General features: G+C 39.1%; 7 protein-coding genes and 1 pseudogene across 15 annotated transcripts in view; 4 read left to right on the top strand and 4 right to left on the bottom strand.

Moving 5' to 3' along the window:
* Positions 1 to 8,909: 8,909 nt before the first annotated feature.
* Positions 8,910 to 20,487, bottom strand: LOC127415842 (basal body-orientation factor 1-like; annotated as a pseudogene).
* Positions 20,488 to 20,858: 371 nt separating this feature from the next.
* On the top strand, positions 20,859 to 126,143 carry LOC127450333 (protein O-GlcNAcase-like). Of its 2 annotated transcripts, XM_051714366.1 has the most exons (18): positions 20,859 to 21,151; positions 21,807 to 21,858; positions 25,448 to 25,545; positions 27,656 to 27,786; positions 28,006 to 28,177; positions 28,468 to 28,566; positions 29,249 to 29,518; positions 31,435 to 31,521; positions 32,004 to 32,422; positions 34,839 to 35,013; positions 35,882 to 35,938; positions 36,094 to 36,179; positions 36,369 to 36,473; positions 36,563 to 36,654; positions 37,548 to 37,743; positions 37,921 to 38,077; positions 41,858 to 43,301; positions 125,962 to 126,143. In XM_051714366.1, the coding sequence occupies exons 1-17, from the start codon at positions 21,109 to 21,111 to the stop codon at positions 41,992 to 41,994; spliced, it is 2,376 nt and encodes a 791-aa protein (XP_051570326.1). In that variant the 5' UTR covers positions 20,859 to 21,108; the 3' UTR covers positions 41,995 to 43,301; positions 125,962 to 126,143. The 2 variants fall into 2 exon arrangements, with proteins under 2 accessions (XP_051570326.1, XP_051570333.1); XM_051714373.1 differs by lacking the exons at positions 20,859 to 21,151; positions 125,962 to 126,143 and having other exon boundaries at positions 21,835 to 21,858; positions 27,730 to 27,786; positions 41,858 to 42,004.
* On the bottom strand, positions 44,257 to 63,482 carry LOC127415837 (urea transporter 1-like). The gene is made up of 8 exons (XM_051654824.1): positions 63,365 to 63,482; positions 62,874 to 63,063; positions 57,786 to 57,914; positions 56,210 to 56,402; positions 53,973 to 54,120; positions 45,098 to 45,229; positions 44,557 to 44,606; positions 44,257 to 44,441 (listed from the first exon to the last, which is right to left on the bottom strand). The coding sequence occupies exons 1-8, from the start codon at positions 63,480 to 63,482 to the stop codon at positions 44,265 to 44,267; spliced, it is 1,137 nt and encodes a 378-aa protein (XP_051510784.1). The 3' UTR covers positions 44,257 to 44,264.
* LOC127450355 (synaptotagmin-4-like) lies at positions 100,892 to 106,725 on the bottom strand. Of its 2 annotated transcripts, XM_051714429.1 has the most exons (5): positions 106,641 to 106,717; positions 106,399 to 106,552; positions 104,827 to 105,695; positions 102,349 to 102,469; positions 100,892 to 102,008 (listed from the first exon to the last, which is right to left on the bottom strand). In XM_051714429.1, the coding sequence occupies exons 2-5, from the start codon at positions 106,430 to 106,432 to the stop codon at positions 101,698 to 101,700; spliced, it is 1,335 nt and encodes a 444-aa protein (XP_051570389.1). In that variant the 5' UTR covers positions 106,433 to 106,552; positions 106,641 to 106,717; the 3' UTR covers positions 100,892 to 101,697. The 2 variants fall into 2 exon arrangements, with proteins under 2 accessions (XP_051570389.1, XP_051570380.1); XM_051714420.1 differs by having other exon boundaries at positions 106,399 to 106,725.
* On the top strand, positions 113,876 to 121,826 carry LOC127450396 (prefoldin subunit 3-like). Its single transcript, XM_051714486.1, has 6 exons — positions 113,876 to 114,173; positions 114,444 to 114,568; positions 115,193 to 115,259; positions 119,674 to 119,772; positions 120,320 to 120,458; positions 121,151 to 121,826. The coding sequence occupies exons 1-6, from the start codon at positions 114,093 to 114,095 to the stop codon at positions 121,225 to 121,227; spliced, it is 588 nt and encodes a 195-aa protein (XP_051570446.1). The 5' UTR covers positions 113,876 to 114,092; the 3' UTR covers positions 121,228 to 121,826.
* On the bottom strand, positions 121,964 to 128,127 carry LOC127450388 (ras-related protein Rab-39B-like). The gene is made up of 3 exons (XM_051714478.1): positions 127,768 to 128,127; positions 125,018 to 125,244; positions 121,964 to 123,982 (listed from the first exon to the last, which is right to left on the bottom strand). The coding sequence occupies exons 2-3, from the start codon at positions 125,230 to 125,232 to the stop codon at positions 123,556 to 123,558; spliced, it is 642 nt and encodes a 213-aa protein (XP_051570438.1). The 5' UTR covers positions 125,233 to 125,244; positions 127,768 to 128,127; the 3' UTR covers positions 121,964 to 123,555.
* Positions 128,128 to 130,827: 2,700 nt separating this feature from the next.
* Positions 130,828 to 136,854, top strand: LOC127450372 (ras-related protein Rab-38-like). The gene is made up of 3 exons (XM_051714453.1): positions 130,828 to 131,351; positions 135,962 to 136,242; positions 136,347 to 136,854. The coding sequence occupies exons 1-3, from the start codon at positions 131,159 to 131,161 to the stop codon at positions 136,545 to 136,547; spliced, it is 675 nt and encodes a 224-aa protein (XP_051570413.1). The 5' UTR covers positions 130,828 to 131,158; the 3' UTR covers positions 136,548 to 136,854.
* Positions 136,855 to 152,131: 15,277 nt separating this feature from the next.
* Positions 152,132 to 221,695, top strand: part of LOC127453925 (phosphatidylinositol-binding clathrin assembly protein-like) — a 73,329-nt gene continuing 3,765 nt past the window's right edge. Inside the window, exons 1-20 of one of the 7 annotated variants that reach the window (XM_051720734.1) lie at positions 152,132 to 152,977; positions 153,349 to 153,572; positions 168,039 to 168,181; positions 185,054 to 185,129; positions 185,224 to 185,326; positions 185,552 to 185,645; positions 185,773 to 185,884; positions 189,807 to 189,913; positions 194,357 to 194,398; positions 197,089 to 197,174; positions 201,619 to 201,742; positions 204,650 to 204,783; positions 207,888 to 207,985; positions 210,221 to 210,331; positions 211,767 to 211,898; positions 212,155 to 212,185; positions 212,910 to 213,060; positions 215,767 to 215,823; positions 217,588 to 217,704; positions 218,045 to 221,695. The exon at positions 218,045 to 221,695 is cut by the window's right edge and continues 3,765 nt beyond it. In XM_051720734.1, the coding sequence (XP_051576694.1) occupies positions 153,443 to 153,572; positions 168,039 to 168,181; positions 185,054 to 185,129; positions 185,224 to 185,326; positions 185,552 to 185,645; positions 185,773 to 185,884; positions 189,807 to 189,913; positions 194,357 to 194,398; positions 197,089 to 197,174; positions 201,619 to 201,742; positions 204,650 to 204,783; positions 207,888 to 207,985; positions 210,221 to 210,331; positions 211,767 to 211,898; positions 212,155 to 212,185; positions 212,910 to 213,060; positions 215,767 to 215,823; positions 217,588 to 217,704; positions 218,045 to 218,071 (1,875 nt within the window). In that variant the 5' untranslated portion in view covers positions 152,132 to 152,977; positions 153,349 to 153,442 and the 3' untranslated portion in view covers positions 218,072 to 221,695. Of the gene's footprint in view, positions 153,573 to 168,038; positions 168,182 to 185,053; positions 185,130 to 185,223; positions 185,327 to 185,551; positions 185,646 to 185,772; positions 185,885 to 189,806; positions 189,914 to 194,356; positions 194,399 to 197,088; positions 197,175 to 201,618; positions 201,743 to 204,649; positions 204,784 to 207,887; positions 207,986 to 210,220; positions 210,332 to 211,766; positions 211,899 to 212,154; positions 212,186 to 212,909; positions 213,061 to 215,766; positions 215,824 to 217,587; positions 217,705 to 218,044 lie in introns of all 7 variants that reach the window. The other 6 variants (XM_051720744.1, XM_051720753.1, XM_051720724.1 and 3 more) reach the window with 6 other exon arrangements.

The raw sequence follows: 221,695 nt of genomic DNA, 5'->3' as shown, positions 1-221,695 counted from the left end.
ACCCCAAAAAAGATGATGCTCTTTTAAGATTCAAGTAGCTTTCTTAGCATGGCAAAAAAGCTTAACATTACCAAACTATTCAGAATATTATACTTTCATGCATATTTATCAGGTTTTTAATAACATTATATATAATTTATTTATATTATTTTATTATATAAAATTTGCAATTTATTAGATTCATCTAATCTAATAATAATAATAATAATTATATATATATATATATATATATATATATATATATATATATATATATATATCATATTATTATTATTATTATTATTATTATTAGTTTCCGGTCCTCAAATCTGATTGGATGAGAGATGTTCCAAGAGTGCTGATGTCTCAAAACAGCGTTTTACTGTTTGTATCACTCCGCTTGTGTTCGTGGCATTCTAAACTAAAGTGTAAGAGCAGTGAAGATGTGTAAAAGAGTTAGATGTGTCTCTTTTCATTTATCCCTGTGTGACATTAAAGATTTTAGCTAGCAGGTAGCAACAAAAGACCATTTTTGTGTGTTTTGAGCGAGTTGAGCTGACGTTCATTTGAGTCCGCACTCTAATTCATGGAGTGGCAGGCCCGGTTCCAGATCAAAATCACTGAGTGTACTTCTGAAAATAATGGGGGTGCTCTGTATAAAGTGGAAATGTATTGTAATTACACATTTTTTAAATATATTAAATCATGTTTAAATGCTACTAAAACAATGTAAATAATAATAATAATAAAAAATTATGTACAAAACATTTATTGCTTCTGTGTGTTCACAAACTGCAGCGATTTTTGTGTGTTTGATGGGATTCAAGGAAATCTGCTTGCCAATTTACAGTATTAGTCTTACATATTCAACTGAGCAGAGGTGTGCAATTGTTTTGTTGCTGGGGCCACATCAGCTGTTAAGTAGAACATGAAAGAGAGAAGATAAAATGTTCTGCATAGTTCTATCTTTTAATCCCAGAAGTAGTAGTGCACTCAATGAATGGTGCACAATTTTCTGAAGTGTATACTGATGGGACCATTCTGCGATTGCTTGAAGTTTTGCTGCTACATTTCTATCACATCTTAGTTAAACTGAATTATGACTGGGTATAATTATGAATTGTTTATTTTACCATACTTCAGTGTAGTGGTAATTTAGTAATCAATTTAACACTCTACATCAGGAGTCTGGTTTAACAGTAAAATAAAATATTCAGAAATTATAGATTCTAAAGCCTTATTTTAATGTTGGCCACAAAGTGGACACATTTGTTTTATTCTCAGAACATTATCAACCTGTTTACACGCTCATGGGTCATGATGTGGATCTTGTCAATGGTTTATTTGGCATCCCATTCAGAACACAACTGAATAAAACAGGCTGCATGACACTGATAAATGATTACTGCCAGAGTAACATTCACATACAGGTGTGAGTGATTTCAGCATTTTACAAATAACACAAAGAACAAACATATTCCTCTCTCACTTGGTTTTGCTCGTGTGTCCCCTCTGTGTGCGAAAGATGCCAAGATCTATTGGGATTTTACTAAAGATCATCACAGAAAAGTTTTGCTCGCCGACTTGGCACTAAATAGCACAGGCAGCCTCAAGAATGGACATGGAGTGACTGCATCACACTTTTCTTTGAGCATAATATTGCACTATTGAGCACTTTAAGGTTTTTTTCCGAAAAGGAGAGAGAGAGTGTGCACTCACATGCATGGTTGCCAGTTTGCATAAGTTAAGTATGACATAAGGCAAAATATTTCCATTTGTGCAAGTATAAATCTCTGATTGGGGTGTTGAATCTATTATCTGGCAACCCTGAGCATATTAAAAGCTTGTGGATGTACGATAGGTCCCAAAGCCAGATAAATGAAAGATCTAATAAAAAATGTTCATGATAAATCGACCCGTGGGCAGCAGTTTGCCCTGGTCTGCAATTGTGGGTGTTCTAAGGTTCGTTTGAGGGTGCTTAGCACATAGCATTTGAAGTGAGTCTGATAAGATCTGCAGCAAGTTGTCACCCAAGGTTGAAGTGTCCAAGAAAGCCTCATCTGTGACCTATGATTTTTGTGTGGAGTTGAAAACTCCAGCGCTGAAGACCTGCTTAAAATGTGAAGTCTCCATGTGTGCTCTGCACCTGCAACCCCACCTGACCTCTCTGGTGCTGCTGCAAACCCATCCTTTAACCAAGCTTGTACCACCAACCCGCTTCCACTGGTCATGTGGTCAGTAGATGCTCAGATCATGGCAAACTGGTGGAATACTTCTGCCTGGATGATCGTGTGTTGGTATGCATGTCTTGTGCTATTGAGGAAGGACATCGCCTACACAACATGAAGATGCTACAGACTGCCCATAAGGAGCTGGTGGATAAACTGTGAGTAGAGTGTAAGGCACAAGCTAAAAGGCAGGGTCAGGGGAAGGAGCTGGAAAGTTGGTACAAGGGTCAACGGTAGATTCAGGAGATCTCTGTTAGTCAGGTAATGAAGATTGGATCATTCCTGAAAGATCTTGTCTTTACAAGTTCACAGACCTCAGTTTCAGACAGACTGGGGGCATTTCAGACTGCCAAGCAAGCTGTCAGTTCTTCTCTAAAGGAAGAGGATAATTTTATCTTCTTGCAGAAATTTGACAGTGTGCATAAGGCTCTAGCGGCAGCTCACATGTTGGATCTGAGATAGGGCTTGGAGTCAGGAACTGACAGCAATAAATTAGTTGAGAAGATCAGACAAAACTGACAAATTACTGAGGAGCAGGGGCATAAACTTCAGAAAAGTTTCTTGCTTTTGCTGATCCTGAAAACCACCCAGTCCCTCAGCATGAATCAAATCCTGTCTCAGAGTTGACGTTTGTTCCAGATACTCTTGGGCCTGGGTTGACTCTGTCGAAATACCTTTAAACCTTATTCTACAACTCCTCCACCAAGAACCCAACCCAGCATTTTGGAGCGGCACAGTGGAAACAGACTGTTTGCTGTCTGCAAAAAAATCAAGACAGTTTGCGCTGGTTCCTTCGACTGTATGAGCAATGTGACTGGATCATTGGCCTTTGTGATGTCACAGACACCAACGAGATTTATTCTAAAGTCTGTGGACTAAAGATGGAGAATAAGTCAATGTCAATGATGGATAAATTAGGTGTATGCCTGTCTAAATAGTGAGTATTTTGTCTAGACTTAAACTGAGTGAGTGTGTCTGCATCCCAAACAGTGTTAGGGAGACTATTCCATAGTGTAGGAGCTAAATAGGAGAATAATTTACCTCCTTTTGTGGATTTTGATATTCTAGGAACAATTAACAGGCCAGAATTTTGCGATCGTAATAAACATGATGGAATGTAGCGTGATAGAAGGTCACTTAAGTTCTGTGGAGCTAGACCATTCAATACTCATGTGCCTTCCTGCCTATTTATTGTGCCCATTTTCCTCATGTCTCTGTCAGATTGTTTTATGTGTGTTACCCTGTCGGTTGGTTCCTGTCTTCTCCAGTTTCTTAGTCAGTTTGCTTGTTTGTTTTTTTTGCTGAGTTGTTGGTCCTGTTTTTTGGTGTTTTTCTCCATCATGAGAGTTTTCAGTTGTATTTTTGTTTTCTTTAATAAAGCCCTGTTATTGTTGCCTCTCGGCATTTGGGTCCATTCCTTACAAACTGTGACATAGGCACACTGAAGCTTTGCATGATTCTATAAAGAAGACTTTAGACATGAAAAGAACCAGTGGCCCTATTATTAAGAAAATGTTTTGCCAGCATACACTGTCTCAGTATGTAATGATCACAAGGTCACTTTAGCTTTTTTTAAAATGTTTAATAATGGGTTTACAAGCAACATTACTGATCCGTTTTTAGAAATAAATACAGGGCTTTATTCAACCACAATAATTTCACTTTAACAGTTAAAAAATTTTTTCCCGCCTTATTAAGTAGAGGTTTACAGTCAATAATGATAAGCATAGATATGCAGAACTATAAACCCAGAAGGTATGATAAATGTTGGTAAAATATTTTACACATCATTCTAATTCTATGAAAAAACACAAGAAGCTTTGTTTTCATTTTGTAGTTCATATTTGGGAATGTAGTGCTTTTAACCAACAACTGAAATGATCAATGGGGCTGAGTTTATATATATATATATATATATATATATAATTAAAACATGTATTTAAATATGGATAGAGTTTCTCAGTGAAACACTGACCAGTGTAGAAGTAGATATGAGACTAGGATTCCACATCATAAAAGGACCCTCCTCATAATCCACAAACACCCCCACCTTCTGGGGCTTCAATCTCAAAAGAGAGAGAGACAGAAGAATTAGTGAGAGCTTTATAAACATTTCCCTTCCTCAGAATCACAGCCCAGAATCCATCCTCAGGATTCAGTTTGACCTTCCTTTTTCCTGTTAACAGACTCTCTGGCCACTCCGAAATACCAATCTGTTTTCTCTTTTACCTGCACCTCAATTGTAAAATCTCCCAGTGGGGCATCCTTCCTTTCCCAAGACACAGAGACAGTCATCAAATTTCTCTTGGTTGTCTGGGAGGTCATGTCTAATGTCTCCATGTCTCACTTATTTTCCATCATCAAACAGGATGGGATTTGGATGAGCTGTATCAGGATCCAGAGTCACATCCACTGAGTGAGAGAACTGTGTTCAGTAGAGTTTGGTATATGGGTATATATCGTGTGGTGTGACATGCTATAAATATTCTTTCGAAAACTATTTTAAACAGTATTTTGCTAATTATTTTATCATTATTATGCATGCAACTTTTATGACCTCATATTAATTGAGAGACAATGAATACTTGTCACACTGCAGGACCATTTACACTTTCCTTATATATTTATTTAAATCTTAATGTTGATAACGAAAGGTCCATGGGCATGTTATGTATTAACAACCCATTATTGTTTGTGAATGTGACAGAACAATGCAAATCACACAATATACCTGCATACTGCATACTCTTCAACACTGTGGAAAAAAATAATAATTAAAGCGGATGACTCTTTTACCCTAGTAGTAAGATACTTATTGTGATTTTTAGGATAATAAAAATACCTGTAAACAACAGGTTTTCTCTAACTATGTATGTCTCTGCATCTATATAACTGACACTAAAATTGGTAAATCTGCATGTGAAGCTGGAAAATCTTACCAGCAACTTGGCCTTTTACAGTTTTCTTTTAAAATCACGTTGGTACTTTCACATGCAAGTTGTCACATCCACATTGGATCCCCTCTCTCACTCCACACTCCGCTCCATCTCTCCTGACTATTAACTACCCACACCTGATCCCAATTCATCTCGCATCACCTCACCGCTATAAATACTCAATCCCGCCACTCCATCCTTGTCTAGTCTCCCAAAAGTAACTGATAGACTCACGTACTCTTTGGACTTCCCTAGAGAAACTATACTCTCTCCCGAGAATCTCGTATCCACGTTCTCCCTGAGTTCCTGCATATTCCCTCAATTTTCTGGAGTGATAGCCCACCAGTTTGCCCCCTACAAACACACACTCTACTCTTGTCAAGTTGGATGTAGCCCCTTCGCACACTCAGAGGTGCAGGGCGTCTGCGGCAGCCGGCGCTCCCCTCCCATCTAAGAAGAGGGCCACATTGCGAAGTAATGAACATTTGCGTGTTGAGGAAAATTCACTTTCTAAGATGGGTTCTGTGCTTTCTTCAGAGATGGCGGAGCAGAAATGCCTGCTTCACCCACTTCAGCCTCTCACATCTGCTACACCTGTGAAGACGACACAGGAGGATGAGAATGTTCAGAATCAGGAAGCTGGGGAAGAGTCTCTTGATTCTCCTTGTTTTTCACATCATTCTGACTTGGATGTTCTTCCTACGAATGCTTCGGAGCATGGGAATGCTTCTGGATGTTGCTGCACAACCATCACCTCAGGATGTTTTCACTGGTTATCCAGCAGCGGAGGGGTCTAGTGGGGCGTCAGTTCAGTCATCTGGACAGGCCAAGTCCTCTTCTGATGATACTTTAGCTGTGCTTCGAATGGCAATTGCTTGTCTAGGACTTGATGAGTCACCTGTCCAATCTGCCCAAACCAACATTTTTTTCAGGCAGGCCACAGCTGCAACTTCTTTTGCCGTGCCACCATGTAAAGATTTTGTGGCTGAATTTTCAAATGCCCTCACAGGTTCTGGTTCACCTATGCGGCGCTCAAAGATTGCTCAGATGCTAGCATCTATGGCTGAAGCAGATTTCATCGAGGTGAGTCGTGCTCCGGAAATAGAGCAGTCCATTGCAGCTTTGGTGGTGTCTATTGACGAGGCTCTACGTGGGAATGTGTGATGTCCCAGTGCGCAATGTGGTTGCACAGATTCATTGCTAAAAAAGGCACACGAGTCTGTTGCTTACAACTCGTGCAGAAAACACAATTTGTCAGTTACCATTTGTACCCGGGCATCTTTTTGGTCCTAATGTTCCAGAACTGTTTGAAAAGAGGGAAAAGCTGTCTGAGGCCAGTGCAACCCTACTTTTAGGATGCCAGCAGTTCAGACCCGACATCGCTATGCCACATCGGAGCAATGTTTCCGCCAGCATGCTACACCTCAGTCACAGCCCCCTCAAAGGCCTCGTGTTACTGAGAATGCTAGATTTTTTCGGCCACCTCATTGACAGTTGCCAGGAGGACCCCGTCAGCATCCCCCCAAGACCACTAAAAGTTGCACACATAAAGCCTGAGACACTCAGGCCGGCGGTCGATTGATTTCAATAGAACAGCTGGAGTACTGGAGGACCAACGCAGCAGACCCCTGGGTTTTGACGACTCTGAGCAGGGGATATACTCTACAGCAGGGAAACCATTGACCTGGGGTCTAACTTGCCATTCCACTATGGAAATCTCATCTTCATGGGCTGTTTTTCCAGGAGGAAAATCTGCACTGCCACTACCTGGGGTTCTCCATGCACATTTGCCAGGTTTTTATATGGTCAACGTTGCTGCTCATCATGCCATGAGTTCTGCAGTTCTTCAGGAGTGGCCTTAATTTTTCATCAGGTGGGTGGCATTTCTCATGACTATGTTGGTATGTGTCACCCAATAGTGTTTACACTGCCTCTGGCAGTCAGTAAGAATGAAACAGAACTGCCAGAGTTCTTAGTCACTTGGAATGTGCGAGAAAGGCGTACCGAGCAGAGTGCTGAACTACTGTGGCTTATAACCCCCTGGGCTCAGCATACGTCACTACGTGACTTTGTTGGTATATTCTCTCGACCTATCTGGCTGGCGCTATGATAATCCAATAGTGTTTACATTGCCACTTTCATCCAAAACGCCCTACAACCATCACAACACTTCATACATCTCTCAGAATCAATTCATTTCGCCAAAACACTGGCAAACTGTTTCTCCCAATTGAAATACTTTGTCTCTCAAACACACATGACTTAATAAACTCAAACAACAGGAATCATTACAAGATGTTTAATTTTGGCTTAAGGTATGCTTGATTTTTTACATATGTAAAATAATATTCTGTAACAAAGCAAGAGAGGCTCTTCACTGTGTAGAATGTACTCCATTCTACACTAACAGTATGGAACGAATCTCAAATCCTGAAAATTTCTTCAGTGTGCTTTATTCTCTTTTCACATATGTGTGCATGTGGCACAATAATTCAAAAATAACAAAAAAGCTCAAAATGAAAAAAAGTTACAAATTTACAGTCAGAAAAATACAGGTAAGTAGTTTTGCAATCTCAATTTACAGTACATCATACTGTCCACTGTAATGTAGGTCAGTTATGTTCACTTGCAGAATGCATATCTTACCTGTTTGTTGAAATATTCGCACAATGGATGCCACTGTTGAGTGTGGGACATTTGACTGCACTCTCAGGCCAGCCTCTCTCAAAGATAGACCATGGTTTATCACATGATCAATAATAGTAGCCCTTATCTCATCAGAGACAGTTCTTGGTCTTCCCTCATTGATTTTTTGTACCATACATTTGCACTCCTCTCATTCTCCTGCCAACCCCTCTTTTTCTGTTACCTACTTGTTGATCCACGCTTGCAAAAGGAACCATTCCAAAAATTTTCTTTTGTAGAGATGATATCATAATAGCATAGGAGGCAAAACACCTGGGTAGGTCTTCAGCTATTGTAAAATGGGAATCAGCTCTTTTTTTAGTATTATTATTTATTTATTTATCTTGATTGTGCATTTCAGTATTATTATAGAAACATAGCAAATTCTGTCAAATGCAGTTTTGTGTGAGGTTTTGAACTAAGGTTTAACATTATTGTAAACAATAGGCAAACAAGTGCAAAAAAAGCTGCTTTTACATAGTTCTGCTGGTTGTGGAGAGTGAATGACAAAAGATTTCATGATTTTTGATAGATGTAGTCACTGAATGGATTTTGCGTTGAAGCAATGAAAAATGATCCACAGTTTAGTCCACATAGACTGATGTTGTGCTGATTGTATGAAGAGTTTTGAAAATGCGTTCTCAGTATTGAGAAATGTGTGAAAATGATTGTAAAAAACTGTATTTGGTTAGGCAGTGTAAATGGACTTCCTGAAACTTGAATCTTGCATTTTTGCAACTAAATTAGGTGATTGTTAAAATGACTAAACTGAAAGAATATCATTCTAGTGTGTTTTGGTGATTAAACCAAATGTGTTCATTACATGTCACAATAATCTTGTGTTCTGAAACAGTGATTTTATGAAAGGAAACATGTACAACCCTGATGAAAACTTGTTAGCACTTTTGTTACAAGTGTGATCAGTTTGGTGTTTTGTACTTAGACTTTTAAAAATGTATCACTTGTAGGTGAAAATAGTACCAAAGTGATTAAAAAACTATAAACTGAACAGAAAAGCAAGGAAGAGTTTGATCAGTTTTATTATTGAACAAGCTAACATCTCTCATTGATCTTCATGCTGTCAGTTATTGGTGGTTGCTCTGGGGGTGTGTTTTCTGTTCACTCCTGTTGTTGTTTTTGATTTTGAGCGGGTGACAAAACGCTCACAGTGAAGCCCCTGCATATATTCTCTCTCCTGCAGAAGATGCCAACGCTGTGTCTGCAGAAGGTCATGTTGTCCGTGTAGAGTGTCAGCTCTCAGGACTTGCTGTTTTAATGTCTCAAGCAGGCACTGGTTCTCCTGAAAAACTTCAGTCAGGTGGGACCTCAGGTATCGCGACGCCTCCTGGGAAAAGAGAAGGGCGAACAAAGTGGCTCTAAAAGCACTTCGTTTTTTTACTTTCCTTGAGACAAATCAGGATTAGAGGGGAAGGTTATTAACAACTTAAATTTCAGTCTGTTCCTCACACAAAGCTATCGTATGGCTTTAAAACACTTACAGTATAGAGCATGAGTTGTATGGAAAGGAGCAGCCAAAGTGTATGTAATAACATATTTTTTTTTATATTGTGTGAAGTATACCAATACAAATATTTCACCTGTTTTAAGGATTTTTCTTTAGCTCTAATGGTAGAGCATGGCAATAGCAATGCCAAAGTAATGGGTTTGATTCCTAGGGAACACACACTGTAACAAATATTTTGTTGATTCAACTTTATATTTAGTGCCTTTTTTGCATGGGCTTTTTTAGTTTAACTGACTTGGATAAGTTTATTTCACAAATTAAAAAGTAATCTGATTAAATGCAAACTGATTCAATCAGTAAACTGACTGAATGTAGTTGTGAAAACTTCAGTTTAGTTAGCTGAACTTAAATTGGATGTACAGTAGTTATAACAACTCTTTAGTTTACTGAACTTTATGTCCTGCTGCTGTAAACGTAGTGTTCAGTAAACTTTAATAGTTAACCCTGCATGTTTTGCTCTGCAGAATGGTCTCTTCTTGAGGCACATAGGCTACACACATATAAGTTTGATTAGGAGGCACATAGATGTCAACACTTAACACACAAACCTCAGTAATGATGATACTCAACAAACTGATACTGAAAAAACTGTTTAATTTTTTAAAATGTAGTTAAATATAACAATAAAATAACAAATGAATACATCATTTTTTAATTGACAAATAAATAGACATATTTAAATGGTTTATTTAATGAATCTTTTACAATGTAGTTAAATAAAACAATACAATAAATTAAAAAAATAATTTTTCAATGCAAATTTTAAATCGAATTTCAAAAAAAGCACTTGACAATTGCTTTTCTTTATCCTTTTTCCAAATGAGTAAAAAAAAAAAAAAAAGCCACTGGGCAATTCACTCATGGGAGCAACCAATAAACGGAGGCCTTTTTTTATTTATTTACATTTTTATGTTTTAATAAAAAAATGAGAATTGATTTGTTCATTTCACTATTAAGTGTCACTTCTAGTCCTCCATAGGAGATACAGTTTGATAGTCTTTTTTAACCATAGTAAAGCCTCATCTGTATTGGAGAAAATACAAGTCACTTTCCCTTAACCATGGTTATAGTTTAACCATGGTATTTATAGTAAAACCATAGTAACTGCAAAATTAACCATGGTTACAACAGTCATGGTTACTAAAATATTACTATAGTAAAACCATTGTTACTTTATGGATACTGCAGTATTACTTTAGTAAAACCATGGTTAATTGTTTCTAAACCATGGCTTCTGACAAAAAAAAAATAAAAAAAAATAAAAAACATGGTTTAAAAAGCATGGCAGCCGGTGGAGTTTTTAAATACATGCTTTTTGAGTTATTAATAATAAAAAGTATATATCCTCTCTTATATGCTGAGAACTTACCTTACCCAAAACTTATTATTTTTATTTTTTCGATTATTTATCTTCTTTATCTTATTTATGTATACATCTGTGTTGGCTTATATGTATTTTTATGTTGTTGTTTTTTTATGTACTATAATTATTATTTTTTTTCCTCCAGCTGTACTTCTTGTCTTTATGATTAAGTGATTGTATTCCTAAATTGTTGGATCTGTGTAATTTTGTATATCTTCTGGAAAAATTTCTCCATGACGCTATCTGACCAGCTTTACGATACAAATAGCATCCCGTATTGATTCGATATGGGACGCATAATTTCATATTTAAATACGGGTCGATCCCGTGTTTTACGGGATGGGTGGCAACCCTACCTAGAGGTCTAATACATTCTCATGAGCAAAGTGTGGATACGGAAAATCGTGAGTTTATCAGGAGAAATGGTAAATCGGGAGTACAGTGAGAGGAGTAGTGGAAAAACGGGAGAAACCTGGTAAAATCGGGAGTGTTAACAGGTATGTAATCCAGTCATGATTACTACAATATTACTATAGTAAAACCACATTTTCCACCCAAAAAAAAAAAGAAAAAAAAGGTTATTATATGTAATTACCATGTTTTTCTTGTTGATTTGTTGGTGAAAATATTGAGTGGACTACACTTAGTCACTACAATATTACAATAGTTAAACCATGTTTCATTTTCATAAGGGTTTGGCGCCACTAAGTGGGCATTTCACCAGGCAACTCCTGCAAGTTTCTTTTTTGTTTGGGCTTTTTGCAAAAAACTAATGCCTGATTGACATTGCAACAACATTCACCTACCCTGTTGGCTGAAATCGTGAAAGCCTGCACCTTGTCAGCGGCCTGTCGCTCATAGCTCTTCTTCTCTTTAAGGAAACCAGCTTTGACTGCCATTAGAGACTCTGTATTATGACAGTGCATGGCAGCCAGCTCCCTTTCCAACTCAGCTATACGACACATCTGCTGCTGTTGTAGAGTCTACGACACACACACACACACACACACACACACACACAAACACATGAAAGCTCTCTGTTATAAGGAAAACATATTGCAGTGTTACAATAATAAATGATTTAGGTAACTCAGTGTAGTATGAAAAACTGAAATAAAAAATGTAATCCTCTGAACCATTTGAAAACATTGACACTAGTTTTCAGTTATTTCAGGACCTGAAATTGAACCTGAAATTTCCAAATTTATTTCCCCAAACTCAGAAAGAAATTTAGAAAGATCTTTATTGTCAGGTTTGCTTTTGTCAAGTATACAAAATAGAATTTGTCTGTATAACAGCAGCTTCCAGTACCCACAAAAATACAACAGCTAGACACAGAAATGATAAATACTGTATATGAATATATTTAAATTATATATGTGAACCATGTGAAAACATCAAACAAATCACTCACTTGACATTTATTCCAGTACAAAGACAAATGAATGATATAAGAGATTCTGCTGCTATACCTTACACTCTCCAAGGTCTGCAATTTCAATATTCAGCAGGGCCAGTTCATTTTCTTTCTGTAGAATCTTATTTTTCAGCTCTGAAAATACAAACAAAACACAAGAAATGCCACATCTGATGTTTCCAAAGCATCTGCAGTTAGTTAACTAAGGACTACCTAGGGCAAACAAACTGTACTGAAAAATTACTACCCTGAAATCTGTGGTTTGTAAAACAATTTAATTTGAACACTATAAAAAAATATTCTTAGCTGCGTCTGAAATCTTATACTGTCAGAATATGTACTGCTTTTGATGAAGGGCCAGTAAAAAGTATGTTTTTAGGTATGCAGGTGAGTAGTATGAAAACATTCCAGACATACTTACATTGTCCTGTGACCCCAATATATGAAAGGAAAAATGTACAGTCACGAGGGGTCTTCTATCACCCAGAAGGTTTTTTTTTGTGTGATAACAACCGGCTGACTACATTATCCGCTTATTACACAGCTACTAACCAATTAAATAAATGGAAATAAATTATTGATTTGTGTTGAAACTATGTAATTATGTGAGAGGAAAAAATCTCTGAACAGATGAATTCTACCTCCGGTTTGCACCAGAGTTCTGTTGGTGTTTATTTTGTTATTAATGAACGTCTACCTGCTCATTATGCATCTTATTACAAAACTACTTGCCAAATAAATAAATAAATGTACATGAAACATTGATTTGAGCTGAAATTATTTTAAAAGCTAACATGTAGAAATCGCACAGTGATCCGAGAAGCAGGAATGGTAGCTCGCAAAACCAGATGAGCAGTCTGATACGTGGATGTGCTGTTGTTACTGAGAAATATCAGACTGCTAGATGGTGCCATTGACCAGTCAGAATTTAGTATCCCAGAGAGCAGTGTAATAAGATGTAATAACAACAACCGTGAAAATAATTTACTTTATTTTTGTTAAACAAGCACAATTAAACCACAAGCAAGAAATTTATGTTAAAAAGAACCACCTGACTTGCGGTTCTCTGCCGTTTTGTCTTGTGAACGTGACATGGCATTATGGTACAGTGTGCAGTGGATAAGCAATTCAGAATCTTGCCGAAAATAGTAGGTCATCCGGGTACTTCTCGCCTACTATTTTATGAACACTGAGGATTCAGACACACTGCTCCATTTACATACTCTTTTTGGCATACTATATAGTAGGTAAGTATGCATATCCTGATGCAGCCATTGATTCGTTTAACAACATAGAGTTGTTCACAACCGAAACAATGGAAATGAACAACAACGATTTGTTCAAAAAAAAAGATTTATTACAAACGAAACACAACTAGTTCAAAACCAGAGTATGAAATTACCTGCAGCCTTGTACCTATCAAATAAATTTAGTCTTGTTCTCTTTAAACAACATTTGTCTGCACACACACACACACACTGACCATTGGTTTGCTTCTTATATTCATCCTCCATGTTCTGTCTCTGTCTCCTCAGCTCATTCAGCTCCTGATGGTTCTGATCACTCAGAGTCACTATTGCATTTTGCCTCTTCTCTGCCTTCTCAGACAGATATGAGATGTGCTCTTTCTACACAGTAGAAAGAGAGGAAATATGCATTAATTTCAGAACTTTTTCAGAAGGTGTGAAAAACAAAATATTCTGATCATGTTTCTTTATGTCTTTTACTGTAAGGTTCAGGTGTTGTTTGTGGGAACTCACATTTTCCATTCGGGTCTGGTTGGCCTCATTCTGAAGAAACTCATTTTCTCTTCATCTGAAATTGGTTGTGTGTTAACTGTCAAACACTAGCACAAATTCAGACTTGAGCTTTGATACTGGCAACCACTATAAATGACATTGAGGTAGAAGAGTTCCCTCCAATATTTGTGGTCGATCAGTTTGTTGATTCTTCAATTATTATTTCCATTCTGAATTTGTTTAGAATTTTATTTATCTTGGATACTGGTGTATGGCTATATTTGGCTACATAAAATAAGGAAGTATATTTGTTCTGTGTGTGGGTTAGTGGAGGGTTTACCTAGAGTACAACGGGGCTAAAGGTGCACAATAAGGACAATTTGCTTTTTTCTGTTGTCAAAATGAATCAAGATCGAAAAAAATTATTTCTTTTTATTGAATATTGATGGAGCGACATCATTTGTGAGATAACAAATAATAACGGAAGGTTGTTTTGATTAAAATTCAGTTTTTAAAAAAAGGTGGTTCGGTAGTTCGCAAGTTAATGTAATCCTGCATTGAGGATAGTGTAAATGTGTTTGGCTTGCTGTCCTGGGCAAAGGGCTCAAGGCTTGAGACTTGACCCGAACTCAAATACCCCCCAAAAGAAGCCAGGAAACGGGACAGCGAGCCTCTTATTTCCCCCAAAAGAAAGACAAACCTGAAACGATGAAAAAAGGCACTTGCTAAGCCTTGTGTGAGATGGGCAGAGGTGCCAAAGATGATAGAACGAGTGGAGTCACTAGCAGAGGTAGCCTCATGCTAGGGTCCACTTGGGGGATAGGAAACTGGGAGGTGCAGGATAGATTGAGAATGGAGAGTGAAAATAGGCTGAAGCACTGAAGGTACAGTGGCAGTTATGGCTGCATGGACAGTTATTGTGCTGGAGGGACCTGCTATGCTTGAACAAGTTGGCCACCCCAGGCAGAGGCGTGAATCCAAGCCGCCCAGACCCAACCTTAAGACCCCCTCCAGACACAATTGGTTCAATGGGATGGGCCCGTGCAGAGGACGGGCGAACCCCGTAGGAGAGGGGCTCGGTTGCCGTTCGAGCGAGCAAGCCCAACCTGCGATCGAATGGGGGGCCTCAATGCATTCGAACAGGGGAATCCTCCCAGTGCTTTGAACAGCAGCCTACGATACAAATAAATGTGAGTTAGCTCACACTGCATTCGAACAGGAGAACCATCACTGTGACTCGAATGGTAGAGCCCTTGATGTGATTGCGCTGCAGGGATCGCTACGCCCGTACGTGGGGGCCGCCCCCGTGGTTGGGCAGTATCACACTGGGCGGTGGTGTGAATCCAAGCTACCAGGACCTGAGCTTTAGCCCCCCTCCAGATGCAATTGGTTCAGTGGGATGGGCCCATGCAGTGAATGAGTTAGCTCACACTGCATTTGAATGGAAGAACCCCCACTGTGATATGAAAGGGAGAGCCCTTGATGTGCTGAGGTGGGCCCTTACGGCGATTTGAGACGGCAGGGCTCCTGGACTGGCTGGGGGGCCCTCGCGGCGTCCAAACGGTAGGGCCATCCTAGTGAATGGACAAGGATGAAGCAAGTGCCCCCTGTCCCCAACTATAAACATTTTCGTAATTAGCTTATAAGGCTTGTTGTGACTTTTTGATGTGGAGATGGTTGGTATGGATATAGCAGTGATATGCGTCAGATGACCAGTGGCCTAGTAAACGGATTTGGTGCTCGGGCAGGCCTTTGTGGGCTGCTGTAGTCGCGGCGGCGATGCCGAAGGAATGGCTTGAGTATAGTTTTGCTGAGATGCCGGATTTGAGAAAGATGGATTTTAGGTGTTTTTGGAACCAGAATCTGGAAACTGCTTGATTTTTTCCATCAACGAAGAGCGGATCGAATGGGGATTTAACTTGGGAGAGCTGGACGGAATTCAGCAGGTTGAAAATGTAAATTGAATGTCCTCTTTTGTTGATATGAATCACGTAAATGATTTACTCTGCTGCATATCCTGCATCCTACTGACATAAGGTTTGCATGGCGATCTGGACAGGTAAGCCCAGCCTGCATTCGAATGGGAGATCCCGTGTTGCTTTAGAACGGAAGAGCCCTCACAGCGATTCGAATGGGAGAGCCCACGGACCGGAGATGGTGATTCTCGCTGTATTTGAACAGGAGAGCCCTTACTGCGATTGAACGTGACAGCCCATGCTATGTTTGAACGGGAGAGCCATACTGCGTTTGAACGAGAGAGCCGTACTGCATTTGGACAGGAGAGCCATACTGCATTTGAACGGGAGAGCCATACTGCGTTTGAATGGGAGAGCCGTACTGCATTTGGACGGGAGAGCCATACTGCATTTGAACGGGACAGCCATACTGCAATTTGAACGGGAGAGCCGTACTGCGATTCGAATGGGAGAGCCACACTGTGATTTGAATGGGAAAGCCCATGGCCTGCACGTGGTGACTCTCGCTGCATTCGAACTGGAGAGCTCTTGCTGCTATTCAAAGCAGGAGAGCCCGTGCTGCATTTGAACGGGAGAGCCGTACTACGTTTGAAGGGAAAGCCGTGCTGCTTCTGAACGGGAGAGTCATTCTGTGTTTGAATGGAAGAGCCGTACTGTGATTCAAACAGGAGAGACCACGGCCTGCACGTGGTGACTCTCACTGGATTCGAATGGGAGAGTTTTTACTGTGATTCGAATGGGAGAGCCCGTGCTGCGTTTGAACGGGAGGCCCATGCTGCGATTCAAATGGGAGAGCCCACGGCCTGGACACTTGATTCTTGTGAAAGTGATTTAAGCTGCATTTTAAAAGCACTCCCTATGCGAACGAACGGGCAGAATCCTCGAGCACAGGACCGCACGACATTTAACAGGAAGAGCCCGTGTTTTCATGTGAAATGTTTATGTTGCATATAAACAAAAACTCACTCTGCAATAGGAACGGGCTGAGTCGACTAGCACGGCATTCGACGTGAGGGTGTATCGTAGACTATGTTCGAATTAAATTGATAAATGCAGATTCAGGCTTATGGTGAGCTGTTTTGGGAGGACCTGAAATAGACCAATTGTTGTCAGTCATTGGGTGGGTAATGGTTTGTTTGGAATGAGTGGCATAATATGGGTTATGGAGCCATGGATGCTTGGACGCATAGCCTGAAAGACTGGTGCATTGCGCTGTTTTGCAGTGTAGTGGGAGTTTGTCGCATGGCCCGGAAGACGCCGCAGTTGCGAAACCTGGACAGCACATTTGTGTTGCTTAGGGATGTAGTGAGCCAATGGCAGGGGCACCGCGGTTGTGATGTCGCCAAACTTGAGCGCACTGCCCGAGGAGAGGGTTTGCGGTAAGGTACCGGGGTGGTATGTACGAGTTAGAGGAGAATGGTTAGTTGGGGCTTGTTACAACAGCGGTGAAGCATAGACAAAAGGGGCTTTGGCGGAAGCATGGTAAAATGCTGAGGCTGCGGAGGGTTGGTATTAGAGCCGTTAGTGAATGTGGCAGAAGGAGCTAATCGTTGTGGTTAGTCAGGGCTCAAGGTTGGGCAGGCATCTGCATTCTGCTGAGATAACAGCCTAGCCCAGCACTCTGATAATGGGTGTACATTGTTGGAATCATGGAAGCAGGGCTACCGCTACTTGCTGCTTCCTTGAGGGACGGGTTTACGGATAATATAACATTTACATATAATGTAAACAGTACTATGTAAAACAAGAATTTGCAGAAATGCCTAGCATTAAATGGCACTGGCAATTGGGGTAACAGATGAATAGTTGAACCAGGATCGTAAAAGGGGATTCCCAGTAAAAGCACTTCTAGGAAGACGTTTTGAATTTCCCCACGATTAGGTGTTGCCAGACACCTGCGAACATACTTGTACGAACGCTTGTTGAGGGAGCGGTCATTTGAAAGGAAGTTTGCTTGTTGCAGAAGGGCACTTTGAAAGGAGAACAATTGTGATAGTCATGTTGGAAGATGACTTCAAATGGAATCACTGAATGGAACATGCCCTAAACGAGCTGCACGGTGAGGTAATCAGGCTTACAGGAATCACCTGTGTGGGAGAACCAGATTGAAACGCTGGGGAGAGTTGGAAATATGATTGAATTAAATGGTTAATCTTTTGTTTCCCTCGCGTTCAATTAAAGCTGTAATAGAGCTCAAGTTACATGAAGCCGGAGCCGTGCCTGTTCACGGGGGCAGACTCACGTGACGGACTGCTCCGGGTGGAAAGTTTAGATAAGAGAACATATGAGCCATAGGGAGCTGTTTCACATGTATACAGCGCCGAAGCAGCCAGTTTGCGGAAGCAGCTTCACGGTGTGATCTGCTTAGGCAAACAGAAATTAGAAAGAAAGACAGAGTAAAAATAGCACTTAATGTGGTAGCGATCAATGCTGCAAAAACAAACGAGCTGCTGCGGCATCTTCTGTTGAATAACAAGATTATTTAGATGGAAGAGCTGTTCTGATGAGGGCAAATGCTTTGCAGCGAAGTAGCATCCGACAATCCGAGTCTCTCACCCGGGTCTGTTCGTGGGCAAATGGCTGGGGCTAAATGCCAGAAGGCTTGATGCCACATAGAGGTAAGCAGCTGTTTATATACGCTTACTCTGGCAGTGTGATTGGTCGGATTAAATGAACTTGCTCCTCCCAAACTTTGTTAATGAAACTCCACTGAGGGAGCCCTTTACCAAACACTTGAGGATTATAGTGATATTGTGAAAATATAGGGGCAATAGTTATAGCGCAAAATTTGTCAACTAATGCAAATAATTTTGAGACAGTAAGATGCTAATTTGAGTAACAAATTAAGATAATGCTTATTTAAAACAACCACTTCAGAAAAATCTTACCCATTTTCTGTTCATTTCAATCATATTTGGCATTTTATAACATCTCAAGTATTCTGTAAACAAATTAATCTCGACTGCGATTGTAACAAATCTTTTCCCCCACTTAAGAAAAACTGTGTTTTATGGGGGCCTTTAGCCCCTGCAACAGTTTAAAAAAAAAAAAAAAAATTTTTACCCCAAGTACTATCCTTTCACTTTTTGGACAGTTATTTAAAAAACTTTTGATTTAATGACCTTGAACAAAACTAAAAATTACAAATACTGTAAGTATTTTGTTTCAAAATAAATGTTATTTTAAGAGACTTTCATTAGCTAAAAATTGCAACTTTTAAAAACATATATTAAAAATTAGATAAAATGGCCTTAAAATCAACCTTTAGCCATTACAAACAAAGATCTCATGGATCAGGAAATTTTTGCAGTGCACTGTGACAAACAGGTGTTTAGGAAAGTACTGTGGTCATTTTTGTTGCTATTTATTGTTTTGGGAGAAAATCAAATCAAAGTTGCATTTTACCCCACAGTGCCTGTAGCCCCTTTGTACCCTTTTTGTTGGGGACAAATGTGTAATTTGGGGACATCCTTAATTAGAAAAATGGGTAGGTAGGAAGCCAGCAGGAACCCCCCGAGCGCAGGGGCTCACCAGCAGGTCCTCCAATGGACAATAATATTTATTTGGGCATCAAATAACCAATTTTTGTTTTTCTCTCTCTTCAAAAAAAAAAAAAAAAAAAAAAAAAAAAAAAAAATGTTCTGATGTTGCTATAACAATGCAAAAAGCACTTAACAATTTACTTGAAGTGAAAATCAGCCCTCCTTTCCTGTTTAATTAATAAATCACACAATCATGCAGAACATCTCGTGTTTTTAAATCCATAAGGATCTCTTTCTCAATGGCAATAACAGCAGTGATGACAGCCGACTCGTCAGACAGCTTGATTTTAAGCTTTTCGCTCTTGAATTACATACATCACTTAAAGCGTGATTGCGTCACTCAAGGCCAGCTAGAAGGCCTCAACAGGGACATTTCCTAACGACCACACCCACAAGAACATATAAATCAATCTGATTGGCTGATGAATCTGACAATCTGACTTTCGATGCCTATTCACTTACACTGTTGAGGGATTCTGCAGAAATTCTGAAGGCCTGAGGGGTGGAGCTCAGACTCACACGCTGCTTTGGGCATGCGATTTGTGGAACAGTTGTCACACTTTGCTTGTAAGCATCAAAGAATAAATTCTGACTGAATAAACTTTTCGTTTTTCTCTGTTTGTTTGTAGATTAATTAAGAGTGGAAAGCTATTAAAAATACATAGGCAAAAAGGTGATTGAGAATGAAAGGTTGAAAAATATTTATTTATTTGGCATGTTAGGCCAGCAGAGAAGGCTTTGCTGGACCTGAGAATTTGCCACTGTATAAAAGCAATAGGAGTCAATGGCATTATGCTGCCCTCATGTAAGTAAACCTCAAGGCCTATGCATTTGTAAAAGGATACAGTTGTTCAACTCTTCTTTTCAATGTGCTCAGGTTCTCAGTAAGGGTGTCATATCTGTGGGGTCAGATCAAGCACAAAGCGATTTTAACCAGATAAATTAATTAACAAACTCAAAAGTCGTTTAAACTGTTCTTTGCATCAATACAGAATAACTCACTCCATCTGTAACACTGTCGCTCTCTCTGATTCATCCGGGATTAAGATCTCAGCGTCCTGCTGACGCTCCGACTCGCTTTTCTTCTTTGATGACATCCTAAAACCTCATGCACGAGCTGCTACAACACACTTATATCTACTAAAAGAGATTCAACATAAATGAAGCGTAAATCAAGTTACTCCCACATACAAAACAGTTGGTGGCACAGTGTAACCAAGACAACCCCACAAAACATTCACTGCAGGAGCCAAAAGGATTCACAACATGTGTATGTGAAAAGTTACTTACATTTATTTATGTTTTGTTAACATTGCATTTGCCTAAGCGATTCATGATTATGACTGATTGGGATTACATTGGATTATATTTTAAAATCCAATTGCGTCCAGCTGTGTTGATGTGACACACGCTAACCGCTAGATGGCGGCAGCTGCTCTTCTCGCATTGAGTGAATAGACAGGAGGAGCATACCACAGCTGACATCCTCAAGAAACCTCCGTGTACGACAGTTTTCAAATGTGTATTTTTAAAAACATAATTTTAATGCCAATGATCACTTATTGTTAAACATCCAGGTATTAACAGGATTAATGATAGGCGTCTTCAGTTTACACGCGCTGTGTGTAGCGGAGAGGAGGATGCTCGGATGAAGACGAGTAGCGCGGAGAGACTGTGAAGCATCCGCATCCCGACCAATCAAATAGACAATAAAAGACATGATGGAGGGGCGAGACGAGTTTTTATGCGGTGTTGTAGAGGGTAAGTTGAGCAATACACACACATCATGCATCGAGATGCTTGGGTGGGAGACATAAACACGACCAAATAAATTGGATTTATTTGTAAAATCTCATGAAATCAAGCTGATGTGAATTGGTATTAGGCTATTATGTAGCATCAATATACATTATATACTGAAATGATTAAAATAATTAATTTATCATTTTGGGCTAGTGGGGCAATTCATACTATTACTCCAGATCCTGGGTGTTTATTTATGTATTTATACCTGATTGTGAAAGGAAGCAGCTGACTAGAAACCGTAACACTCAAACTGGCATATCTCCTGTTTGAAGCTCATTGTCGCTTCATTGGCTCAATAGTTAGTTTGCCCCAGCTCTACAGTGGAAGTGTCAACCATCTGGATGCCAGTAGTTTTATTCTGACCCACTTCTGTTCCACGGTTGCAAACTTCAGTAGCACATTGGAATGAGAAGCCAGCATTGTTTGATGGGTGTAATCTGGTCCGTTAGTGTTAAACCCATAATTCAAAGGCTTGCTGAGACTGTTTTGAGTGGGCTGGAACGAAGAGGTGTAAGAGAGAACAGACACAGCTCTGAGATGCTTATGAAATGGCTCCTTGTGCATGTAGAATCAAATCTACTTGCGATTTATGTTTTACTCTACTCTTTAGGTTTTTACGGGAGGCCTTGGTCAGTGGAGCAAAGAAAGGTGCTTTTTCAATGGTGAGTATTTTTGTTCAGTATATGCTTGAGGTTTTAAAAGCACACAGAAATGAGATTGAATCTTTTTTTTTATGGGCTTGAATTAATTAAGGAAAACCTAAATATCACACTGCATATCAGTTTTGTGCATTTCTGGAGTTATATCACGTAATATTGGTTGACTGATATGGAATTTTAAATGGCTAATACCAATACAATTATCTATAGAGCAGGGTGGCTGATGGCAGATAAAATACCAATATAGGGTTACATAAATTGCTGAATTTAAATGAACAATTATTTAACACAATATTCACTCAGAATTCACTAAAATATAAAAAAAAAAAAAAAAAAAAAAATATGCACTTTCCATTGACAGTACTTTGGAATGGACTAATTTCTCTTAATTTGCCAAAAGGACACAGTTATCTGTCGATGCCAAATCTGATAGTCTCAAAATGGCCAAATATCGGCCGATTTGCCTCTGCGATATATCATTTTATCACTAATATGTGCTATTTGTTTGGATCGTGTTGGGACCATTAGTTGTGGTATACCGTGAGAGAGCAGCTGGTGTGTTGCATAGGTGTTATGTCATGACGTATGGGCAGAGGGGCGAATAGCTTTTTATGTGCTAATGACTGGACACACTGGTGCCAGCATGAATTCACAGAGCCACAGTTTCACACATCTTCATATACAATATTTGCTATGACGAAACCAGTGGCAAGGAGTGGATCCATTTTTTATGATTCCCTTATAGCTATGAATTGAGAGCACGAGTGAAGTGGAGAGAGAGAGAGAGAGAGAGAGAATAAGATTATAATAATAATAATGAGAGGAATGTTACAGTATCTCTCAGAGATAATGAGATAGTAAGTATCATACAGAAAAGATGGCTAGGAAAGCTAGGAGGTCTAGGAGTGGTGGTGGTGGTGTAGTGGACTAAAGCACTGAACTGGTAAGTAGAAGGTTGTTGGTTCAATCCCCACAGCCACCACCATTGTGTCCTTGAGCAAGGCACTTAACTCCAGGTTGCTCCAGGGAGATTGTCCCTGTAATAAGGGCACTGTAAGTTGCTTTGGATAAAAGCATCTGCCAAATGCATAAATGGAAAGATACAGATTGACCTGAGGAAGAAGGAAACAAGAGTGTTTCATTAACCCCAAAATGCAAATTCTGTCATAATATACTCACTTATCATGATGTTCCAAACCTATATGACTTTCTTTCTTTCGTGAAATGTAAAAGGAAATGTTTGGCAGATACAGTTAGCCTCAGTCACCATTCACTTTCACTGAGTCTTTTTTCCATACAATGAAAGTAAATGGTGACTAAAGGCCTATTCTCACCAAATTCGTGACTAATTTGCGAGACGAACTGCTCACAAAAGGTCTATTCACACTGAGACAAATAAAATGAAAAACAATTTCACCCCTGTACAGTAGGCGCCACTGTTTAACAAACATTTATTCTGGTGTACTCCATTGATCTTTAAGCATTTAACTGTCAGTGCATAAGATTAATACATTTAAAGCAGTTAAAGCAGTTTTTTTACCTAATTTGGAATAACTGTTTCATTATGTTCTTTCCATGTTTTTGTTGCATTCAGAAGAATATAGAATCTGTGTTTTTATGCGACTGAGATGAGTAAAGAGTGCGGTTGCATACGTATTTTGCAACAAGTATATTCCAAACGAACTCCCGAACCCAGCTTCTCTTTTTTAATATAACACAAGGCACAGTGATATAATTACGTGTGAAATAATATAAAAGAAGACACAGCCTCATGTTTTTTGCTTTATTTAATTGTTGCATAACTGCATTAAATTCAGGGTTTCTTATGCATGGTGAGAAAAAGAGAACCATTACAGAAATACATTATGTGTTATTTGATTCTTGCAAAAAAATATTGCAGTGAGGTTCGGCAGTGCATTCTACACTTAGTAGTAAAGTATTGCATGTAAAGAGTCTTTCTATGCTTTATTTACTATGAACTTGGTCCAAACAATGAGTGTTGACAAACAAATTGCCAAACCTCACTGCTATTTTTAATGCCTGGATAATATAACAGGCACAGTAATATAAATATTAAATAATGTACATTAAGAAAAAAACACCAGTTATATATTATATAATATGAGCTATCAGCACATTGCATAAATATTCTAAAAAAAAAAATGTGTTTACAGCTTCTGTATTATTTATTTACTTTATTGAATTCAGAGTTTTTGTGCATAAGACGAGTAAAAGAGCACCGCACCATTTTGCCACTGGATTAGCACCACCAACACACTGGATTGTGCAGCATCAGCGACTCAATTGTTCAGTCGGTTTTCATCGTAGTCAGAAAAAAACAACAACAACAAAAAAAAAAACGGACTGCTCTCTGTTAAAAAAAAAAAAAACTCCAGATTGTCGGCAGACGATTTGTTGGACCGATGTGTATAGCGCCATGGGAATCCATTGTTCCTAGTCAAAAGCTCAATAGGAACGAACATTCGCACCGAACATTCGGTCTTGGTGTTAATAGGCCTTAAGGCTGACATTCTGCCAAACATCTAATTTTGTGTTCCGCCAAAGAAGAGCAAAAGTCATACGGGTTTGGAACATCACAAAGGTGAGCTTAAAGTGAGATTTCCCTTTAACCCTGATCATGTAATAGGATTTTACATGGAAACAGTATAAATACAAATATAATGGCTCTGTACCTGCTCCCCTTCAGTCAAGAGGCAGTTTTCCTTTTTCTGCTGCAGTGCTAATGAACAGGCTCACACTTTACCCAGAACACACACACACACACACACACACACACACACACATGTTGGTGCAGCTATCATTATGAGGACTCTCTGTAGACATAATTATTTTTATACTGTACGAACTATAGATTCTATCCCCTAACCCTAACCCTATACCTAATCCTCACAAAAAAACGTTCTGCATTTTTACATTTTCAATAAAACATATTTTAGTATGTTTTTTTAAGCTATTTGAATTATGGGGACACTAGAAATGTTTATACCACATTTAAAGCATAATACCCTTGTAATTACCAGTTTGTAACCTAAAATGTTTAAAAAATTGTTAACTACACAGCAATCTACCAAATGTTAAAACTGCCTTTGTTGTAGCACTAAAACTATATAAACTGTATTGGTTATTTTCTGCAGTAATCATGATTTTCCTTTTACATTTAATTAAAGGCCATTGAAATTGGCATTGACAGAATTATACCTGAAGTAGTAGGCCTTCTTTCTGACATTTTCAGGTCAATCATAATTAAAGTATTTTTCTTCACAGGTGGGTAAAATCGATCATTCAGATAATTTTTTCTCTGCAGATAAATCGACCCACTGCTGTTGTTAAAGCCAGACTCATTCTCTGCAGGAAATGTGACCCCTTATATTATTAATGGTACATAATAGTTCTGGGATCAATGGATACCTCTATTTTATGCCTCTTTCTCTCTCGCTCACTCTCCCTGTTTGCCTCTTGCTCTCTTCTTACACAGCGTATGTTCTCAGAGCATTATGGAAACTGTATTTCTGCTCATTTTCTCTTTACATATGTTTTCTATTCTCATTTTCTCTCTCCCTCATTCACTCAGGATGCAGATTTGGGGTTTGAACACATATCTATATGGTCCTAAAGATGATCTGAAGCACAGGTTACTATGGAGGGAGGTGTATTCAGCAGATGAAGAGGGTATGTTGAAGAATAAACCTCATATTGTATATATATATACCTCCCAGTGTTTCCAAATAGTAAGACTGGTAAAAAGAGTTTAATTTAAGGGCAGAATGATTTATTATAAACTGTGGTGATGTAAAAAAGGACATATTCAAATAAAGGTGTACCTGTTAACAGTCATATCTGATATGTTAATGTCCTGTTCTGCTGCTTTTGCTGGGAAGCACACTGGTTACATTTAACATCATTAGCAGACATCAGCTACTGATGGCTGCTATTGTGGCCACATAATATTACCCTGAAGAAATGGCTAAATCCATTTAAAGCTAGAAGCAGCTTGGTTACATTATTATTATGATGTACTAATACACAATAAATCCATATCTAGAGTACACAATGTCAGCAATCAACCTATAAATGCTTGTTCTCTGTTTTAGAGATCATCAAGACATATTTCTAAGAATATCATTTTCAAATTGCACATAGTCATATTATGTAAATACTGTATAATAATATAAAATTAAGTTTAGGCTAGATTGAGTAGCTATTGGTGTGAGAACACTGTGGGTAGGATTTCATATTTTAACAAGTTAAGCCTTTTTCTAAATTAAGCCAAATAAAATGTGTTATATTTGTCCCTGTGCTCATGATTTCAATACATGATAAATCATAAAAGTACTACAGTAACATAGTATGATGTGATGTAATGTAATTATCATATAATACAATTATAAAGAGTTGCAAATATCGTAATCATGCCATATTTTAGCTGATATGCATTGTCAGTATATTTCTGTCTCTAATTTTTAGGGATGATGTTTTTTTTCCCATGACAATTGTTTTTTTTTTAAAGGAGTAGTTCACCCAAAAAGAAAAATTCTCTCATTATTTACCTTTCCTGATGCCATCCCAGATGTGTATGACTGTCTTTCTTCATCAGAACACAAATGAAGATTTTTAGAAGAAGATAACTCTGTCAGGTCCTCATAATGGATGTACACAGGTGCCAGCAATTTGACAGTCCAAAAGTAATATTTAGGCAGCATAAAAGTAATCCATGCGACTCCAGTTGATCAATGAATGTCTTCTGAAGAGAATCGATAGGTTTATGTAAGAAACAAATTGATAATTAAAACCTTTTTAACTTTAAATCAGCGCTTCCATTCAGGGCTCTGATGCAGTTTGAAATGGCCGAACTGTCACGTGACGTTCATTCTTCTGTTGTAAATAAGCGCCATTTCTGAATTCTCATGTAAACTCGCTGACATGCTTACACCACACTTCGTGTCAGCTGCTGGCAGGAAGTGCTTTTAAAAGTTAATAATGTTTTAATTATCGATTTATAGGGGGCCTGGGTATCTCAGCGGGTATTGACACTGACTACCACACCTGGAGTCACGGGTTTGAATCCAGAGCATGCTGAGTGACTCCAGCCAGGTCTCCAAAGCAACCAAATTGGCCCGGTTGCTATGGAGGGTAGAATCACATGGGGTAACCTCCTCGTGGTCGCTGTAATGTGTGGTTCTCGCTATCGGTGGGGCGCGTGGTAAGTTGTGCGTGGATGCTGCAGGGAATAGCATGGGCCTCCACATGCGCTACATCTCCGCGGTAACGTGCTCAACAAGCCATGTGATAAGATGAGCGGATTGATGGTCTCAGATACGGAGGCAACTGAGATTCGTCCTCCACTGCCCGAATTGAATCACTACGCCACCACGAGGACTTAGAGGGCAGTGGGAATTGGGCATTCCAAATTGGGGAGAAAAGGGGAGAAAATCTAAAAAAATTATCAATTTATATTTTAAACAAACGTATCGATTTGCTTCAGAAGACATTCACTGACCGACTGGAGTCGCATGGATTACTTTTATAATGCCTAAATGTGACTTTTGGACCGTCAAAGTGCTGGCACATGTGTACATCCATTATAAGGACCTGACAGAGCTCTATCTTCTAAAAATCTTAATTTGTGTTTTGCTGAAGATAGACAGTCCTACACATCTGGGATGGCATCAGGGTAAGTGAATAACGAGAGAATTTTAATTTTTGGGTGAACCATTACGTTAACACCTCTGGAAACCTTCCACTCTCTATTCTCTTTGTGTCTGACTTGCACAACCTACAGCTCAGTTGAAAGCTCTGGTTTGTGAAGCAGAGTTGAGGGGTCTGAGGTTTGTGTACGCTCTTTCCCCTGGACAGGACATCGTCTTCTCCAGCCCTTGTGACCTCACACTACTTAAACGCAAACTTAGACAGGTAACTCACTCACTTTCTCCTCTTCTGTCTGCTTGTCTGCTTGTATGACATTTTCCTTTTTTATTTCTCTTTTATTCTCTCACACATTTGAGTTACAGTTCCTTTCCTGTTAACATTTGTACAGCTGTATCACTTACACAATTTTTTTTACTATTCTGCAAGTTGTATGAACAGTATAGCAGTCCCAAATGTCTCTGTTCTCTTTCACCTCACCACTAGGTGGCAGACCTGGGCTGTCAGGCTTTTGCCCTCCTTTTTGATGACATTGATCACTCCATGTGCCAGTCCGATACTGAGGCCTTTTCCTCATTTGCTCATGCCCAGGTCTCCGTGGCCAATGAGATCTTCCATTTCTTGGGGGAGCCACCAGTCTTCCTATTCTGTCCAACCGGTAGGCTAATACATAAATCTAATTTATCTGGTCTTATCCTAAATCATTGAATAACAATTAACAAGTAACCCCATCATTAGATAAAGGCTTTGAGTCTCTTATATATAAGTTCCTTGATAACATTAATTGGATATTTGAGGCTCCTTTTAAAGGGTGACTGGCGGATCTTCAGAGGGTTCTGCTCTTCCAGTAGTCTTAAAGCTCCTCGCCCTTTCTCTGTGCCTTTCCTTTCATTTTATCTCTCTCTTCTCCCCCATAACTGTGATATGCTCTTATTGTTCTCTGTCTAGAGTACTGTAGCTCTCTCTGCATTCCTAGTGTCTCAAAGTCTCCATATCTGCTGACAATTGGGGAGGACTTACTCCCTGGCATCTCTATCATCTGGACCGGTGAGATCAAAAGACTTTCTCACTGTGTTCTTTAGAAATCAATAATATTCTGAGCATCGGCCTAGCAGTTCATGCATGCGCTCCGACACATAAGCTGTGGCAATCATACAGGCAGTGCAAGTTGGAATTCAGTGCAAAACAATTCCCAATCCCGGTAAAGTAGAAAACACTGAAAAACTAAAACTAAACTAAAACAGTCAAAGGGCTTTAATTTAAAGGAATATTCAATGTTCAATACAAGTTAAGCTTAATAGACAGCATTTGTGGCATAATATTGATAACCACAAAAATTTATTTTGACTTGCCCCTCCTTATCTTTTAAAAAAGCAAAAATCTGGGTTCCACTGAGGCACTTACAACGGAAGTGAATGAGGCGAATCCATAAATGTTAAAATACTCACTGTTTTAAAAGTAAAGCCACAAGACATAAACAATGTGCATGTTAACGTGATTTTAGTGTGATAAAATCACTTACTAACCATTTCCTGTGTAAAGTTATTGCCGATTTTACAAATTTGTTGCCATGACGGTGTGATGTCAACAAACCCTAACCCTTGAATGACTGTTAAAATGGTGATTTAAACAAAGCATGATGTTTTTACAAAATAATAAACTTCAAATTTCTGCCTTACATTATAAAACAATTCTTACATTCACATGTTTGTCCATCAATGTCCTGTAGGAAATAAGGTGATATCATGGGAACTTAGTGCTGATTCACTAGCAGAGGTCCAATCTGTGCTTCGGCGGCCTCCCCTTGTTTGGGACAACCTCCATGCCAATGATTATGACTCCCGACGTGTCTTCCTGGGGCCTTTTAAGGGTCGCCCCCGCGGACTGAGGGCCCATCTCAGTGGTCTGCTTCTAAATCCAAACTGCGAGTTTGAAGCCAACTTCATCCCTCTGCACACTTTGGGGAGCTGGCATAAAGAAGTGAAAGTGGAGGGGAAAGGTGAGAGAAGAATGGAGTTGGAGAGGAGGATAGTTCTAACAGCAGATAAGAGGAGACATGAGTGAATGAATAGGAAAAAAGGTAAGACAGGACACAGTAGCTAATGATTGGCTGAGATGGACTAGAATCCATAAAAACATTTTCAAATGCTCAGTAACTTAGCAAAATGTGTAAACCAGAGGTTCTAAAACCCGGGTTCAATTCAGCCCTTTGTCCCACTTTTTCCCATCCTGTTTCCTGTCTCCACCCTTAATATTACCTTTAATACTACTGATAATAATACATAAAATTAATATAAAGGTTAATTTCCTCAAAGTGATTTTGTCACAATCCTTTCTCTCTGTCAGTCTGGGTTTTGGTCTGACAGGACCATGGCATTATCCACCCATGTCTGTCTTTGTGTTAGCGCGCGGTCGCTATTTTATTCCCTGCCGCGCGCTCTTCTGTCTGTTTTGTTTTATGTCTGGAGTATGGTGTCTGGGTCCTGACTTCCTGTCTAGTTTGGTTCCGGTCTGTGTTGGGACCAGGACATTCATACTCCTTGTCTGTCTGTTATTGATGTGGGTGCATTGCGCTTGTGTCATCTTGGCTGCATGCACTCTTTGTCTTTGTGTCCGTCTCTCGCGTTGTGAGCTATCTTCATGTTTGTGCTGAGGTTCGGTCACTTTGGTAAGGTGTCGGTTGTGTGTGTGGCCAAACTCCCACACAAATGTCTTCTTGTGAGAACACACGGCTTTGTTATTGTTTCTGTATCGCTGTGTGCTTCTCTGTCTTAAGTCACACCCCGCCTCCTTGTTTGCACATTATTGTTTCAGTAGTAACACCTGCCCTGAATTTACCCGCTTGATTTCTCTCCCTATTTTAGTCTCCACTGTCCACATGTGTGCTGTCCAGTGCCAGTTTATCTTGTTCTCTAGTCAGTCCTGTGTCAGCTTCTTCCAGTGTTCCAGTTGATCCTGTTCACCTTCCTGTTTCCAGTGCGGTCCTGTTGTTCTTGTTCCCCGTTTCCCTCTTCCCGATTCCCTGGATTGCTTTTGTTGCCTACAGAGTTGTTAATGTTTTCCCCTCATGGGAGTTTGATTTATTAATAAAGTATTTTTGGTTTTTCATTTCTGCGTTTGGGGCCTTACCTCTTCCTAAAACCCTGACAGATTTGGTCATGGTAAAGGTCAGGGAGTTGAGAGAAAGGTTTGATCCAGGTAAAATTAACCATGGTTTTACTATAGTAATATTGTTGTAACCATATTTCTTTTTGTTTTTTTTTTGCAGAAGCCATAGTTTTAATGCAATTAGCCATGGTATTACTAGAGTAACCTGTAGAAAAATGGATAAAAAAAACAATAACTGCATTTTCTTTCAGCTTCATGCCACTGTTTATTGATAAATAACAAAATTGGAACACAAGGATGAGAGATAAGAGAATTTTGATTGTGACTTTTATGCTCCAAAAGCACATAAAAGCACCATAAAAGTCATCCGTAACACTCGTGCACTGAAGTACTAATGTCTTCTTCTGAAGACATATGATAGTGTTGTGTGAGGGACAAACAGAATTAAAGTCTTTATTCACTAAAGAGCTTCCTTGTTACCCATAAAAATCTGGGACGCACATGAGAATGTCTTTGTTTACATTAGCGCAGTGGTGAGCGCACCTGACACCACATAAGGAGAAGGCGGCGGAGAAGAAGAAATTTCAAAAATGACAAACTTCATTGGTTCTTGCTTGTATTGTTACAATGGCATATTTAAATGTGTAAAAATGAAAGAGATTTGAAAACTAGGGAAGTCTGTCATGCCAACCCCACCATTTGAGAACCACTGGCGTAAACCCGTAACCAAAGAATGCAGGAAACAGAGCTTTAGTAGATGAATCAAGGAATCTTCTGCCTTTTGCTAAACCAGTATGACCTCTGTAGGTGATGAAGAGGCCTATAGTGTGGAGAGAGCTCTGTCAGCTGCTCTACAAGATTGGATGAAAGAACTCAGCCATCCCCTACAGCCTGGTACAGCATCCACCTACACCACACCGCTAAACACTGTCACATATTGTCAGATGTAAATTATCTATGGCTTTCATGGTGAAATGCGTAAATTCTGCACTATTAGTGACAAACTGGCAAATAGATTTGCAAAAATAATGATAGTTCTGTAAATGTTTGGACAAACTAGTCAATTCCTCAAACTCAGCAGCAATGTTTTGAAAGCGATCATGCTCATTATGAAAGTCATCCTGCAAATGGCTTACTTATAGTTGTCTCTGCACATTCAGGAATTGTAACACTTCAACTTTTATGAAAATTTTAGATCAAAGGTTAATACATGTATTGGATCATTCTGACAAGGTGCCACATATTCAACTTAACTGAGTTAATAGCCATGTGTATTTTGTTATTTTAAGTCATCAAATAAAATCTCATGTTAGTGCCTAAATAAATATGTCTATGAGTCAAATTATTTCTCTCTGTTTTCTGAAATCTTCTTTTAGGACGTCAGGTGAGGCCAGTAGATCTCAAGCATTCAACACCCTCTGTTAAATCGAAGTCCTCCGATAGCTCAGAAAATCAACATGGAGCCCAGCCCAAATCTCCCATAACCTCCTCCCAGAGCTCAGGGGCCCTTGCTAGCAATGAGATCCCAGCAGACCCTGTTACGAGTCAGGATCTGAAAGCTGCAGAGAATCAGGTCTCCAGGAGCTCCAGCCATGAAAAGACCTCAAGAAAGGGATTGTGTTCTGGGAGGTCTCCTCTAAGTGAGGACCAGGTCCGACTGCTGGTTGGCCTGTACTACCTGCCGCATGAACACGGGCCACCTGCTCAGAGTCTGCTGCAGGACCTGACGTGGCTTAAAGCCAACTGTCACTGCGTCAGTGTTAATGGCAACGGCAAGAAGGCCTCACCGCAGAAGGTTAATTTTTTTAAACTTTCTTTTTTTTCTCTCTAAATAATGTTTTGTTCACTAGAATTATTCCTTTGTCATTTTTGTCAGTATTCTATAAAATGGAAATGGCTGAAATCAGTTTTAATGTACCAGTATGTATTTCATAAACCATATTTAATGTGCTGGGCTACCCCAATTCAAAATATCATTGTATGTCTTTATTGCATCACCGTGTGTGAAACTATTTAAATCTGTGTGTGATTAAAGTGATCAAAATGGCAGAAGTCAGCATAACATTTGAAATCACTTACAGCACCTTTAATTAGTGATGGGCACGTTCGAAACACTGAAGCTTCATAAAGCTTTGAAACCTTTACAAATCTTTTGTTTCTTAAAAGTGCTTCGGAGCGCTTATCAAACTGGCCAAGTCACATAATTTCAGCAAACAAGGCTTCTAATGCTGTATAAAGCTGTTCAGCCATGACGTAAATTTGTTGGCGAACCTGGAAGTCTAATTCACCATGGGTTCCCACGGGATTTTCCTATGGGAAGAAAACCCACTTTCATACCTCAAACATGAATTTTGAAGCTGCCGTTCGATTTTTAAAAAAAGTTTGTAATTCAATACAGATTCAAAATTCACGTTTGAGGTATGAAAGTGTGTAATTTCTGTTGTAGAACAAAAGGTTCATGTATCGTCAAGTAATGTTTACCACAGACCTTATTTTACACATAAGTTAAAAAAAAACCATTATAAAAACCCATAGGAAAAAAGTTTTTGACAAAAAGCTGAACAGCTCTATTTTTTAAAAATGTTTCAAAATAATTTTGTGGTTTGACGCTAGGGGTGCTTGATCCCACGGTGAACCCCTGAATCAGTGTTAAATGGATGGCTCTAACTAATCTGGAGTCAGTTTAGCAATAAAATGAGACTAACTTAACCGTGTGTGACCCCGCGTACACATGCGCAGATGTTGTATTTTGGCTTTTCTATATGAAACGCATTATTTAAATTCATTTAAACCAACTGATCTCAGTTCAGGAGACTCTGTACTGTCAGTAAATGGTTAAACTTTTGATGCACGTGTTCATGTGACAACAACATAGCACCGACCACAGCAGAGTTTGTCTTTGGGAGAAACGGCAACAAATCTACATCTGGTAAGAAACCTAAATTAAATTTTTACAATGAAACCTGTTTGAGTCAGATTAGATTAGAGTCTGTAGTTTCATACAATATGCCATTTTTAAAATTTGAGCGATTTATTGTGAAATGCCACACTGCTAAACACGATATACACTGATGTGTACTTTAGCGCATTTGTTCCTTAGAAATCTTATATTTACTGTGAATTATCACATTAAGAATCATTGGGTTCATCCAAAAGCTTATCCAAAAGGTAATCAGATTAGATTCAGAATTTATATTGTATAATTTTATTTTAACATGATTGGCAGTAATTGGATGATGTTGGCCTTTGCTTTGAATCAGAACTAATTATGCTAATTTCGGTCTCAAAAACATGAATAACCAACACTCCTGGAAACACAATAAACAATTTGATAGAAAAAAATCTGACTTGCTATAGCTTAATCCCGCTGTCCACATATGTTGCCATCAATTTTTAGGAAAACTATTTGCTCTAGAAATTTTTTGCATTGTATTAGGTGCTACTTGTTTCAAATCAAAAAGGGAAATGGAAAATGCACACATTTAAAAGGTTAAACATGATTTGCTGATTGGAAGTCAGTGATTTTAAATTTTCTGTCAATCACTCTGTTATGTTCCCACCGTAACATACAATCGCAAAATGTTGTGTTTATGAGAAAGAGTCAAATGAGAAAGAAATATGAATTTTGTGATATTTATTAAAAATCTGCAACTTGGAAGAAACTATGGTCAATAATAAAAATGAAAAAAAAACATATTTTCTGATGTACTGTAAACCTGATAGTGCTTACTCATGAAAGCTGTTTAGTCAAGTGGTCAATGAACTTGACACGTTTTATCATTGTGTCCTGCTGTGCTGACTGTGAGCACATTATCACCGTAGCCTTTCAGTTTACAAATCTTTATTGCACAAAGTGTATAAGATAAAGAAACATAAATAGGTATTTAATTTGATTATACAAATAAATAAATTTAGTATAAAGAAAAAAATTCAATTAAAATCAATTTTAAAAAGGGATAATCATATATGGCCTCAGTATTCTGCAAAGATTCAAATATATTTATTCCAGGATATCGTAGATTGTCTCCAAAGGAAAAAAAAAATATGGCAGTTAATAATTTTCAAAGCATTGTGCCATTCCCATTGCATTTACGCGTATGTGACCAACAGATGTCATTTGCGTGCGCCTCGAAACATTTTGCGAAGCAATTGGTTCGAGGCTTTGAAAAGCTGTTTCTCCCATCACAACCTTTAATGTCTCTCTCTTTCAGGTAGAGGAATGGCGTGCCCGTGCAGGCCGGTTCCTGGCTTTGTGTGATGATGTGGCTTTACTGCACAGCACTGTAGTCAACAGCATCAATAGGGCTGTTCTCTACGACCTTTACCCTTACATCTGGGACCTGAGAAACACCCTGCTGGTGGCCAAAGCTTTCATCTGCTGGTTGGGTAAGTGAAAGTTAGACAAAGAGAAAGAGATCATGATGATGAGAAAATCTCGTCATGTGCAATATTGTTAATCATACCAAGTAAGACATATTCTTGGATTCACTTCCTTCATGTTATTCATAGAAGTTCTCTCAACCACTCGGACTGTAGAGTTAGTATTTCAACAACATTCTTTTCAACCAATAATTTTCCACAGATTTTAGGGGTAGATTATGGTTATGGTTTAGGTTTGGGATAGGGTTAGGCCTATGATTGTTTGAGAGGATGTTGTTCCAGGACCAACAAATAATGCTCATCCATGGCCTACTTGTTTAAATCAGTGGTTCCCAACCTGGGTTCACAAGGGGGTGCGTAATCACATTTGCTTTGATGCGGTCAAAGATATAAAAATGTGCAATACCAATAAAAGATCATGTCAGCGTCCTTGTCTAACTCAATGTGATAAGCAAAATAAGCAAAAGCAGGCTTTCTTATATGTAAGAAAGGGGGCTTCAAGGAAAAAAGGTTGGAAACCACTGGTCTAAATCAGGGTGTTTGTGTGTCTAAAATCTATTCTCCTGAGGACATATTTCAGAAAAATCCTAAATTTAGAATCTTCTCTTATCTGTTGGGCAACCAGGGCAATTTCTGTTAGGATCTCATTTAAGACAAAAGCTATTACAGAATAACATATCCTAAATGCATTTTCTTATCTTAACAGTTAGAATTTGCTTCTATAATATGAATTTGTGAAAAATCCTGACTTAACTGATCAGATCTTAACTTAAGACTTCAGATATGAAGTTTTCTGTAATATGCCCCCAGGCCTCTCATTTCCTCACCAATCTCCTAGCGATCTCTTTCTCATCACCGCCTTCTTCTCTCGCAGAGGGTCGTATAATGAGTGAAAGTTCTCCACTAGGCTCCTGGAAGAACTGCTTCCACTGTGAGTAAAACCGACTGTGCCAAACATTCACCTATACACTATAGCATATTGCCAATAATTTCTTAAAGTAAAGATTCTTACATATACCTCTCATTATGTTGTGGGAGTTTACTGGTTTCTGCAGTGGATTGACATTGGCTTGGAATTGTTCACAGGGTGTGGAGCCTCCTCAGGGGCGGAGCTTCTTGGTGTGGAGGCAGAGCCATGGGTATTTAAAGGGGGGCTGTCAGGAGAGGTGCAGGTAGGCGTGATATCATTTTCAAAATGATTTGCTTAACATTACAGAATTTATTTAAGTGCATAGTTAAATTATGATTAAAAACTCACAGTCCACTGTGCTAATAGATGGAACATGAAATTGCTAGAAATACTTCTAAATTAATTTTTTTCATTTTTATTTTTTCCTCTATATGGTGTTGGTTTAAATCAGATGCTTTTGCCTGTGGGGAACAGCAGTGAGTTATTCAGCCACCCACCCCCTCTTTTTCCCACCTCTCGACTTTACAACATACGGCCATTCCAGCAAAAAGACAAGGTGACACAAGCATACTTGTAAACCCACTGCTGATTCACACTTCATTATACACTTATGAAACTTATCATTATATGTTTCCACACCTCTAGGTGGAGCTGTACCAAATTCTACATCAGTTGCACCAGGGGGGTAGAGAGGGCCAGGACGCTGCCATCCCCCATCCAGACTTTATTGGGGACAGGCAAGGACTGCTCTCTTTATATCATAGTACAGCACTTTCAACATTAAGTATATAAAAATATCCTGGTTTCTTATTATTTCAAGTCAAGTCAAACTTTATTTATAAAGCACATTAAAAAACAACAGCGGTTGATCCAAAGTGCATATAAAAACAACCAAACAATATATAGTCAAAATTCAACCTTTACATTTATTTTATTTATTTATTTATTTATTTATTTATTTATTTTTTACTGAATGTTTAGAATATGCATTTGCTCCACTGACTAAGAAACTGTGAGAGAAGATTTTTATAATCTTTATTTTTCCTTCATATAATCAGCATTAAAATACTAATTTAAGTCACAGGGCTAGACTCGGCAAGATTTATCAAGAGAGACAATAGCAGTTATTATTTTGGATTCTCATTTATGCCAACAGCAAAAGCTAAAATCTATTACGTTTTCATGACCTTCCAAAATATGAAAACATTTAGATAAGTAGATTATGGCGGTGAGAAAAGAGAAAAGTGCCAACCTCTGCAGCTGTATATGAAAGCCCATTGCAGCAGTGTTGACTTGTTTTTTATTTATTTTATTATTATTATTATTTATGACAGGCTAATAGAGCTGGACAGCCATAATGTCAATTTGTAGGTGAACCCGGAAGTCTTTTTTTTTAAAAAAAAAAAGAAAGGTATGCAATTCTATACTGCTTCAGTTCAAAATTCACATTTGAGTTATGACTGTGAAATGTAAGTTGTAGAACAAAACATCCACATATCGTCAAGCAATGTTAACCACAGACCTTATTTTATTTATAAGTTGAAAAACCCTATTATAAAAATCCATAGGAAAAAAAACCCTCTGGTTGAACATAGCTAGTATTGTACAGGTATCTATGTTTTAATTTCAGGTGTCTGGGTGCTTCTCTGGCCTTGTGCCCAGAGTACAGCTTAGTTCTGGAGGATGAACTGGGTGTATGTGGGTGTGCGTTGGGCATTCTTGATGTTCGTTCCTTTTCCAAACGATTCCAGGCCACCTGGCTGCCCGCTATGTGGGACAAATATCCTTCACGCTCTCACAGACCCAATGGACATACTGCAACAAAGGTCAGAGTTATAGCTAAACACACAGCCACACCTTAGACACAACTGAAATGCAGAACATCTAAAATGTTGCAATAGTGTCCATCTCACCTTTACAATTACACTGATGAACCAGAGAAAATTGGAACACTCTCATACGCATACACTGTTCTAACTGCCCTTCTTCCTTCATATCTCTAGGAGGCTCTGCTGTATTTCCACGAAGAACAGGTCTACCCAGACTCCCTGCTGTATCATTTCCCATCTCAGCTCAGGCTGGAGGCTCTTCCTGAACTGGTGGACTGCAGCGTTAGTCGAAGCCTCCTGACCGCCCTGCTGACTGCTCTAAAAGCTAACGGTGAGACAACATGAGTTGGTATAGCAAGGATGAAGTTTTCATGACTCTCTATACCAATCTCTCCCTCTTACACATCCTTACCTTCCATCAGCTCTTTCTAAGGTCTGTTTCATGCTGAATGCACAAGCAGTGTGTAAGCAAAGCAGCAGCGCAACTATAACAGCAGGTTCACAGAAGTAAACTATTGCAAGGTAAACTTCTGTAGGGGTGTGTGGAGCGGGACGTGGTCATGTGTCTGTCACTGGGGAGCGAGGAAGCGGTAAGGGCCATCACCTGGTGATTGTTAACACTAAACATCTGTGTTTCAGTGATGATGGAGACGGAGCTTAAAAGGCTGCCGGAGCGACAGACGGGGGAGAGAGACCAGAGTCGCTACGTGTGTACTTTGCTGTGAAGCTGAAAAGCCAATACTTTGTTGTGAAGCTGAAGATAACTGCATTAAAAATTGACTCACGTGGACTGTGAAACGGACTCCCGTGTCCTTCCTACTCTAACCCCTCTACACTGGTGCCGAAACCTAGGAATTAAGGAAGAAGACAGGCCGCTATGGACACCTCACCACTGGACGAAGACATTCGTGCCCAGGCCAGCACCCAGGAGACCTATAATCAAGCACTCCTTGCCGAGGAGCAACATTTCTGGGAGCTCCTCCAAGCAGAGACCGAGGATCGGCAGGCGTTACGGAGCTGATTAGGTGGATTCTCCTCCATGACCCCGGAGGCAGCGAAGAATCCGTACCTCCTACTCACTAAGATGGGCCCCCAAGACGATCTGGAGGCATTCGTAAGCCTTTTTGAAGAGACAGCTACCGCCTCCGGCTGGCTGCCTTCACGGGCTGCACTATGTGCCGGCCCCCTCCCCTACCCCTCTCCGTCGTCCTTCCCAGGTTGATGTGTCTGCCACCACAGGTGCAGCTGGGAAGCCTAGGCTGGTCTGTCGGAGTTGCGGGGAGCCGAGTTGCGTCCAAGACCGGCATCCAGTAATGGAGGTGGGGAAGTGGATTCAGGTCCCCGACACGCCAAAGTCTGCCCCTGGTCGAGCAGGGATATACAGGATACCGGAAGTTTACCGGGCCTGAGGCGGGCGGTGGGGGTATGTGGAGCAGGACGTGGTCGTGTGTCTGTCACTGGGGAGAGAGGAAGCAGTAAGGGCCATCACCTGGTGATTGTTAACACTAAACACCTGTGTCTCGTTTCAGTGACGAAGGAGACGGGCTTTAAAAGGCCGCCGGAGCGACAGACGGGGGTAGAGAGACCAGAGTCGCTACGTGTGTACTAAAGACTTTGTTGTGAAGCTGAAAAGCCAATACTTTGTTGTGAAGCTGAAGTGGACTGTGAAACAGACTCCCGTGTCCTTCCTACTTGAACCCCTCTACAGGGTGAATAGAAGAACAGACCACTGAAAATATTATTTTTGTATTCTCATTTGCTCCAACAGCTAAAGAAAAATCCACTATTACATTTCCACTACTTGTCAAAAAGAGGAAAAAAATAGAGAGGTGGAATACAACAGTCAGAAGAGAAAATAATGCCAAATTTACTGTCACTCTGTAACAGTATAAGGACGGGCAAGGAGGAGGCAGGAACCGGCTGAACAGTCAATGTAACTTTTAATGTAAAACTCAAAATAAAACAAGCATAAACAAACAAACACACATGCAGCACGGCCACATTCATCTCTCTCTCTCTTGAACTGGTGCTTCTGGCTTGTCTTTATCCCCCTGCCGGCTGATTAGCCCAATTCAGGGCTGGCCGTGTGTCCTCACGGCCCGGCCCCATCCTCCTCCTCGACACGTACTCCCTCAGCAGCTGTATTAGAAACCCCATCACAGCTGTGGTAACTACAACCCGAATTCCGATGCAATATTGAAAGCACTGCAACTATATATTATATGATGTTTTACCTTGTGAATTTTAATGTGTTTAAAAAAAAAATACAGTAATTTAAAATCAGACGATTGCAACACGCTCCAAAAAAGCTGAGACGGGGCAATTTAAGACTAATAACAATTTGACGAGTTGAAATAACAAGGCAATGTGAAACAGAAGATGTTAAACAGGTGAAGCAATCGTGTCATGGTATTTAAGGAGCCTCCAAAACATCATGGTCCTTCAAGAGCAAGGATTGTTCAAGACTTCTCAATTTGCCAGCAGAAGCTTCAGCAAATAATCCAGCACTTTGAGAACAATGTTCCCCCAAGACAAATTAGAAGGATTTTGGGCATTTCACCCTCTACAGTGCACAATATAGTTAAAAGATTCAAGGAATCTAAACCACTTCTGAATGCGCGTGATCTCCGATCCCTCAGATGTTACTGTCTTAAAAAACGTCTTTCATGTGTAATGGATATCATGACATGGGCTCGGGAATACTTCAGTAAACCTTTGTTAGTCAACACCACTCACTTCTGTATCCACAGATGCAAGTGAAGACTTTACTATGCAAAGCAGAAGCCATACATTAACACTGTCTTGAAGCACTGCTGAATTCTCTGGGCTCTGTCTCATCTTAGATGGAATGTAGAACAGCGGAACCGTGTTTTTTGGTCCGATGAGTCCACTTTTCAAATAGTTTTTGAAAAACACAGCCGTAGTGTTCTCCGGGCCAAAGAGGAAAAAGACCATCCAAGCTGTTATCAGCATCGGGTCCAAAAGCCAGTGTCTGTATGGGCCAGGGGTGTGTCAGTGCCCATGGCATGGGTAACTTGCACATCTGTGAGGGCACCTTTAATGCAGACAAATATGTAAAAATTTTGGAGCAACATATACTGCCATCCAACACGTCTTTACCAGGGACGTCCTTGCATTTTCCAGCAGGACAATTTCAAACCACATGTGTTTTAAGTTTTAAAGTACTGTGCAAAAGTCTCAGGCACATAAGATGTTTCATAAAAACATTTGTCTTGAGATGGTTATTTATATCTTCAGCTTTAGTGTGTCAATATGAAATATAAATTTTAGACTCCCAAACATTCCTTTTCCAAATAGAATAGAATAGAATAGAAGAACAGTGAGCCCTGCAACATATGGCATGACCCTCACAGAGTCCCACACTGAACATCGAGTCACTATGCGATTCCATGAAGAGACAGAAGAAATTGAAACAGCCTGAATAGATAGAAGAACTGTGGCGAATTCTCCAAGAAACTTGGAACATCCGATCTGCCAACAACCAAGAAAAACTGTCTATAGGAGAATTGATGCTGTTTTGAAGGCAAAGGTGGTCATACCAAATGTTGATTTATGTTTACTGGACTTTGGATGATGTTAATTGATAAATAAAAACTATTTATGGCATTATTTTTGAAGACATCCTCACTATGCAACATTTTTCACAAGTGCCTAAAACATTTGCACAGTACTATACATTTGCACGTCATTAAACTCTATATTGCAAAAGATTGTGTTAAAAATAGGTTAAACAGGTTTCTTGTTTATTTTTAAGTGTTTTCTGATGAGTTCAAAAATAGGCTCAGGCTCACATACTGTACGCTTCTGCTATGCAGCACCATTCTGCTTTAGCAAGCAGTGTGAATGCTGTAATCTGTTAATATTGCCACCGAAACAAACATGCTCTGCTTTCACATGTGGTGTGAAACAGAATTTATTTCCTGCCTTCCCATTTATCCCTAATGCTGATATTAAATCTGGAGCATATTCAGGTAAAACATTTGACTGATGTTAGCCTTTATGCCAAGTATTTCATCTCTCCCTCTCTCTTTCTCTCTCTCCCTTCTTCTCTTGATCTTCCCTCTCCCTCTTCCTCTCTCACTCTTTACAGGTTCACAAGGTGTATTCTGCGAGGTCCAGCCCACAGATGTATTACGGATAGAATTTCTGACAAAACTCGGATTTCTGGAGATCCTTTGTGGAGAAGCACGGCCTAGAGAGGGTGTGGTTCTGGGGAGGCTGTTATAAATAAATATCCCAAACACACAAGAATAAGTGGAAAATATAAAATAATTTTTAAAATGAACTTTAAATTTTGGGCATGAAAATATGAATGACAATATTTTAACATGAAACAATGTATCTAAACAACTCCTTCATACAGAGTCTAAAATATGGTAAAGATTTGTCATTTTACCAAAGGCTATTTGGTCCAAACAATTCATTCAGGTATCCAAACTTTTCCAGTGAATGACAGAAATTTGGCATTAGACTTTAAAAATATATATTTTATACTTTCATGCCCCATAGTCGCATTGGACCTGGTGTAAACAGACCTTCAGGCTTCTTGGTCAGAGATGGGGCTGTGATTAAACATACTGGACAAAATGAGAGCTAAACAGTGATCTGTTGTTTACAGCTTTATCTTCACTAATCATCATTCTGTTTGCTTTCTTACTACACCATGCTTCTGGAGCTCTCCTATTGGTTTACTGAAACCTTTAGCTCTGCCTTTTGGGTAATTACAATTTTTTTTTTTTTTTTATAGACTGTTGTTACAGCTGTGGATGGCTGTAGGAGCAAAAAGCACTCTTTCTCTTTTGTATTCAGCACAGACACTTAATCTTCCTTCCAGCCAGTCATGGACACGTAATAGTTCCTCCAATGTACTCAAGCAGCCTTGATCTCCACTCCTACAAGATTGATGAATTATTGTGCATCTCACAGAGATTTTTATAGCTCTTCCATTGAATGGAAACACACTAACACACACACTATAATAAAAGGCAACATTATTGTTAGCTTAAGCCACTTTTTTTGTCCTTTCACTCATGCAAACACACACACACAGGGTTGGGAGGGTTACTTTTGAAATGTATTCCCCTACAGATTACAGAATACATGCTGTAAAATGTAATTTGTAACGTATTCTGTTAGATTACTCAAGGTCAGTAACGTAATCTATATACTTTGGATTACTTCTTCAGCACTGGTGTTTTTTTCACTATAAAAACTCTGCCAGTACAGTAAGACAAAACACACGTTAAAAATACATTCTCTGAAAAACCTAAATATTTTATACAGTGTTGTTTCTAAAACAAGATTAATCAAATTGATCTTGTTTTAAGGATTTTTTTGATATGTTTACAGGAAAATGATACAAAAATGATAAAAAATATGATTTTGCCCTAATATCAAATGTCTTACTAGAAAAAAAGAAATTATGATCCAACGTGAATTTTCTCGATAAAAAATATGATCGTGCCTGGTAACGTGCATGTAAAATGGCTAGAAATAGCATTTTAGCTTAGCGTAAAGCTGACAATTTACACAAGGTTTATTTCTGTTTCTTCTGCTCCAAACTTACTTCAAACGTACTTCTCTGTCTGCTCGTATGAATGTAACACATCATAAGAAATTGTTTCACCGCTGTTCAAATGCACTTTGGATCGCATCATTTATATGAATAAATGTTTTCTATCTGAAAGGACTAAATATTAAATGAAACAAATGACAATAAAATGCAAAGTAATCTCTTCAGTAATCAAAATACTTTTTAAATGTAACTGTATTCTAAATACCAACGATTTAAATTGTAACTGTAGTGGAATACAGATACTTGTTTTCTATTTTAAATACGTATTCCCGTTACATGTATTCCATTACTCCCCAACCCTGCGCACACACACACACACACACACACACACACATAGGTCTGTGAACACATTCAATAATATGCCTTCTGCTCTTTAACCAGTAGCCTTATTTAATGGCCATGGCAATCAAAAAAACAAAAAAAACATCAAATTTAAACCATTGATTTTGTTTTGTTTTTGGTATAGTTTATGTGATTTTGTACACTTGCAAAAGACTTGATTTTGCATGTTAACATATTTAAGTCAACCATTTTAAAAGCAATTTCACTTTTTCTGCAGGTTTTAATGTTGAATTTGTAATATTTACACTGAGAGGCCTCAGCCCAGGTAGTATTCTTTGCGTTTAATGTTTTTAAGGATTATAGTACAGTGAAACTGTAATAATGGAATGAAACATGTTTACAGCATTATTAAAATCTCTTATTTCTCACAAACTATCTCTGTTTTGTGTGTGTGTATGGTCCATAAGTATTTACTTGATATTACTCACGGTGCTTTGTAACACCTGATTTATTTTTCATTTTGAAATATTATGTAAAAGAAAATACTTAATATGCACAGTGATATAGCTATCTGTATTATACATTGTGTTTGTGTGTGTGTGTGTGTTTGTTTGTGTGTGTGTGGATATGTGTGTGCCCCTCAAATATTAGCAGCATTCCTGTTGGCCTCAGACCACTGGTTGCGTGAGTCCAAGTTCAGTTCTGGCGATGTTACTTTTCTAATGGGGATTCTGTATTCTCTGAGGTTTTTCCCAGTTAGCAACAGCATCAGTGTTCCTGTCAGTGTGGCAGCCCAACTGGATGCTGGGAGATCTACCTGTACAGAGGTACAGGTTTACACTGAATACAGAGGTGAAACCCAGAATGTCTGATAGATTGACATGTATAAAGTGTGTTTGTGTGTGTGTGTGCGTGTTTGCGCGCGTACTCACAACTGCTAAAAGGTTGCTCAAGGCAATGTCAGCGTACGCTGAAAGAACGGCTGCAGAGAAGGAATAATTTAGTGGTAGAAAATGTGGTCCCACTTTATATTATGTGTCTTTAACTACTATGTACTACATTAAAATACATACAATACAATGTACTTAGTGTGTACATTTTGTTCTGCAAAAATCTCACAAGATTCACATTTTCTGCTACTGTGGTTGAGGTATGGATAGGTTTAGGGGTAAGGTTTAGATTAGGGTTTAGGGTAAGGGTAGGGTTAGGATTAGATTAGGGGTAAAAGGTGCACTCAGTAACTTTTGTTTGTGTGTCATCTTGGACTTACACTGACACCAAGTGGCTTGAGTGAATGAGTGAAAGTGTCAAATAATAGTACGGTTACTGAGGTTAAGTATGTACATGTATGTACATAATAAGTACATTATATCAAATTGTGTCAGAAGTAAATAGCAGTTACAGACACCTAATATAAAGGGGGTCCGAAAATTTGTAATAATACAGAAAGATTTGTGTTTGTGCATTACTCACCACTTGCTATAGATAAGAGGTGTGTTCTCCAACTAAAGATGAATCCTGCTCCCACGCCCATGCAACCCAGAGCACCATTAAACCCTGAGAGTCCAGAGTACAGAAAGCCATGTTGTACTGACACAGAGAGACCTGCAGGGGGCAACAGAGAGAGAGAGAGAGAGAGAGAGAGAGAGAGAGAGAGAGAGAGAGAGAGAGAGTATGTTTTTTTTTTTGTTTGTTTTTTTTTTAAGAAAGGGAGTATGTGCAATTGACCTTTCCCGAAGCCTTTATTTACAGCAGCGCCATCTTTAATTTTTGACGGGAATGACAACGAGGCAGTGAGGGATAGACATACAGTCTCTTCAGTGGGTTGTATAGCTGTTTAAATTGTTTTTGGATCATTCTGCCAACTAAACATTGCAAAAACATCCTTCCAAGAAACTTCAGGAAACAAAAAACTCCAGACAACATGATTTGTGGAAAATTTGATGTTATCTAGGAGATTTTTGATAGCTTTATACAGCGCCTTTCATTGAAGAGACAGTAAGTTTATCCCTCACAGCCTTGTTTTCATTCCCATCAAAAATCAAAGATGGCGCTACTATGAATAAGGTCTATTGACCCTGGCAATGTTCAGAATGGAATACTGGTGTAGCTACTGCTTACAGTATATGGCTTACTTTAAGTATGTGGCTATGTTGGCAATAGAATTACATCTTAAAATGCACAGTATGCAAAGTTTCTGTTTGTATGGCATAATAGGATGACCTCATATTACATTGGTGGATTTATGGGCTACGTCCAAAAGCTGAAAAATTCTGCCTTCTGATATATATACGTAGATAGGAAGGCATCAAGGCACATTCGACTTCAATATTTAATTCACATCCAGTCTATTGAGATACCTTCATCTGGTCAGCTTTTGAAGGCAGTATAAAATCAACTTCCCTGCCTTTGATAACCCAAAATCCGAGGTGTGTGGTTTGATGGAAGGTTGAAAACATGACATCCAATGGAGCGGGTGAAAGTATTCATAAGTTTATAAGTGTCCTGTTTTTCATTTTTTTCAGCTTTTGAAAAGCGATTTTTTTTAATTCTTTAATTTTTTTTTTTTTTTATGTCCAAGGCTTACTTGATATATATATTTTTTAGATCATTAGAAATGACTTTACGGTGCTGTGGAAGGCTGTCCAAAGGTGTCCCTGAGGTGCCTTCATATTCAAATTGCTGCTTGTGAAGGCAACTGGACAGCAAAGCTGCAAGGCAGTTGCCTTAGCTTTCGGACACATTTCTGCAGAATTCAACAAAGGACTGCTCAGAAGTGCTACTGTATACCCTGATGCAATCTGCTCGATTTGACCTTCCATTGGGATACTGGGTTCCATGCAATATAAACTGCACAAATGTAGCAGATCATCAGAAAAAACATTTGCATACTATAACCAGTATACATACTATATACTGCAGGAATAGTAGGAGTAGCATGTTAGTGTGCTATTCCACACATAGCCCATGTCTCCAATGTTCATGTAGCCTAGTACTTAAAATAATAATCTACTACTACATACATGCAAACATACATCTGTTCATTTTACACACATTAATAGAGTTTCATTGCATACAAAAAGGTATTATGGTATTATGCCTCTTATATAATGTATTTCTACCTCTTGATAGATCTGTTTTGATTTTCATGGTTTGGTTCTTTGTTGTAGTTTTGATTCTGATCAGAAGGCTGCAGTATATGTTCATAAAAGAATATAGTTATTTTGTGTGTAGATCCCCCATGTTCCTGGCTAAACCTTCAGAACTCACTAACTGCCTGCCTATCCCTAGAGCTTTATTTTATGGAAACACATCCTTCTTTCTCTCTAATGGTCTTTCCCATTGTCTTTCTGTAGCTAATCCTTTTCCTCTTCTTCACTTCTTTACTGCACACACACACACACACACACACACATGTTGGTGCAGTTATAATTATGAGGACTCTCCATAGACGTAATGATTTTTATACTGTATGAGCTATTGATTCTATCCCCTAACCCTAACCCTACCCCTAAACCTAACCCTCACAAAAAACGTTCTGCATTTTTACATTTTCAATAAAACATCGTTTAGTATGTTTTTTTTAAGAGATTTGAATTATGGGGACAATAGAAATGTCCTCATAAACCACATTTATGGCATAATACCCTTGTAATTACCAGTTTGTAACCTAAAAAAAAGTCCTCGTAAACCACTTAAACCTGCCCCCCCCCCCCCCCCCCCACACACACACACACAAACACACACACACATACACATACACACACACACACACACAAACACACACTACACGGTACTGTCATTCAGCAGTCAGCCTTCATTGCCCCAGAATGCTGTGTTCACCTTTCCCTCAATTTACTCCAGTTAGGTGTACAGCACTTGCTCTCTCAGACATGGCCCTGCTGACATTTCAAACCAAGAAACATGAAATGTCACGTCTGGTGTTCATTTTTCACTATAATGTAGTCATGCACTCATATAGAACTGATGAATGCAGGGGCTGGGCAAGGGAGTAGAATTGTGCTAAAAAGAAAACATTTGATTGCATGTTCAGATTGCACATTGGGGACTCTGTGTTTTATTGGTATACGGTGGGGGACACCTCTACAAATCAGGATGACAATCAAAAAGCTTGAAAACTCAACAGCAAGAAGAACACACCCAGAATTCTCTCCTCTCTGTGATAGGGTAGGAGGCTTTAATATAATCACATTGAAAATTGTCATGTTGCTTCAAAAAGTTCAAATACCCTGAAATCAACTACATTCAGCAAATTACTGAAAAGCACCATCCCCCATCAGACATTTTTGCATTAATCAAAGTGTGAACACATTTCCCTACTGATAGTGCTACCGCCAGTGTGTTGCACGAACAACCTCCAAGACACAGGTTCGTGTCCCATGGTAACCGGGAAGTAATCGTGTTCACATAAACAATGGTTTGCTCTGAAATTAAATTTTTACCCTGATGGATGGATGGATGGATTAGGTTTAGTGTTGGGGTTTGTGTTAGAGGGTAGAGTTTATGAAATATGCATTTCTGTTGGCTGTACTACATCATTTACAACTAAAAATACAACTCACGTTTGGTGCCACTGTGTGAACATTTCTCTGTAAAAATGGAGCTCACACATGTCCATACGTTCAACAACATTTCCAGCTTCGGCCACTGGGGGCAGGAATGTGAATTTCGGTAAAAATTCACAGTCCAATTTAAGCAGCAAAAATTTCGACCTGCAGTTTCAGAATTCCCTGTATAATCAGTCTGGAGGCTCAGACCTATATACTATGTATTTATTCTCTCTTTCTCTTAGTTATTTGTCTCCTTTTTATAAATTAATGTGTTTTTTTTAAAGTGTCATATGAATAAGTTTGTATGGCTTTGTTTCCCTCAAAGAGTATTTTCAAAGCTTTACTGATTTAAAGCAGTTGCAAATTTTAAAGCACTGGTAAATGAGACTTTAATTACGAAACATATTGTATTATGTGAAAAAGGTGTGTTGTCTGTGGTTTTGCGTGATTAGTGACTGGACTGTGACTTGTGTGGGATTTGGAGTATAGATGCAAAGGATGCCCACTCACGCACAAAGCCCATTGCCGAACACACACATGATCTTCAGTGCAGCAGGATTCAGTTTAAGGGTGAGAGGGTCTTCATTTACAATGCAAATGCTGTGAATCATAAGGCAAGCAATTTTTCTTTTGGTGTTTCCTCAGCTCTTTCTCTGAGTTATAAAAAGCATACAGTACATTGATACATGCCATCAAAATTCTATTACCCACATTCAAAATTTGTGACCCAGAGTGGATTTATTTCCTTCCTATTTTCAATATCACCATGGTTACAGGCTCCTCATCATGCATATGTGTGTGTGTGTGTGTACAGGGTTATCAGTTGTCTGTTAAATTGTTTATTTGTGAACTCGCGCTAACTTCAGTGTGTTTACACTATGAGTCATGTAGACAGAACAGCATGAACAGCCTGCCTGCTAAACTAACACTAGATCTCATTATCAGTGAACCACACTTCATGCTGCCTAATAAGATTAGACGTTTAACTGATTTAGTGAAATCTCTGTGAAAGCAAATAAGTAACATTTTTACCATGATACTACATTTTCATGAAACTACAATTTCACATTTTCTAAAAACAATGTTAGTTCAGTCAGGACAACTCAGAATAAATTTAGGGTGTGACAAGTTGATAGGACTTGGTTTCTGCTAAGCTGCTGCTGCTGCAGTGCAAGTACGAAAACTTGCTACTGCTAGAACATACTGTACACAGTCTAGATCTAGACCTCTGGTGCAGGGGAGGAGGAGGGTTTCAGAGAGAAAACTCTTGTAGTGCACTGAAATTGGCTTATCTGCAGACAACTGAGCAATTTAAATATATGATAAAGCAATTTAAATGTTTGACAAAGTTGATTGGCTAACTGATTAGCCTACATATCCTACCTCTTCTTCAAAACATTACATCACCTGCCATAATTGTATATCTATATATAAAATATTCGAACAACATTATTTCTCTATTGTAAATTTCTCTTTTTATTGATCTGTTATATATTATTTTTATGTCACTATTTGTATGTCTGTTTAAATGTATATGTTTGTATGTACGTATATATGATTGCATTCTCTTTACACTGGAAGCTTCTGTCACCATGACAAATTCCTTGTGTGTGTAAACATACTTGGTAATAAAGCTCATTCTGATTCTGATCTGATTCTGATTACGTCAAAGAAACTATCAGCTTGGGCCATGGAGTGCGCAAACTGATTGGCTTACAGATTACATGCTTTAAGGACCTATAAGCTCGCTCAATGTAATGTTTCATGACTGAACTTAAAATGATTAATGTTTGCATGTGCAAACTCACCAGCACAATGCAAAGGGTGAGCGATTGCAAGGGCATTGCTATGCAGTTACTAAGATATTCTGAATGGTTTTCAGCATTTTTCTATGCAGTTGCTAGGGTGTTCTGGGTTGCTAGGTGGTTGACTAGTGGCCCATGTGAAAAGAACCCACCCTCACATCTCTTTATGATATTCTAGATCAGGGTTGTTTTTTTTTTTAACCCATTTTATTGGCCGCCAGGCAAAAATCGCAAGTCTGATAACTAAGAATCATGATAGCACACCTCTCCTCAACAAGCTGCACAATTTGAGGTATCACTGATGTCTGCAGCACAACTGGTGTGGGACAAGATTAATTTGGGCATTTAGGAGGGAAGTGATATCACATTACAGGTTATGCGATAGTGAATCACAAAATATTCCCTTTTAATAGCTGAAACAGTGGTAAAGAGTGCTGCCCATAGCATCATGCCATTCTTTAAAGAGAACCGAAGGTTTGAAACCAAAGACAGCCTTTTTATCAGCTTCATCAAAATAACAGTCCTGGTATAGGATCATCTAAAAGCAAATTTCATTGCAAAGATCAGCTATCTCTCTAACTGACTAGGGATACAATGTGAAGATAAGCAGACGCAGCTCCATTTGCTGAATCTTCATCGTAAAGAACTCTGAAACGATGAAACTGCTCTGATTTTGGAACTTTTGTCATGTAAAAATGGTCTGTGTCTCTCTAGGCTTTTGCTTTGTAATTAGATGTAATTTCACTCCATGTTTTCCTGTCACTCATGCTCAAATGGACATACATTTGTAGTAAGAGAAATTCTACTCCAAAGAAAAAGAGTGAACCATTAATAAATAACTTTCACTCCTCTACTGAGCGCTTCTGTACACACTGAATTTAGATATTTATGGGAGTGACCACCGCATTTACAACAGAATCACTACCATATAAATTAACATGCATTAAGACACTGAATGAGTGAGGCAAACACAGAGAAAGTGAGAAAGTGAGAGAATAAGGGGGAAGAAGAAAAGCACTGCTTTGGTCAACTACCTCTTTCTGGAGAAGGAATGGATATACAGGCCTGGGTTTAGTTTACTTTTAAAACACAGAGAAAAAAATATATTGCTTATAGGTTGCTCTTTCAAAGCTCAGGAGACTTACTGGAGATCTCAATAATGTGTCATGTAAGTATCAACTTTGCCTCTTTGATGAACTTTGTTGTTTCTCCTAACATCCCAGAGGAGAAATGAAAAAGACACAAATGAGACAATTGATAAAAAACCTACAGTAAGACTGTTGAACTCTAAAATGAATTTGTATAGTATAGCTTAGGTCACTTCGTCTTGGAAGACATTTATGAGAAATGCTTGAGTTCATATTGAAATCTCTGACTTTTGATTGCACAGTTTGGTATCTTCTCAAATTTGAGCAGTGAAACTCTAGAGGAGACACATTTGAGATTTCTGTGGCCTTTTTCTCAGGAGAAAAATCTGAGAAGCAGAAGACACAAGCAAAAGTCTGCATTCGATCTCTGTTGAAACTCATAACTGTCTAAGGGAAACAACTAGTATATCAAAGAGCTCTTATTTGTGATTTTTCTTCCTATTTGAATCCACTCTAAGCCACAAATGGCTTCTTCCTTTGTAAAACCAAACATCCTCACAGAAATGGAGAATAAATAGAACAGCTGTGAGCAAGTTTCACCAGTCGTCTCCTCCAAAACATACACCGTTCACACACACACAAACATCCTCTCTCTCACACAGATGTATCCCAGAGTGCTTAGTAATCTCATTCTTATGACTCTCTTACTGTTGCTCCTTTATAGAATATTAAATGAGGGCTTTGAAGTTTGAGTGTGAATCACACTGCAGGGGATGAAATGAAAGTAAAGTGTGTGTGTGTAATTTCTGTACTGAAGCAACACAGAGAGAGAGAGAGAGAGAGAGAGAGAGAGAGAGAGAGAGAGAGAGAGAGAGAGAGAGTTCGCCCCACCTCTGTAGCATCTGTGTCTGCTATGACTCATAGCCCATATCTCTACTGCTGTGTATCCAATAGAAAAGAGAGAATGTGTGAGAATTAGAGAAAAAGAGTGAGACAGAGTGACAGAGTAAAAACACACTCCTGGGGTTTGAGGAGGTAAACACAGCAGCAAAAACGGGCTAATTATCAATCAGCAGGCACAAATGATCAGCTTGTGTAGCGAGGCCGTTTGAGGAAGCCTGTTTGCAGCCTGCTTCAGCTGAGTAAATCACAGCTAATCAGACAGAGTACTCAGCACAAAACCCTATTCAAACAGCACAGCTGTCAGTAGGTGGCTCACACTGACCCAACACTTACAGTGCAGTATTAATATATTACAGTATATATTAATATATACATATTATTTACTTTTAATATTTGTAGAATTTTAAAGATTCAAGTATTGCAAAATTTAGCAAAATTAGCTGCAAAAATAAAGGGCATCTTGTGGAGCACTTGCTTCTGTTTCACACATGACAATAAAAGATTGAGCACAATCTGGTCCTGAATAAATGATTTAATCAATTACAATAATGACAATTGTGCATTGTGGGATTTAAATGTATCCAAGTGGCTCGAGTGTTTTGTCTATGTTCACCAAATTTAGTTCAGATCCATTTAATAATTGAGTGACCATTTCTGGTGATGCCAGAAGGTGGTGACAAATGAGTGTCTTGTGTGAAATGAGTTAGTCAATAAATCAACAATCAAAAGAAAATTTTAATCCATTAAAAATGTGTATGTCTAGAGACCTACAAAGAGACATTAGTAGAGGTTTCAAGCATTATAAGAACAAAGCAAATCTATAATTTCCCTACAGTTTGTGAGCTGCTGAGCATGACTTTTACCAAAAGACAACAATAATAGTCTTATAATAATTATAATGAGTTTCAATAATGTCCGTAAATGTTCATGTATATAAAAAAGCATGTCTACATATTAATACACTTCAGTAAAATGCCTAAGTGTTCTAAGAACACAGCAGAACTATCTTTTTTCCTACAGATTGTCAAATGCACACCAACACAGAGGTAAAAAACAGGAGCTGACATTAAAAATAGCTTTACATATTTAACACAGATTTAGTAATCTGCTTAAATTGGCAAAAACAACCAATCAAACTATTACCTCACAAACATAATGTGAAAAGCATAACTTAATGAAGACTCATGCGCTGATATAAACTATGTGTGCTTAAAAGAAGGATTGTCCATTGTTTTATTTTCTGCAGTGCATTTCACGTAATGCTGCCAATCAAGAACGATATGCCGATAAATAACTCTCATTTGTGTTATTCTCATCTCTAGATTATTAATTTAGATCAACATCAATGGCGATAAAAAACATGGATAAGTGAGCATTGTTGAAAGCAACTTTGTAGAAATTAACAGGGCTGCGTTGATTAGACAGTCTGATTAACGGCCTATTACGTAAGGGTTGTTTCGGCTCATGAATCTCACCTGTGATTGGCTGGATGGTTGCTCAATCAGCCCAAAGTAACAAAACGCAAAGAATACTGTATACAAATCCACCATTTAGACTCGGAATGGGTTTAGCTTGGAGAAGTGCAGGGGACAAAAATCCCCTTTTTAAAGAGTGCGGGGGACATGTCCCCCATGTCCCCCACGGCTGCTAACCCCTTGAGTTGCACGTTCATAAACTGCTCACTTGTCCATGAGAACTTGTGTTGCTTATGCTTTCATGGACCGCAATATTTATTAAAACATCTCCTTTTATGTTCAGCATAAGAAAGAAAGGCATATAGGTTTGTAATGACATTGTGATAGGGTGAGTAAATTATGACAGAATTTTCATTACTGGGTGAAAATTTGCAACGTCAGGTCAGCGGCATTAAAACTATTCCTTTAAAGAGATATTCTGTATTACTCTCAAATACTGTAAGCCTGCAAAACACACCTTCTGCTTTTATCTGTGATTTTATTGTCGTTAGACTTTCTGACCTTACCTGCCACAGTGCCGACGACAGACCCCAGGAGGGCATAAACAGCCAAAATGGGTGAGAAGAGGAGAACAGCGCCCAGGATAAGCAGTGATGGTCCTAGAGTCTCACATGCAAAGATCTGCCCCACACCCAGTACCGCCCCCTGCAGGAGCTGATGGAAACAGCAAACCTTCAGGCAAGGCCTTTTCTACGATATACTAGCCACATTTCCATTATCTGGCCAGTGCGAGCCAGGGATATCAACTGGTCAGCCAGGGCCAATAGAGACCAAAATCGATCTGCATTCCCGCCTTCAGGCCAATAGCCCCACAGCGTTTCCCTAAAGCCCGCACTTAATACACCTTGATTTGTACTGTCTGCATTTTTTTTTCCTGAACATGTACCATAATGCACTGGATATACACAGCTTGGTAAGTTTGGCTACAATATACTTAATCACGTTGCACATTTTCATCAGACAAAATATTTAGAAGAGCACTGATTTCGTCTGCTGACCAGTACTGATGATTCTCCATTCTCCTTTGATCTGTTGAGGAAAGCTGGAAGCTAGATATGGAAAAACTGGGTAATTAATATCTTTGTGCTGAAACCTCTGACCTAACTCAGCATCCCCAGTTGGCCTTCTTTGGTCCAAGGGTAATCAATGGGCCAAAGGAACTTGGCCGTTGACCCTGTCCCAGAGGAAGCCCAGAGGAGGCACAATGAAGCCTGGAAGTGACAGTGTGAACGCAGCTGGCCCTGGCTCGCACTAGCATGCCCTCATTTAGCCCAGTAGTGGAAACGAGGCTACTGATATCTGCTCCGAGTATATCAATTTAAATATAATACATGCCTCAAAGGTCAAGTGTTTAATTTCTACATCACTAGAAATTACACTAAAAGTACCAAGTGGAATTGCAAAAATAATGAGAGTTTCCCAACAGATTTACCAAACGCTCCTTTTATGACCCAAAAGTATCATAAAAGTAATCCATAAGTCTTCGGGGGTCATACAATTCTGGTAATAAACAACCCAAAATGTAAATTATTTTTTTGTGAAAATCTTGACATCCATTGCACTTTGAGATGTCAAGATATGAGAGAAGCTCGTTCATAGTGGCTCAGATGTTCACGCTAGAACTTGCGTTGTTTAGCGCTACATTTTTTATAATAAATCAATAAATTATAACAAAAGTAAATTATAAGAGAAAGTATTTTAACACTGAAAATATTACTTCACCTTTAAAACAAAAACGTAAATAGTGGAGTGAAAGAGACAGCAAACCACATTAATTGGTTTTTACTACAATGCTGTTCAAAACTATGTTCAAAATACTGTATATGTATGCCAATGTTTGCCATTTATGTACTGGTGCTTTATTCCTATGAATCACAATGTCTCTCCTACAGGATGGAAACACTGTGACCTGATGAAAGGATGATAATATACTACATGAATCTTTCGCTGACGCTGGCTAGATATAATATAAGGCATTTATCTATTTCCTCAAAGTCCTGCTTTATTGGGCTAAAAACTCTGCCTCTTTCACATTGAATATTCATGGAGAGAGACAAAATAAGACTCAAATAAACGGTTATTTTTCTCTCTACATATCCTTTTCTGCCCTATGTATTTCTCACTGCTGTATCAAGTCATCTCCATGGAGATGTGGTAAAAGCACCAGATACTATTTAGTTGAGTGTATGTATAAATATATTGTCAAAACAACCCGTAGTAGTCAGTTGCTGCAGTGTGCCTGAGAGAGCAGACCAGTCCACTGCAGCCTAATGGCACTCAACAGAATTAGTAGAGTAATGAAATAAATATCATCTTGGCATCAAAAATCTGACTCACTCACTCACACACACACACACACACACACACACACACACACACACACACACACACACGCACAAACACACTTTTCTCAGCATTTACTAGGAAAGATGTGAAATAGAAGGATGATGAAAACAGATGGAAAAGACCATTGCGTGGGCAGTTAGAGATGGAAAACAGGAAGATGACAAATGAGAAAGACAGAATAAAGGAAATGAGAGGCATAAAGATAAAACGTAATCAACAAGATGACATGAAAAATATTTTAAGGGTACAAATGGCAAAAAAATCTGTATTCTCATTTGTTCACCACCAGTCATTTGCTCTCTTTCATCATCATCATCATCATCATCATCATCATCATCATCATTATCATCATCATCATCTGGTCATTCTTTGCTCCCATTTTGTCTTATCCTCTCACCTGTGGCACATTGACTTGGGTGTGATTAGTACTCTCTGGTGCCCCCAGTGGCAGGACAGGATAGTTTGGAAAATAGGGGGTTGAAGTGCCAGTGCAAGCAAGGTAAAGCAGGATGACTGTATTAAAGGGGAAGACGCTGAATGGTAAATCCCAGCGGTCCAGTACCGGAGCCAGACCACTAGACAGAAACGTCCTGAAACAGAACAGAAATGTAAAAATGTGACAGCGATGGAGACAGTGATAGTAAAAGCATCTTGTAGGTTCCAAAACCTAAAGTGAGCTTTCTACCTGGACACCATTTTTAGGAATCATAGGCACACTCCAGATGCAAAGGCTGTTCCAAAAGATGGGGGGCATATTGTGATGCCTTCTTATTTAAGATAAATCATTTTAGCCTAATTTTAAGGAAGCATCGCATGTATGACAAAAAGCGATCACAACAAACTCTGTCAATACTGAAAAGTAATGAATAAAGGTAGTTTAATTATTACTTTGCAGTATTGAGAGAAAATAATAAATGTTTTATGATTAATCGCATAATTTTCATTGTTAATCACGATTCATCGCAGAAATTTGACTCTATACATACTTTTTTCCTATAAAAATCAACTTATTTCCTTCTGAGGAAAGAAAACAAAACAATATGTAACACTAAAATGATTTATTAACATTTTCCAAACAAAGCCTTCCACAGTATAAAGACAGAAATGCACTAAAATAGCACCAATTCAAGTAACATTAAACGTTTCGCAAAGTCTAAATGGGAGATTGACTAATTGAAAGAACTTGTCCACCCATGGGTTGCATATTCATTGCAATGTGCATTAAATCTCCTTTCGGCTCTTTTCGGCTCTTTCCGGCTATCCGCTTTGCTACTGCAATCATGAAGGCACATTCATGATTCGCGTCAGGGTGTCAACGCTAGCGTCAAGTGCTACTTTAAACTCCACATGAAAAGCTCTTACAGAAAATGTCTCATTCTGCATTTTCTTGAGAGTTCAGACTTGCTGTGCTTCTGTGGTAATTAAAATGTGCCTTACAGAGGCTGCAAAGTGCTTGATTACTGTCACAAGTCCCATTTGGGCTTGTTTTGTTCAACAATTAGCATTAAGAGGTCCTTTCCCCCTCATTTGATCACTGACACAGCTGTTGTGTGTGTTTTGTGGTGTGTGCGTCAGTGTAATGACTCCGGGCAGACATATTGCAAAGTTTCCACCTTGTTCCGACCAGTGTATATACTGGTTTATGCTTTATTAAGGGTAAATTTAATTGCATTAATCTTAAATTAATCTCATGGCTTAAAGCGTTAACTTTGACAGCTCTAATGTAAATATAAATGGATTATCATTCCCAATGTTTGGGTGTGAAATAATTTTTTCTGCTTATTAAAGAATTATGTTACTAGCTTAGCATCATGCTAACATCAAACTCTGTTGAACTTGAAATCAATTGTGAGTTGCTGCCCATGTAGGGTGTTCCAAATCCCTCCATGACATATACAGTTAGAACACTGCCTATGTTGAATGTCAGCTCCCTTGATTTTGGAGTAGTGCTTCTATTTGTATGTGTATCTTACGTTGTAGCTCCACCAAGGCATACAGGCAGCAGTAGCCACAAATACCATTCTCCAGCAGAGCTGAACACACCCATCAGCAGAGCCACCAGCATTCCATTAAAACCATGAAGGCCACCAGATACCTCCTCACTGCAGACACACACATTTGTGATGATCAGCATCTGCTGCTCCTCTAGCCATATCAACAGTGTCCTTTAAATGTGCTTTTCTCCAAGTGAAATCTTCAAGATCCCTTTATGCAGCCTATAATAGCAATAAAAATGCATGTATCAGCAGCATTGAGAGGGTTACTTTTTTAAGAATAGGGACTAGAGCTTTCAAGCCTCAAGGCAAATGCAAAGGGATTCAAAATGTAATGTTTTTTCATTTAGTTTTGTTCTGAGCAGAAACAGTATTTTTTCATTCCGGTTCCGGCATTCCGCTGCCTCCTTTCCAAATGGTAACTGGTTAGAAAGAAATAAAAGAATGGTTAATAACACTGTTTTTCAAATGACAGTAGCCTACTCTGTGCTAAGGGTGAGTAATATACCAGTTGCAGTGTTGCCAGATCTTACAAGGGAAACAAGGTAACTGGTCTTGAAAAACAAGTTAAAAATAGAGGCCTCATAAAAAAGGTGAAAATAAGCGATCCAATTTTTCCCATATTGGGTATTTATCAGCATATAAATCATAACAAGCATAGTATACAGTAGCCTAAATAAAATAATATTTTTCAATAAAGGTATCCTTAATACGACATATACCCACAAATAAAGTATTTCAAATATAAAATGAATTAATAAATATATTTCTTCTGCACAAACACATGTTTGGTCACTGTGATCCATCTCAAGCTTTCATTGTTAAGGAGGAAGCAGGAGCCAGGTAAAAATCCAATGTAAGTTTTTTATTTGATACACTTTTCAGTTTAACACACTGTTTGCTTTTCAGCAACACACACAAGACTCTGTTGTGTATCTCTCTCTCCCCTCCAATGGTTTGGACTGCCCTTTTAACCCCCTCCATCTCCCAATGCAACACAAAACTGTTATTAGAGATGATTGACCCACAGGTGTCAATCCTTTCTGCTCTTCCTCTCCCGGTCTCGCTCTCCACAGACCTCGCTCGGCCACGCACACATCACCACATACCCCATCACCTGACTCAGGCTGGGGAGCTATCTGGCCTGTCACTTACTCCTCCCCCCCCCCCATTTCTGGAGAGGAAATCCAGCCATCTGCGCCCCCAGCCTGTGGACCACCTCGTACTTATAAGGCTGGAGAGCTAGATACCAATGTGTGATCCGCACGTTGGTATCCTTCATGCAATGGAGCCACTGGAGCGGGGTGTGGTCTGAACAAAGGGTGAAAGCACGCCCCAATAGGTAGTACCGGAGTGTGAGGACCACCCACTTGATGGCCAAATACTCCTTCTCCACTGGGCTGTACTCCCTCAGCAAGAGCTTACAACTAATGTACAGCATGGGGTGCTCCTCCCCCTCCAACATCTGGGACAGTACTGCTCCCATCCCCCTTTCTGATGCATCCGTCTGCAAGATAAAGGGGAGGGTGAAGTCAGGAGAGTGCAATAACGGCCTGCCGCAAAGTGCCGCCTTCACCCGTGAGAACGCTTGCTGACACGGCTCCATCCACTGGACCGGATTTGGTGCCCCCTTTTTAGTAAGATCAGCTTACACTCGATCAGTGACTATTAAGTTCACCTCCGGTCCGAGCTCCTCCCTCTCTGGAACCACTGTTGCCCAAGTCACGGAGATCATCTCTTTCCACAGTTTTAGGAAGTTGAGGTGGTAAATCTGACGTGCTCTGCCTCTATCCATTCATTTCACCCCATAATCAATTTCCCTGACTCACCATGTGACCTCAAAGGGTCCTTGCCACTTTCGGAGTAATTTAGAGCTCGATGTGGGGAGCAATACAAGGACTTTATCTCCCGCTGTAAATTCCCGTAGTCGAGTACGCTGGAGCAAATTCTCATGTGTTAATTGCCCCAGTGTGTGGAGTTTTGCTGTCAGGTCAAGAACGTATTGAATTTTATTTTCGCTGTTTGAAGATTCCTCCTCCCAAATCAAATCAAATCAAATTAAATCGTTTGACCAAGCCATACATTTGGGGGTGGTAAACGCTGGTCCAAATAGATTTAATCCCCAATAATTCGTACAGTTTGCGTAGTGTACGTGACATACACATAATGCCCTGATCAGCAAGGATTTCTTTCGGAATCCCCACTAATTCTGAAGAGTGCCTCCGTATCACTTCATGCTGAAATGTTTCACAGAGGCTTCCTAATATCGCGTTGCGTAGTCCATCAGAACCAACACATAGACGTTCAGAGTCTTTTCCTGCCCTAAGTGACTCATCATCGGATTATAATGAGCCGTCTGGAATAACATTTCCTGACGGCTCTGCGGTATTAACAATTGGGTTGTATGCCCAGGTTCCCCGCAGCACTAGCAGACTGGCCCAGACTTCACACCCACACCCGTGGCAGCAGATTCACCAACCTGTGGGGGAGAGTGGAGAGGATTAGGGAAAACTGGTGGGTTGAATGGCCCATCATCCAGCGATGCCAGGTGGTGGCACTGGATGCATTCCACCATCCCTTTCAGTAGTCGGTTGATCAACTGCTCCAGTACCACCAGGTCAACCACTGCCATATTGCGATCCTCTTTTGACTTTTCATGGAACATTCTTTTTTTCCCACCGTCCGGTTCTTCGCACCATCATGCGCACAGATGGGCTCTCCGCTTCTATCAATCCACATCAGTTCGGTATTGTACTCCTGTGTTAAATTCTGTAACTGTTTGCCCCTCTTGTTCAAAATAAACTGTCCTAGCGGGTAACACTCTCGCTCACGGTGCTGTACTGTACTTCCCTGCCCTGTACTGCTGTTTATCTGTCTGAAAAGCCTCACCCGCTAGAGGCCAAAAGTGCACAAGGGATGGATGTTCTATAAAGAAGGTATGAGAAATCACAAAACATAATGTAACCAAATGCTACAACTTACTTAATAATAATACCTCAGTATGTTAAATAACCATAATGTTAATTAAGACTATATTATTACAACTGTAATACAACAAAACATATACAGAACAACCACTTTTAGTGTTTGAATCAATCATATCTCTCACTGAACACTGTGTGAAATGTTTATTTTTGCCTTATTTTATTCAGTTGGCATGTAGGAGTTGATAACAGTTTGCTCAATAATCTCATTCCATATCTGGATAATTGCTGCAACATCATAGAGGATACATTTCCTACTCTATGATATTGCATTATATTAGTTTTGTATAGTATGTTAACTTAATAGCCAAAATACTTGGACATACATGAATGAGAATAAACCTGAAATAGGAATGTGTTTCAGTCACAATGCATAATATGAAGTTTAGAGATGATTTAGAGACATTTAGAATGTTACAAATGGCTATTTCTATTTAAATAAATGTTGTATTCTTAAAATTTTCTGTTTGTCCAAGAATCCTCTTGCAGCAATGCAGGTCTTTGGCATTTAGACTGCTAGTTTAGGACCTGTAAGGAGTCTCTTTCTCAAACTAGAGACTGATTTACTTTGTTGTGCATCTGGGCCATCCACTTCCCTCTCTATCCTGGTTAGAGATTATTTTTCAAAACAGTAATGCATGGAATAGCCTTCATCTCTCTAAAACAAAATGGACTTTTAATTTCAGGAGAAATGTGTTTCTTTTTAAAACCAAAATTTGACTTGCAAGTGTAAAGCAACCTGTAAGAACTCAATACCTCAGCAAATGGGAAAAAATCCACTGTATTGTGATTTTCACATGGTAGCACAACCATTTTCATTTGTTCTAAAAATAAGAACTTTTGTTGAGAACCAAATTAGCACTTTAGAATGCTTTTAAGGAATGGAATGTAAGGAATAGGTGATACAGCATATGTTTGCCATCATGAGTAAAGAAAAATTGAATAAATATCACTTAAAACAATAATTTCAAACCATAATAATAATTTGTGTCATTAATCATAATTTATCATTATTTATCATTATTAATTATAATAACAATTAATGATTTTGGCAGTATTTTTGATCAATTTAATGCACCTTGGTGAAAGGAAGCATTAATTTCTTTCAAGAACAGAAATGTCTTTGTGTTCTAAAAATGGAAGCGTATATACTATATATAATATAATTTTCATTAAGTAACTTGTAACGTTATTACTTGAGTAGTTTTCGGCAAACTACTTATTTACTCTTACTTGAGTCATAATACTTCTCAGTACTTCTACTTGTAAGTGAATTATTTCTTCAATTGCAGTACTTTTACTTATGTTGATATGTTTGAAAGACAAAGACTATTGTGCAAGGAGCAGCCCTATTTATATCTGAAAAAATCCCAATATATATATCGATAATCATCAGGAAAATCTTCCGATTATCAATTCATCAAAACGGCAAAGATCCAAAGCCTACATAACAGTTTTATAAAAGTAGTCAATACGACTTTGTATTGTGTGTTATTATATATGTCTTTTGAATCCATACGAATAAACCAAAATTTCTGTGATTCACATATAATCTTATCATAATCTTATAACGTTAAACTCTGCAACCAGATAGGAGTCAATTGAACACGAGAACCAGATCAGTCAAATTTGTGAATGAATCATTCAGATTTGTTGTGAACTAGATTACCAAATGATTTAAAATTGTTAATGTAACGGGGCACAGTTACACAAACTTAGTATTTGAAATGTGTAACACTGTTGTATTCTGTTACTCCTCAACCCTGTATATCAGTATGTGTTTTAGTGTTTGCACACCAAGATGAGGACTGCACACAAGTGAGGCTAACTTCGTTGTCTGACCTGTTTTGGTTGATCTGTCACACCATCACTCATCTGCAGCTGGAAAAGCAGTCGGTGCCCCTGAGGTATGTTTTAGAAGATTTTTTCTGCTTTACATAATGCATATGTGTGCGTGTGTGTTTTTGACTCTATGTATGCGTTTTGTTTTTGTACATGCTTTTATGTGGGCATATGCATTTATTTGTACATGTTTTAAAGTATGCATATGCTTTTGTGTATGTGTGGGTGTGTATTTCCCCACCAGTCTTGTCCTAGCATTATAGCTGTAAGGGTAGAGGCCAGAAGACCGAGCATCCCCAGCGTAGCCTGCCAGGGGCTTTCCAGCAGCAGCGCAGCCAGAATCACAGCTCCACTCACAGGGTTATTTAACAGAATCACCCGTGAGATCCCACGCAGACACCACTCAGCCAGCTGCAGCGGGAAGATTTGATCTGAAAGAGAGAGAAAAAGAATTAATGTAGCATCATAAAAGATCTCTAATTCACATAATCTAACTCTCAGGATGTAATACACTTTTTCTAAGCATGTATAATAATCCTTTTATGTATAGCATTTAATCATTTGAACATGTGGCTTGTTACATTCACACTCACGTTAAACAATCAACATTTATCAAATGTATTCATCCTTGAAGATAGTTCATTAGAAAAAGTTTAGAATTAGTTTAAATAATCATTTAGAACTTTTTAAGTATTGCTACATGGTGTGTAATGTAATGTAGCGGGCTCTTACCCTGTATGAAAGTGTGGAATTGTTGCATTTCTCCAGTGCAGTACAGTAGTATTCTGATGACATGCTGTTTCAGGCCTCCAGGGTGCTGTGGGGAGTTTGTTTCCCTCAAAATCCTCATTTTGCCAAATAAAAAATGAACCACTGTGGATTACCAGATTAAACTCAGAGTTACCCAACTTCAACTTCCTCATTACCATTGTCCTCTCCCCCTTTCTCCCCCACTCTCTCTGTTTTCTCACCTTTTGGACTCACAGTCTTTCTTTGATTCTCATCTTGTTCACTCTCACTTGTTCACTCTTCATATGTAAAGTAGTTTGTCTTTTACATTGCAGGGTTAATATTATATCTTCTTTATTTTAAATACACGTAACATTCACCCTGACAAGTTAATGTGTAGCAACTTCTCTCTTTTCTCAATCATTCACATTTCTGTTATCCTTTCATTTTCCTTTCATCTATTAGCATTTGTTCAGTGAAACAGTGAATTTGACTGTGATTTCTATGTGAAAGTAAATAGCTTAAAGTATTTGATTAAAAAAAAAAATCTGTATGCTAAAGTCGTATTACAGACAGCTTTGTATTATTTATGTATTAATGTATTTGTATTCTATGAAGTGAGTTTCATTTGTGAAAACAAAGTGCACCTGTGTATTGCTGCATTATGTAATCTATTGTAATCTCAGGTCATTGCTGAAAGAGGGACCCAGAGTTACATAACAAGAATGTTACTTGAACAAAACAAGGGTTATTTTCAACACAGAGAGGGCCAGTGAGAAAAGGAATTTGTAGTCTAAGTGAGTCTACAAGTGACATAAATCTTTTTCTGTTTGGACTACTGTGTAAGTGGAGGAAAGTGGGTGGGGGATTGTAAGAGTATGAGACAGACACACAGACAGATCTATTTATAGAAATATAGCATCAGGCAGCAACTATAGGGCCTAAATATAGCTGCAAGACACCAAGCAGGACTCAAAGAACACATTGACTGAATATGACATCCAAAGCAAACCAACACCACTTCGCAAGTTGCCCTGGGACATGATCGAACTTGTGGTTAGCTTCTAAAGGAGCACCTCCCGGGTGTGTTTGTTTGGCTGTTGAGTTCAAATATCAACAGTCTTTCTCAGGAATCTCTTACTCCACCTTTAATAAATCCCAGCTAGCAGAAGATTGTGCGTACATGCACGTGATTAATTGCCCACCCCGTCTCCTCCCCAAAACACCCAAATATTGTAGTTTAAGATGGCGCCGAGTATGGCTGCTGTGTTGCGAGCTCCGACCCAATATTGCATTTTTTTGTTTGTTTTGTCTACAGTTCTTATGTTTTTTGTCTTGGATGTTGTCTGCTTTATTGTATATGATAGACAAACACTTTTGGACATTGGTTCTGCAATAGCACACTGAAAACTGGACTTTAAATACCTCAATGCTGACCCGCTGTTTTCAAACACAACAGAGGAGTCCTTTGTCTGGGCAGCCCGGCCGTGGAAATGCAGCCAGAAAAGGGGAAAGAGAGCTGGCGTTCTCATCAGACTAAGACGCTGCGCAAATCGACCCCCGCTACTCAGCATTCTACTGGCAAATGTTCAGTGTCTGGAAACCATCATGCTCTGTGAGCTGAGAGCACGGATCTCTTTCCAACGAGAGATAAGGGACTGCTGCATTATCTACCTTACAGAAACTTGGATGTCTGCGGAGATTCCAGACTCAGCCATCGAACCTGTGGGGTTCTCCATGCACCGAGCGGACAGAGTGAGACCTCTCAGGTAAAAGCAGAGGTGGTGGTGTATGTTTTATGATCAACAAATCCTGGTGTGATCAGAGGAATGTACATCCTATCAAGTCTTTCTGCTCTTCTGATCTGGAATTTCGCTTCTGTGTTGACTATTCTGGCTACTGAGGGAATTCACAGCGGTCATTATCACAGATGTGTACATCCCCCCACAAGCCGACACAGACCGGGCACTCAAGGAAATGTATGGGAGTATAAGTGAGCAGGAAACCGTGCACCCTGAGGCCGCGCTCATTGTGACTGTGGACTTTAACAAAGACAACCTCAAGTCGATAGCAACTAAAAAATACCAACACATCAGCTTCAACTCACGAGGGGATCGGGTTTTGGACCATTGCTACTCTCCCTTCCGGGATAGCTACAAATCCCTCCCCCACCCACCATTTGGCAAATCAGACCACTCTTCCGTTCTGCTTCTGCCTGCTTACAGGCATAAACTGAAACAATAAGCACCCGTCCTCAGAACGATCCAGTGCTGATCGGACCAATTAGATTCTATGCTACAAGACTGTTTTGATCAGGTGGAAGATGTTCCAGTCCGCCTCTGATGACGACATCGAGGTCTACGCTGATAGCGCAATGTGTTACATCAGGAAGTGCATAGATGACAAGCCAGTTATGCCCCCCGCAAAACTATCAGAGCAGCCAAACGCCAGTACAGAGAAAAGATTGTAGGACAGTTCAACACCACCGACTCTAGAAGCATGTGGCAGGGAATGAATATCATCCCGGACTTCAAAGGGAATAAAAACTCTGCCGTGAACACCGCTGCCTCTCTCCCGGATGAGCTAAATATTTTTATGCTTGTTTCGAGGGAAATAACACCACCCTTGCGGAGAGCGCTCTTGTGGCCGAAGCTACAGAGGTTAGTTCACTCTCCGTCTCTGTAGCGGATGTAACCCAATCCTTCCGACGGGTGAATATCCATAAAGCCGTGGGTCCAGATGGCATTCCGGGCCGTGTCATCAGAGCGTGCGCGAACCAACTGGCTGGTGTTTTTATGGACATTTTCAACCTTTCCCTCTGCAATTCATTTAAGCAATCCTAAATCAATTGCTTAAATGACCGGCATCCTGTTGCTCTGACCCCCATCATCAGCAAATGCTTTGAGAGACTAATCAGAGATTACATCTGCTCTGTGCTGCCTGTCTCACTGGACTCACTGCAGTTTGCATACCGCAACAACCGCTCCACTGATGATGCCATTGCATCAACACTACACAATCTCCCACCTGGAAAAAGGAACACATATGTGAGAATGCTGTGTGTAGACTACAGCACAGCATTCAACACCATTGTGCCCTCCAAACTTGATGTGAAACTCCGGGTTCTGGGCTTAAACAGCTCGCTGTGCAGCTGGATCCTGGACTTCCTCTCAAGCAGACGCCAGGTGGTTAGAATGGGCAGCAACATCTCCTCATCACTGACCCGCAGGGCTGTGTTCTCAGGCCACTCTTGTATTCCCTGTACACACATGACTGTGTGGCAACACATAGCTCCAATGCCATCATTAAGTTTGCTGATGATACAACGGTGGTAGGTCTGATCACTGACAATGATGAAACAGCCTACAGAGAGGAGGTCCACACTCTGACACGCTGGTGTCAGGAGCACAACCTCTCCCTCAACGTCAGTAAGACCAAGGAGCTTGTGGTGGACTTCAGGAGAAAAGACAAATAGCACAGCCTCATCACATCAATGGAGCATCGGTGAGAGAGTCAGCAGCTTCAAGTTATCCACATTACAGAGGAACTCACATGGTCCGTCCACACTGAGGCCATTGTGAAGAAGGCTCACCAGCACCTCTTCTTCCTGAGATGGCTGAGGAAGTTTGAAATGAACCACCACATCCTCACACGGTTCTACACCAGCACTGTAGAGAGCATCCTGACTGGCTGCATCACTGCCTGGTACGGCAACATCACTGCCCTCAACCACAATGACCTGCAAAGAGTGGTGCGAACTGCAAGATACATCATCGGAGATGAACTTCCCTCCCTCCAGGCTACATATACCAGGTGGTGAGTGGAAAAAGCTCGGAGGATCACGAGAGACTCCAGCCACCTGAGCCATGGGCTGCTCTCACTGCTACCATCAGGCAGGTGGTATCGCAGCATCAGGACCCGCACCAGCCGACTTCATGACAGCTTCTTCCCTCAAGCAATCAGATTTTTGAGCTCTTGATCTCTCACGGTCAATACACATCAGCACTGCACTTTATCAATCTTACACTGGACTGTCATAAATTATATTCTCTCTTAACAACACACTAGCAACTGACTATCATCCGACAGCCTGAATGTCAATACAGCACAATACAACCTACTGTATATTTTATATATACTATTTTTATTGTATACTGTGCATTCTATATTGTGTGTATTGTATACTGTGCATTGTTTATTATTATTTGTATATTGTGTTGTGTGTAATTATGTGTATATTAGATATATACATTGTGTTGTGTAAATCTGATGTTTATTGTAAATTGGTATGTATGTGATCACTGTCATGACTGCTGTGTTGCTTGGAACTGCACCCAAGACTTTCACCTACTGTTGCACTTGTGTATATGGTTGAGTGACAATAAAGGGATTTGATTGGAGTGCACAATGCCTGTTTTTACAATGCATATCCTCATCTGCATACAATGGATTTCACCATCCAGACATGTGAGTACTGCATTTAACGGTACAAGAAACTGTATTATAGATTGTAAATGTCACATGTACCCAAAGGTTAGATGCTGCATGGAGAAACATGATTTAATAAGATATGAACTTGCTTTCAGAGAATATATCTTGAATATCCCTTGGCAAAATGTTTTTATCATTGCAGACATAAATCCAACTTAAGCAATTTTGCTTCTCAGAAAATATTTTAAATAGTTTTAAGGGTGTTTTTATTGAGAAGTGAAATATTTACTACTGGAAACAAAACAAAAATTATTTAAATTATTTTAAATTGTCTGATATCATTAGAATACTAAGATTTTATATTTGACTCTATATTTCCTTTTTACAACTTATATTTGAACGCCTCTTCAATTAGTTACATAAAATTAATATAGCCTACTAATGGCTTGATAACAATTACTTCTGATTCAAGTGCTTAACTACATACTTTTTTATTCTAAATGTGGTGAAATAAATTAAAATAATTTTATATCCATCTGTTAAGTTCATTATTTGTCCAGCTTGAGTCGGCAGTTCACACACAGCAGTAAAAGAGTGTGTTCACAGGGGGTAAAGCTTGCATGGTGGTGCGCACATTTTTGCGTTAAGTTTACTTGTTATAAATCTCATCCTGAGCGTGAGAAGCGGCGTACAACATTTTTTGTGTGTTCGCAACGTATATACATGATGCCCCTGGTGTTTAGTTCTAAAGTTTAGTTCTGGTGGTGTCGCTATAGAGTTTGGCCTGGAGACCCTAATCCTGGTATGGGGGATATTCATAATAATGTTATTTAAAAGACATTTGTCTTAACCATTTTGGCCTTGGCCAATCACTGTCTCAAAGAAACTTCTTAAAGGACATGATGTCCTTTTGACATCCAAGAGGAAATGTCTTATAGATATATTGCAGATGAGCAAACGACAACAACAAAAAAGCCTTCCAGATGCAAACACACAAATCAAATAGACGTCTGGGACGATGTACGTGTTACTGTAGATGTAGGGTTACTGTAGATGTAGATGTAGGGTTAGTGTCTGCCTGGCATGAAATTAAAGTAATTGCATTATTTGTTTTTCCACAAACAGTTTTCATTCATGCATAGCAATATCAAAGAAGCAGATTAAATAAAGAACTGTGTTTCTGTGAGGGATGTGCTTCCTTCTCAAGCCTCCCTCTAATTAACCCACCCAGCATAAATGCTATTGCTTACACTTTCACACATCCAACAAGCTATTAATTGTTTTTTTATTCTTCGTTTCAGTTTTAAATTTTTCAGTAAGTGCATCTGTATTTGTATGAGGGTCCCAGAGGAACCCAGAGGCAAACACCCTCCCACCCTCCATTGATTCTCATCCTGACTCAGAGCCTCTGAGATTCTGACTGATGAAGAGGTGGATTGAGTGAGACAGGGAGAATAGAATTCAGAGCATGAAATATTGAGCAGAACAATGGTGTAGAAAACAATGCAATAAATGTGAATAAATATTGCATATGCCAATGCTGGTATACAGGCTTGTGTGTCATTCAAAACTGAACTGAGAATGCCTTTGAAACTCTAGTTCAATCCTTTAATTTGAATTAGGGTGGCAAAGAGGTCTGTGTACTTTCGAATAATTAAAGGTATTGTGTTTTTTTAATGGAAAGGTATGCAAAAATATTTTGCTACTCCCTGAAGGATATTACTGAATAAATGTTGTGAGATATCTCACCGGTCTCTGACAGCTCTAGACTCTGTAAACAGTGTTGAACACAAAAATGTGTTCGTGGGCCGCATTCTCTGATGCTTTCGACCTGTCAATCATTTTTCCCGTTTTCATTGTATTTTAGTTTTAGCGAATTATTGAGGCTTTCTGCCATATTAATGCCATGTTGTTCATAACAGTTATCAGTTGAGGGCGCTATTTTGCAGCTGTTGTTTTTAACAACTGTTTCTGCATGATGTCAGCCTCAATAAACCTAATTTGGTATTGTTCAGTATAATTTGGCAGGTTTAAGTGGTTTATGAGGACTTTGTTTTAGGTTACAAACTGGTAATTACAAGGGTATTATGCTATAAATGTGGTTTATGAGGACATTTCTAGTGTCCCCATAATTAAAATCGCTTAAAAAAACATACAAAACGATGTTTTATTGAAAATGTAAAAATGCAGAAAGTTTTTTGTGAGAGGTAGGGTTAGGGTTAAGGGATAGAATCTATAGTTCATACAGTATAAAAATCATTATGTCTATGGAGAGTCCTCATAATGCACCAACATGTGTGTGTGTGTGTGTGTGTTTGTGAGAGAGAGAGAGAGAGAGAGAGAGTGGCTGACTGCATTTGGCTATGTTTTTGTGAATGACAGAGGGAATATTGTGGTCTTGCGATTGACAATCTCATTGCATGGTCAGAACTTGTCGATGGTCGCTAATTTACAATGTCTCGCACACACATACACACCCAGGCTCTAGTTAGGGATGCACAGACTGTCTGGCCTGTTGTAAATCATTAGTCCTCTATGTGCTGAAGTCAGGATGCAATTATCTGGCTTTGTAGTGCAGTGACCTGATGCTCTGTTACGGCTCGGTGGCACTGAGCTCTAATTTAACCCACCCACAGAGATTCGTTCTGGGTTAAGCTGGCACGGACTACATCTGAAGGTTCAAAGCAAGGCACTGGTTTCGAACTGCATGTGGAATTTTTTTTTAAAAAGGATTAGTTCACTCAAAAATGTTCTCATCATTTACTCACCCATATGCTGTCTCGTACTCATATGACTTTCTTTCTTCTGCGGAAAACAAACAATAATTTTTTTGAAGGATATATCCATAGGGTCCAAAATGGACATAAGGGCAGCATAAAGGTAATCTATAAGAGTGCTTTAATGCATGTTTTCTGAAGCGATATGATTAGTTTTGAGAACAGACCAGCGATCTGCACATATATCAAGCGCGAGAAAGTGTAACCGAGCTTAAAATCATTATCGCGCCAAGGAGACTGCAGATGTTATTGTACATATATTTACATGATTTCACTATAACCCCCCTGGGGGCCTTTTACCCCAAATAAGGGGGCCTTTTACCCCAAGAGTGGGGTAAAAGGCTCTCTCGCCACCTTAAAAAAAAAAAAATAATAATAATAATACCTACTTTACCTGGTCACTTTGTGACCATAAAAAGAGCATATTTTCCAAGTTGTGCCTTTAGCCCCATTGTACCCTATACATTTATGTTTCATTGATTGTTGTCACCCTATTTGTTTAACCCATGGTTTTACTTAGTACACAATGATGTGAAATTGACTTCACAATACCTGCAGCAACTATTGCATACTGGCAGCTCTAGATGCTGGTCTGGTGTCCAGCTCGGACGGGACAAGGGACAAGGGACAAGGGACCCCCTGTTTGTGTGTATGTGTTTGTATAAAGGGGGTGTAGGTGATGTTGTTGAAATTATTCACCAGTTGCCTCTGCATTTCACAGGACTGTTGATATTCGCACAAACATACAAACATACACATGCACACGCGCACACACAGACACTATTCCTCAGTGTCACTGATTGAATAAGCAACACATTTTCAAGGTTATACTGACAAACCCAAACAAATGACATTAAGAGCCGCGAGAGCCTAAGCAAATATTTCTAAGCAATGTGTGCTTCTCACAGACAATGTTCTTTTCTTTCTTTTCCTAGAATCTCTGTTTGTGCTTGTTATATACCTACTCTTTATAAACTGTGGAAGCTCACATTATAAAGTTATAATGGTGCTAGTAAAAGGGGCACTTTCACTGTGAATGAGATAAGTTTTGCAGTTTGCTTTTGCAGGTTAGATTAAAACTCATATTCTAAAGTATTATCAATGTCTTGTATTACACAGAAATTTTTTACGAATACACTTTTTTGCAGTGTAATATTTGAGGGTGGTGGGTGGATGATTGTAGATCATGTTTGTAAGTTATTTGAAAAATAACAAGAGCTGGCTGAAATCACCTGTTTCATTCTAGTTTGCAATCAGTTCAATCAGGGTGAACAGGCTTATTTTAGTCTGCTTGGAAACAAAGTTGTGTTTACTGCTGCCAAACTGACAAAACCCTCTGGAGATCCTCCAGACACCCATTAAAAGAGCCTTTAAATATCCTATTTATGTACTCAAGGAACTTCAATATATATTTCAAGTGCTTTGAAGCCCTTATGATGGGTTTATTGAAGCAGTCCTTAGAGTTCTTGCAGGAACTAAGATTAAGTTTCACAGAGAACTGAAAGGGTGTCTGGAGGATCTCCAGAGGATTCTGAAGGTCTAGCATTCAAATAGTTCCTTGAGTATCTTTTACAGTTTTTTACAATTGGTTACGTGCTTTTCTCAATACCTGAACATTGTTAAAACTCTTCATACTATCAACACAACAACATCAGTGTCTGAGGACTGAACTGTAGATCATCTTGTCATGAAATCTTTCTCACTCAAACTCAATAATTTGAAAAACCCTGTCTATCCACAGCAAAATTTGCACACTTTTACATAATGTTTTCAAAACTATAAATTAATGTTCAAAACAGTCAAATAAACTGAATTAGACAGCAAAATGCTTTATTTCTACCATAATTTCATCTAATCTCACTAATCTCATAAAACACCACATCGAGACAACCCCAGGGGTAGTGGTATGTAGTCATCCCTACCACTTACCCAAACACAATAAACAGGTACTATGGGAAGAATTAAAGGCCATGCTCGATATGGGGGTAATAGAAGAATCCCACAATGACTGGGCCAGCCCGGTGGTTCTAAGAGCAATGGCTCAGTCCAGTTCTGTGTGGATTATAGGAAAGTGAATGCGGTGTCGAAATTTTATGCTTATCCAATCCCTCGTGTTGACGAACTTCTCGATTGGTTGGGCACAGCTCGCTTTTATTCGACATTGGATTTAACAAAGGGATATTGGCAGATCCCCTTAATGTCCCGTGAAAAAACAGCCTTCTCCACACCGTTTGGGGCTCACAGCAAACCCGAAGAAATGCGCAATTGGGTGGGTGTAGGTACGATATCTGGGGTTCCACTTGGGTCATGGTCAGGTGCAGCCCCAAATTGATAAAACTGCAGCGATTGCGACCTGCCCGAAACGCAAGACCAAATAGGAGGTGAGACAGTTCCTGGGGCTGGCTGGCTATTATCGAAGGTTTGTGCCTAATTATTTGGACGTCCCCAGCCCACCGTCTGATCTTACTAAAAAGGGAGCTCCAGACCCGGTCCAGTGGACGAAGCCGTGCCAACAAGCATTCATGCAGGTAGAAGCTGCATTTTGTGGCAGGCCGCTTCTGCATTCCCCTGATTTCTCTCTCCCTTTTGTTTTGCAGACAGATGCATTTCGACAGGGGCTGGGTGTGGTACTGTCCCAAGTGGTGAAGGGGGAGGAGCACCCGGTGCTGTACATTAGTTGGAAGCTCTCTATGAGAGAGACGACGTACAGCACCATAGAAAAGAGTGCTTAACCATCAAGTGGGCGGTCCTCACTCTCCGCTACTATTTGTTGAGACGAGCATTCACCCTCTGTTCAGACCATGCCCCGCTTCAATGGCTCCACCACATGAAGGATGCCAACGCCCAGATCACCCGTTGGTACCTGGCACTCCAGCCGTTTAAGTTCGAGATGGTCCAGAGGCCGGGGGCGCAGATGGCTGTCATGGACTTCCTCTCCAGAAAAGGGGAGTGGGGGGGTGGGGGGTGGGCAGGCCAGACAGTTCCCCTGGCCTGAGTCAGGCGGTGGGAGTATGTAGAGGCGAGGGCGTGGTCGAGCGTTCGTCTGGGGAGAGAGGAAGTGGTAAGGGTTTTCACATGAGATGAATTGCTGGTAATTGCTGTTTCTTTGTTCACAGTGAGAGACGGGGGAAATAAAAGGGGCCAGACCTCGGAGTGAGGGAGAGAGAGCCCAGCTGAAGCTACGAGTGTGTTGGCAACTGCCAGTCCCACTAGTTATATCGTTTGAGTGTTGATCTGAAGCTTTACCGTCACGCAGTCAAGTGAATGTGTTTTTGTGTGTGAATAAATTTACCTTTGAGTTGGATTTGCCATCTCCCGCTTCCTCATTCCTCAAACCTGTTACAGTTTTGTTTTAAGCACTTGAAGCAAGTAATCTACATTGATATGAGATATTCATAAAAAAGGTAGGCCTACGTATTACTACAGAAATTCTGATGACAAAGTGTACACACATTTCTGCTATTTTCTTCTGTGCTTTCTGTACAGCTGGTCTTGGACCAACACTGCTGTGCCATTATTTGCCTGTTATTACATGGTCTATTATTGTGGTTTTCAACTATTTCTGATAAATCCACCCTTAAACAGCACATGACAGCAAAACAAACAGTGGTTGGTTTCTTTTCCTGTAAGTCAGGCAGAAGTTTTCCTTTCTAAATGGCCAGAATAAGCTAAAAAGTGGACCATAATTCACACAATTATTTGACATATTCATGTGAATTTTAACTGTGGTAATTTAGCTCTGCTACCATTCTTTGTGTCCTTTTAAAGGTCTATCATGCTAGAAACAGTAAGCACAAATTAGGTTCCACAAAAACAAGGATGAGATAGAAGAGGAAAGTTGGGCTGGGCGATTAGATCTGTAACTGATCGATAGAGGAAATATTATCCTGTTCAGTTTATGGCTGCACAGAGAGACTAATGTTTGCAAGGGAAGAGAGCAGGATAAAAAAATCACAGGATGTTTGTGTGTGTGTGTGTGTGTGTGTGTGTTCTATGTTCATACTACATTGTGGGGGCCAAATGTCCACACAAGGATAGTAAAACCTGAGATCACCTACCTTGTGGGGCCCAGCCAGCGGTTCCCATGAAGGAAATGGCTTATTAAACATAATAAAAGATGTTTTTTTGAAAATGTAAAAATGCAAAAAGGCTTCTGTGAGGGTTAGGTTTAGGGGTAGGGTTAGCGTTAGGGGATAGATATTACCGTTAGCTCTGTACAAAATCCATAAAATGCATGGAAGTCTATGGAGAGTCCCCACAGTGATATAAAAGCAAGTTTGTGTGTGTGTGTGTGTGTGTGTGTGTGTGTGTGGCCTAAGTACTGTATGTCACAGTACTGACTAAAGGCTGTTCATTGCCATGGAGTGTTCAGATGACCACAGGGAATAGATGAGTTTAGCAGGAGAGAGTGAAAATGAGATCTGGATAGAATAAGAAAGTGGGAGTGAGAGAGTGTGAGAGGAGATAATTTGTTCAAGAGAGTCCTTAAGCACAGAGGAAAAAATGAGAAAACTGTTTAAACCCTGCTAAACTTTTCTGTCTCCCCCAATCCCTCGCTTTTGCTCTTCATTTCCTTTTTTGTTTCAAACTTTCAGTACGATTTGTCTTACTGTACTGGCAGAGTTTTTAAAGTCAAAGCAAATGAAAAAATCTACCAGTGCTGAAGAAGTAATCCAAAGTATTTAGAATACGTTACTGACCTTGAGTAATCTAACGGAATACGTTACAAATTACATTTTACAGCATGTATTCTGTAATCTGTAGTGGAATACATTTCAAAAGTAACCCTCCCAACCCTGTATGTATATATATATTTATATATATATATATATTAGGGGTGTAAATCGGACGTTTCATTACCATACGATCTTGAATCGATTCTCTTGGCCTGCGATCTGATATTTGCTGATACTTCAAAGTCTGCTGCGATACAGTTCGATTCAGTCTTCAAATTAAAAGGGAAAAATTTAAAGTTTATCCAATCAGAATTTATTCCTTGATGCTTAGAAGCAAATCGTGACAGCGTGTGAGTCTGAACACCACCCCGTTAGGCCTTCAGAACTTCTACAATATCCCTCAACTGTTAATATGCATCTAAAGTCAGACTGTCAGATTCATCAGTCAATCAGATTGATTTATTTGTTCTTGGTGCTTATTTGTTCTTTAGGATATGTCCCAGTCGAGGCATTTTAGTTAGCCTTGAGTTACACAAGCATCCTTTAAGTGATGTAATTCAGAAGCAAAGAGGGCACTGTCATCATTGCCGCTATCGCCATTGAGAAAGAGATCCTTATGAATTTCATGGACATTTCAAGTAACTGGTATGTTATTTTTGCATTGTTATTGCAACATCAGGAGTTTTCTTAATGTAAATTAGGCTGGCTTGAGCATTCAGTGTTGGTTCAAATTTTGAAAGTAATTATGTACTCTGATGACACAAAATTTATTGCAAGCAACATTTACATCAAAAATATTATTATATAACTTTTTCCAGCTATTTTATATGCTGCAGTTAAAATTAGGCTTGCTTGAGCATTCAGTGTATTTTCAAGATTTGGCTTTCGTGTGTGGACATGTTTTTAAAATGTCAATTGGTATTATAAGTTGGCTGCGACTTAATGTACACTGGCAGCCAAAAGTTTGGAATAATGTGCTGTTTTGGAAGGAAATTGGTACTTTAATTAACCAAAGTGGCATTCAACTGACCACAAAGTATAGTCAGGACATTACTGATGTAAAAAACAGCACCATCACTATTTGAACAAAAAAAGTCATTTTTAATTCTAGACAGGCCCCATTTCCAGCAACCATCACTCCAACACCTTATCCTTGAGTAATCATGCTAAATTGCTAATTTGGTACTAGAAAATCACTTGCCATTATATCAAACACAGCTGAAAGCTATTTGGTTCATTAAATGAAGCTTAACATAGTCTTTGTGTTTGTTTTTGAGTTGCCACAGTATGCAATAGACTGGCATGTCTTAAGGTCAATATTAGGTCAAAAATGGCAACAAAAAAAAGAAACAGCTTTCTCTAGAAAGTCAATCATTGTTTTGAGGAATGAAAGCTATACAATACTTGTAATTGACAAAAAAACTGAAGATTTAATACAAGGTGTACACTACAGTCTTCAATGACAAAGGACAACTGGCTCTAACAAGGACAGAAAGAGATGTGGAAAGCCAGATGTACAACTAAACAAGAGGATAAGTACGTCAGAGTCTCTAGTTTGAGAAATAGATGCCTCACATGTCCTCAGCTGACAGCTTCATTGAATTCTACCCACTCAACACCAGTTTCATGTACAACAGTAAAGAGAAGACTCAGGGGTGCAGGCCTTATGGGAAGAATTGCAAAGAAAAAGCCACTTTTGAAACAGAAAAACAAAAAGAAATGGTTAGAGTTGGCAAAGAAACACAGACATTGGACAACAGATAATTGGAAAAGAGTGTTATGGATCTTAACCCCATTGAGCTTTTGTGGGATCAGCTAGACTGTAAGGTGCGTGAGAAGTGCTCGGCAAGACAGCCACATCTATGGCAAGTGCTACAGGAAGCGTGGGGTGTGTCATGATTTCCTGTCTTTTTGTTCATGTCTTTTATTTTGAAAACTAAGTTCCCTGTTCCTGTCATGTGATTTCCTGTTCCTGTCATGTTTTCATGTGTTTTGTCCTTATTGGTTCCTTGTCGTGTTACTGTCATGTGAACCTCTTGTTGCACTATGTTTATTAGTCCTGTCTCCTCATTGGTCTATGTTTAATAGTCTTGTTATCAGTTCTGTTATCATTGGTTCTTGTTTCATTGCCTTGTTATCATGTTCATTTAGTTTAGTCTTGTCTCTGTGGCTGGTTGTCTCTGTCTTGTAGTTACCCATGTTCATGTATTTAGCCCTCATGTTTGCCATAGTCTGTCAAGTACTGTGTTAATGTGATGTTGTCAAGTTGTTTATGTTTGTTTTGTTTTGTTTTGGATTCTCGTTTTTGGATATCTCACTCATGTAAATAAACTGCATTTGGGCTCTCACACTTCATCGTCTTCATCTGCTCCTGTGTCTTTAGCCTGCCTGCACGTTACAGTGTGAAATGTCACCTGAGTATCTGGACAAACTGACAGCTAGAATGCCAACAATCTGCAAAGCTGTCATTACTGCACGTGGAGGATTTTTTTGATGAGAACACTTTAAAGTAGTTTAAGAAGTTCGGAATTATTTTTTATTTTTTATTTTAATAATAATTTTTCACATTACTATTGTCCTGACTATACATTGTGATCAGCTGAATGCCACTTTGGTGAATAAAAGTACCAATTTCTTTCCATAAGAGCAAAATCTTTACATTATTCCAAACTTTTGGCTGCCAGTGCAAGTCCATAGGGAGTCTTATTCATTGTGAAACTGTGTTTTCTTAATGGCATGAATCACACTGAAGGCCTAGACTTAAAATGCATGGGCCCCTACTTGTTAGACGGCTCTTCCTGTCTAAGTGGGCAGGTCTTGGACAGTTTAAGCAGCAATACAGCCCAGACCTTTGCCGCTGTGAGCAAAGGTTTGGCTTTGCGAGACTAGTTTGTGCATAACCCACTTGCCACCACAGTATTACAGTTGGCTTGAAAATTTTTCCACAATTCTCTACATCTCTAAGATATTCTGATGACTATGTGGCTGACTGGTGAGCCAACTGGTCTAGGTCCTGAACACTCTTTTAATGGAGATATAGGATTTTTTACCTGATTTAATTGTCCACAGGATAAAAATCATACATCTGATGTTTACATTTAGTACTTTAACAGATGCTTTTATCCAAAGCAACTTACAAATGAGCAATAGCACAGCTTCTCTCCATCGTTAACCCCTAGTATAAGAGCAAAAGTAATAGTGGTTGCCTTATCAAACACCACAGACTCGAGTTTTGGGGTTTTCTGATGTGTTCCAGGTATTCAATAAAATCCATCCATTAAACACTCAGAGAATGTGTGTATGTCTTGTTCTTTCTCGGTAATGCAGGAGATGAGCATCTGCCATGCCTCACACTGCTAATAGTTCTCCTGGACAATGGGACAACTTCTCAGAGGCTATATATGTGTGTGTGTGTCTCACAGATCAGTTACCAGAAAACACTCATCAAATGGGCCTTGTAGAACAGCCTGGGGTGCAGAGTGTGTGTTTAAATCCAGAGGAAGCAAATAATCTCTGGATGTGTCTTTCTTATTTGTGCAGATTCTCGCCCTCTCTACGCCGAGAGCTCTTCTCTTCTGTATTCAAATCACACACAATCATTATCACAACACTTATTTACCATTTTATGTGTGTATGCAGCCATTTGTGTGTTGCTATTCATCAGTCGTGTCTCTCAGCATTTTGTGGGCACAGCAGCAATTTGTCATGTCACAATGCTGCCAGTTTGTCTTTTCCGAGCCATGTTCAGTGAATCACACACACACACACACGCACACATGTTGGTGCGGCTATCCTTATGAGGACTCTCCACAGACATAATGATTTTTATACTGTACAAACTATAGATTCTATCCCCTAACCCTACCCCTAAACCTAACCCTCACAAAAAACTTTCTGCATTTTTACATTTTCAAAAAAACATCGTTTAGTATGTTTTTTAAGAATTATTGGGACACTAGAAATATTCATAGCATAATACCCTTGTAATTACCTTGTAACCTAAAAAATTTCCTCGTAAACCATCCAAACCCACACACACACACACACACACACACACACACACACACACGCTTCACGTACTCAGGTGTAGCTGTCTCATATTTGCAAGCAAATAGACCTTGTTTATCCTCACTTACAAATCTAAGCTTTTTGCTGACGCTTTTGATCAGTTTACAATGTGCGGGATGGGTTCACCTCTGAAAACTCCTCAGGGGGTCATCTGAAATCACCTACAATTTGTGCAATTTCACCTCCATTTGAAAACACTCAAAGATTTACCGAATGTACATCAGCTGTTGGCTGATTCAGAATGGAACAATTGAAAATATTTTAAAAGAAAAATTACACCGGTTTCACATATCCTCCGTGAGCGAGGCGCGAGGGAGGCGTGAGCAGCGCGTTTTCTTTTTGGCGCCCATGTTAACAGATTACACCCATCAAATTGCACGTGTGAGTCATGAGGTGAAGTGTCCCAGAAGTGTCCCAGACGCGGCAGTGCCTATTTTAGCCACGCGGCTCATGCTGAACTTTGCGTGCAGTAGAAAATTTAAATAATCAGGAGATTTTAGAAAAGACACAAAAAATAAACAATATTTAAACTGAACCTACTATACATTAGAATGTATAGGTCTGTATACAAATAAAATAACTAGATAAAGGAAAGAATAAATAAATAAACCAGTGACGTAGCAAAGGGTGGGGTGCCCCACCCAGAATAAAGATTCTTTGACTTCAAATATATATTTATGAAATTGTTTAAAAAATGCATGAATTCTTATTTCTGAAAGTGTGGAAGAACTGTTTAATGGGTCACTTCTCTGTTGTTAAGGAAAATTGGTTATAAAAATTGTTGGGTGAAAACTTGGCCCATCCATTTTTGTTGAGGCACACCCACAAATAATTTCTTGGCTATACCCTTGAAATAAACTGCAGGACTTTTGTGTTGTATATATACAGAGACAGTTAAGAAGAGATGGACCACTGATATTAAAATTCATGGGAGAAATTGGAATGCCTGCCTTACAAGTACAAGAGCCAATCACCTTTTAGTTAAAGATATCACATGTCAATCAACTCAAGAATGTGCATGCGTATTAGCAGATCCAGACTGAATTTTTTTTTTTTTTTCGTAATCTGAGATAAAGCAGCATAATTTATTAAACTATTGTTGTCAGATTTTACTGCTGACTTTAAATGGAGTTTCATAAACAAAGTTCGGAAGTTCATGACCTATCACACTGCCAGAGTAAGTGTATATAAACAGCTGCTTACCTCTATGTGGCATCGATTCTTTCCGGCATTTGGCTCCACCCACTTATCCACGACAGATCCGTGCGACAGTTTTGGATGATACAATACTCTGCGCAAAGCATTTGCTCTCATCAGATAAGCTTTTCCATCGCAATCGTTACGTTATTTACAAAGCTGCCGCAGCAGCCACTATTCATATTTCGTGGCAATGCTGGATGCCAAATTAACTGTTGTTTTTGCACTGTCTTTCTTTTTATTCTCATCTTTCCTCACCGAATCAGACCTGGCATCGAATCTGCCTCCGCACTGGCCACTGCTTCACTGTAAACCTGTCATACAGCCCCCTATAGCTGTACACAGGTCCTCTCATCCTATTTTGTCCGCCCGGAGAGGTCCCGATTTATACAGTAGTCGAGGCCAGGAGGCGCTTGCTTCATCCTTGTCCATTTAATAGGATGGCCCTACCGTTTGGATGCCACGAGGGCCCCCTGGCCACCTGCTTAAGCAAATCAAGGGCTCTCCCATTTGAATTGTAGTCAGGGTTCTCCTGATCGAATGCAGTGTGAGCTAACTCACGTTTATTTGTATCGTGGGCTCTCCCATTCGAAGCACTGTGAGGACTCCCCCGTTCAAATGTTATTTTCACTCTCCATTTTCTACCTATCCTGCACCTCCCAGTTTCCTATCCTCCAAGCGGACCCTAGCGTTAGACTATCTCCGCTAGTGGCTCTGCTTGTTCTATGATCTTTCGCACCTCTGCCCATCTCACACACAAGGCTTAGCAAGCGCCCCCAGGTTCGTCTTTTTTGAGGGGGAAATAGGAGGCATCAGAGTAAATTTGATCTCTTCCCAAACATATCACTTTGTATTACAAGGCTCTATAGCTAACGGTTCGCTGTCCTGTTTCTTGGCTTTTTTGGGGGGTATTCGAGCTTGGGTCAAGTCTCAAGCCTCGAGCCCTTTGCCCAGGACCGTGAGCCAAACACGTTTACACTATCCCCAATGCAGGATTGTATTAACTTGCAAACCACTGAAATATGTTCTTTGATCGTAATCATGACCAACCGTTTTGGAAATTTCAGTCTTTCCCCATTCAAGTAGATAGGAGCTGTACATTTAAGCTGCTTGTTTGCAAAGAAAAATCTGCCCAGCCTGCCTGAGAGGGTTCCAAAGATGACCGCAGAGTGAACGGACTTTGATATACAGTATGAACCAATTACGACCAAGTACGCTGATAAACAAGTGCAAGTAACTGCCCGCCATTGCTGTATGAATTTGAAAAGAGACATGGCCAATGTGAGAGCCCAAAAGCAATGCATTGCTCATGCCTCACTCACTCCATGCTCACACCTCGCTCACGGAGGATATGTGAATCCAGCGTTAATGGGATCAATAAATTCTCAACAATTGACTGCTTTTGTCTGATTTATATGTAATCGTGCAATGCATAAAAAAGTAACTGTAATCTGATTATGAGTATTTTAGAATGTAATTTAATCTAAGTACAAGTACTTGATTTTTATAGTCTGATTACATAATCCAGATAACATTTATTCTGTTATTACCCAGCACTGGTGATTAGCCATCTAGCCAATAGCCTTTTCACAGAAGGAGGAAGTTGGCAGCCTGCTCGTGGCCCTTCCTGCATGCGGTGGTTAATCACTGTAACTAATGCCAACAGCTGACAAAAAGCTGAATTAAATCATGAAACAGTCCTTGTCTGGACTCGCTGATGCTAGATATAGGAGCAAATTTTAAAGTTTGCCACATTAACATCGAAGGTATCAGCAGTGCAAAGTGTGATTTTCTTGCCCACTTAATGTGAGATGAAAGCGTCAATGTTATTTCGCTGCAAGAGACACATGCTATATCAGAGGACAGCCTTAGGAGAAGAGGTCAAATACCAGGCTATGTGCTGATAAATGCTATTTATAGTGGAGTACGTGGGATAGCAACATATGCAAAGGGATCAATTATGGACTATCATGTAATCTATAAAGATCACACAAATAGTGTATATGTGCTGGCAGTGGAAGTTGAAGGAGTCACCATTGTGAATGTGTATAAGCCCCCCAGCACAAATTGGTCAGATACCCCATTGAAACTTTTTAATCACCCTGCAGTCTACGTTGGTGATTTTAATTCCTACAACCAGATGTGGGCTTATGAGCACAATGACTCCAATGACAATGTTCTGTATGAGTGGATGGTATTGAACAATCTCCTCATATACAGCCCTACAGATAAATGCACTTTTAGATCAGTCAGGTGGAGAAAGGAGTATACTCCCAATCTAACATTGGTCACCCAGGACCCAGAAGGAAATATTACTACACCCACTCGACAGATCATCAATGCTTTCCCACACAGTCAACACTGCCCGGTATTACTCAGCTATGGCACCCGAATACTGCTGATAAAATCAGTGCATAAACCATGGTGGAATTTCTGAAAAGCCAATTGGGAGGCTTTTACTAAAGACCTTGACAATGTCATCCAGTTCATACCAGCAAGTGTAACAGCATAAGAGTGATTTGTAAAGGCAGTGATTGCTGTTGCAAAGCGCCATATCCCACGTGGGTTCCAAAAGGAGTATATTCCTGGTTGGGACAAACATTGTGACAAACTGTACAGAGAATATAATGCCAGGTAGCTACGCTTTTGTTGAAGAAGTTGAATGAACAGAGGTGGAAAAGGTGGACAGAGACAGTGGAGAACATAAACTTCACTCACTCAAGCCAAAAAGCCTGCCGGCTTCACCATAATCTTGGTGCTGACTCAAAACCTACACTATATTGCCAAAAGTATTCGCTCACCCATCCAAATAATTGAATTCAGGTGTTCCAATCATTTCCATGGCCACAGGTGTATAAAATGAAGCACCTAGGCATGCAGACTGCTTCTACAAACATTTGTGAAAGAATGGGCCGCTCTCAGGAGCTCAGTAAATTCCAGCGTGGTACTGTGATAGGATGCCACCTGTGCAACAAGTCCAGTCGTGAAATTTCCACGCTACTAAATATTCCACAGTCAACTGTCAGTGGTATTATAACAAAGTGGAAGCGATTGGGAATGACAGCAACTCAGCCACGAAGTGGTAGGCCACGTAAAATGACAGAGCGGGGTCAGCGGATGCTGAGGTGCATAGTGCGCAGAGGTCACCAACTTTCTGCAGAGTCAATTGCTACAGACCTCCAAAGTTCATGTGGCCTTCAGATTAGCTCAAGAACAGTGCATAGAGAGCTTCATGGAATGGGTTTCCATGGCCGAGCAGCTGCATCCAAGCCATACATCACCAAGTGCAATGCAAAGATCCGGATGCAGTGGTGTAAAGCATGCCGCCACTGGACTCTAGAGCAGTGGAGACGTGTTCTCTGGAGTGACGAATCACACTTCTCCATCTGGCAATCTGATGGACGAGTCTGGGTTTGGCGGTTGCCAGGAGAACAGTACTTGTCTGACTGCATTGTGCCAACTGTGAAGTTTGGTGGAGGGGGGATTATGGTGTAGGTTTTTTTTCAGGAGCTGGGCTTGGCCCCTTAGTTCCAGTGAAAGGAACTCTGAATGCTTCAGCATACCAAGAGATTTTGGACAATTCCATGCTCCCAATTTTGTGGGAACAGTTTGGGGATGGCCCCTTCCTGTTCCAATATGACTGCGCACCAGTGCACAAAGCAAGGTCCATAAAGACATGGATGAGCGAGTTTGGTGTTGAAGAACTTGACTGGCCTGCACAGAGTCCTGACCTCAACCCGATAGAGCACCTTTGGGATGAATTAGAGCGAAGACTGCGAGCCAGGCCTTCTCGTCCAACATCAGTGTCCGACCTCACAAATGCGCTTCTGGAAGAATGGTCAAAAATTCCCATAAACACACTCCTAAACCTTGTGGAAAGCCTTCCCAGAAGAGTTGAAGCTGTTATAGCTGCAAAGGGTGGGCCGACGTCATATTAAACCCTATGGATTAAGAATGGGATGTCACTTAAGTTCATATGCGTCTAAAGGCAGATGAGCGAATACTTTTGGCAATATAGTGTATATCACCTGATACTGATCCAACAACAAAATCATCTCTCCATGCAATAACATCAAATAATGTGGCCTCTTGCCTTCAAAGAGTCACTATGATCACGGTGGCCAAAGAACATGCTCAGAAAATAAAAAAGGCCCTGCGTGAGAGTAAGAGGGCTTTGGTAGCCCAGCCTATGCTCTCTAGGAATTTTTCTTTGTAGGATCTAATAAAGGTATAACAGAACATCAAACTTGGAAAAGCTGCTGGCTTCAATTGAATATATCTATATATATTCTATATCGTTATTAACTTTTTTTATTGATTCCAACAAAGACAAGAATAGCTTTAACAACAGAATTATCCATACGGAATCAACTTATAACCCTTTATAAGTGTCCACCACATCACACATAAAGCTCTGGACCCTCAACAAAAATTCTTGGATTTTAACTCATCCCCACAAAACATGGGTTGTGTCCTCATCTTCTGATTGGCATCACCAGCAGGTGGGTGTGTCTTTAAGACTAAGCCTATACAATCTAGAGGGGGTCCAATAGAATCGATGCAAAATCTTAAATTGCATCAGACGCACCCTTGCATCTCTAGATGTAGACTTGGCATTTTTTTAGAATCCTTGCCCACACTCCCTCCTCCAATACCAAATTTAAATCTTTCTCCCATAATCTCTTGAGAGAAGTTGAAGCTCCATCCCCCAGACACTGAATTAACAGGGATTAATACACTGATGCCTCATGACCTTTTCCAAAGGCAGTAATCACCACTTCCAGAGTATCTGCCGCTTTAGGGGTGTATGCTACCCTCAAAAATAGTACAGAGCAGGTGGCGCAGCTGTAAATACCTAAAGAACTGAGATCTGGGAAGCCTAAAATGTTGAACCATATTTTCAAAAGATCTCAACACTCCACTCTCATATAGGTCACCGAGCATATTAACCTCCCTCACAATCCACTCTGACCAGCAGAAAGGGGACTTATTAATATGTAATTTTGATTTCAGCCATATGCTCGAGGCAACATTTAAATAAATGTCAGAATCAAACACTCTGGACACTTTCGTCCATACCATGTGCAAATGCGAGATAACAGAGTATAATGGCAAAATAGGGGCAAGAACTTCCTGTTCAATACAAAACCAGCGAGGGGCTCTCTCAGGTGGAAGCGACCAATGAGCCAAATGTCTGAGACCGAATGCATAATAATAAAACAAAATCTTGGGTAGGCCTACCCCACCTTTGTCAATCAGCCTATGTAACTTATTGAAATGCAATATGGAACACTTCCCATTCCAAATGAAGGACTACGCTATACTATCAAATTGCTTGAAATAAGAGAGGGGGACATCTACAGGGAGAGGCTGTAGCAGGAAGTTACATTTTGGAATACAATTCATTTTAATAACATTAACCTTCCCAATCATAGATAAATTTAACGAAGTCCACCTGCCCACATCGCTTGAAAACCTTTTTATTAAGGGGTCAAAATTAACTCTAACTAAATCACACAAGTTTCAGGGAATAAAATGCCCAAATACTTAATGCCCTCTTTGGGCCACTGGAAGGTGCCTGGCTGAAAAGCCGTTACTGGCCAGTATGCTGTCAGAGCCAAAGCTTCGGATTTAGACCAATTGAATCTGTATCCTGAGAATTTAGAAAAATAATTAATAATTCTGTGGAGGCAAGGCATAGATCTAGTAGGGTCGGAGACAAATAATAAAATATCATCAGCGTAAAGCAAAAACATATGTGCCATACCTCTCGCCACCACCCCATTTAAATCATCTTCCTTCTTATCATGGCTGCTAATGGTCCCAGGGCAAAACAGAACAATAATGGTGAAAGAGGGCAACCCTGCCAGGTGCCCCTGTCCAGAGTAAAATAATCTGAAATTAATCCATAGTAAAATAATCTGAAATTAATCAATTTTTTTGTACCGCCGCTACCGGATGTCTATAAATGAACTTAATCCATCCAATGAAAGTATTCCCGAACCTGTATATTTCCATAACCTTAAAAAGATAATTCCATTCTACCATATCAAACGTCCTTTCGGTGTCAGGTGAGATGGCAGTGACCGGAGTCTGATCATTCGCCACTGACCACGTGATACTGATGAAACACCAAATGTTATCAGAAGAGCTGCGGCCCCGAATAACTCCACCTGATCTATATGTAAGAGATGCCATAACTTTACTTAATCGGTTAGCCAAAAATTTTACAATATTTTAACGTCTAAGTGGATCAGGGAAATTGGACGGTAACTCTTACACTCGCTTGGATTTTTGTCTTTTTTAAGGATCAGACTGATCTGGGCCTGTGTTGGCAGAAGCTTTCCATTCTTTTTTTATTTATTTTTATAATTTATATCCCCTTTTTTCCCCAATTTGGAATGCCCAATTCCCACTACTTAGTAGGTCCTCGTGGTGGCGCGGTTACTCACCTCAATCCAGGTGGCGGAGGACAAGTCTCAGTTGCCTCTGCTTCTGAGACAGTCAATCCACATATCTTATCATGTTGTCTCTCTGCTTTATATATCTAGCCAAAAGCTTCCCTGCTTTGTCCCCCGACTCAAAATATGACTGTCTTGCCCTGAATAGCCAAAACTCCACCCGCGACAAAATAGTATTATATCTGTATTTTAATCGGGTCAGTTCTCTGAGGCCATTAGACGACATTCGCCACTTCAGCTCTGCCTCGGCACTTTTAATATTCTCTTCCAACTCCACGAATTCTCGTGCTTTGTATTTTTTGATGTTTGAGGCATACTGTATGATCTGACCACTAAGAACCACCTTAAGTGCCTCCCAAGCCATGCCCACAGAGGATACTGAGGACCAGTTGGTCCCCATATAGACATTGATTTCAGTTTTCGCATTTGTTGGAATTCAGGATTTTGCAAAAGGGATACATTAAAGTGCCAACTATATGATTTATTTTTCTTCTTATGTGACAACACCTCTAAACTCACCAGGGCGTGATCTGAGACTAAGATGGTTCCAAATGAGTAATCAACAGCAGATGAAATGAGGGACTTAGTTATAAAAAAATCTATTCTAGAATAAATCTTATGAACTGATGAAAAAGATTTATAGTCCGAACCAGATGGGTTCAAAAGTCTCCAAATATTTGTAAGTCCAAGATTTTTACACATCCTGTGAAGTGTCACTGTTGCTCTAGGGAGCGTACTCACTTTTGCTTCACTATGATCAAGGACTGAGTCCATCAGTAGATTAAAGTCTTCTCCCAATGTTATATCATGAGGGGTGCCAGTGGCTTGCAACATCCCTTCAAGATCTATAAAAAAACCCTGATCATCAGCGTTAGGTGTGTAAATATTAGCCAAAATCAACCTTTGCCCCTGAATTTCTGCAAAAACAATAATGACTCTTCCTAATTTATATTTAATCTGTTTGAGACATTTGAATTGTAGATGCTTACTTATCAATGTAATAACACCCCTGCTCTTACTTGAGCCAGCACTAAAGAAGATATGTCCACCCCATATCTTCCCAAATCCTTCAGCTTCCTGCAGGGAAAGATGCCTTTCTTGAAGAAACACAATATCATATTTCTTACGTTTAAGAAAATAAATAACCTTCCTTCTTTTTATAGGGTGCTCCAACCTATTCACATTCCACGTGGAGAGAGACAGTCTGCTCATATTAACATTTGACATTTTGACATAGAAATAATAGATTGTGTGTCAAAAATAAAATTATAATGACCACATTCCAACATTAGTGCAACAATCAAATTCCGAACATCCCCCAGAACAAAAAAAAACTAAAAAAAAAACGAACAAAAAAACATGTGCATTAACCCCGCAGACAACAGCGGCAACTGGCGTCCATTCCTCTAAACTCAAACAGTCCATGTAAGCCTATGAGGCCCCCGCGACAACTTTGCCATCGGATTGCTCAAGTCCGGTTCTTCTATATAAATTTTGTGAGACAGAATTACACAACAGAAGATAATCTATAAAACAAACTCCAGCCAATAGGAGGCATAAGCACAAAGAGTGACTAGATTCATCCACATCCAGCTTCCTCGGACAGTCAAGTGAATGTTCAGTGAACATTGGCTGCATCGAGAGTACCACAAAATGACTTAATCATTCCATTGACTTTATGAAGGACATTGCTTGCTGTGGGCATGTAAATATTTTGTGGCCATGCTTAGTATCTATTCTCAATTTGGCCGGGAACATCAGTGCAAACGTGACCTTCTGTTGATGTAAGAGTTTCTTGCATTCCTTGAATCAATCATGTTTCACTCTTGTCGAATTCTGGGAACAAGAAAATGCTGTGGTTCTTACAAGAAAGCCTTCCTTTACTCCTCGTCTCGCGTAACACAAGGTCGTTATCAGATGATCTCAGAAATTTGGCCAGAATTGATCGGGGCCTGTCTCCCTCCGTGGATCTCTGAGCCATGGTGAGCTCGCTCGATTTCCGGATTATGGTTGTATCGCAGACTCAGGAAGAGCCCATCTTGGAATTTCACCATATCTCAGTCTTCTTCTTCCTCAGGAATTCTAACAGTTTGGACATTGTTTAGCTGGTTGCGATTCTCCAAGTCTTCCAACTTTTCCCAGTCACACTCCAAATCTGCCTTGTTTGCTAGCGGGTTAGCAGCTAATTCTCTCTCTGATGACTCCAGATAACTCATCACTCTTGTAACCATCTCAGTGAATTTCGTCTCCATGGCAGTGATCAATCAATGTATTACAGCAAGATCCTCCAAGTCAGCAACGACCGACCTTCATCAGCACTGATGACACGTTCATCAGTTGACACTGAATTTCCTTCACTTCACCGTCCAAATTGACTCCCAGGCTTTCGGCCTGCTGCTCAAGGTCTTCAGCTTGACCACGTAAGTGTCTTTTAATATCTCCAGAGCCTGAGAATTTTGAATTCTTTCACATGTTGTCTTCCATGGACAGTTAAGAATCAGGGTGTTTCGAATTTCACAGGTTTATGACACAAAAAAATATTAAAACTAGCAAAGTGCGCAGAGCTCGCCATTCACACATCAGAACCTTGCATGGTGCCACGTGACTCCAATCGATATATAAAGTTTATTAAGAACTCCGGCTTAAAAATGTAAGAATAGCTGGTGACATTCTTTAACACCATCCTGGCATCGGCAAGTTGTTGCCATTTTTGAAACCTGGTAAGGATGGTAGCGATTCTGCACATTACCGACCAATTTCTCTTCTCAATGTTGTATATAAATTGCTTGAGCGGCTGATCTTACAACGTATCCAGCCCGCCATTGAAGAAATTACACCTGTGAACCATCGCAGCTGCACTGAGCATGTGATGGCACTTACCACCCACAATAAAGCTGGGTTTCATCATAAACTGAAAACTGGTGCAGTATATTTTTGACCTCACAGTAGCTTACGACACTGTCTGGTGAGATGGACTGATGCTAAAACTCACAGAGACCATTCCTTGCACCAAATGATGTAATTTAATAAACTGCATGCTCTATAATCACCTGTACCAAGTCTTCATGGGTGATAAGAACAGCAGATGGCACAACTTGAATAATGGCCTCCTACAGGGAAGTGTCTTGGTACCAGTGCTGTTTAATCTGTATATTTCAGATATTCCACCCACAAAGGCAAAAAAGTTCCAATATGCAGATGATTTGGCACTGGTGTATGAGGCAAAGACTCTAGTTGAGTGTGAGAAGGCCCAGGAGGAGGACGGGTGCATCTTGAATCAGTACTTTCAAAAGTGAAGATTACAACCAAATCCAAGTAAAACAGATGTATGTGCTTTCCACCTGAGCACACAAAATGCATGTGAAATTTGGAGATGTATAAATCCAACACGTATATCACCCTAAATACTTGGGCATTATATTAGATCGGACACTAACATATAAACATCATCTTGAAAAGACAGCCAAGAAAGTCAGCTCCTGTGTCAACCTAGTAAGGAAACTAGTGGGTACTACCTGGGGAACCAGTGCTCAGACCATACACACTGCAACACTAGCTGTTGTCTATTCAGCTGCTGAGTATTGTGCACTAGTATGGCTAAACAGTGTACACACTACCAAGGTAGATGTTTAGCTGAACAGCGCTATGCACTTGATCTCAGGTGTAACCATGTCAACTCAGTTATCTTGGCTGCCAGTACTCGCCAATATTGCTCCACCTACACTGAGGCATGAAGCTACAGCCATACATGAATACCAGGGTTGCTGGCGATACAGGAACTCCCTCCTGTATCACGTACTTTTAGATCTTCCAGATATTAGACTCCTCTCATGGAGACCAGTCTGAATACTTACCCAGTTCAAGGACGAGTAGAATTCTGTATGGAAGAGAGGTGGAGAGAGGAGTGGATCTCTTCCTTGCCAGCAAATGGCCACATTGTTGCTGACCCAGTAATGAGAGTGCCTGTCTGTGAACTGAGGCAGTGTGAGTGGGTCATGTTGAAACGGTTTTGCACCACCCAAGTAAGGTGTGCCTCTCTCATGTATAAGTGGGGAGCTGCAGATTCCCCACTGTGTGACTGTGGTGCACCTTGCCAAACAACTGATCACATACACTATATTGCCAAAAGTATTCGCTCATCTGCCTTTAGACGCATATGAACTTAAGTGACATCCCATTCTTAATCCATAGGGTTTAATATGACGTCAGCCCACCCTTTGCAGCTATAACAGCTTCAACTCTTCTGGGAAGGCTTTCCACAAGGTTTAGGAGTGTGTTTATGGGAATTTTTGACCATTCTTCCAGAAGCGCATTTGTGAGGTCAGACACTGATGTTGGACGAGAAGGCCTGGCTCGCGGTCTTCGCTCTAATTCATCCCAAAGGTGCTCTATCGGGTTGAGGTCAGGACTCTGTGCAGGCCAGTCAAGTTCTTCCACACCAAACTCGCTCATCCATGTCTTTATGGACCTTGCTTTGTGCACTGGTGCGCAGTCATGTTGGAACAGGAAGGGGCCATCCCCAAACTGTTCCTACAATGTTGGGAGCATGGAATTGTCCAAAATCTCTTGGTATGCTGAAACATTCAGAGTTCCTTTTACTGGAACTAAGGGGCCAAGCCCAGCTCCTGAAAAACAACCCCACACCATAATCCCCCCTCCACCAAACTTCACAGTTGGCACAATGCAGTCAGACAAGTACCATTCTCCTGGCAACTGCCAAACCCAGACTCGTCCATCAGACTGCCAGATGGAGAAGCGTGATTCGTCACTCCAGAGAACACGTCTCCACTGCTCTAGAGTCCAGTGGCGGCGTGCTTTACACCACTGCTTCCGATGCTTTGCATTGCACTTGGTGATGTATGGCTTGGATGCAGCTGCTCAGCCATGGAAACCCATTCCATGAAGCTCTTTACGCACTGTTCTTGAGCTAATCTGAAGGCCACATGAACTTTGGAGGTCTGTAGCGATTGACTCTGCAGAAAGTTGGCGACCTCTGCGCACTATGCGCCTCAGCATCCGCTGACCCCGCTCTGTCATTTTACGTGGCCTACCACTTCGTGGCTGAGTTGCTGTCATTCTCAATCGCTTCCACTTTGTTATAATACCACTGACAGTTGACTGTGGAATATTTAGTAGTGAGGAAATTTCACGACTGGACTTGTTGCACAGGTGGCATCCTATCACAGTACCACGCTGGAATTCACTGAGCTCCTGAGAGCGGCCCATTCTTTCACAAATGTTTGTAGAAGCAGTCTGCATGCCTAGGTGCTTCATTTTATACACCTGTGGCCATGGAAGTGATTGGAACACCTGAATTCAATTATTTGGATGGGTGAGCGAATACTTTTGGCAATATAGTGTAGTAAATGAGTGCACAATAAGATACTTTATTGGTGGTCTTCGGGCGCTACATGAAGCAACTCCTGAGGCAGTGCAATATCTAAATGACTTGGACTTTAACTTATGACATCTTTCTATGTAATGCTGGCTGTTTTCTTTTGCAAATTGCTTAATGTCATATGAATAAAAAAATAAAATAAAAAAATAAATAAAAAAACAGGATGGAGTAATCTAGTCAGCATGGAGATAGAGGACCTTTTGTAAGCAATTCATATCCAGGCATTTTAGCAAAAGTTCTCCAATTAAATCTTTAATTTATATATTTCTGAGTGTGTGTGTTGAGAATATAGAGAATGAGAGCCATTTAAAAGGTGGTGTGGTGGTTTAATTGCCATTGCCTTTGAAGGTCATGCAGTTTCAGGTTTATGAGTCACCATACTGCTCCTTCAGTGGTCCATCTTGTAACTGGACACATTCACACCTTGTAACTCTGTCTGTGTTACTTTTTCATAGCCAGCCCATTTAAAACAAGCATTTGAAAAGCACTTCAGGTACCATACGTGAAATATGAAGCACTTACTTAAAACTCTTGTCTAAAATAAAGTGGATACAGATAGACTACACCTGTCTTTTTAGACACTCCCTCTTGCTCGCTCCCTTTCTTTTTTATATAATGCTTGTATCTCTCTCTCTCTCTCTCTCTCTCTCTCTCCCTCTGATTCATACCAGGTAATCTGGATGATTCCCAATCCATTTCTGCTAAACTGCGGCCAACTGTCACTTTGATTTTAGGGCAATAATAGATCTGAGTGAATGACGTTGTTCCTGAATTAGCATTTTAGGTCCTCTTTAATGTTTCAAATGAATTCCCTGAGCTTGTGATGACAGTCTCCAGGGACGCTTGTCTGTGAATGAGATCCTCTCTAGTGTGTAAGGAGGTGTTTGGGCATCAAGCCTGATGTAAAACAAAGACACAAACATAGAACATACAGTGCAACCATAACATGTGCAAGCTCAGTGAATTTTACCCTGTTTTCATAATAGCTCAAGGCACTGCTATTGTGTATATGTGTGTGGTCTTCAGCATATAACACAGCTCATGGTGTTCCTTTATTTTTTTCTCTGAGGTTTAATCATCTGATTCTTTTCATCCATTTAATTATTTATTTCTTGACAAGACAGTCATCAGCTGCTCTGAATACCAAGAAGTCAGAGACCCAGATTTCATACACACATCCTCTCGGGCTCACCTCTCCATAATATATTTTCTCCTGCCTCCATTAGAGATACTCCTTGACAGATGCATCGTTTTTTCCTTTTTTTATCTGTTTCTTATTCCTCCCCTCTCCACTAGCTCTCTTTCTACACTTTGCATCCCTCCAACACAAGGATAACCACCACAGACATTGAGGGAATGGCCGAGCACCCACGGATATGCACAAGATATTCCCCATTAATTTTCTCTAAGCATTTAAAAATATATATATATTTAATAAATATTTCTCATCCTTGACCCAAACCAGAAAGCTCTACTATTAATTAACGACATCATTTTGTTTTTTATTTGAAGCAAATATATTTCAAAAATAAAAAAAAGCGATTGGTAACTGGGAACTTCTCTGATTGGTGGATCTCACTTAGAGATCGTGGTTCCGGTGGCAGATCTGGACCCAGAGGGATTTTAGAAGACACAAATGCAGACTGAACTCTTTAATAATGAATTCATCAAGCACACCGCCACACGGAGAATAAAACTATGTAATTGAGCAGGCTGAGAATTATATTCCTTCCTATTACTTAGGATAAAAATGTTTATAGTTAATGGGCATTTGTTGCGTGCGTGGAAGTGTTTGTAAGCATATGCAAGCTAAATTACACTGCTTTGTTCACACTGTAGGAAAATCTGATTTTTTTTTAGACTGACTGTTCAAACTGCAGGTTATATGTGGACAGATTTGATTTTTTTTTCTGTTCTGACTGCAGTCGTTTTTGCTAGCACGTCCACATTAGTTGTCATAGTAACGATGCAAACTTGGGTATGTTCACCATGTGTGAGTGTTTATGGTTGTTGTTCATGAGGACATCCAAATATTAACACATTCTTCACAGAAAACTGCTTAAAAAAACGGGAGAGGTGGCATATGGTTTACAGCTGTCCCGTTCTTGCCAGATGCCCCGTATTTTATCCCATACAGGATGCCTAATGTCCTATATTGAAGGCTTTGTGTCCTGTATTGAACCAAAAAAGGGTCTGACAGCGAGACTCTTGAAGAAGACTCCCATCCTTAAGTAAAGCGCTCAAAATGCTCAAGTGTTCTGCATTGCATGAAATTTTCAACCTTATCACGTTGTGGTGGCTCGCAGCCAGTGTGCGTTACCGCACATTAGCGCATCTCTTTGGGTGAGTAAAGCCAGTGTCTATATTATTTTAAAAGATGTTTTCACTGCTTTTTCTGCCCTGTAACATACTTGGCATAATGGGTGTGTTCCATTCAGAAGTGATAATCCCTGTGCCCCTCATAGACTTTACCTTCCACTGTAAAAAGATGTAATAAAACGGTCATTCTAAACTCACTTTTTAAGTCATTTTTTTTCTTGTAATGATCCTACTACCCGGTCATTAGGGCACCCACAGGCAGGAACATAATTCGCCGCCTTTGGTAAAAGTCTTTCTAGCAAGTCAGTCCACTGTCGGCCATCTTTGGAAAGCTCTCGGGAGGCTGTTTCCAGTCATGCCAGTGCTGCTCCCATCTACTTGAATGGAGGAACACCGAAATCTCAGTAGTAAAAGGTGACTGGCTCTTTTACCTGTAAGGCGGGAACATTTTGCTTAATGTTTTGGTTTCAACTTGTTAATAATTTGTGTTAAAAGGTGTAGTTGACATGAAAATTCCAATAGTGACAGCTCGTATTATTAATGATGCAACTTCATGACATTAAAGAAAATTACAATTGTACATTCTAAAATTAATTTGTCACCCTACATTTTTAAGAGGCTAAAATGTGATAAAAATTGTTGTAAATGGAATATAAAATGAAATATACACTTTCAAATGTATATGTGTGTATGTGTGTGTGTATAAAAATAGTAGCACCCTGTCAAAGTTTTTATGACATCCCGTGAACACTTTAAAATATTCACGATAGCTTTTGACAATTCTATAACCTGTAAATCCACTACGCTAGCTAATTACACTTAGACATCAACACCACAGATATCCAGTGGTGGAAAGCGTACTGATTTTTTTTATTTTTTACTTAAGTAAAAGTACTGCTACTGAAGAAATAACTCACTTGAGTATAAGTAGAAGTACTGAGAAATATTATGATTCAAGTAAGAGTAAATAAGTAGTTTGCCGAAAAACTACTCAAGTAATTACATAACAAGTTACTTTATGAAAATGATATTATATATAGTATATACGCTTCCATTTTTAGAACACAAAGACATTTTTGTTCTTGAAAGAAATTGATGCTTCCTTTCACCAAGAATGCATTAAATTGATCAAAAATACTGCCAAAATCATTAATTGCAAATTATTATTACTGATGCAACTTCATGACATCATTGTTGTAAGTGGTATTTATTCAATTTTTTCTTTTCTTGTGATGGCAAACATATACTGTGTCACCTATTCCTTACAAAAGCATTATAAAGCGCTAATTTGGTACTCAAGAAAATTGTCTTATTATTAGAACAATTGAAAATGGTTGTGCTATACAGTGGGCTTTTTCCCCATTTGCTAATGTATTGAGTTCTTACAAGTTTCTTTACACTTGCAAGAAATATTTTTGTTTTAAATGTTTTAAAAATTGGCAAAAAGAAACACATTTCTCCTTAAGTCTGTTATTTTAGAGAAATAAAGGCTATTCCATGCATTACTGTTTTGAAAAAAGAATCTCTAATCAGAGGGAAGTGGACGGCCCAGATGCACACCGAAAGGACAAGTAAATCACAGTCTCTAGTCTGAGAAAGAGACTCCTCACAGGTCCTAAACTAGAAACTTCTAAATGCCAAAGACCTGCATTGCTGCTAGAGGATTCTTGGACAAACAGAACATTTTAAGAATACAATATTTGTGAGGGACTCGACATGGTGGCAAAGGTAGAATCCATATGCAGGAAGTTTATTACACACAGCAAACAAATCCAAAGCACAGAGCAGAGACGTAATCATTGAAGCAGGCAAAATAGTAATTATCAAGTAATCAGTCCAACCAGGCAAACAGAGCAAAACAGTAATCCAAAAATTGGTAATCCAATAAAGCAGGCACAATGGTCATAACAAGAAGGCAATGAAACAGGCAATGGGAAAAACGCTTGGTAAGGCATTGAAACTGGCAATACTTCGCAAAGTAACAATGGAGAGGCATGGCTATTTATACAGTGCAAACAGGAAGTCACCATAGAAGAAATGGTTCAAAGTTAGTATTCTGGAGAGGGCTCCCTCTGGCAGTCGGCTGAATGAATACCAGCCTCATTCGTTACAATATTTATTTAAATAGAAATAGCCATTTGTAACATTCTAAATGTCTCTAAATCATCTGTAAACTACATAATGTGTACTGTGACTGAAACACATTCCTATTTCAGGTTTATTCTCATTCACGTATGTCCAAGTATTTTGGCTATTAAGTTAACATACTGTACAAAACTAATATAATGCAATATCATAGAGGAAGATATTTATCCTCTATGATATTTCAGCAATTATCCAGATATGGAATGAAATTATTGAGCAAACTGTTATCAACTCCTACATGCCAACTGAATAAAATAAGGCAAAAATAAACATTTCACACAGTGTTCAGTGAGAGATATGATTGATTCAAACACTAAAAGTGGTTGTTCTGTATATGTATTATTGTATTACATTTGTAATAATTATGTAATAACATTATGGTTATTTAACATATTGAGATATTATTATTAAGTAAATTGTAGCATTTGGTTACTTTATATTTTGTGACCTTCTTTATATAACATCCATCATTGCGCACTTTTGGCCTCTAGCGGGTAAGGCTTTTCAGACAGATAAACAGCAGCACAGGTCAGGGAAGTACAATACAGCAACGTGAGCGAGCGTGTTACCCGCTAGGACAGTTTACTTTGAGCAAGAGGGGCGAATGGTTACGGAATTTAACATATGAGTACAATACCGAACTGATGCGGACTTATTGAAGAGGAGAGCCCATCTGTGCGCTCGATGGTGCAAGGAACCGGACAGCGGGAAAAAAAACTATGTTCAGTGAAAAGTCAAAAGGAGATTGCAATGTATGTAATTGTAACTATATCAGATATGATTAATAAAACACAGAAACCCGTTGCGTGGGCATTTTTTGCCCCCATATTTTGAATTTCTGGGATATTTTTGTCAATTTCAGTGGCATTTTTGCCCCAAGTCCCTATTAATTTCCAACACTATTGGCATTGTATCTTATTATTTTTAAAGGTATTTAAAAGGTTTGGTTTAGACATATAGGAACAAGTAAACAAGATATCCCCACATATATGTCAAACTACATTGTGTTAATGTTTGACACATTTATAACATTGCCACCTTAAAAACAAGTGAAGTTTGATCAGTGGTTAAACGTGTTCAGACGGTTCCCTCATACCTGAATGAATGGCTCCTTTACAGAATAAAATAAAATATGCAGAAAATCACAGTATTACAGTTCTTGTATAGTGACAGAGCAGAAAGACTTAGAGAAGCTAGAGAAAAGAGGACACCGGTGGCAGTTTATACAAGCAGCTGTGCTCATGATGTTGTGCCCTGTGGGTGCAGCTATCATTATGAGGACTCTCCATAGACATAATGATTTTTATACTGTAAGAACTAGAGATTCTATCCCCTAACCCTAACCCTACCCCTAAACCTAACCCTCACAAAAAAGTTTCTGCATTTTTACATTTAAAAAAAAAAAAAAAAATCATTGTTTATTATGTTTATTATGCGATTTGTATTATGGGGACACTAGAAATGTCCTCATAAACCACATTTATAGCATAATACCCTTGTAATTACCAGTTTGTAACTTAAAAAAATGTCCTCTTAAACCACCCAAACCCACCCACACACACACACACACACACACACACACACTGTCTGAGCTGAGTCAGAGCTTGAACTATCAGCTCCCACAGAGCTGGACTGGTCAGGGTGGGGGTTTATGTCTGATTGCAGGCCAAGGGGAGCCTTTGGTGTGGACGTGGCTGGTCTTATCAGAGACAGTTAACTCTGTACCAAAACCTTATGAGCCTACAAAGACGCTGTTCCAAACAGCATGCAGCAAAATTATGCTTTCTTATAGGATACCTCGCTAAGATATTCTGTCATGTTTTCAGAGAAATCTAACTTAATTTAGTGAGGTTTATGCGTAAAACAAGAAAAAACTATGACAATGGGGTAAGAAAAATAAACTTAATTTAAAGGCAAAACAAGTTTATTTTTCTTACCCCATTGGCATATTTGTTTTTTGCATAATATGTACTCAATTTTGGCAGATTTCTCTGAAAACAAACAAACAAACAAACAAATGTCTTAAGCAGAATGCTCTGCCTGTAAATTAGGACACACTGATTTGCAAGATAATACATGTTTATTAGTTTTGGTGCAATGATTTTGTGTGTGTTTGCCAGGATTCAAGGAAATCTGCTTTGCCAATATACAGTATTATTTCATTTACATATCCAATTGATGGTGGTCTAACATTCGTTTAAGTGTGCTCAGCTCCCTCAAGTAGAACCAAGCCAACCAAGATGGCAGACAGAGTCTTCAACATATATTTTATTCCATGGAAAAAAAGTTATATCTCACTAAAAATAGAATCTTATGTCCAATATTTGTGTTTTCTATATACTTTTCTGTTTATTACTGTTAATTTGCCAGAAAGAATTTTGGTCATTTGTATACGTCTTTTCCGTAGGTGGCTATTGGAGGATATATTTTATTGTAAGTAACCAAACTACTTACAATCACAGTAAACTAAGGACAAATTTCTTCATCCGCTTGGATGCCGAAAAATACTTTAGTTTCACTATCTGTCCAATATGACTACCGAAATATATACTTTGCCAGAGCTGATTTACCAGTATTTCCCAATGGGCCCTGTTCACACATGACCTCTAAATAAAAAAATGCAGTTAATTTTCCAGAAAAGGCTGTATGTGTAAAAAGCGACTTGTAGGCTGTAGACAGCAAGGAAGCTCACTAGGATTTGGAACAGAATTACTGTGTCCACTAGGACAGAGGACAGATGGAGAGACAGAGAGATTGAAAGGATCAGCTTTTCAGGTGTCTCATTGTGCTAAAGAAACTATGGAAAGAGTCAGAACTCTCTTTTAACATTATTCTCTCCATTTCTCTGTGCAGACAGGTGTGAAGGCAGTTGTGTCTGATGGAGTGTGTGTGTGTGTGTGTGTGTGTGTGTGTGTGTGTGTGTACTTGCTTAGCTAAAGTTTGAGGACAAATATGTACCCAGAAGTGAGTAAAATCAGGTAAAACCTCCCTTTGGGGACATTTTGGGATGTCTTCATTTAGAAAAAACTTTGAACTTTTTTGTTTTCTCTCATCTTCTTTTGTCCTTTCTCTCCTCAACCCAGCCCAAGCACTGATCTCACTGTGAGATCTATAATTCTGATATGACTGTCTCTTTTCCATCTGGCAGATATACCGAAACTGCTGTGTGTGTGGTCTCTCATTTGCGTTCTTAGCACTGTTTTTCTATGCACTCCACTGTTCACTGAATAAGATATTTTTCTGTTATGGAAATAAATGTGACTGAAATCAATATACAAGACACAAAAAACAACAATATGTGTTTGTATAAATATGTAAGGGCATACATTTTTTTTGAATGACTCATGAACATCAGATTATTGTTTTTCTAAAATCTCACAAGGCTGTGTGAACCCCTTACAGGGTAATTCAGTTTTTATAGAGGGTGTACATGTGTAGGTGCTCACGCGTGTACTAACAACACATGTTTTTAGAATCTTTGCTCTGACACAGAAGTATTGCACCCAAAGGGCTGACATTGATGGTTAGGAATCGAACTTTAGCCCATTTTGTTCCTTTTGCTACAGATCCGAGGAGAACAGAACATTCAGGCACATCTTATTATTACAAGCCTTGGCAACCAACCCACAGGTTTTCAGAGGACAAAGTTTTTCCCTGATGTCATACATTAAAAAACTAAAAGTCTTGCAGACTGCCTTCAGAAAACCATAGCAGAAAATTAGGAATACTGAGTAACATAATATAGTACAACCACAACTAGAGGGAGAGAGAGGGCAGATATTGGCAGCCTGGCTCCCGAGCACATTTTATGGATGTTATATATGGATATTTATGGACGTACTATATATATAAATATAAATACATATATACATTACATCATCTCTCTTTTGCTCTCTGTCTAATGCTAATCGCCATTATTGATTTGAACTGTGATGCATGAACTAGCCAGTGACTCAGACTTCATCACAATCAATTACATTAAAACTAATATTGCACCATCAGATCGATGTTAGGCAAATGAACCAGATTAAATCATTAAAGGAGACGGTTCTTTTTCAGAACTGTATGTTTTATATAGTAATACACATATACATCACTTCCACTGTTGTGATCACAGTGAAGAGAAAAACACTCTGTCTCACATTCCACTGGAACTGAACTAACAAACATTTATACACACATAGATACGGGCACACACATACACACACACACACACACACACACACACACACTCACATTCATACACTGCACACAGCCCTGTTCAGTCCGTGCAGTTGTCTTGCAGTAACACATCAGAGTCTCTGCATGTTTGTGCCTAATTTAGGCTGCTTTCACAGCACTTTTAACTTACAAAACGTGCTCAGGCAAAAACTTGAAAAAACAAACAAAATTCAATAAATCAAGTATAAAAGGAAGAGGATAAATAAATGTTCACATCTGAATAAATAAAAGATAAAAGCTTCTTTTATAAAATAAACAGATCATTCGGTTTTTTTACATCATCACATTACCAGGATTTTCTTTACTTGTATCGCATAATGGAGTATTACTAACAGTGAATAGAGAAGAACAGCAAGAGCAACATTTATGACATTTGGTACTGCACAAGGAGGTGATCGATCAGGTTTTGAATGAAGCATGAAGAAAAAGCGTCACTGGGCATCTGAGACAGTCTTTGGAATCATTGATTGGCTGGGTCGAGCTGGTGCCAACCCCTTAGAAGAAGCCTCACCCCTGTGATATGACTTGTATGATTGAGATCAGTTGATTGACAGGGTACATAATTAAAGACAGTTCAAATCCCGCCCACTCATCCACGAATTTGACAGTTCCTGGGCATCTGTTGGTATGGTAACCAACAGAGCTAGTCTTCGGACAGCACATGCCACTTAGCGATCTGCCGCCGCGGGTGATCACATATCTCACGCCAGTGCTCGCCGGCGGTGCCAGGGGCGGAGGTGCCAAGGAGGAGCCGGCCGATGACAGGTGTACGGGACGTCCTATCGGAGTCCAGTAGGAGAAGCTCCACGCTGGTGTCTCGCAGACCGTCTTCTGAGGGCAAGTCGAAAACAAAGAGCTCATTGAAGACGGGGTTGGGGGCGCACTTTTTCACATGCGTCTTCTTCTTACACACTCGCTTCTTCCCCTGGTACAAGTTAACTTTGACATAAGGGTCTAAGAATGAAGGGAGAAAGAGAAAGAAACAGCGTGATACAAAAATCAATAGTTCAGTTGATACAGGAAATTATACATTGCACAGTGTGAGAAGTATTGCTCTAGCTGTGGCTGACACAATGAAGAGATAATACCACATAATTGGTCCTAGCAGGCTATGCAGAATAAACAATGACAAGGTTTGAATGTTGTAGATTAATTACTGTATGGTATGTTTTTTTACACTCTGATCTGGTAACGTTGTTCATCAAACCATAGTGTTTAAATGTTTATAATTTTTATTTCTGCTTAAGTTCAAGTTATTGACCACTGCTGTCTGACTCACACACTCTGACCTCACCTGAGGGTCCACTGGAGTCAGTCTTGTGCAGGTGACGGGCCTTCAGCACCACCACAGTCAGAGTACTGGTAGTAGACTGATAACAGAGGGACAGAAGTAGCTCTCCACGACCAGCACTCTTCTACAGTCGGGAAGATAAAGAACAAAGACATTTAGCTTTCAGTTTGGGACTTTTGTCTCTCACATTGTGCCACAGTTCTTGTCAGGTTTGAATTCTGTTGGGGCCACATAAACCTCCACACTATTTCTCCTGACACAACCTTAGTGCACTAATGCCAAGTCAGATGTACTGTTTCTCTTATAATGGTAACACATAGGGAACTAACCCTTGACAGGTTAGAGAGGACAACTTCTGAACAGTGCTTTAATATTACGAGAAACTGACTGTGAATCATTCCTTTGGCACAACACCAGTGTATGACTGCAATTATGTGTGAATATGGCAGCATGTTGCCTTGGCAACCCATCAGTAGGGTTCTGCTGCTGCCACGGCAATGACTTGGAAAGTTTCTCAGCTAATGAGGCATAATTACCTGTGTTTGACTGAATGGAGCCGCAGTCGCCAATGAAAGTTAATATCCTTCCTTTCAGCTCAAATGGAGTGAATGCTTTTGTGCATAACAGTGAAACTGTGTTGCCAAAACAAGATTTTGTCTAAGACAATGACTTCGGCCATATGTTTTGATAATATATCATGGACATTGCTGGATTTATGCTTTTTATCATGGATTTTCAGTCTTTCAGTCCCCAGTAAAGTTGACTTTTATGCAAGGAGTGCACTGAATGTGTCAAGAAAATTGGTAACTCTACAGAGACTGTAGACTCATCAGGTTAGTTCATTTATTATATGCCTAAATACACAGAATAGGTCTGTAGAGACAGAAAAATCAGAGTCATGTGTGACCCATTAATTAAAAATTTTGAGCCGAGGCTCATCAATGCCTGAAGATCGGTGGCAAAGAATTTTTATTAACCCATTTGGACAACCACACACACCATTAATTGTCCTCTCTTTCCAAGTTTGGGTGTGTCATTGACCATCCACATTAGGCAGGCCAACTATTGACTGTGTCATCACAATACCAATGCAATTTCCAATACTGTTCTACAAAGTCATGAACAAACCAGGGCCTTGTTTCCCAAAAAGCATCGTAAGCCTAAGCAGATCGTGGAATCCATCTTGCGAATCTGTTAGTTTTGCGGCCTGTTTCCCAAAAGCATCGTAACTTAAGTAGTACTTAAAAATTCTTGTAGAACTACGAGTGCTCTGGAATACTCGTACAGCACTAAGAACATCTGACGTACATAGACTAATGCAGACACCTGCAGGACAAATGCAAAATGACACCTGATACAATTTAAATGCCTAAAGCCACACTTTATGCTTAAACATTAATATCAGGATACCTATGTTTTATTTATTTATATTTTAACAGACAAGTCTAATAATAATAATAATAATAAAATGCATAAAATACATAGTCTATATAAATGGATAAATAGATTAATTAGTAAGCAAATAAAGTTATTTGAGTGGACTAGTTGGATTAGTTGGTAACAGCAAAGAGGTGGCATGATTGATGCAGACAACTATATAAATTAAAATCAGAGAGAGAAGAAAAAAGTAAATAACTGCATTGTCTCCACTTCCTATCTGATACCCAAAGGCGTTCTCGCCAGCACTAAGTTGTGTGGCACTGCACAAGCAGCATTGCTGTCACCGTTATCAATTTTAGGAGTAAAGAGCAGACCTCCACTTTATTGGTGAATGCCATAAAGCGCATCTTCTAAACGTCTCCTTATTTTGCACTGCGTGATAACATGGTAAACATCGTAATATTCAATGAATGCTTGTTATTAGCAGGAGCATACAAAGGGCCTCGGCTGTCTTCACTAATCCTGGAAGCTTTCATATTGAGAGAAATTGGTGAAAATTAAATATTACACATGCAGACCTGATTATGGAAGCAGACTGTGTAAAAGAAATAGATCGTTCTGCACAAAATTATTGTAAAACAATATTTAAATATGTGGTTAATTAGGTCGTATATTTCAGAAAATATATATTTTTTAATATTAGTGAGGTAAATTACAAATTATTGTAAAGTTACGCACAAATATAATGAAGTTACAATGACAAGCAGCACTATACATTCACATTTCAGCACTGTCACACAGACAGCAACTCTTTTAAGTAGCACTTAAAGCGTGTTCTTGCACATACATGTTAAGTGCAGTTTTGGGAAACGCACATAAAATATAACGAACGTTCGTAGAATCGCTCGTAGACAACGCTCTTAACCTCTAAGATCAATCGTTATTGGGAAAGGAGGCCCAGTACAGTTTCTGTTTTTGTATGGTGTGAGTTGCCAGTTAAAGACATGTATGCTCATGTATGTATTGTAATATGTTCAGTTAATAAGATAAAATCATTAATTTTAACAGAGAAGCACAAGAATCTAGCATTATGGTTCTTACCCTCACATTCCTTTTAATAATATCTCGGCTCATGAGGATCCGCCCCTCAGACAGGTCGATGTCAGCCAGAGGAACAAGTGTCTCTCCGATTACTTCATCACGTGAAAAACGGTCGAAACTCAGCACCATAAAGTGCAAAGCCATCTGGGAAAGACGTGCATATGTTATCCCATAGAAGCTGAAGGTCTCGTCGAAGGCTGGGTCCAGAGTCTTCCTCAGAACTCGAGTCTTCACCTTGTGCTTCTTCTCAGGCAGCAAGGTCAGCTTAATATAGGGGTCAGAGGTCAACGACTGTTCATCAGTGGGAGACAACCCATGGGCCTCCTTGATGTGAACCATGAAGGCCTTCCTCTCAAAGTTGTACTCAACAGAAAAGAAGAGTGTCCCCAGGCCACCTTCCTTGTCCTGACACTTCTCCACAGCCGGTGTTGGTGCCTGACTGGAAAGGTTGCTTTCTGGAGTACCAGCCTCCCGATTACTACCCTGCTCAAAGCCTCCTTGAAGGGATGGGATGTCTAGGTCTGGGGAACTACGCACCTTCAGTTGGAGGGCTGGTGGCTTGGTGGGGGGGAAGTTTCCATTCAGATCTCGTTTCTCCAGGTCCAGATGGAGCTCTGGCCGCCCACTGGATGGGCTTGGGGTCTGTTTTCCATGGCCATGGTTGGGTGTCTTTTCTCCTCCAAACTTCTTCTTTCCATTTAGGCTCTCAGGGTAGATGTCAACCCCTTTCAGCATGTGGACAAACTTATAGGGTGGGGTTTTGTTATTGACCTTGTTGGCCTTGCGCTGACAGCAAATCCATGCAAAGATGGAGACACTGAAGACCAGACCAAACACACTCACCACTGCCACACTCACAGGAACCTCCACTGTGTGGAAAAACAGGACACACACATATCATCTAATATTTATCACCATATATCATAATTTAGTCACTTTAAGGCAAATATAGCCTTATTGTTGCAGTGAATATACGGTTAATGTAAGTTATTTGCATCGGAGGCAACACAAACACTGACATAGAGGATGACGTAAACAGTTGTAACAAACCAGTGCCAACCAACACCCTGAAGAATAATAACACTTGTTCACACACCAAAACAAGGCGCAAGAGGTCATTTGTGCTGGTTAGCTTCTCAAATCATGTCCAAGACTAATTTTATACCATTTATAAAGAACTATGGGCCATCAACCTACATATGTGAATTGGCTGTGACAAGCCATAAAAGCTATATCTTGTGGTATGTAAGTCCCTGGGAATATGGAAATTTCCGTTTTCATGCTGGGTGCTGCTCGCTTTCATTTAATTTACTAAAGGTGCTTTGTCAGCCTTTCTGTCTATCTTCTATCTCCCACAAACATATCACGTACTCTTCTCTGTCTTGTAAGAGATCATTGACAGCTGCTACCAAACCAAAGCTTTTCAGACAACAGATAATAAAGCACGCGCACGAGCACCGTACCAGTTAAAAGCTGCGTTTCTGCCACGTTTAAAAAAAGTAATTATAATTCCCGAGCCTTAAATAGATACAAATTATCCACCAAAATGATAAATAAACCCAAATGACTCACCGAAATTAGCTTCTTCTACCTCCACTGGTGCCATTGTAGCTTACACGCGCACTCTGTCCAAGGTCCTGATAAGACGCCTCTAGCTCACGATTGTTCCCCGTATGTTTCACTCGCCGCTCTCGGAGTTTTTCGCTCCAGGCGGAGAAACAAAAGGCTAAATAAATTAGAGGGTTGTAATGAATTAAAACTTAACGCCTGTTTATTGTTGTCCCTCAAAGAAAAGCAGAATAAGCAAGAATTACCCCCTTTTTCCAGAGGTTTCCTCACACCCGCCCAGTGCTGATACTCGCTGCGCTATGAGTATGCCTGAAAAGCGACGCCACCCTAATCCCCCTCCCTCTTTCCTCCAGTGAGTTCATCGCTTCTGACGCAGTTCTGACGAAGACTGGCTGAAATCACTGCCCTGCGCACTGATACCCAGCACAACAGGCCTGTTAATAATTCTGACTGCCCATGGTGTGTTTTCAAACGTGTCTGAGAAGGGGCTTGTGAAATCGACGTTTTTATGTGTCTATTAACGTGAAATACTGAGCTGACAACTCTTAATTTCATCTGGGAAGTGCAGACATGTTTACAAAGAACAGCCCTATAGCCTACCCTATAAAAATTCGTAACCTGCAATTGTAAGGGTACAACAGGGCTAAAGGTTTAAAAAAAATAAAATAAAAAACACTAAATAGCAACAAACACTACCACAATACTTTCCTAAACACCTGTTTGTTGCTATACACTGCAAAATAATCCTGATCCATGAGGTCACTGCATATTTTTTTAAATGTTGCAAATTTATATTGCTAATGAAAATCCCTGAAATTACCACATTTATTTTCAGACAAAATACTTATTCAATAATTGTCCAATCAGTGAAACGATAGTATTTGGGTTAAAAAAAAAAAATTAAAAAAAAAAGATTTTTTTTTAAAAAAGCCCCCATGTTGCAGGGACTAAAGGCCCCCATAAACACACATTGTTTTTCTTAAGTAGGGGAAATATATTTAATACGAATAATGTTCAAAGAACGCTCACATTGACTGATCTAATCACAATGGAAAATAATTATTTAAAGAATACTTGAGATGACCTGAATTCCAAAAGTGACTGAAATGAACAGGAAGGGGTTATTTTGAATAAATGTTATCTTAATTTGTAACTCAAAAAGCATCTTGCTGTCTCAAAAGTATTTGCATAAGTTGACAAGTTTTGCCCTGTAACTATTGTCCCTATATTTAGATATCACCATAAGCCCCTGGGGGCCTTTAACCCCAATGGTGGGGCCCATATATACATATGTATGTATATATATATATATATATATATATACACTATATTGCCAAAAGTATTCGCTCACCCATCCAAATAATTGAATTCAGGTGTTCCAATCACTTCCATGGCCACAGGTGTATAAAATGAAGCACCTAGGCATGCAGACTGCTTCTACAAACATTTGTGAAAGAATGGGCCGCTCTCAGGAGCTCAGTGAATTCCAGCATGGTACTGTGATAGGATGCCACCTGTGCAACAAGTCCAGTCGTGAAATTTCCTCGCTACTAAATATTCCACAGTCAACTGTCAGTGGTATTATAACAAAGTGGAAGCGATTGGGAATGACAGCAACTCAGCCACAAAGTGGTAGGCCACGTAAAATGACAGAGCGGGGTCAGCGGATGCTGAGGCGCATAGTGCGCAGAGGTCGCCAACTTTCTGCAGAGTCAATCGCTACAGACCTCCAAAGTTCATGTGGCCTTCAGATTAGTTCAAGAACAGTGCATAGAGAGCTTCATGGAATGGGTTTCCATGGCCGAGCAGCTGCATCCAAGCCATACATCACAAAGTGCAATGCAAAGCGTCGGATGCAGTGGTATAAAGCACGCCGCCACTGGACTCTAGAGCAGTGGGGACGCGTTCTCTGGAGTGACGAATCACACTTCTCCATCTGGTAATCTGATGGACGAGTCTGGGTTTGGCGGTTGCCAGGAGAACGGTACTTGTTTGACTGCATTGTGCCAACTGTGAAGTTTGGTGGAGGGGGGATTATGGTGTGGGGTTGTTTTTCAGGAGCTGGGCTTGGCCCCTTAGTTCCAGTGAAAGGAACTCTGAATGCTTCAGCATACCAAGAGATTTTGGACAATTCCATGCTCCCAACTTTGTGGGAACAGTTTGAGGATGGCCCCTTCCTGTTCCAACATGACTGTGCACCAGTGCACAAAGCAAGGTCCATAAAGACATGGATGAGCGAGTTTGGTGTGGAAGAACTTGACTGGCCTGCACAGAGTCCTGACCTCAACCCGATAGAGCACCTTTGGGATGAATTAGAGCGAAGACTGCGAGCCAGGCCTTCTCGTCCAACATCAGTGTCTGACCTCACAAATGCGCTTCTGGAAGAATGGTCAAAAATTCCCATAAACACACTCCTAAACCTTGTGGAAAGCCTTCCCAGAAGAGTTGAAGCTGTTATAGCTGCAAAGGGTGGGCCGACGTCATATTAAACCCTATGGATTAAGAATGGGATGTCACTTAAGTTCATATGCGTCTAAAGGCAGATGAGCGAATACTTTTGGCAATATAGTGTATTTATATAATTTTAATCAAAACAACCTTCCATTATTATTTCTTTTCACACAAATGATGTTGCTCCATCAATATTCAATGAAAATAAATTGAATTTTCCATCTTGATACAATTTGTGACCAGAAAATAACTATTTAACCTTAAGTTGTGCCTTTAGCCCCATTATACCTTACTTTAAGGAGCTACTTCTACTTGATCTATCCCTTAAAACTATAGTTTTACTGGTGTAACCATATAGACAGGCATATTCATCAGTGATGTTAAGTAACATTTTTGACTTAAAGCAAACCAGTTAATTTAGATGTTACTAAATTAAGTTCAGTTTTTAGGGAATGTGCAATAATACCTTAAAGACGTTTGTAACAGAGAGTTATGTTACCTGAAATGTTAACCTGAAATGTGCTTCATATGGTAGCCAACCAGGACAGCCAGAACCTGGGAGTGGTGGTTGATGAAAATCTTGACTTCACCGCCCACATCTTATCAACCACCTGGACTTGCAGGTTTGCTCTTTACAACATCAGGAAAATCAGACCTTTCCTGTCTGGCTATTCTGTGCAGCTCCTGGTCCAAACTCTGGTCATTTCAAGACTGGACTAATGCAATGCTCTGTTTGATCGGTAGTGCAGGATAAATTACTTCTGAATTGTAATCCTGTACTGATTAAAAATTACATGACTAAAAAGGTAGTCAGTAATGTAATCTCTTGGAATAAGATAATCTAATTTGATTGCTTTTTGATTACTTTTTTATTACTTCTGATCTAATTCTTGTATGCATTTGAATAGGATATATTTTGACTAAATGTTGTCTAAATGCATAAAAGAAAACTTAATGGATCAAAATATAAGAACGTCTATGATTTGTTTGGTTTGTCCTTTACTTTGTCTGTTTCTGAGTGAAATAAAAAAGGCACCTAAATTGTTCTTACTCCATCAATTTTGGTATTATAAACGGTATTCATGTGTGGTAACAGATCAGACTAGGGATGGACGATACCACTTATTTTCTTTTCAATCCGATACCAATAATATCAAGTCGATATTGTCGATACCGATACCAATACCAATACCAATACAATACCTCAATTAAATGGATTTTTTGCCGATTTCTTGGGATAAAATGGGTAATTTAAAATATTATTTTAGTTATAATTTATTTACATTTATGAGCCTAAACAGAAAATTATTTTGACTCATTTGATTTTGTTTTGTTTACCCTTACAAAATCTAACCATTATTTTACTACAGTAACCATAGTTTAACCATGGTATTTAGTTAAACCATAGTTACCACAAAATTAACCATGGTTACTACAATAATATTACTGTATTAAAACCATGGTTTCTGCCAAAAAAAAAAACAACAAAAAACAAAACAAAAACATGGTTACTACAGCCATGGTTACTACAATATTTCTTGAGTAAAACCATGGTTAATTGTAGTTTTTTTATTTTTATTATTATTTATTGACAACAAATACAAAACATTATCAATGTTCTAACAACTTTTAATTTAAATAAACTTGTAACAAATGTCACACAAACTCATTATAATAAATGACACCTTTAGAAATGTTGTTTTGTGTGTGTGTGTGTGTGTGTGCAAGGCACTGATCCCTCTTTTTTGAACGAACCTTGTGACAGCGCAAGTGCTTGTCTGTTTGTGTCTTTCAGATGCACGTTAATATGAGCGGAGGAAGAAATAGTTCCCATCCTGCACAAGTATTTGCTAATATAGCCTAATCCCTTTTAGTTTACTTTGAAGATTTTGATTATTGTCCATGTTCATGGTAACCAAATAATGTTCCTAGTTAAAAAAAAACAAAAAAAAACAAAAAAAAAAACAGCTAGAATCTATATTTTTGTGTGAGGATTGATATTTTTAATACAACATCATTATCGGAAGTATCGTTACTTTAGGATTGATCCGCCCATTCCTAGATCAGGGCCTTGTTTCCCCAAAAGCATCGTAAGCCTAAGTAGATTGTAGAATCCATAGTTTTGCGGCCTGTTTCCCAAAAGCATTGTAACTTAAGTAGTACATGAAAATGCTTGTAGATCAACGAGTGCTCTGAGTAATGGTACAGAGCAAAGAACATCATCAGGACACAGACTGATGCAGACACCTACAGGACAATCGCAAAATTACACTTTATACAATTTAAATACCTATAGCTACACTTTATGCTCATTTAATATCAGTATACATATGTTTTATTATATTATTATTTTTAACCGACAAGGTTAATAATAATAATAACAATAATATTGTAGACTTTAGGAGGAACACCCCAACACTGACCCCCCCTCACCATTCTAAACAGCACTGTGGCAGCAGTGGAGTCATTCAGGTTCCTGGGCACTACCATCTCACAGGACCTGAAGTGGGAGACCCACATTGACTCCACTGTGAAAAAGGCCCAGCAGAGGTTGTACTTCCTTCGCCAGTTGAGGAAGTTCAACCTGCCACAGGCGCTGCTGATACAGTTCTACTCAGCAGTCATTGAGTCTGTCCTCTGCACTTCAATAACTGTCTGGTTTGGTTCAGCTACGAAATCAGACATCAGAAGACTACAAAGGACAGTTCAGACTGCTGAGAGGATTATTGGTTGCCCTCTGCCCTACCTTCAAGAACTATACACTTCCAGAGTGAGGAAAAAGGCTGGAAAAATCACTCTGGACCCCACTAACCCTGCTCACTACCTTTTTGAACTGTTGCCTTCTGGCCGACGCTTCAGAGCTCTGAGCACCAGAACCGTCAGGCACAGGAAGAGTTTTTTCCCTCAGGCTATCCATCTCATGAACAGTTAAAACTGCCCCACTGAGCAATAATTAATGTGCAATACACAGCTTAATCTTTTTATATTATCCATCACATCCAACCTCTTCTGTCATTACATTCCCTTGCACTGTATATAAATTTGTATTTAGATTTGCACTATGTATGTGTATGTGTGTATGTATGTATGTGTGTGTCTGTGTGTGTATGTACAGGTGCATCTCAATAAATTAGAATGTCATGGAAAAGTTCATTTATTTCAGTAATTCAACTCAAATTGTGAAACTCGTGTATTAAATAAATTCAATGCACACAGACTGAAGTAGTTTAAGTCTTTGGTTCTTTTAATTGTGATGATTTTGGCTCACATTTAACAAAAACCCACCAATTCACTCTCAACAAATTAGAATACATCATAAGACCAATAAAAAAAACATTTTTAGTGAATTGTTGGCCTTCTGGAAAGTATGTTCATTTACTGTATATGTACTCAATACTTGGTAGGGGCTCCTTTTGCTTTAATTACTGCCTCAATTCGGCGTGGCATGGAGGTGATCAGTTTGTGGCACTGCTGAGGTGGTATGGAAGCCCAGGTTTCTTTGACAGTGGCCTTCAGCTCATCTGCATTTTTTGGTCTCTTGTTTCTCATTTTCCTCTTGACAATACCCCATAGATTCTCTATGGGGTTCAGGTCTGGTGAGTTTGCTGGCCAGTCAAGCACACCAACACCATGGTCACTTAACCAACTTTTGGTGCTTTTGGCAGTGTGGGCAGGTGCCAAATCCTGCTGGAAAATGAAATCAGCATCTTTAAAAAGCTGGTCAGCAGAAGGAAGCATGAAGTGCTCCAAAATTTCTTGGTAAACGGGTGCAGTGACTTTGGTTTTCAAAAAACACAATGGACCAACATCAGCAGATGACATTGCACCCCAAATCATCACAGACTGTGGAAACTTAACACTGGACTTCAAGCAACTTGGGCTATGAGCTTCTCCATCCTTCCTCCAGACTCTAGGACCTTGGTTTCCAAATGAAATACAAAACTTGCTCTCATCTGAAAAGAGGACTTTGGACCACTGGGCAACAGTCCAGTTCTTCTTCTCCTTAGCCCAGGTAAGACGCCTCTGACGTTGTCTGTGGTTCAGCAGTGGCTTAACAAGAGGAATATGACAACTGTAGCCAAATTCCTTGACACGTCTGTGTGTGGTGGCTCTTGATGCCTTGACCCCAGCCTCAGTCCATTCCTTGTGAAGTTCACCCAAATTCTTGAATCAATTTTGCTTGACAATCCTCATAAGGCTGCGGTTCTTTCGGTTGGTTGTGCATCTTTTTCTTCCACACTTTTTCCTTCCACTCAACTTTCTGTTAACATGCTTTGATACAGCACTCTGTGAACAGCCAGCTTCTTTGGCAATGAATGTTTGTGGCTTACCCTCCTTGTGAAGGGTGTCAATGATTGTCTTCTGGACAACTGTCAGATCAGCAGTCTTCCCCATGATTGTGTAGCCTAGTGAACCAAACTGAGAGACCATTTTGAAGGCTCAGGAAACCTTTGCAGGTGTTTTGAGTTGATTAGCTGATTGGCATGTCACCATATTCTAATTTTTTGAGATAGTGAATTGATGGGTTTTTGTTAAATGTGAGCCAAAATCATCACAATTAAAAGAACCAAAGACTTAAACTACTTCAGTCTGTGTGCACTGAATTTATTTAATACACGAGTTTCACAATTTGAGTTGAATTACTGAAATAAATGAACTTTTCCACGACATTCTAATTTATTGAGATGCACCTGTACATGCAAGTACAACAAGACATGTTAGTCTAGCACAGCCTTTCCTGGTTACTGTATTTACCACCAGGGATTGCAATCAAGGTCCTAATCTCCCACTGTCCTCCTTGTTCTCTTGCAGTCTTTTAGTATGCAGAACAGTTAGTCGTATCGATAGCAAGAATTTTTAAGGTAAATGGCAATTGCTTTCCCTCATTTCAACCCAAATGTATCGTATCAAACTTTAGGCCGAATGCATCCAAATGCATTCAATTGTATTAGTCACCACCAGGGCTCTCTCGTGTCATTTAGTCAACGCTGACATCTGCTGGTTGATTTGCGAAGTGGCAAAGCATACAGTAACAGAAGCTCCGTGAAAGCAATGGTCCGAACTTTGGACATAAAGAACCTTTTCGAACATATTTAATGAGAAAATTACCGCATGAGAACATTGATAGATACACGAAATACACCACTGGCGTTAGGGGAGATGTCCGTTACTTTTTATTATGCAGACAGCGTTCGTAAGAGCAGCGTGCGCGTGCGTCAAGAGGAAGAGCCGTAAGTCTCTCCAAAATGGCGACGACCATAGAAAGTGGCAATGCAGGAGCTGCGAATAGGAAAAAACACCTCGGAATCCCCGAAGCAATATTTGTGGTCAGTGGGAATATGACACATTGTTAATTTTCATTTTTGTACTGTCGATAGTTTCCTGGGAATGTTGTGTGTTCTTGTGTTCATGCTTTAAATGGCTTTCTCAAGCAGAAAGCGCCCTGCTCGTCTCCTTATAAGGATGCAAGCATTGCGTCTTGAAGGTGCCACGAGCTTTCAGTTACAGATTATCAACGTGTTATACGTATACAAATGCATAGGAGATGGATTAGTCCATGTTAATGAGAAGTTCAATACTGAAATATGTCTTTGTAGGAAGATGTGGATGCCTTTATGAAGCAGCCGGGCAATGACACAGCAGACGCCGTGCTGAGGAAGCTGGATGAACAGTATCAGAAATATAAATATATGGAGCTTAATCTGGCTCAGAAGAAACTCAGGTTTGACTATGATCAGTCTAACAGTTTACAGTAATATGTAATGGCTTTGTTTTTCTGTTAATATTAAAGGATGCTCTTCTTGTACAGAGGGGTTTAATTTGAATAGATTATTCATGTTTGTATAACTGCCAACCAGTGTTCTTGCATCTTTATCAACTATTGTTGTCCTCTTTTATATTTATGCTATAATAAGGAACAAATTAATTATTTAAACAATAAATTACACAAAGCATCTGATATAATTTCTGATATGGATACGGACTTTTAACTTGCCAACACAAATATTGAGAGAGCAGTGTGGCTGATGTATAATACCAATATATGTAATGCCATTTGTGATAGCAAATGAGACATGCTTAAACCCTTTGGAAATAATTGAAAATTTTTTATACCATATTTACTCCAAATTCGTCTTTTTTTTTTTTTTTAAACAAAAGGTGTATTATTCATTTAGAACTCTATCAGTAGATATTGAAACTGACACAAGGAAGCATCCACATTGGTTAACCAGGCAAGTGGGCATAGTTTTGGCCGGTGCCGATAATCTCGAAATGGCCAAATATAAATCAGTCTGTCGCTTTTTCTGATGCCTCTAGAAGCTGACGTTTCTTTTGCCTTGTTTAGGTTGAAAAGCCAGATTCCACAAATCAAACAGACATTAGAAATCCTTCGACACATGCAGAAAAAGAAGGTAAGCCAGTAACTCCTTTAGGATCAGTTTTGACTCCCATATCTTAAGTCTCGTAAAGTGCCTTGATGAGTGCAGTTTGATTTGGTGTTTTGATATATTTCCTACTAAAACAGGAAAGTGGACATGTTGAATGACTCCCCTTTAGTTTACAGCCACACAAACACACACACGTACCCATTTCCACCATGCTGCTCATGTCAGAGTCGCTTACCGGGAAACTTGAAAAGCAGTCTCAATACCAGCCATCTTTTCCAAAGACTTGAGAACTGAACAATGATCTAACTGACAACATTAATCAATAACCAGCCAACAAACACACACAGCACATCGCGTTTTTTGCTTACAATGTGGCTGAAGTCGTTTTGCAAGTCCAATGTAGATGAATGAGAAATAAGCAAGTAAAAGATAATATCTATGTTTTGAATCACAATATACTAAGCATAAAGAATAAAAAACATTTACTTGAGCTGTACATCCCAAGAAAACCCTGCACAAAAAAATTTAAATAAACTCCAGGAATTTTCCACACGTCCAGCTCCCGCGTTGGCGTGTTCTATTCTGAAGTGATCATCCCTATGCCCTATTCCCTTCAAAGATTACCCTCCACTGTGATAGCTTCAGATGGCTGAAAGGTGATAACGGTCAGTCAGAAATCACTTTTTAAGTGATTCTTATGGGAAATCTGTTTGGAATGACCCTACAGCATGGATTGTGTTCCATTTGAAGTGCCCTGCACTCTGATCAGCCTCAGTTAAAACACAGCCATGCGCACTGAATAGTTGTAGGAGGAGGGTGCGTTCTCGTTCTAGAAAGTATTTGATTGAACAAGGTTTTTCAACCTCTATGTGATGTCATGGATGTTCCTGAGTAGGGCTGGGTGATATGGCCAAAAATATGATCACAATATTCTTTTTCATATCGTTCGATATCTGTATCACAATATACATTCACATATACATCACAAAAAATCCTAAACAGACAAAATAGTCTATACAAAACTGCACTGGGGGCCCAGAGACAGACAAAGCAGTGGTGTCTGAGGGATCTTCTACAAAAATATAAAAATATTTTAAAGAGTTTATCCATCGAGTGCAGTTGGACATGAATGTTAAAAGCACATCTGTTTGCTTTGAAGCATAATGACAGCATATTATTTTTACATTTAAATTATTTTTATATTTTGTTACATTCAGATACCCAAGTTTGGGGGCATAGAAGCCCTTGTGACTGAGGAATGATACTGTATGGGGGTTCAGGGGTATCCCCTGAGAGAACATTTTCAAAATTTTCTCTCAGGGGATACCCCTGAACCCCCATACAGTATCATTCTCTGTAGTATCAGAGAATCAGTGAGTATCATTCTCATAAAGTGAGAAAGACTAGGCTACAAACTAGTAATTTTTTTTTTTTTGTCTTGTCATCCATGCCAGAGATGATGACATCTGATTAATTTCACAAAATTAGAACAGAAATCTACAGTGCATCCGGAAAGTATTCACAGCGCTTCACTTTTTTCACATTTTGTTATGTTACAGCCTTATTCCAAAATGGACTAAATTCATTATTTTCCTCAAAATTCTACAAACAATACCCCATAATGACAATGTGAAAGAAGTTTGTTTGAAATCTTTGCAAATTTATTAAAAATAAAAAACGAAAAAAATCACATGTACATAAGTATTCACAGCCTTTGCCATGACACTCTAAATTGAGCTCAGGTGCATCCTGTTTCCACTGATCATCCTTGAGATGTTTCTACAACTTGATTGGAGTCCACCTGTGGTAAATTCAGTTGATTGGACATGATTTGGAAAGGCACACACCTGTCTATATAAGATCCCACAGTTAACAGTGCATGTCAGAGCACAAACCAAGCCATGAAGTCCAAGAAAAATCCGAGACAGGATTGTATCGAGGCACAGATCTGGGGAAGGGTACAGAAAAATTTCTGCAGCATTGAAGGTCCCAATGAGCACAGTGGCCTCCATCATCCGTAAATGGAAGAAGTTTGGAACCACCAGGACTCTAACTAGAGCTGGCCGCCCAGTCAAACTGAGCGATCGGGGGAGAAGGGCCTTAGTCAGGGAGGTGACCAAGAACCCGATGGTCACTCTGACAGAGCTGTTGAGAGAGGAGAATCTTCCAGAAGAACAACCATCTCTGTAGCACTCCACCAATCAGGCCTGTATGGTAGAGTGGTCAGACGGAAGCCACTCCTCAGTAAAAGGCACATGACAGCCCACCTGGAGTTTGCCAAAAGGCACCTGAAGGACTCTCAGACCATGAGAAACAAAGATTGAACTCTGGCCTGAATGGCAAGCGTCATGTCTGGAGGAAACCAGGCACAACTCATCAACTGGCCAATACATCCCTACAGTGAAGCATGATGGTGGCAGCATCTTGCTGTGGGGATGTTTTTCAGCGGCAGGAACTGGGAGCCTAGTCAGGATCGAGGGAAAGATGAATGCAGCAATGTACAGAGACATCCTTGATGAAAACCTGCTCCAGAGCATTCTGGACCTCAGACTGGGGCGAAGGTTCATCTTCCAACAGGACACCGACCCAGAGCACACAGCCAAGATAACAAAGGAGTGGCTCCGGGACAACTCTGTGAATGTCCTTGAGTGGCCCAGCCAGAGCCCAGACATGAACCCAATTGAACTCTGGAGAGATCTGAAAATGGCTGTTCACTGACGCTCCCCATCCAACCTGATGGAGCTTAAGAGGTCCTGCAAAGAAGAATGGGAGAAACTGCCCAAAAATAGGTGTGCCAAGCTTGTAGCATCATACTCAAAAAGACTTGAGGCTGTAATTGGTGCCAAAGGTGCTTCAACAAAGTATTGAGCAAAGGCTGTGAATACTTATGTACATGTGATTTTTTTCGTTTTTTATTTGTAATAAATTTGCAAAGATTTCAAACAAACTTCTTTCACGTTGTCATTATGGGGTATTGTTTGTAGAATTGAGGAAAATAATGAATTTAATCCATTTTGGAATAAGGCTGTAACATAACAAAATGTGGAAAAAGTGAAGCGCCGTGAATACTTTCCGGATGCACTGTATTTGTTTATTATTAAAGGCTCATAACATGCTGATTAATAAAGCTAAATTTGGGGGGCCTGGGTAGCTCAATGGTAAAAGACACTGGCTACCACCCCTGGAGTTCACTAGTTTGAATCCAATGGCATGCTGAGTGACTCCAGCCAGGTCTCCTAAGCAACCAAATTTGCCCGGTTGCTAGGGAGGGTAGAGTCACATGGGGTAACCTCCTTGTGGTCGCTATAATGTTGTTCGTTCTTGGTGGGGCGCGTGGTGAGTTGAGCGCAGATGCCGCGGTGGATGGCGTGAAGCCTCCACACGCGCTATGTCTCTGTGGCAACGCGCTCAACAAGCCACGTGATGAGATGCACGGGTCAATGGTCTCAGACGCGGAGGCAACTGGGATTCGTCCTCCGCCACCCGGATTGAGGCGAATCACTACACGACACGAGGACAAAGCGCACTGGGAATTGGGCATTCCAATTTGGGTGAAAAAGGGAAAAAATCCCAAAAATACTTTTTTTAAATAAAATAAATAAAGCTAAATTTGGAAGGGAAAAAACATTATGGTCTAAAGGTGATCTGGAACCACGTTAAGTTGTGCGGCCCCTCACGTCTACTCTCATGCGGGGAAGAGGCATTGCGTGCAGAGCGGGACAGGGCATAAATGAAGCGTGTTTGGTGCTAGAGAAAAATATTAAAGAATACAGCGCAGAAAGATCAGATCTGGTGTACACAGCACTGTTGTTTTGTTGCGCTTCTAACTAGAGATGATGAGAGGGCGCAACCGTCGTCTTTATGTCTTGCGGTCCGGATGGAGTCCGGTGTAGCATAATCGTTATCAAGGCAGCTAATGTTTGCAACTTCATACAGTCTGATGCGTTTTTAGCGACACGCACCTGATCATCTGTATTTAGAACACAGGCTTAATATCGAAAATTACTCAAAAGCTTATCATCGATATCGTGGATTTTTTTTTATTGCGATAAATATCAAGATTGTTTTAACGCCCACCCCTATTCCTGAGTCTTTTTAGCCAGAAGAGAGGGACTGCAGATTTTGATGCTTATATCTTAAATGAATTTTGGCAACATTTAGAAGTACACTAGCCTATAGATGCCCTATGATGAGCTAATAGTAATGGACTAAAAGCAGCAAAACTTTAATTTTGATTTTACGGGGTCTTTAAGGTATGCATGAGAGAAGAAAATGTTTTTTTGCATAGAGTGAAGCAATCGGAGATCAGCTTCCTTTTGTTAAAGTTTTGCATGTAAAGAAGTCCAAAACAAGGTGTTGTGTTCTACCTAAATAATCTTTAGCTCTCTTTTCATCTTTGTTTTTCTGTTCTTCATAATGTTTGGATGTCTTATCACAGGACACTACAGATCCCATGGAGACACACTTTCTGTTGGCTGATAATGTCTATTGCAGGGCCTCTGTCCCCCCCACAGATAAAGTGTGTTTGTGGCTTGGGGTAAGTGATGGCCACTGTTTCTCCCTATATTTAAGATTTCTGTGTTTCGACACCGCCGAATGTTCATAACATTATCAAACACTATTTTGAATATTTCGTTTTTTGGACTGCAGGAATGTGCTCAGTTAAATTGGCCTCTTGAACTGCTTACAAACATATGGAACCTTTTGCATGATCAGTAGTATATTGCACAATTTGTGTAATCTATATGTTTTAAGAGGTGTAGTTTGTGTTGTGGTGGTAGCTTAGTTGTTAACGGCCAGGGTTGGTAATGTAATGATTGCAGATTCAGCCCAGGTCGGCGTAACCTGTGAATAATAGTCCCAGAAACCCTATCACTACTGTTGAACAATGCAGTTCCTTTGGGGCTGTACTTGTTATTAAATGTTCTCTAAATAACATGTCTCTTCTAAGTTGCATTCAGTCAAGTAACTTGTGCTTAAAAACATGATCGTTCTTGTTACAGATGACTTCTAGACTAGTCATGTCTTTAATTGCAAATCTGGAAAACGAGTACGTAGCTATGGTTATTCCTCTTGTGTACCAGGCTAATGTCATGTTAGAGTATGATATCGATGAAGCCCAGGCGCTTTTGGAGAAAAACCTGGCCACGGCCACCCGGAATCTGGACTCTCTGGAAGAGGACCTGGACTTCCTTCGAGACCAGTTCACAACCACTGAAGTCAGTATCCTTATACTATACCAAACACGGAGATCCTAAGTAATTTTTCAATGTGTACATGTATTGGGCTTTTAGGATACATTTAAGTATTTATTTTTTTAGATAAATAATGTTTTTGGACTATTTGACCTATGCACACATATGAAAGAGATTAGCTTGTCTGATATTTTCTTAAAAATGTTTTTTGTAGTGTAAAACTGTAGAGAGCATTGAGACACTTCCCTTTTTTGGGGTCAAATTAGAATGGCTGTGTGAATGAGATCTAGCAGTGTTCTCATTGTTCACATAGTGCCTGTCATACTTGTAATGTGACATCAGCTGCTGTTAAATGTATCAGTGCAGTTATGTATGTTTTTTGTAAATGGCATTGAATCTGATGAATAATATGAGTAAATCTTATTGAGAATTAATATAGAGAAAATTAAGTTTTTAGTTGTTTGTCAGAGGATGGATTTGACATCACAAGTGGAATCGGAAGCAGGCCATTAGCTCATGAGTACTGCACTGAACTCCACCTCTTATCACCACCTGTTAGAATCTATTAAGCGACTCTGTGCTAAGCTTTGAAAGTCCATTGACTCTTGTTTCTCTTCTGATGTTGCTCAAGTGTAACATGTTCCTCCAGGTGGCGCAGTCAAGAACAAAAAGCAAAGATAATAGCTTCTTTCAGATTAACCTTAACCAATACTCTCACAGATATGGCACGTGTTTACAACTGGGATGTCAAGAGAAGGAGCAAAGACAACCTCCTCAAATCAGCTGAGCGGTCTTAGAAGACGGGACATAGTTTGGTCCCACCCCACACAAATTCCTTCCCCATCAGAAAATTCATCTTCATGTGTCTGTTTGCACCAACACCAACTGTTATCTATTGATTTATTACTTTTTAAAGTATTTTTTCAAGTAAAAGGTAAAAAAAAAAAATCAAACATGTAATAATGGCAGTTTTCTTGTTTTCTTTTTTATGACTAATTATTAGCTTTGTTTCAGATGGGGTTCTCTCCACTGTGTCTCTACATGTGTCTTCCTCTGTGCCCCTTTTGCTCTTATTTGTTTGGCCATCATCTGAGATTATGGTTCTTAAGTTAAACTTCCCACACTTATGGCCCTCAATATTTCTTTCTGTGAAATTACATTTACTATATTTTAGTGAGCGATCCCCTGTCAAAATGCACAGTGAAAATATTAGGGGAGCATCTTGTTCATTTATCAGCCTCTGCTTCCTCCTTTTTCTACATCACTTCCCTTCACTCTTCCTTAGCTGATACCTGTTTTTTCACCTCTTTCATCTGTACTTATTTCTCCCATTGTATCCATTAAACACTGAATAAGAAAAGAATAATGAAGCAACTTGGGAAAGGCACAAAATCAATGAGATGGTCTGTGTTTTTAATCTGCATAGCTTTTTATAATGCCTCCTGATTGAGGGTCTGACAATAAGAAAGATAAGTAACTTTTGATAGGTGCAACAAATTAAAGCAATTCTGTCCTCTTCCTGTCACTGGCAATCATTTAGGTTACAGTACTGAAAACTAGAAAGTCAACTTCTCTTGCCCTGCAATTACATTCTCTTGGTACAACATTAGGGTCTCCATTGTTGTTTTAAAATTACAATATTCTAACATTACCCAGAATTATATTGGTGAGTGGGTAGAAATTTGTCTCAGACTGCACAACCAGAATTTTTTTTAACATTTTACTTTAATTTGTAGTAGATTTCAAGTTCCCTTGATAAAGAGGTACAGGGTGCCTCAAATTAAGTGAAATTGAGTTGAAATGGAGTTGGTAGTGCTTGCAAATCCAAACCACTCCAACATCAAAAAGCATACAGAGAGAAAGCAAGTGGTAAACCCAATACAAAATCCTCTGGCACTTCACTATTATATCATCAAGCTATGTGACACATTACCTGCTCAGTCCATTGTGTGACATTGTGGACTGTATCAACTGTGGGCTTGAAAGTGAAAGATGAAGAGCAAGTAATTTCAGAAAGTAAATACATTACATGTAGTTGAATAAAGTAGTTTTTAAATACAGTACATGGAAATGCAAGCTCTCTGAAAACATGTTTTGTGTGGCTATGCGTACATATTATAACCCCCAATGGGCAGTTAGAAAACCTAGAGGAGGAGCTTGCTTTTTTCATATTAGATGGTACAATCACAAACTGTAACATAAGAAACACTCTTTGGGTTAAACAGTGTAAAGATTTACTTAAGTACAAGAGAATAAGGTTTTCTTTGTAATTCTGGTAAAAACCAGAGGCCTCCAGTGGTAATGTGTGATAAGAGTTGTTATTAGTTAAACAATGCACCCAAACTTTACTAATCCATCTGTGGCTTACACTTGCACATACAGACTTTCACTAGTCCCTTTGTAACAGCAATAAGAGGACATACATTTGTACTAGATCTTTAAATGGGTTATATCATACCATGTGAGTGACATAATCATTTGAAACCACTTTGATAATCGAAACTCAAGTTTGTGTTAATATGGGAATCATTTTGAAACATTACACGGCAGGTGTTTGCCAAGTTCTAGTTCTTCATGTTGTATTGCCGTACATCCTCCCTTTTATCCCTGGAGCTAAAAGTCGATAATCAGTCGCACCCCCAGCTATCACATTGTTCAAGTCTGAGATCTTCAAGTCAAAAGAAGTAGGTTTCCCTGCATTCTTCAGTGCAGTCAGATAGTAAAACTTGTGTTAGTAAATTATTTCTCCCATCATACAACTTATAGAAGACATCTGGAGGTGGTTAAGTGCCAATACAATTAAAGTGCAGCTATAGTTCTGATTCAGTCAGGTTTCATTCAGTGAGGTTTCAAAAATAGGAACATACTAACCTTTTATTCTCAAGAGTCTGAGACTAGTTTTGTTCGGCCATATACAAGGTTGTGTGATTCGGGACATTAGCAAAGTAGTATGGAAAAGTGGAGGACGAATTGGGCGTGTTGGGACTTTAGGCATTCAGCAGGCAGGAAAGGGGTGGGGATGTCATAATCAGGGAGTTTAATAATGACCCTGTGATTTGAGGAAGCGTTCCTGTTGACCACCAGGGCCCAAACATTTGATAGGCACCAGGGTGGTGATTGCTGACTCAACAGAAACATCGACGGTCACCCTTTGTCACTTCTTCTGAGGAATGCACCACATTCGGTACAAATCCGCTCTTCACTCCCTCCCAGCCTTCCTGGATGCTAATCTCCCCGTTCTTCACCAACTCGAATATTTCCCGTGTTAGCTCTGTGAATGCCCTCTCCACGTTGATTGCGTCACGCGCTGAAGTCTCCACGTAGCGCATACCGTACGCAGCAGCTAGCTTTTCGGCCTCTTGTCGGGACACCTGACGCTGTGGTTCCAGATCACATTTGTGACCGACTAGCAGGAAGACAATGCTGTGGGGCTGTACATGGGTGCGTGCCTCATCTAGCCACTCGTGAACATTCTGGAAGGAACGACGGTTTGTTATATCGAACAGCAGCAGACCTCCTACAGAGTTACGGTAGTAAGCTCTGGTAATAGACCTGGAGAATGAGAATATGCATGATAGAGAAAGGGTCAATTTGTAGGGTTTAGTAAAGTGCCTTAAAGACAGGGAAGGAAGAAAGCTAGACATAAGACGGAAGTGTACATATGATCTGTTTATAAGAAATGGAGTGAGAGTGTGTAATTTAATATTTGATATGTGTATGGCAGGGAAGGAGGACAGGTACAGTACAGCTTTGCAACAGAAGGCCAAGACAAAAACAAGGTAGAATAAAAAACAGTTTGAAATTGCATCAGAGTGAGTATGTGTAGTGTCCCACTGGAAACATGGCTTTGAGCTTGTAAGGATGCTGTCGGGCCTCAATAAATAAGATGACACATTCACATGACTGTGAGTGTTCTGACATTACTTAGTCAGAAATGTGTCACATTGTAGAAAGGAATCAATCACTAACAAATATGTTTGTTGAAAACAAGGCCTTTGAATCGTATTCATTAAAAAAAAATTGTTTTGACTGTCTCAGTAAATCACCTAAGGTACACCCCCCCCCCCCCCACACACACACACACACACACACACATGATTCTGTCTCATCAAAAATAAGATCTAAATATGGGAGAGATGTAGCAGCATGGTTACCATGGGAACACCAATCATGTGGATGGATAACGAGTTTAACCCTTAGTATGGCTGGTATTATGAAACTTAATAGGGTGAAAGTTTTTCTTTATCTGTATAAGCAACTATTTCTTCCTATAAATGAAAACAAATGAGCCCATCAGCATACATATGTCCCTGAATTAAAACATATTATTTACATGAAGTTCAAATAAGAACATATTCCGAAAAGAAAAGGTAGTATGCAAAAAGAAAAAAACAAATGATGCAATCAATTTATCCTTCATCAGAACGTCTATCTAGGATTGTTATTTTGTGAGGTAAACCACTAAAACCTATCTATGTGAAATTCTCTTATCTACACTAATGAACCCAGGCCAGAACAGAATCATACTTTCTTCCATGTAAGGTCTCATGAAACATAATCTAAGGCAGTTGAAAAACATTACAGTACCTGAAGCGCTCCTGGCCCGCAGTATCCCAAATCTGTAGTTTAATGCGTTTCCCAGGTTCAATCTCCACCAGGCGAGAGAAAAAATCCACCCCGACTGTCGGGTCAGAGACCTGAGCAAAGCGGCCCTCCGTGAATCTCCTAATTAAACATGATTTTCCAACAGTGGAGTCCCCGATGGCAATCAGTCGAAATTGGTAAAGCCAAATGGCCTCCATGTCTATCCAGATCTGTCGAAGAAATTAAGAGGAGAACAAAAACTAAAATGAAGCCAACTGTATATCGCACGCTGCTGAAAAGTGTGCACATTTTTGTCAACCTGTTCATGTTCACCAAAGTAGGAACTGAAGTGAGCTTCTCTTTTACATTTTCTGTAACCTTCTGGTAATGTTCTGTAGTTATAAATAGTAAATACTAAATATTATTTACTATAGGTTATATAATACAGGGTTGGGAGGGTTACTTTTGAAATGTATTCCACTACAGATTACAGAATACATGCTGTAAAATGTCATTTGTAACAGATTCCGTTATATTACTCAAAGTCAGTAACGTATTCTAAATACTTTGGATTACTTCTTCAGCACTGGTAGATTTTTTAATTTGCTTTGACTCTAAAAACTCTGCCAGTACAGTAAGACAAAATACATGTTAAAAATACATTCTCTGAAAAACCTAAATATCTTATACAGTGTTGTTTCTAAAACAAGATCAATCAAATTTACCTTGTTTTAAGGATTTTTAGATATTTTTACAGGAAAACAATACAAAAATTATTATCAAGAATATGATTCTTGCCCTAATATCAAAGGTCTTACTTGAAAAAAAGAAATTATGATCTAACATGAATTTTCTTGATTAGAAAATATGATCGTGCCTGGTAACGTTCATGTAAAATGGCTAGAAATTGCATTTTAGCTTAGCGTAAAGCTGACAATTTACACAAGGTTTATTTCTATTTCTTCTGCTCCAGACTTACTTCAAACGTACTTCTCTGTCTGCTCGTATGAATGTAACACATCATAAGAAAGTGTTTCACCGCTGTTCAAATGCACTTTGGATCGCATCATTTATATGAATAAATGTTTTCTATCTGAAAGGACTAAATATTAAATGAAACAAATGACAATAAAATGCAAAGTAATCTCTTCAGTAATCAAAATACTTTTTGAATGTAACTGTATTATAATTACCAATGATTTAAATTGTAACTGTAGTGGAATACAGTTACTTATATTTTGTATTTTTAATATGTAATCCAGTTACATGTATTCTGTTACTCCCCAACACTGGTTATATACTATTTGAATACAAAATTGAACTTTCATGGGTAGGCCTAACACTTTAAAATCAACTTATATTCGTTAACATTTGTCAGTGCATTTGTTATCAACAACTAACAATGGACAATGATTTTTTAACAACATTTATTTATTTTGGTTCATGTTAATTTATCAAAACAAAAGATAATTTTGTTCATTGTTTTATCATGTTAGTTCATAATGCATGAACTAATGTTAAAGGAATATTCTGGGTTCAATACAAGTTCAGCTCAATCAACAGCATTTATTGCATTATGTTGATTAACACAAAAATTTATTTTGACTCGTACCTCCTCCTCTTTAAAAAAAAAAAAGCAAAAAATCAAGGTTACAGTGTCACTTACAATGTAAATGGGGCCAATTTTTTGAGGGTTTAAAGGCAGAAATGTGAGGCTTATCATTTTATAAAAACACTTTCATTAATTCTTCTGTTAAAAATTATGTTTTGTTTGAGCTGTAAAGTTGTTTAAATCATTATTTTTACAGTCATTTTAGGGTTTGTTGAGATTACATTGTCATTGCAATGAAGTTGTAAAAGTGGCTATAACTTCACAGAAAAGTTTCGTTAGCGATTTTATTAACAAAATCATATTAACCCAAATATTGTTTATGCCTTGTGGCTATACTTTAGAAAAAGTGAGTATTTTAATGTTTACGGATTGGCCACATTAACTTCCATTGTAAGTGCCTCATTATAACCCAGATTTTTATTTTTAAGAAAAGGATGGATAAGTCCAAATTCATTTTTGTGGTAATCAATATTATGTCAAAAATGCGGTCAAATGAGCTTAACTTGTATTGAACTTGGAATATTCCTTTAACATATACTTTTAATTTAATGTAACATATAGGCTACTTTTAATCTTTTAATCTAATAAATGATGTAAAAGTGTTCAATTTTAGTTCATGTACAGCCCGATTATAAAGTGTTACTATTACATGAAATGGTATGACAAACCAGTCAACTTCAACATCTTCGCCTACTCATCACATAGCTGAAAGGTTTTAATGCCTTGTTAAAACATAGACCTACAGTTACAGTGTTCACCCTTATCCAAGGTAGTCATGGGAACGATGCTGTATTCACATCCCTTATGTCGTCCATGACACAGTAGTCACATTATATGTTTCATTCCAAGTATTTTGTGTTTTGCATACATTTTGAGTTCATTTTTATGCAAGTAACTTTTAACAAAGCCTCTCTGACATTCATCTTGAGCCATGGACGATTTGTGATGCCTGTTACATTGAAACTCGCTCGATTTAACGGGGCTCCAATCTCTGGCTAACGGTGGCTTTGCCATTTCTATAATTCCCTGTTCTAAATTTGCCAAAAAACTCTTTGACACCCGTCGTCTCTCGAAGAGGGGCGGTAACCACAACAAGTAGTCTGTTTATGCAGAAGATTTCTATTCGGTGCTCTTTACTTACGTTGTTTTTGTTTTGTCTCTTTATAGCTGGAAAACAGCAGATTCCATAGTCTCAAAATGATTGAAGCCTCTTTAGAAATCGCTGGGCGTAGTGACAGACAGATACATTGAATATAATACGCCGAATTATAACCAAAACATTGGTCTCTATAGAAAAAACAAACAAACAGGTGAAAGCCAAACTGCGCCGCGTAGGCGGTTTCTTTTGCTTGGATGTTGCTAAAGATGAATTGGCGCTTTGTTGAAATTGTCACGGACTGGATCAAAGTCGCTTAAAAGTCAAAGATGTGTGACGCCTGTCATGTTTAGATCCACGTTTGGAAGGTGGAGAAATGTTTGGACATCTTGTGCTGATGAAATGGAAGCGACACAAGCAGCATCATATAGCCTGACTCATCCCGCATCAGCACCATTACTACAAACCTTCTAATAGCAGGGACAAACAAACTCGTGTTTCAGAATCAGAATCAGAATCAGCTTTATTGCCAAGTATGCTAACACATACAAGGAGTTTGTCTTGGTGACAGGAGCTTCCAGTGTACAACAATACAAAATCAATACAAAAACAGCAGCAAGACATATATAATAATAAAAAATAAAACTAATTATACACATACGTACATACATACATACACACATACACATGGGTATGTATGTATGTGTGTGTCTAATACAATCTGTTATGTACAGTGCAAATACAAATCTGTTATGTACAGTGCGAATGTTTTTTATTTTTTGTTTTTCAGAGGGATGAAATGGCAGAAGAGGTTGGATGTGTTGGATAAATATAAAAAAGACTAAACTGTGTATTGCACATAGTTATTGCTCAATGGGGCAATTTAACTGTTCATGAGATGGATAGCCTGAGGGAAAAAACTGTTCCTGTGCCTGACGGTTCTGGTGCTCAGAGCTCTGAAGCGTCGGCCAGAAGGCAACAGTTCAAAAAGGTAATGGGCAGGGTGAGTGGGGTCCAGAGTTCTTGGGGGGGGGGGGGGGGGTAATCCACTGACAGAGAGACATGGGAACAGAGAGTTGGTGTAATTTATTCTGGAGTATAGCTGGGATGATGGTGTTGAAAGCTGAACTGAAGTCCACAAAAAGGATCCTTGCATATGTCCCTGGTCTGTCCAGATGTTGCAGGACATGATGCAATCCCATGTTGACTGCATCATCCACAGACCTGTTTGCTCGATAAGCAAATTAAAGGGGATCTAGAAAGGGTTCAGTGATGTTCTTCAGGTGGGCCAACACCAGTCTCTCAAATGATTTCATGACCACAGACGTCAATGCGACAGGTCTGTAATCATTAAGTCCTGTGATTTTTGGTTTCTTTGGGACAGGAATAATGATTGAGCGTTTGAAGCAGCATGGGACTTCACACTGCTCCAGTGATCTATTGAAGATCTGTGTGAAGATGGGGGCCAGCTGGTTAGCACAGAATCGAAGACACGCTGGTGAGACACCATCTGGGCCTGAAGCCTTCCTTGTCTTTTGTTTCCGAAAGACGCGGCTCACATCATCTTCACAGATCTTAAGTGCAGGTTGAGTAGCAGGAAGGGGGAGGAGGGGGGTTGCAGGAGGTGTTGGTGTTTGTGTGAAGTGAAGGTCAGAGTAGGTGTGGGGTGTGAGATTGGGCCTTTCAAATCTGCAGTAGAACACATTCAGGTCGTCAGCCAGTTGTTGGTTCCCTGCAGGGTTGGGTATAGGAGTCATGTAATTTGTGAGTTGTTTCATGCCACTCCACACTGATGCAGGGTCGTTAGCTGAAAATGTGTTTTTCAGCTTCTCAGAGTATCTCCTTTTAGCCACTCTGATTTCCCTGTTCAGTGTGTTCTTGGCCTGATTGTACAAGACTTTATCCCCACCCCTGTAAGCATCCTCTTTGGCCTGACAAAGCTGCCTGAGCTCTGCTGTAAACCACGGTTTGTCGTTGTTGAACTTTAAAAAAGTCCTAGTAGGAATGCACATATCCTCACAGAAACTGATATATGATGTAACAGTATCTGTGAGCTCATCCAGGTCTGTGGCTGCAACCTCAAAAACACTCCAATCCATGAAATCAAAGCAGGCTTGTAGTTCCCGCTCTGCTTCATTGGTCCATCTCATTACAGTCCTTACTACTGGCTTGGTTGATTTTAATTTCTGCCTGTAGGTTGGAAGAAGATGAACCAGACAGTGATCAGAGAGTCCCAAAGCTGCTCTAGGGACAGAGCGATATGCATCCTTTATTGTTGTGTAGCAATGATCCGGTATGTTCCTGTCTCTGGTGGTGCATGTGATGTGCTGTTTGTATTTGGGCAGTTCATGTCTGAGATTTGCTTTGTTAAAATCCCCAAGAATAATAATATCTGAGTCCGGGTATTGTTGTTCCGTATCTGTGATTTGACCAGCCAGCTGTTGCAGCGCCACATTCAAACATGCATTTGGCGCGATATACACACTCACCAGAATAAACGAGGAAAACTCCCACGGCGAGTAGAAAGGCTTACAGTTAATAAAGAGCGCTTCCAAATTAGGACAGCACATCTTCTTTAATGTTGTTACATCTGTACACCAACTTTCATTGATATAAAAGCATGTTACACCACCTCTCGTTTTCCCCGTTAACTCGTTTTCACCTCACGTTTAAGGTTTTCTGTCATGTTTTATTCCTTTGCTTTGACATATATATTGGTTTATGGCAATGTGGCAATATGAGTCTTTATCATCGTCGAAGAGTAAGTTTTATTTTTATTTTGAATCTTTATTTAAGTTTACTTCTTCATGAGCTGTCATCATTGATCCAGCTGTCCGATTGGCACTTTACTGTTTGCACATTGGTAGAAACATTTAGGAATATTATAAACCCCCTTGCGAAAACTTGCAGCCTTAAATGCCCTTCTCTAAATGTGGAATTGTGTTTGACAATAAACAAAGCGGTTCGGAAAGCGTCTGAAAGCCTCTGAAGGCTTCAATGTTTTTTTTTTAATGTGCGCTCTCTTTTTTAAGTTTTACGGGCAAACCTGGATATCAGTATGATGGGAGATGTAGTTCATTTTCTCGATTCCCAACCATTTGTCCAAAAGCTCCACCTTAGTCCTCGTTCAGATCAGCAGACTGTAGTAGGGTTCTTTACTTCACTTATTCCATTCGGAATATTTCATGTTTGAAAGTCTCGACAGCGCTGGTCGGAACCACTACGAAAAGTTGTCGACAAGCAAAAGTGCGAAACTTCTCACCTCTGTGAAGAACGCACTATTGCATACTTTTTATAGACGCACCACCAGCTCCGCCGAAAGTCAGTGAATGACTTTACTGTCTATCAACAACCAAGATGCATTGTAGAGAATAGCCTACTGCATTTGAGCTCTATATTTACGTTACAGAAATATACGATTTCATTTGGACTTGAAATGCAGCAGGAACGGTTACTCAAAGTTCTCGTCATTGGAGATTTAGGTGTGGGGAAAACTTCCATTATAAAGCGTTATGTCCATCGGATTTTTTCTCAACATTACCGCGCAACGATCGGCGTTGACTTTGCTTTGAAAGTCCTGAATTGGGATCACCGGACAGTCATTCGACTGCAGTTGTGGGACATTGCTGGTGAGTTATGCACAACTTTCTTGCAGTTTAAGTCCGTGCACGTGTTTATACATATATATTACTATAAGAAATAATTATTTTATAATAACTTAAGTTTATTAGTAGTATTATTATTAAACATTATTATTATTAGTAGTAGTAGTAGTAGCCTAGTAGTGGTTTGATGAGTAGTTTAAGCAATTCCCAATTTCCTTGTCTGAAACAACAACAACAACAAAAAAAAATTACATAAACATGGAAATATTCAGACATTAAAGAAAGTAAACTCTTGTAGTCTATGGAAAGAACCAGGGGCGTTGCAGTCATTTTAAAAGTGGGCAGGACACAGCTGTCAGTAGGTGGCTCTCACTGACCAAACACTTACAGTGCAATATTAATATATTACAGTATATATTAATATCTAAGTATGATATAAGTATTATATTAATATATACATATTATATACTTTTAATATTTGTAGCATTTTAAAGATTCAAGTATTGCAAAATTTAGCAAAATTAGCTGCAAAAATAAAGGGCATCTTGTGGAGCACTTGCTTCTGTTTCACACATGACAATAAAAGATTGAGCACAATCTGGTCCTGAATAAATGATTTAATCAATTACAATAATGACAATTGTGCATTGTGGGATTTAAATGTATCCAAGTGGCTGGAGTGTTTTGACTACGTTCACCAAAATTCATTGAGATCCATTTAATAATTGAGTGACCATTTCTGGTGATGCCAGAATGTGGAGACAAATGAGTGTCTTGTGTGAAATGAGTTAGTCAGTGAATCAACAATCAAAATCCTTTCAAATTTGTATGTCTAGAGACCTACAAAGAGTCTTTAGTAGAGGTTTCAAGCATTATAAGAACAAAGCAAATCTATAATTTCCCTACAGTTTGTGAGCTGCTGAGCATGACTTTTATCAAAAGACAACAATAATAGTCTTATAATAATTATAATGAGTTTCAATAACGTCCTTACATTTTCATGTATGATAAAGAGTGGCTACATATCAATTCACTTCAGTAAAATGCCTAAGGCCATGTGTCCACCAAAGCGTTCCAAAGACTGCTTTGGAGGCGCAGTGTTTTTTTCAGCTGAGACACTTTGGTTGCTATTATACGGAATATCCAGGGAAGTAATGTGTTGCAAGTACCTAATTTCCCAGATAGTTTGTGTTATCAAGCACTGAATGTAAAAATGTCGGCACAAGGAAGAGTATTTGCTCTGGCCCTTGCTCTGGATGAAGGGAAGGCTGAAGCACGTAATGTTCCTCCAAGCATTATTTTTCATGTTAATATTGTGGTTGTCCGGGAATGTCATCTGGTACAGACATGAATACTCAGAGACCAGCAAACTTCTCAATTATTGTTCAGTTGTTGTACAAGTAGGATGTGACGGTCGGTCAGTGTGGTATTTGTCCTGCCCCTCCTACACTGTGATTGGACGGCTGGGTAAAATGTGACAGTGACAAGCGCTGCATTTTACCCAAAGTTGAAAATATTTCAACTCTCGGCAACCAGAAAAAAATGCCAAGCACGTAGCGCTCTGTGTGGAATAAACGCTCAGCGCCTCGTCACGCTGGTGGCTTTTTTAAATAGGCAGCATTCCCATTGCAAACAATTGAAAAAATAAGCTGGCCTCAGGACGCTTGGTGGACACACGGCCTAAGTGTTCTAAGAACACAGCAGAACTATATTTTTTCCTAAAGACTGTCAGCTGCACACCAACACAGAGGTAAAAAAACAGGAGCTGATATTAAAAATAGCTTTTTAACACAGATCTAGTAAGATCTAGATCTAGTAATCTGCTTAAATTGGCAAAAACAACCGATCAAACTTTTACCTCACAAACATAATGTAAAAAGCATAACTTAATGAAGACTCATGCGCTGATATAAACTATGTGTGCTTAAAAGAAGGATTGTCCATTGTTTTATTTTCTGCAGTGCATTTCACGTAATGCTGCCAATTAAGAACAATATGCCGATAAATAACTCTCATTTGTGTGTTCCTCATCTCTAGATTATTAATTTAGATCAACATCAGTTGTAGATCAACATCAACTTTGTAGAAATGAATGGAGCCACGTTGATTAGACTGTCTAACTGACGGCCTATTACGTAAGGGTTGTTTTGGCTCATGAAGCTCACCTGTGATTGGCTGGATGGTCGCTCAGTCAGCCCAAAGTAACAAAATGCAAAGAATACTGTATACAAATCCACCATTTGGACTCGGAATGGGTTTAGCTTGGACAAAAATCACCTTTTTAAAGAGTGCGGGAGACGTGTCTCCTACGTACCCCGTGGCTGCTACGCCCTTGGAAGGAACATGATCTCAGGCAAATCTATGCCCTGAACCTTTTAATTTCCAAGCACTGACACTTGATTAACTGTCAACAGGAGACACTATCCTCTATTAGTAAAATAATTTTGCCTGCTCTACAGAAAAAAAATGACCAACATTAAAGAAATATTCCGGATTCAATAGAAGTTAAGCTCAATCGACAGTATTTGTGGGATAATGTTATTTACCACAAGCATTTATTTTGACTTTTGACAAAGTTTTTGACTTTGAAAAAAATGGGTTCCAGTGGAAGTGAATGGGCAAATATGTAAACCTTAAAATACTCACTGTTTCAAAAGTATAACCACAAGACATAAACAATATGCGTGTTAACTGGATTTTAGTGTGATAAACTCGCTAACTAACCTTTTCTGTGTAAAGTTATAGACAATTTTACAACTTCATTGCCATGACGGTGTAATGTTAACAAACCCTAAAACGACAGTAAAATTGACAATTTAAACAACTTTACAGCTCAGATATTACATGCGTTTTACTAGAAGAATTAACGTAAGTGCTTTTATAAAATTATAAGCTTTACATTTCTGCTTTTAAACCCTCCAGAAACTGGCCCCATTCACTTTTATTGTAAGTGCCAAACTGTAACATCAATATTTGCTTTTTCAAAGAAAAGGAGGGACGAGTCAAAATAATTTTTTGTGGGACTCAACATTACGCCACAAATGCTGTTGATTAATCTTAACTTGTATTGAACTCGGAATATTCCTTTAAGTAGAATAATGATTTTACAGTCACTTCATGGCATGCATTGTTTAGAGAGTTTTCCTGGTCACAGCTGGAGTTTGTGTGAATTCACAGTGGTATGAATCCCTCTCTGTGTTTATGCTCAGATTAAACTAAAGCACAGAGATAGGAATGTGTGTCTTGTGTTTATATTTACTGATCTCGTGCTTATATTGGTCTCATGTGAGGGCCCTCACATCACCTACTGGCAAAAAACACTAAAACTAAAATGTTAGTTTTAATTTGTACATTCGTACTGCCAAAGCATTTACAGCTGAGCTACATACAAATAAAACAGTGCAAAACAATGGCAGTGCAAAACAATGTACATAATATAATATAAAGTGAAAAGGACAATGTTACAAATAAAGGAAAATGTATATTCTACTAATAAAAACAATAAGAAAGAGCCATAGTAAAAAAAATGTGATGGAGACACAGACTTGGGTGTTCACTCATTGTCCCTCATTTTGTGGCAGACAGCCACCTTCTGTGCTGCTTTCACACAGTAGTCCTTGTGTTTACCAATAAGAAGAGCAGTTTTTCATTGTTTGTTAAATTCTCTCTCTCTCTCTCTCTCTCTCTCTCTCTCTCACTCTCTCTCTCACTCAAACACACACACACACACACACACACACTGCGAGCTCTCAGACATGAGTATAAAATATAAACAAAATGTGGATACCATTGGAATAAAAACTGATGTCAGATGTTGCTGAATATGTGGCATATATTAATGACTTTTGTACCTTTGAGCTCAGGCTTAAATCAGAGTGGCTAGAAGAACCGTGCCATAGTCTCATATCTAACTGAACATAGTTGTACAACCTCACACAAGACTTAACCAAATTTCAAGGTCCTCAGCCATAGCAAACCCTGTTTATTTACCACGACAGACTAATTATCCATGTTTTTTGGCATGTTACTACATTAATAAAGGTCCTTTTGAGAATTTCCACATACATTCTGCTTTTCCAATGTGGTCGTTCAGCCAAGCACATGTTATATATGATATGGCAATTAACATGTTATAGTGCTTTCTGCAAGGAATGCATGCAAATTTCTGGTCTGCTGAGTAGAGAGCTCAGAATAAGATCTTCCTTTCCAAGTTAGCCAGTGTGAGTTCACTTTTTCTATGTTAAAATACTTCTCTTATCCCAGCTTGATATGCACATACAACTATAAGGAAGCCACCTTTAGGTTGATTTGCTTGAAAACTGTAAACATTGTGTGTCTGTGGCACTATAAAAATATTGCTCTGTTCGTCTGAGCAACACTGACTCAGTGGTGTAAGTTTGGGGCATGTTTGTTCAGAAAATGTAAGATGTGGTGGGAGTATTCAAGAAAGCCGTTTGTAAATGTTTATTTTTGCAGTTCCGTTTGGTGGTGCCAGTGGCACAGAAATGACACTTCAGCTTTAGGAAAGGCAAAGTCTGTGAACTAGCACTGATATGACATGGAAAAAGTACTAATTATTTAAATGACTTGGGTGAATAACATGGAAACACTCTCCCATTCTTATTTATTCTCAGGACAAGAGAGGTATGGCAACATGACACGTGTGTATTATCGAGAGGCTGTAGGGGCGCTGGTGGTTTTTGATATGACACGTGCCTCCACTTTCCAAGCTGTATTAAAATGGAAAAAAGACCTTGATTCTAAAGTTGCCCTGGGCAATGGACGGCCTCTGCCAGCTGTTCTGCTAGCCAACAAGTGTGACCAACAGAAATATGGCTTATGTTCCAAACTGCCTAAACTTGACAATTTCTCCAATGATTATGGCTTTGTGGGTTGGTACGAAACCTCTGCCAAGGTACGGATTATAAGCAGGGCCATGACTTTTTAAAATTCAACTGACTAAAATTGCCCACAAGTCTAAATACATTTCTATTCATGCTCTTCCTTCTTCTTTTTCAGGACAATACAAACATTGATGCAGCCATCATGTGTCTTGTAGACAATATAATGGCCATTGACGTGGAAGACATTCCTGTGGAATCAGATCCCAGTGTTCTGGTCCTGCCTACCTTTGATTATAACCTGCAAGAGCATAGTGGCTCTAGCTGCTCTGTCTGCAATAAAATCCAGTCCAGCAGAAAACCCCACAGTGAATTATAGAGAGAGAGAGAGAGAGAGAGAGAGAGAGAGAGAGAGAGAGAGTTAAAAAAGAGCAAAAGAGAATGGGGAAGAAAAATACTGAGAGAGAGAGCAGTCACACCCTTTGTTGGGCCTTCAAGTTTGTGCTGATCTAAGTCTTTGTGGGAAAGACAAAACCACAAAGCCTTAACACTTATATACGCATTAACATGTGCCAAAAACAACAATGTCATCAATAAAATATGCAGAGATTACCCAGAGTCTTCTCTGATAAATACTTAATGTTTTAGACTCATATCTAAATAAAGGCTGTTACAGCTGAAGAACAGCAGTGTGTCTACTTTTGCCTTATGTCTGACTTGCAAGCGACCTAAAAGTATGTGGGCGCATTTATGTAGTTTTTAAATTTTATCCACAACAAGTTCAAATGCACTCAACAGATATTTTAGTATGAGGCTCTAAAAACAGTTATATAACGAGTCTAATCCTGCCTCTCAACCAGAGTTATTTTTCTTTAGAATTTTAAAACATGTCCACATATGCAGATTGCAGATGGCAAGCCCATCCGAACCAATAAGAACTAGACAGAGAATCATCTACTTTTGCTGTGGAAGTAGTCAAACCTTTCAAACTGCTTGACAGCCCGACATTAAAAACAGCTCTGACGAGATGCAGAGGAGACAACACTGTGCCATGCGTCAACATAAATTACAAGGCTTTTTAAAATACACATAAACACCCTTACTAAAATAATGTTACTTATAATGTTCATTCTATAGTAACACTGTTATAGAAAAGTTATAGTTTAAATCTATTAGGGGAATCTATTGGACTTCATTTTTATATGATTATTTTATGCATTTTATGTAAATGTGTTTAGAGTATGATAGTTTTTCATACATTTTGGACAGGTTATGGATAAAGTTTTCCTCCTGTTCTAATGATGTCTGATATTTAACAAACTGGCCATGTTTGCCTTCAGATATTTCAAGAGATGACTTAGGCCTACTTTAAATTAATAAGAGCTTAATGAATGAAAAACAATATTTCAGAAGGAATCAAACTTTTTCACTAGAAGCACAGTCCCAGCTCAATAGTAGTGGTCTACTCATGGGTACAATCACAATATGATAACTAGCCCTATAAAAATAAGGTTTTATTTTAATTAAGTTGGTTTAGTTGGATTTCCTATAGCATTTTGAATGAAATTCAAAAGCTTCCAGATATCCTATGTAAACATGAAATGCAATTAAGTAATTGTGGTAATTAGTAATTAATTGTAATTGTGTAACCAACCAGCTTTGAACTTGTGGGTGACAGTGTACCTTAGCCACCCCCGAAGACCATTTTTGGACCAAGGAAAAACCATTGTTGTGCCATAGTCAGGGTTTGATTAGGTCTTCTTGCTGTGGTGTTAGAAATTAAAGATAGTAGCCTACTATATCAAATACGTGCATCCAGGGCCACAATTGTACTGCGGGGTCCTGCACATTTCGCCCATGCATTAAAGGAATAGTTCACCCAAAAATGAAAATTCTCTCATCATTTACTGACCCTCATGCCATCCCAGATGTGTATGACTTTCTTCTTCAGAACACAAGCAAAGATTTTTAGAAGAATATCTCAGCTCTATAGGTCCATACAATGCTAGTGAATAAGGACCAAAATTTTTAAGCTCCAAAAAGCACACAAAGGCAGCATAAAAGTAATCCATATGACTCCAGTGGTCTAATCCATGTGTTCTGAAGCAATCTAATTGATTTGGGTCAAAACAGACCAAAATGTTATTACATGTTGCCATTGCAGTCTCTAGGCACGATCAAGATTTCAAGCTCGATTACGCATTCCTAGTGCTTGATGCATGCGCAGTGCGCTAGATGCCACTTTAGGAAGTGTAATCGAGCTTGAAATCTTGATCGCCAAGAAGACCGCTGATGTCAAGGTTTATTGTGAAAAATTAGTTATAGTTTAGTCTGTTCTTACCTAAACCCGATTTGGATCGTTTCAGAAGACATGGATTAAACCTCTGTAGTCTTATGGGTTACCTTTATGCAGCCTTTGTGTGCTTTTTGGAGCGGCAAAATTACGGTCACCATTCACTTTCATTGTAGAGATGAGATAGGCTATTCTTCTAAAAATCTTAATTTGTCTTCTGCAGAAGAAAGAAAGTCATACACATCTAGGATGACATGAGTTGTGTAAATGATAAGAGAATTGTCATTTTTGACAATTAGGTGTATATTGTATCTTGTGTTGTGGGATGTATAAATTGTGTTATGTGTAAATCAGATGTTTATTGTAATTGTCATACTGCTATGTTGCTTGGAACGGCACCCTAGACTTTCACCCACTGTTGCACTTGTGTATATGGTTGAGTGACAATAAAGGGATTTGATTTGATATGATTTGATTTGATTTTGGGTAAACTATTTTTTTAATGTGGCCCTGGCATGTCATCAAAACCTCACTCCAACCAGGTAACCTAAATTGGCAACCCTGTGAAATGATTTTCTTAACCCGTGGCAATTTTTTATACGATAAAAAAACAAACGAGGACCGATTTACTTCCAGTGTTTTTAAATGTGCAACTGAAGGCTGTAAATGCTCGATGGTTTTGAGAGAGATAATTGTATCCATTTAAACATTAAGAGGGTGCGATGCAGGTGCTAATGATAGAGAAGAGTACCGCTTCCCGCCTCGACGTCTCATCTCACATCTACAGAAGTGCTGTACAGTTTATCCAGCCTTGGGCATTAATTCTATGTCTGTGATCATCCCCAAAGAATGAGCATCGATCACTTCATAGGTAAGTTGTAGCAGGGACAACGCAACGTGAACAGAAGCGCAAAAAAAAAAATAATAATATTTGCTCTGACACATCAGCAGAAGCATACTATAGTGACCCATTTTTCATTGCTGACTTATCAAGGAGATTTTATGTAAAAGTACCCCCCCCCCCACACACACACAAGATGCCGCCCTGGTCAACTGCCCATGTCGCCCATGCCTAAATCCGCCACTGATCTGAAGCCTATTATTTTGGCTACATTTTTGTTTATATTTAAGCAGTACATGTTAGTTGAGGAAAGTCCCAGGATGTATTTTACACTGTAAAAAGTGGCAACCTGCACTTGTTCCCTTAAAGTTATATTTGTGTTCAATACATGCTTAGCTAAATCAACAGTATTTGTGGCATAATATTGATGGTTGAATGTTTGTCGACTTGTCACTCCTTTTCTTTAAAAAATAGCTAAATCGAGGTAACAGTGAAGCACTTATTATTGAATTTTTGGAAGGGTTTTAAGGCGGAAATGTGAATTTTATAAAAGCGTTTACATTAATTATTTTGTTAAAAGTTTTGTATTATTTGAGCTACAAAGTTGTTTTAATAATTGTTTTATACAAGCTATACAGTGTTATGTCATCATTGCAACAGAGTTGCATATTTTTTTTCACATAAAATTTGATATAACTTTACACAGAAAAGGTAAGCAATTTTATCAAAAACATTATGTTAACACACATATTGTTTATGTCTTGAGTAAATACTTTTGGATTCACTTCCATTATAAGTGCCTCAATGTAACCCAGTTTCTTTTTTTTTTTTTTAAAGGAGGGACAAGTCTAAATTAATTTTTGTGGTAATCAACAATATGCAACAAATGCTGTTGATTGAGCTTAACTTGTACTGAACCCGGAATTGTACTTTTTAATGAGCTATTTCTTCTTTATCCAACCCTTAAATTTAGTTTTGTTAGTGTATTGTAATATACCCAGTTTGATTCAGTGATGTTAAATCAAATTTTTTGGCTTCAATAAAAGGAGTTACTTTAGATGTCTCCACATTAAGCACTTATACTGTATTAGGTTGACATTTTTCAGTGTAGGTTTGGGTTTCGCTGTTTCTAAGAAGGCACTGTGCAACAATAAACCATTCATTCTTTCATTTATGTGTACCAGACCAGAAGGCTCCATCAGAATGATAGAATTTATTGTTGTGTAGCATGACTGCATGTAAGCAGTAACAGCATTCAGCATGCAACTTTTTCAGTCAGAGATTTGATCATCTGCAGGAACAGACTTCTTTTAGAGGCAAGTACTGCTTGAGGGGGAGAGGTAAATTTTAAATTGTTAAACAGACTCTGAATGCTCTTGCCAATCAAGAGGAATTGCACTTACAGATCCTCTGTTTGCTTTTATTTGACACACAATCTGCAGTACCACACACACTTTACTTTGAATAATTATTTGCCAAAACATATAGTATTTATGTGCAAAAACCAAATTTGTCCACTACTTTGTCCTTTATTGTACTACTTTGTAGCATTACTGTGAACTTTGAGATGTAGTTAATTTTTATACATACTTATAACCTTACCAAAACCTTTGTGTGCAGAATTTGTACCATTATATTGCTTTCACTGTCAAAGATAAGTGGCCTCCGACATCTCTTGATTAATTTGATAGGATACTCCCTGGGGAAGTGATCAGTCAGTTGCAGCAACTGTTGCCAAGAGCTACTGCTGGATCTAGTTGCCATGGAAATAGTTGCATCTGCATGCCTCTAGATGGGGCTGTAACATAAGCTGTTCAGATCACCCAACTGGCACACAATCTCTGATGGAGTGGCATAGATGTTGTGTCGAATTACGCTGACTTAAAAACTGTTCTACGATGACTGTTCTAGTATAAACATTTTAATGCTCATTGCAAATGCATGTGAATATAATTCCACATCATGAATATCAGGTCTTTGAATGTTTTTGTGTTTTTTAAAATGATTCGTTGATAAACGTTTAATTTACCAGTGATGTGAGAAAACTTCTAAAACAACAATTGACTAAAACAACAAAGGTTTAGCATAATCGTCTAGAATTCAGAGTGTCACCAGTTACAATAGCAGACTGTAATTATACGGTTATAATTATACAGTGTCAGAAGATTATATTAGCATAAGCTATTTACACATAACAAAATGCTTTCACTTGAAGTTGACAGATCCTCGAACAAGACATGTTCTCACACTCCTAAATGAATTCAAGGTTTGACAACACTGTGGTTTGCTCATCTCACCACTTCCTCATGAAATTAGGTATGTTGTACTTTCCCTCAGAAACATATTTCCGCTTACCTCATATTATGTTATATTATTAGACTCTTCAAACAGACTGGGTTTATTACTCTTGAAAAGGTGAAAGGTCATGTCAAAGTTTTAGATTCTTCTTCTTCTTCTTTTTTATTATTATTATTATTATCATTATTATTATTATTATTATTTTACATACAGTAATATAATCTAGTGGTTTAGTGTTGTCAGTTTTGAATAATTCACTAATATCTTGTATTTATATATGTGATGTATAAAAAGGTAAAATCAAAATGTGTGATATGTTTATCTATGTGTCTTTGTTATTATGGCACATGATGGCATTTGAGGAATTTGCTTTATTACATTGTCAATTTAGTATCTTTCGAATGTCTGTTTAAGTGTAGTACTTCAGATATATATATATTTTTTTGTAATTAACATTTTTTACTGATTCAAAGAAAAAAAACCCAACAGAGAAAAACCCAACACATACACACCAAATCAACATTTAACTTTTAACCCCCACTAATATCCCTCCCCAAACACCAACTCCACTCTAACCCCCAACGAACACCCCCGTGGTCACATAAAATAATACACAAACAAACAAACCAAAATAAATAAATAAATAAATAAAATATATAATAAACATACATAATTAAACTAAACTTCTCTCTCCTCATCCCTTCCCCGAGAGTCCCCCAAAACTGCCAAATAAATACCCCAGTTTCTGAAAAACAAGTCCCCAAACCCCAGCCTTCTACCTGCCACCTCCTCAAAAGCTGCCACCCTCCCCATCTCCGCACACCGCTCCGGAAATGATGGCGCTCTGTCCGACTTCCAACCCCTTAAAATAATTTGTCTGCCAGTCATAATACTAGTCAGAACCCAATTTTTATATATTTGTCCCCCAAATTTATGACCACCCCATCACTCAAAATACAAAGTCTGGGGCAAAGTAAAATTTGAGTGCCCAAAACATCACTCAAATAACTGAACCTTCAACCAAAAATCTTGGATCTTAACACACCCCCAAAAGACATGGGTTGTGTCTCGAACTTCTTAAATTGCATAAGGCGAACCCCAGACTTGACATTTTTTAGAATCCTAGTCCACACTCCTTCCTCCAATACCAAATTCAAATCTTTCTCCCATAATCTCTTGATAGAAGTTAAAGCTCCATCCCCCAAACTCTGAATTAGCAGGGAGTAATACAGTGATGCTTCATGACCTTTTCCAAAATCAGTAATCACCACTCCCAAAGTATCTGCCACTTTAGGGGAGTGTGTGCTCCTCCCAAAAACAATACAGAGCAGGTGGCGCAGCTGTACCTAAAAAACAGATCTGGGAATCCCAAAATGATAAACCACATTCTCAAAAGATCTCAACACTCCACTCTCATACAGTTCACCGAGTGTAGTAACCTCCCTCACAATCCACTCTGACCAACAGAAAGGGGGTTTATTAATACGTAATTTAGAGTTCAGCCATATACTTGAGGCAACATTTAAATAAATGTCCGAATTAAACACTCTGGGCACTTTTGTCCAAACCACGTGCAAATGCGAGATAACGGGGTGTGACTTAACTTCTCCGGTTAGTTTGTTAGAAAGGCTTTGCAATGGCGAAATAGGGGCAAGGACTTCCTGTTCAATATGAAACCATGGAAGGGCTCTCTCAGCTGGAAGCAACCAATGAGCCAAATGTCTGAGACTGAATGCATAATAATAAAACAAAATCTTGGGAAGGCCTAGCCCACCTTTCTCAATCGGCCTATGTAACTTTTTGAAATGTAATCTGAGACGTTTACCATTCCAAATAAAGGACTTTGCTATGCTATCAAATTGCTTGAAATAAGAGAGGGGGACATCCACAGGGAGAGATTGTAGCAGGTAGTTGAATTTTTGGAATACAATTCATTTGAATAATATTAACCTTCCCAATCATAGATAAATGTAATGAAGCCCACCTACTCACATCACTCGAAAAACTTTTTATTAAGGGGTCGAAATTAACTCTAACTAAATCACACAAATTAGCTGGGAATAAAATGCCCAAATACTTAATGCCCTGTTTGGGCCACTGGAAGGTGCCCAGCTGAAAATCTGTTACTGGGCAGTACGCTGTCAGAGTGAAAGCTTTGGATTTAGACCAATTGAATCTGTAACCTGAGAATTTAGAGAAGGAACTAATAATCTTGTGAAGGCAAGGCATAGATCTAATGGGGTCAGAGATGAATAATAAAATATCATCTGCGTAAAGCAAAAGCTGATGCGCCAGACCTCCCGCCATCACCCCTGGAAAATCATCCTCCTTCCTTATCGCGGCTGCTAATATTTCCAGGGCAAGACAGAACAATAATGGGGAAAGAGGGCAACCCTGCCGGGTGCCCCTATCCAGAGTAAAATAATCTGAAATTAATCCATTTGTTTGTTCCACCGCTACCGGGTGTCTATAAAGTAACTTAATCCATTCAATAAAAGTATTCCCGAACCTGTACATTTCCAAAATTTTAAAAAGATAATCCCATTCTACAATATCAAACACCTTTTCGGCGTCAAGTGAGATGGCAGCGATTCTGTGAGTCTGATCATTCGCCACTGATCACATGATATTGATGAAACGCCTAATGTTATCAGAAGAGCTACGGCCCCGAATAAACCCCACCTGATCTATATGTATAAGAGATGTCATGACTTTACTTTTTGTAAAAAACATTGACAAAATGTTTACGTCTAGCTGGATCAGGGAAATTGGACGGTAACTCTTACACTCGCTTGGATCTTTGTTCTTTTTAAGAATCAGACTGATCCGGGCTTGTGTCGTGGTTGGTGGAAGCTTTCCATTCTTTAATGATTTTGTATGTCAAACGTGGAGCCAATTCTGTAGTATAAGATCAAAAACAATTCAGCTGCAAAGCCATCTGGCCCCAGAGCCTGTAGACAGGGCCTTAATTACCTCGTCAAGCTCCTCCAAGGTTATCTCATAATCAAGAGAATTTTTTTGCTCAGTCGTCAGTTTAGGGAGTTCTAATGATTCCACAAAGTTTCTAATATCTTCATCAATAGACAAAGATGTGGAACTATAAAGATCAAAATAGAATTCTTTAAAAGCATTATTAATATCAATGGCCGAGGTAAAAATTTCACCACAAGCCAATTTCACTGAGGGAATGGTAAAAAAAGACTCTGCTTTATATATCTAGCCAAAAGCTTCCCTTCTTTGTCCCCCGACTCAAAATATGACTTGCCCTAAATAACCAAAACTCCACCTTCCGCGACAAAATAGTATTATATCTGTATTTCAATCGGGTCAATTCTCTGAGGCCATCAAAGACATTCGGTGCTTCAGTGCTGTCTCGGTACTTTTAATATTCTCTTCCAACTCCACGAGTTCTCGTGCTTTGGATTTTTTGATGAATGAGGCATACTGTATGATCCGACCCTTAAGAACCGCCTTGGGGCCTGGGTAGCTCAGTGGTAAAATACACTGGCTACCACCCCTGGAGTTCGCTAGTTCGCTCGTTCGAATCACAGGGTGTGCTGAGTGACTCCAGCCAGGTCTCCTAAGCAACCAAATTGGCCCGGTTGCTAGGGAGGGTAGAGTCACATGGGGTAACCTCCTCGTGGTCGCTATAATGTGGTTTGTTCTCGGTGGGACGCATGGTGAATTGAGCGTGGTTGCCGCGGTGGATGGCGTGAAGCCTCCATGCGCTATGTCTCCGTGGCAACGCGCTCAACAAGCCACGTGATAAGATGCGCGGGTTGACTGTCTCAGACGCGGAGGCAACTGGGATTCGTCCTCCGCCACCCGGACTGAGGCGAATCACTACGCCACCACAAGGACTTAGAGCGCATTGGGAATTGGGCATTCCAAATTGGGAGAAAAAGGGAAAAATTCCCCCCCCCCCCAAAAAAAAAAAAAAAAAAAAAGAACCGCCTTAAGTGCCTCCCAAGCCACGCCCACAGAGGATACTGAGGACCAGTTGGTCTCCATGTAAACATTGATTTCAGCCTTTAACATTTGTTGGAAAATCAGGATTTTGCAAAAGGGATACATTAAAGCACCAACTATATGATTTCTTTTTCTCCATATGTGGCAACACCTCTAAACTCACCAGGGTGTGATCTGAGACTAAGATGTTTCCAATTGAGAAATCAATGACAGAAGAAATGAGGGATTTATATATATATATATATATATATATATATATATATATATATATATATATATATATACATATATATATATACATATATATATATTCTATTCTAGAATAAATCTTATGGACTGATGACAAAAAATTTTATAATCCCTACCAGATGGGTTCAAAAGTCTCCAAATATCTGTAAGACCAAGATATTTACACATCCTGTGAAGTGTCAGTGTTGCTCTAGGGGGCTTGCACACTTTTGCTTCACTATGATCAAGGACTGAGTCCATCAATAGATTAAAGTCTCCTCCCAATATTATATTATGAGGGGTGCCAGCAGCTTGCAACAACCCTTCAAGATCTATACAAAAGCCCTGATCATCAGCGTTAGGTGTGTGAATATTAGCCAAAATCAACCTTTGCTCCTGAATTTCTGCTAAAACAATAATGAGTCTTCCTAATTTATCTTTAATCTGTTTGAGACATTTGAATTGTAAATGTTTATTTATCAATGTATTGACTGCCCTGCTCTTACTTGAGCCAGCACTAAAGAAAACATGTCCACCCCATATCTTCCCAAATTTTCCAGCTTCCTACGGGGAAAGATTTGTTTCTTGAAGAAACACAATATCATATTTCTTACGTTTAAGAAAAGAAATAACCTTCCTTCTTTTTATAGGGTGCTCCAACCCATTCACATTCCACGTGGAGAGAGATAATCCACTCATATTAACATCTGACATTTTGACATATTAGAAAAAATAGATTGTGTGTCAAAAATAAAATTATAAAACCACATTCCAACATTAGTGCAACAGTCAAATCCAGAACTTCCCCAGAAAAAAAAAAAAAAACAGAAAAAAGAAAAACTTGCGCATTAACCCCGCGCACGACAGCACCAACTGGCATGCATCCCTCTAAACTCAAACAGTCCATGTACGCCTATGAGAGTCCCCGCGACAACTTTGCCATCGGATTGCTCAAGCCGGTTCTTCTGTACAAATTTTGTGAGACAGAATTACATTACAGAAAATAATCTATAAAACAAACTCCAGCCAACAGGCAGAATAAACACAAAGAATGTGTAGATTCATTCACAAAACTGTTTCGAAGGTGTGTTCCTCCACAAAACAAACTCCAGCTGCTAGTGGAACCAGCACATAAATAAATAAATAAATAAATAAAGCCGTTCGGTTTCCTCGGACAGTCAAACGAATTTTCAGTGAGCCGGCTGTTTCATAAGTGCAGCAGATGTCCTAATCGTTCCAGTGTCCTGCAAAAAAATACTCCACGAAACAAACTCCAGCCAATAGTAGGCATAAGCACATAGAACGAGCAGATTCATCCACAACTTTCCTGAAGGAGTGTTATTCCACAAAACAAACTCCAGCCACTTGGCGGAACCAGCACAAAAAATAACAAAAAAGGCGCCCAGCTTCCTCGGACGATCAAGTGTATGTTCAGTGAGACAAGCTCACTTGGAGGCACGTGAGAAACACACCATGACTTTCTCAGTCCATTGATTTTATGAAAGGCATCGCTTGTTGTGGGCATGTAAATATTTTGCGGCCATCCTTAGTATCTATCCTCAATTTGGCCGGGAACTTCAGTATAAAGCGACTCTTTGTCGATGCAAAAGTTTCTTGAAGTACAAAGCATACTCCAGCCGCTAGGCGGAACCAAAACAAAAAGAAAAACAAAATGTGCCCAGCTTCCTCACATAGTAGTGTGTATGCTCAGAGTCAAGTTCAATTGGGGGCCACATGAGAAACACCAAATGGTTTACTCACCGCATTGTCTCTATGAAAGACAACGCTTGTGTGGGCATGTAAATATTTTGTGGCCATCTTTAGTATCTATTCTTTAGTTTGTCTGGAAACATCAGTGCAAAAGCGATCTTCCATTGATGTAAGAGTTTCTTGCATTCCTTGAATCGATCACGTTTCTCTTTTGTCGAATTCACAAATTCTGGGAACAAGAAAATGCTGTAGTTTTTCCAAGAAAGCTTTCCTTTACTCCTCGCCTTGCGCAACACAAGATCTTTATCGGATGATCTCAGAAATTTGGCCAAAATTGATCGGGGCTTGTCCCCCTCAGCCGATCTACGAGCCGGGACTCTGTGAGCTCGCTCGATTTCCAGCTTGTGGCCTGTTATGTCAAGCAGACTTGGGAAGTGCTCATCTAGGAATTTCATCATATCTCTGCCTTCTTCATGCTCAGGAATTCCAACAGTTAGGACGTTGTTTCATGATTACGATTCTCCAAATCCTCCAGTTTTTCCCAAACGCATTCCAAATCTACTTTGGTCGCTAGAGAATTAGCAGCTAATTCCCTCTCCGATGACTCCAGATAATCGATCCATCTCTCGACGTCCCCGATTCTTGCAACCAACTCAGAGAATTTTGTTTCCATCACAGTAATCGATCGACAAATTACAGCAAGATCCTCTAAGTCAGCAACAACTTTCGTCAGCATCATAGACATGCTTACCAGTTGACGTTGAATTTCTCCCACCACACCGTCCAAACCGAGTCCCTGGTCTGCGGGCCTGTCTGAGGTATCAGCTTGAGCACGTAAGTGTCTTTTAATATTTCTGGAGCACGGGGATTTTGAATTCTTTGCCATGTTGACTTCAAAGAACAGATATATAGCAGGGTGTATTGAATCTCACCGGTTTATGACATAAAAATAATTCAAAACTAGCAAAGTGCACAGAGCTTGCTGTTTACACGTCCACTCCTCGCAAGGCGTCACGTGATTCCAGTACTTCAGATATTTTAATCTAAATTACATTGTTCCACTGCCCTTAAAAAGCATTTTAAAAAGAAAGTGACTTAGTTTTTGCCCTCAGCCATAGTAATGCTAAACATACAAGTAAAGAAAAGTATTTAAAGCCGTGTCTGATCTCAACAGTTCACGTCAATGTGCTTAATTTGCTCCATTTAATAGGTGTCATAATACTGCGAAAAAGCACAAGTCATCTCAGTCATTCATGTGTGAAAAACAGACTCGTGCACAGAGATGTGAAACCCTTGTCACGCTTCTGACACAACTGGATGTCGTATTCAATGACACAAACCACACTCACATAAAAGTGAGATTTAATCATTGAATCCTAAGCCTTTCTATGAGACTTTCAGGGCTTTTGTATGTGCTCAAACAACGCACAACCAATCTGAATGACCTCCAACTTTAAAGGATGAATTTGATAAAGCTGATTTTTTTATACACAATTTATTGCAGTGTTTGAATATTAAATAATGCAATTTTTACTTATTATATTTTCTTAAGTGATTAATAATTATCTCTTTCCATTAATCGGGAACAAAACTTGGCCTGAACCTCTTGAAGTATAATGAAGTATTTTCTTTAAAAAAAAAATTAATTTTCTTTGCTTTTTTACAAATGGTCAGTGAATGGAGATGCATTAACATGCAAAATATGGGTTTTAATATAAGTTTTTGGTCAATGTGGTCAATTTTACAATTAATTAATAAATATTTTTTATACAATTATTTGAATATTAATTCAATAGATTATGTCAGAACATGTCAGTGTTGTATGATTTTAAATTTAGGATACAGTTAAAAGGTAATATAATTTGCAACAACAAAAAAATCTCACAGGAAAATCTGCGACAGGAGGTCTATATTTTGTTTACTAAAATTGGTCTGTGCTCTCTGAATTTCCTGTCTGCCTCCTGTCTGTCATGCAAAAGTTATGAGACCAAACCTGCATTCTTTCACTTTGAATTTACATGTTGTGAAAACTGCATACATTTTTGATGATTCTCAAGGTTAATTTAAGATTTAGAAAATGGGGAAAAAACTACCAAGAGAATTCTAACTGGGCACCTTGTGTTGCTATTTATTTTTATTTTTTTAGCCCCAGCAACAATGTACCATCTTTTTTTATAATTTCTGTAAAATTTTAAATACTTTCAAACCACACAGGACTTTTATACACTGAGATTAAACAAAAGAACAAAAGTTTGAGGATGACGGGAAGAGGATTTGTTCAGAGGAAGAGGATTAGATCAAGACAGGAATGGTCAGTAATGTTAAAGCTGTGTGTAACTTTTTAGGAGATAAAATACTTTCTTTTACCCCAGCTTCATATGCTGAGACAACTACAAGTTAGCCATTTGTAGGTTAATTTTCATAAAAAGCTGTGAACACTGTGTCTCTGTGGCACTATAAAAATCCCCCTGTTTGTTTTGAGCAACCTGTCCAGCCAGACACAACAACATTGACTCGACCAATGGCATGAGTTTGGGGCAGGACAATCTGTTCGATCAAAAGCAGAAGGGAGAGGGTGTTCGGAAAGCTGTTTGAAAACAATGTTTATTTTTGCAATTCCGTTTAGTGGTGCTAGTGGTGCAGAAATTACACACTTCAGCTTTAATGCCTTGATACAATGATTGACAGGTGGAGACTTGAACATGTTAATGCTCAGAATGCATTCTCAAATTCTCTATGGTTGCTTTTCTAACATCAGGCTGAACAGTTCTGAGCACAGTGAGTAATGGCACCAATAGCATTTCCATTAAAACACAGTTTGGTACGGTACAATTACAACTCATTCCATACACGGATTTCTCAGCACGGTTAGCTTAATGTACTTGAGCACTTTAGTGATATGGCGTCTCACGATTGGTCTCTTGCCCAGACAGTACATTCTAATCTTGATTTCGCTGCACAAAAATGGGAAAAGAAATGGTAACCATGTCAGTGAGCTCAGATCGGTACAGAACGGCACAATTCAGCAATGGTAACCGTTCGGCCTGATGGTGGAAAAGTGGCTATTGACAGTGCAAGGATGTGCATGTTAATGCAATTGGCTAGGAATGCATTTACAAATCCACACTGAAATATCATATTCATTGAGCAGTATGAAATTTAATTGCTATTTCAAATGTCTTAATTGGGAGTGTAAATGGATTTAAAGGAACTGTTTACCCAAAAATTCTCATCATTTACTCATCCTCATGCCATCCCAGATGTGTATGATTTTCTTTCTTCTGTGGAACACAAATTAATATTTTTAGTAGAACATTTCAGCTCCATACAATGCAAGTGAATGGGTGCCAAAATGTTGATGCTCCAAAAATCACATAAAGGCAGCATAAAAGTAATCCATACGACTCCAGTGGTTAAATCCATATCTTCAGAAGTGATATGATAGGTGGGGATGAGAAACAGATCAATATTTAAGGCAGTTTTTTCTAGAAATTCTTCTCCCTACCCAGTCGAGAGCGTATGCATGAAGAATGTGAATCACCAGAAACTCAAGAAAAAGAATGTGAAAGTGAAAGTTAAAGTGGAGATTGATGGAGCAGGGAGGAGATTTTATTGTAAAAATGGACAAATATTGATCTGTTTCTCACCCACACCTATCAAATCGCTTCTAAAGACATTGATTTAACCACTGGAGTCGTATGGATTACTTTATGTGATTTTTGGAGCATCAACATCTTTCCAAATTTTTCAGAAGACAAAATCTCCAGAAAACACTAGTTGCCATTAAAGAGGTTTTAAGGCTGTCCCTCACCTCGTTTTCAGTCCGGTAAAAAAAACAACAAAAAAAAAACAACAAATATATATATATATATATAACACTACTCTGAATAAGGTCAACAGTCACATTATAAATTAAGTGTATATTTTTTAAATGAAATATATAAAACAAAAAAATTCGAAACATAATATTTAACAATTTTGCTTAAAGTTGCACTCAGTAATTTTTTTCCTCATTAAAAAGTTTAACTCCTAAGGACATGAATTGTAATTGTGCAATATATGTGTTAAATCATGACCACTCACATTAAAATTAAGTCTCCAGTCATATCAGTAACCTTATAAAAAGCTGTTTTATTCTACATGGAGAGGGTCCGCACATGGGGGCTGCCATCTTAGAATCACATGACCAGCTGAATACTACTCGCTTAATCTCAGTAACCGTCCTGTTATTTGACACTTTCACTCACTGATTAAAGTAATCATGGCTGACTGTAAATTCTGAATTTTTGCACTGACATCTGAAACTATAAACTACTGATTTTAAATGATGCTGCATCCAAGCCGCTAGGTGTCAGTGTAATTCCAAGATGACACTAAGACAAAAGATTCTGAGTGCACATTTGAAGGCATTTTTTTTATTTTTATTTTTTTTTATCAAAAAATGCATTATCTGTTTTAATTTTTGAAATTTTAGAACATAAAAAAAAAATATATAATAATAATAAAAATAAAAAAAACACAACGGGCGACCAAGCAGAGTAAAATGCTATTTCCCACGTCCAATCAAAAGCCAGCTCTTCGTTCACCTGATCACGGCGAAGCCATTTTGTCCTGAACAGCTCCGCCAGCGCATTCTTCACCAAACCGGAATAACAGAGTGCTGACAGGACGAACCACAACCACAGAGACAGTAACAGACAGGGGGTTTACTGCCACTCTACCCATCAATTAGTCCCGAAAAACTCGACGTCTTTCGGTTTCTCTACCGTGTCGTGTTTGCGGACTAAACGGAGACTTTAAGAGGGGCGGAAGGCTAGAGTACCAGGCATCCGGTTAGACGCGCTGGCTCTCCGGGCTGGAGTCCAACTTGAGCCGGACACTTTCAGCTGTCCACGTCGTGATGCGCACTGGACTACTTTTTTTTAACAAAAATAACCGTTTTTTTTAAGACTGTGTGTTACATACGAAAAGCTGGTAACTCTTAGACTTGAGTAGGATTGTTTTTTGTTATAATTGTCAAATATAAGTAAGCTGGAACAGTAATTTAGACTCGGATGTGATTTATCTACTCAGCTGGCTGGGCAGATAGTTTGTTTACGGATCACATCAGTCAACTAAAAGATAGGCTGCATAATTTGATCAGCAGTTTCGTTTTGTTGTTACGAGTGTAGATACATTTTTGAGTCTAGCCAGCTTTTCTGCGATCAGAATTGTTGTTTTTTTTTTGTTTTGTTTTGTGCCAAGTCTGATAGGGTTTGGTTTGTACGCCTATGCATATTCTTGCTAGCAAACCTGCCTGAGTTTTGGACTGGTTAGATCTTAGTGCCAGTGTGCTATTAGTTTATAAAAGGAGGAAACACCGCAGAACATATTTGTTCATCTGATCTCAAGCCAGTCTGCTGTGGCTTCATATATCTGGCTTGTTTTCTATTGATAGGTCTGTATTGGTGAGGCTCAAGCTGGCTGACAGGTGATATTTTCTCTCTGAATCCTCTGAACTGCGCTGACTGATAGCTATGACATTTTGCAACAGTTGTTTTGTGTCTTCAGACTTCAATATTTTCAGTTCCTACACTTGGTGCCAATGCTGTATCAGTAATATTAGCTAACATAAGCTCAGCTTACACCAAAAATTAGATACAACATATCAGTTGAGACAGAATTTTTACTAGTTAAGGTAATTTTTCCTTTCTTTCTTCTACAAGTATATGAATTAGTGCCAATTGACTTGGTAGCTGGTTCAAAACTTCTCAAACTCTGAGAAATAAGTCATATTACAGTTTGTATCAAGTCAGTTCATTAACCTGATTAAGGCAAGTGTATTTTTTGTAAAATCATCAGCTCATATACGAGGTCCTGGAAATACACACATTGGCTGCAAGACCAGGTCAAGTTTAGTGGCAGTTAGCACATTTTTTCTCACAACTGACTAAAGATGTCAGGACAGTCTATCACGGATCGCATAGCGGCGGCCCAGCACAGTATGACTGGATCAGCCATCAGCAAAGCCGTCTGCAAGGCCACGACGCATGAAGTCAGTGGACCCAAAAAGAAACACCTTGATTGTGAGTATGTCAGAAAAGCTCCTGTAATTTTATTCCCACACTGTCACTTCACAGGTATTTTAGGGAGGTTTTTTAATGTCTTACTGGGCCAATGGCATGCAGTTTCACATGCCTTGCACATCCTCAGCTTTCTGAACATTAGTGATGAATTGGAACGTGCTCGTGATGAGAATGCTGATCTGTCTTTGGACACGGTCAGTTCAAGGAGTTGACGCCACTGTGGTGTACTCGATCAGTGGTGTTGTCTTCCACTGAGCTTATAAGGCATCATTCTTATATTATGTTATAGCCTATGTGGTATTGCAGCATTGTGGAGGAGATTATGTCATCCTGCAATTAGCTTTATTTATTAGCTAATACCTGCTTCATAATAAGTAGCTGCTCCTCCTTGAATCTGTGAATGCTGCTGTCAGTGACACATGCTGCTGTCGAACACTAAACAAGGAGGTAACTCAAGGAAGAAAACCTGAACCAGCAGTGAGGATGTGATTTGATCATTTGAATCAAATGCCTTAAAAACTGAAAAAAAGTTTCTTATATGGGTTCTCTTAAAGGGTAGTACACACAAAAATTAAAATTATCTCACCATTTACTCACCCTCATGCCATCCCAGATGTGTATGACTTTCTTCAGCTGATAACAAAGATTTTTAAAATAATATCTCGGCTCTGTAGGTCCTTACAATGCAAGTGAAAGGGGGACAGAACTTTGAAGGTCCAAAAAGCATATAAATGAATGTTACATTTATATAGCACTTTTCTAACACTACACTCAAAGCGCTTTACACAGTGAACAGGTCTCCTCAACCACCACCAGTGTGCAGCATCCACCTGGATGATGCAACAGCAGCCATAGTGCACCAGTAAACTCACCACACACCAGCTATTTGATGGAGAGGAGAGAGTAGAATTATAGAGCCAATTAGTGGATGGGGAGTATTAGGTCAATATCATGATTGAGATGGGCCAATGGGGGGAATTTAGCCAGGACACTGGGGTTACACCCCTACTCTTTAAAAGAAGTGCTCAAGGATTTTTAATGACCTCAGAGAGTTTAACATCTCATCCAAAGGACAGTGTCTTTTTTACAGTATAGTGTCACCATCACTATATTGGGGCATTAGGACCCACACAGACCACAGGGTGAGCACCCCCTGCTGGCCTCCCTAATACCTCTTCCAACAGCAACCTTAGATTTCCCCAGGAGGTCTCCCATCCAGGTACTGACCAGGCTCAACCCTGCTTAGCTTCAGTGGGCAACCGGTCTTGAGCTACAGGTTGATTTGGCTGCTGACATTTAAAGGTAACATTTGAGTGGTTAAATCCATATCTTCAGAAGCGATATAAGTGTGGTTGAGAAACAGATCAATATTTAATTACTTTTTACTCTAAATCTCCATTTTAGCTTTCTTTTATTTTTGGCGATTCGTATTCTTTGTGCATATCGCCAACTACTGGGCAGGGAGGAGAATTTATAGTAAAAAAGGACTTAAATATTGACCTGTTTCTCACTCACAACTATCATATCGCTTTGTGTGAACCTACAGAGCTGAAATACTCTTCTAAAAATCTTCATTTGTGTTCAGCAAAAGAAAGTCGTACACATCTGAAATGGCAAGAGGGTGAGGAAAGCCAGTCGCACACTGGACGAGAAGCACCGTGTTGCGGCTAGGACACAACACAGGTATCAAACACAGGGCACGTCGGTGCAGTTCAGGTGGCAGACAGTACACACAAAAGTTACAAAGATTTTTCCCTTCTTCAAGAATGAACAAGGCTAGAGTAAATAATCTATGTCCTTTGATAATAATATGGGTCGAAATGTAATTGAAAATATGCGAGTTGCGCTCCATGGTGCGGAAGAAATTTGAGCATCCTCCGGAGTCATACATTTTAAACAAATGTACACGGCACAAATATATACAGTATGTGTGGCAATAGCAAATAACCAGTATTGTTCGAAATGATGATGTTTTAACTGTTAATATTATTTTTTATATTTGATACTTTCTAATCACCCCTCAGACTGTGTATTCATAATAATACTGCTAGTCAGCTTGTCCAGAAAATGAAATAGTTTGTGAAGTGTTTTGAATGTTTTCTTTCTCGTTGAGCAAGTCAACAACAAACATGTGTCTTTCGTATTGCGATTTCATGGTTGTTTTGCAAACTTGTCAAGTAGTTGTTCTCATCCGTGATGGGCAGAGGGCAGACAGCTGAAAGGTGCTTTGCGCCACCTACAGTACCGTGGTAGAATTGCTTGTTGATTAGCTCCACCTATCGTAAAGGTGTGAATGTGTTAACGCTGATCATTCGCCTCGCTTTCAGTGTGAAAGGGCCATTTGTCAGTGATTTGCTTCGCAATATTGTGTCACCTCTGGTGTGCAAAGGCCTTAACAATCATATTATAGATGGTGTGGGAGCGATTAAGGTGAATACAGGCGTGTGTGTGCAGACTGCCGAAGCGTTGAGTCATTGATTCTGACAAAAGCTAAGAGTTAATGCAGAATGCAGCACATCAGTTTCATCCTCCCTTAGGCCGTGTCACAGCAAAGAGAAAGAGATTAAGACAGAAAGCTTCTTAAGTGTACGGCTCGGATTCCAATGCACTAAATGCGACTAGATATTCACTCATTGTCAGTACAAAATACTCTGTGGTGAAATTTCCTATCAGACATTTTGCTTCGATTTACTGGTGAGGGTGGCTGACTGCTACGTCACCTGTTGTGCAGTAAAACTAAGAAGTTACAGCAGCCTTGAAGACTAGAAACCCTGATTCACTTGCATGTTTGTTCTTCTTATTCATCGATGTTTGCAAAACACAGCCTCAAGTTTAGTCTGGATTGTGTCAGCCACATGTTAAGTGGCCCAGCAGCTTGAGTTTGAGCAGCCAGCTTCATTGTTTTAATCTCACAAGCACTGTGTAATGCCATGCTTTCCTTATGACTTTGTTGCTCACTTCCTCTTTTTGCACCAAGCAGAGAAGTATTTTATCCAAAAACATTTCCACAGTACTTGCTGAAAGGAACTTAAAACCGCTTTTCAAAATAGTCTGTACGTATGAGTTTTTTTTCTTTTTGGGTGTCATAAAGACCATATTCTAGGGCTACTCGATTATGACACAAATCATTATTGTGGGTTATTTTCTTGTAATTAATTAATTTTGACTAATAGAATTTTCATTTTTATGTATACTATACTCTGTGTAGGCTATTTCCAAAACAAGGTGAAAACTGTGTTTCTGAATTACTTTATTACTGTTTTCTACCTCGGTAAATCAAGACCTAAATGGTCAACTTGAAAGTGGCAGCATGAAAAACGAAACCGTTTAAATAAATAGATAATTTTGAGGAGACTGTAAATAGAATGCTGTGATTGACATTTTTTCAAGATTAGTTCATTTGGAAACTTTAATTGTAATATGAATTATTTATTCAATTAACTGTGCAGCCCTAAAACATCTTTCATAATAACTTGTAATCCTCTCAAGATAAAATAAATATTAAATCTGTGCTTTTTTCTGTATGCCTTAACGCTTTGAGACGAGAAACTCAAAAATCACTGGCCAGACTAGTCGACCTTGCAAGGTTCCTGCAGCTCAACTGGTAGAGCATGGTGATAGCTTGGCAAGATCATGGGTTCAACTCCCAGGGTACATACAAACTGATCAAATTTATTCCTTAAATGCACCATTAGTTGCTTTGGATAAAAGCATCTGCCAAATGCATAAATGCAAATCTTTGCTCTTTGGAAGATTTTTACTTTGGGAGATTTGTTAAATGTATTTCTGCCCAGTCTGCATTCACTTTCCTGTTCTATGCAGACAGCAGTGAGATTTTTACTGAGTCAACAAACAGATGTTGCACTCTGACCTCATCTGGAGCAGTGAGTGAAATGCTTGGTAGACCAATAGGTTTACTCTACTCTTAGTCTGTACTCTGTTCTCAGTTTAATGCTAAATATATCCTGTTACTAGTTTCAGCTTCAGCTAGCACTGCCATGGACCGTTTACTTTTTATATTCTGGTTGCTGTGTAATTTGTGGGAGTCAGGGTGCACAGGTTTTTATCAGTACAAATCACTGGATTTGGCAAAATTTGTGGCATCAAGAGATATTCAGAAGCTTTGTTTGAGACCATTAGTAGTAGAAATAAAACAAGAAATTCTAGAGCACAGCTGCATATTTACCCCCTCTCTCTCTAAACGTTGCATAAAAAAGAACAGCGGTTGGTCCCTAAATCCTTTTCTGCCTTAGTGGGCTGTTTTTGGCCAGAATAAGTTGCAATGTGGAACAGACTTTGTGCCAGTAGTCAAAAGACATGAGACTATCCCACTACTAACAATCTGAGCCTGGAGTGTGTCAGGGTTAAAGGGGAAGTGCCCCAGATTTTGAAGTTAACAGCTGAAATGATGCTGCACAGCAGTAACAAAACAGCCATTCACATAAATGTCTGGGGAATACCACCCAGCCATTCAGAATACACATTACCCTTAAGTACGCTTGTCCACTGCTTACAGCCATCATCTTTTCTTAAAGGGAAAACTGCTCAAAGATAAGTACTTTGTACTTATGAGCTCATTGTAATTTTGTGGACAATGGATGTTTGTATTGTGATGCTGAAAAATGAGGAGAAATAGACATAGGTCATACCAGGACTGATAAAAGAGGGAGAATGGTAGATCAATGTTAGCCGAGCCTCATTTAGTTTATGGACAAGACAGCACCACTAGAAGAGAGCTTAGACACTGCATGACACATTGCTTCTGTTCCCTCATGCTCATAGTGCTGATGTGGCCTATTTATAGCTGCTGAGAGCCTTTGGCTCTGTTTGATAGCTTGTTTTGTACCTCATAAGAGCCCTTGGCTGCTCTTCTTACAATCTCATCCACTAAACCTGGGTCTCTGTTTATTTACACTTCTAAGAACAGATTCTCTGATCTCTTTTTTTCTGTATCATACTCTGGGTGAATCTCACACACACACACACACACAAAAACGTCCATGTCATTATGTCTGGGGAAAAATAAGAAAATATATTTTGCATAAAGAAAGCTAAGTCTTCTTATAAGATTACGTTTTTTTTTGTATTGGAGGTGCTCCAAAATTTACAGTTAAGAATAACATCTGCAGCAGGGTTGCAATCATTGCACAATGCAAAAATCTTAATGGTCCTAAAAATGGGCTTTATTTTTATTTTTTGTATACAATACAATTTAAAACCTGTTTTCTTTTGATTTTGTGGTGAAATACGTCCCGGACATGTTGTTAACAGGTTTAGTCAGATTTACAGTTGAAGTCAGAAGTTTACATACACCTTAGCCAAATACATTTAAACTAAGTTTAACACGCTTCACGTGTGCTGTAAGTAAATGTCTTATTCACTGTGTACTGTATGTACAATCGGTTTGATTCTGTATTTTTTGAGAAAATGCAATTGCTAACGTGGACATGGCCTCGATGGTTGCTGGACTACTGTGTGTACTGTTATTTCCTTCTTCCTAATATATTAACAATTTCATCATATGCAAATAAATTAAAATTTGATGATTAAACAGAAATCTGAAGAAACTGCTATCTACCATACAGTATTATTTTTTTTTAGATTCTTTTTTACAAAGTTAAAGTTTTGTGTGAAATTGAGTAAATATAGTGCTAAATAAGAGTATTATTATAATTTTTTTTTTTTTTAGCAATTTTATGTTTGTTATTTACTATATTAAATTGTGTGATATATTGGCATTGTATCGGCCTATCGGCCACCCTGCTCTCTGGGCATCGGCATTGGCCGTTAAAAAAATCAGTCGACCACTAAATATTATTAGAAGGGTCTGCCGTGCCTTGTTAAAACTGTATGTTTACTGTTTCAATACTGTTACGAATGTTGCCTATATACTTACATAAAATATAGCCTATTGCAGCAGTACTTGCTAGGGGAAGGAATTATAAAGATAGTGAACGATTTCAGGTCGGGTGCGGGCTTATAATCTGACGGTATCGTTTGGGCTGGGTAGGATCAGACCACACGGTCTCGGGTACGGGTCGGGTTTGGGCTTCATTTTAAGGCCCGTGCAGTCCTCTAAAAGGCCATAAATGTCTTATGAATAACCTGATCGCCAGGGGTAGATTTTTGCCCATTATGTTCATTTCGCATGCCTTGTAAACAGCTTACCCGGTGTTCTTACCTGCTCATCCAAAAAGCGCTCGTGTTGAGTGCATGCCTCTGCAGGTTTTGACGTCAAAAGTAGAGAATAACAAATGTCATGTAAACGCGGATTTCTTGCCTTGTCAGATTTTTTTAAATAAGCTGATTTTAGAGAGTAATCATTGTATTAGTGTGCATGTAAACGGGCTCATTGGGGGACTTCAGGGGGCCACTTTCGCCATTGTTCTTTCATTCATTATGTTAAAATAGGGATAAACCACTATTGCTTATTACTACTATGTTCATGCAGCCACTAAAATTAGGCATAGAGTAAAAGATTGATCTTGGGATTTTATCGATGAGAATCAATGTTTGGATTGTTCAAATAAAGATTGTGATTTAATTGGAAAATCAGTATATAACCAGCCCTGTTGTCTTGATCTGGATGAGAAATTAAGTGTGGACTGATCATTAATATGGTATTAAGGTTTTCTTTTGTCCTTTTTTATTAAAGTCTGAAACTTTATAGAATACTTCAAGCAGTGCTCCTAAGTTGCTGATTAGTTCTGAAGCTGTGGTCGTGAAAAAGAGAGGGATGGTGAAAAAAGAGAAGGAGAGAGAAATATGGCAATGACATGTGAGGAATGGCTGCGGTATTCCACTGAACTGTTTCACTAAACTCACTGTTCAGGAATCCCAAATAGGCCTTTTACAAAAATGTCCCTGTCATCAGATTTCTGCTCCCAGAGCACTGATCTAAGAGCTGCCTCGTCTCTTCAGATCCCAGCCTGAACATTAGGGGACCATACACCAGACCGAACCCAGATAATTTCCTTTTCCAGCACATCACAATCACAGCAACAAGGCATCTACACACAGCTGGGAAGGAAATGGAGGGAGAGATACAGACACTGTAAACAAACTCTCAAAGAGGAATCCAGCTATTTTTAATATAGGTCCCAGATTCCCCAGACAGAGGGAGCACAGACATTTATTTGCAGAAGTATTCTCCTTGCCGCTCTCCTTCGAATTACCTGAGCTGAAGCAGGCTGCCGATAAACGACTCTGTGCGCTCATTAAATTCAGAACATTTTCCTGCTCTTATCTGCAGGTGAGGGAGAGTGTTATTTGTTTTTGAGTATAGAGAGTTTGTGAGAGTTTGTGAGTATCCTGTAATCCTAGCTATTAGTTTTCCCCAAAGGAGTCCTTTATTTTTAGGGCCCAAGCACCGATGGTGCGAGGACCCTATTGTTCTTCTAGGCGTTTATTGTTGTCCCAAATGAATCGCATTTTTGAGGGCCTAAACATACTCAAACTCATGAAACTTTGCACACGCATCAGAGTGGCGAACATTTACATCTGATATGGGTGTCAGAATTAGGTGTGGCAAAATGGCTCGATAGTGCCACCCACAAATTTTCAGTGATGTGCGCTTTACGCTACATTTCACCTACACGTGCGAAAATCAGTACACATGCGTAACATGCCAATACCTACAAAAAACTCAACTCAACAGGAAGTCAGCCATTTTGATTTTTCAGTTTTTGCCATTTCCAGGCCTTGTACTTTAACGAACTCCTCCTAGAGATTTCATCAGATCTACTTCATATTTGGTTATTCTAATCTAAAGGTTCAACAATATATGAAAAAAACAAGTTTCATTCGTCCATTTGGCCTGCATATAAAAACCCATCTGGGGAATCTGAAAGTGAATCTAAACAGTGCAGAACAGACAGATTTCTGAAAAATTCCTCCATGGGATCTCAAAAAGCCTAATCTGGATTTAACAAGGAACCAAAAATCCAAAACGCATCCGAATGATTTCCATCAACAATTTCTGGACATAAGAGCAGTATACCCACAACATATCCCAATATACACAGATGGATCTAAATCTGGAAATAAAGTGGCAGCAGCTTTTGCAACAAACCAACTGTGTCAGGGTATCCGCATCCCTGACCAAAGTTCAGTTTTCACTGCAGAGGCAAACGCTTTACTACTGGCACTGAAGTTTATAGAGCCTGCTCAACAAAAATCTTTTTTTTAAAATAACTGATTCAAAATCATGTCTTGAAGCATTGGAAGCTACTAAAACTGATCACCCAACAATCGTGAAGATTTTAATCAAACTGTCATCTCTTGAAGCAAAGAGTTTTAATATTATTTTCTGCTGGGTAGCTGGACACTCAGGAATCTCCGGTAATGAACAAGCAGACAGAGCTGCCAGAGAAGCACTATCTACTGAACAGTAAAATGCCCTATACCTTACACAGATCTGAAACCAACTCTGAATGTATATATCAAAAACAAATGGCAGTCGGAGTGGGATCAATGTTTAAACAACAAATTACGAGAAATAAATCTTGTTGTTGGAACAAGATATGTGTTCCCTTTTAATAATAGCTGGGATCAAGTCATTTATACACTATGCCGGATAGGACATACACACACCAAAGTGCTCCTCTTGTCAGAACCCACTATCCATTAAACATATTTTACTGGACTGTCATACCTCTACACATCTGAGGAACCTGTATTATTCAGTTGATTCTTTTGAAAAGGTTTTAATCAAGTGAATCCAAATTTAGGAAAAATGAATCTTAAACACCTTTACATTTAACTATTTTAAATAACTAAACCTGGTTCCAGCCTTGAATATAGCCATAGAAGCTGGCATGACGTAAAAAATGAAAGAAACAAACATCTAATCTAAAGGCCTTGGCGATGCTAAATTGCGAAGCTTTTGAGTTTTCACTGCACGGCGTGACCGTTACAGTCTGACAAAGTTCGATGTTTCGCCATGAAACAGGAAGTTGTTATAACTCATACATACATTGTCCAATCAGCCCCAAACTTCACATGTTTGATAATAGTCCCGGCCTGAATACATCTACCTGCCAATATTCAGTTATAGTCATAGCGCCACCTACTGGCAACAGCCAGTTCGAGGTCTTGTACTTTAACAAACTCCTCCCAGAGATTTAATCAGATCAACATTATATTTACTCAGTCTTAGGTGATGTTAAATTGCGAAGCTTTTGAGTTTTCGTTGAAGGGCGTGTCCGTGGCGGCCTGGCAAAATTTGATATGAAACGAGTCACATTTTTTTAGGCCTAAACATGCTCAAACTCATGAAACTTTGCACACATCTCAAAAGTGGGGAAAATTTACATCTGATACTGGTTTTAGAATGAATTGTGGCAAAATGGCTCGATAGCGCCACCTACAAAATTTCAACAAAGCAGCCCTCACACCACGTTTCACCTACTCATAAGAAAATCAGTAGGCATATGTAACATGTCAACAGGTACAAAAAAGTCTCTTAGAACCATATCCTAAACCCAACAGGAAGTCAGCCATTATGATTTTTCTCTTCAATTGTTGCTCAGTTTTTGCCATTTCCAGGCCTCGTACTTTAATGAACTCCTCCTAGAGATTAAATCAGATCAACATCATATTCGGTCAGTCTAATCTAAAGGCCTTGGCGATGCTTTTGAGTTTTCTTTGAACAGCGCGTCTGTGACTTCCTGACAAAGTGTAGACGGGGTGTTACAATTGTGGCCACTGAGTGACCCGACTTGCCTTGGCTCTACCGTGGCTTGTAGTTGTAACCCAGGCAACAAAAATGGCCTAGTGGTTGTGTTGCCACCTTAAAAGTCTTTTGTAGCCAGACTTTTGACTATCAGCATAAAGTCTGGTCCACTTTTCAAAAGACCACCTTACCACAGTTCGTTTTATTTTTACGTGCCGTTTAGGGGTGTGGCTTTATCTGAAATAGTTGATACCACAGTAATTTACTTGCATAGAAAAAACTCCTTAAAAATTGCAGAAATGTTTGCAGATGTATTTAGAATTTCTGTCATGGAAGTTGCATTAAGCCAGCGAATAAGATTAGAGCTTGCCAGATAGAAAGTGCTTGCCATTATCGTGAAATATGCATGCACCGTTGACAGTGCATGACCGTGAGGCTAAGATTCGGATCCCGGATCAGTGTTTATATATATATGACAATAATTTTGCACTAAGAGAGGCTTAAATAATTAACCTAAGGTAAGTGGTGAGTATAGTTGGCATGGATATTTAGCATGGCAGCTGTGATGGTTCAGAGGTGAGCACCAGCTATGGTCTTCTGGCTGACAGCTGGACAGACTGTTAGGCCACCTGTTCAGTTTACTTCCTCATATACAACACAGGCTTTCTGCCAAACTTCCTGTGCTTCATCAAGGCTCAGTCCTGATTAAATTGTTAGCCCGGGCGCTGCAGTGAATAATCATGCCTTGAATCAAAAGCATTTTAATTTGTAATTCCATTCATTTTTCACTCTTGCATTGAGCTTGTGTTAAGGCCGATTCAGTATCCGCCAACCAAATAATTGAGATGATGTGTTAGTTTGAGCAAAAACCCCAGGATGTTTCGAGCCTCTGTCATATGTGACTGGTGACAGGCTTGGCCTGGTATGGACCATTCCAAAGGTTTCGTTGTGTGTCAGTATAACAGTAAGACTTAGACACAGGCGGAGAGAATGAGGGTGACCTCATCGCTCACAGTCCTTTCATTTGTTGTGCTGCAGTGACATCGCAAGGACGCGGCTTGTGCACACATGTTCTGGAGTTGATTGACAGGCGATGTCTGTATCTAAAAGGCGATTGGCTCTTTTACCTTTAAGGCGGGCGTTCCAATTTTTCTCCCATTCATTTTAATACCAGTGGTCCGTCTCTTCTAACTTGTCTCTGTATATATAAATAACATAACAAAATCCTGCAGTTTATTTATTCTTTGAGTTATTTTGTGCTTGTTTGTATGCTGACCTATAAATTGTGGTGTATATTAGGTTTGGTTTAAATATTGTTTATTTGCTTTTGCATCTGTTCTATAATCTCCTGATTATTTTAGTTTTCTGCTACACCCAGAGCAGCTGGGTTCAGCTTGAGCCATGCGGCAAAAATAGGCTCAACACCGAAACTATGCGCTCACTGCCACGTCTGGGATGCGAGACCTCGTGGCTCACGCTTGCAGTGTGTTTACTGTGATCTGTTAATATGGGCAGCGAAACAAATACACACTGCTCACACCTTGCTCACGGAGTATGCGTGAAAGAGGCGTGACTGTCACATTATTTAATCAATCATTTCAGAGTAAACTGGTCAACGAAAACCTCATTGGTTACTTGAAGCAGGTAGACCCGCCTTCCCCCTTGGGTTTGCAAAACTCTTTTGAGTGAGAAAGTCATGCTAAGTGTGCGGGCAGCAAAGGGGAAGATGGAACAATGTATATTGGACTATTTCTTGGAAAATACAACTCATTTATGCTTTTGCAATAGTTTATTTATACACATACAGACTGATTTTATGCAGTTAATCCATTTTGCTGTTAAAGAAATGCTTTTTTTGCTTTCATATTGCTGATTGCAGGTTTGTAATGGTTTTGGCGATATTTAGGCGCAAAAACAGTGCCAAAAGTGTAAGCGTGAAAAAAAGGAAGTCAGAAGAATACAGATCAAATTTACTTTGTGTTAATATTAAGATACAGATTCACAACACACGATTTACTCTTATGCAAAGCTTTAAAGTATTGCTGATATTTATTAATATTTTTTCTTACGCTTGAAATTTGAGTTACGCTTGCATACAACTTACTCTGCACATGCAAATCTTTCTATCACACTTGTAACTTAATTTACGCTTTTACAAACCTTACTCTACACATCTTTTAGGCACTAAAAATCTGCAAATCTTTGTGACCTTTTTTTTGTCGCTACAAATCTGTATTCTGTAAATCTGACTTTTTCTTTGTCCCGTCTCACATTTGGTCACGATACGCTATGAGAACCAGTGAGATTTTATGTTAGCTATGTAGCCACCATGTTAAGTGCATAACTTTAATAATATGATTTGGTTTGAGAGTGAATGATGACTTAAATTTGATCTGTTCATCAAACAGTGATCGTATTGCTTCAGAAGATTTGGAATGTGGTGCATGAGTTGTGTCAATACCTTTTACTGTGGGTTTTATTGTGTTTTTTTCAAGCTTGACAGACTAGAGCCGCTATTCACTTAAATTATGGCAAATATGCAAAATCATATAAATAAACCATTATGGTAAATATGGTCTTGGTCTTCAAAGCTCTCATCACAACACACCATCTAATGATGTACGGAAATGAGGTGAGACATTCACAGATTTGCACTGGTCATTTATGCTGCCTTCCTAAATAGTATTCTGTCATATTTGTGTACATATGGAACTTATTTTTTTTCTGTGCAGTTTTTTTTTTTTTTTAAATCACCTTTTATGTTCCATGGAAGAAAGTCAGTCATACAAGTTTGAACTACATTAGGGTGAACTACATGTCTTTAACTTTTCTTTAACTTTCTTGAACTTTGACTCATTTGATTTTTAATTATCTGTTTGGTTATTATGGTAGTTTGGGTGGTAACTTGTGATCCACTTAGTTGGAGTCAGGACAGCAACTGTACACAGACGCTGTACATGATAACATTTTATCTGGGGAAGTAACAGCACTCAGCACTCTGTTTGAATTAAAAAAACAGCCAAACGGAACTCAACTGATGAAATGGTATGGAACAGATTTTGAACTTGTCACAGCCTCTTAAAAACACACATTTCACAAGATGTGATGCAACATTTATGGCGAATTTGCAGCATTATCATCTATTGGTTACTCTAGTAGCCAAAATGACCAAAATGCACATCTCTAATTCATATCCAACCATGTACACTGAATAAATTACAATAGTGAGGCTGATTGTCTACACGCATTTCTCTATCCAGACTGTAAAGTACCACACCCTCAGTTTATAGGCAATTTGTTCCTTGATAGATTCAATAAATGTGTTTCGCAGACATATAGCCCATAGTAGTATATTGCCTCTTTTGCTGGATCCTTATGATTTATCATCAGTCTCCAATAGGGAGCTGTACTAGTTTAGAAACTTCCTATCAGAACAACAGACAGGCTCATAGAGCTGTCACTGACAGATACAGAGTTGTCGTCACCCTCATTACCTGCTTTGTGTGCGTGAGAGGATGTTTCTCTCAAGGGAAGGGGAAAAGAGTTTCGCCTTTGAAGAACAGAAAAGAACACAATGGGGTTTTGGAGGTGGGATGTCTTCATTATGCAAACAGGACAGAACAGAAACGAGTGTTTGAGCCTCTGATGCCGTTTGAGGCACTGCTTTCAGATGTTTGTGAGCAAAGCAAAACTGGGATGCTGCTGCATATTTAAAGACATGGTGCTCTTGGAGTGTTTTGGAGATCTTCCCTCCCTGTATGTGTGTGTTGTATAACAAAACAACTGGGTTGGGGGGCCTAGGTAGCTCAGTGGTAAAAGACGCTGGCTACCACCCCTGGAGTTCGCTAGTTCAAATCCCAGGGTGTGCTGAGTGACTCCAGCCAGGTCTCCTAAGCAACCAAATTGGCCCGGTTGCTAGGGAGGGTAGAGTCACATGGGGTAACCTCCTCGTGGTCGCTATAATGTGGTTCGTTCTCGGTGGGGCACGTGGTGAGTTGAGCGTGGATGCCACAGTGGATGGCTTGAAGCCCCTTATGTCTCCGTGGCAACGCGCTCAACAAGCCACATGATAAGATGCGTGGGTTGCCGGTCTCAGACACGGAGGCAGCTGGGATTTGTCCTTCACCACCCAGACTGAGGCAAATCGCTACGCGACCACGAGGACTTAAAAGTGCATAGGGAATTGGGCATTCCAAATTGGGGAAAAAAAAAACAAAACAAGCCCTGTCTAGCCCTCTGTGAGTGTGATTTACATGCACTTTAAAATTTTCATTTCAGTTGGACTAAAGCAATAATTTGCCTTTATAAAATGTCATGTTAACGCTTTAGTCCGACTGAAATGGTACCAGTCCGGTTTTTGCAAAATCAGACTAACAGACCTAGATAATGCGATTTGTAGCTCTGCTTCGTCCAGTTTGTACAGTATACATGTTGATTGGACTGCAATTGGCCTCGGCATTATGCGCATGCTCCGGGAAAAAAGAGGTGCCTCACGGCGTGTATCTTAACGCGGAAGTCGAACGCAACCCAATCTTTGTATCTTGATTATAATTGCCCATGTAAACGTACTCGGTGTAGCGTGCAGAGAGAGATGGAGTCTGCAGAGATCTGCTTACATTTGCACCTAGCACTCTCAATGTACGTTAATGTGGATGTGTCATGCTATGTGTGTTTGTGTGTCTATGCTAAGTTTATAAGATGGAGACTGAAACCTCTTGTGTGGGATCTTAGAACTACTCAAGATGTGAGTCAGTGATGCGAGTTGCTGTAATGTGTACTATGTGTGTTTTCAGATTTGATCCACTGCACCAATGAGATGAATGTGAATGTGCCCCAGCTGGCAGACACTCTGTTTGAGAGAACCACCAACAGCAGCTGGGTCGTGGTCTTCAAAGCTCTCATCACAACACATCATCTAATGATGTATGGAAATGAGGTGAGATGTTCACAGATCTACATTGATCATTTATGCTGTCTTCCTAAATAGTATTCTATCGTATTTGTGTACATATGGAACTTTTTATTTCTGTGCAGTTTTTTTTAAAGAAATTTTTTTATTTGCATTGCGAATTGTTAAGGGTGAGTGGTATACAAAACATGGCATTGTCTTTATACCCATGTATATGTGGCAAATAAACACATGCTAATAATAGGCCTGTATGTTTTACAAGTTTAAAAGTGTGGACACCCGTGCTTCCTGCCTGCATCATAGCAAAATAAATTCTGTATTACCTGAATTTTGAGTTTTCTGTCCAAATTGATTGTGAAAGATAAAAGACTGGATATCGTAAAATAATACAAAAACACTAAATGGACAACACGTCTGCCAATTGTATTTTCTTTACTTGCTATGAATAACAACAGACATCATTCCGATTCACAAATTCATGATTTTTATGAGCTGGTTCTTTTTAATGAAGGGGTCAAAAAGACTCAAAAACTCAAGTTATTGTTTTGAATCAACTAATTACTCACCAAATTTGTAGGAGTGAATACTGAGTTAACATCTGACTCACTTAATGACTGCATGTTTATATGACAAAGTGTAGTTAAAGGAATAGTTCACCCAAAAATAAAATTATCTTATCATTTACTCACCCTCATGCCATGCGTATGACTTTCTTTTTTCTAAAGAACACAGATTTTTAGAAGAATATCTCAGCCCTGGATGTCCATTCAATGTAAGTGAATGGTGACCAAAACTTTGAAGCTCCAGAAAACACAAAGGCAGCATAAAAGTGAGAACTGGCAAAAATGGAATGTAGCTTGATTACACTCCCTAGTGCCATCTAGCGCTCTGCGCATGCGTCAAGAACTAGGAAGTTTAATCAAGGTTGAAATCATGATCATACCTAGAGACTGCAATAAAGATGTACAGTAAAAACATTTTTTACATTTTGCATAACGCCAAGGAGACTGCTGATGTCAAGATATATAGTGAAAAAGGATTTATATTTTTGTCTGTTCTAGGCCTGTCGCGATGATTAAATAACCATCTGATCGCGGTTATTTGATCTAACCGCGGTTATTTAAGACAACCACGATTCAAATTCCAATCACATTTTAATGCCCAATAAGGGAATTGTAAGTGAATATACTGTATAAATGCCATTAATAGCGCGTTTGTGTGTCATTCAGTTGAACTCCGAGTCCGAGCGTCACCGAGCCACACTGTAGACGTCAACTAGCTCCTGTCCTGAAGAGTGTGTGAAGCGCTCTCATGCGCACGCTGTCAGCAGAGGCTTGTGCCAAACTCCCGTGAAAATATAAACAAACAAGTATAAACTTAGATAATGAGCGCAAAGAGCTCCGGTTTCACTTTAAAAGATCGTGTAATGGCAAATGTTCCTAGTTCATACATGCTGTGTTAATGATATGTAGTGACAAAAAGAAGACGCACGCATACTCTATTTCTGTGGAGTGATAAAATGATGAAACGAAATCTCATAGGTTTTGCTTCATGACAAATAAGGGCTCATGGGATTAATCAGAACATTAAAATGCATCCCTTTTTTAAGCACTGCAACAAAATGAGATACACCTAAATTCATAGAGACGGACACAAAATCCTTTAATGATAAACAGCATGTAGGTGAGAACATGACAGACACATAAACATAATGATATATACAGTTAGGATGTGACCTACATGTGTAGGCCTGTCACAATAACTACTTTTGTTGGCCGATGTATTGTCTCAGAAATAATTGCGATAAACAATAAAATGGTCTTTTTAAGACCATTTTATGCCACTGATATATTGATAATATAATAGCATAATAATGCAAGTACACCCTTTCAAAGAGCAATTAACTTTTAATTCTTAAGAATATTCAGACATTGGAACTGGAATGTAAAAAAAAATGGATGGTTATGTTTTAGATGAGCTTTTAGATTAGTTGTATTGGCACTTTTCGTTTCCACTGTTTTTAAACAAACTCAACATACTGGAGCTGTGGAATGCGGCTTTGAAACCAAGTCCATTTGGACTTATTATTCCAAACTTTCTGGCTGGAATTATGCAGTCGTCGGGAAATACCTATTAACCTCGAGTAACATGTAATCTTCACCTGTCGCTGTCCGCTCTGTGTGTGTGTGTGTGTGGAGCTGCCTGAGCCCCGCCTCCGACACAGAGAGCAGACGAGAGGACAGAAGCAGCGTGACTGGCTAAAATGTTGGTGACATTCATTCTTATGTAAACAAACATGTATGTAAACACAATGGGCAATATCGAGGTCAGCAAAAATTATCGAGGTCATATATCGTACGATAAGTCAATAACGTAATTGTCATGACAGGCCTATACATGTGCACACGGCCCTCTTAATGTATTGCTACTACGTAAGCTCTTCTGGAAACGCACAAAAAGAAAAGTATTGCCAAAGACTCTCACATGTGTCCTTGTTCATTCACTTGGGCTATAAAATAAAAAGCCCTTCACTATATGTTCTGAGCTCAACAGTGCAGAGATGCAGGACTGTCCTTCAGCACACACTGTTCTGGCATGACAGTGCACTAAACAGTCAAGGGTGGTATTGTTATCAGTGCTTTAACATCTGGTCCAGGTTGGGCCTGGTCTTAATCTTGCTCCCTGTTACAGCTTCTAAAAACACACGTTTCGTTATCGTTGTCTGTCGAAGAACAGAGGCCTTTGGAGGACATTTGTCTTGTCAGCAGTAGCCCTGTGAGGGGGCACGGGAAGGGCCACAGATAAGGTATTGTTGATAAGGGCTTGTTCACATGCATGCGTTTGTGTGAATAGAAGAGAGAAAGGGTGATGTCACTCACAGATGGCCCAAATACCAAATACAGAATTTGATTTACTGACGTCACGTGGATTGTATGTTGTCTAGAGGAGCAATAGGAAGGAGGAGGGAGAATGGGTTAGAACAAAGCAAGTAGTGGGATGACATGGGGCTTGGCATAGCTTGAAGGGTCTGAGAAGGACAGTTGAAGGGATAGCCAAAGGTAGGGGATCGAATTTTAATCAGTTGGATCATATATGGTCACACTGTGGACAAATTGCTTAACCTTGTACGGGGTTGTCAGTCTACTGCCTGTGCTGTCAGTCTAGAACGGATTCTGCAGTTACCAAGGGAAGATTGAGTGGTTGAGTAGATTCAAAATAGAGGGAGAGTGTGTATGTGTGTGAGGGATGTCCTATGGGGACTGGGTAACGCTGGAGGCTCAGATGAGGTTTTCTGAAATAAAGATAAATAACCTCCTGTTGATACACTTAATGAGACCTTCCCCGGGTCTACTGAGAAATGTAGGCTAAGCTATGTCTCTTTGGTTTCATCATTAACCTCGTTGTCAATACTAGATTTGAGTTGAGTAGCCAATGCACTCAAAAACACTTGCTTGGGTTCAGAAATAAAGGAACACTGACCAGATGATTGAATGGCATTCTCCCGTTGAATGGCTATAAACTCCAGGGATGTGATTTGCCGAAACATTAGTCAGTGACAGTGAATAGTTTTGCTTCAGCAAAAACCATCAGGTAGCGTTTGATTGGTTGAGCTATTTACTATTACATTGGCATGTTTATCATTTATCATGCCAATGCAGTGTCTACTAAAATATGTATTACAGTCAACATGTAATACATTTTGACCCCTTTTACTTAATACATGACACTAGTCTTATTGTGCACAATTCATTCATGGATGTTATTCCATAAAAAAATTTTTTTCGAAGGCTTTCATCAAAATGGTGAAAACAACTTTTCTTTTCAATTGACGTCACATAAGCCACGTGATCTATTGGTTAATAATAGTCAGTCTACATTTGTAAAAATCTTTCTATAATCTTGCTAATAGTTAAAGGGATAGTTCACCCACAAATGAAATTATTTTCATTATTTACTCACACTCATGCCATCACAGATGTGACTTTCTTATGCAGAACACAAATTAAGATTTTAATAAAAATATCTTAAAATTTTGATGCTCCAAAAAGCACACTAAGGGAGCATATGTGGTTAAGAAAAGTGGTTCAGTCCTTATCTTCAGAAGTTATATGATAGTTTTGGGTGAGAAACAGATCGATATTTAAGTCAGCTTTTGCTAGAAATTCTTCTCCCTGCCCAGTAGGGGGCGTAAGCATGGAGAATGTGAATTACCAAAATCACAAGAAGAAGAAGAATGTAAAAGTGAAAGTGGACATTTTTTTATTTTTTATTATCCCCTTTTCTCCCCAATTTGGAATGCCCAATTCCCACTACTTGGTAGATCCTCCTGGTGGCACGGTTACTCACCTCAGTCCGGGTGGCAGAGGACAAGTCTCAGTTGCCTCCGCTTCTCAGACAGTCAATCCGCGCATCTTATCACGTAGCCGTTGCGCATGACACCGGAAAGACTCTGGACGTGGAGGCTCATGCTATTCTCCATGATCCACACACAACTTACCACGCGCCCCATTGATAGAGAGAACCACTAATCGCAACCACGAGGAAGTTACCCCATGTGACTCTACCCTCCCTAGCAACCAGGTCAATTTGGTTGCTTAGTAGACCTGGCTGGAGTCACTCAGCACACCCTGAATTTGAACTCGCGACTCCAGGGGTGGTAGTCGGCGTCAATACTCGCTGAGCTACCCAGGCCCCCGAAAGTTAAAGTGGACATTGAACAGGGAGGTGAATTTATAGTAAAAATTTTCTCACCCACACCTATCATATCGGTTCTGAAGACATCGACTTAACCACTGGAGTCATACGGATTACTTTTATGCTGACTTGCTTAATTTTTGGAGCTTCCTAATGTTGACACTCCATTCACTTGCATTGTATGGACCAAAAGAGCTGAGGTATTCTTCTAAAAATCTTCATTTGTATTCATGAAGGCATAAGGGTGAGTAAATAATGAGATTTTTGGGTGAACTATTCCTATTTTATGCCGATAAACATTGATGTACTTTTTGGCAATAATTCCAAATACCGATTGTTTAGAAAAATAAGTTTTAACATTTGGATACATCAAGATGCTCTCGAGGGTGAACTTGACCTTTAGCCTCCACATCCGTGTCGAAAAGCCTCCTCAAAAGTAGATGCCAGTGATGTTTCAGGAGGGGAATAGTCCTCCACAGTCTACTGCAGACATGCATTCAAATTTGGCTCCATTCTGGTATGGAACAGCTACTTTGCACTATCCAATTCTGATTCAATAAAATCAATTCCTGACCTACATTTTTTTTCTTGTTAAATATGTTGTTTAACATGGAAATACGCCACATTACAGAAGTAAAATGGGTTGTGAATGCTGTTTCATGTTGACTTTAAGGCTTTTCTGACAGTGGAAATAGGTGTTAAACAGGACATAAAAAGTGGGGCTGTTTACCATTCTGTCCATGTGCTGATTCTGAGATCAAGTCTCTCCTGTGTGGGATCTGTTTGCATAATGGATGTTTTTGTGAGTGATGTGTGCTAGCTAGGGTAATTATTACCTTTATAAAAAATTCTCTCACTCGCTGTCGACTCTTTTCCTCTCTACCCTGCAGGCAGGAACGGCAAATCCTGGCTGAAAACAAACAGCTGGTGCTTGGTAATCAGTAATTCATAAGTAGGCTGTAGGGATAAGACACATGTGGGAATTGGCGTGTTGGATTGAGCCATTGACATAGTTTCTGTTGTAGACAGGCCCCATTTACACCTTGACTGGATGCGTTTTCGGTGATTAGATCGCTTTCGGAAAGCACTTGACCACATTAAAGAGCACTTATTATGGTTTTTCAAATATTACCTTTCATGTAGTGTGTTATAATAGCTGTTTGTGAATGTAAAAAAAGTCTGCAAAGTTTCAAAAATCAAAGTGCATGGAATATGGAGTTATTGACACCCAAAATAAAGAACTAATTCTGAACACCTGAAACGAGTCATTAGTAATTCCAGACTTGCTTCCTGTACTAACCTATGTAATTTGGTAACAAAAAACCTGCCTCTGGTCTGTTTACATGTACAACCAGTGCACGCTGTTAGCCTGTTAGCCTCTGTTAACTGGCTCACTCATGTTATTGTCAAACTACATATAAACTTACCACTGAGAAATGTCCTGTTCTTGTCACGATGGTGGTTCGGGTTTATCTTCCGATGCATCATTGTCGGACTCATGCTCAAATTGGTAGGGTAAAACAGAAATTTTTTCAGACGGAGCTGAAACTCGGATATGGTAGTGGGCGTTTGCTTTCCAACACGCACTGTAAGCGGTAGACCAATCTCAACAGACTGGGACATCTGACCAATCAGAGCAGACTCTCTGAAAGGAGGATTTTAGAATGAATCCTTTAGAACGGATCATTGAAGGAGTCGTTTTTGACACTGGGAAAAAAGGTAATGCTGCAATTTAAATTATGAGCAAATTCAAGTGTTTTTTGACCTTGGATGCATGTAAATCTATTGTATGAGACCTTTAAAACAAAATTAGGCACGTTTAAAAACCATAATAGGTGCACTTTAAATACCAGGTGTAAATGCAACCAAGACTCATTGTGATATTGATTGAATAAGGTGGTCAGGGATGGATTCTGACCATGTCTCTCTCCTTTTTTCGAATCCCTATGTAGCTCGCATGAAACCATGCTTCACTCGTGCGTTTCCAAACAAGAACCATATTTAGCACTTACAAAGCATCGAACGCGAGATGAATATCATTACATTTGCTTCGTGACTCGAAATTTAGCTTTGGCGTCCGCCAAAAAATTTTCAATGAAGGAAAAACCCTGAGTGTCAAAGGGATGGAAAGCATTTGAATTATCCATAAATGTTTTTAAAGTTCGCTGAAAGACAGAGAAGACAAGGTGTAAATTAGTGATGTGCACAAGTAATCAATTAATCGAGTTATCGTTCTGCACCACTGCGGGGCGCTGTAGTTAGTAGTAATGGGAAGTCCGATTCTTTTCCGCGAACCGGTTCTTTCGGATGGTTCGTTTCAGTGAACCGGTTAAAAAAACAAAAAAAACAAAAAAAAAAAACATTCACCAGTTCATTTACATCATCGCGTAATGACGTCACTATACATAAGGGTAATATGCCGGCATTGTGGAATGCACACACAAACACATTCAATAAAGCCATATGAAAGTGCATATTGCTGATTATTACATTTTTTGTGTTTCATTCAGGGAACTTACAACACATCCTGATCTTACCGCATTAAAATTTTGCACCTAAAGCACCCAATACTGACACTGATATACAAAAGCGGATGTTTTACACATGTCTAAAGTAGGGTTGCAGCAGTATACCGGTTTCACGGTATACCACGGTATGAAAATTGACGGTTTTCATACCATGTACATTTGCTTATCTACGGTATTGAGAAAAAATGCAACCAGACGGAGAATCTCACCTGCGCGTGCGCATCTCCTTTCCTCCTCGACTGCCTGTCAGACTCGTCACCTTGCGCCACACACACACACACATGCAGCGGAGAAAATGTCAAAGAGAAGTGAGGCGAGGGGGTCTGACATAAGTGAGTGTGTGTGAGTTAAAGCAGTGTTTCTCAACTGGTGGGTCGCAGGTAAATTTGGACTGGGTCACGGACAGCAGGGAAAGAACAATGCCATAGTTCTCCCATTGAAGATATTTTGGCAGCCGCCCAAGTGATAGCCTGTTTAGGACTGCCGAGGCAGATTTAATGATAATCTTGCAATCAGCTAAAGGCTTCTCATCTGCACTTTCGCACGAGTGTAACGGAACCAACTCACGATCATGATCTGCTCTTCTCTCTGTCGCACACGTGCAACAATTGGGCTTCCCTCGATATTGCGGAGCGCAGACCTCAAAACTGATGTGACCAATTTCAATTCTAGTGAGACTTTCTAGTGTAATGCATTAAGTCAAGTCGAACCTCTCAGTAGGCAGCCCTGACATGCCAAACAGCACTGAGGAGGAAAAGAGCAACACTGTGCTATGCGCAATATTTTTTTTTCATTATACATAATCACCTTTACAAAATTGTTTAACAGTTTTACATGAATAAAAGTAACGTATATTTTGACTAAATGTTATAGTTTCAAATGAAATAATCTAAAGGTAGAATCTATTAGACCTCATTTTATATCAACAGTGGCAGTTATAAAGTTTCAAAATGTGTTTCAGCTAGTACTTATTTTTTCATAAAAAAATATTATGTTACATAAATGAACATAAATGTGTCTAGTTGTAGAACAGTGCTACATGCTTTTTTTATGCTGCATGAATTTCATCTTTTTGTTTTTATGTGGAGTTGCATTTCTCTGTATCTTTCTGTGTTCAGTCGCTATTGAACAACCTGCCCCTTTTCACATCCTATCATCTTTTTGTGCTCATCGTTTCTCTTTTAAGCCTTTATTTTTTTAACCACAGTAATTGCTCAGACCGTATCCATAGAAACCTCAGAACATGTATGGATTGATAGAGCGAAGACCAGTAGCCTGAACTTTATCAAGGCATCATCATGCAGCCTATTTACACATGTTCCCTGCAGGGTTAGCATGCTCAGTCATACATACACGTGTGTGTGTGTGTGTGTGTGTGTGTGTGTATATGTACGTACAAATACAAATCTGTTATATAACGATGCAAGGGAATGTTTGGCAGAAGAGGTAGGGTATGTTGGATAAATATAAATGGGCTAAGCTGTGTATTGCACATAATTATTGCTCAGTGGGGCAGTTTTAAATGTTCATGAGATGGATAGCATGAGGGAAAAAACTGTTCCTGTGCCTGACGGTTCTTGTGCTCAGTGCTCTGTAGGCAACTGTTCAAAAAGGTAGTGGGCTGGGTGAGTGGTGTTCAGAGTGATTTTTACAGCCCTTTTCCTCATTCTGGAAGTGTACAGTTCTTGAAGGGGGGGCAGGGGCAACCAATAATCCACTCAGCGGTCCGAACTGTACTTTATAGTCTTCTGATGTCCGATTTCATAACTGAACCAAACCAGACAGTTACTGAATTGCAGAGGACAGACTCAATGACTGCTGAGTAGAACTGTATCAGCAGCGCTTATGGCAGGTTGAACTTCCTCAGCTGGCAAAGGAAGTACAACCTCTGCTGGGCCTTTTTCACAGTGGAGTCAATGTGGGTATCCCACTTCAGGTCCTGTGAGATGGTAGTGCCCAGGATCCTAAATGACACCTTTGCTGCCACAGTGCTGTTTAGAATGGTGAGCGGGGTCAATGTTGGGGTGTTCCTCCTAAAGTCCACTGTCATCTCCACTGTTTTGAGCGTGTTCACCTCCAGGTTGTTTTGACTGCACCAGTGAACCAGCCGTTCAACCTCCCTTCTGTATACAGACTCATTATCATCTTGGAAGAGGCCGATGACAGTAATGTCATCTGCAAACTTCAGGAGCTTGACAGAGTGGTCCTTGGTGGTACAGTCATTGGTATACAGGGAGATGAGTAGTGGGGAGAGTACACATCCCTGGGGGGCACCAGTGCTGATCGTACATGTGCTGGAAGTGAGTTTCCCCTGTCTCACTAGCTGCTGCCTGTCCGTCCAAGCTGATGATCCACTGATAGATAGACATGGAAACAGAGTTGGTGTAATATAGTCCAGAGAGTAGCTGGGATGATGGTGTTGAAAGCCAAACTGAAGTCCACAAAAAGGATCCTTGCATATGTCCCTGGTCTGTCCAGATGTTGCAGGATATGATGCAATCCCATGTAGGGATGTGCGCTACGACTAATTTGACTGTCGTTTAAACGGAAGTTTTGTAACCGACTAGTCTAAAGAGAAACCAACCTTCAGAAAACAGTTAAAAAAAAAACGTTAAAATACTTAATCTATTCCAAATCTGATGCTAAATTCTACTGAAAAGGGGCATTTATCTGCGATGTGCTCGCCTTGAATTATGATCATTGTACTTTAAATATAGAACTTGACACGCATTCACTGAATCAACATTAGCGAATATTTAACTGACATTTATTGAAAACAATTGAATGAGTAGTGCAGGATCAATGGAACAACCATTAAAAGCCTGTTCTAAATGGAAATCATCAAGTTACATAACATATTAAAACTGTCAGGACATTGTTGAAAATAATTAACAGGTAGATTAAGCCAAATCTATGAGAGAGAAAAAAATGCGCTGAAAAGTCATGCATATTTCACGCCGTGCAGTCATGCATTAACCATTGATTTAATATGACAGCTGTTCGGTAAAGAACGTCAACCAATAACAGTTACGATGTAAAAAAAAATAAATAAATAAATAAAAAGTAGCTATAGGATAGAAAAATAGGCCTGTGATGTAACCTATAATAAACCTAATGTATTCTAAACATGACGTGCACACAGAATCAAAGATAGTTTAACCCGTTAAGCAGTCGGCACCTCGTTGAAAATATCCTTCTTAATCAGCAGATTAAAAAGATTGCATACCTAGTCTAAAACAGTTATTTTCTAGGCTACTTACTCAAAAGCATACATTTTTTGATGAGTAAAATTAACCCGTCGACATGGTCCAGTGAAAGATGGGACTTGACTCACCTGAGGCATCTATCTTGCGCTTGAAAAAGCCCTCTCAGTGGAAAAATAACATCCAAGCATGTACAGGTGTAAAGAAGACTCAAATGTGAAAACATCCTTAGGGACTTTCAAACGTTTGGAAAGCCGATTTCCACACCACCGAAGTGATTTCATTACTACTTTGCAAAGTTTTCTTGTCTAGCGAGAGGACATTTTCCTGCGCGCACCGCGAGTGAGAGGGAAGAAGCACGCGCAGCCTGAGGTGAAATTAAACTCTGTATCTGCTCCAGATATCCTCTTTTTAAAATAATATTTGTATTATTAATTCTATTAAAATATGTAACATTAATATGACAGTAATTTAAGTGCAGCCTCTGTAAAAATATAAAGCCAAACATAAATGTGTAAAAATTATTATCAGTTTAATGGGAGGAAATATTAACCGACTAGTAATTCCAGTGTCGACTAGCAGCATCAGAACCATTTAGTCGACTAGTCTCGCACATCCCTAATCCCATGTTGACTGCATCATCCACAGACCTGTTTGCTCTATAAGCAAATTGAAGAGGATCCAGAAAGGGTCCACTGATGTCCTTTAGGTGGGCCAACACCAGTCTCTCAAATGATTTCATGACCACAGACGTCAGAGCGACGAGTCTATAGTCATTAAGTCCTGTGATTTTGGGTTTCTTTGGGACAGGAATGATGGTGGAGCATTTAAAGCAGCAGGGAACTTCACACTGCTCCAGTGATCTATTGAAGATCTGTGTGAAGATAGGGGCCAGCTGGTCAGCACAGGATTTTAGACAAGTGGGTGAAACACCATATGGGCTCTGTGCTTTCCTTGTCTTTTGTTTCCGGAAGCCACGTGAATGCATCTTTTTTTAAAGGGTTTTTAGATATTTTAAAATTATATTCAACATTCTCAGATAACAATTTTTTCTTCTGCAGTATAGCTGCTAAAGAAAATTTACATTGTTTTAAACGTATTTGTCGCAGTATATAATGGGGCGAAGACTACCCTCTCCCACGTTTTGGTTCACTTCAATCCATTTTTAACTCTCAAAAAGCAAACTCTCTCTTATAAATAAAGCTGTGTATTGCCAATTTCTTCACGATAAACGCACAGTGACACATATATTATGATTCAATAAGTCACGAGCCATCACATTATAATCTAGCTGCATTAAGTATGCTTGCTTGAGGGATGAGCATCCTCGCGACAGTGTGCATCAGCCGGGTGCAGTTTCAATCACTCCCCCTTAGACCGGGACACTTTGCACAACTCATAGAGGCGCTGACTGCACAGAGAAATGCCAGTTTCAGAGTTTGTAGATATTTACACGATCTGCTTCTGTATTATTTGAACTTTAATAAAGCTATAACACATTAAAAATAACTGCATTTAAGATATAACGCCGAGGTGTTTGCTTTAAAGAGCTTCGGATCCGCTTATTGCGATCTACATCACCTGAAGCTATTTGGAAAGTTTAGAGTGCACATGGACTGTGAGATGTGTTATTCTTGCTCTCCTCAGTCAGGCGTGAACTGCAGTGCTGCTCTCATGCATCATCATTAGAGTTTGTGATCTCATGTTATGTTAAATGAGATCAAATGACTATTCAACAATGAAAATTTCTGTAGACAATTTTTTATTGTCGACGTTGTTGATAACGTCGACTAATCGTTTCAGCCCTACTTCTGAATCAGAATCAGAATGAGCTTTATTGCCAAGTGTGCTCACATACACAAGGAATTTTTTTTGGTGATAGGAGAAACAGGCAAGTGCACACAGAACATTACAGTGAGACACAGAATATAAAACAAGGTAAGAGTATAAATAGACATACAAAAAGAAATAGGACATATAACATAGAATTGCGTATGTACATGTGCAAGTGGTTATATATGTGCAAGGTAGGGGTATGTACAGTTATTAAATGTGAGTGAATTTACATATGTACATGACATATTTATACATTATTGCACTATGGGAGTCCTGAAGCCAGTTTAATTGTTCATGTGGTAAATGGCCTGAGGGTAAAAACTGTTCTTGTGCATATATTTGTCATCCTTCCGACATCCATTTTGAATAAGCACTCCCTAACCTCAGCAATGTTCAAAAGCAAGAAAGCAGAGAGATCGAGGCTTTCATGCAGAAGAGCTGGCAAACAAGCAAGTGTGCAAGCATGGATTTGCAGACTCCACTAATTTAGTAATCCATATTGATCTACACCCTAGAATGGAGTGATATTTTCTGCAATTTGGTGCTCACTGGCTCGGCCATGGTTTTCCACAAGGTTTCTGTCCAAGGTTAAGCCCCAGTGCCAGAGAGAGCCAGCTTATTCTCTGTACGGCTGCTGTCCTGGGGATTCTCGTCATGGTGTGAATGCACTATGCGTCACTCTGCCTCTCGTCTGATCCCCAGAGGGTTTAGACCAGTTGTACAGGCAGGAGTGCAATGCAGAGGTATGTCAGTAGCTTGAAGAGTTGGAAGCACTTGCTGATCAAGTGATAAAGATTGACTGCAGGTTAGATCACCATTTCTCACATTGTAAAAATAAAGCATTATTTTTTTTAACGTTTCTGCATCAATGGAATGTTCTACTAGACTAATTTTGAAAGAGTGAAGAGGAACATTAGTTAAAGCCTTAATCACATGCCCAAGGCCACCACCACATGCACCATAAGCTCATTTGAGATCAGAATTCATAGTTTAGGCCAGTGGTTCCCAAACTTTTTAAAACTACGACGCCTCTTTTTAGTGTGTTTTTTCCCGTGGTACCCCAAAAACAGAAAAATAAATAATTATACTACTGAAAACACTTTTCTATTTAAAAAGTTTAAATTTAATATTAGTATTAAAACAAGGTAGACTATAAGTGTTTCTTAAGTTAACATTGCTTCAAGCTTTTAAAGTAATTATTCAAAAGCCAGAAATAGAATAGAGAACAGAGTCAAAGTCAACAATGCTTTAGGTTTTTCAGTAACAGCAGCAAATAACATTAATATCGCGTCAAGAGGGGCAGTTTTACCAAGAAGCATTTGACCATTCACATGCACAGCTGCATTCACAGAGAGACAGGAGCGCTCTGTACAGCAGACGGCGAAATACAATACACATGTGAGCATTTGAAAGCAGCTGGCTGTAGTCAAAGAGCGTGCAGGTATTGCTGGTACTTTTAATATCGTGGCTATTAAAATATTGAACTAAGCAGAGATTCGGCACCCAGTTTGGGAACCACTTGGCTCTAAGAGGTTGTTGGCCTCTCTTCCTTTAACTGATGTCGGCCTGGTGTTTGGGTGAACCACCACACTTGTTCTGCCAAGCTGTTGTAGAGCTCTAGGATTGCAGCATTTTTTGCCTCCTGTTCCTTTAGATGCATTTTTAGTAACCATCTGTGATTCAGTGACTCTTGACCTTTGAACACTTTTGCCACAGGCAGAAAACAGCCCATGCTAGGACTATTTTATTTGCCAAGCACATTTTACCTGAATGCAGGACCTGTCACCAATTCTATTTGCTGGTCCTCCCTGGGGTAAAAAAAGAAAAGAAAAAAAAAGCCTCAGGCTGCATCCCATTACCTAAAAACTTTTTCCTGCTGACTGTTTCCTCTTGTGCACCAATGTACAAAATAAGATCAAGGTTACACAGCTCCAACTCCCTTCTAGTTTAGACTCAATAATTTGACTGATAATTTTGTAGAGTCATCTAAATGGCACTGACAAGTAAAATATTTGGGAAACACATTGTGTCATATAGTTTTCCCATTATTTTTTTTTAAATAATTTTTTTGACATACCAGGTCTTGTTCTTCAGTGTCGGAGTGTTTGTGTTGGCTGTCCTATGATAAAGTGGAGTCAAGCAGTCAAGAGGTTTGAGGTCCATTTAAGGGTACGATAAGCATTCGATAAGAGCCTCTTTCACTGTCTTTTTGCACCGTCATGACCGCAACATGCATGAAAGTGGTTGTAATGAGTCAGATCTTAGCGTGAATCTCCTGCATTCCCAAACTCCCGTGAGAGCATTACGGAAAAATGCGTGTCCCCGTCATGTCCATTCAGAGCAGGCTTTAGAATGCTGTGTGCCTCTCGGCTTTTTGCCCCAGCCTATAGCTGCAAGAGCCGGTGGGACGGGGCTGGGCAGAGGAGAGGAGCAGCAATAGACATGCTTGGCAGTTCAAAGAGCGCTCAGAGCAGTCTGGTCTTGCAAATACACCTTTAGATTTCACAGAGTGTACCACAGATTCAGCAGTTGGAAGTTTCCGGATGTCAGGGATGAACTCAATCCTCTATACCAGGGGCATTCAATTAAAATTCCATGAGGTCCGGTCTCTACATTTCCTTCCCAACAAAGGTTCGGACAATAACTTAAATGGTGTCAGTAGTCAGTATAGCTATAAAATGACGTAAGGAATCCTCAGTTCTTGAAATAGCTATTATAAATTTCCAGGTTGGCAGCAGTAGTAGAAATTAACAGTTTCTTCAAAACTGGGCAGGGATGAGGACAAAGCCAAAGTATTGGGGTTTGGGTTATCTTTTACCAAAAGATTGAAATATTTCAATGAGTTCATCAATCGTGTGCACTTTGATATGAAAATTAAAAGATAAAATCAACTGGTTTTGAAGCTGAATGACAACAGTCCAGTATTTGTGTTTGAATATTTTTAGATACCCAAGGGGCACAAGGCCTTGTGACTAAGGAAAGATACTGTATGGGGGTTGAGGTGTATCCCCCAAGAGAAAATTTTGAAAATGTAAATGTCTGAATGAACCATATTTATATTTTCATTAAAGTGAAAATCTACCAACAACAAGAACATCATAATAGTGAAGCTTAAAAATACTGTTAGCTAAAATGAAGTAGGCCCATAAATAGTCAGACTGTTAAATAATGCAAAGTTCTCATGAGAACTCCACTGTGCTACCAGTAATATCAAATTTTTTGTTGTTTTCATTGCCATGTAGATGATGACATATTTGATTAATTTTCACAAAAATAAGTTTAAGTTTATGAAAGGCTTGAAACATGTTGATTCATAAAGCTAATTTTAGACAGGGGGAAAACCTTACTTTAAAGGTGCTCTGGAAGCACGTTGTCCTGTCACAAACCTGGTTTAGCTGAACGGTTGTATTCATTTCAGACACATAAAGTTTAAATCACTTCGCATTATTTTCATTTTCAGCAGTGTATTTTAAGAAAGATGCCAGTATCCATCTATATTGTTGCTCACTGTATTTCTCCGCTACGGTCTACTGTCATTAAAATAACCGTGTCTGCAACTCTGCACATGGTGCCACATGTCTAGCAACGCGCACGGAGTGTGAGGGTGTAAATGAAGCGTGTTCTGTAATAGAGAAAAATATTCGAGGATACAGCGCTGAAAGATCAGTTCTATCTACGCCAGAGCACTTGCACTGTACACGGCTTTGTTGTTTTGTCGCACTGATCACTTGAAGTGTAGAAACGGTGAGATGGGACAACCGATGTCATTATGTCTCGCTGTCCGGATGGAACCAAACTGGGGTCCGGACCTGGTCCACGGTCCGCTAATTGGTGACCACTGCTCTATACTAACAGATCTGCAGGATAAGAGTGGCAGGATAGTTGTTAGTGGTTTGGTAAGGCTTTACCATAAGGCTAAGTATTAGTTTGTTTACACACTAGGGTTGGTGTGTTTGAAGGATGGATAGGGGAAACTCAAGGGTTTGTTAAAGTGACGCTTTGTCAAGCAAACAAGGTTTCAACTTTTAGCGCAGTGCACTCTCACACTGTTGTGCTTTTGTGAAATCCAATTATCTGTATGTCTGCTTGATTTTCAACTGAAAATCTTTCCACACCCTCAAAACAGATCTTACAAATTCATATCTGTCGAGCACTCCGTCTGAGCTTTCCCTAATGTGTGGTCGCCCTTAATCTTTGGCATGCAACTCACTAAACAGCATTAGTGCTACAGACGTGAATGATACCTCAAATTGTGCAGCTTGTTGAGGAGAGGTGTGCTTTTTATTTTGTCTTAGAAACTGGACTTCTGAAAGAGGCAAAAAAAAAAATCCCATTTGAAGTAGTGACCCAACCCATGTCTAAGGACCCATATATCATAGAGACTTGGGGGCTCTTTTGACATGGGCCAGTAAGCAGCTGCCCAGAACACCCTATAAACAACTTAGCAATGTCTTGGCTAGCACCGAGAGAACCCAGAGCAATTCCTTGACAATCACCCACAGCATCCTAGCATTGTGTTGGCAAGTTTTGCACAAGCAAGCGCCACTCACATTTTCTTAAAAAAAAAAAAAAAAAAACTTCATACATAAAAAGCTTTGGTCTCAGTTCTTTAATTACACTTTTCTTTGTACCCACAGCGTTTCATTCAGTATCTGGCCTCAAGAAACACCCTCTTCAATTTAAACAATTTCCTTGATAAAGGTGCATTGCAAGGTATGTAGGAAACATGAGCACATATTGAGTCTCTAAACCATTATATAAATAAATACCATGATGACCCCTCCCCACCACCATCTGTCTCCCTCAGGCTATGATATGTCCACATTCATCAGACGGTACAGCAGATATCTGAATGAGAAAGCCCTTTCCTATAGATTAGTGGCCGTGGACTTCACCAAGATGAAGAGAGGGTGGGTAACCTCAGTTCTGCCTCTGTAATAACTTCTGCCTAGGGTAAAGATTCAGTGTTCAAACTCATCGTCTCAGCAGGACACAGTCTAATCAGGCTAGCTCATTACTTCAATAATTAAGTTGTTTTTAAAAGCTGATTAAGTAGCTGATTTTTTTTTTTTTAACACTAATTAAGATTGTAAGTAGTGAGACTCTAATTGTTTGTTTTTCTGTTTGTTGTGCAGTATTGATGGTGTCATGCGCACCATGAACACAGAGAAGCTAATCAAAACGCTGCCTATCATTCAAAACCAGCTGGATGCACTGCTGGACTTCCAGGTACTGATTTCGTGTGTAATGGAGAACCTGTGCACCCTTTAAAAGAACAACACTGATGTTAATTCAGTCGAAGTCTTTCGGTATGATGTATACTCTCTCTTGTGGATGCGTGGGTGTGTGTCTGTAGGCCAATCCTAACGAGCTGACTAACGGTGTGATCAACACTGCCTTCATGCTGCTCTTCAAAGACTCTATCCGTCTGTTTGCTGCCTATAATGAGGGTGTTATCAACCTGCTCGGTAAGAATAATCCACCCCCTCTCACTTTGGAGTGTGTCCTACTCACATGCTGGTTAAATCTTACTTCAACTGGACTGTTCTGTATATACAGTATATGCACCGTTCTGTGCAAAATTCTTTAGCACAAATATCTTTGCATCACCTGAAAATACTCACTCACTGTGATCTGAACCAGTGTCCAAAGCGAAACTGTACGATAGACTGAACGGCAGCCAGAGAAAATAATAGTTTTCAGATTTTAAACAGCAAATTAAACTTAAGCATTAAATTTGGTTTGTAGCTATATGCATAGTGTCTAATAAGGCATTGGCAATTTATACTCAAGTTTATCTTGCCAATAAAACTTGATATGAATTGAACCATTTGATTCTATTATTAATGTCCACTGGAAAACGGCAGAAGATTTTGCCAAACTTTTAATTACAGCATGTCCACTGGTTTAATGGCATGTATACATATGCAGATGAAGTCAGAAGTTTACATACACTTAGGTTGAAGTCATTAAAACTCATTTTTAACCACTCCACAGATATTAGCAGACTATAGTTTTGGCAAGACGTTTAGGGCATCTACTTTGTGCATGACACGAGTTATTTTCCCAACAGTTGTTTACAGACAGATTGTTTCACTTTAAATTGACTATCACAATTCCAGTGTGTCAGAAGTTTACATACACAAAGTTAACTGTGCCTTTAAGCAGCTTTGAATATTCCAGAAAATGATGTCAAGCCTTTAAAAAATTTGCCAATTAGCTTCTGAAAGGCTAATTTGCTAATTGGAGTCAATTGGAGGTGTATCTGTGGATGTATTTTAAGGCCTACCTTTAAACTCAGTGCCTCTTTGCTTGACATCATGGGAAAATTAAAAGAAATCAGCCAAGACCTCAGAAAATAAAAATTGTGGACCTCCACAAGTCTGATTCATCCTTGGGAGCAATTTCCAAATGCCTAAAGGTACCATGTTCATCTGTACAAACAATAGTACGCAAGTATAAACACCATGGGACCACGCAGCCATCACGCCACTCAGGAAGGAGATGAATTCTGTCTCCTAGAGGTGAACGTAGTTTGGTGTGAAAAGTGCAAATCAATCCCAGAACAGTAGCAAAGGACCTTGTGAAGATGCTGGAGGAAACATGTAGACCATTATCTATATCCACAGTCAAACAAGTCTTATATCAACATAACCTGAAAGGCTGCTCAGCAAGGAAGAAGCCACTGCTCCAAAACCGGCATAAAAAAAGCCAGACCACAGTTTGCAAGTGCACAAGGCGACAAAGATCTTACTTCTTGGAGAAATGTCCTCTGGTCTAATGAAACAAAATGTAACTGTTTGGCTATAATGTCCATTGTTATGTTTGGAGGAAAAAGGGCAAGGCTTGCAGCCGAAGAACACCATCCCAACCGTGAAGCATGGGGGTGGCAGCATCATGTTGTGGGGGTGCTTCGCTGCGGGAGGGACTGGTGCATTTCACAAAATAGATGGCATCATGAGGAAGGAAAATTATGTGGATATATTGAAGCAAATTCTCAAGACATCAGCCAGAAAGTTAAAGCTCGGTCACAAATTGGTCTTCCAAATGGACAATGACCCCAAGCATACCTCCAAAGTTGTGTCAAAATGGCTTAAGGACAACAAAGTCAAGGTATTGGAGTGGCCATCACAAAACCCTGACCTCAGTCCGATAGAAAATTTGTGGGCAGATCTGAAAAAGCATGTGCAAGCAAAGAGGCCTACAAACTTGACTCCGTTACACCAGTTCTGTCTGGAGGATTGGGCCAAAATTCCAGTAACTTATTTGACCCAAGTTAAACAATTTAAAGGCAATGCTACCAAATACTAACAAAGTGTATGTAAACTTCTGACCCACTGGGAATGTGATGAAAGAAATAAAAGCTGAAATAAATCATTCTCTCTACTATTATTCTGACATTTCACATTTTTAAAATAAAGTAGTGATCCTAACTGACCTAAGACAGGGCATGTTTTCTACGATTAAATGTCAGGAATTGTGAAAAACTGAGTTTAAATATATTTGGCTAAGGTGTATGTAAACTTCTGACTTCAACTGTTCTTTACTTAAAAGATTTATACCTGTAAAAATGTCTTATTTAAATTAACATTTTCACATGAACATACTTAATGAAAATATAAAGTAAATATAGTTATTATATTTTAATGTTTGTCTTCATTGACTGTGTACTAAACTGTGCGACTAATTAGTTAATTAATTTTTTAAGCGATTTGCAGCCTTAGTTTAAATGCATGGTAATTTTCCCAAACGCTCAAACATATTTGGGTATTTATAGATCCGGCATTTTATCTATCGAAAATGGATGTACAAAATGCCCAGATAGTGTCAAATTTTAAAAACATTTTCAAGACAATTAGAAAACAATAAAATATAATAAAACATCAAAATATATTTTAATGCAACAAACAGAACAAATCAAGAACAGGATTCATTATTTTCACATTGAATTTTCATGAGATGCAGCTGGCTTTCAAACACATTTTGAGCTACACAACACAATCTACACATGTGTAATGTATGTGTAGCTTATGTGTATGTTGTGTGTATTTTCTCAGGCACTTGCTGAGTCTGAATAAATGTACAACTTACATTATTTTAGTAGTACACCCAAATAACAATAGTCATTTCATACTTTTCTTGTGGTGTTCTTGCTATGAGTTTACTTTGATGTTTCTTTGTCAAATAGCAATGTCAAATGTAAATCAAGTCAATCACTGAAACAACAGTGCCACCTTGATTAAGAAATAATGTGTACCTGTATATTATGTATGTGTATACGCATATAAAATAGTGATAATTCACCATTGTTGTGATATAAATGTAGTATTTATTTGTATCAATATAGTACTCATTTCTCTTGCAATACACATTTAAAATGATATCATGTGATAGTAAACTTAAATAGATATGAAATAATTATAAAAAAATATCATTTATAGAAGTAAAAAAAAAAAAAGAAATGACACGCATACCACACTGAGAGCCTATACACTTTTGGTGCTTAAACCATTATAATTTTGTTATTTATTTATTTTAGCAATTTTTGCATTTTTTGCGTGTTACACTATTTATAAGAGACGATTGAGGAATACTAAAGAGGTGCGGGCACAACTCCCAAAAAAAAAAATGGATGAGGTACGGGGATGGAATGAGGTCCCGGGTCTCTAAAGACCCGAGGTATGTGTTTAAGGGTTAATTATATATTGAATTACTGTTATTTGAGTGGCTTTCTCATCAAATATTTTTGCAATTATTTATGTGATTAATTGTGCTTAATTAGATTAATTAATCGTCATATCATGTAATTAATTTGATAAAAATGTTATCTGTGATCAGTTTTGTCATTTAGAGATGAAGCGATTTATGTTCCGCTGTAGCGGGAGTAAAGCCCAGTGCAGTCCACCCAGCGAACATTTCATCAATATGACCCTTGTTCTCAGTCTTTGATAGAAGCACCAGAAGCATGACAGACTCTAAAGCTCCTGCTGTTCTGATTCTCTGACTTCAGATACATTAATATGAAATCCAGCATGGAGCTGTCAGCAGAACTATGGGTTTCTTCAGCCCTCACTGCCTTTTGCCCTGAGCTATTTGAGCTCTAATTATTCAGTCCTTAAGTCAGTTTGTGTCATTTTCCAGAAGAGCACCAATTAAATCACTTTTATATTTTAACATGCCATTTAGGTTGTAGGACTGAAAATGCATTAGAGTGCAAACCATCTTTGTTAAAGCCATTACAACAGCAGTTTATATGCCCTTGCCTATGCAGGCATCCGAGATGTGTTTTGACAGCCCTCTGATGGGTAATTGCTGTCTTTATCTGTTCAAGTCGCTCCGCTAACCGTTCTGCTCTCTTTCTCTTTTCTGTCTTTTTTGCCCCCCTTTCAGAAAAATATTTTGATATGAAGAAAAACCAGTGTAAAGATGCTTTGGACATCTACAAGAAGTTTCTGTACAGGATGACGAAGCTGTCAGAGTTCCTCAAAGTGGCTGAGGTACCAAAGAGCGAGCGCGCGTGCGCACACACACACACACACACACACACACACACACACACACACACACAGTGGATGGTGTTTTGCCCAGAATGGTCTGATATTAGGCTGTTCAAGTTTCCCTTCTGCCCCTCAACCCTTCCAGCCCTCTCATCTCTATCTTTCTCTCATATTTCCCTAACCCACAGCGGTCTGGCATTCAGATCCACTGCATGAATGCCATGTATCTAGTGTTTTGGCACTACATTGCATTGTCATAGACTGTATCCATAAACATGTACACATGCCTCTTCTACCATTTTAAAGGGACTCAAGTTTAAAAAGACCTCTGTTGTATATTTTTCCCTAAATGTTCCAAGTTCGTCTCGATAACCACAACACTACTGATACACCTTTTTCATTGAAACCACTGTTTCTGGTGCTGGTGCCAAAGCTGGTGCTTGGCAGGGGGATATGCTAACCTCTCTTTGAGTTTGGCCCACATTTCCTCTGATTTGACTACCGGATGATGAGGTAACTGACTATGTTACTACATAACCTGCCTACAAACAAACAAAGGGTATTGCAGTCTTACTCCCAGTTTTGAAATCCAATGTAATTTAATTCAGCATCTGTATGCTATGACTTTGATGTAACAATCAAGTTATTTAAAAATATAATCAATACAATTCATATCAGTTAGTTCACACATACAGCATAATATTTTTTGAGAATTCCTTTTAATTCAGACAGATGGGAAAAATTGAGTCACTGAAGTAGCTTTCTGTCAACTGAATGCACATCACATCATGAGGTATCATACTGTGTACTTGAAGTCTGCTTCGTTGATTATAACGGGAGCTATTTAGATTACGTCCACATTAATCCAGATAAATTTGAAAACAGCGTTTTTGTTTTCGAAACGCTCTCCGTCCACACTGCCATTTTTAAATGATTCCAAAAGTGACTTGTCCACACTGAAACTTCTGAAAACAATTAAATCCCCTTACTGCACTTGCGGGAAAAAATGTAAGAAGCGTGGGCCTGCGTCATTGCGCATCACGTCGTGAGGTATCATACTTTGCGCATGGATGTCCGCTTCGTTGATAATAACAGGAGCTATTTAGACTACATCCACATAAATGTACATCCACATTTTCAAAATGCTCTCCATCCACACTGCCATTTTTAAACCGTTTTCAAAAGTTGTTTGTCCACACTGAAACGTTTGTATGGATTAAATACGACAACAAATGCGTCATATTTTTCGTATTTTTCTATTTTCCCTGTCTACACTAAAACGTGAATTTGACATTTTCAAATTTATCCCTTTGGGTGAGCGTTTTTGAAAAGCTCAGTTTTCGCTGGACAAAAACACCATCTCAGTGTGGACGAAAAGCCAAAACGTGGTGAAATAAATGCATTTTCGAATTGAAAATATTGGTGTGGACGTGACTTTAGTTTTGTGCAATCTAGTTTTGTTTTGCATTTTGAGTTGTTGTTGTTTTGAAAACTGTGGGGTGAAAACGGGTAAAGTGGGATACTTTTTACAATTAATGACAGAAAGTTTCACTTTTCCTGTATTCACCCTACTTTGTTGAGGACATTATGCCAGATTGGGCACCAGCTTCGGCACCAGGGCAGAATTGGTGGAAAAGGGGTATGAGTCTGTACCGCATGAGGTCATCATTGATCATCTTGTGTAGAACAAATGTTCCCACTATTTTAGAGAGTTCGATCTAGCTCTCCTTCCTGACCCTGTGTAAACCAAGATGAAGATCTTTGTTTAGAGCTAATAGGACTCTCACTCCATCTTTTTCTCGCACTGATGAATTCCCATGCTGCTGCCTCCTTTCTCCATCCAGTACTGACAAATCCCCTCTCCACTCACTCACCCGGCCAGTCGACTGTCTGGTTTTATTTGCCTGTCACTCCATGCTGGTTCCAAAGTGGCATGCACTCCTCCACGTCACACTCATGTAATCTACCCTACTGACCCTTCCTCTGATATATCAATTATTTTAATGTTGTGATTTGAACATTAGGTCTCAGAGAAGACCTTTATATCCCCACCGGGTCTCGTTTATAAGTCAAAATTTTTTGTGTTAAATGTTAAATTGTTTTTGAATGTTAGAGGATAGTTCACCCGAAATTACTCACCCTCATGTTGTTCCAAACCTGTGAGACACCCTTTTCTTCTGTAAAACAAAAAAGGAGATATTAGGCAGGGTGTAAGTCTCGGTCATCTATCACTTGCATTGTATCTTTTTTTTTTTCCATACTATTTTCCAATTAGAAAATCGAATTTTCTTTAATTGCTTTTATAACTATTCTCTCTTCTTGATTTTTTTTTTTTCTTTTCTTTTAATTACTGTTGAAGTCAGAAGTTTACAAACACCTTAGCCAAATACATTTGAACTCCGTTTTTCACAATTCCTGACATTTAATTGTAGAAAACATTCCCTGTCTTAGGTAGTTAGGATCACTACTTTATTTTGAGAATGTGAAATGTCAGAATAATAGTAGAGAGAATGATTTATTTCAGCTTTTATTTCTTTCGTCACATTCCCAGTGGGTCAGAAGTTTACATACACTTTGTTAGTATTTGGTAGCATTGCCTTTAAATTGTTTAACATGGGTCAAACGTTTTGGGTAGCCTTCCACAAGCTTCTCACAATAAGTTGCTGGAATTTTGGCCCATTCGTCCAGACAGAACTGGTGTAACTGAGTCAAGTTTGTAGGCCTTCTTGCTCGCACATGCTTTTTCAGTTCTGCCCCGAAATTTTCTATTGGATTGAGGTCAGGGCTTTGTGATGGCCACTCCAATACCTTGACTTTGTTGTCCTTAAGTCATTTTGCCACAACTTTGGAGGTATGCTTGGGGTCATTGTCCATTTGGAAGACCCATTTGTGACCAAGCTTTAACTTCCTGGCTGATGTCTTGAGATGTTGCTTCAATATATCCACATCATTTTCCTTCCTCATGATTCCATCTATTTTGTGAAGTGCACCAGTCCCTCCTGCAGCAAAGCACCCCCACAACATGATGCTGCCACCCCCATGCTTCATGGTTGAGATGGTGTTCTTCGGCTTGCAAGCCTCACCTTTTTTCTTCCAAACATAACAATGGTTATTATGGCCAAACAGTTCAATATTTGTTTCATCAGACCAGAGGACATTTCACCAAAAAGTAAGATCTTTGTCCCCATGTGCACTTGCAAACTATAGTCTGGCATTTTTATAGCTGTGTTGGAGCATTGGCTTGTTCCTTGCTAAGCAGCCTTTCAAGTTATGTAGATATAGGACTCTTTTTACTGTGGATATAGATACTTGTCTACCTGTTTCCTCCAGCATCTTCACAAGGTTCTTTTAATCTCTAGGAGACAGAAAGCGTCTCCTTCCTGAGCGGTTTGATGGCTGCGTGGTCCCATGGTGTTTATACTTGCGTACTGTTGTTTGTACAGATAAACGTGGTACCTTCAGGTGTTTGGAAATTGCTCCCAAGGATGAACCAGACTTGTGGAGGTCCACAATTTTTTATTTTTTTTTTGCTGAGGTTTTGGCTGATTTCTATTTATTTTCCCATGATGTCAAGCAAAGAGGCACTGAGTTTGAAGGTAGGCCTTAAAATACATCCACAGGGACACCTCCAGTTCTGTACACCTCCTATCAGAAGCTAATCGGCTAATTGTCTAAAGGCTTGACATAATATTCTGGAATTTTCCAAGCTGCTTAAAGGCACAGTTAACTTTGTGTATGTAAACTTCTGATCCACTGGAATTGTGATATAATCAATTAAAAGTGAAACAATCTGTCTGTAAAGAATTATTGGAAAAATAACACGTCATGCACAAAGTAGATGTCCTAAACGACTTGCCAAAACTATAGTTTGCTGATATCTGTGGAGTGGTTAAAAATGAGTTTGAATGACTTCAACCTTAGTGTATGTAAACGTCTGACTTCAACTTCATGTAACTTTTATTTTATTTTAATTGTCCTTTTTCTATGTCTGTTAACATCTGTAAAGCACTTTGTAAACACTGTTTTAAAAGATGCTATATAAATAAAGCTTTACTACCTTGCATACAATGACAGTGAATGGTGACTAAGGGTCATTCTGCCTAACATCTTTTATGTTCCGTGGATGGAAGTAAGTTATACGGTTTGGAACATCATGAGGATGAGTAATGATGACACAATTTTCTTCTTTGGGTGAACTATTCTTTTAACAACACCACACTCCATAGCCAGTCGTCTGAGACATTATCAATGTCTGCATCTGTCTCTATTGAACCTTCGTGGCTCACAGCATGCCACGCCTCTGTTATTTGTGTTATTTTTTTATCTTTTCATTTTACGGTCACTGCATGAGGTAATGATCCTTTGTTATGTTTGTTCTTTTTCTTATTCCTCCTCTCCCTCATTTGTTTGTTTGTTTACCTTTTTGTTTTGTTTATGACACAGCAAGTTGGGATTGATCAGGGTGACATCCCAGATCTCACTCAGGTCAGTGTACATTTCATCTCCACTTTCTGTTTTTGCTCCTCTTCCTCATGACTCTGCTATATGTTGTCCATCATGCAATGTCACTCCCTTTCTCTCTGTGTTCCACCTGTCCTCGTCCTCTCTCTTGTCTGACTTGCTGTTTTTGTACTTGTGCTCACTGTTTAACTGGACTTCCTGTTGCCAGTGTTTGGTTTAAAAAGTCAGACTGAATGGATTCATCCCACGAAGAATTGACTGGGTCATATCTTTTTCAAAAGAAAGAACTAAGAAATTATATTTTTCAAGAAAATGAGGCTTATTTTTAGGACTATTAAAGGGAAAGTTCATCCCAAAATAAATTAAATTCATCATTAAAATATGACTTGGAAATGTTTAGGCAGTTTTCGTCAGATTCACCCAAACATTAATAGCTTCAAGACTTTAAGAACTTAACAGAAGAGATTAAACAATGCTGTCTCTAATAGTTCCCTGAAAAATGTGTTTTGTGATTATCGTGGCTTTGTAGAGCTGCTCTAGACACAAGTTCTCAACTGTATGTACAGAGTGTTCATATTTGAGTGTGTTGACACTGCAAAATTAGATTTTACAGACAATATTGAATGAGAGGTTGCTCCCTTCAGTAACAGGTTGATTATTGTTTGTTTCAGACGACTAGAGGAGCTTACATTGTAGGTGGTGGGTTAAATGCACTGCTTGTATTTCACATAACCTGTGCTACCACAAAGTTTGTATAGGGCTGGGTGATATATTAAATATACATTAAATATTATTTTCTTGGCGATGTAAAATTAACCATCATTGTGAATATCGCAATGATTTTTATGCGCTTTTAATTTAGCCATAGTATTTACTACAGACCGTGCCAGTAGTCCAGTTTTACACACACTCCTTGTTGCACAGCTTGTGAGTACGAGAGTGCCAAGACAGAAATATTTTAATAATGTTAAATGATTTAAAACTCATTAAAATAATGATAGAGTTGGGAAGTTTGATTAATTTATCAGAATAAGTTATTTTCAACTGTCCGTTTCAATTTATCTGTTCAACAATTTGATTGGGTTATTACTCATGGTTCACAGAAGTCATTGCATGGCATTTTACTTGGGATACAATGTTTTTAATGCAAATATCTGTAGATACATGTTGCTATTTATTACTATATAGTGTTACATTTGTGCATATTAATGTAAATGATTTCATTCCTCCATCTGTTAATTTGAGAAACACTGTGTAAAACAATGTGGATATTGTATATTTTGAAAAGGTTTAAAATATAAAGTTTTTTTCATTTTTAGCTATATCACCCAACCCTATTTTGAAATTGACTGCATCAGTAGATTCATCCTTTTTAAACAAGTCTAACTTATTGAATGTGCCCCAAACTGTGGCTTGCTGCCAGTCACTCGCTGCAGGCATGGCTGTACATGGCCTTTTCTGCTGATTCGAGACTCTTCATGGAGTTGTCTTTTTTTATAATTTGATCAGATTGTTGGCTCAGATCAGCACAAAAGAAAATCTCCTGTGTTGCATGACAGCCTCATGCTTGCAAACCTCCTGGCCATCAAAGTAGGAGAATGTAGAGCTCTTGTGCACAGAACGAGGTTTTTTTTTTTTTACTCTGTCCTGTCTCTGATTGTAGTGAAGTATTCATGTAACCTCACTTTGTCCTCAGTGTAGCTAGCACACGCATCTATAATGTAGTCATTTAATCAAAAGACTGTTCTTGCCGTCTCCTCTCTGAGGAAATCAAATCAGACAGTAAAGTAACAAATTAAAAGCTGTTACACTTTCATCTTTCTTTTTATCTCTCTTCTGTGAGAATGATGCATTTTCTTAGTAGAAACGTTAATTTTCCTTTCTTTTTTAATTGTAGACTACTGCATTTCTATTTTTATTTTTTTCTCTCTCCTTGTTTGCTTCCTTTTTCTGTGGTATCAACAGTTTAGACCCAAACTGCTATCTCAGCAATGTGGAGAAAAATCCAGCCTAGATCAGATCCAGGCATGCTGTCTAGCACTGGCAGGGCTCAGACAGAGAGCTTACCTTTTACTTAGTCTATAAGTGCAGTTTAAACATGAGCTATCTATTCTGGAAACTTGACACAAAGAACCTGGTCCTGTTGCCCACCATGAGTTCTAAGCTTGTGTTAATATTTACAGACACATGTTCTGTTTGCTGATCTGGGACTAGTGTAATGCTTCCTCGTATAGTTGTTAGGATAATAATTTTTAAAGGAAACAAATCCTAGATCAGTATAAAGGACTAAAAGAGGATGGTTTAGTAACTGAATGGACAGAAAAACATATTTTAATAGTAACCCAAAGGTTCTAGTTGCTAAAAGCCAGTGTAAAGCCAGTGTTTCATGATGGATATCTCCTTGACCTCAAAGGTCTGTTTATGCTGTTGTGACTGAGGTTCAGATCTTTAAGTGTGCATGTTAATTATCTTTTGAATTTTTTTCTCTTCCTACTTGATTTACTTCTGTGCTTGTTTTTTTTGCCTTTGCTTGTATGACTCTTCACTATTTTAAGCTTAAAGCATGTACTTGGTATTATTTGCTGAGACTTGGATGACTTTAGTGGATGTGTGTCTGTAAGAAATTTTGTGTGTGTGAAGTTTTTTTTTTTTTTTTTTTTTTGTATAACCTTTGTAGGTTCATGTTGAGTTCCTGACTCTTCTCTCTCCTTCAGGCTCCCAGCAGTCTCCTAGAGGCTCTCGAGCAGCACCTGGCCTCTCTGGAGGGAAAGAAGACCAAGGAGCTCTCTGCCGACAGCAGGTATTAAACCCTACCGGTAACTAACAATCCGGCATCACACGGTAATCAGCCATGGGGTAAAATTAATTATACTCTTACATTTATGCATTTGGCAAATGTTTTTATTCAAAGCGACACATTCAAGTTATGTATTTAGTAGGCTTGGGATCGATGCCTTTTTCACGCATCGATAATCAGAAGATTTTCCAGATGATTATCGGTATATACCGAAATTCTTTTCAGATATAAATTGGGTTGCTCATTGCACAATAGTCTTTTCAAGCATATTTCTCAACACAGCTTTGGTAAAGTGTTAGCGACAGGATAAATTTTAGTGGTTCACACACCAGCCACATCTTGCAGACGACGTTCTAAAATTCTTAACAATTATTTTCTACAAAGTTATGCACACACCGCCAACGCTAAGAGTCAAATTGCTGCAGTGCCAAGGAGCGCAAGAGGGTCGCAGATGACGTTCTAAAATTCTTAATTATTTTCTACAAAGTTATGCACACACCGCCAAGCGTCAAATTTCTGCAGTGCCAAGGAGAGCAATTTGCATAGTTTTTCATTAAATTCGACCCAAATCATTATCAAAGGACAAAGATTATTTACTCTAGCCATTGCTGGGTGATGCATTGTATAAATGTATCTTTCATAAAGCTTACATAATGTATTTTCTGTTATAAGTATGTCTTTGTGTGGTTTGACCACTTGAATGAAAGACCTAGTCAAGGCTACATACAGAGAAATTTCATGATAAACGTTTCCATTTCTAATCGTTCAGTTTGTGCAGTTACACCGGTTTCATACACTAACCTGCAAACTCATCAACGTCACTTTGTTAATACTTGAAGTACAAAAAAACCTTCGTAATTTTGGACTGCCGTCTGCTGCACTGCATCAGCTCATCCTGTGTGTGTCAAGGAGCTCTAAAATACAGTGTGTGTGTTACCTGTGCCTTTCCTACATGCAACAGTACATTTTATAATGCTCTTGTGGTCTTCCAACGCTATTACGCCAGACTACATAAACAGAAGTCTAACTTAGTGAGTTGGAAAGCACACAAATTAGGCTTCTAATTTAAATTTTGGCTAATTTTTTTATATCAGTGCCTCAAAAATATATAGATAAAATGACGTGCCGATCAATTATACATATATATTGATATGACATTCCAGATATTTAGTAAGGCTGTCAATGTAACATGTTAATTAGTGCAATTATAACAAACAATATTTTGACTAAGCCACTTTTTGTATTGTAGAAATGCTTAACTTGTCTGCTATCAGAATATGTGTATGATGTCATTTATTTTAATTATATTATTTACAGTATATTTAATTATTTGAATTATGATATAATACATTCTTTATTTGGGGGGCCTTTCTCAGTAAATATTGATATATGCGATTAATTGCAAATAATTACAAATTTTAATCGATTGACAGCCCTAGTATTTAGACATTGTTTCATAAAACTATGAAAACTTATAGTGTACCACTATAAGATAACGTTTGACTGTCACTCTGACCCTTAGAATTAAGCTGGCTGTTCTTGTTACTGTACCTTTAAGACCTTTATATGTAAGTGACCTCTGTTATGATTGGCTAACCTCCACATTCCAGTGTGGTTCACAGTGTCATACATCAGAAAGGGCCAAATTTCTGAATACTCAATGGGCACTGATTCTCTTGCCCTATGGAAGAGACCCTCAAAAACCCAATAACCTGTAATCCCACTTAAAAAAGGACAGTGAATTAGAGAACATTTTCACACAGTGTGCACATTTACTGTCATTTTACTTTTTATTTGGAGCAGATTTATTTTTTAGTTCATGAATTCTTTGTTAGATAATGTGTTACTGCTTTTTAGCAGTCACTTTAGAAGTTGCATCAAATTGATGTTTGAGAAGCCCTACAAAGACACTATTTTTATAGAATGCAATGAGGAAACTGGCTGAGTATTGAAAATAATTTTAAAATTAAGAGACTGATAAATCAAATGCAACCTGGCGTGATTTATTTATTTTGCTATTTAAAAGCTAGCGTAGGACACTGCCTGAATGATGATTACAAAGACAGATGCATTAGAGCAGGGCACTCAACTTTGGAAAGCTCAGGGGCTGCAAAGCTGGATCCGTGGAGCCTCTCTTAATTTTTTATAGTAATTATTATATATAATACAAGGCTATATATATATGCCTATAAATTAGGGGTGTAACAGTTCAATTTTCTCATGATTTGGTTTTAATTTTTCAAAGCCACTTTCTACCACATTCATTGCAATAAAAAAAAAAGATATATCAGTTCTGTTGTCACTATCAAAGACACTGTCAACTTAAACTCCATGAGTGTTCAACATCACACTTAACTGAGATATGTTCCTAAACAAAAGAGATATGTTAATTCCAAAACTGCTCCAGTGATAAGTCATAAAGATTTGTTCACCCTCTTTAGCATTTTGCGGTGAAGAAATGCAGATCATTTTTTTTTTTTTTTTTATGGATTTTTCCCCTTTTTTCTCCCAATTTGGAATGCCCAATTCCCAATGCGCTGTAAGTCCTCGTGGTCGCATAGTGATTCACCTCAGTCCAGGTGGCAGAGGACAAATCTCAGTTGCCTCCGCGTCTGAGACAGTCAGCCCGCGCATCTTATCACGCGGCTTGTTGAGTGCGTTGCCACGGAGACATAGCGTGTGTGGAGGCTTCACGCCATCCACCGCGGCAACCACGCTCAATTCACCATGCGCCCCACCGACAACAAACCACATTATAGCGACCACGAGGTGGTTACCCCATGTGACTCTACCCTCCCTAGCAACCGGCCAATTTGGTTGCTTAGGAGACCTGGCTGGAGTCACTCAGCACGCCCTGGGATTCGAACCAGCGAACTTGCGAACTCCAGGGGTGGTAGCCAGCGTATTTTACCACTGAGCTACCCAGGCCCCAGAAATGCAGATCATTAATGCAGAATAATTTTTCCTGTTATGACTTATGACGAGCATAAATCTCTATTGAGCTATTACGTGTGTGCACGCACATGCTTTTTTTATGAACACACTGCGGACAACTGCTCTCATGAAACATCAGCTATGCTCAGATATTCTTTGTTTATTTCATTCCTTACATTCTTTTGCAGTTTATTTCCATCTCTAACTGAGGGAAGCTGTGCTTCAGCAATACAGAGAGCTACCATAAATACTCTCGAAAATGGGCACCTCATAATTCATGCACATTTAATAAGCTATTGATAAATATATTTTTAATGATAAAAATATAACGCTGGCTGCATAAGATGGCACGAGGGCCGCATTCGGCCAGTGGGTCGCGTGTTGAGTAGCGCTGCATTAGAGCAACCAAAATGAATAAAAAATCTTGATTAACCATATTAAATGAAAATATTTAAGAAGCTTTCGGAGCCAAAAAAATTTAATGCTCTTTCTGTAATTATAGTCCATGAATGTAACTTTGTCACATGGTCTTATAAGAAATAGCGCCATTCACGCCTTTTGTTCCTAATAAGCCAACTTAGTGAAGAACCCATTTAACCTTGTATAAAATATTAACTGAATTCATTGTGCTCTTAACACTTCATTTTAATTCATGGGCTTTACCTTACATTAGTTTAATTATGGGGACAAAATGGGCACACTGGAAAAAATATTATAGGGATTGTAAGGCCTAAAAATAAGGGAAGTCTCACAAGCTTGCTGCACTGGCGAAGAAATATGTTGATAGGAAAGCCGTTAGAAAAAGGGTGAAAGAGAAGATCAAATAGACACTCAGCCAAAGGAAAGAGATTGACAGAGAGATTGAATTCTTATTTAACGTAAGATATTAGAACATTTTAGAGAAACAGTGTTATGATTAAACAAATATTCAGATTAAAGTTTAAACTGACAAGTTATGTTTAGTTATTGAATTGATGCTGAAAAATGTCAGATACTAAATCTAATCCATATTTTTCCAGTTTGAGCAGCATTTTAGTTAGTCTGATCAATTAAATTAATTCATATTTAAAAAGTTTATTTAATAAAATGTGAAGATTTTACATTTAAAAACTGTATTTGTCTTATTTGGATCAAAGGTGGTCTTAAATGGTACACATTTACCTTATAAACCTACTCCAGATTTTTCACATTTGCAATGAGTGTTGTTGACAAAATATAACATGATGGTTGTGACATAAATACCAGACTATTGATTAATTATTATTATTATTTTTTTTTTTTAAACCATTGGAATGGGGAATAATACATCAAACTGTTATTTCAAAACATTAAAAAATTAAATACAATTTATATGTGATATATTCCCTTATAACTGCAGTAATGGAATAGAAGAGTACCAGAAATCTCAATTTGATGCTATCATATATAGCAAATGTCACTCCTGACCTGTAATCCTAAAAGCTCGTAGAGGCCCTAATCTCAGATCTATGTGTATCTGTGTTTGTGTCTGCAGAGCTAATACTCTGTCCAATGCTGTGTCATCCTTGTCCAACACTGGGATGTCCTTCAGCAGGATGGATGAGAAGGAGAAACAACAGGCCCTAGAGGAGGAGCAAGCTCGTCTGCAGGCTCTCAAGGTGGGAAATGATTCTACAATTCTTCTACATTTCTCATCTGGTGAAATGTGTTTTTTTTTAAAAACTTTATAAAGCTTATATTTGACTTGAAGTGTAGATGGGAAGTGCCTTAATTCTGTGCCTTAGTTCCATTGTTAGTGGTGATTACAGCACACTGATATTATTGTGCATACTTTAGGGTTAGGGACTTGCTCCATAAATCATTCCATAACATTTAAAGGGGGATCCAAGCCATATATAGGAACCAGAAAATCTATGACCCCGATTCCACCTGGTATTAAGATATGTTTCGGGTGATCTGTTCACATGTGGTCAGCCCTAAACACAGGTCTAAACGGGGTCTAAAACATCTAATTACATTGCATTTGAGGTGTAAATGCTAATCCGTCCTGTATGCGTCATGGCAGCAGTGAAGCGCCACCCCTCACCTGTCAATCAACCACTTAGCTAAAATGAGAGTTTAAACTTTGCCGGTTAAGAGCTGCTTTAAAAAGAAATAACCGTCCGATCGAAACATTTTAAAAAGCGGATTCATACACAATCATGAGAGTTTCATGGATCATCTTTATTAAAAAAAAAATAAAAATTCTCCCCTTTTCTCCCCAATTTGGAATGCCCAATTCCCAATGCACTCTAAGTCCTCGTGGTGGCGTAGTGACTCGCCTCAATCCGGGTGGCGGAGTACGAATCTCAGTTGCCTCTGCATCTGAAACCGTCAGTCTGCGCATCTTATCACGTGGCTCGAGCGTGTTACCGCGGAGATGTAGCGCGTGTGGAGACTTCACGCTATTCTCCGCAGCATCCACGCACAACTCACCACTCACAAGGAGGTTACCCCATGTGACTCCACCCTCCCTAGCAACCGGGCCAATTTGTTTGCTTAGACCTGGCTGGAGTCACTCAATACTCTCTGAGCTACCCAGGCCCCCACGGATCTTCTTTATTGTGTCTGATGTCAAAACAGACGAGAAGCACGAACAACTGAAGCTCCTTTAATACAGGTAATCCACTAAAATAACAGATGATTCTGCTTGACATGATGCGTTTGTGCTTAGATTAAATTTCAACCGCATCTGGGAGAAACAACGCACCATTTGTTTTGCGCTTTCTTTGTATTTACTGATTTTGTTGCGATTTATTACCATGCAGTTACACACTGGCATAGTGATTGATGTATGTCGTCATGAAACAGAGACTCTCCCCTTCAAAGCCGAGCAGAAGTGGTCAAAGGAGACGCATTTATGTGACAAGTGTAAACAGCCATGTGCCTCACCTGACCACATGTGATTGGATCACCCGAGACGCATCGTAATACCAGGTGGAAACGGGGCCATAGAGACTTGGGCGTTGCCTTTATTTTTTTTAATTGGGCCTGTAAGCAATCACCCACTTTACCATATTAAATTCCTTAGCACCTGCATAGCAATCTGTTAAAAGCCACTAAGGACACCTTCATGGCAGCAACCATTTACATTTTCTTCAAAATATAAAAATGTCAACATTTTGTTAAGGATTATACCTGAAGTGGCAGCACTGATCTCAGGTATACAAAGAATATAAAGTCACATTTTGACTGGAGGATTGGCAGCTTTGAAACTGCTGTTCTGGGAACACCTTGTCCTACACACACAAATGGTGTGTGTATTTGCTCTATACACCCTTGTACCTTCAATGATTAGCCTCCAGCAGCAAGTGGCCAGCAAGGTTTATCAAACTCCTTTGTCCCCATCGAGAGGTACTGTCATACCTTGTGGGACAAAAACACACACGCGCACACATACAAACAATCTGATTGACAGGAAAATCAGTGGTCCGGAATGTATCCCCAGATGCAATGTGGCTCAATATCTTAATAGTTCAAACATTCAGAGCAAAATCAAAGTTCAACATCAAAGTATTTACACAGCCCATGTTCGGATTAGCTTGCATGAAATTGAACTGGTGTTTCTTTGTGGGTTATTGTGTTCTCTGCTCTCCTGGAAGGGCATACACAGAGTTTGATGGAGCCATCACTTTCTCTGTTTCTTTTTTCATCACTTTCTCTATTCCTTTCTCTGTTTCTCAACGTTTCAAAGGGCATTTTGAAATGCAAAACTTAGTAATGGCTACACAGCCATTTTGCAACTTGCTTCCTCTCTCTTTAGAAACTTTTAGGCATAAATAATATTTAAAACTCTACAATATTGTGCTTTAATGCTAAACTGTAATGTAATGATTCTCTGTGCCATCCGATCAGGAATTTCGCCTGATGGACTTAGAAATACAAATTTTGCATGGGGTCCAAGTTTGCTGAACTTTGACACACGAATTCGCATCGTTGACACATATCAAGTTGCTTTGTCCTTTGTACATAGTACATGCAAGTTTCATCTTCACTTCTCATCTGGCCACACCTTCGCCTGTGAAATTGCACCATGCAAGTTTGAATGTGGGTTGATTGTCTGTGTTGAGCGTGTTTGATTTTAGTTGGACAAATGTCAAGTTGGTTTGCTGTAGTGGCTTGCTTGGATTGAACTGGTCTGACATGTTGATGATTTCACAACTTTTATTGGTTTATATAAGTGTGTGTGTGTGTGGGTGTATATATAATTATTTTAAGCTTTCTCAGTAGTGTGATGGTTCTGAGCTAGTCTACACTCTCTTAAGGGAAATGTGACCTGGAAGGCTCTTTAGAGAGGATCTCTTATATAGCCACAACACACGCACACAAAGGCAGCAGGTCTGAGGCACACTGGCACTTCAGCTGTCTGCGTGGCTGTAATCTGTCTGATTTCACAGAGCTCAGTTGAAGTGCTATGTGCTGCCTTGCTCTACAGTGACCGTAGAAAGTGGAATGAGAACAGCAGAGTCTGATGGATTCTTGTGTGCTTCTCTGAAAATCAATCTGCTGTGTTATGTTTTGTGTAGGACCAGCGTCTGAAGGAGATTGGCATACAGACCCCCTCTGCTTCGCCCAGCACACAGTCTATGGGCAGTGCCAACAACCATACCGTGGGCATGGACCTATTCACCAACACCACGAGCTTACCCTCCAATCACAGGTCATTAATATACTGTAAACTCTACATGACTGCAATACATATTATACCAACTAATAGTACAGTTCACAATAGACATGTACAATACAGTATACTGCACCAGTGGTTCCCAAATGTTAAAATCTTAATGCCTATCAAGTCAGAGAATAAATCGGTAGCCCCCAAATCCCTTCTATTCCGATTTGTTATCAAAAGCAGCACGTGTTTGGGCTCTGCCTTGAAACTAATTCATATCCTTATAAAACATGAGAAAACAATCATTTCTAAATAGATTGCCTTGTGTCTGCACTAGAAACTGGAGTGGTATGGCACAACGCTGCTCACTTCCAGTGTACACATCGCTCTGTTTCCAGTTGTGTTTGGGGGTTTCATGCTCTAATTTTAATGCATACTTTGTGTTGTAAAGAGTACAAAATAACATGAAAGGCCTTAAGACCCACAGCGAACACCTACCCTGAATCTGCCTCTGCATTCAAGCATAATCCCAGTGCAAGATTGACATCGAAGGTTGTTCAGAACACATAAAAATGCCACCAACATAAATATGCTTAATAATTTCCAAGCAACTAATTTAATGAGATGGTGATGTTGCCGCATTGCTGATGTCAAGGCTTTGATGTGTGGCTGAATACTTCAGTTTAGTGGGCATTTGGCTACACGTACAGATACAGTAGATAACCTACCGGTTGCCTTGGCAATCTGTTCCCTTACCAAGTATCATTGTTAAATTATTGGTTTTAAAGTTTTCCTTTTCAGAATATAGAAAAAAATGTATCATACAATCCTAAATTTTAAAATATCTTTAGATTTTAAGGATAGATTTTTCTGTCAATTGATAAAAAATATATAATCAGATTAATTACATAATGTGCCCTCAGATAAAGATAATTTAGTTCATGTAAATAGAATAATTATTAATGTAATTATATAAAATAAATATTATAATTCAAATACATTACATCATATACATATATTACATAAATCATTTAGACAATACAAAAAGGTGGCTTAAAAGGTCAAAATATTGTTTGTTTTATTGCCATTTCACTGAACATAACCCTATTATTGGTCTACTTCCATCTGTGCCATTTTTAATTGTTGGTCCATGTACTAATGTGTCAGATGGTTGCTTTTGGAGCTTCTAATTTTGGTTGCGCCACATCTCGCTATTTTTCTCTAGTCTCTAGTCATAAGCTCTGTGTTTTAAGGATGCTGTGTCAAATTAAATGTAGTTTGAAACTTTGAAGAAAAACACATCTTGAGAGCCTTGCATTCTGTTGTGCTTAGTCCAGCTTATGAGCATAAGAACGCGTAATCTTTAGAAGGCTGAGCTGCCTGTGCTCCTTGGTTTGACAAGGCCTGTACAGTTGGATTTGTTCTAACGGCCCCTTACTGTCACATTCGCAAAATACATCAATGTAGTACATCAAACTTGAATTGCAGTCCTTATTACAGAATTTTCTTCCGGGTCGGGAGCATGATTCATTGCGTTAATTTTTAAAGCATTATTTGTCATATAATTAATCACACTAAATTAAGGCATTAAATCTGTATCCCTAATATATCTCGTGGGACCACAGACAAAAACTGATTGTGTGCAGCAGTGCACGCTTATTCATTACGTATGATGCATTTCCCTTGCATAGTAAACATGGGAGACTTCACGTGCAAGTGGTGAGCAAGGTGTGGGAGAGATACGGGAGAGCTGCCGTATGTCTTAGCATCACCCGTAACTGCTTGTTATCTGAACCAGTGTCAAAACCGAGACTGCACCAGAGTGTCCCAGCATGTGTGTGATAGAGACTAAACAGCGGCCAGATTGTGATTTTAAACCTATGTAAATTAAAATGCATTCAATTTATTTTATATCTGTATGTATAGTGTCTAATAATGCATTGGCAATGTACACTTAAGTTTCTCTTGCCAATAAAACTTGATATGAATTGAATCTGCCCTGATCCTATTATTTAAAAAAGTCCACTGAAAAATGGCAGAAGATTTTGCCCAACTTTTAATTCATGTGTATCATACGTGTTTTTAAAATGTATACCTAAATGTTTAACTCTATCCACAAAAATACTTTTTAAAATAAATGATTACTAACCAATTTCTTGAAAGTTCTTTGTGACCACCCTATGCCCTGTTTAATACAGCACCAATTCTCCTAAGTACACTTGCGCACAGTTGTTGGCAGATAGGATGTTCTAAGCATCTTGGAGAACTTGCCAAATCTGATATTGAGATCAGGGCTCCTTGTTCTACTTTTCTTCTTTAATTTTTGTAAAAGGAATGTTTGGAAATCAAAAATTTACATAATAAATTAAAAATGTTTTTGTGAAATATCTAATGTGCCTAAGACATTTATTCAGGACTCTCTCTCTCTCTCTCTCTCTCTCTCTCTCTCTCTCTCTCACATCAGCCACAGATGTGATATTTTTAGCAACATGATTGTTTGTGGGTAGTTGATAGGAAATATTTTTGGGAAGTTGACATGTCCTGTGGTGTGACACGCTATACTCCATCTAAACCTATTTTAAACAGGATTTTGCTAATGATCATTATTATGCATGCAGCTTTTATGACTTCATAATAATTGAAAGACTGCATGTGAGATCCTCATTGTTTTTGTGACACAGATATAGCTCTTGTTATACAAAAAATATTAATATCTTAATAGCTTCAGTGTACTTTTTTGTTATCTTGTAGTGTGGCTAACTTTTTTCAAAAGTGACTTTATTTTTAGTTTAAATTGAGAACTTGGGAAGCTACAGTTTAAAAGTAACTTCCCTAAACCTGACTAGAATACAAAGTACTTCTATTACTACTTGTATAGTAGAATTGCATTATATTTGTACAAAAATAAAATATTAGGCAGTGTCACCTTTCCAAAACCAGGTTCAGAACACATAGACAGTTTAACCTAAAAACATTTTTAGACAGTGCAGTATGTGTAAGAGTGGATGGAGTTCTGAAGGTTGAAGTCTACAGGAAATTACGCAACATAAGACAAAACAATAATTATAAATATGGCATAAAACACATATATCTTTAGAAAATATATAACTACCATACTGAACTCTCTCTGTTGCTCTGTTTCTCTTGTTCAGCATGCCAAACCTTACCAGTGACCTGTTTGACCTCCAGCCTGCCTTCGTCCCTGCTGTGCAGAGCACTCCTATCTCCACCACTGGCAGTGCCTGGAGAGGTGCGGCCCACTCCACCCACTCACACACTCCACCCACAGCGGGTCCCAGCCCGATCACCAGTGCCTCTTCAGTGCATCACATTAAATCATTTTCATTTAATCTCAAATCTTTAGAACAAATCTTTTAAATGTTCATTCGGTTATCTGTTCATTCATTTGTTGGTTCATTCCTACATGGATGCATTTGCTATAAAAATCCTAGTGAGCTGCCTACATAGGCACTGTCCCAAATGCCGCCTGCTGCCTCCGAGTTTAAGCACATTTCACCATCAGGCTGAACGGTTCTGAGCACGGTGAGAAACAGTTAAAGTAGCATTTCAACTTAAAATTCTCACCATTTACTCACTCTCATACCATCCCAAAATGAAGATTTTTAGAAAAATATGTCAGGTCCTCACAATTCAAGTGAATGGTGGCCAGAACTTTGAAACTCCAAAAGTACATATAGGCAGCATAAAGTAATCCATAAGACTGCAGTGGTTAAAATACATATTATAGGTGTGTGTGAGAAACGGATAAATATTTAAGTCCTTTTTACTATAAAGCTCCACTGTTTTTGGCGACTCGCATTCTTCGTGCATATGGCCATGTACTGGGAAGGGAGTAAAAAAGGACTTAAATGTTGACCTTTTTCTCACCCACACCTATAATATCACTTCTGAAGATATGGATTTAACCACTGGAGTCTTATGGATTACTTTTACATTGCCTTTATTTACTTTTTGGAGTTTCAAATGTTTGGTACCCATTCACTTGCATTGTATGGACCTGCAGAGCTGAAATATTTTTCTTATCTTCATTTGTGTTCAGCAGAAGAAAGTAAGTCATACACATCTGGGATGTCATGAGGGTGAGTAAATTAGATAATTTTCATTTTTGTGTGAACTATCCCAATACGGTTACGATTACAAACTGTCCGGGAATTCTTAGCATGGTTAGTTAACTGTACCAAATAAGTTCCTGTACACAGGACAGAGAACCACTCTGGTGAAACAGCTTTACTGATGTGGCATCTCATGATTGGTCACTTGCTCAGTCAGTCCATTTTAATCCTGATTTCACAGCACCACAGTGGAAAAAGAAACTGTAACCATGCCAACTAGCCCAGATCAGTACAGAACTGCACTGTTCTGCAACAAAAACCGTTAGGCCTGATGGTGGAAAGAACGTAAAGACTATTAAATAGTTGTTCACTGTGACGCCCGTACCAGTATGGACTTCGCAAAAGTGTGTATTAAGAGTGCTTCACTCTTCAAAGAGGGCAGTTTTAAGCACCCTTCTGTATTATAAAATAACCAATGGGACATCTTACTATCTTGTGGACTTGTGTAACTGAAGGCCATGGGTCTCCAAGGTTGCATAATTTGTTCTATTTTGGGCAGGGCAGCATTTTTAGGCATTTTAGGTCCAGTGATGCCCATTGCATGCCTATGATGCATAAAAATGCTGTCTAGGCAGCTCACTAGGTTTTGAAACAACCATTGTACTGTTGTTGTTGTGTTTGTGTTCTGTGTACTCATCCATCCTGTCATGTAGGTTTAGAACAGTGTTTTCTAGAAATACAGAAGTGTGACTGAATTGGGCGCAGTTCCACTGTTAGATTAAGGCTTTGCTAGGAGTGGTGCTGAGAATCTGAGGTTCATTTTCTGCAGTTCAGCACATCTGCTGGGCTAGTGTGAAATGAGGACACAAGGTGCAGAGTGTAGACACACTGCCAGACTCTTAACTATGCCAGCATTTGTAGGTCACAGTTTGTACTCACAGTGTGCACTCCACAGCTAGTGGGCAGGTGCGCTGAGGGCGCAATCTTCAGCTGGCCAGATGCAGAGCGAGAATCAGGTCTTCAGGGACCCACATATACTACTAACAACACAAAGACACACAAATGCAGACAGATGGTGGCATGAGAGAGGGAAAGACTGCAGAGTAATGAGGGGAGGAGAGAGAAAGAACCACAGGTGCAGATTTAAGCATTATGTTCTTGTTTACACAAGGGAGCGTACTTTTATAGTAGGGATGCACTACGTGCCAAGAATTTTTGCATGGAAATCCGTACAATATGATTTTCAGTTGAAAATAGGATTTATTTTTTACGAAAAAATAGGCTGAAATTTGTACAAACTTAGAAAAGTAGCATGCATGTACAACCCAATGTCAAGCACAATGTCTTGTGTGTCTAGATGTATGACATGTCTTTGCGTGTTTTGTGTGTGTATATGTGTGTGTTACTCTCAGGTCTAGAGAGCAGCACTCTTCACCCCATGGCTTCCATGCCCACCATGAATGTAGATTTTGATGCTGTTTTTGGGACTAAAGCTTCCAATAGTGACGAGAAGCCTTCAGCTGGTAAAATATTTCACAAGTGTGAATATGAATTGTGCTTATTAACCTCTGAAGGTTTTTCTCACTGCTGCTGTGCTTAATATCTGCAAAACTAAGTAACCTTCACTTCAAAATAAATCTATTCTGATGGTGGTGAGTTTGTGGAGCTTTACCGCTGGAACGCTGAGACAAACTGTGCAGCCAGCTGCAGCACCTGCCTGACTGATTCGGTTCTGAAGATATGGCAAATTTTCTTTGGGGAATCGCTTATGCTTTGTTCCCCACTCACTCACTCACTCACTCACTCACTCTGCTGGCCCATGACTGAGGACAGTCTGTCATCATCCCTTCATCCGTCTGTTGTGTGTGTATGTGTGTTACTTGGAGCCTGTGTGCTGACTTGCATTTTTCCTCCATCTGTTAAACGCCTGTCATTACACTCCTTATCTCAACACAGAACATACGCGCACACACACACTTCCACTCACTATTCCTCTTTCTCCTCCGTCCACTTTTTCCTTCCTCTTTTTTTTCCCCCTTGGCCTTATTTTATTTTCTTATTGTTTTTTTCCTGTGTCCTCCCCCCACCCCTTTTCCCTCTCTTGTGCTCTCTTTCCTGGGTTGTGATGGCTGATCTGATGTAGTGAGTGTACATGTTTTTTTTTTTGTTTTTTTTTTATCTTGGCCTTCTTGTTTTTATAAAAGAATTAGCAAAATGCAATTTACCAAAAACTATCCAGCTAGCTCTCTATTTAATAAAAACCTCCACCAATCAGCTTTACAACATGAAGCGCCCTCTGCAACTCATTTTACAACTGTAATGTGATGTAATAAGTGAAGCAAAATATTTATTTTGAGAAAACAATGTGGGTTTGGATATAATTGTGTCCACTGGAAATGTATTGGCTTGAAAAAAGTGGACGTGCCAGACCTGAGTGGGAGTTTGCAGTGGGGAAGATGAAAATTGTGTCGCAGGAACCACCATATTTATTTGAACATCTACCTGTTGGGAACCGAGATGGTGACCGGGATGTGGAGGCTGAAGGTCAAGTTCACCCTCAAGAGCATCTCCACGTATCCCAACAGTAATGCTTACTATTATTGCCATAATATTTATTACATTAACACTAACCAGTATTAAATTACTTGCGACAAGATTTTATAAGGGCTCGAATACTTACAACAGTAGTCTACAACTATGCCTAATAGCTATTCCCTGAGTGGTTCTCAACCTTGTTTTTGATTAAAGTTTTTTCTTTGAAATTACGTACACTGAAGAATCATGCAGCATCATCAGGACCCCAGCTCTCTTTCTCTTTCCTGCTCTCTTGTCTCACCTTTGTCTCTCTGCTCCCTTTCCAAGTATGCGGCTAAAAAGATGTTATTTGTCTCTCATAGTTCTTCACTATTATGATTCATCAATAGTCATATAAGTTAATCTCTGTGCCTTTTCTTTCAGGTTATGATGCAGCAGGAGACTTGTTGAAGCCCACGATGACGGTTCACAGTCAGGCTCCTATAATGCCACCTCATACAGGCAGTAAATTGCTGGCTAATGACCTCGACTCCTCTCTGGCCAACCTCGTAGGCAGTGAGTCTCTCAACACAGAATTATTGGTCTGTTTGTGTGGCTTTCTTTATTTACTTGGTCATAAGTCCCTGACCTTCAAATTGCATTTGTGCTACTCTACTCAACACAGTCAGCAGTCATATGGTGCTAGACCGCATGCACTGCTGGACAGATTAATTAAACCCAGCTTAAGGGAGATGAATAGGGCTGCGATGTCTTTCAGTTTTAAGCTGATGTGAGGCTATTATAACAGCCAGTCTCTCTCTTTCTTTTTCAGACCTGCAGTTTGGGGGAACACTGGGCAAAAAGTGAGGATTTATATTAATTATCTGTTTAGAGTCTGGTTGTATACTTCAGATTTTATAAACAATCAGTGCGCCTCATTCACTAACCGTGTATATGCACATTTTGTGCATGAAACCAATGTGAAACGCTTCACACCAATATCATGATAAATCAATAAGTTCTCATTTTAATCATTCTAACTTTATGATAACATTTAGAGCCATCTGAAACCACATCAAAAAAAATTTGTTTTAAGATATAAAAGGCCAGGGTTAGTTGTCACACCATTGAATTTTTCTCGGGGTAGATTTTATTTTTTAAAGTCAATTTCTGTATAGCCACATACCTTGAAGTCTTGGTTACAACCAAAGCATATGAACATTTCCACCATTATTTCACAGGAAAAATATATAGTTAATTGAATACGCCTTGACCTTTTGCCGGCAATATGCCCCAATAGCCAGCAATACAGCCCTTGTGACAGCTAGCCAAGATTTACACTATTATTAGAAATTGAATAACTGAATGAGCCTACAATAAGTATTACTTTAGAGTATTGTAGTATTACTTAACAAAATTATGTGCGTTATAGCTCAATCCGAGACAAATTTATGTGCGCACCTGCTGTGAATCCGGCAGAAGCTTTTTCTGTGCACATAAATACGCAACTTATTTATTCGTGAATGAGACCCATTGTCTAATTTCTTGGTACTCACTCCTGCTTTGTGTTTCTGTGTTTACATGAAGATCTGATATGCAGTGGACTCAACCTGGAGAGAAGAAGTTAACCGGTGGCACCAACTGGCAGTCAAAGACCATGAGCAGCACCACTGCCTGGAGCCCCAACCCCCTGCCACCTGCTGCCATGCCACCTGCCGCCATGCCCGTGCCACACATGGTAAGAACACGTTCAAACGCACTCATATATGGAAAAAGTCTCATTCAAACACTAAAATACATGTATCTAATCACCAATGCATTTTTTGATACGGCTCTCTGGAATACGTGATTCTGATTAGTCAATCGCAGCATTCTACGGTAAAACCTTGTTGTAGAATCTCCACTAAACCGTATAATTTACAGTTATCCCAGGCAAACGATTTCCTATTTCCTAACTAAAATCACTTTTGAATCCATTTTTTAAATTGGTTCGACACCATTCAATTTGCAAGAATAATGTACAGTCAGCTGGTCATCAACAGAAAAATAAACCCCTTCTGTCTGGAATTATTTTGTGATAGTGACCCAAGGATCAATTGAAATACACTTAAATAAACACACAATCACATACTCACACATGAATGTATCTCTCTACATCTCTACCTATTGTAAAGCACCATTCATCCCAAATATCCAATTTTTATAGACTAGTTTTCAATAGATCACAATTCTGTAAGAGTCCAAATAAAATGAGACTGAGCTCCCTGCTATTCTGCTTTGTTGTGTAGCTGTAGGAAATGAGTGTGAGTGTGTTTACTTCCTGTTCTCCAGCTGTGCTATTGATCCGCCTGGACAGGTGGGATTTTGGCATGTTTTAAGACAGGGAGAAGATGAGTTTTCACTGTTTACATGTGTTTATGGCCTCTCCTCTCTCTCACTCTGGGGGTTCATAGTATATTGACTTCTGAACTACAGGAACTGAGAGAGCAGATGTCTGTAAAAAAGTGAATTACTAACCTTTAATGTCTCACTTTCTGTCTCTCTCTCTCTCCACCTCTTCTTGTGGTCCTCATCTTTTCTTCTCATGTCTTACGTCTTCACATCTCCTCACTCTGTCTCCTCACTAACTTTCTGTCTGTTTCTGTCTTTCTCTCAATCCTCTTCCCGTGCCTAACCCAGCAGACTGGAATGTTCTATACTGGTTATGTAAGTACCTCCTATAACTGACAGTTTTTATATTAAAGGGATCGATTCTCTCTCGCACGCTATCTCTCTTATTTCTCTCTCTTTACCACTACTTCTCTTCCACACCTTATTTTCAGGCTGAACGATTAATCAGAATAAAATCTAAATCGTGATGTGATCCAGTGCGATTATTAAACCGCGAGAGCTGTGATGTAATTAAATAAATAGTCTGAACATGCTGTCTACTGTGCTTCGCTTTCGTGCGTAGCTGTTTTGTCTGCAGTTTGTACACTTACAGTTCACTTTTTTTTTTTTTTTTTATGTTTGTCATAATTAGATTAGATTAGATCGCAGTTAGATTTTTTTTTTTTTTTTTTTTATTAATTGTTCCGCCTTACCTTATTTCTTGATTTCTATCTCTACCTCTATAGTCCAGTGAGTTCAGTTCTCAGTGAATGTGTTTGCACAGCATGCACAACAGTACACTGATAAAGCTGAATAATCATTCTAAAAACCAGACCATGCAACAAAACCATGTTTTCACTAAATTTTAAATTATCAGGGTTTTGGTTGTGACATCCAAACATAAACAGACATTGACTTACATTGAGACACATTGAATAAGTCGCTAGAATGCCGGTAAAGTTGTTGACATGCAGAGCAAATTCGGGGTAATGGTTTTGCTTAAAAGGATTATGATATTTCCCTGATAAAAGAACACTGTTTAAGGTGTTTACAGTACCTTACGCATTGTCGGGATATTAAGTGTAGTCGGTGTAAGATTGTTCACAAAAACTATACTGTATGTATGATGCAAATTTTCATCCATCTCTAAGAAAGGTTTGGATACCTGAATGAAAGCAAAGCGCATGTGCTGAAATGCAAAATACAAGCTATTGCAGAAATGTAATTGCTTTCAAGAGATATGAATGTGTCCAGAAGGATGCGCTGTTTAATTTGTAAACATCTTGTGCTGAAACTTGGTGCTCAGGCACTTACTCTAACTTTCAACACCCTCTTTCCACTCACCCATGCCTGATAAAAGCAGAAAATGTCATATGTTAATTTCCCTGTGACATATGGATGTTTGTTCGGTTTCTCATGCCCTTTCTGTAGCATTTGATGTATTCCTCTTTTAAAACTTTGACTTGCAAACTAGACTCGTGCAAATGTGTTGTTTTTGGGGGGGGCTACAGTTTATGTCATTTGCCTACGATACATGCCACCCTGTAGAAATCAATGCTTGTCATGTTCATAATGAGGATCAAAGATCTGATTCTGAGGTTTAGGCTTTTCAGTGTGTGACATATTCAGATCAGCCTATGCTTTCTTACTGTGCGTTTTGGGGAAGGCAATTTCACAGCATAGTCAGACAGGCATATAGTAGGATGCCAGTGTTGCTGTGATGAGAGCAAAATCTCTGAAATGTTTTGTAGTAGGGGCATGTCGTATTTTTGAGTCTTATTTTTTGCACCAGAAGTGAAGATTTTCATGTGTTGAACAGACCAGGTCAGAAGTCATTGCAGTTGTTTTTAAGTAAACCTGACCTGTTATGAGTACATACGAGTATCTGTTATTTAACCATATGTGTAACTGAAGCAGACTTGATTAGGGAGGACAATAGTATTTAATTGGTACACAAGAGAACAGTAGTGTTTGAACAGTGAATGTGCTCATGTTTGAGCAATCAGTGCAGCATTGTGTGATCAGTCAGTCTATCAGTGTTTAATCAGTGGTATAATAAGAATTTTATTCCCAGCAGGCTCCTGCTCCCATGGCATTTCCCATAACACCTCAAGTGCCTGTGTATGGAATGGTGAGTATTATAATAAGATGGTTGACAATACAGAAGGAAAAGTCCCTTAGATCAATGCTGTACTCTTACTTTTTTAAGTGATAGCATTGCTAGAGAACTAAAAAATTAATTAGCACAAATTAAAATGGGTTGGCGCACACACAGTTTTTTTTTAATTATTATTATTTTTTACTATTTTTATTATTCACTCCTGCAATTTCTACTACTACTACAATTTTGATAATATTTTTAATGATTTGATGCTTTATATTGTGATATATTTTTATTACTGTAAATATTCATCACAAGATAGGCAACATTGTTCTGCAACACCATCGTAATTTCCTTGACTGGGCATTTGCCCCACTACAGAATATTTATTTAACTTATTTCTTGCTATGTAATAAAAAACAAACAAAAATATTAATACTTAGATTTTGTATCGTTTTATTAATATATTAATTATGGTTAAAGAATAGACAACTTAAAAAAAAAAAAAAACATATCCATCGACCACTAATCTTAACAGCTTATTAAAGGGAACTCATCCCACTATGGTGTTTCTCTGAATCTCAGAAACATGCTGATTCCAATGTTTGAGTCAAAAGCAGCACCTCTGTTTAAGATCGTCCTCTGGAATTCAAGCAACTGAATGCTCACAGACTTTGTACATATTTTTTGTTGCAATGTTCCTTGTAGGCAGAAATGACACACCTATCGCGAATGTATGAATGGGTTCAAATGTTTTGTTGTAAATCATGATTTTTTTTATCATAAATGTTATAAAAACTGTTGCACTGTAAAGCCCTGCCTTAGACTTGTGTTGAAGAAGAGAGCCGAACTATATCTAGGGACCACAATATCATAAAGACAAGGGCTGTTTCTCAATGTGCGTTCTCGTGGACTTGTTGGATGTCATCATTCACTGCCAAAGTTTAATTCCAATACTCAAGAACGGAAGTACCAAGAGTGCATTAAATTACCCAGATGTGTTCTCGAGCAGGCCGAATATAGAGGACGCAACAGATGGTAACTTGTGGGCAAGAACCCGATACTACGGTGGCAGACAATAAAAATTTATCATTGTGTTTTATCTCAAGAGTTTCCCACTGTAAGCTCACAAAAGTCTGACGGCTTTGTTGTTTTGTTGGGCATCATTTTAATAATGATTAAAATCATTATTAAAGTGTTAGACACAGACCCACTAACCCCTTTACACATGGAGGAAACGAGTGTTAACGGACATTCTGTTAACGTGTAAATAGTCCTACAAAACCTCACTGGTGTGATGATGATAATAATGCTGCCACTGGTATATGATAATGCCAGTAGTTCTCTCACTGGCTACAAATGTGCTGTGACTGTTAATTGTGCAAGAGGAAGATCGCAGCACATCTCAATGTTTGCAATAGATGTGTTCTACTTCCTCCTCTCCTTCCGATTTCGTTCTTTCAATGTAGCTTGTGAAGACTGGTCTTCATAAGAAGGCAAGTCTATTCTCTACGATCTTTGCATTGAGAAACACCCAAGGAGGTGGGCACTTTTGGCTTGGCCCATAAGCAATCAGCCAGAATACCTTAGCAACTGCATAGCCACTGCCCAGAACACCCTTTCAACACCCTAGTAACCACCCAAAAAAACTCTAACATTGTGGCATTGACTTGTCAGGAGAGCATTACTTAAATTTTATATTTAAAAATCTAGTTGAAATATTTACTTTTAAAGTGTTCCGAATATCTAAAAAGAAAGTAAATGGTAAATGTTTTGTTTGGGGGGGGGGTTTAGGTTCCTCCTCAGCTGGGACAGATGGGGGGCATCCCAGTAATGACCCAGCAGCCCATGTTGTACAACCAGCCTGTTCTCAGACCCACTAACCCATTCACCCCCATCCCAGGAGCCCAGGTAAACACGCAAACACATGTCTTTATCCCCATATCTTACACATTAACCTCACATGCATTTATTTTATACTGCAGTGCTCTAATATAATAAACGTTGATTTCAGTAGTCTTTCCTCAGTTCACCTCCGTGCATACGTGTCTGTGTGGGGTTCTTGAAAGTACCCTGCTGAAACATTTAAACTTCAGTGCATAGCTTTCAGTTTGAAGTGAAACTGCAGTAGTGTGCAGAGTGGATCAAATACAAACAAAAACACACACACAGCTCCCTGCCTGTTGCAAAAAAAATAATTCAGTAGTCTTACTGAGATGCCTGCTAACCATTGACTTTGCATCATTTACAGGTGATCTTTACCAATCCACTGATGTGATGCTGTTTTTTGAGATTTCTAACTGTCTGTGTGCAGATGCAGTTCATGTAGTACTTCAGCAGATCGCCAAACAAGACAGCTCAAAGGAACACAGAGCCAGTGAGAGGAGGATCCAACTACCACCAAATAAAAGGAGGGAGAGACAGAGTGCATATGAATAGGAATGTGTTTGTTTCAAGAATGCTTACCTCATTGTCTGAAATGGCTCACCCAACACACACATATACACGTACACCAAACGAGAGTGTTTCATTTTTCATCTCTGGAGGTTCATTTCTTTCCTCGGGTACTGTATCTTCTGACAGGTGATTTATAATTGGAATCGTGGCTTTTATTGCTGGTATTACCATTCATAAAGAACTCTCTTTTTCTTGACAATTAGTATGAATTAGATATGAAGCTCAGCACAGTGGACTTCATTTTATTATCACATTTTACTCTTTGTTTCTAAGATACCTGTGCTGTTTTAATGACAAAGATGGATATTTCACCATAGAAAATGCCCTTAACCTGCACAGGCCAAAACGGTATGTGTAGATTTTTAGATCATATATGTTTCATATGTTTAAATGGCTCATTTACGCAATGTCCAGCACAAGGAAAGAATTTGTTACACCTTATATAAGGTGCTCCGCATCCCCAAGCACTTTTCACATGCATTTTTGTGTTAAATAGAAATAAAACATTGAGCTGGTCTCTGATATCTAGAACATTAATAGTAAAACGTTATGTCTCGCTGTTACTGATGGCTTTTGTTGTAAATGGTCAATCAATCCTTTTGTGTTTATACTGGGTTGGGAGTTGCTGTTTCAGACATGGTGGTCTTGCACTCACACAAACACACACGCACACACACTTTACCGTAGCTTCAGACTGGATGTGTTACGAACATGAAGAGCCCCCTCTCACTCGTCTCTCACCTTGTTTTGTCACTCCCAGGACACTGATAAACATATCTGCTCCTGTTCTGCTGAGTGTTAACCAAACTTGTCATGTATTTACAACTACAATTCTCACTTTGAGGTCACTCCCACCTCTACCACCCAGAGAGACTGGGAGAGAGTAAAAGAAGCATTGGAGGAAGGTACAGGGCAGGGGTCGGCAACCTTTTTGCCAATTCTAATTTTCCTTGTTAATCACTGTGCTAAACACCCCCCATGTATATCATATATCTGGACTAAATGTATAACAATGTGTGTTTCAAAAGTCCAATTGTGAAAATGCTTCTGTTTTGCATTTTTCTAATTTTTTAAATTCTAATTCTATTTTCATTATAAATTATATTGTCAGCATAACAGTTTGAGTGAAACATTTAATTGAACACGACATAAATTCCAGAGTTTCTTAATTTGACATGTCCACCTTCAGCTTTATGACTTGCACTTGCATACACTTGGAGCTTACATGAATAAAACCTGATGATCATGTTATTCAGAATTAATTGAGAGTATTCCAACAATCATCTTGTGTGCTTCTGTGGAAGCAAGAAAACATTGTTTTCTTATTTACATCATGTGTTGCAAAAAGGAACAAATAGAACAAGAAAATACAGGCTGTCATTTGTTCTAAGCGAATCAAAGCAGACGCGTTTACTTTCACGACTCAACGAAAATAAAGCGCTGCGATGCCAGCGGCTTGTGAAGAGCAAATGGTTTGCACGTGCTGCGTTCTTCTGTTATTGACTAGGCCAGTTTAGTCTAATAGTGTTTAGTTTCCCATTCAGCTCATAACTAAAAAAACATGCTGCGGAATTTTGATGAAAGATTACAACAAGCAGTAGAATGCGAGGGACTTCATATAAATAAAATGCATACTTTTCTCTTTTGCTGTTTATCGGCACGCGTGCCCTTGGTTGCCGACCCCTGGTACAGGGCATCTGATCCCTATTGAATAAATGCTTTCTATTAGTTAGGGTTTTGTTTATTTGCTTTGTTTTGTTAATCATATTTTTTCTGTAAGCATGTTACTTTTAAAATTTATAGATTGGTATGAGAATCATGGGCTGTTTTATATTGCCAAAATATGTAGCCTGCATAAATGATTGAATTGTTGAAATGCCACAAGCTAGCCAGTGTACCAAGCCCCTGAAATCACAGTACTGCATTTAGTTTTCTATTTCTTTTTTTTTTTTCTCAGAGGAATGCACTTATCGGTGTTTGATAACATTTGATCCAAAATCAATAGTTTAAAATTAGTTTTGTGTAGCTCCTTAAAGGTTAACAGGGTGTCTTTATTTTGCTTCTGCAGCCAAAGCATTTTCTGTCCTCCTGAAATCCCTTTAACCCTTTATAAAGCAGGTGTGCACTCCAGCCTTCACATCATCTTCTAATTCCCAGTACTTCCATAAAATGTTCAGTGATATTGTTTAGGATCTATTCTGCATGGATTGAACAGAGGTGTGGCCACTGGATGTGTGGTGTTACATCAGGTTTATCTGGTGTCGTTAAAAAGTCTCTTTCTTTACTCCACCATTTCCCTCAGGAAAGAGCCGGCCAAGTAGAGAAGAGTGTGCAGTATGCCAAATGATAAAGCCCACTGTAGCGCCGTTGTCTGTTTCTCCATTTATAAAATGCACTATTCAATTCTTATCTCATCAATCATGTGCGAGAGCAGTCTTAAAGGAATGTTTCGGGTTCAATACAAGTTAAAGGTGCTGTAAGCAATTTATTTTATTATTATTATTATTTTTATTTTTTTATGGAATGGTATGTAGAAAATGTTCCTTATTCTTGAAGGATATCACTGAAATAAGTGTCCTGAGATATCTCACCGGTGTGTGTGACAGCACTAGACTGTTTAAACAGCAAACAAAAATGTGACTGCGGGCTGTGGACACATTCTTTGATCAGCCAATCAGAAAACTTTGACGTGCTTTCTGCCTGTCGATCATTTTGCGCGTTCCCATAGTATTGTAGTTGAAGCGGAACATTAAGGTTGAATTTCAGATTCATAACTGTTGTCAGCTGAGGATGCTGTTTTTGCTGCTGTTGTGTTTGACAACACTTAGAAGACGCACTGATCTACTGTTCAGTCTCAACACTGTCTTTGGAGGGTGGTGTTTTGGAAAGGGGTTGTTTAATTCAGTGGCTCAGTATTGTAGTTCCAAATAGCTAAAATAGCTTACAGCAACTTTTAGCTCAGTCAACAACATTCGTTGCATAGTGTTGATTTACCACAAAAATAATTTAAGCCCACCCCTTGTTTATTTGAAAAAAAAAATAAAATAAAACAATTGCGGTTGCAGGACGGAACTTACAATGGAAGTGAATGGGGCCAGTCTATAAACGATAAAATGCTTAAAGGCGTGCATTCATCGTGGCATTGTTTTGACAACCTTATGCAATGTCACATTTATTTCTGTCCAGAGTTGTTTTTTTGCCGAGATCTTGTATTGACGACAGGAGAGTAGAACCACTCAAAGTCTTTTCCAGCACATCCCAAAGACTTTCAATGGGTTTAAGGTCAGGACTCTGTGGCAGCTAATTCATATGTGAAAATGATTCCTCATGCTCCCTGAACCACTCTATCACAATTTGATCCCAATTTGTCTTGGCATTGTCATCCTGGAATATGCCCATGCCATCAGGGAAGAAAAAAATCTTTTGATGGATTCACCACTATCCA

The sequence above is a fragment of the Myxocyprinus asiaticus genome, chromosome 2 (assembly GCF_019703515.2).
Source record: "Myxocyprinus asiaticus isolate MX2 ecotype Aquarium Trade chromosome 2, UBuf_Myxa_2, whole genome shotgun sequence".
Lineage (NCBI taxonomy): Eukaryota > Metazoa > Chordata > Actinopteri > Cypriniformes > Catostomidae > Myxocyprinus > Myxocyprinus asiaticus.
This window is presented reverse-complemented; position numbering and strand designations above follow the sequence as displayed.

Bases quoted from the DNA above. Each gene is read 5' to 3' on its own strand.
- LOC127450333 (XM_051714366.1), top strand. From the start codon at position 21,109: ATGATGGAGGGGCGAGACGAGTTTTTATGCGGTGTTGTAGAGG. The intron at 27,787-28,005 runs GTAACTCACTCA...CCTCACCACTAG, and splicing joins TTAAACGCAAACTTAGACAG to GTGGCAGACCTGGGCTGTCA. The intron at 32,423-34,838 runs GTTAATTTTTTT...TCTCTCTTTCAG, and splicing joins AGAAGGCCTCACCGCAGAAG to GTAGAGGAATGGCGTGCCCG.
- LOC127415837 (XM_051654824.1), bottom strand. From the start codon at position 63,482: ATGAGGATTTTGAGGGAAACAAACTCCCCACAGCACCCTGGAGGCCTG. The intron at 63,064-63,364 runs GTAAGAGCCCGC...TCTCTCTTTCAG, and splicing joins ATTCCACACTTTCATACAGG to ATCAAATCTTCCCGCTGCAG. The intron at 57,915-62,873 runs GTGGGGAAATAC...GTGTGTCTGCAG, and splicing joins ATAATGCTAGGACAAGACTG to TGAGGAGGTATCTGGTGGCC.
- LOC127450355 (XM_051714420.1), bottom strand. From the start codon at position 106,432: ATGGCACCAGTGGAGGTAGAAGAAGCTAATTTCG. The intron at 105,696-106,398 runs GTGAGTCATTTG...TTTTCCACACAG, and splicing joins GGTAGAAGAAGCTAATTTCG to TGGAGGTTCCTGTGAGTGTG. The intron at 102,009-102,348 runs GTGAGGTCAGAG...CTTCATTCTTAG, and splicing joins TGACTCCAGTGGACCCTCAG to ACCCTTATGTCAAAGTTAAC.
- LOC127450396 (XM_051714486.1), top strand. From the start codon at position 114,093: ATGGCGACGACCATAGAAAGTGGCAATGCAGGAGCTGCGAATAGGAAA. The intron at 114,569-115,192 runs GTTTGACTATGA...TGCCTTGTTTAG, and splicing joins CTGGCTCAGAAGAAACTCAG to GTTGAAAAGCCAGATTCCAC. The intron at 120,459-121,150 runs GTATCCTTATAC...ATACTCTCACAG, and splicing joins GTTCACAACCACTGAAGTCA to ATATGGCACGTGTTTACAAC.
- LOC127450388 (XM_051714478.1), bottom strand. From the start codon at position 125,232: ATGGAGGCCATTTGGCTTTACCAATTTCGACTGATTGCCATCGGGGAC. The intron at 123,983-125,017 runs GTACTGTAATGT...CTCATTCTCCAG, and splicing joins GCGGGCCAGGAGCGCTTCAG to GTCTATTACCAGAGCTTACT.
- LOC127450372 (XM_051714453.1), top strand. From the start codon at position 131,159: ATGCAGCAGGAACGGTTACTCAAAGTTCTCGTCATTGGAGATTTAGGT. The intron at 131,352-135,961 runs GTGAGTTATGCA...ATTTATTCTCAG, and splicing joins GCAGTTGTGGGACATTGCTG to GACAAGAGAGGTATGGCAAC. The intron at 136,243-136,346 runs GTACGGATTATA...CTTCTTTTTCAG, and splicing joins GGTACGAAACCTCTGCCAAG to GACAATACAAACATTGATGC.